The following is a 266,807-nucleotide window of genomic DNA, read 5'->3' as shown; positions in this document are numbered from 1 at the left end:
AATGAGGTTAATCTGGAAAGATATTCATGCTATACTAAGTGAAAAAAGTAAGTTGCAACTCATACGTAAAGTCTAATCCTCCTTCGATCAAAAAAAAAAAAAAAAGACAGCTTATATGTACATAGTTATTTGGCTTTATAAGCAAAGAAAATTCTGAAAAGATATTCCCCAAGTAGCAACAGTGTGACTGTGGCTTAATTTTTAGAATATTAACTTACATTTATCCTCCCTGTGTTTCTTCCTCTCCTCCACTGTAAGCAGATGGTCAGGGCTTTTTGTGGCCTCTTGCCACAAAGGAGATTTTTGTCACAGGGCCAGAAGCCAAAGTTGTCTGCAAAACACTTCTGATCCTGGTCTGGAATTTTATAAAACCTAAACCCATTGAGAAGACTCTACTTGGTATCTTGGAGGAAAAGGAGAGACAAGGGAAGGTCTTTGAAATGGAAATACCATAGAAGTCTGTGATCCTGGAGTACTCCCAGAAAGAGGAAGACTTCAGATGAACTGGTTTAGGGAGTTGGGAATTCTGAAGTCTCACCAAAGATTTTCCTGGCTTAAAAAGAGGCAGCAGAGGAGCCAGACCTGGAAGAGACCATGTGGTCTGAGACCATGAATGTCTCAGCAGTAAATATAGACTAAAGCCGATGGCTGAAGAGTCCCCAGGACTTGGTGATACATAAAACCCTGAGACATTCACCTAATCCTGAGGGTGGCAATAATGGCTGAGACTGAATTTCTAATGACCTGATAGGATGAAGAAAGTGTAGACTCAGAATTGGATTTAATTTATGTAAAATAAATAAAGTGCTATTTCTTGCACATCTGAGTTTGTAAAGTAAGATTCATGCTCACTACACATAATGGGAATGGAGAGTCAGAGGGCAGAACTTCACTTCTTATATCATGTAATTTTCAAGTGGTAGGATTTATGGATAAGCTTTTATTTTCTTTTTTTGCCCTCCCGCCCCACCACCCCCAATATTTTTCTGTTTCTAATGTTTGTTAGGTCACCACACCCTCTCAGTCTGATGGCAACCTCTCCAGAGAGTTAGAGTGAATTGCCTAATCATCATTTCTGGTCCTAAGACATGGGTACTATTTATTCATTTAGACATCACTTGAAAGATCCACTTGCTGAAATGGTCTGTGACACTCTTCTGGGTCCTGAATTTCTGCTTCTCCTTGACTCTAAATTCCTCTATCTTCTCAGAAATGAGCCCTCATTCTACCACTTCTTCATCCATCTCCTGACTCAAGTTTTCCCCCAAATGTTTGTCAGATTATGAACTTACCTTCAAACTCATTTATTCTCCAGGTTTCCTGGATGAGATTCTTTTAAAATTTCTTTGGAGGGCTTCCCTCTTAAGAAGAGAAAATGACTCTGAAGTGAGTAGGAAGGAGAGAGGATGATGGCTGGGGACAGCTGTACACAGTCTGTAGTGGGCTCTGCTGTCAGAGTGCTACAGAAAAGATAACTCCCCATTGAAAAACGCAGTAATGCCATCTAAGCCCCCTGCATGGAAGAAAAAGGAAGAGGCTCTTTTCTGCATATCAGTCCTTGGGTCTTATCAATCCCTCTAGTTGTAGGACCCACTGCTCTCCAATATACAACCTCCCGACTATCAGGCCAGAACTCTGCACCAATCCCTGCAAGGGCACAGGTCCAATCTCCAGATCTTCATACAAATTGGTTGCCTTTCATGACGAACCACCTCCATCACGCTTCTTCTAGCTTAATTCTGTTTATCTCACAATGAAGCTTACTCTACCTCCTCCTGGCAATGGTCACCTTTTTTGAACCCAGATGTTACATATATATACCTGTATTAGGGTTCTCCAGTTAGGGTTTCCAGAGAAACACACACACATACACACACACACACACACACACACACACACACACATATATATATAAGTTTATATGCATGTGTATATTGTAGGGCAAGTCTGCACATTGAAAATTCATATAAGACTTGATGTTGCAGTCGTGAGTCCAAAACCCCCATCTAAAAACATACTTTCACAGCAAAATCTAGACTGGTGTTTGATTGAACAAGGGCACAAAGCCTAGCCAAACTGACACCTAAAATTAACTATTACCATACCTCAACTATTATTTTATGTGTTTGAATTGTATCTCCTCAGTAGGATTTTAAGCTATTGGAGAGCAGGGAACAGAATGACATCATGAGTTCAGGCAGAGATGTGTCTATTGAAAGCTCCATATAGTAACCAGAGTCAGAAATACTGAATCTCAGAATCTTAATTCTGAATGTCAGAATCTCAAATACATTTCCTGTGACTGTGAACTTAATCACTGGGGGACAGAAAATGTGAGTTCTCCTTCTTTCTGCTGCAGACTTTTGGATGCTTGCTGTGGAAATGGGGTTTCCATTGGAGTTTAGTCCAACATGAAGAAAGGAAGCAACTCTCCACCAAGCCCAGAGTTAACAAGTGTCATACACAGTCAGTGGGGGTAAATAGTTGAAAGTTGTGATTCAAATGACATTCATAATTATCTTTGGATTTATTTAAGCCATAATAGCCATGATGGAGAGCTCACAGGTCCAGTTGGTGAACAGGTCAACAGTAGGTCAAACATTAATTGGGCCATTCTCCCTTCCCATACCTCACCTCCCAACACACACACACACACACACACACACACACACACTGATCTGACTGAATTTTTGCCTGAAAATTAACTGAAGGTTGACCAATTAATTATGAGTTAATCCTGAGAATCGATCTTTATGGAAGCTATTGGGAACTGAGTCAGAGAAAAGGATACCAAAAGGGAAGCAGACGGACAAACTTTTCTGCCTCACAGCCATGTTTCTGCTACCCTCCCCAGTTAACCACAACTCACAGTGACATTTCAAAAAGGGTCCCCCCTGCAGTTGACAGTGACCATACACACAACCCCATTTATAGACTATCTCTGGTGTGGTAAGATTGAAGTGTCTCCTAGCAGAATATCTTATTCTTTCCCTGTAGCCTGTCATATTCCAGAAAGATGGTACATGTAATATTATATTTGAATATTTAATGTAAAACACATACAAGTAGTACTTCATCTGCATGTATTATGTTCCTAGAAGTATATTTAGAATTTTAAGCTGTTCCAACTATTACACATTTTGCCAAATTTTAGTCATTGAGAGAGTTGTGTTTAAACATCTGTTGACTGCAGATGTTAAGCAGTGTGAAATAGTCTTTTAAGATGCCAAAATGCAATTAAAATCATAATATTTTTCTTAGGAACATATCATGCTACATCAATGGAAATTCAGAAAGATAACACTCGATGAACAATGAGTGGTAATAATTCTCTAAACAAATCAGCTGTGACTCACGGCAGGGGAGAATTAGCTTTTAACTAAATTATGTTAAATTAGCCATGCCAATTTGCCCAGCTCTTGAAGATAGTTACTTTTTTTTTTTCCAAACCAAGCAGTGGTCAGGTGGAATAAAGTGCAAGGAAAGATCTTTTTTGGCTTGAAGGAGAAGATAATTCCGTAACAAACTTTTCCCTTACTTTTAGCTGGACCACTGAACCAGAGGATGTCAGTATTTAAAACATAGAAATGCCAACTCTTCTCTTGAATGTCAATGTGGGGGTGTCTGGTTTATACCTGGGCTCAGGATTCAGAAGAAGGTATGTGGTACATGGAGCTTGGACAAGCCTCAGCCTGGACGGCTCCACCTCCGATTGTGGAAGAAACACATCTACAGCATAAGCAGAGAGGATACTTCTGTGCTTCCCATGACTCAAATCTGCCTTACTTTGGTTGCTAGGTGGGAAGTAGGAGCATTACTGGAGCTTCTAGAAGAGAAGAGAGAGCTATCTCTTCAGTGTGAATTAAGCAGTGTCGAGAGGCCTCACAGTTCAAAATAGCTTTCTCCCCTGCCTGAAATTCTACGGCTAGAGTTTTTCTTTAGGTTTAAAACCTTGAAAGCTCTATAATGTTCCTGAGTAGAACAACAAAGCCATTAGCAGTCAATGTCTCTCTCTGACTTTTTTTTTTCCCATTTCAATTTCAGGTCTAATTCTATGTGCTTCCTAAAAATACGTTTCATATTTTCATGAGGATTGGACCTTCATATGTAATTGGTTCAAACACCTTAATTTGTTGGCTAAATTAGTTGAAATTCTTTTCTAGACAAAAGTGAATTCATCAAATTGGGTGACCCATTATTTCTTAAATTCATCATTGATTGAGAGCATGTGTTATGTGCCAAGCTCTATGCTAACTCCTGGGGCAACAGAGGTAATGCTTCATAATCCCTCTTTCTGGCACCGTGTCACTCTGCTGGGGACACAAGCACATCACCAGACCATTATTATGTGGTGTGATATGTAGTAGAGGAGGTAGACATAGGATGCTTTTGAGCACATCCTGGTAGTGTATTGATGATGATATCCTGGGCTTCAAATACAGCACATTGAAAACGTATAATGAGGAGATGCTAAATTAGTAGACAGTATTCATGCAAAGTTCTACCATGTTTTTACTCCTATGCCAAGTGTTTGGTTTGAGTAAGAGTATTGGAGAAGAGAATAGAAGTTGGGAAGGAAGAAAACATCATCTCAGCCATCAAGGAATTCCCAATTTAGTTGTAGGAAATAAGATGGAAATATTAGGAATTACTAAAAATTAAGGCAATCTACAAATTTATAGAGTATAAACACCAAGTTGTGCGGCAAACAGTAAGTGACATGAGAAAAGGAAAGGAATGATATAGAGTGGGATAATCTCAAAAAAGTTCCTCCCCGGGAGATGGGCATGACATAGACAAGGAAGGGCTGGTCCAATTGACATTGGTAAAAGTGAAGGGCTCACGCTATCTATACAGTGCGGGTAGCAGGGACAAATGTCCAGAGCTGGCAATGAGGGGGAATGTTTTGTTGTTGTATGGGTGTTACAAGGGTGGATGTAAGGGATTATGAAATTAGGGACCAGAATAAGAGTCTGAAGTCCAGTTTTGTGCAGGGTCTTCAACTCACTCATTATTTAGGGCCATGCACTGGGCTATATACTATAGATACAGGAATTAATAAATTCCTGCCATCTTGAATATTATAATCTAGTCCTAAAAAGAAACTTAGATTTCTTGGAGCCTCACTGTGTTGGTGTCTATGCCCCTTTCGTTTCATCCTTCAAATGCTTTCCACTCAATGAAATCTCCCCAATCCGTTCAGCCAAAATAATTTGTGATGACAACAAAACCAGCTAACATTATTAAGTACCTCCTAGACCATTGTACTGTACTAAATAAACACTTCACATACTTATTCAAAATAATAGTTATCATCTAAGTGTTTCAATGTAACAGGCACCATGTTATATTTTTTGCAAAGATTACATAATTTAATCCTTACAACAAACTTTAGAAGTATGTACTATGATTATCCCCATCATCTGTACAAGAAAAGTGAGGCTCTGAAGGGTTAAATGATTTACCCAAGGTCACCCTTAACTTTTTGAGAAAGAGACGATGATTAGAGAATGAAATGACCGCCACTGTATGCCTCCAGATGTGATAGAATATATAACACGTGGCACCATCTATGAAGTAATGTTTGCCAAAAAAAAAGTTGAATGTAAATCTAGTTAGCTCTTTAGATCTAACTTCCAGTTTATTCAAAGTAGAGGGATAAAGAATCAAGATGAATGATACCATAAAGAAGTAAACAGAAAAACTTTAAATTTGAGAGTGTGGGGACTGCAGGACAGTTGACCTGACTTATTCAACATGTATATTATATATAGAATAGTATAGTATAGTATAGTATGATATAATATAAGTATAATATGATGATAAATGATAGATAGATGATAGAAGAACTTGGTTTGGGTTGAATTAATTTAATGTTTAAGCCTTGTTTGGTTCCTTATTTTAGCAAACCAATTTTTAAAAATATTTTTATGTTTAATTTTGAAAGAGAGAGACAGAGTGCAAGCGGGAGAGGAGCAGAGAGAGAGGGACACACAGAATCCAAAACAGGCTCCAGGCTCTGAGCTGTCAGCACAGAGCCCAAGGCAGGGCTCAAACTCACGAGCTGTGAAATGATGACCTGAGCCAAAGTTGGACGTTTAACCGACTGAGCCACCCAGGTGCCCCATCAAACCATTTCTTTTTTTTAGTGTTTATTTATTTTTGAGAGAGACAGTGCATGCAGATGGGGGAGGGGCAAAGAAAGAGGAGGACAGAGGATCTGAAGAGGGCTCTGTGCTGACAGCAGCGAGCCTGATGCGGGGCTCGAACTCATGAATCATGAGATCATGACCTAAGCTGAAGTCAGTCACTCAACCCACTGAGCCACCCAAGCATCCCTTGAGTAAAACAATTTTAAAAAGACATTTTTGAGGAATGCCTGGTGGCTCAGTTCATTAAGGATCCAACTCTTGATTTCAGCTCAGTTCATGATCTCACAGGCCCTGTTGCTGCCAGTGCAGAACCTACTTAGGATTCTTTCTCTTCCTTTCCCTCTCTCTCTCTCTCAAAATAAATAAGCAAAAATAAAAATAAAGACATTTTTGAAAAGTGGGGCAGTTTGAATGTGGACTGGTTATTGGTGGTTACCAAGCAAATATTCTTAATTTTCTTGGGCGTGATCATGGCACTGAGATTATGGAAGAAAACACTAATTTTTTTTGAGATGTGTACAAGTGAATTAGGAAATGATGAGATCTAGGATTTGCTTAAAAATATTTAGCAAAATAATTACAATAGGAAAGGATAAATGAGGCAAGAATGGCAAACGTTTGCTAGTTATTGAAGCTTGCCGACTGATATATGGGGAATCATTGTATTAGTCTCTCAATTCTTGTGTGTTTAAAATTTTTTGATATAAAAATTCATTAAAAAAAATACATGGCTTAGGGGCGCCTGGCAGTCTCAGTCGGTAGAGCATGTGACTCTTGATCTCAGGGTTGTGAGTTCAAGCCCCATACTGGGTGTAGAGATTACATAAAACTAAAAAATAAAATAAAATCTTAAAAAAAAAATACATGGCTTAAAAAATCAGTCAGGCTGAAAATGGATTCTCCTGTACCACTGGGCCCAGTTTCTTGCCGATAGTAGGTGCTCAATAAGCACATGCTTAAATACACGTCACAGGAATATGTGCTCCAAACCAGCAACCTCTCTTTTTTTCCAGAATGCTGCATGTTGCTTTTTAAATGAAATATCCTCCTTTTCTCTTTGCCTTCAGGGCTGCCCTTGATGTTAATTTTGATCAAAATTCACACAGATAAAATTTTAAAAGTGGGCCTTTGCAGTGCGGTTCACCTTGTGAGTCCAGCTTGCTTGATAACAGAGAGCTTTGAATGCAGCCTGGGATTCTGACCTCATCTCTGAAATCACAAACAGCAGCCTCCACCTTTACATGGATGTGATTAAATCAATGCCTTAAGATCAGTTTCCAGCTCCTCCTCCCAGTGTACCTCCAAATCTGTCTTTCATGATGTTATTTCTTCTGTAGTAGGGTAAAAACACCCCTGAATTGTGACTGCAGAGGGATGGGGGCTGCAACAGGCAGAAAGACACTGCCCGTGCTAATCTCCCATTTTGAACATGGCCAGACACTTTTTCCATATCAAATCTGCAGAGAATTGCAAAAATGACGTCAACAAATATTTTTCCGGAAACTGATTTATTATACCAAATATGAAATTACTGATACTTTTCCAAGGGGGAAACAAGACAGTAAGCTCTGCATAGAGCCTGGTTATAATAAGATATTTGTTTCTCAATTCCAGAAGCTGGAGACTGAACTCCCAGAAATGAACTGGCACCAATTCCCATGAATGAAATGACTATGAATCATTTCATTCTTGAAAATTAAACAAAGATGTGACTTAACAGGTGATGAGTTGGGTGGATGTGCAATATTTCCACAAACACTCAGCCACGATAGGTGCTCATATTATTGGTATGAATCGGAACCCTTTAAACATTTTTCCATCTGAGCCTTATGAGAGAGAAAAAAAAACCTGAGTGTATCTGTTTGAACATGCTCAACAAATTATTTTTGTGGAAGTCTGTCTTTCAGTGTTTCAGATGAGGTGATGCATAATTTTTATAGTATGGAATGTCCTGCGTAGCTTGGGCATCCTATTAGAAACAAGTTTCTGTTTTTGAATAGTTCCCTCTCCTAAATGAGAAATAAAGGGAAAGAGGACCAGAATTAACAGTCATTTCTTGACTCTTACAAATCCAGAATTTCACTCACCCATCGCTTTGAGAAAGTACATCTGTGCTGTGAAATACAGTAGCCGCTGGCCACATGCAATTTTAAATGTAAATTAATTAAAATTATAAATTCAGTTTCTTGGTTGCACTAGCTACATTTCAAATAGTCAATAGCCACCCATGGCTAGTGGGACCATATCGAATAGCCAAGATTTAGAACATTTCCACTGTTGCAAAGTGAGTGAGGAGGCATTGATATGGTTCCCATTTCCTCATTTTTTTCAAGTTAGAAGAGCAGCATTTGTCTCTGTAGCCCTGACAGAAGGATATCGTGGGATTAATAAGAAAACACCTGAAATTAGTTTCTCCAAAATTCATCCTAAAGCTCTGTAGACTCAGTTGAAATAGTATAAGATTTTGACTCTATACGTCCTGAAATATTAAAAAAGAATGACCAAATTGAAGATTTTTAGCGTTTACTGGAATGGTTAAGTGATTTTTTTTTTATATTTAATAAATACAGCATTTTGTTAAATCTCATTTGAAACTAGGGAATGGCCCAGTTTATCTATATACCTATATCTTTATCAGTATGTATCTCTATATACCACTGATTGGAAAAACCCTGACATAGGAAGATGTGCTTATGTAATACTTATAATCTTTTGTCTTGTGTGTTGTCCCTGAGAGCAAGACATGGAAAAAGATACCGGTAGCAAATGAGAGTTTCTTCTTATATGTGACATGACAGAATGACTCACTTGTTAGTAAGATGACCAAGGACAAGGAAAGGGACCCCGGAAGAGCTGACAGTAAAGTTACTTCCAGAGCTCTAACATTGGTAGATTATGTATTTTTCCTTGAAGGCTTCTAAATCTAATGATATGATTTGGATGCACTGCTCTATCCAAAGTTGAAACCAATGTTAGATTAAGTAATGCCTGTTAGTGAATGAAGTTTAATGAAAACATGCATCACTGTGGGGGAAAAGTACCCACCATGATTCATTCAGCAACGAATGCAGCATCCACTAGAACCAGTCACTGTTTAGGTGCTTAAGTATATTAGGAGAAATAGCTCTAAAGAGATAACCAAATGAATAATTAATTATAACTGAAATAAGTATCTGTAAAGCTTCCTGTAAAAGCACATAACAGGAGGACCAAATATACTTTTGGGAGTCAGAAAAGGTTTTCCTAAAAACATGATGTTCAAGGTGACACCTGAAGGATGAGTAGGACTTATCAAGGTCAAGTGATGTGGAAGGAATGTTTTGGGAGGCGAATATGTGGATGGACTCCCCAAAACCAGAAACAGCATTGAGCATTTGCTGTGTGGCAGGGTGTAGTAAGCAAGAAATAGGAGGGTGTAACATGGCTGGGAGGTAGGTGGACACCTGCTCATGGGGGACCTTACACACCGTGATGAATAATAAATTAATCAATGAAATATGCATTTATATAAATACTGTTATTGTTTGTATTTTAATGAACAGTTATTAATACAGAGTAAAAGGCATAATTATGCAGAAGCACATAGTTTGGGATGTTACTTAGTTACCCAGATCTATGAAAAGAAGGATTTCTTTTCATAGATGGAAATAAACAGTGTTTTCAAATTTGTGGAGGTAAGAAAGAATCCAGTGTTTTCTGGAAATAATTAAGAAGAAGGGCAAGAGAAAAAGCTAAATTGTAGATGAGGCCAGATTGTTGAAATTTTTTAATGGCAGGATAAGGTGAATGAATTTTATCTGTTATGTAGCAGAGAACCATTGAAGATTTTCATTAGGGAAGGAGCAAAATGAGAACTTTATTTAGGATGATCTAGCAAGTGGCAGTGAATGGTTGGGGAGAGGAAAATTTAAATGGATATTAGAACTTGAATTTGATGTTGCGGCCACAGGCAAATTATGTTAGAGTCTTGACGTGAGGATAAAAACTTAAATGAGAAAAATTATTTAGTTGGTAAGTGGAATAAATCCGTTGCAGCAGTGACGTAAGGAAAGCTAAGAGTGTGTGTGTGTTGGGGAAGTGGGTAGGGGAAGGGATGTGGTTATGAAGAATCTGAAAGCCAATGAGAATGAGAGAACTAGGTCTTGGTGGCTTTTCCAGCCTCCATTTCCCTCTTCTCTGTTCAACAGCATCTAAATTTTCCTTTGGAGAACTGCCACCACCTCAGCTTCAAGAAATCTCCAGCTCCTGGTTTTAGTAACTGGCTCAAGAATACACAGGTAACCCTATTTGGGCCAATAAGAAACAAGGAGACATTTGCTGGGACTTCTCTAGGAAAGAAGCTTCTTGATGGTTCTCTAACAGCTATCAGAGGTGATGGTCTTCCTCCTTCTGAAGACAGTAAGAAAAGGATGGGGAGCCTGGAATGGCTGCAGCCTTTTTATAGAAGGATAGGGAACCAGGATGAGAATGAACCTGTCACAGGCAGGAGAGCAGAGGCAAATGAATCACAGAGAAGTGGGTCAATTCCTGATGACACTGAGAACCTCTACACTCCAGTTACAGGAGCCAATAAATGCCCTTTGCCAGTTTGTGCAGGGACTCTGTAGCGTGACACCACCATAATAAGGCTGAATGATAAGAGGAACAAAAATGAGTTCATTTCTACAAAAATAGAAAATTGATGGAGTGCCTGCCTGGCTCCATCGGTTAAGTGTCCAACTCCTGATTTCAGCTGAGGTCATGATCTCATGGTCATGGGATCAAGCTCCGCATCGGGCTCCAGACTGGGTGTGGAGCCTGCTTGAGATTCTCTGTCACTCCCTCCTTCTGCCCCTCCCCCGCAGGGTGCTCATGTGCTCTCTCTAAAAAAAATAAAAATAAATAATTGAAAATGGATGAGAATTATCACCAGGAAGGGTTAATTTTATCTCAGCTGTATGATGACAATTGGCTTAATAATCAAAAGGATAGATTATAATCTATAAGTGATACAGTAGCACATAGCGTTAAAGCCAAAGATCCCGCTCATAGCCATGTGCTTCTGCTTATTTTCCCCAGAATTGTTGGTTGCAATAAAGAACCATGACTAATAAATGAAATTCAAAAATTTTAAGAAAATAAAAAAATCACTATTAACATTTCCAGTCATTTATGAACGTACACAAATTTATTTTTATAAAAATGGGGTCCTATTCATGCATTGTACTATAACCCGAGTTTTGCACACGCCGATATGTAAGAGACACATTTCTACGTCAATAAATGATGAGTTACATCATTTTTTTTACTAGCAGTTCCCCATACATGTTTTTAGAAAGCATATCCTCTGGTGGTAAAGAGAGAGGATTTAACACCAAAGTGCGTGCTCAGATCCTGCCTCTGCCTCTTACCTCTCGAACGCTCTCTGGTTCCTCATTTCAGTTTTGCACTTTAAATGAAATCTGCCTCCACAGTCCTTAGTACAATGCCTGGCGGAAAGTGTCACTTGGTAATGAGACTTACTACCATCATTTTTAATATACTGTGTGCTGCAGGGGCCAAAGTAAGGAGATACAGAAAATATATATTAGACTCAAATATAAAATACAACTTGGGCCCTGTCTGTACACGATAGCAATGAATCAATGGGAGAAATAACAGGAGAAACCAAACATTATCCTGTTCCCTCATTACTAATTTGAAGGTCAACTAATGCTTGCAGCATAATCGTTATAAAATTTGAGCAATGAGATTCTTGAAACAACTGAACCCTTAAGCCTTTTATTTGACTCCTCCACCCCCCCCCCCCTTCTACAAATTAGGATGAACAGAAACAAAAGAGTGGAGTTTATGGTCTTTATGAAAAAGTGCTTTTCTCTGTGTCCTTAGGCAAAATGCCTTCAATTGACACAGGCTCCATCTGCACTCCAGGCAAAACTGCACGTTCTTCTTTTTTTAAATGTGTGTCTTTAAAATACCATTTGGCACCCACCCTACGAAGCTTAAAAATTAGCTTTTGAAAAAAATAAATCACCCAAAATGTTGCCTCGCGTGTAGAAGCAAGCAAATCGAATTCATGTAAATGATCCTTAAGAAATATCTTTAAGTCTGTATTCCAACAACTGCATTTTTAAAAATAAACAGTGATTTGCTTTTAAAATTCTAGGCTCCTTATATTTCCCTTCCTCTTTTAGAAAAGAACCTGAATTATTCAAATAGAGCTTGCATTAGAAATCCTAGTAAGTGAATACTCTTATTTGCATCATAGAAAAATTATAGAGTCATTATTTACTCTTCAGAATGATTTTCAAAAATTATTCAAAGTAAAATCCCTTTAAATAAAAAACTTACCAAGGAAATTTATTTTTTTAAGTTTATGTATTTATTTTGAGAGAGAGAGAGAGAGAGTGCAAGTAGAGGAGGGGCAGAGAGGTGGGGGGAGAGGGAGAGAGAAAACATCCCAAGCAGGCTCAACACTGCCAGAATGGAGCCCAGTGCTGGGCCAGAACTCATGAACCGTGAGATCATGACCTGAGAGGAAATCAAGAGTTGGACGCTTAACTGACTGAGCCACCCAGATGCTCCCCACCTATTTTTTTAAGTTAGAAAACTTACCAAAGAAATTCACAGTATGATTTAAATTTCATACAACTTTTCTGTAACTCATCTATTAGGTATAGTAATACAACAATGCACATGAAAAATTTAATATAACCGCCACTATATTCTCAGCAGTATATGTATGTCTGGAAATATTTTGAGCTAAAATGACTTGGAAGTATCTCTAGCACAAACGACCATAGTGATACAAAGAAATTGATCTAACCCAGTGGAGATTGGCAAATGGTAATAGTAGGAGTCACGTTTCATTAGGCTGACAGATATTCCAAGACAGAGCTGTGTCTTATTCATATTTGTATTAGTGTTCTTTTCCCTATGACATGTTGAGTATTTGCATTCTAAAACTGCCATCTTGTGACTTATTCAGTAAATAATTGGATTAACTGGATGACTTTAGAAAAAATAAAGTGGGATCCCTACCACACTCTTTAATGTTTAAAAATGAATTCCACATGGATCAAAGATTTAAACACAAAAAACCATAGACTTTTATTTCAGCAACATGAGAGACTGGTCCTTGGAGACTTTTTCACGTTACAGAACACCTAAAGGTTTGAATTAAATTGTTAAAATATATTTTAATGCATGGATAAGCTGTCAGGAAGTTAAAGGAAAATATCAAAATCCTTGAGGCCAGAATCAACAGCAAAACAAAATAATCTAATATAAAAATTGCTTATTTCTGGAAGCCCAAAGCCTTGGTTTTTATTGGGCCAGACATGAGATGCAAAGTCGGAAGTGGCCAAAGCAGAATGAGAAAGTAAAGCAAAACTTCTAAAGAGGGAACCCTACGTTCAAAGTTCGAATAAACTTGCAACAAGCAGAAAGTGTTCGCCTATTCAGACTTGACTCTAAATGGAGTTGAGAAAGAGAGAGTGTGGGGAAGGAAGGACACCTTATCTCAAATTCCTAACCACAGGCTGCCACTCATATTATTGGGAGAGATGAATTAACATTACTTGTGGAACAGCCCCCCTCCTCAAATTTTAGTCAAAAATGTAGTTCAAAATGATAAAGTGTAGTTATTGGACTACTTAATAACATTTTGTTTAGTTATTGGGAGAATACTAATGAAAATGTACACCTACCTCACACCATACACAAAATATCAGTTCCTGATGGATTGATGACATTTGAGAAAGGCAAAATTTTAAAACATTTGGTAAACACATAGAATATATTTTTCAACTTGAAATGAGGAATGAGTTCTTAAACAAGGTATAAAATGTGCAAACCATGAAAGGAAATGTTGATACATTTGATCATTAAAATTAAGAACAGTTTGTCAAAAAATACCATAAAGAAAGGAAACTGATAGCCCCTAAATAAAAATTATGATGAGCTTGGAAAGGAGACTTCCAATAACTGCACAAGAGCCCTTTCTTCGACATGGATCTATGCACCTGTCTTCTTCAGGTAGGGTCATTCATTTGGTTATAATGCCACTATATTCTTATCACCTTATTTAAAATATTGTCATTGGAGTTGCTGTAAGTGGATCATATCTCGATTTCTTTTTTTTTTTAAGTTTATTTATTTTGAGAGGGAGAGACAGTGCAAGCAGGGGAGGGGCAGAAAGAGAGGGAGACAGAGAATCCCAAGCAGGCTCCGCAGTGTCAGCACAGAGCTTGATGCAGGGCTTGAACTCATGAAACCGTGAAATCATGACCTGAGCCGAAACCAGGAATTGGACACTTAACCGACTGAGCCACCCAGGCACCCCAAAGCATATCTGGATTTCAATGAAGTGTTGTTCTGTTCTAGTTTTCCAGTGTTTTTTAGGGAATCCTTCCATGTGTTCATTCAACTGCTTATTTATTCATTTATTCATTGATTTTAATTAGTAAACATTCACTGAGCATCTACTTTATGCTTAGCACAGCCCCAAGTCCTGAATATCCTCAAGAGAACTAGACTGGATTTTAAAAATTAACTTATTCATTCACTCAACAACTATCTATTGAGCAACTATAACATACCAGGCACTGGTATATTGAGTGTTGAGATGTAGCGGGGGGAAAAAAAATGAAAGAATTTCCTGTCCTTGTGGAGTTTACTGTCTAGTGTTGTCTATTAATGTCACATTAACATTAAAATCTAAAGCTCTCTACACCTACCCTTATTTGTTCACCCAAGAATTCCAATCCCTTGCATAACCTCCCCCCAAGCAATATATTTCTGATGGCTACCAACAGCATATTATTCACCCCACAATTCAGGATAGGCTGTCACTTACCACTGGCCTTTGTTCCACCATTCTGAGCCAACCACCAAGATGGAAGGCCTTAATTAGCCCAAGCTCTATTAATGTTATTAGAAATACAAATTTATATAGCATTAATAGCTACCATTTAGCATGTGGTGGGCACTAAGTCCCTAATATGCATCACTTAATTCTATGAGATGTTCTGTGTAGTCTTTAACTTTGAAATATATCAGGACAGATAGTAATGTGTATGTATGTTTCAATCTACACCTTAGGGTAGTTAATTATCCTAGATAATTACCCTAATTAAAACCACTTTAGGGAGATTAATTAATATTCAAAGGACTCTTATCAGAAAAACACACTGAGGATGTCTAGTTAGCCTTTGAAAGACCCCATTAGAATCCCACATTTCAGAGGCAGTTACTACAGAACTACTTTAGTTCTTAGCTCTCATGATCTCTGGTTAACACCCAAATTTTATTAATCAGAATTAGTATAAAGGATATTAGAAATCATTTTTGTTGTTGAAATGAAGAGAGTTCCAGATGCTGGGTTGGCTAGTAGTACTCTCTCTCTCCATTGCTAAAACAGAATGTAAAAATCTAATCACTCAATAGCCCAATTGCTTCAAAAAAAGATCCCTAGATTTCGAGTTCTAAAGAGAAGATGATGTTACCTGGCTCCTACTAAAAATTTAATCAGAATTCTGCCCTTAAAAATGGTCATAGTCACCTAAACAGAATCACAGAGAGCTGAGATTTTGTCACATTTGCAAAAACGATTTGTATGACTGATGCTTCCTTATCTGTGGCAGAATCTAAGAATTTGGCCGGACACTTTCTTTCATGCAAAGTAGCACCTGATAGATTTTGGAGGAGGAAACCTACAGCCCTCATCTACCTACCTACCTACCTACCTACCTATCTACCTACCATGTAACTATTACAAGCTACATATTCAGTATCAAAAAGAGCCTAACAATAATAATCCCTGAAGGATTTGATATTTCTGAATAAGCAATAGGCTAAGTCCATTTGCCACAAAGCAGGTATTATGATCCCGTTTTAAAGAGGAGGAAACTAGTAAGGTTTGACATGTTAAATTACTTCATCAAGTTCTTGAAATTAGTAAGTGAAGGAAGTGGGATTTGAAAGGAAGGTCTGTGTGATTCCACAAGCTTTATACCAATCCCTTACCGATTATATTATCAGGAAACTCTGCTTTCATTATCGGACATACGGCCATCTGCTACACTCTAGCCTTTGAGACAAAGCTTGGCTTGCAAACCATGGGCGAGTTGCACGCACAACCATTGCGAGGTTGATCATTCAAAAATATATACTCATCCTATTGAACTTCCTGTCCACATTACCACCCCCTTGACTTTGGGCTTTTCCTGGCACGGAAAGGTTCACGGAAAGGTTCACTTTTGGTTTCACGGATGGACATGGAAGTCTTTTTTAGCTGTGTCTGACTCAGGAAGGAAGATGCAGGACAACCTAGAATCCCACTAGTTCTCTAAGACACTTCTCTCCAACGGATTCTGCATGGAATGCTGCAGAAAGAAAAACTGTATGAAGGGGACAGGTTGCTAATCTTATTAAAATAGTCCAATTGTTAGAACTCGGATGCTTGACAGCATACGAATATGCACTGATCAGTTTACAGCCATGTAATCCAATCCACATAATGTTCTGCCTAAAAGAGAGACTGCTCAGACCCACACTGATGGCAGCCCAGGCTGAGAAGTTGCCGGTAAGAGCAGTGAGATGCCTAGGCCAGTGGTCTCTAGGGTTTCATCCCTGCTGGGTAGCGTGGCTAGCTGATACCCATGTGTTGATATTCTGTACATGTTTATAGCCATGCCAGGATGACCTTGCCATTCCGTTAACTCTACTGCTGCACAGCTGACTTATGTTCTATTCTCCACCCTTAAGTCTTTGAAGTCACCTGTACAAATAGCCCAAAAGCTCCCTGGCTGGTGCCTGATTGAGGGGAAGGACTCACTTACTTTGGTAATATAAGACTAAGACTAAGACTAAGGATAAGAATGCAATCATTTTTAGTGTTTATTACATGCCAGGTACTAAAGTAAGTGCTTTACATATATTACTCTAGAAGAGCTCACAGCAGCCCTTTGATCCGGGTATTATTTTTATTGTTTCCACCTTACGCATAAGGAAACTGAGGCTCAGAAAGTTTAAATAGCTTGGAGCCAGAAATTAATCTAAATCTGCTTGACATTTACTCCTTCTCTTAACCACCATTCTTGCAGGCAATCAACTCATAGCATATGAGACTCTTTTTTATTATAGTCACTCTGATTTCATGGGTTTGATGCCTCTTGTGAAGAAATAAGTAGTGATTTACCTCAATATGGTAAAGAGAGCATAGTATTTGGAATAAGGGGACCTGGAATCAATCCTGGGTCTATTATTGGCAAGCCATCTGATCTTGAACAGATTAATTTCCCATAGTCTGCTCCTCTTATCTGTAACATGGAAATGATACAAACATTATCAGTTATTGTGTGAATCAGATAAAATAACAGCTCCTTAAGTATCAGTTCCCTCCCTTCCCCATATCACTCGGCTTATTATTGGCTGTATTAAAATCTATATCTTGTAACTACTATTCCTCTTTGCCTTTTAGTTGACCTGGGTATCTTTTGACTTTCCACTTATTATAATATGCTGAGCCAATGTCTTTGGCTCTTGTCTCATTTGATAATGTTGGAGAAGTCTTAATCACACTGACAGCTGAAAGCCCCCTAGGAAGTGAAGAAACAGGAGGAAAACTATAAAATACAGATACAAGATACATACACAGAGGCTATTTAGCACTGGGACAAATACCTCAAGAGCTTCTAAGCGTCCCTACTTTAGCACACAGAACTAATTATGTTTGTTCAAAAGTGCAGATAATAGTGTTTTATAAAGCTATCCACTAACCATGCTCAAATTATAAAATAAAAAGATGTACTGTCTGGTAAAATAGACCTGTTATCTGACAACTCAATCACCCAGAAAAACCTTCCAAAGTCTCTCTATCCATTTATTCAATAATTTTTGAGACATCTACCAGCTGCCAGACACTGGTCTTGGTGCTAAGACTACAATAGTGAACAAAATACACAACAAATTTTGCTTTTACAAAGCTCATACTCTTGCGGGGACTCAGGCAAGGAATAGGTCAAGTAAGTATGCATGTATGTATGTGTGTGTTTTCTCCTCAGCACTCTCTACTACACTACAGTACAGTGTAGTAGAGAGTGCTGAGGAGAAAAATGAAACTGGGAAAGAAACCAGGAAATCTTGGGGTTGAAGGCTAAAACTTTAGAGAGGGTGACCAGGGAAAGCCTTACTAGAGAGTGACTTTTGAGTAAAGGCATAAAGGAAGTGAAGGAGCTGGATCTGTTGATGTTTGGATAGCATCACCTTAGGATGAAGGAAGAGGAAATGTCCCCAAATGGGAGCACATCTGTCTTGTTGAAGACCAGCAAGACCAGGGGAGCAGAGTGAGAAAGGGGGACACAGTCAGAGTGGTACTGGGGCAGAGGGGAGAGACAGCTTAAAGTGGTAACGTGGGGGAGGGGGAGGAGATAGTGCAGATAGATTGGGCCTTGTAGGCCATATTAAGAATTTGGTTTTCATTCTGCATTAGATCATTGGAATTGCCACATTTGCAGGATCACTCTGCCTGCTTCTTGAGAATGGACTAGCAAGAGGGACAGGGCCCAAACCACAGAGACCAATTAGGAAGGTATTTCAGTAAGCCAGGCAAGAGATGATGAGGCTTGGACCAGAGTGGGGGCAATGGGAGTGGTGAAAAGGGTTTGAAAAATAAACAAACAAATTGTCTTATTTTGGAACTGACAGAGTTTGATGACAGACTGGATGTGTGGTCTGAGTGAAAGAGATGAGTCAAGGATGACACCAAAGTGTTTTGCCAAAGCAATGAAAGAGTAATACAATGATATCAAGACAAATGCCAAACTCTGTAGAATGGGAAACAGCAGCCTTCACAATCTCCTTCTGCTTTTCTCCCACCATTTTCTGTCTGTGCTTTGACCTGTTTCTAATGTTCTGAACTCACCAATGCTCTTTCTTGCCTATAGGCCTCCACACAAGGCATTTCTTCCTCCTATAACATTTCTTATCCCTTAATTCCATGAAAGAGGGGACATATCCTCAGCATGGGGTTGGTAGTGCTAAAAATGTAATTGATTGAATATCTAAATATTCCAGGTAACTGGGGCACCTGACTGGCTGTCAGTAGAGTATGCCATGCTTGATCTCAGGGTCATGAGTTCAAGCCTCGCATTGGGAGTAGAGCTTACTTAAACAAAAACAAAAATAAAAAAACAAAAAAATGTGCTAAGTATTCCAAGTAACTGATGTTTGTCTCTAGGATCCATGGTGCTGGACAGAAGTTGGGCCAAGGCTGAGAAAGTTGAGGAAGCAGGAGTTGAGTCACAAGGAGTTCTAGCGAAGTGGATGCCATAGTCACTAAAGGATCAGCGTGGATGGGGTGGAGTAGAGGCTGGAGTGCTTCACTCAGATCCCCTCATCAGGGTTGACACATTCATTCCTCAGCTATTGAGGACTGAGCTTGTCACTGGAAATTGTCTCAGCCATAGGGAACTATGTCATCCAAGGTGATGCTTGCTCTCAGGGAGCAGCCTGTGTCCAGTGACAGCTGATGTGCGGACACAATGACTGGCTTTCTTGACTCAATTTGGGACAAGTCTGATGGGACTTCCCAACTACAAAATGTCCAATAGGATGGCTGAGGCCTGACTTGGACCCTCTTGTAGGTCAGCTCCCCACCTCTTCCCCACATGACCTTCCACATTTCCTCAAAGAGCATTATTCCTACCTAATAAACCTTCCCTGTGCCAGTCCCCATCTCAAAGTCTGGCTCCATAGACCTCCATCTTGAACAAGAAACATCTTTCCAAAGGACAGTTCCACAGTGGACTTCAGCAAGCAGGATCCCTCTGTGTTTCAGGGGCTCGGGGAGACACAGTGGTTTCAGAAGGCGAGACAACTCTGAGGCTGAGGCTCTGACCACTGGAAAGGTTCATTAGTGAAACTATGCAGTATAATTTCATAGAAGATTATTCTATCTGGAAGCTAACAGATGGCTCTGAAGCCAAATTCGGGACTCTAATTCAACAGAGAGATTCTGCTGATGTCACCAGCACTTGAGCTGTGTGTTCCAGTGTGGGCTTTTTAAGGGTTTTGGTTGTCTTTTTTTTTTTTTTCTCTTCCACAAACAGCGATAGAGCCTCGAGAGTTAATTCAGCCTTGTAGTCACTCCAAGGCCATCTGTTGTTCAAATTAAAATACATATTTTTAACTTTAACCTTTCAATCTCTAAAGTTTTAAACCTTTGCAATAGAAACAGTCACTTTGCAACAGCTTTTCAGCTTCCTGATTCAGTGACATCAATGAAAGGGTAATGTCAGTTTCAGGGACGTCAGTAAGGAACGTTGGCAGGGCTGACATCGGTAGAGGGACATGGAGAATTTACCAGGCTATTTTCTGTTCTTGCATGACATGGTAATGTGCTGTGCTCTCATTAGCTGGAGTTAATAGAAACTCTGAATAGATTTCATGAAGGATAATTTAGGAATTCATATTTATTCTGAGACATAAATAAATAAAGAAGGATCTAGAAAAAAATATACTGCAGATTTTAGGTTCCTTTGTTAGTTCCATTAAGCCTTTGGCATATTCTAGCATGGAAGCCAGAATAAAATGTGACCAAAATATTAATGTCTTTGTGAATGATTTGTTTCTTATTGAAAAAGTCATGTGTGCTCATTGGAGAAAATACAGAAAAGGCAGAAAACTCCAAAGATGCTAGTAATCCTGCTGTCCAGACATAAATTCCTTGTACATCTTGGTGTATTACATTTGTATTTTTAAAAGTTTAAATACCCCTTGAATGAGATGAGGGGGTGGTATTATAACCTGTGATATGTTGTCTTTGATATTTGAAGAAGCTGTTGTCAGTCCCTTACTAAGAGGGGCATATGCCTTGAATCTGTTTCATCTTTTTATCTTTTTTCCTCCCACCAAAGCTTAAGTGGAAGGCCATTCCACCCCCCTTATCTGTAACAAATAAATACATCTGCTAAAACTCCTTGAATCTACACAAATCAAAATGGTATATTACCATTCTCAGTTTTATTTAATTTAACCACCCTTTTTATTTATAACAGGTGCTATGTATTCTGCACTGTGCTGAGTGAAGTACAGGGATGAGATGGGGTAGGGAGATACAAATATGAGGACCACACAGTTGCTAACTCTAGGAGCTCATGTGTGTTCATCTAGGCAACAAATATTTATTGGACACCTATTATATGGCAGGCTTCGTTCCAAGTATTAGCGATATAGTAAAGAACAATAAGGACAAGGTCCCTCCCTTTATGACACTAACCTTCTATTGGAGTAGACAAAAGAAATACATAAATAAATGAGATCATTTCAGGTAGTGTGTATTAATAGTGTTTTTTTTATTTTCTGTATGTTATCATTTTTTAGATTAATTTTTATTGAGGTATAATTGACGTGCATTACCGTATTAGTTTCAGGTGTACAATGTAATGATTTGATATTTTATATATTGTGAAATAATCACCACAATAAATCTAGTTAACATCTGTCACCATATATAGTTACAAAATTTTTTTTGTTGTGATGAGAACTTTTAAGCTTCACTCTTAGCAACTTTCAAATATGCAATACAGTATTGTTAACTATAGCCACCATGCTGTATATCCCCATGAATTATTTATTTTATCTTGAAGTTTGTACCTTATCATGTAATGTTCTCACATGTCAAAAATCTTGCTGGCAGGGGAGATCTTACCTACCCAGGGCTAACCGATTCTTAGAGATGGCAGAGAGCTCAACTTGGAGCATGCCTTTCCCGTGCAAACCAGTGGACCCTGAGTGTCTTCCCTCCAACTACCCCCTCATCTAATTCTCGCACACCAAGTCCATATTTCCTTGGTCACCCAGGGCCAGATAGAGACCACCCCTATAGCCCAAAGCCCGCTGGAACTATTCCAACTAGCCAATCCTAAACAGTTTTCTCTGCCCTGCCTTGAGTCTCCCAGAGAAACCCCAATGAAGACCCTGGCCAGGGCTCTCACTTCTCTCCTGCTTCTGCCTCCTGACCCACACTGGAGATTTCCCCTATGGCCCTATGTGGTGCCACCTGCCCCCTTCTCTCAGGAAATGAAAGTAGTACATTCTTCTTTCAATGTTGACCTCTCCCTGTTGTTCCTCAGTCATCTCCATAAGTTAAAGTCATTGAGGCACTGTGGTAGGTGCTACGAAGGCATTAAAATGGGAGTGCTATGGAGAAAAGCTGCCATTGGGAGGAAGAGTGAGGAAATGCTTCTCTAATAAGGTGGCATTTTGGCTGAGATCCTCTGGAAGGAACAAGCCATGCAAAGAATCCTAAACAGAAGTAATGGTAAGAGCAAATACCCTGAGGTCAGATGAGTTTTGTTTGTCCAAAATACAGAGAGGCCTGGAGGGCTGGAGCAGAGTGAGCTGGGGCAGAGTGGGACAGGAAGAGGTGGGAGAGGTAAGTGGGCAGAGTTCATGAAGGGCTCTGCAAGAGGGCCAAACAACATATGCAAAGAGGCATTGCAGTATATTGTAAACACTGCATAACATTTGCACTCCTCTCAGATACTCTGAACCCAAAGGTTTGGATTTCTGATACAATTCCAGGAACTCTGGCACAGCAATGAGAGTGATGCTTCTGAGTGGATGCATTCCGTAGAGCCCCTTAGATTAAGCCCTGGCCTTGTTCTTACATTTCCTGTAAAGTGAGTCTTTGTAAATTGAAGGAGGACTACTTTTATCCAGCAATGTGGAGTGAAATTACATGTATCACAATGTGCATAAAGAGGGCAAGTACCAAGTTCAAGGTGCACATCCCTATGTGGGTAAAGATTGGGGGAGGGGGCGGTTCTTAATAAGTTCTTGTTGAAGCTCAGCTTACCGACTGTTGGGTTCAGAACCTGCACACGAATCATGATTCACAAGCTGCAGCAGAATCCTGATTAGAATGACAACTAGGTGGCTTAGTCCTCACTGCTTTATAAAATCAGACACAAGGAGACATATTCACCTGTTTGGTTTGATGCAACATAACTGTGTTTTCATTTGTCTGCTAAGTCCATAAGAATAATTAATTTAGAGGCTCAAAACCAGACTCTAAGTATTATAGGGAAAAATTTGTTTTAATTATATCCTTATATAATATAGTCCATATATAAATTTCCTAATATATTCCCCAAGACAATAGTCATCATAACAATCTATTAAATATTTATTTTGTATATGTTTATATTTATTCCACACCATATTTCAAAAAACTTATGAGATACCTTGAAGAACATAAACAATTTAACATTATACAAAAGATTATAAAGAAGTGTTTACATAATGCAAAGAAAACTGAAGACAGGAAGTAAAATAGAAGCAGAGACAGGTTATGTTACCCAAAATATGTACTTTAAGGCTCCTTGACCTTACCAGACTTCATGTGCATCATCCCATATGATTCTTAACATAACCCTACAAAGTGGAAAGGCTAGTTATTATTAACCCAATTATTACATTATTACAATTAACCCATTATTACAGATGAGGGAACTGAGGTACAAAGAGCTAAAATGATCTTCCCAGTAAAGATTGGCTGGGACCAGATCAGTGTCTCCACTTCTAGCCCAGTGCCCATTGCGGTTCCTGAGGCCCCAGGGCAGGGGAGATCCATGGAAAGTAGGGATGGCCCACTGGACTCTTTTTGTCCCCATCCTTGGGTATCATTCAAGTCCCTCCTGCTGTTCGCTGGTTGATGCTGTCCCCTGTTCCTTGGCCCTACCCCCACAAAGTCTCATTTACACTTGCCTCCCTGAATGGCATCAATCTTTCCATGTTATGAAAATCCCCCAATGCACTTTTGGGGTCCCTCGAAGGCTATTGGCCAAGTGAGGACCAGCTCATTGTATACACTGAGGCTTAGACATGTATATTAAGACAAGTCATGAACCAAAGGTGATAATATGAAATAATGATGTTTTGGTCTCAATAAAATAAAAGCCCTTCTCATAAGACTGTCTAAACACAGAGGGGGCTATGTGGGTGAGGGAGGCGTTGATCAGTGGTGAGCTCCCATCCCTGTGTGGCCCCTGCATGGGCTCGATGCCCACTTGTCAGACAGAGATGGGCCTCTACTAGTTGGATTTGATGCCTCTGTCCCTACTTCCAATCCTCCAGATTCCAAGGAATTCTAAGGGGATCTATGCTGATGGACCACTCTAGCCCTGCCTCTCTCCTCTCAGGCAAAGAGCCTGCTGGGAGTTAACACCTTCAATCAAAAGTGTGACTACAGGAGGGACAGTTCCCCAGGCCTGCTGGGGCTTGAGCGGGGGAAACTGTTAACGCCCTTTAATTACACTGTGGAGAAGCCATGGACCCCATATAACTTTGTTTCCTTTTCAAGTTCATGTTTTGTTTTGTTTTGTTTTGTTTTTTAATTAAAAACAAATTTTTTCTGAATATTTATTTTTGAGAGAGAGAGAGAGCACAGGGGAGGGGCAGAGAGAGAGGGAGACAGAGGATCTGAAGCAGGCTCTGTGCTGACCACAGAGAGCCTGACACAGGGCTTGAACTCACAAACTGTGAGATCATGACCTGAGCCAAAGTCAGATGTTTAACTGACTGAGCCATCCAGGCGTTCTTTAGGTTGGTGTTTAAAGGTTTTTGCCTAACATCACTGAATTGTATCTCTATTTTTAAAAGTTTAAAAACATTTCTCAGTGAATTTGAATATCAGGAAACATCTGAGCATTGAAAGCAGGCTTACACTTCAGTGCCTGCTGATTGCACGGTGCTTGTCCTCGCCAAGCAGTGAGGCTGGAATAGGAAGTCAGGGAGAAGAGCCCATGCATCTCCCCAGAGGTGCCCATTCCAGTGTTTTTAAAGCAACATATGTGAATAGTGCTATTATTAAGATTATCGTGAAGAGCAGACAGAGGAAGCAAAGTGAATACAGGATCATGGAACACTTAGCCATGATTGCCAAAGGCTGACCTTGGTTTTGTGTCCCACAGCACCCCAGCCAAGGAGCTGACACTCCCCTGCATGCCCCCTCCAGAGTCATCTCGCCTCCAGCTTAGATGCCATGTGACCTGTGCTTAGACTACATGTGTCATACATCCCCTTTGTGCCAAGCTTGTGCTGGGCACTGCCTTGAAGGAGTTTATGGTCTTGTTGAAGGTGAAAACTATGAATGTATTTATTTATGCTGCATCCTGTTCAGAAAAGGATTAAAGGCAGTTTATCTACAAACAGAAAGCATTACAACATGAACTGAGGCTAATACAAAATTGCAGACCATAAATGAATGAATAAACAAAATGTGGCATATACATACAATGAAATATTTTTCAACCTTAGAAAGCAAGGGAGGGGCGCCTGGGTGGCTCAGTCAGTTAAGCGTCTGACTCTTGATTTCTGCTCAGATCATGATCTCACAGTTTGCAGGTTCGAGCTCTGTGTCGGGCTCTGTGCTGACAGCATGGAGCCTACTTGGGATTCCCAATCTCTCTCTCTCTCTCTCTCTCTCTCCCTCCCTCCCTATCTCTCTCTCTGCCCCTCCCCTGCTCTCTATCACACTCTCTCTCTGCCCTTCCCCTGCTCTCTATCACATTCTCTCTCTCTCTCTCTCTCAAAATAAAATAAATAAACTTTAAAGAAGAAAAGAAAGGGAATTGTGACACATCCACACTAACAACATGGATGAACCTTGAAGATATTATGCTGAGTTAAATAAGACAGACACAAAAGGACAAATATTATGATTCCACTTCTGTGGCATACCTAGAGTAATCAAATTACCAGGGAAGAAGGTAGAATGATTATTGCCACTGGCTGCGGAGATGGGGAAATAGAAGTTATTATTTAAAGGGTACAGAGTTTCAGTTTGGGAAGATGGTAAAGTTATGGAGATGAGTGGTGGTGGTGGTTATACAGCAATGTGGGTGTACTTCAGACTACTGAACATATATTTGAAAAAGCTTAAAATGGTAAATTTTGGGTTATATATATTTTTACTACAATAAAAAAAAAATACACTGGATTCCAAAGGCTTAGTACCAAAAAAAAAAAACCCCAAAAACCTGCATTAGCTCTGGAAATGATAATATTTTGAACATGGCAAGTCAAATAAAACATATTATTAAAAACGTTTTTGAATACACACCCCAGATGAAGAACATAAAATCAAACACTTTCAGAGGGTGAGCAGGTAGCACACACATGTGAAATGACAAGTATTTACAATAGGGAGTGGGTGTGTTTGTAGCAACCAAGAGACATTCAGATTATGTTTTTCAGAAACCTCAACTAAACAAATAAAACACATCCTCAGCTTCAGTTACCTGAAGACAACAGTCAGTGATACTGACAGAAAATGTTACACAAGTGCTAAGAGGGTGTCATGCATTTGGCTTGGGTTTCCTAGCAGCCAGTGTGACAGGAGAAATGTAGCCAGTTACACAGTTTACAGGGGGGTGAGATAAAAACCAAGTAGTTATTCAGAAGCACATGTGCTACTGAAACTGAGATAGGAAAGAAATTTCTCCTGAACATCTCCTGGGAAAAAAACCCTGAAATGTAATGAATGATGCCCTTAGAGGTTGGGACAAGTCCCACAGGAACTTTCTCATCTCATTCCTCAGTGAGGTCCATATCCCACAAAAACTGTTCCACCAGTGGCCAGTGGTCCAGCAAAAGGCAAAGTAGCACTGAGTGAATGGCAGAGACCATGGCTCTCAGAGGAGGGTGAACCTGCTGAGGGGTCATCTAGGTTATGAAGGTCTTTCTAAAGGCATGGGGCAGGCACTGGAGCTTTGGGAAAAGTAGGATTTAGGTTCATGCCTGGCACATAGTGGATAGTCAGGAAATGTTTGTTGCGTGAGTGAGTGGGCCAAGAAGAAAAAATACAGGCATCTCATGGCCAAAGGAGTAGACAGAGCATTCTAGGGAGCAATCTGGCTGGAGGATATTAGTCTGGACTTTTTTGGTGGTAAGTGATAAAAACCTAACTTGACCTTGATTTGGCAAAAATAGAAATGTATGGAAAGCATATTGAAGTGTCTCACATAACTAAAGTAAAGGGTTGAACATTGAGTTAAAGGTCAGGGCATCTCGGGCCATGCAGGACCATTTCAATGAGTCATGTCCACTACAGAGCTCTCTATGAGGTCATTCAAAGATTCATTAGACCTGTGTTGTTCAACTTCTCCCTCTACTCACCCCGTTTCCTTCCTTCCTTTCCACAAGTGTTTCCTAGTAAATATCCTGTACCCCAAATTCCATCTCAGAGTTTTGTTCCATAGAATCCAACCTTTGACAGACTAAGAAACATGTCTTAAAAGGGCTCAAATGCCACCAGGATGCTCTCTCTGTCTCTCATTCCTCCTCTCTGCATCTTTGCTTCTGTCTCCTCCACTCCAGATGGAACTTCTCCAAATATTGGAAGACCTGCAGAAGACATAAAGATGGTCAACAGACACATGAAAAGATGCTCAACATCATTCATCATCAGGGAAATGCAACTCAAAACCACAATGAGAGGGATGCCTGGGTGGCTTAGTCAGTCAAGTGTCTGACTTTGGCTCAGGTCATGATCTCACTTCGGGGCTGGCCTCGGGCTCTGTGCTGATAGTGCAAACCCTGCTTGGGATTCTCCCTTTCTCCCTCCCTCTCTCTCTCTCTCTCTTTGCCCCTCCCCACTCATGCTTTCTCTCTCTCTCAAAATAAATAAATAAACTTAAAATATATTTTTTATATATAATGAGATATCATCTCACAACTGTCAGAATGCTAAAATCAAAACACAAGAAACAAGTGTTGGTGAGGATATGGAGAAAAAGAAACCTTTGTGTATTGTTGGTGGGAATGCAAACTGGTGCAGCCACTAAGGAAAACAGTATGGAGGCTCCTCAAAAAATTAAAAACAGAATTACCCTATGATCCAGTAATCACATTACCAGGTGTTTACCCAAAGAAAACAATGACACTAATTTGAAAAGATATACACACCCTTATGTTTATTGTAGCATTATTTACAATAGCCAAATTATGGAAGTAGCCCAGGTGTCCATGGATAGATGAATGGATAAGGAAGTTATTATTCAGCCATAAAAAAGAATGAAATCTTGTCATTTGCAGCAACATAGTTAGAGCTGAGAGTATAATGCCAAGTGAAATAAGTCAGTCAGAGAAAGACAAATACCATATGATTTCACACATACGTGCAATTTAAGAAACAAAACAAACAAGGAAAGAAAAGAGACAGAGAGAGAGAAACAAACCAAGAAACAGACTCTTAACTACAGAGAACAAACTGGTGGTCACCCGAGGGGAAGTGGGTGGGAGAATAGGTGAAATAAATGATGGGGTTAAGAGTACATTTATCCTGGGGGTGCCTGGGTGGCTTAGTCAGTTAGGCATCCAACTTCTGCTCAGGTCATGATCTCACTGTCAGTGGGTTCTAGCCTCGCGTGGGGCTCTGTGCTGACAGCTCAGAGCCTGGAGTCTGCTTCAGATTCTGTGTCTCCATTTCTCTGCCCCTCCCTCACTCTCACTCTGTCTCTCTCTCTCAAAAATAAATATTAAAAAAAAATTTAAGGAAAAAAATAGTACATTTATCCTGATGAGCACTGCGTAATATATGGAACTGTTGAATCACTAAGTGTACACCTGAAACTAATATAACACTGTGTGTTAACTACACTGGAATTAAAGTTAAAAACTTAATAAAAATGAAAAAGAAAATCTTAAACAAAAGATGTTGCTTTTAAATTTTAGAAAATGGGAGACCTGAACATGAAGAGTTTCTCATAGCTTTTGCCACAGAAATGGAGATTGTTATTGTTCAGTTTCTAAAAAAAAAAAAAAAAAAAAAAAAAAAAAAAAAATGTTTTAAATCTCAGATCCCAGATCCCAGCTGGGGTCAGGTGACCACCCCCAAGCAAATCACCTCTGGCCTGGATGTCAATACATTATAATTTGCTACGTTTGAGTCAAAACCTGTTTCTCAGAGATAGGATCATATCAGAACAAACATGGCAGCCCCCATAGGGCCATGGGTTTCGGGGGAGGATTGCTGAGCAAAAACCTTGATGATACCTTCTACATTTTAGGGAGTAGGAAGAATTGCCTTTGGAATATTAATTTGAGATTTTGAATGTTAGAAGAAATAAGACATCTTTATCTATTTGTTGATTTTTAAACACACTTAAAGCAACAGGACTCTTTCAAATAAAACAACTTGTGAATACCAATATAATATGTAGATAACAGTGGAGCTGCTGATCTAAGAGGACGTAGAATCCAGTCTTCTGATCTTCTCAAATTCCATCTCCCAGCATCCAATGAGTCACTCATTCATTCATTCATTTTATAGATTTTTTTTACTGGATACTTATTCTGCCCCAGACAATGGCTGAGTAAAAATAAACAGCATATTTCTGGAACATACTATGTATGGTCCTTAGAACACAGTTTGAAACCCACTATTCTGGGCAATTCTGTGGAAGTAGGAACAAGGAGAATAAGGGATTGAGAGACTTAAAGGGATGCTTTAGAAATACTGATCTGGCAGTTGTAGATGTGGTCAGCTTGATTTGGTAAAGACTGGCAAGTTGATTAATTGGGAGACCATTGCAAGAGCAAAGACATGACATGCTCGTTCTAAACTAGAGAAAAAGCAGAGGAAATGAAAAAGAAGCATGGATATAAGAAATATAATGTAAGAAAAATTGATGAGTTTGGGTGACAACCTCTTAATGGATCTGGCTAGTATCTATTAATGCACAATATTAAAACAGTCCTACATACATTTATAGGTACTAGATACCCCCTACTTTTTCCACTCAATCAAATGTGCAGTATATTGCAACCCATGTCACTGCACTCACATATTAATCATTCATACATTCATGACTGCCCATTTCAGCCCTAGTCTTTCAGCACCCTGACCACACACACATATTTCTCATGGCTCCAAGTACAACACTGTCTCCTGACTGATAGCAGTCCTTGCCATTACTTATGTCTTCCTTGTATTCAACTGTAATCAATATTAAATTCCTGAACATTTTCAGATCAATTAATGTCAAATACTCCTTTAGACAAGACATTGTTCTCTAGTTTCTCAGGGGTTTATTTTGGGTTGTATGAAAAACCTGCAATCAATAGACCACCATCCATTCCTCTCCTTTCTTCTCCATCCTACATAATGGAAGCACCTTAAAGTCAAAAGACAATTGGAAAACTGGAAAAAAAAGATTCATAATTTATACCACAGACAAAGGGCTAGTATTTTTAATATACAAATAATTCTTAATAGGGGCACCAGAATGGCTCAGTCAGTTAAGCATCTGACTCTTGATTTCTGCTCAGGTCATGATCTCCAGTTCATGAGATCAAGCCCCACAACAGGCTCCATGCTGGGTGTGGAGCCTGTTTGAGATTCTGTCTTTCTGTCTCTCTGCCCACTCTGCCTCTTCCCTGCTCTCTCTCTTAAAAAAAAAAAAGAAAAGAAAAAAAGAACTCTTAATAATTGAGACACTAAGGATGAAAAGTCAATAAAAAATTAGGAGGGGCAGCTGGGTGGCTCAGTCGGTGCATCCGACTTCAGCTCAGGTCCTGATCTCGTGGTCCATGAGTTTGAACCCCGCATGGGGCTCTGTGCTGACAGCTCAGAGCCTGGAGCCTTCTTTGGATTCTCTCTCTGCCCCTCGCCCACTTGTGCTCTGTCTCACTCTGTGTCTCAAGAATAAATGTTAAAAAAAATTTTTTTTAATTATGAAAAGACATGGACAGGCAATACACAAAAAAGAGATAATAAAAATAGCCTCAGACATTAGAAAAAATGCTCAAATTCACTCATAATTAGAAGAATACAAATTAAAACACTGAGATCTTATGTCCTACCTATTAGACCAGCAGAGTTTTAAAAATATGACAACATATTCTGTTGGTGATGCTGTAGGAAAAAAGTTATTTTTATTAATTGCTGGTGAAAATGCAAATTTGAACAACATTTCCAGATAGAAATTTGGCAATACCTAACGAAACTACATACATATTTACCTTTCAACCCAGCAATCCCACTTCTAGGAGTCTTCCCTAAAGATACACTTTCAACAATGCAAAACTACATATACATAAGAATATTTTTTGTTTGTTTGTAGTTGTCAAATACTGGAAACCAACAAATGTCCATATACAAGAAAGTGGTTGAAGATACTATGAAACATTCATACAATGAAATACTGTGCAGCTATAAAAAAGTGAGGAAGATGTCTATGAACAAATATGGAGTAATTTCCAGGTCATATTGTTAAGTGAAAAAAAGCAAAGCCCAAAAGAGCACCTCTAAAATGCTATCATTTATGGAAGAAGAAGGAGATGTAAGAAAATATATACAGGTATCTACCCATTAATATAAAAGGAATAAAGAAAACATAAACCAGAAACTAAATAGTAGTTATCTATAGGAAGTAAGTGGAAAAGAGGTAGGAAGAGTGGGGAATGGGAACAGAGTAGAAGGGTTCAGTGATATTCTCAATGTATATCTTTTTGTACATCACTGACTTCTAGAACTGTGGTATTGTTTCCCAAACCCTTCAACTACCCTCAAAATAAACAAATAGTTAAAATCAACCAGTATATGAGGAAAAGAGGACCCAGAATGGAATAGCTGTACTATAAATGAATAGCATAACCCCACTGAAATGCATGGGGAAGAAAAGAACCAACCCAAGGAAGTAAGGAACAATGTGTCTTGACAGAATACTGTGAGGCTGAAGAAAAAAAAAGAACTGTGTATAAATACTGTGATCTGGTTAGCAAAAGTGTTTCTCACAGGGGTGCAGACCAGCAATTCTGAAACTACTTTATGTAAACTTTAGAAATGAACAATAGGGGATGCCTGGGTGGCTCAGTTGGTTAAGAGACCAACTCTTGATTTTGGCTCAGGTCATGATCTCACAGTTTGTGAGATCCAGCCCCTCCTCAGACTCTGTGCTGAAAGCACAGAGTCTGCTTGAGATTCTTGTTCTCTCTCTCTCTCTCTCTCTCTGCCCCTCCCCCACTTGCATGCTTATGCACAAGTACACACACTCTCTCTCTCTCTCAAAATAAATAAATAAATAAATAAATAAATAAATAAACTTAAAAAAAAAGGAATTGAACAGGGGCACCTGGGATGGCTCAGTTGGTTAAACATCTGACTCTTGGTTTTGGCTCAGGTCATGATCTCATGCTTTGTGAGTTTGAGCCCCACGTCTGGGTCTTTCCTGAGGGTTCGAAGCCTGCGTGGGATTCTGTCTCTCCCCCTCTCTCTGCCCCTTCCCTGCTCTCTCTCTCTCTCTCTCTCTCTCAAAAATAAATAAATAAACATTTTTTTAAAAAAGGAATTGAACAAATAAATAGATAAATTGTGGATAATAAAAGCTGAATTTCTTATTGTTGAAAAAAGAAATTATAAATAAATAAAGGAGGATGCTATAATGAATCTCATGGTTTTGGAGTAGAATCAGAGGTATCAGTATATATATGCATATACAGAGGTTCATATACACACATATATACACCTACATATATATATTTTTTAGCTCTGTCTGCTGGTAGCAATAATAGCTCAGCAATAATGAACACAATCAGTGCCCAGATCTTGGTCTCTAAACACCATCCTTCAATGAAAAGAACTCCAAGAAGTGGTTGCTTTAAGTAGGGACAGGGTAAACACAAGATGATCCTGGAAATTACCATGGTGGCAAAAAGTAAGAAAATGCTGAAGATGGGAGCCTGTCAAAGAAAACAGGAGGCAACTGCAGGAGATCCTAATGGTCAAAACTGGAACAATTTGAACAATAAAATAAATAATGGTATCATAAGATTAAAATAAATACCCATGTGTCTATGCTGATATATCATCATGTAAAGAAATGGGGGAAAATAAAAGAAATGGGGGAATGCAATAGCTCTTTCTCACAACAGATTCCAATTAATAAACCTAGAAGAAAAGAGGGAAGTAAAGAATCATCGTTAGACAAACATAACAAATTGTTGCAGGGAAGATATGCTGATGGAAGCTAAGATTGGGCACAAGTTTGAGGAGGAATAGGATTTGCATAATCTGAAAGTATCTCTCCCAAAATATTTATCAATTACAAAGGGAGAAGTGATAACTTTACAATGAAGAAACTGGTCAGAAACCAACTTAACCAAGTGATCAAGGTAATAAGATCACCAGCAATTAGACACATCAACCTCACGATCCCCTTGATATGATGCGCTGAGACAGATACAAGAGCATTTCCTTAATATTCTAGCCAAAAATGCATAGCCTCAATCTAATCATGAAAAAAATGTCAGATAGACCCAAAGTGAGAGAAAGTCCATGAAGTATCTGACCAATGTTTATCAAAAACTTTAAGGTCAGAAAAGACAAGGAAAGACTGAGGAACTCTTATAACTTAGAAAAGAGTGAGTAGAAACAACAGCTAAATACAATGTGGGATCATCCTTAGGATCCTAGTACAAAAAAAAAAAAAAAAGAAAGAAAAAAAAAGACATTCGTGGGGAAAATAGTAAAATTCAAATAAGGTCTGCAGTTTAGTTGCCTATATTATGCCAACGGTAATATGTTCTCCAGCCTTCTACTATGGTTATATAAGATGGTTATCTTAAGGGATGTGGGGTGGGGGGATAAAAGGAAACTGTACTGTTTTTGAAACTATTTTATAAGTTTAAAATTGGCTTAAAATAAGCAGTCTTTTTAAAAAGACCTTCATGCGAGATAGAGGGCCCTTTAGGTCTTAAGGTGTGAGGATTCCCCAGCGGGGCAGGTCTCCCAATTCTTGAAAGTCTGTGGCCTTTTGTGCCTTTGTGCATACACAGAGCTCCAGCATGAGCCTGCCACAGTGTTGAAAATAATTACAGAGCTCTGGGGCTCCCCTTTGCCATTCTGCCTCTGCACTGACCTTGAATAATAAGAAGAATCTCATAGTCCACTACTAATTCCTAATGAATGACCATCTGACCTGAGCTGAAATTTCATGGTAGAAAGATTTTACTAAGGAAATGTGAAAAATAGGGCATGCTGAGCTTGTTTTTTTTTTTAAGTTAAAAAAAATGCATTGCAGCATTATTTATAATAGTTAATGTGTGGGGGGAAAAAAGTGTCCAAAACTAGGGGATTGGTTAATAACTTTTGTTATAGTCACACTTTGGAATGCCAAAGAGCAATGAATAGTAATGTTGTGGACTATTCAATGATATTCCATATCATGTGCACAAAAAGTTACATGAATAGAGTTAAAAAATAACATGCAGATTTAAAAGATAACCTATCTATGTATCAATTTACTTATAGAGAAATTCAAAGGGAGAAAATTTGGAAAAATGTTGTCTAAATGTTAACAGGAGTCACCACTGATGGGTGAAATTATCAGCAATGTTTCCCTTCATTTTTTTTTTTTTTTTGGCATTTTCTAACATGTCCAGAATGAACGAACATATATCCCTTTCTAATTTATGAAAATGTTTTAAAAATAAAGGAAGGAGACTTCTGGTTTTAACCTGGTGGAGGAAGGACACCTGTGCCCCTTCTCTTCTCCGAAATCACCCTGCGACAACAAACAGAAGGAAAACAGAAATGTGAGCTCCATCTTTGGCAAAACTAGGAAACAACTAGCAATCTGAACCCCAGGTGAGGAAGGAGCTGCTCAGTGCAGAGGCTGCCAGGGATGCCCATGGGAAGGCAGTGCCCAGACCCACCTGCAAACATGGAGCTCAGGCAGACCCCGCAGACGCTGGTTACCCTAGGACATGGGAGACCCTGAGAAGAGAGGCCACCAATTCCATGTTTGAACAACGGTAGTGGAACGCACAGGCTTGTAATGGAAGCTTCTTTGGTCCTCATTTGTCACCCCAGACAAGTGGGGAAGCTGGGGTTGAAAGCAGCACCACACAAACATGACCTCCTAACAGGGAGCAATCCGTTGGTGAGGTGAGGCAAGGTGGAAAAGACCTGGAACTGCCATTCTGCCACCTTCCATTAGCCCTGAAAAAAACAAAGGCAAAAATGGTTCTCTCCACACTCATATACCCACACTCACTCATGCAACCCTGCATTATAAGTTTTATTACTGTGCCAGTTAAGATTAAGCTCAGCTATATAACAGAAAACCCCAAAAGCTTTAACATCATAATAGATGTTTATTTCTCACTCATTTAAAAGAATTTTTTTTAATTTTTTTTAAATGTTTTTATTTGTTTTTGAGAGAGTGAGAGAGAGACCAAGACAGAGACAGGATGTGAGCAGGGGAAGGGCAGAGAGAGAGGGAGACACAGAATCCAAAGCAGGCTCCAGGCTCTGAGCTGTCAGCACAGAGCCTTATGCAGGGCTGGAACTCATGAACCGCGAGATCAGGACTTGAGCCAAAGTCAGAGGTTGACCGACTGAGCCCCCCAGGTCCCTAAAATAATTTTTAAAGTTCTTTTTAAAAGAATTTTTCTGGGGCGCCTGGGGGGCTCAGTCGGTTAAGCGGCCGACTTTGGCTCAGGTCATGATCTCGCGGTCCGTGAGTTCGAGCCCCGCGTCGGGCTCTGTGTTGACAGCTCAGAGCCTGGAGCCTGTTTCAGATTCTGTGTCTCCCTCTCTCTGCCCCTCCCCCGTTCATGCTCTGTCTCTCTCTGTCTCAAAAATAAATAAACATTTAAAAAAAAAGAATTCTTCTTTTAAAGAATTTTAAATTTTTAAAATAAGATTTGTGTGGTAGCTTCATGGTATCGTCAGAGAACCCAGCTCCTTATTTTCTGTGCTGCTTCTCTCTGTACATGGTTTCCACCTTCAAGCTTACTTCATAGTTTAAGATGGCTTCTGGAGCTCTAGTCTTAACATCCATATTCCAGACTGAAAGGATAAGAAGTACTCCCTCCTCCCCCATATCCAAGGAGCTTACCCAGAAGCCACACTCAACACTTTTGCTTTACGTATTGGTGGATAGAGTTAGTCACATAGCCATAACTAGCTAAAATGAAAGGTGGGAAGTTTAGGGTTTTAGCTGAACACGATGATGAATAGAATCTGGTTTCTGTTGTTATAGAAGAAAAAAGAAATGGATGTTGGAGAATGAGCTATGAACTGGAGAGAATTCTTTATAACTCAGAAATACAATCTTGTTCTGTCTCTATGAATTTCCTACAAATAGCTAGTTCAGGAAGAAATTGTTTCACTCAAAGATAAATAGCAATTAAAAAGGAACCAGTACATAAAGATATTACAAGAGAAAGGAGAAAAGAAACAGAAAAAAAAAACAAAAACCAAATGGCAGTGAAAAACATTTACTTCCCCCCCCCCAAATGTTGCCACCATAAAATTATGATCAAACATATTGGCATATACCCTAAGAATTTAATAAAATTTCTAACACTCTCAAAGCAGAATACAGGAGCCAAGGAAGAAAGGAATAGATATTACTGAGAATATTGTAAGTTACACAGAAGACAAGGCTTTAAAAAATGAACAAAATGAAATAAATATGAAAAAAGCACTACAGAAGTCAAAGTTAAATGAAAAGGTACATAACTGGTATCCTTGGATTATAGATGTTCAATTCTGTATACAATCAAAATAGATAAGAATGAAAGAAAGAAGAAAAGAATCAAGTATAGAGTGTTCCAAGAAAATTAATGCAAAACAATTGACGCCAAGATATAGAATACTCGATTTCAAAGATAGAATTTCAGCATTCAGGCAAAAAGGCCAGGTCATTAATGTGGATGAAGGAAGGGTGAATGGGAACCACGATGGCCTCTGACATCTTCACAGCATCTTTTAGCATTAGAAGTTAGAGGAGCAATGCCTAAAAATGCCTTGCAGTCCAAGAATTTTAGAACTAGCTAAACCAGAAGTCAGAAAACTTTTTCAATGAAGAACCCAAGTAGTAAACATTTTCCGTGGTGTGGGTCACACACTGTGTTGCGATTCTGCTCTTGTGTTTGACAGCAGACATAGACAATCGCTAAGTGCGTGGTCGGGACAGTGTTTCACTAAAACGCTTTTTACAAAAGCAGACAGCTGGCCAAAAAGGACCCATGGGCCAGTTCTGCTGCCCCTGAGCTCAGCTATCACCTAGGTGTCAAAGCAAAAGGAAACTATTTCTGAGGTGGTGAGGTCTTCAGGGATATATGCCCATAATCTGGCGTTAGAAGACAAACTTCAGTGGGCAAAAAAGATAAATGAAGAGATTGAAGGAAAAATACCAGCAAGTAGTTAAAAAGCTAAAATATGCTCTACTACCTGGAGAACAACGACGACTACGACAACAACAACAACAACAACCCGGCATACCTTCCGGCTCCTTTGGCAGCAAGTTCTTTAGAAGCCCTGTGACGTGAAAGGATAATTCAAGAAACCAAGACATCTGTTGGAAGCCATAAAAATTATGATCAGTTCTAAATAAAGAAAGTGATGTCACATTCACAGAGCCCTTTTAAAAACATCTCACAATTCACAGGAATATTTGGATTGTTAACCCACAGTGACAGCTGAAGTAAAAGGGCCTCGGTTTCTCAGAAGGAAAATGAAGTAGTTGAATTAAACCAGAGGTTCTCAGTCCTGACTACTCATGAAAATCACCTGAGGCATTTTCCCCCCTCAATGCTTGTGCCTGGGTCCCATCCCAGACCAGTTAAATCAGAATGTCTGGAAAGAGGAAAGACAAAGGTGTTTGTTGTTTTTTTTTTTTTTTTAAGCTCCACAAATATTCGGATATGGAGCTGCCGTGGAGAACCCCTGGATTAGATATTTTTGAGGTCTGTATCAGTTCAGATATTCTATGATTATATATATGTAGATGTAAAGAATTATTTCAAATTTAGAGATTTAGAAATTGCTATATAACAGAAGTTAAAATATGTAGTCCATTTTGGATGTGTGTTTCTATAACGGAACCTCACAGTCCACACTGGTCCCAAGTAACTGGTCCAAGTAACAGAGGCTTCTCAAGAGAACCTAAAGAACTAATGCCATTCTGATGTAAAGAAGCTGGTAATTACTCATGAATGAAGAAAGAAGTATACAACTCTGACAGTGTAATCAAATCCTTATTTTGTGTGCGTGTGTCCCTATCCCTGTAAAGGAACTAATAAATGTCAAATGCTCCTTCTTTTTGAAAGCCCAAGGCCCTTGGGATGATGTTGGTTTGCTTTCTTAAAAATTTTATTAAATTTAGAAATTTTAATTCCAGTATAATTAGAACACAGTGTTATATTAGTTTCAGGTATACAGTATCATGATTCAACATTTCTTTGCATTACTCAGTGCTCACCGTGATAAGTGTACTCTTAACCCCTTCACCTATTTCACCCCTCCCCCCCACCCATCTCCCCTCTGGTAACTTTCTGTTTGTTCTCTATAGTTAAGAGTCTTTGCTTTGCTTTGTCTCTCTCTCTCTCTCTCTTTTCCCCTTTGTTCATTTGTTTTCTTTCTTAAATTCCATATATGAGTGAAATCATATGGTATTTGTCTTTCTCTGACTGATTGATTTCACTTGGCATTATATTCTCTAGCTCTGTCTATGTTGTTGCGAATGGCAAGATTTTGTTCTTTTAATGGCTGAATAATATTCCATTGCATGCATATATATATATATATATATATATACACATATGAAATGGAATATTATTATACTCTGTATATATATACACATCTTCTTTACCCACTCATCTATTGATGGACAGTGTTTGTTTGATTTTATAGAGCTTTTCAATAAGTGTGGTCCTTAATCTATTTCTTGAATAACTCACTTCCAAAAATTAGCAAAGTCAAAGAGAGATTTAAGCATGTCAAGAAAAATAAATGAGTCTCAATTTTTAGAAAAAAAAAATTTCATAGATAAACCAATCACTAATAATTAGGGTGACAACAGTTCCAGTCTGCCCAGGACAATCTTAATATATACCTGTTATTCCAGGTATATATATATATATATATATATATATATATATATATATATATAAATTTGATATATACCTGTTATTCCAGGTATATATTTAAATATAATTATTTAAAAAATTAACAAAAAAAAATTTTTTTTGAAGGAAAGAGACAGAGCATGAACAGGGAAAGAACAGAGAGAGAGGGAGACACAGAATCTGAAGCAGGCTCCAGGCTCTGAGCTGTCAGCACAGAGCCCAACGTGGGGCTCAAACTCACAAACTGTGAGATCATGACCTGAGCCGAAGTCAGATGCTTCACCAACTGAGCCACCCAGGAACCCCCAGAATAATTATTAACAGTGCTTACTTTCACACTCAAACATTTCCTAGTATAGGCAATACATTGTATGATAACTCTACCACTGATGTTCATAATAATAAATGAGCCATAGCTCTTCATTATAGCAGATGCAAAGACCTGTGCTTAAAAATATATTAATTATTAAATTGTACCCTCAAAAGAGGGGACAGAATCTGTAGCATGTGTGTGTAATTGGGACTCAAGCTGTGGTGTGGGAGGTAGAGCTTAACATGTAGTCGAATCACAATTAATAATTTCACAAGAGGATGTCATGAGATATTTAAAGATAAATACTGGAAAGCCAGACTGGAGTTGTTGAGGATGGGATTGGAAGAGTTTGGTTGGGTATCAGACAGAACTTGCTAAGATGCAAAGAGAAAAGCAGGTCTGAAGACCAGGGTCCCGGGGACTGAACCTGGTCAGGAACAGTACGGGGAAGGAGTCCCAAACAGGAAGGGTTTGGTATATGACAACTTTGTTAAGGAACTGCCTACTGTTTCCTCCAGCTTTATCAACCTCATCTCACCACCAGGGCGTCTTAAAGCACTAAGTTTTTTTTTCACACTCAAGTGAAGATAACATTTGTATGAAAAAAAAAGTAAAATAATGTCTATTCTTGCAAAGATTTCCTTAATTCAGATCTGTAATTCAAACTGTTCAATTATTTAAAAAAAAATTTTTTTTCAAATGAGGAAATCTGGCTTTCAAAGAAAACTAATCAGATAGTTTGCTAAGATAATTAATCCAAACTCGTGTTATTTCATCTTCTAAGATGTTCATGCATTATATAGAAAATTAGGATCTGCAGAAAACACAAGGATTAAGTGTCAGATCAGTCAAATCAATTCTGCCAGTCAATGGAGTGTCACTGTCACATCTCCTTTATAGCCAAGAAGGACTACATGACAGCAGCTGAAAAGTGAGGTATAACATTTATTCATTCCACAAACATATAGTCAGCATCTACTATGTACATGACACTATGCTTACCTGGAAAGTAATGGGGGTTGTGAAAACGTGAAAAATTGACTACAACAACCATAAGTGTTTTTACAAGGGTAATGGCAAGGCATCTAATGGGATCTTTGAATGTTCATTTTAAGAATGATTCATTGCTTATGACTCCCATAAAAGAGGTAGCCTTAACCACCAAGTGGACCCCATAGGGGCAAAGAGCAGTGAACAACCTGTTCAAAAAAGCTCAACTTTACTTCTTATCCTAGAGTTTTTGCTTAAGCTAATTTAAACTGATTTCTGTTAGTTTCAAATAAAGAACCCTGACTAAAATGGATAACAAAGGCAAATTTGGTATTTTAATGTAAGAAAGGAAGTATAACTCCTAGGTATTCCTGACATTTGGTAGAATTCCTATCAATAATATTGCAACCAAAGGGAATAGCTTCTTGGAAAGAAATGGATCAAATACAAAATGAAGGGAAGAAGCCCAGGGACAAATAAAGTATAAGATAAGTGGGAGTTCTCAAACTGTACAACGTGAGCATAGTGAAGACAGCTTGGGTGAGGACAAAACGGGAATGAAACAGAACTGATAGGGAAACATGCTACAGCTTATTTAATCAATAGAAGTTATAGAGAGTTAGTGCCTTCCTGAAATATCCTAGCAACTTTATGTATTAAAACTCCTAAACTTACGTGTTGAATTTGGACATTCATCCATGAACCTTTGAATAAACACTTCAAGCTATCACTCGGTGGCATCGCCTGTTGGTTGACAGCTGAGTGTCAGCCATGTAGCCACCTTTGTCCTTACTACAGTGTTTGTGCAATTATTTGAGTATTCTACTACATACCCTTTTGTGATTATTTTCTAAAATGTGAGTGGGAAATGGAAAGATTAATATCAATTCTACTACTGAGTAATATATTTCTCCTAAGCTTATTACAACTAAAGCCAAGATTGAAGTCATTAGTTGTGTCAAAAGTAGTGGATTCTTTGCCATCAATTGTGCTCACTGGGATTAAGCTGTCCATTGATGCTTATTTTAAAGGAAAATAATAATATTAAAGAAAATTTATTAGAAAGCAGAACTAGCCTCAACTTTTTTCTCTAAAAGTTGTGATATAATTAAGGATTTTTAAAATTATTATTCTGGAAACACAGTCCTCCACTGAAATACCTAGTCTACTATTTAATACCTGTACATCTGATTTCCTGCAAGTCTTCGGGAACTATCATATACTAAAATATTGGAGTGCCTCTGTGACGAAATTGGCACAGAGACAAGCTACACGTTGACGGAAAATCTCAACTCTCTTGACATCTACTAGAAGTCTTTTAGAGCTCAAAGTGGTTAAAAATTATTTTACTTACCTTATTGAATATCAGCTCTGAAATAATAGAAGCTGCAGGAAAAAGACTATTTTGGACCAACTTCTCTCTCTGACAAGGAGGAACTGAATGGTTACCGCGTCATCTTGGCATTTGTAATGAGGAAAGGAAATATACTGCAGAGGCTGATGTGTGCTGAAGATTTTAAGAAAGCAGATGTCAAGAACTTCAAAGAAAGGAAGGAGTTATAGCACAAGAGTTATAGGAAAGGGGTGGTAACAGCTCAGACTACAGACTCAAGAAAAATGTAGGTTTGAATCCTAGGTGTGCCACTTAGCAGTCATGTGACATTAAGCAAGATAGTCAACCTTTCTGAATCTCAGTTCTCCTTGCAGAGTGAGGGTAGTAAGGAAGAGCTACAAACTGCCTGGGAAAATTACTTAACCTCTCTAACCTTGTTTAAAACACACACACACACACACACATACAAGGATAGTAATTATGTATGCTGCATAGGTTTGTTGGGAGAGTTGACTATGAAAGGTCACATAAGGGGCATCTGGGTGGCTCACTTGGTTAAACGTCTGACTTAGGCTCAGGTTTTAATCTTGTGGTTTGCGAGTTCGAGCCCCCCATTTGGGGTCTGTGCTGACAGCTCGGAGCCTGGAGGCTGCTTTGGATTCTGTGTCTCCCTCTCCCCCTGCCCCTTCCCTACTCATTCTCTCTCTCTCTCAAAAATAAAAATAAACATTAAAAAAAAAAAGTCACATAAAATACCTAACACTGTGTGGTAAATAGTAAGCATTTTTTAAATGCATGCACACACATTATATACATATTTTATGGTCTCTAAAATTCTAAGAGAGAAGTGAGGGATTCATGAAAGAAACTATGAATAGAAGATGGATTGAATGAAGATATAACTAAGAATGAACACCAAGGACAACCACAGGCCTCTAAGAGCTGAGTTTTAAAAGGATAACGCTCGAAAAGAAATGAAGTAATGTATCCTAAGACAAGACTTTTTTTTTTTAGAAGTTTTTCTGTTTATTTATTTTTGAGGCAATGCGAGAGACAGAGTGCAAGCAGTACAGAGGCAGACACAGGGAGACACAGAATCCGAAGCAGGCTCCAGGCTCTGAGCTGTCAGCACAGAGCCCGACGCAGGGCTCAAACCCATGAACGGTGAGATCATGACCTGAGCCAAAGTTGGATGCTCCAACCGACTGAGCCACTCAGGTGCCCTTTCAGACAAGACTTCTTCAGCCACATTTTGTGGGAAGAAGAGGAGGCACAGAATACATGTACTCTTTGGGGACTATTGTGCAAAGTTACCAAGTGAAAAAGAGAAGGCAGAACTACATCATGTCTATTCGAGGTCTACATTTCCCAGCAAGAAGAATGGTCCACAGCTGGAAAAAAAAGAGGAAGCCAGGCAAAGACAGTATGTACCAAAAGATGGGTTAGAAGAGAGAAAGGGAAGACAGAGTTACTACGTTACATGGATTCAAATCTCCAGATCCATAGACTAGGTGGTGTCTCAGATTTTTTCCAAGATCATAAATGCAATTGCTTGACATAAAAAGATTTGTTATAGCAATGAAGATCTGAAATTATTCTAAAAGAAACATTGATATGGAGACAGAGAGATGCTCATTTAAATAAATTGGCCATCCAAATCTTTATAGATTTTATTGGGCTTTATAAATCATACATAGTTTTTATTTTGATGCCTTCTTGTATAGAATATTTAATTATTTAAGCCAAATAAGATGCTGCTAAGGCAGGTCAACCATTAGTAGACATCATCCATTATAAAAATCTGCTTCATCCCTCTGAAGACTGACAAGTAGCTCAATGAAACCAATTCTTAATCATCCAACAAGGATTTGAGCATTTATTATGTGCAAAGAAAGTGAAGTTGATCTCCTCTTTTTGAGCATTTATTATGTGTGCAGAAAGTAAAGTTGATCTCTTCTTTCTATAGAGTGAGGAGGAAGATAATCATGTGAAAAGGTTACAGTTCAAAACATAGTTTGACATACCAAACACAGGTACAAGCAAACTGTTACAGAAACACAAAGAGAGCAAACAATAATTCTGAGTTGAGAGCTCAGAGAGAAGACTGTAGGCAGGGCTGCTACTAAAAACACGCAACAATTTATATGATACCACCAATCAGAATGGATCTCTGACAAATCAGAATAGACTCAGGTAGGAAGTATCCACAATAATGACACTGGCAGGTGCCAGTTGAAAACTAGTTGTGGTTAGAGGGAAAGTCTCATAAATGCTAATCCTCAGAAGATTTGTGGAATTTTGACAGATGTAGAATGACAAAACAAACAAACAAACCCTCTAATCTAGAGGAAGAGAATAAACATTGGACAGAAAAAATGGATTGCATAATATGTAACCAAGAATTTCAAGTTCATTGGTAAATTGGTGTGGCTGATCAGTATGATTTGTGGAATGATGTAGAAGATATGGCTAGAAAAGTCTTTGAGGCTCATCTATAGCTTAAATACCAGAAACAAGAGGCTTGAATTTAATTCTATGATAACCAGAACGACAGCTACAATTTTTTGAGCACACCCTATGCAACAGAAACTTTATATGCATTATCTCTTTTTGTTCTTCCAATAACCCTATGAGATACAGTTATGACCTCTACTTTAAAAACTAGGCCTTAAGTTCACACAGCTAGTTAAGGATTAGAATTTAGATCCAAATTCAAAGCCACAGAATGACTAAACTATAATCCTTGATTGTGGAGAAAATGGCAACAGTGAACATTTTTTGAGAGGGAGACAGAATGAAAACTGAGTATCTGGAAGATAGAATATAGTGGCAGTAGATTTCCAGAAGTGAGAAACTAAAGTTGGGAAGTTTAGTTAAAAAGTTATTAGTTCAGGAGGCACCTGGGTGGCTCAGTTGGTTACATTTCTGACTTTTGATTTTGGCTCAGGTCATGATCCCACAGTTTGTGGGTTCAAGGTCCACGTTGGACTCTGTGCTGACAGTGCAGAGCCTGCTTGGGATTCTCTTTCTCCCTCTCTCTCTGCCTACCCCCACCCCAAATAAATAAATAATCTTAAAAAAATACATTTTTAAAAAGATTCTCTCTAAAAAAAAAGTTGTTAGTTCAGAGATTAGGGGCCTAAATGAGACATGAGAACAATAAAGAAAAAAGGATAGATTAAAAAACATTGGAAGGGAAGAATTAAGAGAAATTAATGTATTAGTTTTCTATGCTGCATAACAAGTTAACACAAACTTAGTCACTTAAAGCAACATACATGATCTCACCAGTTTCTGTGGATTATGAGTCTGCACACAGTTTAGCTAGCTAGGTCTCTGCTCAAGGTCACACAAGGCTACAGTTAAGGTGTCAGTTGGGCTATGGTCTTATCTGGAGCTTGACTGGGGAAGAATCTACTTACAAGCCCATGTTAGCAGACTTCATTTCTTTGTAGTTGTATGACCAAGTCTCCCCATTTTCCTGGTAGCTGTCATTAGGGAACACCTTTCAGTTACTAGAGATCACTCTCATATTCTTGCTCCGTACTTCCTCCTCTCAAACACTGCAGCTTACATCTTTAAGGCCAGCAAGGTAATCTCTGATGCTTCAAGTCACTGGGGTCAAGGAAGCCTAAATACCTTTTTTTGAGTGACTCATCTGATAACCTAGAGAATCCCCTTTTGATTAATTCAAAATCAACTGAATCACACTTGCAAAATCCCTTTATCTTTGCCACATAGAGTAACCTAATCAGTGGAATGACATCCATCAGGCTGTAGACACAATCAAAGTGGAGACATTATACAGGAGGTGTTACATCAGGGGTTGGGAGCCTGGAGGCTGCTTTCGAGTTCTGCCTACTATATCTAACAGATGGTTCGATACAAAGAGGAGGCAAAGATGACCCAAAATTTTTAGCCTGAGTATTTAAGATGATCTCCATTAATTGAGATATGACATAGAATAGGAAAAGAAGTTTAATGAGAAAGATCATGAATCTTGCTTGGGACTTCTCACCTTGAGGTAGGTACATCCATTTTTTAAAAAAAGATAGCATCAGTTCATTTCAATGGTATTTAATGTTTTATTAAATGGGGTGGAGAAGAGGAGCTTCTTACATCTGGAAGCCATTCTATCATAAAGTACACAATTTTTAAAAATGTTACAAATAGCCATGAACTTGAGAAACATTTAGCAAGTTATTATGTTTTAGATTCATGTCTTCCTTTTATCCTAGCAACCAGTCACAGTGATTTTTTTTTTTTTTAATTTGGGTTGTTTTGATAAATGTTCCTTTCAGGCTCTGTTATTCCTGAGAAATAGCCAAACATCTTTTCTCCCCCATGAATGTTTATCTTAAAATATATCCAGTAATAGCTGAATGAGTTGTTAAGCAAGTAGATAAATGAAATACCCAAAATAACCAAGGAAATATCAGAGTTAGTGCTAATAGAAGTCAGAATAAATAATCTAAACTTCCATTTTAAACTATCTGAATTATCCCATGGCTTTGGGGTTAATACAGATTACATGTTCCCTGGCACACAGTGAAATGCAGAATATTGTTGATTGGTATGTTGTGGAAGAGAAATAGTTACTGGGTTTCTTCCTAATGCCAAGCCCTATACTAGAATTTTTACATATGCTATCTCATTTTATTCTAACAACTCTGAAATAGGTATATATTAGCCTTATTTAAAAAAAATAAGGTTTATTTATTTTTGAGAAAGAGAGAGAGACAGAGTGCAAGCTGGGGAGGGGCAGAGAAAGAGGGAGACAGAGAATCCAAAGTAGCCTCCAGGCTCAGAGCTATCAGCACAGAGCCCGATGCAGGGCTCAAACTCACGAACTGTGACATCATGCCCTGAGCTGAAGTTGGATGCTTAACTGACTGAAACACCCAGGAGCCACTAGCCTTATTTTTTTTTTAACAGATAAGGCCGTTGAGGCTGAGAAATTAAACATTGCACCCAAGCTAGGAAGTGGGAATAGCCAAATTTCACACCCAGATTTATTTAATTCTTTAAGAATACTTACCTATTTTTTCTGCTATTAATCTTTATGCAGTTTTCAGATTAGCTGTACCTTCTTCTAATAAACCTTCCCTGACCACTCTTGGATCTTCCAAGACTACAATGGTTGCAATTTCCACCATGCTGTCCCCTACAACCAAGATCAAAGTTCTTGATATGTATGACAGCACAGATAGGATTCAAATTCTACCTTTACATTTGCTAAGTGCATAAACTTGCAAAATTGACTTGGCCTCAGGATTTTCACTGGTAAAATAGGAATAATATTAGAACCTGGCTCAAGGGGTGGTTAAGAAAATGACCTATGAACATAAATCCCTATCGTCATTGTCATCATCATCATCGTCATCATTATTTGTTATTCCATTTACTACCCTGGGTTGCAGTTGCCTCTTTACTTTTCTGTATTCCACACTAGATTGTAAAATCATCCCCAGGACAATAGCTACATCTTGTTAGCATAATTTCCCCAGAGCCTAGTACAGTGCCTATCTGGCACATGGCTCGTACTTAAAAACTTCTGCTGATGGAGAGAGGGCAGAGGAGTGGTGGAGGGCAGGAAGGAAGGGAGGGAAGGAGGGAAAAAGGGAGGGAGGAAGGGAGGGAGGAAGAAGGGTGGAAAGAGAAAGAGGAAGAAATGAGGAAAAGGAGAAAGGGGAAAAAAAAGGAAGAAACATAGGAGACTGCTCATTATATAGGTGTTCTTGCTTTTCATTGGTCCAGCCCTAATAAAGGCATGAACTCTCAGGTTTGTTGTGGTATTATTCACAACAGTCAAGATATGGAAACAACCTAAGTGTCCATCAACAAATGAATAGAGAAAAGAGATTATATGTATGTGTATATATATGTGTGTGTGTGTGTATATATATATATATAAAATCACTCAGCCATGAGAAAGAAGGAAATAATCCTGTCATTTGTGACAACATGGATGAAACTTGAGGACATTATGCTAAGTAAAATAAGTCTGACAGAGAAAGACAAATAATTACTAAATACTATATGATATCACTTATATGTGGAATCTAAAAAAGATGAAATCATAAAAACAGAGTAGAGTGATGGTTATCAGGGGTGGAGGGGCAGGTAAGAATGGAAAAATTGGTCAAAAAGTGCAAACTTCCAGTTACAAGGTAAATATGTTCTGAGAATCTAATGTGCAGCATGATGATTATAATTAACAAAACAGTAAAACCTTGGTTTGCAAGCATAGTTCATTCCAGAAACATGTTTGCAATCCAAAGCACTTGTATATCAAAGTGAATTTCTCCATAAGAAATAATGCAAACTCAGATGATTCATTCCACAACCCAAAAATATTCATATAGAAATGATTATCATACTGTAATCTAATACAAAATAATAAATAAAATGTAAAGAAAAATAAACAAATTAACCTGCGCTTACCTTTGAAAACCTTCGTGGCTGGTGTGAGGAGAACAAGAGAGAGGAGGGTCACTGTATAGAACAACTTTCACTATCACTAACAGAAGCATTGCTATCTATTGGCTCAAAGGAATCTTTTTCTGCATGGAGGCCATTGTATATGCTCACACAGATGTTGACTACAGCACAGTATTAATAAGTTCTTGTCATATACTGTATTTAACATAACTGACAATAAGGCAGCAGAGGAAAGGGTCTATATGCAGCCGGACCTAGAATGAGGCAAAGCATTCCTGAGCTTACTCTTGTATGGAAAAGCAAAGGACTGTCCACAGGTGCTTTGAAGTGACAAAAAATACACCAGTGCCCGTTGTGGGCATCTTCAAACATTCTGAAAAATCACTGATTTCTGCCAAATGCCATGGCGTGAGACTGAGTATCTGAGCATGGGAGACGATCACCCACAATTCCACAGTGAGAGACAGAGAGAGAGAGAGACAGAGACAGAGACAGAGAAGAACCGTTGACTCCGTTGTGATCATGTGACATTCGGCATCATGTACTACTCGTATTGCAAGACATTGTTCATTTATTAAGTTAAAATTTATTAGAAATGTTTGCTCATCGGGGTGCCTGAGTGGTTTAATCAGTGAAGTGTCTGACGTTGGCTCAGGTCATGATCTCCTGGTTCATGGGTTCAAGCCTCGTCTTGGGCTCTGTGCTGACAGTCTAGAGCATGGAGCTTGCTTTGGATACTGTCTCCTTTTTTCTCTGCCCCTCCCCCACTCACTCTCTGTCTCTGTCTCTGTCTCTCTCTCTCTCTCTCTCAAAAATAAACAAACATTTGGGGCGCCTGGGTGGCTCAGTTGGTGGGGCGGCCAACTTCGGCTCAGGTCATGATCTCACGGTCCGTGAGTTCGAGCCCCGCGTCGGACTCTGTGCTGACGGCTCAGAGCCTGGAGCCTGTGTCGGATTCTGCGTCTCCCTCTCTCTGGCCCTCACCCATTCATGCTCTGTCTCTCTCTGTCTCAAAAATAAATAAACATTAAAAAAATTTTTTTAAATAAATAAACATTAAAAAAAGAAAAAAAGAAACGTTTGCTCATCTTGCAGAACACTTGCAGAACAAGTTACTCCCAATCCAAGGTTTTATTGTACTGTATTATATACTTGAAAGTTGCTAAGACAGTAGATCTTAAATGTTCTTACCACAAAAAAAGAAATGGTAAGTATGTGACATAATAGAGGTGCTGACTAACACTGTAGTGGTAATTATTTTGCAATATACAAGTGTATCGGTTGACTGATTTGACCGGTTTTATACGTTAAACTTATACAATGTTATATTTCAATTATATCTAAATAACACTGGAAAAAAATTAAGGCATGAATGTATGTATATATATATATATATACAGATGAAAATATATATATATATACACACACATATATATTTAGGTAAAAATAAGCTACTACTTCCCTTGAATTATACTTAAGGATCAGAAGCCTTAGAAAGTAGAGTTTGTTATGACATCCTAATGCCAAGTATGATCTGAAAATCCTAATAGTTAAATTCCGCCTGGAAAAGGTCAAAGCCCAGGCATTCTCTTAACAAGTGAGCGTTCTCCCTCCTTGGGAGAAAAGATAGCCACCCTTACCCTTCAGCCTGAGAGTAGTGCACTAAATGTGAATGCCCTGCCTGTAGCTTCAAAGCCGCCCAAAGGACAGTAGCCAATTCCCAGCCGCCACCAACTCCAAGGCTACTATGAAAAATGCCCCTGGCTCCTACTATTTCTTTAATGTCAAATAACCTAATTTTTGTATGTAGATATAATTAGATATATTTGACATAAAACATTGTGTAAGTTTAAGGTATATAGTGTGTTGATTTGATACATTTATATATTGCAGCATGATTACCACCTTAGCCTTAACCAACACCTCTATCACATAATATAATTATCATTTCTTTTTGTGGTGAGAACATTTAAGGTCTAGGTTCTCAGCAACTTTGAAGTATATAACACAGTATTGCTGACTATAACCACTATGCTGTGCATCAGATCTTTAGAACTTATTCATCTTCCAACTGCAAATTTGTACCCTTTGACCATCATCTTCCCAAGTCCCCCACTGCCCAGCCCCTGGTGACCAGCATTCTACTCTCTGTTTCTATGTGTTTGACCTCCCACTTTTTATTTGATCTATCCCAGCTACACCTGTTTCTTTGTCACCTTCAGCTCCCAGCAGGCCAGTGCCTGTTTTTATTCCTTTGATGGAAAGAGCATATTTTTACTTGTATATGTATATGTGTATGTATGTATATGTGTATGACTTGTACCTATTTAAAGCCCTGCATGCAAGTGAGAACAAAATATCCAAATGAGCATATTTAATTAACATAGTTTCAAACAGTTTGGGCATTTATGGGCCATGGAAAAACAGGATTGTTTCTTTAACTGACTGAGCCACTCAGGAGCCCTAAAACAGGATTGTTCGTATTTTTCACATTTCTTACAATAAAGTCAAAACCATAGGTAAAAATGCAAATTAGGCAAAAGCAAGCGCAGGAAAGAGGGATGAAATACAAAGATGAACGGCCCTATTCATTTGTGATGCAAAAAAATCCATTATTAGAAGCAAATCTCCTCGGCAGCCTTGTGCATGCTGCATAATTCACAGAGCGCAACTGTACTTAGGAAGTGATGGTTAAATATTGAAAATCTGATTGGAAGACGGCGGTGGCTTCCTGCTCTTTCCTGTAATTGCCTTGTCTGAGTTTTCTCATGAACAATGTATCACTGGAATTTTTGACTATGATAGACTGTACCTTCCTGAGAGCTCTGCCCTGAAGGCCAGGGCTCCAGCTCCACGGGAGTCGTCTGATGGAGGACTTCACATACATCCCCTGCACCTGTCACCTCCCTTCCCTTGTCCAGCCCCAGGTGGTGTGTGGAAGTGATGAGCCTCTCCCGAGCCTGCCCCCCTCCACCCGACTGCCTCTTGCACATTACAGCCGCCTAATGAGTTGAAGAGACAGAGCCGGCCCAAGCTTCTTATTACAATCACATTCCATTTTCTTCAAATAAACCCTGCTCAGAACAAAAGCGGGGCCTTCTGGACACAGCCTTTGTTGTGGATGTTTAATCATAACGTTTTGGTGGGACTCAGAATATTATGATGACTGCTTTCAAGCAATTTGTGATATACATGCTTAGCTGATGATGTAACTGCACAATTCCGCTGTGCTTTTTGCTTCGTGGCTTCATGCAGCATAGTTTACTGTGACAGTATACTCTACAAATGCAAACAGATGTGTTTCCCATGACCTTAACCCTGACAAGTAAGAGATGTTTTATGTATTTCCCAGTTAACATTTTTGAGAGCTTCAAAACGCAGTCTCTTAAGGTCTCTTTGTACTTGTGTATCTTATACTTTTAACTATTTTGGGTATTTTAGGAATGTGATAACACTAATGAGATACTAGGGCAAGAGAAATAATAAAAAGCATACAGGCTCCAGCTTTTAAAAAGTTTGTTTTAAACGCATTGGTTTCGGGGTGCCTGGGTGGCTCAGTTGGTTGAGCAACTGACTTTGGCTCAGGTCATGATCTCACGGTCTGGTCTGTGAGTTTGAGCCCCGCGTCAGACTCTGTGCTGAAAACTCAGAGCCTGGAGCCTGCTTTGGATTCTCTCTCTCTCTCTCTCTCTCTCTCTCCCCCTCTCTCTGCCCCTCTGCCACTAGTGTTCTGTCTTTCAAAAATAAATAAATATAAACCCATTGGTTTCCCTTACACTTAGCTCTCAATTAACTAAAATGATAATAAAAAGTTCTTTGGAGCATTAAATCTTAACACAAAAATATTCAAAGGAAAGACATCTAAAATAATGTGATGTCTGGGGGCGCCTGGGTGGCTCAGTCGGTTGAGCTTCCGATTTCGGCTCAGGTCACGGCACAGCTGGTGAGTTCGAGCCCCACGTCGGGCTCTGTGATGACAGCTCAGAGCCTGGAACCTGCTTCTGCTTCTGTGTCTCCCTCTCTCTCTGCCCCAAACCCACTCGCAGTCTGTCTCTGTCTCTGTCAAAAATAAATAAACATTAAAAAAAATTTTTTAAATAATGTGATGTCTGAGTATAGATATGAAAACCTAGCAAGAAGTATTCATAATATGTTATGAGGTCACTCTATAACAGGCAAGTGGGATTTGTCCCAAGAGAATTGATATATAAAATCTACTGAAACCATCCCGCCTCACATGCCATAATTCTCCCATGTTATTTCTTTTGTGTTTTGTTCTCCTAGGGTCAAAGACACACAAAAAAGCTGAGAAGCTGGAAGTGCCTCTTATTTGTGCTTACTTATTTATGTCTATAGCCATTTTTCCAATGGATTGTTACTACTGCATAAGAGCATTTGCTTTGAAGTCTGACGGGCTTGAAACTGGAACATTTAAAAATTTTTGTTACAACAGATCTTTAAAATTATAGCTTCTTATTTTGAATAGTTTTTGGCTCACAAAAAAAAATTCTAGAAATAATACAGGGAAATTTCTTGTACCTCACCTAGTTTCCTGTAATGATACTATCTTACATAATCACAGTGCATTGTCAAAACCAAGAAATGGACCTGGGTACAATACTATTCTCAAGTACAGACCTTATTTGGATTTCACAAGTTCTAGCATGGACATTTTGTGGGATGTTTGTGTGTGTGTGTGTGTGTGTGTGTGTGTGTGTGTGTGTGTAGTTCTGTAGTTGGTGTAACCATCACCCTAGTCAAGATAAAGAACTGGTCTATCACTACAAAGAAATTCCTTCAGGTTACACCTTAATAGTTCCATCCTACTCCCAAACCTAACTCCTGGCTACCATTGATCTGTTCACCATTATGATTTTATCTCTTCAAGAATATTATGTGAATGGAATCATACCAGATAATAACCCTTTGGACTGGTTTCTTTTCCTCAGCATAATTCCTTTGATATGCATCTAAATCATTATGTGTGTCAACAGTTAATTTGATTACTGAGTAGTTATTCCACAGTGTGGATTTACTGTAGTTTGCTTATCCATTCACCTGTTGTAGGACATTTGGGCTGCCTCCAGTTTTTTACTATAACAAAGAAAGCTGAGATGAATATTTGTGTACAGGTTTTTAGTGTTAACATAACCCCTCATTTCTCTAAGATAAATACCCATGACAGAGATTGCTGGGTCATAGGGTATGTGTATATTTCATTGTATAAGAAACTGATAAACTATTTTCTAAGTGGCTAAACCATTTTACATTCCTCGTCAGCACAATGGCACTATTGATATTTTTAATTTTTGTTATTTTACATGTGTGTAATATGTAAATCCTGCATCTTTAATTTGTATTTCCCTGCAGGCTTGTGTGTTCATTTACCATCGGTATGATCTCTTTAGACATGTGTCTATTCAAGCCCTTTGTCCATATTCTAATTGGATTGTTTGGTTTCTTACGATTCAGTTTAGCGAGTTCTTCATTATCCTAAAGACAAGTTCATTATGAAACAGTGATCTGAAAATATTTTCTTCCAATGTGTGGCTTATTTTTTTATTCATCCTTTTAGCGGGGATTTTACTAAAAGCAACAGATTTTCATTTTGATGAAGTCTGATGTATCCATTTTGTTTCCTCATTAGTGCAGGGCAGGGATGGAAGTCAGGTTTGCAGGCAGAGGCTCTGCCAGAGAAGCACACCCCCTCATTACTTCAGGATGGGATTTGTCACAGACTGAATGTGTCCACTCCTTCATATACCGAAGTGTGATTTTAACCCCCAGTGTGATTTTATCTGGAAATAGGGCCTAGAAAGAGGTAAGTAAGGGTAAATGAGGTCCTAAAGATAAGGTCCTAATCTGACAGGACTAGGAAGAGACATATAAGAAAAGGAAGAGACACCTTTGTGGAGAAAAAGTCACGTGGAGATGCAGTGAAAAAGCAGCCCATCCACAAGCTTGAGATCTCACCAGAAACCAATCCAAAGGCAGCCTGAACTCAGATTTCAGCTTCCAGAACTGTGAGAAAATAATTTTCTGTTGTTTAAGCCCCCAGTCTGCTGTCTCCTGCTATGGCAGCTCAAACTGACTAATCGAGAGCAGAAATAACCCTTCTGCAGGGGAGGGTCCCCACCCCCTTACTGCAAAGAGGATGGGTAACAGGGTTCTGCCCCATGAACTCAATCCCTGCAATGCCTGTCAGGGTGAAGGAGGGGCTCATGGTCTGAGCCCTATGAGCCCTATGAGGTATGGATAAAAGTTTCTGTCCCACCTGGCTGTACTTTTCACAAAGAACTTTTCACATTCTGTGTTTAGAGAGCCAAGGCTCCTCTTGTGGCTAATTTTTGGTCTTCACCTCTTTTCAACTGGTAGGCTTCTCTAGTGCCAGGACAAATAGGAGGCAAGAAAAAAATAAAATAAAACAGGGAATTCACTTCCCGCTAATTACTCAAGCCCTGAGGCTCCTAGTCTATCCACCTTCTCTTTTTCATTTTTTGGACATATGTATTTTGTTCAGATTTCTTTTTTGTTGTTGTGATTAGTGGGAGGAGCAAAATGGGATGTTTCCTTAATCCTGTCTAGAACTGTAAACTACAACTGATTTTTTAAAAAATAAAATTGAAAATAAGATTTTAAGAGTGTAACAGCAGCATTCTCAGGAGTTATGTTTTCTTGATTGGAGGACATACCCAGGATTTATTGACTCAGTCTGATATAGAAAACACTACTTGGTAGGCACAGTTCTTGTCTCTCTCTCTCTTTTTTTTTTAATGTTTATTTATTTTTGAGAGAGAGAGGCAGAGTGTGAGCAGGAGGTGGGGGGCAGAGAGAGGGAGACACAGAATCTGAAGCAGGTTCCAGGTTCCGAGCTGTCAGCACAGAGTCCAACACAGGACTGAAACTCATGGACTGTGAGATTATGACCTGAGCCGAAGTCAGATGCGTAACCAACTGAGCCACCCAGGTGCCCTGTTAGTTTTTATGTGACCTGGGGCAAATCACCTCACCTGTCCATGTCTCAATCTCTTCATCCCTCAAAGACATGATTTGACTTGATCTGGGTTAGTAAATAGGTTTCACCTCTTGAGCCAACAGAATGAAATAAGAAAGCTTTTGAGAAGTACTCTAAGACCATGAATAGGCTTGGTGAGAAGGAACACGATCTTTTATTAGGAATGTCTGCCTTATGCACAAGATAAGATCATGGTAGCATACCTGCTTTATTTTTATCCTTAAACTAGAAGACTTCTAAGAACTTTTCTACTTAAAAAATTCTATAATTCTAATACAAAAAGGAAATTAACTTCAATGTCTGGACATTTTAAATGAAGGTAAAAGAGATAAAAATTATCTTGTGAGAAGGGAAGATAAACCATATTAGGAATGAAGGATGAAATTATTGAGAAAAAAAATTATCTGGGTTTCCTGACAGCCACAGCAAAAGGGGAAATTTATTGATTATCTAGATCTCACCTTTTCTCTTTGCTTCTTTTTTTACCTCTTTTTTTCTACCTTCAGATGAACTGATAAAATTTTTTATATTCTCTTTGTTTCCTCTATGAATTTGGAAGTGGAGAGAGTATTTCTGTTCTTTTTAGTAGCTATTCTTAAATTTAAAATATATATACTTTATGTTTCAAGAGGAGTGTAAAGTTGCTCAGCATTAGGACCTCTATCCTCCTCTCAAACAGGGCAGAGATGTTGATACACTGAATATTCAGGGAAGGCTCCATCTCCTTTTCTGTTATTCTTGTTCAGAGATTTTGTTTCATGTTTTTGGATACCTTGACACTTACTTTTTCGGTTTCTTTGCTCAGTTTTGCATCTTGCATCACAGTTAAAATTTCTTCTTGCTAAAGTATGTTCTTTATAATTTTTTAAGTGATAGTTTGTGAGTGAAAAATTCTCTTAGTCTTATATGTAGGAAAATGTTTTTATTTTAATGAGAGTATGTTTTTTGAGAGTATGTTTTAATGAGAGTAATGTTTTTTTTTTTAATGAGAGTATGTCACACTAGTAGTGATCACAAGTTAGGACTGGCAATCAAACTCACAGAACACAATAGGATTGAATGTGTCATTATATTTATTTACATTTATAGAAGGATAGAAGTCAAGAAAAATAGTATTTTTCCCAGGGGGAAGGCCTAAAGCTATATATGTACACAGCTTCTTGTCCCTCCCCTTACCTACCTGGGATGCGTGCAACAAATAGGAATAACTTCAATATGTATGTGGTTTGATTTAGCACAGAGAAGCCACTGTTTAGCCCTTTTATATTGTTCCTGTCACATAAGGCCAAGGCTTGTATGTCTACCTATAGCATCTCAGTGAAGAAGAACTCTCACTAATCAGAAATTTCATGGTAAATAAGACAGATTGTTGTCTCTTACATGTAACATTCCACATTTGTCTAAACTCAGACTGTGTCCAAGGAAATTATGCTGTGAGAAGGAAGAACTGAAGTCTTCTGTCTTCCCAGGAAAGCATTTATATGTTTAGGTTCTGGGCCTGATCTCACAGGTGGTTTAGCAAGGCATAGAATTCTAGATTGAGAGTGATTTCCTGTCAGCGATTGGTAGATACTGCTCCATTGTCAACTAGTATCTATAGTTGCTGCTGTGAAGTCAGCTGTCTGCCTAATGGTCATTCCTATAAGAATCTGATTTTTCTAATAGATTTTCCTATTTTGTCCTTATTTTTAATTTCATGAGGATGCATCTAAGTATTCGTTTATTTTTATTTATCCTTCTTAAGACAAGGGTTACATTTTTAATCTGAGGATTTGCGTCGTCAACTCTAAAAAGTGCTTAGCGAATGTCTCTTCAACTGTTGCTTCTCTTCTTTCCTGTATTCTAACTTTTTGGAGCTTCTGCTAGACCTAAATTTTACCACCTCAATCCATTCTCCAATTCTCCAAACTGCTTTCTTCAGTTCTACTTTATTATTTACTAATTCTCTCTTTGATTGTGTCTTTTATAACGTTTATACAAACTTACCTCCAGAATCTCTAGTAGCTTATTTCTAGATCTGCTAGTTATTGCTTTTTTCCTACATGTTTTGTTCCATATTTTCTTATTCTTTATTATGAATGTTTTCTTTCCTTTACCTTGTTGGTTAAAGTCTAAATACCTTACCAAATCTAAAAACTTTTTCAGATTGTTCAACTATTTTCACTTCATCTGAAAAAGACTTTCACTAGTTTATTTTGGTAGCTATCTTTTCTTAGTATTTTTTCTTTGTAAATTATGCAAATTAAATTATATTTTCAGATTTATCTTGAGTAGGAAGAAGGTTTGTCAATCATTTATGGGTTTCTTCCTCCATCCAGTCTCTCTCCTTTCTTTCCTTTCCTGTTGTTTTTTAGTTGTCTTCATCCAATTCAGACAGCCTCCCAAGCTAAAATTAAATCTTATTTTGTTATATCAGATATCCTGTCCCATAAGGATAGGCTAATGTGGCAGGAATCATGACATTGGAGCTCTAGTCACTGGTTAATATCCTGGCTTCAAAGTTATATCTGGATCTTCCCTCGGATATTCAGTAATAGTAGACAGAAGTTTTGGGTTTTTTAAAAGCTTTCTTTAATGGAACGGTACTGCACCCCATGCTCTAAATTCAAACAATAATCCCAGTTCTGATCCCCACTTGCTTGGCACCTTTAGAACCTGTCACCCCATGGGAACTGAAAACTAGTGGCCTCTGCCTCTTTATAGTGCCAGAGCCTAGCAGACCCTCAGCTACAGTCCCACTTATTGCTTTGCATTCCCGTTTGCTTTTTCGCCCAAAGAAACATTGATTTTGGTCTTTAGATTATTTTTATCTTTTAAATTTTCTCTTTTATTATTTTTTCTATAATAACTGTTACCCAAAGAAGGGGGTAGCTCAAATGTTGAAACTTTGTCTTGAACAGAATTACAGTAGACCTCATTAGACAATATAAAATGTATTCCACTCCCTTAGAAACATTTTTTTAAAGATACATTTAGTAAGACAATGGAAATATACTTTAGAGGTGGTTCTTCTCAAGTAGACATTTCTTTACCATTCCTGCACAAAACCAGATAGCATATTACTTAAATGTCATTCAATGATGACATTTCTAATGGTATTAGAGTTGTAGTCTAAATAAATTTTTAAACTTGGTTTAAGGTTAAAATGTAGAGACTGAATGGTTAGCTTCAAATATCCCTCAAATATCACTCTTCTCAGCTAAGCTTTTTGACAGGGCTGAATTTCAGTCAGTCCAAGATTGAGCTCTTTAGAGGAAGTGAAGACATTGTGTTGATTGAAAAGAGATCCATATGCTTTAGGCATATGTTTTAAACTGTCAGGTGGCAAGGCTGACATTCTGTTATAAAAATTCAGGAGCCTGACTTGTATTCTCACCCCAGCAGAAGGCCTTCTCACCCCCCAAAGTGAGCCATAGTAGTGCCTGTGAAAAAGCTAAACTTTTTATTTAAAAAGAGCTTCAAATCCTCTCAAAGTCTTGGTAGAAACCTCACTTGAGGTTTTCCATAGCACAGGAGGAATTTTCTAGGACCCAGAAGGAAAATATTGAATAAAGAAGACCTTAGTTCAGAGGGACTTTTAAAAGGAAGGGACACACATGTCCTCTTTTTTTTCAAAGTTGAATTCAAAAAGGAACCTCCATGTGCCCACCTTACACTTAGTTCTGAGGATGGAGTGATGATGGTGAATTGGTTCCTATCCCTGAAGGATTAGAACAAGACTAGAGGCAGAGATAGAAGCCAGGAAATGACTAGTCATCATGAGACGTAAAAAGACCAAGCTAAGGCAGTAAGAATGTAGAAGAGATAAGGAAGGTTTAAAATGTATTTAAGAAACAGAATTCTGATCTACTGGAGAGTAAGGATACAAAAAGATTTTTATAATTCCAGAATGATTCTTACATCTTTTTTTGCTTATTGACAGAGGTGACTGATAGGACCTTCAATCAGCCCAAAAATATGGGAGGAAAAGAAGGAAAAGGAGAAATAAGGCAAACAGTTCAGCTTCTAGATAGATTGAACTTTAAGTGTTTGGGAGACATCCAGATGGAAGAATCTAGGGGGCAGTGTATATGCAGTAGGTTTCAGGACAGAAACTATAAATTTGGGAGTCATCAGCATATAAGGATATAGAATGAACAGAGAAAGAACTCTAAAGGGGACATCAGGAGAAAGTTATCACTTTTTATTCCATCAAAAACTTCTCAGTTGGGATAAATGGATAAAAATCAGAGTTGGCATTTTTTAATATCATTAAGCCACAGAACACCCACCACGCTTTTTTACCTTTGTTGTATCTTGAAATCGGCTCAGCACATTTCAAGTGCTGACAAAATTACCAAGTAACCTGAGAAGTTGGATTCGGAACTGCATTCAATCTCTGAAATACGTTAACTGCTAGCAAACAGCTCAGTCTGAGAGAGAGATCATGGAATCCCACAGAGTTTCAGTCCATGATATCAAAAGAGAATGCAAATCCAAGTAAGCAGTGTCTTTCATATGTGGACCAAAAAAGGAGATATGGGGAGGTTCTCCAACTGCTTCATAGAGAGTCATCAGGAGGTAGCAGGGCCCCAGGGATCAGGCAAAAATAGGAGAGCAGGTTAAGAGATGATTCAGGTAGGAGTATCAACAATGGGAAGAAACCAGGAACAAGACAGACAATGTATTATCAGAACTGTAGTACCTGGAGCTTTGGGGCTGGATCTCAGAGAAAATGAATTAAAACACCTAGTAAAATACTTCCTCAATAGTACTCAAATCCATGACCTCTTTTCATTTTCGCTGCTGCTGTTTTGGTTCAGGCCACCATCGCCTCTTGCCTGAATTACTGAAACAGCCTCTTACTGGATCATTCTGCCTCCAGTTTTGCTCTCTCATCTTGAGCCCACTCTTATCACTGCAACTGGAGTGACCCTTTAAAAGTATAAATCTGGGGCACCTGTGTGGCTCAGTCAGTTAAGCATCCGACTTTGGCTCAGGTCATGATCTCACACTCCGTGAGTTCGAGCCCTGCATCAGGCTCTGTGCTGACAGCTCAGAGCCTGGAGCCTGCTTCAGATTCTGTCTCCCTCTCTCTCTGTCCCTCCTCCACTCATGCTCTGTCCTCTGTGTCTCAAAAATAAATAAAAACATAAAAACAAGTTTTTAAGTACAAATCTGATCATATCACACCCACCTTCCATTTTAAAACCATTCCTTGTAACCCTATTTCTCATGCAATAAAGTCTGAATCCGTAATGTGACCTTAAGTTTTTTTATGAACTGGTCCCCATTCACTTCTTAATTCTGTTTATTACCACATGTCGCCAAATATTCAGTGGTCCAGAAAAACTAAATAATGAGCAGTTCTCTAAACTTTACCTCTCCTCCAGGTCTTTGTAAACTGCTGCTTCCCCTGCCTAGAATACTTTTCAATTTCTTCATTTGTGGATGCCTTCCCTCCTTACATCTCAGCTGACATATCACATCCATGCAAATCAGAACAAGTTGAGGGCCTTAGCCACATGCTCCCAGAGCATCACATATTTTCTGTCATACATTGTCCTGTACTGTTGTAATTCTCTTTGGCTAGCTCCTCTATGCATTACAAGTTCCAGGACAGTAAGGGCTGTTTGTTTATCATTTGATCTTCAGCACTTATGCTGTATTCTTAAAAATGGTCGGCAGCTATTTGTTGGTTGGATATTTCATTTTCTTTTTTTTTCCTTTAAGTTTTAAATATTTATTTATTTTTTAATTTTTTGACACTTACTCATTTTTGAGACACAGAGAGAGACAGAGTGCAAGTGGGCGTGGAACAGAGAGAGAGGGAGACACAGAATCCGAAGCAGGCTCCAGGCTCTGAGCTGTCAGCACAGAGCCTGATACGGGGCTCAAATTTGTGAACTGCGAGATCATGATCTGAGCCGAAGTCAGATGCTTAACCAACTGAGCCACCCTGGAGCCCCTTAAATATTTGTTAAATACTTATTTATTTTGAGAGAAAAAGAGAGCATGAGCAGGGGAGGGGAGAGACAGAGGGGGAGACAGAGAATGCCAAGCAGGCTCCATGCTTCAGAGCAGAGCCTGATGCAGGGCTTCATCTCACGACCCTGGGATCAGGACCTGAGCTGAAATCAAGAGTTGGAAGCTTAACTGACTGAGCCACCTAAGCACCCCAAATACTTCATCTTCCCACTGAACTACAGAATCACGGGTTATGGCTGGAAAGGTATCCTCTCCATTACAGCTGATTTAGTACAGTGACTGAGGTGGAGCTAGGATGGCAACAGTCAGGAGCTCCAGCTGAAGAGAAAGGAGGACTGCCCAAACCCTAGTGTCTTTGTATCCTGTTCTTTACTGTATAGGTCTCAGGAAAAAACAAGTTCGTGTCTGCCTATAGAGGGCTTACATTATCTTGTATGAGGGACCTCTCTTTTCTAGTTGGTAATCTGTGGGATTTGACAGGACAGTCAAACTCTAAGGTTGGCCCTTGACCCCCACATGATCAATTAGAATATGCTATTCCCTACATTCTATCAATGCTCACATGACCTTAGATGGGCCAATGAGAGCCTTCCACGGGACTTTTGCTGGAGCAAAAATGAAATCTTTCTGCAGACAGTGTAAATTAGTAATTACCTAAATAGAGTAATAGATGACTTGTGACATAAATAAATAATGAAACCATTTAAAATAATGAGATCTCTGGTTGATTGTTCAGTGACTGACGTTACATCATTTTATAAGTTTATTTGTTTATTTTGAGAGAGAGCGAGCAAGTGAACATCCCAAGCAGGCTCTGCCCTGTCAGTGCAGAGCCTGACACAGGGCTTGAAGTCATGAACTGTGATATCATGACCTGAGCTGAAATCAAGAATGAGGCATTCAACTGCCTGAGCCACCCAGGCACCCCCGAAGTTATATATGTTTATGCATATACTGTATTACACAGATGTATATGTATATATCATTCAAATTCTATTTATGTAGATAGAGTTAAGTAACAGAAAAGCTATGAGCATGATTGTATTAATACTATTTCTGGCTCATACGTAGAGTACATATAACAAAGTTACCAGACATAAGACTGAATAGCACAGTTTCTAGAAAAATTATCCTTGTATTTTTAGGGTGTGGTTGTTAGGTAGACTTCATAAAGCAAGACCACTACTTAGCAGTGAGAAATAGCATTTCTCCCCCAAGGGAAATGATGTTTCCACTAGGCAGAAGTTAATCTTCAGGCAGGAAATACGGCAGGCCTTAAGATCAGATAAAGGGTTGACAAACTTTTTCTGTAAAGATCCAGATAGTAAATATTTTTGGCTCTCTGGGCCATACTGCCTCTGTCACAGCCTTTCAGTTCTGCCGCTGTAGTGCGAAAGCAGTCATAGACAATATGTAAATAAATGAGTGTGGCTGTGTTCCAGTAAAATTTTATTTACAAAAACAGACGGACAATGGGTTTGGCCCCTGAGTCATAGTTTGCAGACGCCAGGACCATGCGAATAAAAGCCTTTCTTTCTGTGAGACCAGTTGGACTGGAATGCTGCATGCGGAGACACTCAGAGGAGTTCCACTGCTGAGAGTAAGCTGTCCTTGTACAGGGAGAAGGCAGGATTCTGTGGCTGTGGAAGTGCGGAAGATGATGGCCAGAGGGGAGGGCAAGCTTACGGATGTGATAAGGCCACCCTCCAGCTGCAGGAGCTGATGCTGGTCTTCTACTAGAACTAGAAAGCAAGCTATTTACACCTGACAGTAGCCGTGCTGACGGGACCGGTGGGAGACAGGAGCAGTGGGAATGCATAAAGACTGTGGTGGGGTCACAGAAGGTGGCAATGAGCAAAGATGGGCTCAGAAGAGCGGTAAACCATGAGCCAAGCAGGGCAGGAAACAGCACAACGATGAAGATGAAAAGCTCAAGCAGGAAGAACCCCAGAGACCTATCCTGTGCCCATGGAAACAGTCAGAAATAGCTGGATGACACTCTGAGGGGGCCAACGTTCAAGCCCTAACAATCTGTAGAGCAAAAGGAGTTGCAATTGTATTTGCTGTCCCTGGCTAATGAGGCCAGAGACAGTGGGGCTATTTACTTATATAATAGCCAATAGCTTCTAGGAATTCAGGAGTACTTTGAATTGAATTGGAGTCTCATTCATCACAACAACATCTATATTCATTTGGAAAATACTAGTACATAAACATGCAAAACACGTTTTTATTCAGACTGAGATTAGCATGCAGATTCATGGATTCACGAGACCCATCTCCTACCCGACCCCCACCACCAGGGGTTCAAAGGTTGGTGCCATTTGGGGTAACAAAAGTCCAAAGAAGGGAGAGTGCTGATGCTATTTAGGAAGGAACCTGCAGATCTAGCTGAAGAACTAGAAAACAAGCCCTCGATGCCCTTTAGGATCTGCCCTGCTACACATTTAGCTTCATCTCACAACAATGTCCGTGTGGCTTGCTTTGCTCCAGCCTTACTGGCCTGCTTTTGGTTCTCAGGGAGCACCTTTTCCTCTTCTTCCTCAGGGCCTTGCAAGTGCTATTCCTTCTGCCTGGAACACTCTTCCTTATCCCCACTTTCACCTTTGCTTAGTATACTCTGAGGCGTCCTCCAGACCAGGAAATGCCATTTTATGTTCCAGTGGCATCATGGCATAAGAAAGCCCTGGTCTGTAGGTCAGGGCAACTTGTTTCTAGTCCTCAATCAACCTCTATTTAGCTGTGTATTTTGGGTTACTTTATCGTCTCTGAAAATTAACTGACATGTTAGGAAAACAGCTAGAAGTGTCACCTGTACCTAACCCAAAGAGCAGTCAAAGAATTCTAGGAGAAAACAGTGAAGAGTGCTTTGAAGAGTAGAAGGCGCTGTATTTGGAAACCTCCACAAGGACCTTTCTAGTGCTCAGCCCAAAGCTCCCTCTCAGGCTGTTCCTCACATGCTCTTTTCCTCTTCACAATAGGTGCCAGAGATTCAACTTGCTTTCCTCTCCTGTGATGACTGCCATTGACCATGGGTAGACACAGAAAAATGTTCACCTTTAGCCCAGAAGGCTGACCTATGGCCTGTGTAGTTCTGATAAGGACCAAATACAGACAAAATATGATTACTACATTCTTTTTTTTTTTTTAAGTTTATTTATTTATTTTGAGAGACACAGAGATAGTGCAAGTGGGGTAGGGGCAGAGAGAGAGAGAAAGAGAGAATCCCAAGCAGGCTCCAAACAGTCAGCACAGAGCCCGATGTGGGGCTCAAACCCATGAAGCTGTGAGATCGTGACCTGAGCTGAAACCAAGAGTTGGACGTTTCACCTACTGAGTCACCCAGGTGCCCCTCATTGCTATGTTCTTAGAGGGTCTCATGACTTCCTGTATATCTCAACAATAGTTAATATCAAGCTGAATAATAAGCACCAGAGAAACTTTATGAAAGTTGTTTTTACCAGTAGAAATTAGAAGACAGATATGATCTAATACTCCCTGCACATCCCCTGCCCCTTAAGCACTAAGCAGATATACAGCAAAAGTGCAACTCTTTCTGCCCTGGGCTACTTAAACCTATGACGTTGCAGCGTACAATGTCTCATGAATTCTTTCTTGACCATTGTACATGGCAACCTACAACCCTGCCATTCACTCAATCCCTTGGAATCATGTTGCTCCAAGGCTGGTTGCTGTCCCAACCCATGATTGTATTTGATGACCGAAACACACAAATCATTTGACTGCTAACTACCTCTGAGAAGCCAAAATAACGAACTTGGTGTTACCAGTCCCAGAGCTGTGGCAATATTTTATATTTCTCCCATCTGCAGTTCATTTCAGAGTAACTGAAACAATCTTGCGCCTCCGTCTTCTAGCTTTCTTCTCAAAGGTGAAGTTCAACAAAACTTCCTTCTCTTTTTGACCCTGATGTTAGCAAAATCCCTGAGAACTCTTCCTCCAGGATGTTCCTCTTTGTTGACAGAGAATGTCATCTGAGAAGAAAGGTTGTCCCCATCTCTTAGGTACAGTTTCGAACCTGGAAGGCTCTAGTCTGGGTAATTCCATGGAGCCTTGGCCCACGTGGGAAATACCTGAAAGGAGAGAGAAAATACACAGCTCATGTGCTGGCACTCCCTGTGCCAATACCTCCATGCACATGGCTAAAGGAGCATAGTGCTCTTTCCAGCTGATCCCAGCCTGAACTCAGAGTTCTACTCAGGCCAATGCTCAAGACAGCCATCATCAATCAAGAGCTGGCAAGTGAGATAAAGCCAATTAGCTGTAAATACCAGTGAGGCAGAACCTTTCTCCTAAGGTTCAGTCTTAAAGTACTCAAGCAACCTTTTATATACAGCCTTCTGTTGTGCCAGAATTGGAAAGTGGCCTTCGTTCTGTAAATTTATATGTACTTGGGCTCCCTGTGATGGTGTTCAGTTCAGATTGGTAGGCTGCTTTAAGAAAATATTATTAAATGGAGGAATTCTGTTTTGGGTGAAAATTTATAGGCTGAAATGGTCCATATGAGGTGATTTTGTCCTTTCTCCAAGGCAATCCTCCACTTTATTTTCTATGTTTGCTGTTTAGGTGCTAGGAACCAAGGTTTTTGCAGCCACCATTGGAGACCAACACAATTCCTTTCCCATATTTTTCCTTGCTGGTAGAATCAGATTTCACTTGGTATTCCTAGGGCTTTATTTGGTCTTTGGGGCAATGTGTCCATTCTGATTACTTGGTGCTATGCTTTATCTGATGTTGAATATTTTGAATATCACTCTGTAGTTGTCCACCCTCTGTATGGTCCTGTGTTCAGAGAAGGAGCCCCCCTCACTGCCAGAAGTGAATTGCAGTTTTTCTAAGCCAAAGTGACCTCATTCCCCTTGCCAGTGATTGGTTTAGGCATTCACATGTAGCCCCATGTAGTAAGTCTAGTGGGAAAGCTTCTGGGAAAATGTCTTTAGTATTAAAAAGAGAAGTCCAAAGGGCTTCACAATAAAGTTGGCAGATTAGATACGTGTATTCCCCACTGGCCCTTTCCAAATCCCCAATAAAAAGACAGTAAATGAAAATTCCTTTAAGGCATAGTCTGTAAGAACAAAGAAACTAAGAGAGGAAAGAAGACGAACAAAATTTTTAAAGCTAAAATTTTTAAATGTAAGAACTGACTTAGCAGATCCAAGAACGCTGAATCCTAAGCCATCAGTGCAGAAAGTTGAAAGAAAAAAAAAATTTCACAAGAATACCCCAAAGTATCAGAAAGAGGAAATTCTAGTCACAGGGTAAAGACCAGGCTGAACACAAAAGGATTTTTAAAAATCTGTTAAAGTGGGGGGGCGGGGGTGGGCACGGAAAGAGACTTACAGCCCCCCTCTGTACATGTAGTAATTCCTCTCCCCACACTAAGAAGTCACATTGCAGAAGGAATCAGGGGATCTCTTGCTTTAGGAACACTGAGCAAAGCTGAGGATAGGTTGGCATATTGAAAACAAGGAGACTGAGTAAAATTCCACACACTGCACGTTAAGATCCTCAGACCTCTTCCATAACTTGGGTTCCCAAAATGCTGGCACTCAGGATTATTCCCTTTAGGCAGGAGACTGGAGGATTCTTCTTTGGGTAATCTGTTCAACTAAGGGGGAAAAAAAATCAATGATCATGTTATCGAGGTTTGCTCCAGTAAGTCTACCCAGCCTGATCACAAGGCAGTGCAGGTGACAGTTGACAATGCCCACACTGTGTAAAGTGTTTCTAGTTAGCTTTTGAGTGGTCCTTTCTTCATTAAGATTAGGCTGCAAAGGATCATCAGACATTTGAGGAAGGCTCTGACATGAAGGGCAGAGTCCAGACAGAATATAGAAATATAGAATATAGAATTCTATATAGAATATATATAGAATATATAGAATATATAGAATATAGAATATATAGAATATATATAGAATTCTATATAGAATATAGAAAATCAATTTGGAAGACACAGCTCTGATACAGGGAGAAAAAATTTCAAAGAACTATCACTGATGTCCTCAGAGAGATAAGAGTACATTTTGCATCTGTAAAATAAGAACAAGATGGGTTTTTGTTTGTTTGTTTGCCTTTTTTGTTTCATTTTTACCAAAGAGGTACGGAAGACAGTCAAAGGACAGGAAAGATCTCTTGAAAGTTAAAAATAAGACAGATGAAAAGTTTCAATAAAAGGGTTAGATGACAAAGCTGAGGAAATCTTCCTAAAAATAGAGAAAAAAGTTAAAAAAAATAGATGGGGGGGGCAATAGAGCAAAAAAGATCCAACATCCAAGTAATCAATTTTTTAGAAAAGAGAAAGAAAACCTATGGGGGTAGATATTAATGCAAGAATTTTTTTAGAAGGTCCCAGTACTTAAGGTCGTAAGTTTCCAGACTGAAGGGTTTTACTGAGTGCCAAACGATAATAAAAAAGGGGGGGGTTCACACCAAGGCACATCATTATGAAATTTCAAAACACTGGAGACAAAGAGAGTCTATTATAAAGGTGAGGAAAACCTCAATTACATACTAAGGATCAAGAATCAGAATGACACTTGACTTCTCTACAGTAATACAGGAAGCTGGGAAGTTGCCTTCAAACCTCTGAGTGAAAATTACTTCCAAACTATAATCTATACTCAGAGAAACTATCAAATATTAGGATAAAATTAAGATGTTTTTGGGGCGCCTGGGTGGCTCAGTCGATTAAGTGTCCGACTTCGGCTCAGGTCATGGTCTCACGGTTCGTGAGTTCAAGCCCCGCATCCGGCTCTGTGCTGACAGCTCAGGGCCTGGAGCCTGCTTCAATTCTGTGTCTCCTTCTCTCTCTCCTCACACTATATGTCTCTCATAAATGAATAAATGTTAAAAAAAATTTTTTTTAAATTAAGATGTTTTCAACTATCAATGTCTCAAAAAATTTGTTTCCCATGTACCCCTTCTCAGAAAGGGACTGCAGAATTTAGTCCACCAAAACAAGGGAATAAACCAAGAAAAGTGAAAACAAGAAATCTGGGAAGCAGGGGCTTCAACATAACAAACAGACCCAGGAAACTCCAGGATGACAGAGGAGACTTCAGGGTACCTCCTGAGCAGCAAGCCTTAGGTATCACAGAACCTGCTTGGGATTCTCTCTCTCTCTCCCTAATGCCCCTTCCTTGCTCACTCACACGCTCTCTCTCTCTCTCTCTCTCTCAAAATAAATAAGTAAACCTTAAAAAAAAAAACCCTACAGCACCATTCTTTAAGAAAAAACATAAAAATAAATAAATTGCTTTCATTTCAATTTTCTGTTCCTTGTGTCCACAATCATCCAGTTGATATGGAGACTCAAGCTTCTTCAAAAAAGAAAGGCTAGGGTTCTTGACCCCACTCTGAAAACCCATCACCAATTTATATAGCTCCCTCATTAGTCACATGAACATTTTACTCACTTTCTCTCTCCTGAATCTAGACAATCTTCTGTCTTCCACCACAGCTTCTTCTGGTCACTCACTTGCCTGCTACTTTTTAAGCTAATGACTGGTCACTGCCCTTCTCTATTTCATGGCTGCTTTTCAACTTCCGCTCCCACTGTTAAAATGCATATTGTCTAGTGATTTCTTGAGAAAGGAAATAGGAGTGCTCGCTTCGGCAGCACATATACTAAAATTGGAACGATACAGAGAAGATTAGCATGGCCCCTGCGCAAGGATGACACGCAAATTCGTGAAGCGTTCCATATTTTTTCCGGATGGCCAACAGGCACATGAAAAGATGTTCAGCGTCGCTCCTTATCAGGGAAATACAAATCAAAACCACACTCAGGTATCACCTCACGCCAGTCAGAGTGGCCAAAATGAACAAATCAGGAGACTATAGATGCTGGAGAGGATGTGGAGAAACGGGAACCCTCTTGCACTGTTGGTGGGAATGCAAATTGGTGCAGCCGCTCTGGAAAGCAGTGTGGAGGTTCCTCAGAAAATTAAAAATAGACCTACCCTATGACCCAGCAATAGCACTGCTAGGAATTTATCCAAGGGATACAGGAGTACTGATGCATAGGGCCACTTGTACCCCAATGTTCACAGCAGCACTCTCAACAATAGCCAAATTATGGAAAGAACCTAAATGTCCATCAACTGATGAATGGATAAAGAAATTGTGGTTTATATACACAATGGAATTCTACGTGGCAATGAGAAAAAATGAAATATGGCCTTTTGTAGCAACGTGAATGGAACTGGAGAGTGTGATGCTAAGTGAAATAAGCCATACAGAGAAAGACAGATACCATATGGTTTCACTCTTATGTGGATCCTGAGAAACTTAACAGGAACCCATGGGGGAAGGGAAGGAAAAAAAAAAAAGAGGTTAGAGTGCAAGAGAGCCAAAGCATAAGAGACTGTTAAAAACTGAGAACAAACTGAGGGTTGATGGGGGGTGGGAGGGAGGAGAGGGTGGGTGATGGGTATTGAGGAGGGCACCTTTTGGGATGAGCACTGGGTATTGTATGGAAACCAACTTGTCAATAAATTTCATATAAAAAAAAAAAGAGAAAGGAAATAGGATAGGTCCAGCTCATATTTTAAGGCCAGGCCACATGGTGTCTCTGATGTTTCTTATTGGTTCCCTGCAGTTACAATTCCTATCCTTGGTCCACCCAGCAGGTGTTGGGAGAAGAGAGGCACTGGGGTCACGGTGATATAAGAATGGCTCCCTAGACCCATCTACCACCTCACCAGAAGATTACTGAGGGTAGGAAGAAGACACGTCTTTTTAGAATGGGCTATGGAATAGATTGATTTAATTAATTTCAGATAACTGGCTGCCCTTTTGAAATATCAAAGAGAGAGAGAGAGAGGGAGGGTGGGAGAGAGAAAGAGAGAAAGAGAGAAAGAGAATACACCAACTCCTTTAATGGCCCATTCCTTCTATACTACCTCACAAGAAAGGCATTTTAAAGCCTAACCACATCCTCTTGCTACAATCCTTTTCTCTTGCGGCCTCATTGGAAATGAGATATGGCAGCTTCTCACCCCTTCTCTGGTATCCATTCTGGAAATATTATACCCCTGGGGTAGTCTCATCTCCAGGGAAGAGAGATCTCATTTCTTTACATTGTCATTTTAAGGACTAAAGAAAAAATATCTCATTCATCACATTTATAAAACTTATCTCCACAAAATGAATGTGTTGATCAGTTTTTGTTCAACAGTAATGAAGATATTATGCAAATACCAAAGGCATTATTTTAACTTATGGCATTTTTATTCATAGACTATGTACTGAATACAGTTTAAATATGCAAATCTTTTATCCTTCCATTGATCACAAAATACAGAGTCATTTTCTGTGGGGAGCCAGAAATTCCTGATGAGTAATAGAATAATATGTAAGGTATGCATATAGACTCATAGTACATTATATATATATATATATATATATATATATATATATATACATACACACACACACACAACTAATACGCCTTTAAGTTCATATAAATGTTATGGTAACTTAATGTATGTATATCTATTCTAGATAATGTTATTCTACCTTATGTAGAATAACATAAGGGAAGCTTGAATATGTGTAAATAGATATCTTGGGAGAGGGAGAGAAGAAAGTGGAATCTTTAAATACAGGTATTATTCTGTTCTAAAGACATATTAGCATTTTATTTAATGTTTATTTTTGAGAGACAGAGAGACAGACCATAAACAGGGGAGGGGCAGAGAGAAAGAGGGAAACACAGAATCCGAAACAGGCTCCAAGCTCTGAGCTGTCAGCACAGAGCCTGATGCCGGGCTTGAACTCACAGACCACAAGATCATGGCCTAACCTGAAGTCAGACGCTTAACTGACAGACACCCAGGTGCCCCCATATTAGCATTATATCTTAAATATATATTTTAATAAACCTTTAATACTAACCCTGTGGCAGCCCAGCAAAAATATAATATTGGCCTGGCAGTGGGGTCACGGCTTAGCCAAGAATTTCATTATAAGAGCTAGAAATGTTGTGCCAACTCTATTTTTTAAAATCTTAGATTCCTTTGGAGTAAATAAAAGGAAATTACTTCTGGATAGTCTAATTTAAGTGCTCTGGAGTGGAGCCCAGGCCAGGCACATACACTTTTTTTTAAAGTTCTGTAGCTGATTTTACAGTCCAGCCAGGGCTGCAGACCACTGGGACTCGTTAGTGAGCTTCTGGGTCTACCCAGGAATTTTACTTCCAGGGAAGAGGTAACTGAATTACAGTCCCATAAACAATTAAAAAAAAAAAGTAATGACTGGAACAGAAACTTTTTTGAGAGTTGCAACCATGATTCCTCACAAATGAGTTTTATAGAATATTTTCTGTTCATGTGCATTTCTAAGTGCACATACACTAAATATCTAAGTTACAGCAACAATTGATACAAGGAATATAATGTGCACTCCTTGCCCCGTCACGCCCTTCCTGACTATGGAGTCCACAAGTAAATCTGCAACAAACAAATGAGGTAGGCATTTTTCAGCTTTATTTTGACATTTTTATCTAGCAATTTTTTAAAAAGGGATGGATGAATAAAAAGCACTGGAAGCACAGCCTCCAACATCATAAATTCTCAGGGGCAGGAAGATGAGAGATCCTACTACTTCCTTTTTCTAAGCTTAAGTCATCTCTCAGAACATTATAATCCCCTCATCATCGTAGAGAAATTCAATCAGCGGCTTACTCATGCTGCTCCCTGAGTCTAAGACACTTTTGCTTCTGTAACTGCTTTCTCCCTGTCCTTTCTGCCTTCCAGTCTCCCCTCCTCCCACTGACCTAGTCTGCTGTGGACATTGATGCCACTTGACAATGCCTGTGCCCTTCCCCCCAGTCTCCCAGTATAATGTGCCTCTCCATTTATATCTTTAGTATTGTCTCATCAGTTACCCCAGTTGAGCTCAGGCCTCTGCATTCAACTGTAAATATCTCTACAATTCCCACTGAGGGGCCTGGCCATATCATCTGAAACCACATAAAGATCAATTTACAAATGACAGGAACTATTTGTGTCCAAAAATGTTGGCTTGTATTGTCTTTAACCATTTCCTAAAGAAAAGAGCTATACTCCTAATCTAATTAACAATAAAAGTAAAATCTAGCATTTATTAAACAGTTCATTTACTAAGCCTAGCACTACAGGAAGTGCATATGTATTCTCTTCAGCACTCACATATTACCTATTTTTCACGTGAGGGAATTGAGACTTAGAGAGGTCAAGGAACTTATTTAAGGTTATACCACAGGTAGGTAACTAAATGAATTCAAGCAGAGATACATCATCTAACTTAAAGACCCCCTCATGCTTCTTGATTATGTTCCTAAACTTAGTCTTGAAGGCCATCCATTCTCCCCTCTAATTTATCTTCCAGCCAAACTCCAGCCAAATTATCCTACTTCCTGTTCTCCCCAAACACCATCTGGAATTATGGCAAGGGAACAATCTCTTTCACTAGAGTGAACGACAGAAACTTTCAGAGTTTTACTAGAGAATTGTAGAAGGATAGTGTCCAGGTCAGAGGATAATAAAGTATCTGTTCAGAGGTATCTGCTCACCCCAATGTTTTTCTGCCAGAGTCCTTGTTTTGTTTTCAATTTCTTAAAAACATTTATTTATTTTTGAGAGAGAGAGTGCAAGCAGGGTAGAGGCAGAAAGAGAAGGAGACACAGAATCCGAAGCAGGCTCCAGGATCTGAGCTGTCAGCACAGAGCCTGACATGGGGCTCCAACTCACAGACAAGATTATGACCTGAGCTAAAGTTAGACCCTTAACCGAGCCACCCAGGTGCCCAGGCCTTGTTTTGTTTTCAAAGGCAGTCCAGGGGTGCCTGGGTGACTCAGTTAGTTGAGCGGTTGAGTGTCTGAATTTGGCTCAAGCCATGGTCTCACAGTTTGTGAGTTCAAGCCCCGCATTGGGCTCTCTGCTGTCAGCACAGAGCCTGCTTCATTCAGATCCTCTGTCCCCTTCTCTCTCTGCCCCTCCCAGCTCGCTCGCTCTCTCTCTCTCTCTCTCTCTCTCTCTCTCAAAAGTAAACATTTAAAAAAAGGTAGTCTGTTTCTTTATACCTCTTCTTTCTGTTTATACCAAGTCTACACATCTCTCAAGACCATAGTCATACCCTCTGCATGATGTATTGGCAGCCCATTTACCACCAGGGAAGGTAATTCCCCTTTTCCCATAATTTCTGGTTCACCAACTACACAAATGCATTTAGAAAGGGACCAGATATGAGGTTGTGAGTATTTGCTATATGTGTACTCTACTTGTGGTGGTCAATAGGTTTATGTTAACAGGAGGATTTGGGAACCAGCAAAATATGGGAAGCAGATTAAGCATAACCTTGGTCAAGTGACTTCATTTCTGAGCCTCAGTTTCCATAATCTTTCAAATGAAGAGGCTAGGCTAAATCAACTCAGTTCTTATTCCTTGCACAGTATTTATAGCTTCCATTGTCTGCCACACTGCTCAATTAGCAGGGCTGAAACGACTTACTAATTTTGAGTTTTGCAACAAAAAAGGTGTATCAAAACCCTAAACACACATAACTACTAATCGGCTTCAAGTTTTGCCAGAAATGAAAAACTTCATTGAAATTCTGATTTACCTTGGCTTAGTGATTTGACGTGAGAATAATCTTCACACCAAAACCTTACTCAATAATCCAAATCCAGGGCACCTGGATGGCTCAGCCGGTTAAGCATCCAATTTCAGCTCAGGCCATGATCTCACATTCAAGCCTCGCATTGGGCTCTGTGCTGACAGCTCAGAGCCTGGAGCCTGCTTCAAATTCTGTGTCTCCCTCTCTTTGCCCCTCCCCTGTTTGTATTCTGTCTCTCTCTCTTAAAAATAAATTAAAAAAAAAAAATATATATATATATAAAGAATCCAAATCCAGATAAGCTAAAGCTTTGTGAAAGTACTTTTGTTCCTCTCATTTACTCCTACAACTAGGTCCTTCTGGCTCTTGCCCCCACCACAACCCTAAAAGGGCTTCTGCAAAATCACCAGTGACCTCCCAGTGGCCAAACAAAATGTCTTTTCAAACCCTGTCTTCTACTTGCCATGCCATGGGGATTTCCACCTCTTCCTTTCTTACTGAACTCTCTTGGCCTGCATGACCCATTTCTCTCCACTAGTGCCTTATTTCTCCTGCTGATCTCCTTCATGAGTTTTTTCTCATATTTTCCTGTAAATATTAGTGTCCCTGGGTTCTATCCTCAGTCCTTGTCTCAATCTATGCATTCTCCCCAAGTGATCTCATCTAAACCCCTAATTTCCTAAACAGAATTTCTCATCCTCCATTCCCTCTAGCATTTCACATGTGTATGTAACAAACATCTATACCAGAAATATCCCACAAATACATTAAGGCCAATATATACAGAACTAAATCATTATATTTCATCCAAAAGATATATTCCAATTTCATTAATATGTACATGCATATAGGGGTGCCTGGGTGGCTCAGCCAGTTAAGCATCCAACTCTTAATTTTGGCTCTGGTCATGATCTCATGGTTCGTGATTTAGAGCCCCAGGTCAGGTTCTGTGCTGACAGCTCTCTCTCTCTCTCTCAAAAATAAACATTAAAAAAATACATGTACATGCATACATAATCATGTCCTCCATCACCATGTTCTCTTTTTCTCCCTTTTCTGTAGGTGACAGATGAATATAGGCAATCTAGGAAATAAATGCAACCAAAGAAACAAATGCAACCCAGAAAACCTTATTTCAAGTTCCCACTCCTTAAATCCTTCACACTAAAAATTCCTCAAGTAATTATTTTACTTTATTTTTAAATTAGCATATATAATTGCCTTTTCGTATACAGTTCTATGAGTTTTAACACATGTGTAGATCTACGTAACTACTTACCTCCACAATAAAAGTATAAAACAGTTCCATATTTTGCTCCAAAACATTTTCCTTATGTTATCCCTTTGTAGTGAGTCACTTTCCTTACTCCTTATCCCTGGAAATAACTGACCTTTTCTTTGTCACTATAGTTCTGTTTTTTATAGAATGGCGTATGAATAAAATTATATAGTATGTAAACTCTTGAAAACAGCTTCTTTAAGCAGGTATAATGTCTTTTAGATCAATCCAAATTATTTTGTGTACAAATAATTCATTCCTTTTATTGCTGAATAGTATTTTTTTTAAATGGCTATTTATTTATTTTGAGAGAGAGAGAGACAGCAGGGGAGGGGCAGAGAGAGAGAGGGAGAGAGAGAGAGAGAGAGAGAGAGAGAGAGAGAGAGAGAGAATCCCAAGCAGGCTCCACACTGCTAGTGCAGAGCCTGATGTGGGGCTCAAACTCATGAACCAGGTCACGATCATGACCTGAACCGAAATCAAGGGTCAGATGCTTAACCAACTGAGCCAACCAGGCACCCCTGAATAGTATTTTGTTGTACAGATGCAACATTGTTTGTTTATACATTCACCCTTTGAAGGACATTTGGGTGTTCCCAGTTCTTGGTGATGATGAATAGAACTTCTATAAATATTCATGGACAGATTTTTATGTGAATGTAAGTTCACATTTCTCTAGGGCAAATTACCTAGGAATGGGATTGCTGGGTCATATGCTATATATATGTTTAACTTTGTAAGAAACCACCAAACTGGTATCTGGAGTAGCTATTTTCCTTGCTACCAACAATGTATTGAGTTTCAGTTGCTTTACATCTTCACCAGTACCGATCAATATATATTTTTTTTAATTTTGCCCACTCTGATAGATGTGCCATAGTATCTCATTGTGGTTTTAATCCACATTTCCCAAATGGCTAGTGAACTTTTTTTATATGCATATTTGCCATCTTCTTGTAGAAATTGTTTGGGAGATTTTAGTTCCTTTGTTCTCCCGTATAAATTTTAGAATTAACTTTTATATACCTTCAGACATCTGTTGGAATTTTTATTTGAATTGAGTTAAATCTATACAAAAATTTGAGAATTAAATTTTTGCTATGCTGAGCCTCCCAATTCATAAACACAGTGGTTTTTTTTTTTTGAAAAAATGGGTAGTTTTCTTACAGTTGAATTATGAAGAGTCCTTTTTATATTCTAGATACACACCCTTTTTTGGGTATGTAATTCGCAAATATTTTCTCCCAGTCTGTAGCTTGTCTTTTCTTTCTCAAAATAGTGCCTTTTGATAGAGCAAAAGTTTTTCATTTTGCTCAAATAGAATTCACCAATCTTTTATGGATTGTGCGTTTAGTATCACAACTCTTTGTCTAACTCCAGGTCACAAAGATTTTTCTGCCTATTTTTCTCTTTAAAATGTCATATATTTTATTTATTATTTTTTAAAATTATTTTTATTTTTTTAGAGAGAGAGCAGAGGAGAGGGGCAGAGGGAGAAAGAGAGAGAGAATCTTAAGCAGGCTCAGTTGGTTGAGTGTCTTACTCCTGATTTTGGCTCAGGTCAGATCCTAGGGTCATGGGATCGAGCCCCACATTGGCTGAGCTGAAATCAAGAGTCAGACACGCAAATGACTGAGCCACCCAGGTGCACCTCCATATAAATTTTAAAATCAGCTTTTGTGTGTCTATAAAAATAATGATGAGATTTGATCTGCAGATCAATTTGGGGAGAGTTACATCTTTGCTATGCTGATTCTTTCAAAACATAAAACAGTACATATTTTCACTTATTTAGGTCTTTTTAAATTTATTTTATTACTTGTCATTTATTTTTGTAGTTTCAGCATACAGACTCTGTTCATGTATTTTTAGATTTATACCTAAGTATTTATTTGGAGCTAATGTAATTTTAAAAATTTTGTTCATTGCTAGTATAAAGAAATACATTTGGTTCTTGTATGTTGGCCTTGTATCCTGCAACCTCATTAAACTTACTAGTTTAAAAGCTCTGTCATGGATTCCTTGAGATTTTCTGCATAGATAATCATGGCATCTGAAAATATGTTTGCTTTTTATTTCTTTGTCTTACTGTATTATACAAGCTGGAAAATCCAATACAATGCTGAGTGGTGAAAGTGGATATCCCTGCATTTTTCCCAAATTTATGGAAAAAGCATTCAGTCTTTCACCATTAAATATGATGTTAGCTACATGTCTTATAGATATCCTTTACTGGGTTAAGAAAATTTTCGATTCCAAGTTTGTTAAGAGTCTTTCTCATGAATCAATGTTGAATTTTGCCAAATACTTTTTCTGCAACAATTGATATCATTATGTGATCTTTTTTTTTTTTTTTTACATTGTTAATATGATGGATTCCATTTACTGATTTTCCAGTATTGTACCAATCTCACATTCCCACTACAATCTCCACTTGGTCATGGTATATTATTATTATTATTATTTTTACATATTGAAATATTCAACTCCTTAATATTTTATTGAGTTTTATTATATTTCTGGTCATGAGCCATATGTGGCTTATAGTGGTTTTTTTGTTTTGTTTTATTTTTCTAGTGCTATCTTTGTCTTGGTTTGGTATTTGGGGAATGCTGGCTTCATGAATTGGGAATGCCCTTTCCTCTTCTAATTTCTGGAAGAGATTGTGTAGAATAAGTGTTAATTCTTCTTTAAATATTTGGTAGAATTTGCCAATGCAACCATCTGTGCCTAGAGATTGCTTTTTTGGAAACTTTTAACTGCAAATTCCATTTCTTTGTTACAGAATTATTGCGTTATCTATTACATCTTGGGTGAGTTTGGGTAGTGTGTTGTTTACAAGGAATTATTCTATTTCAATCTGTTTTCAATTAATATCTTTTTAATGTCTATGGCATTTATAGTGATATCCCCTCTTTCATTCCTAATATTGGTAATTTATGGCTTATCTCTTTTTTCTTTGTCAGTATTGCTAAAGGCTTATCAATATTATTAATCTCAAACAATCAGCTTTTGTTTTTACTGATTTTCTCCATTGTTTTCTCTTTTCATTCCATTGATCTCTACTGTTATCTTTATTGTTTCCTTCTTTATACTTGCTTTGGGTTTATTTTACTCGTATTTTTCCAGTTTTTATTTTTTTAAAAATTAGTTTTTTTTTTTTATTTTGAGAGAGAGAGAGAGAGAGAGAGAGAGCATGCTAGTGAGAGAGAGGCAGAGGGAGAGAGTGAGAATCTTAAGCAGACTCCATTCCCAGCACAAAGCCCAATGTGGGGCTTGATCCCATACCTCTGGGATCATGACCTGAGCCAAAACCAAGAGTCGGATGTTTAGCCAACTGAGCCACCCAGACACCCCTAGTTTTTCTTTTAATGGAAGCTTAGGTTATTTATTTGAGACCTTCCTTCTTTTCTCAGACAAGCATCTAATTCTATGGATTTTTAAAAAATTTTTTATGGAAAACTCTGTGTGGTAGAAAAATACTCAGTCCTGGCATTTGGATGCATCAGATTTAATTTGAATGCAAAACAATAATTAATGAATCCATCACCCCATTTCAGAGAAGGGAACAAATGATTCCAACGTCAACTCTCCAGATGGTTCAGTGCAGAATTCATCACAGGGTAATAACAGGCAAGAGCTGTCAGGGAGCGAAGAATAGACAAAGCATCCTATGCAACAGAGTAGAAGCCTCTTATGCAAGACTCTTGATCTTTTCTACCAAAAGGCACCCTGACAGCTTTATGCATTTTCTGCAGCCACATATGCACCTACTTTTATGCCTCTTCTGCTTGGAAACACCAATATGCATTGTGGAAGTGTCCACAGAATGTTGTTTATAATATACTCAATTGCACCCAATGTGATTCATTCAATAAATATTGATAGATTTTTCTGTTGTGAGTGAGAAAAATTCATTTAAGCTCTGTATTTTAATGAATTTAGGGGAGAACACAGTATATACAGATGAAATCTACATCAATCAGTAACAGCTATCATTTATTTAGAACATACTGTGTGCCAAACATTGCATATGCTGTATACTTTACATACACTTAATCTTAATTATCCTATAAGGTATAGAAAATTTGGACGATGGTTTCATGGGAATAATATAGGTTTGGGAAACAGAAACCAAATTTGAATCTCTGCTCTCTCTCTTAACGTGACTTAAGCCAGTTATTTAAACTCCCTGAACTTCAGGGTTGTTTTTTTTTTTTAATTAAAAATGGGGATATGTTGCTGTGAGGATTAAATGTGATAATATATGAAAAGAGCTTGGTTGGGTAGGGAAAGTAGGGGGTTGGATGTCTAAAACGTTGGCTTCTAACCCAATATCAGCACATATTAGCTATGAGAACTTCAGCAAATTACTTACTTAATTACTGAGTTTTGATCTCATATGTAAAATAGGGCATGAATATATGATGGATGAAGGCAGATACATCATCTTCCCCTTCACCACCACAAAATCTCTCTTGTAGGTGTCCCCTTCTCAATGTCAGCAACTCCATCCATCCTCTCAGTTGCTCAGATCAAACAACTTGGGGTAACTTTTGACTCTCCCCATAATTCATAATCTGAAAGCAAATCCCATGAGTTCTACCTTCAAATCTATTTAGATGTCTTCTACCTCTCCTACCTCCTCCCTGCAAGTCATGGTCTGAGCCACCTGTCCTACTGTCATCATCTCCTGATTTTCTCACTTCCTACCTTAATCACCACTAGTATCACAGCAGCCAGGATGACCCTTTTAAAGACACATCAGATCAAATTCTCCAACAGCTTCCCATCTCGGAGTAAAAGTCAGTGTTTACAGTGGCGTAAAAGGTCCTTTCAAAGCTCTCCCACCCCTGCCACTCATCCTAACCCTCCTCAGCTGCCCTACAATCTCTTCTCCTACGTGCTTCCTGCACCTGCTCTACTCCAGGTCCACCAGTCTCCATGCTATTCTGGGAACTCTCAAGGTTCTCTTCCACCTGAGTGACCTTATACTTTCCATTTCTTCCACTTGGTAAGTTCTTTAGCCAAATAGCCTGAAGCCTCCCTACCTCACCTCCGTTAAGTCTTTGCCCAAATTTCATCTTCTTAGCAAAGCCTTCCCTCCCCACTCCATTTAAAACTCCAACAGCTCTCCAACTCTCCATGCAGCACTCTACCCCCTTACCCTAGTTATCTTTCTCTATAACAGTGCTTTATTGTACTTACCTACATTTTGATGTTGCTGCCTGTTCCTCCAACACACACTCACACACACCCACACATGAGAACTCCATGAGAGAAGGTATTTTGGGTTGTTCTGTTCATTGTTGCATCCCCAATCCTAGGATGGTATCCAGCACATGGTATTCTCTCTCACCCTCTCTTGCTCTTCTGCCCTACCTTATTCTTCTCTACTCTCCCTTATCCTCTCCTCTCTCCCCTCCTCTTCCCTCCCTCTCTCTTCCTTCTCCTCTCCTCTCTCCCTCCCTAAAATATCTATGTACTACACATATCATGACAGAATTTCTGGATTCATGGAATCCTAGAGAAAGTGGTATAAAGCCAATCTTAGTTTCCTTAGCTTGTTAGAAACAACCCCACCCCCCCTTCATTGAGGGAGAACATAGAATTAGTGGTTTATGTAATATATGTGTACCGGCAACCTATCATGTATCAGGTAATACTTTAAGATAAATAAGAAATAATCCGAGTCCTCAACTCACTCACTAACTGTTTAGTTTGAGAAAGGATCAAGTAAACATGTAAGAAATGAGAGAAAGGTATTCAAACACAAAAAAATATTTTACTTAGTGAGGAGGGAATTGTGAGAGGTTTAAAAATAGGTCTGATGTGGTCAAGACAAACCGGCAATAACAATCAATTAGAAGACTAATGGCACAGTGTGTTTGGTGCAGAAGTTTTGATCCATCTAGGGGGCTGATCAAGATGATTCAAGTGTTCCTTTGACAATGAGTCATCCATAATCTCATGACTGCTTTTGCCCGTGTTTGTGGTTATGAAATGATCCTCACACTACAATTCCTAATATTAGAAGATTCTGTTCCAACCAGTACAAATTGTTAGGCCAGGGAGTGGGTGTTTATAGTGTGGCATATTTGCTCTCCAGCGGGCAGGGGTTACAGTGAACTCAGCATTTACTGAATAAGAAACACATACTAGAACCTTCACTGATATGCTGAATGGGACTAAACAAGAGGTGCTTGGGGGCACATTCAGGGAAACTCAAAGAGCTGGATGGAGGAATGGAGAAGGTGAATAGTAACAACTGAAGTGTTCCTGTATTAAGAAAACAAAATTGCCCTTCTGAGTAAACATTTAGCAAACTGGCAGATTCATAACTCCAGCATGCAGAGGGCTGAACACGCCAATAGCAATGGCAAAAGGAAGCCTTGAGGACATACCTCCAATTTCCAAACTTTATTTCATTAGCAGAAACTTCTGGAGTGCTGCTTCAGGCCCTGGAGGTCTAACTGTGCAAGGTCGAGGGCGGAACCTTAGACACAGAGAGACATCTGAAGGAAAACACCACACGTCTCTGGGGGACACTTGGGTGGCTCAGTCAGAGAAGCGTCTGACTCTTGATTCTAGTTCAGGTCATGATCTCATGGTCATGGGATCAAGCCCTGCATCAGGCTCTGTGCTGGGCATGGAGCCTGCTTAGGATTCTCTCTCTCTTTGTCCCTCTGCCCCTCCCCTACTCATGTGGGCACGTGTGCTCCCTCTCTGTCTCTGTCTCTCTCATAAATACATAAATAAATAAATAAGCAAGCTTTTTGGGAATTTGGTGATAACAGTATGGGATTTGGTGATGTCACATAGGTTATCTCATCTAATCCTCACAGCATCCCTCACAGAGATAAGTGCTATCATTTTCTTATTTGATAAAATAGAAAACTGGGACTCAGAGATAAAGTGACTTTACCAAGAGGCAGAAACGGGACTTGAATTTTGGTCTTTTCACTCCCAATCCTATACTCATCTTCTCCTACTTGCTGTGATGAAATTCTGGAAAACTGTTTGGAAAGTTCTGGTCTAGAGCAGTGTTTCTCAACTTAAGTTGCATTTTGAAAGCAGCTGGGGATATCTACAAACCCTGATATCTGGTTGCCAACACTAGAGATTTCTACTTAATTGGTCTGGGGTGCAATCTGGACAATGGGGTTTTTTGTTAGTTTGTTTAAAGTAATCTCTACACCCAACACGGGGCTTGAACTCATACCCCTGAGATCAAGAGTCACATGCTCTACTGACTGAGCAGTTGGGCACCCCTGGACAATGGAGTTTTTTAACCCTCCCCCCCCCCACCCAGTGATTCTTCAGGATTCTCAATTCTGAATTGAGAACAACTATGGGGAAATTATTTTAAATTACAGATTCCCTGAGCTCCAACCTAGGCTTATTGAATTAGAGTCCCACAGATGAGTTGAGGTAATTGTGTTATTTTATAATCTTCTCAGGTTGTTCTAGTAAGTAACCAGATTTGGGGACTATGGGGTTGAATAATACCTGCAGATCCAGGTATTAGTCCTACCTCTGTCCTTGTTTGTGCTCTAATAGGGAACTAATTTATCATCACTGCATCTCTGTTGTTTCTTCATCCTAAAATGAGGCTGTTGACATTTGTTCCATCAATCTCTTTGGAATGTTCAAAGGAAAAGTTATGAATGTTTTAAAAGTTGGAACACATCCTACACTTGTAAAGTATTACTATCATTACTCCCCACTGGTGGCCCTGGCTTTTATCTCTAATACTGACTGCCTTCCGAACAAGCCACTTCAGTAGGAGAAGGATTTTAGCCTTCCCTCCCTTTTCTCTCTTTTGCCCTCTTTACAACTCACAAGGAGGCAATGTATGGCTGAGAAAAAGGGTCACTGCAGATTCTCTTTCCCATCAGAGGAAATAATACAGAGGGGAAGCTTGCCCCAGTGAGGGGAAATGGAGAGACAAGGGATTGTATAGCCCCAACTGCAAGCACTTGTCAGAGATACAAATGTAACTAAAAGACTGAAACATTAGCCAATATGCTTTCCCAGCACTCCAATTCAGAAATGAGACTGCCTATTACCAATAACATCTCATCCAATCAGGAGTGGGCAGCTTCTCCAGCCGGGCAACGCCAGGGCTTTCTGCATCTAACTCTATGATGGGAACATTAGGAGATACATAGAGGAAGAGAACACATTATACAGATGCTTTCCCAGTGCAGATCTGACCTGTAGTTCCAACAGTTGATACTCCCCCAATTTGCAGGAGGATGACACAAGGGGACTGATGGCCTTCTTAGAGGTTTGAACCCTGTCAACCCTGGAGAAGACTCTGCAAATTACTAACACCTGGGGGTCACCCCTACAGATTGTGACTTAAATGTTTTCAGGTGGCATCATGTAGTAATCTCCAGGGAGACTGCAATAGGAAGCCAGTATTGAGACTCCAAAGAGAAAGGGATGACAGAGTAAGAGGGACCACTCTGTATCCACTGGCCCTTCCTCTCCCCTAGCAGTTCTTCTGTGGTCTTGCTGCCAACCCACTGCCATCCTGACCTTGACAGAGCATCCATCCTCACTTAAAGCTCTGGGCCAAGTGTCTCAAGTCATGAGAGTGATTCAGCCATGATTTTTTAAAAGACTAAATTTTGAGAGAGAACCAAAGTAAAATGACCAAAAAACACAAGAAATAAATAGGGTTATATGTAAAAAGCTTTGACCATAATCTCTGTCAACTATAGCACTTACTAGCAGCCTGTTCCCGCCAAAAACCCCGATGACCACAACAACCCACTAGCCCATCGTTGCCAAGAGAGTAGTTCCCAGAATATAAATAGGTATTTCAGCCTCTGTGTGTGTGTGTGTGTGTACGTGTGCGCGCACACACACACACACACACACACACACACACACAGAATACTAGGTTAGAAAATACATATGTGAGACCATTTTTTTCAAGTTATCCCTCAGAAAAAAAAGAATTGTTATATATGCCAATTCTTACAGTCTTTTTTATTACTGGGCTCTCTGATAATTGTTTCAGTTTATTTAATTTTTTAATATTTATTTATTTTTGAGAGAGACAGAGCACGAGTGGGGGAGGGGCAGAGATAGAGGGAGACACAGAATCCGAAGCAGGCTCCAGGCTCTGAGCTGTCAGCACAGAGCCCGCCACAGGGCTTGAACCCACGGACCACGAGATCATGACCTGAGCCGAAGTCGCATGCTCAACCGACTGAACCACCCAGGCACCCCTATTTTAGTTTAAACAACAATGTACTGCTTAGGATAGACCCATTAGCTGAATCAATGTGAATTTGAGGTATCTAATTTATAGAGGTTACCTGACAAAACCATTGAATAGAAGGCAAGTAAATTTAACAAAATTTACTAATTATTCCTGAGACTACAACCTCTCAATTTTAATTGTTTCAAGAAAACATTTTTTCAAGATAATTTAATATAATAAAACAGTCACAAATACATACCTAGAGGGTGAATATTTAAAAAAAAAAAAAACACCAAACATCCTGGTATTACTCAATTGGGCACTTGAAGCTGGGAATGAATTTTCTGTAGCCAACGATACACATTCAAAATGTGCTGTGCCTCAAACTAGCCAGGAGATAAGTGCTCTAGAAAGCTGTTAGAAGGTCATAACACAATCGGGGTAATGAGGAAAACACTGATGCCTTTCTCATAAAGTGTGAGCGGGAAAAAAACTTAAGAAATTTTAGTTCAAGAAAGGAGTAGTACTTCTAAATATGTGTATTTTTCTATAATATGTCATTATGAATACCTCTGTTCATTTAAATTTAGAAATTAAATATTATAAGTAAGCATTTTACTATTTCACTCATGTCTGAAGTTGTTATATGTATGCACCCCCAAATATTTTAAAATTTAAAAAAAAGTTTTTTATTTTGAGAGAGAGAGAGAGGGTGCAGGCAAGAGAGGATCTTAAGCAGGCTCCCATGCTCAGCACAGAGCTTGATTGAGGGGCTCAATCCCATGACCCTGGGATCATGACCCGAGCTGAAATCAAAAGTCAGACGCTTAACTGACTGAGACACCCAGGCACCCCTGAGACTCCACATCTTTTAAAAAACTTTTTTCATGGCAGGGCAGCTGGGTGGCTCAGTTGGTTGAGCATCTGACTCTTGATTTTGGTTCAGGACATGATCTCATGGATTGTGAGTTCAAGTCCCACATCAGGCTCTGCACTGATGGCACGAAGCCTGCTTGGATTCTCTCCCTCTGTTCCTTCTTGCTTCTCTCTCTCTCTCTCTCTCTCTCTCTCTCTCTCTCTCTCTCTTCCTCTCTCAAAATAAATAAACACTAAAAAAAAAACTTTTTTCATGGGGAATATGAAGGAATCACCCATGATCAAGTATGAATAGGAGAAGAGTTGATTCTCACAGTACTTTTAGAGCCTTAACTATCTCACAGTCATGTGACTTCCTAAAGTGGGAAACCAATATAACATGGTGTATTTCCCATTCTTATTTGACCCTGTTAATGTAATCTACATGAGACTAGAATTCTACATAATACATATGGGGAAACACTGCTCTTGCCCAAAAGGATCCAACCCACTTCAAAAATAGCTTCCTTTCCTTTAATCTGAGTTAAATACCTCCATGTGTGAGTGCTATCTTACCCACCCACCAACCACACTGAAGCTCTCTCCTGATAAGCTAGTACATTTAATCCAAGAGAAACTTTTCACTTTGTTCTTCTCTGGGTCCTGCCACTCATTGGGCTTCCAACCTTATTGAATGATTGAGATGACAAATGAGCTCACTGTTCAGGTGTGATACTAACCCCTAAAATAGAGAACACTCTGGTCATTTTCAAACTCAACAGTATGATAGTGCCTTAGCATACAACATCCAAACCACCCACCCCAAAATCATACACCAGGTAATGGGGAGTCAAGCAGCATTTTCCATTTGCTAGGCAATGTATTAATATACAATGATGAGTAATAATATGAATTGTAACTACAATGGAGTAAGTGAAACTTGGGTCGTGATACTGATGATAAAATGAATATGATTACCAGTGATATTAATGACCATACATGGAGCATATACTATGTGGTAAGTTCTATACTAAGCTCTTAACATATGCTTCTCACTGATGCCTACGAGATTGGTACTGTAATCTCCATTTTGTAACTAATGAAACTAGGGATTAAAGTTGAAATGACTTGCCCCAAATCACATAACTAGTAAATGGTCCAGCCCAATTACTTAGCCCACTATGACACTGAATTTCTCAATCTTTAATTCTTCAGAGTTTATTCTAAGCAATTTGAGATCAAGGCAGTCCAGCTCCATATTCTGGAGTTACACCTTGAACTCTAAGCGAATGGCTTTTATACAGTAGCTCCAGCTGGTGGCAGACCAAAGGAAATAAAATGGATTTGTAAATTAGGCCTACCTAATATTAACCCAGAACTTCAAAAAGTCAAATAATTGACTAGAAATGGTTTCTGTAAACATTTTTTATATTATTTTTAAAACGATTGTTCTATTATATTTGTTAACTTTTCTATGAAAAAAATCCTGGGAATTATTTCCCCAAGGAGGAGCTATTGGTATGGTAGGAAAAAAAGAAGCTGACCTAGGTTTGAATCTCAGTCTCCACATGACTTTTGGTAAGATATCTAAGCACTTCCTGTCTAAAAAATGGGGATAATTATATCTTCCTTTTAGAGCCATTATAATATAAGTATAAATATAAATCAGATAATGTCCTTTGTAAAGGCAGGCACATAGTATTTGTCCAGCAAATTATAGTTTCCTCCCTCGCTGAAAAAACAATTGTAAAGGGTCCATCTGTTCATCTGCCCTTTAGCTTCTTGGTGTGGGTACCATTGGCAAGTTTCCACTAGGGAGTGATCACACTGTGCTCAGAGTGGTATTTTATTTTCAAGTGGCTCAGATTTGGCTGAAAAAGGTAACACTAACTATAAGGGAGTTCTAAATCCTGCCTGGGCCTTACCTTGGGCAATGATGATACAACTTTCCTGCCTGTGAAGAGGCAGATATATGTACTGATAGAACTTCAGTGATAAAACTGCAAACCACAGCATAGTCTACACTTAGTGCACTTTGGTCAGTGTGCATGCTGGTAGTTCCTCAGCCACCGGGAAATTTTTCTATCCAGAGAATCCTTTAATTCAAAGAACAATCATGGACACTCTTTACATACTCTATTAAAGCCACATAATGCAATTTGAGGTCTTTGATACAAGTCATAATTATAGCTGTTACATCTTCATACAATGGCATATGCAGGAACACTAATATTTTATTTTCTCTTTATATCTTGATTATAAATTATTAATAAAATATCTGTGTAACATTTTTTCAGATTATAACTAAATCTTTACTACTTTGCAGATGGAGGGACACCTTTAAAAAAAAGTCAGACAGGGGTGCCTGGGTGTCTCAGTTAAGCGTCTGACTTCAGCTCAGGTCATGATCTCACAGTTCATGGGTTCAAGCCCCTGTGCTGACAGCTCAGGGCCTGAAGCCTGCTTCAGATTCTGTCTCCCTCTCTCTCTGCCCTTTCCCTGCTAACACTCTGTCTCTCTCTCTCTCTCTCAGAAATGAATAAACATTAACAAAATAAAAAAAAAATCAGACAGTAGAGTTTGTCAATGTGGGGGATGTGACTATAATTTTGGAAAGGTTAAATGTTTCAAAATGCAAATGCTATAAGCAGGAACAGATAGCACACGTATGTTTACATCCTGATGATGCAACTCACTAGTCTCAATTACTTGTCAATAAAATAAGGATAATTTTATATATCTGTGGAGTTGACACAAAGATTAAATAAAATGACCTGTGTAAAGAGCCTAGCAGGAAACCCAGCACAACACAGGCACTCGATAAATATTAGTTCTTTTTGCTTTTTCCTGTATAAAGATGGGCTTCACTAGCAGATTCTCACTGCACAGAAGTGGTTTAAATATTCTTTGGGGACAGAGAAGGCAGCTTTTAGCAGGCAGCTTTAAACCCTCAGAAACCTAGAGTGAACACCAACCAAAAATAAAATAAATTAAGAGTCAGTGTGAAAATTATAAACATAGACATATTCAGTTATTTTTCGTAAAGCTTGTAGAAAACATTTAAAATATGTAAATGAAAAAGAAGGAGGTGAGGAGCTGTCACAACTCAGACAACAGTTCTGTGGCTTTGAAGAGTTTATGCTCATCTTTTTGCCTTGGTTTATCCACCTTCCTCACAGAGATAAAATAGAGAAAACAAAGGAATATACTAAAAGGCTCAACGTTCATCTCCTCAAAGCTCATCTTTATGACATAAAAGCAGCTATTTGTAAGGCAATGCTTAGAATTCCTGTTGCGATGTAATTAGAATGAATTACGTCCTCTTGTCCTCTGTTTATTGAAAAGCAAGGGGAAATCACAGTCTGAATGGTGGCCATTTGGATGGAAATGCCTGATCACCAAAAGACTTACTATGTTGCCTTTTATTTCACAGCAGGGGCAGCCAAATTTAACCTAAATCCCAATGAATACATACATACATAACATACATAATAATTGAATTGAATGAACTACCCAAAATAAAATTTTCTTATATTGATTCATTTTCAGTCATTTTCTTGGGACTTGGAACTGGGTCTTCAACTCACTGGGACCAACAGTTTTCCTTGAAACACAAGGTAGGCTATGGGGCGCCTGGGTGGCGCAGTCGGTTAAGCGTCCGACTTCAGCCAGGTCACGATCTCGCGGTCTGTGAGTTCGAGCCCCGCATCAGGCTCTGGGCTGATGGCTCAGAGCCTGTAGCCTGTTTCCGATTCTGTGTCTCCCTCTCTCTCTGACCCTCCCACGTTCATGCTCTGTCTCTCTCTGTCCCAAAAATAAATAAACGTTAAAAAAAAAAAATTAAAAAAAAAAAAAGAAACACAAGGTAGGCTATCCCATGTTAACTAGCTAACAAAAAGCAATAAGGAAATGATGGCCTACATTTGTAGAAAGAAAGCACTTTTATAGCCATGATTGCATTTGATTGTCAGTAATTCAGACGTGGCAAGACAGATCTTTCTTATTATCCCCATTTTATTTATAAGGAAAGGACACCAGTTCTCTATGGGGATGGGGCAGTATATAACAAGTGCACGTTTTTAGCCAAGTGGGAAGTGGCTGATATATGACAGCAGTGACATCCACCTGCATGCCACTTCCATGGGTTCCTGGGCTTGAGCCTGGGATGTTTGTAGTTAGTTACTAGAATATAAGCAACGTGATTCATTCTGGCACCATTTAAACTTTAAGTTCAGCTGAGGTGCACCAAAGGAGAATGTGCCACCAACTTGATTTATTTGGGTGAATATAAAAGCAGATTACCCAAGGCTTAAAAAGAAAAAAAAAGAAAAAAAAAAAAAAAAACCACCGAAATGGGCTGTCTTTCTTACCCCACCCTTAGGGAGTGTTGGCTAGAAGAACTTACCTATTGTGTTAGATAGCAAAGAGGGGAAAAACAGACTGGGGCAACCCAAAGTCAAAATCAACAACCTTTGTGAATCTGAGCCATGGACTCTTTGCCTAAAGGGGAAGAGGGAGGAACCAAGTTTCCACCCTCTTAATGCAGAAATGACAACAATTGTTGATAGAAAAAGGAAAATCTTTTCCTCTCCTCCCTCCCCAGGAAAAGCATCATTAAGTAACAACACAAGGGTGCCACTCCAAACCCCATGTCCTAATTAGAAACCAAAAATGACATGCTTTATAAAAAATATGCATGTTTCAGATCCAAAATAACAAGAAGGAGAGTGTCTCCAACCCTGGGTGTAATGTGATTACATGCAGTAATTAACAATGAATCTGTAACCAGTCTTGTTGGCTCTGTTCAGATGCCAAGGATGGGAGTCCAGTGGATCATCAGTTATGGGTGTAGATCACTAATCTAAAGGCACTGAAACTTGTGGGTGATGAATGATGGATTTCAAATGGTTGCAGTGACTTGAAGGAAAAGAACAAGGCTTTTGAGACTGAAAAACAGCCAGACACCTGGGTTGTTTCCTGAGTGCCAAATGTCATCCCTCTCTGGTCCACAGACCTCTTTGGGACAGAATCAAACTGAAGGCCAGCATATGCAGCACAGCCGAGACCCAGCCCAGCACTTAACTCTCTGCCAGGCTGAGATAAGCCCTGAGGACATCTGTCCCAGCCAGGAAAGGAGGAGTGCCAGAAAGTCTGAATTCAGCCTGCCGTCCTGTGTTTGCTGGGACTTGCAGCATTGGTATCGACAGAGAGAATTTTGATGCTGGATGGCAAATTCCTGTAGAACTTGGCTTTGAACAAGGCCAAGCAGAAAGATGTCCTTAATGAAGGATTTGGATGATAGATTATGGTTCCATGGTGATCAAACCATTTCAGCCATTCCCACACAGAGGGATCACATCACTATCAATGGAAACAGGCCATATTAAAAAGTAGGACAAATTGGTGGTCCTAGGACAATAGGACAAGTAGGACAATAGGTCTTGGTGTACTCAAAGCTGGGTGTCCCTACGTGCCTCCCTTCTTTCAACATGCCCCACCTTCTTTGCCTTCTCCCTACTTTCCACTCCAGCAAGGTCCAAACCCTCCTCACTGCCTCTGGTTATCCAAAGATCCCTCTCAGTAAACCGATTATCTAAAGGGAGGCCTTGCCTCACTCCAACAAACATTGTTTAAGTCTTATCTATGGGACAAGCAAAATATGATATATAAGAAAGACAAATATATGAAAAATTCTCCTGAGCCTCAATGAGAACAGCCTTATAAATTCACTCAACAACATGTACTGAGTTTCCTACCATGAGCAGGAGATAGTGTGTATAGCTAGGCACGCAGGGGGATATGGGGATGATGAATATGCATTTTCTTCCCTCAGAAATCCCTTAAGAGACAAGATAGGTAGAGCCCAGTCACTGTCAAAGCTTTTAACTGCTCTCTCTTCTTCTGCTCCTATCTCCTGGAATAATAAAAACAACAATAATATAATATAATATAATATAATATAATATAATATAATATAATATAATATAATATAATATAATATATGTGTGTATATAGTATAATACACATATACACATATACACACACATATATATAGTACAGTATAATACTATATATATAGCATAATATAATATAAATCTACCCACCACTCAGGAAGCAGAGTTTTCTTTGTAAAACATAAATCAGATCATGCCATGTCTACTTTAAAACTTCCCAACAGCTTCTCAGGGCACATAAAATAGAATGCAAACTCCTTCTCCATGACTGGCATAATCTTTGCCTACCTTTCCCTCATACTCACTGCAGACACATTGACTGCTTTTCTGTTCTTCAGACATTCCTGCCTTAGGGCTTTTAGCTTTGTAGTACCCTCTGACTGAAATGCTCTTCTAGATTGTGTGTGGCTGGCCTCATTTCATCACTCAGGACTCAGTTTAAATGCCCCTTTTCAGAGATGCTTTTACTGACAAGTCTGTCTAAGGAGCACTTCCCCAGTTCGTCCACAGCTATTTTCTTTTCTTCATGACAAATGTCACCAGCTGAAACTATATTATTTTTTTTAATTTGTCTAACAGAAAACTCAAACTTCAGAAATCCCAAATCAATCTGCTGATCTGCCATCTGGAAACCTGCTCTACTCACTGTCTTCCTTGTCTCTCATAAAAAGTAGCTCCACTCTTGGGGCACCTGGGTGGCTCAGTTAGTTAAGCATCTGACTTTGGATCAGGTCATGATCTCATGGTTTGTGAGTTTGAGCCCCACATTGGGCTCTCTGCTGTCAGCACAGAGTCTGCTTCAGATCCTCTGTCCCCCTCTCTCTCTGCCCCTCCCCTGCTCATGCTCTCTCCCTCAAAAATAAAAAAATAAACATTAAAAAAAAAAGAAGTAGCTCCCCTCTTCCAGTTATTCTGGTGGCACAGATAAAAACCTAGGATCACCCTGGGCTCCTTCTTTCCTTGACAATCCATCTGGAAACCCTGTTCATTTTATCTTCACTTGTTATATTTCTTACACTATAACTCCTTTATTATCTCTCTCTCTTTTCACCTGCATGAACCTCCTTCCTGAGTTTTCTGCTTCCTCCTTTCTCCCATTTAGTCTATTTTCAACGTTTATTTATTTTTAGGACAGAGAGAGACGGAGCATGAACGGGGAAGGGGCAGAGAGAGAGGGAGACACAGAATCGGAAACAGGCTCCAGGCTCTGAGACATCAGCCCAGAGCCTGATGCGGGGCTCGAACTCACGGACCGCGAGATCGTGACCTGGCTGAAGTCGGACACTTAACCGACTGCGCCACCCAGGCGCCCCATCCCATTTAGTCTATTTTCAATACCGCAGCCAGATTAACCTTTTTAAGATGGTTCAGGGGAGAGCATGGAAAGCAGACATGAAGACTACAAATATGAACTATCTTTAGAGGAGTTCTGCTCTAGAAATGATAAGAAAAATGGGAAGGTAGCTGGAAGGAAGCATGGCATCAAGGGGAGTATTTCGCTATGAGAAATATAGCATGTTTATATGCTGATGGAAATAAACTGATAAAGAGGAAGACCACCTCTCTAAAATAGCTGGACTAAACTTGCTTGAGTAGTCTCCTTGAGTAGGTGTGAGGTTCTGGGACCTAGTGCATAAGAGGAGAGATGTGCCTTAGAGAGGAACATGAACAGTTGTTCATGCAAGATGGAACATGGGTATTAATAGAGGTAGGTTGGTAGAAGTGATGGAAGCACTATGTGGAAGGTCTCTTCTGTTTGCTTCCATTTTCTCAGAGAAAAAGAGTCAAGGTCAATCAGCTGAAAATGATGAAGGAAGAAAAGGTGTTGAAAGTTCTAGGAGACTGAAGAAAATATTAAATAAGAATCAATAGATTAGGGAAAGAGGTAGAATTGTTGAGTCCACTTGAGTGTAGTGAGTTTCAAGGAAGGTCATTTTGGGTATTTTCTTCCAGCCAAGTTCAGCAAACAGAAAACAGGTGCAGAAGAACAAAGAGGTGAGAGAAGCTCCAGGGTGTTACGGGTGTGATAAGTGAATGATTATTAGGATAGACAATAAAATCTAGGATGGATAAAGAGGTATGTAAGGACATGTGGGATAGGAAGGACAGTGAAAAGATGGTAAGACACATTCATTGTCTGGTCAACAAATGTTAAAGTCAGAGTGCCAGATACATTGCACTGGAAAGATATGGTCTGGATGTGATCCTAGAGTACAATGCTTACGATTATGGACAGGTAGCTGTTACTGACAAAGATAAGGTCTACAGTAGGGAGTGAGTGGCCCAACTGTGGGGATGAGTAGCTGAGGTTGGGAGAGAAGGAGATCATTAGAGAAGAAGAGGCCAAGGAAGTCAGATGCCAGAATATTGAAATGATCATCAATATGGAGCTTGAAATTGCCAAGAATTGTGACAGGCATTTTGTTGAAAGAGTGAGGTTGAGTTTGGAGCTTAAATCCTAAAGAAATGTGGAAGAGTGACTCAAAGTCAACAGATGACTGCCATAATAATGAATTGCTGGTAGTAAGGTTGTAAGCTTCATGCCAAAGTGCTTTAAGAAAGAAAAGAACTTAATCTGGTAGATGCAGTGGAAACCAGAGATATCCTCCCCATCCCGGGTCCAGAATTCTATTCCAAATTCACATTCCAGTTATAGGTTTTTGATGCCACGAGAGTTATCCTCTGTTTCCAAAGAAGCTAGTGTGATTAGAAGCTTCATGCTTTCATTCAAAGGAAACACTTACTAATTGCTGAGACTAGAGGCACTGCACACCACCAGTGTGGGAAAGATGTTTTGGAAAAGGGTCTTTAAACCATCCCTGGGCATTGTCCCATATATACAGCTGTCCCTGTAGAAAACCTTCTTCAGATCAACAGCAACAACAATAAAAACACATAAAAATCAGCCTATTAATCATTTATTAATGATTACAAGAATAAAATTTTACCTGATACTCTCAATGAGGGATGTTCATGTCAAATGAATTGAAAACCAGCAGGATGAGTCAGTGGTTAAAATCTGTACAAGTGCTCTTAATGATTTTTACAATTGTTTCCTTAATAATGGAATCTTAATAAGCAGGTCGATGTTAAATTAATAACATGCAGGCATTCTAAAAAGCATACTGAAACATGATTTTAGCCCTTTCACTCAAGGCTAAAGCCATACTCTGGGTTTTTTTCTTCCTGATAGAATATCATCTATCAGAAGGAAAATTTTAAACTACAAGATGAAGTTTAAAACATAAAATTAATAAGAAGGAAAGGTGTAGTTTTAACAATAGCCATGCAAAGGCATTGTAGGCCCAGAGCTACAATCTTTCTGCCACCTAGTGACCTCACTCCACTTCATTCAATGAATGATCACTGAGCATGGGGAATATGCCAGATACGTTGCTACCTAATGAAGAATTGGAGAAGAATAAAATACTATCCATACCCTTCCAGCAAATCTAAGGGTAAGAGGGTTCATCTAAGGGCTCATTATCTGATTGGAGAAAATAAACACTTGAGTAAACACAATACGATATTGGTAATTTGTGTAAAGTGCAGCACAAAGAATGGAACATTTGAAGAGGAAGAAGAAATTTACTAAATGGAGAAGAAAAGCACTTTGCCAGGTGGAAAGAAGGGCAGGTAAGCGTGGAATATTTGGGAAGCATGAGCAGTCCTAGGGGCAGGGCTTATAGGACCTGAAAGGAGGGTATGTGAAGTAAAATTACTTAATATGAAGCTTCCAAATCCTTTGCCCCACTTCTAGCCATGATTGCCCCTTTCTCACTGCCCTCCTCCTCTCAACATCCTGTCAACCAAAATATAGTCCTCTTCCCCAAGAAATCCAAATACAAGTATGTTGTGATGTCTGAAAACATGACTGCAGATTTAGAGGCCAGCAGGAAGAATCTCACAGTATAACATTCAATGATGCACTGACTCTCACCCCCTTACCCTTCCTCAACTCCTTACTACCCATCCCACAGCAGTCCACACCATCATCACCACACCTGGTCCAAGTACAGAGAATTTCTCCTTTCTTCTCTGAGGTTCTGGTGCTTTCCAACAATCAGAGCTCAACGACAGACAACACCCAAACAAATATGACTCTCTCCCTGAAAGGAATTTTCTTATTATCTGCTTAAATAATCAAAGCTTCTCTCTTGGACTATAGTTCTAAAATAGAGTTCTAATCTAGTGCTTCAATTTTTAAAATCCTTTGGTGGCTCACTCTAGCCCAAAAAATAAATCCAAGCATCCAGGAGCCTCTACAGTCCACCTCAACCAAAATGTTAGGCTCCGTTTTCTGCCACACTTTCCCCATCCCCAGATGCACAACCTCCACCCCACTGAAGCCCTCCTCATTTCCTAAACAAGACATACATTTTCTTCCTGCATGGCTCTATTCACATAGCCCTTTCTCTGGCATTTCTGTTCCCCACTTACCCAATTGTTAAAATTCTAATCATCCCTGTGAAAATGTTTCCTCCTGGCTGAAGCCAGGTTTATCAACCTTGGTGCTACTGGCATTTTGTGATGTATAATTATTTCTTGGAGGGTGGGGAGCTGTCCTGTGCAACATGAGGTGTTTAGCAGCATCCCTGGTCTCTACCCACTAGATGCCAGTAGCAACTCTCACCCCCAACCCACTATCTGACAATTAAAAATGTCTCCAGACATTGTCAAATGTTCTCTTGGCTTCAAAATCACCCCGGGTTGAGAACCACTGCTCTTTAAAGCTTTCTCTGGTTACTCCAATGAGAAATCGTTGCACCCCACTCTACTCCACACCACTTTAGTGAAACCCTTGCAACTAAAGCAACAACAAGAGTATCAACAATAACAACAGTTAGCACTATCTCTGTTTTGTTCCTATGATTGCTTATATGTCTGTTCTCTTTTGTAGATCTGTGAGCTGAGACCACAGTATCTTCCCTGTATCTCTAGGACCCAGCACAATGCCTTACTATAGTGTGTAATCATGACAAATTTGCTGACTCAATGTGGTAACGCTGTTGTCATTGTCTGTCTTCTGACTAGCCATTTGGTGACCACATCACTTGCAAGATCGAGAAGCTAATAATTCCAATGGCGTTTCGCAAGATTCTGCCTATACCTGGCAAGTGATAAAAAGCATTAAGAACAATGGATCCTGGAAAGTTTGTTTTTTGTTATTTAATATTTACATTTTGGAATGGTTTATAGTTGAGTAAAGATTAATTTTCGGATTCAGTTTAGGTTAGCAAAGTAATGTGGTTCGTTTCAGTATTTTAGTTTGAGTAAGTTTGCACACTGCAAGATTTTCTTTTTAAGCTTAAGATGTAAATATAAAGTGGTGGTCCAAACCATAAAACATAGTACTTCAATAGATGCTAGTGGATAGCAGTCTGGATTGATTCACTTATATAGGTTTCATTCGCCCAAATCACTTGGAAGTTCCTTGGGGGTAGGAACACATCCAGCATTTCTCCTATCCCTATAGCACATGCTAAGTGGATACTTTTGAGTTAACTGGCGGAAATTTTCCAATGGGGGTAAGTAAATGTATTTACCTAGAATGCCCTAAGAACTAAGTCTTGAGATAAATTTTAGCAGCTATGATAAGGTATGGCAAAGATTCCTAGAGGACTATGTCAGCATCCATTTCCCTCTTCTTCTCGAGGGATAGAGTTGAGATTTTTGTAGCTTGGCACTTTGTTGTTCAAAATGAAAGACTTTATTTACTGGTTCCACTGCAGCAAAATGGAGCCATGTAACTGAGTTCTGACCAATGACATATGGGTCAAAATATTACATGGGACCTCTTGGAAAGCTGGCTTAAAATATGCTGACTTGAGCGGAACCTGGATGACTCAGTTGGCTGAGCAGCCAACTCTTGGTATTGACTCTGGTCATGATCTCGTGGTCAGGGGATCGCTGAGCATGAAGCCTGCTTGGGATCCTCTCTCCCTCTCTCTCTGCCTCTCCCCTGCTTGTGTGTGCATGCCCATACTCTCTCCCTAGAGAGAGAAAATAAATGAACAAATAAACAATCTTTAAGAAGAAAAAGATGCTGACTTGATTGGGAAGGGTGATTGTTACTTTTATGCAAAAACTTACTCTTTTTTTCTGGCTTGCAACTCACACATAATAACTGGAAGTCCTGCAGTTTTCTTAAATTGTGAGTAAATTCGATGATCAAAGCCATCGAGGATGGTGGTACATAATGACAGAAGTTGGGATCTCTAATGAAACTGTGGAGCTGTCACACTTGCCCCAGATTATCTATCTCTGGATTTCTTTTACTTATAAATTATTATTTATAATAATATTATTTTGGGCTTTCATGCTTTAAATTTTTTTAATGTTTATTCATTTTTGAGAGAGAGAGAGAGAGACAGAGCATGAGTCGGGGAGAGGCAGAGAGAGAGAGGGAGACACAGAATCCCAAGCAGGCTCCAGGCTCTGAGCTGTCAGCACATAGCCCGACGTGCGGCTCAAACTCATAGAATGTAAGATCATGACCTGAGCCGAAGTGGACACTTAAACAACTGAGCCACCCAGGTGCCCCTGGACTTTCATGTTTTTATGAAGCTGCATCCAATATTGACTGATACATAAATACTTCATTGTAATTCAACAATATTTTTGAATGACTCATATGTACTAGGTCAGTAGTTCTCAACAAAAGAGCACATCACAATACCTTCATAATTTTCAGAAAATGAAAATCTTCATGTCATACTCAAGACTTTCTGAATCAAAATTTACATGGTGGACTTTGGCATGAATAAAATTAAATATATACACACACTATTATATATGTCAACAAATTATATAAATATATGAATATAGATAGTTGTATTAATATATAATTATATATAATATATATTACATTTAGTATACATTATATATATGTAACATATATGTATGTGTATATATACACATATATAGTTTTTCATACTATTCCCTTATATTCCTTTTTATTTCTGTAAGGTTGGTAGTAATTCTTGACTTTAGTAGTTTGAATTTTCACTCATTATTTCCTGGTCAGTTAGGCTAAAGTTTTGCCAACTTTGTTGATCTTTTCAAGAAACCCAGTTTTAGTTTCATTGATTTTCTTACTTGTTTTTATGTCTATTCTTTTTTCTATTCTATACTGGTTTTTGTTCTTTAATTCTATTTCTTGCTTGAAATGTTATTTTTCCTTCTTTCTACTTGCTTTGGGTTAGTTTACTCCTTCTTGAGTGTCTTAAGATAAAAGTTTAGGTTATTGATTTGAGGACTTTCTTCTTTTCCAATATAGGCATTTTTTAGCTATAAATTTCCCTCTAAACACTGCTTTAGCTGCATCATGAATGTAATTTTAAAGTTCTGCAGAGAATTCTTGTGTATATACTTGGTGAGAGTATGCTGTACTTTTTCGCAATCACAAAATTTTGGAGGCTGTGTGTGTGTGTGTTTCCAATTTCCAATGTGGTGCTAAACTTTAGAGTAGACAAAGCTTTTCTTACAAAGCAAAATGCCTTGGCTTGGGTTTGGTTGGATTTGCAGAAATGCCCTTGCTTGTAGCTCAAAGATTCCTTTCACAGCCTAATGTAAAAAGCAAGGGCATGTTTGTTTTTACTTGATTTTCTCTGTGAAGTGAAGATTTCCTAGGCTATATGGGCCCTTCTTAAAGGGCCCTTTCAGTTGGAAGTTTCCTTCACTCTCTGTATTTCTACTAAGCATATTTTTTGGCAGCCCTGACACAATGTTTGTGTCCTGTGAGTAGAGGTCAGCTAGGAGTGAAAACTTCCTGTGCTACCATCAGTGCTTTCCCTTGGTCTGTGTACTTTGCTATTTGCCATGCTTTGTCCACAATTTGGCAGCACTATTACCCACTCTACGTGACAAATGACATCATTGCTATAATGAGAATTCCAAGCAGCACCACTGGATCAAAGCCCATCTGTGTGCCTGCTCCCACACTTGACAAAACAAATTCCAAATTCATTCAGCATGCCGGTGCCATTTAGTCACTGTGACATATCCCAAATTTTGGACTCTGTGCAAAAACCAATCTGTGCCCACAAAATTAATCATGGAACACATTTTATGACGTTTGACAACAACTTAAAAGGTTCTCATCTCTGGCAGGTGGCTCTGCCAATCTGCAAGTATGTGCATGACAAATTCTGAACAATATATTATGTGGCTGAAAATATATCATGCAGGATGCACACCCTGGAGAGAACCAGAGTGAGTCCAAACAATCCTGAGGTCTCAGGGACACATAAGCCAGACTGCTGTCTTGTGAAGGAAGGATGATGGCCCCAGGTACACACAGAAAGCCAAAGAAAAGGCAACAGCTCGTGTGCCAGTAAATGCTGAGAACATTGGCACAATCGCCTGTGTTGGCAGGACCAAGAGTTTGAGATGGCTAATTTAAGCGACAAGATCCTGGCAAACAGATTTATTTAGGGCAAGGGTGCGTCAGAAAGATGCCAGAAAAATACATCAATCTGTGCCTTTACATGTACTGTGGAGTGATGATGAAACAGTTGACATTAAAAAAGTAAACCCTTACACTTTAATATAATCCGCAGCTCATCTTCACAACAAGTAGGGTTTACTTTAGATCTCTGGTACTCCAGGATGGGGTTTTATGTTCTCATCTGAGATCTTCAACCAAGAGAATTTCTCTTCAACAGGTGTTCTTGAAGAGATCTTCCCATATGGCTGGGTTGAATTGATTAGATTCATGTTTTTATATATTGTTTAATTTATTTAAAAATGTAGGCTATTTGGCATTTGACAATATCATTCCCTTCAAATTAAGGAAGCCAATTATCTAAAATTTTACTTTACTGAGGAGCACATGACAGGATCTCCATTAGAAAAAGAAAATTCAGACTTTAATTGTTCTGATAGAACCCTTTGCTTAAGAGTAATATTTTACTCTGTAATAAGACATAATAACTGTTTTAAATATCTATCCTGTATAGTGGTGCATATTTGTGCACTAAAATGATAAAATAGCAATAAAACAGTAAGATGCAAAAAAAGAAAAACCCAAAAAGCAAAATGTTCCATTTGGGGGTGTCTGGCTTCCTCATATTACTTTCCATTTTCCACTTTCCTTCTCTAGACAGCTTCCTACCCCCAATTTTCCCCACCTACTCCCTTTTTTTCTCTCTCTTACTGGATGCTGGCTTAGTACATTGTATTTGCAACATCTTGGGTTAGGAGAGCTTTCACAACCTGACAGCCTACTTAGGACTTTCATTCCTCATTCGAAGACAAAATTTGCCTAATTTAGCTTTCATGGGGATTTGTCTCAGAGTTCCTATTCTGAGTCTTCCTTTCCATCTCCGAGGCAGGAAGTAATATGAGGAAGCAAAAGGTGAAGAGTTCTTCCATAGGAAGAACAATTCTTGATTAGGAAGTGAGTCCTAATAACCTGGTGAGTCAATAACCTGATGGAGGCATAAAACTAAAAGCAGCACTTCCTTATTTGTGCTCACAATTGCCTCCTTTGAGACTTAGGGCAGCAATCTGTCCTCTCTTCTGGAAAATGAAGGAGCTGGACTCTAGTCTCTCTCAACTCCAGTAGTCAGGGATTTGTGACTGATGGAGTGATGTTTTAGGGGATCTCTCCTTACACAAAAACTGATTCTTCTCTTTTGTGCATTGAATACGAATGGGTTGTTAATTGGCTCATATTTTCCCTTCTCAGTGGCTCCTAAAACTTTTTTTCTGCTTAAATAATGATCTGTAACTGTTCTGATTCCCAATTCTTAGAATGTGACTTTTTAATCTTTCTATTTTCTCTGAAAACTTTTAGGATCTTCTACTTACCCCTGGAATTTTGAAATTTTATGATGATTGTGTATGTTAAGAAACTACCAAGGACAAGGAAAGGATCACTCAAAAGGAGCAAACAATCTATAGTCTCAGTTACTGAGAATTGTTCCTGTTCCTGCCAGTCAAAATAGAATCACATAATTTATGGGGAAGGGGTAAAGAACTTAGAAGGGTATTGACTCAGTAGTGGGACATAATTAGCCATACACAAAGGTTGAACTGGTTCTACCTAACAAAGCTTAAAATGAAGCCTCAAAGGACAAATTTTTTTTCAAGTATCCCACCTGCATTTCAAAAAAAATTTCAAAAATATTCATAGGGATACAAAAATATCAATCACCCAAAAAAGTAAATTTCACAATGCTTGGCATGATTTTATATATATATATATATATATATATATATATATATATATATATATATATATATCACGGGTCATGCGAGAAACAGGAAATTATGATCTGTAATGAAGAGAAAAATCAATCTATAGAAACAGTGCCAGGAATAGCACAGATGGTAGAATTAAGATAAAAACATTAAAATGGTTAACATAATAGCATTCTACATGTCCAAGAAGCTGTGGGAAGGGTTGGGCATGGTAAATAAGGACATGGAAGATTTAGAAACACACACACACCTCCTTAAATCTAACTGCCACAAATAAAAACTATAGCCTCTGAGATGAAAAGTGAACTATTGGGATTAAAAGAATATTAGATTTCAAAAAAAGGAAACACAGGGAAAGGCTTGAAAAAACAAAATGAATAGAGCACTAGGGAGCTGTAAGACAGCATTAGGCAATAGAACGTACATGAAAGTGGGGTCATCAAAGGAGAGGAGCTGGAGGATAGGGGAAGAGAAAATATTTGAAGAAATAAGGGCAATGTCTGCATTTGTCTTGTTATGGTATTCTCAGTGCCTAGCAAAACACCTGGTAGGTATTAGACATTTAGCAAACATTGAAAATATTTGTGGCATAACCATAAGTAAAAGAGAAGCACATGAGTGTTATTGCAGGGTATAAGGACCATCACGGACCAAGGGACAACAGTTTGAAAAAAGGGAAGCTTATTAGGGGCACCTGGGTGGCTCAGTCAGTTAAGTGTCCGACCTCGGCTCAGGTCATGATCTCTCAGTCTGTGAGTTAGAGCCCTGCGTAGGGCTCTGTGCTGACAGTTCAGAGCCTGGAGCCTGCTTCCGATTCTGGGTCTCCCTCTCTCTCTGTCCCTCCCCTGCTTGCTCTCTGTCTCTCAAAAAAAAAAAAAAAAAAAAAAAAAAAAGGAAGCTTAGAAGTGGCACTTCTTTAGCAGACCTGGGGATGGGTTCAGTTTGAAGGTGTATATGGTTTGAAGAATTGGAGGAGATGAACAAGGATATTCCACATGAGAACAACATGAATGAAGACTTGGAAGCAAGAATAAACATGGTTTTGAATATATCACCTCAACTAGAGAGGTGGTTGCACTTGAGGAATAATGAGAAATGAAGTTAAATGGGTAACTTAAGGGTCAGAGTATGCAAGCCTTTAGAAATAGGAAATGGTGGGGGAGAAACAATTGAAAGTTTCTAAACAGAAACTTTTGCTAATGAAATCAGGGTTCAAGGGGGAAAGAGTATAATCATGACATTCATGATGGCTTAGAAAAAATACTAGAGTGGAAAGAGTGGGCTGAGGACAATCAGGAAGTTAAAACGTTCCTATCATGAGGTGTTTAAACTGTATACGAAACCATCTAACACAGTATCAGCAGAGACTAGTGCTTGAATGAATGTCAGTGGAATCTATATACTGGACAAATTAATATTCCATTTAAATTAAGTACTAAAATTTTTCTTGGTTCATTACTTTTCAGAAGTGGCCCTAAGAAATCTGTAATGCATTAAGCCAATTTGCTTCATATCTCATTTACATAAGATTTTGGATCATCTTTTTAAAATTGTTCTCTGTGGTGCAATTGTTCCTTGTTCTCTTGCTTACCCAGGTGTTTCATGTTTTTTGTACTTTCCATCCTTAACTCTCAAACAGATTGGCAGGGGAGGCTCGTGCCTTGATTTTTAAAGTTAAAACGATGCCGCCACAAAAAGAGACTGTATTCCGTTACCTATTTGTCACAGAATCCCAGAACTTAAGAGTGGAAAAGACCTCGGAGATAGGACCCGTCATCGCACAGATAGGGAAACTGAGGACGAAGGGGTTAAGGGAGCATTCCAGACTCAGAACCATTAATGGTCAAGCCTGGAGAAAAATCCAGACTTTCACTTGGAGCCAAGGGTTCTAAGCGAGTGGGACAAGGCTTGAATCTGAGGCAGGGAGCAAGAATCGGGAAAGGCGCTTTTTCCACCTTCCGAAGCCGGGGCATTCGCTACCCCCGGGACCGCGGAAGACGCTGCGTAAGACTAACCTTGAGGGCATAGAGCCCAGGTAGCCTCCACCACTCTCTAAGCCACAGGTCCTACTCTCGCGATACTGACAGGCCGTTTCCCTGCCAGCTCCTGCTAAGCCCCGCCCCTCCACCGCAGCCCTATGTCGTCATTTCCTGTGGGTCTGCAGGCAAAGGGAGAAGATGGCGGCGCTGGGGGAACCTGTGCGGCTGGAGAGGGGTGAGTGCGGCCGAAGCCGGGACCGAGGTGGGCGGAGGGGGTGGAGGAGTGCCGTGTGGCCGGAGGGGAGGAGGGGCGACCCAGGCTCCGAGATCCGGATCTAGGTGCCCCTCGCGCCAAAGTCGCTGCTCCTGGCCCCTGGGAGGGCGCTTGCGGTCCCCTGACTGATACTCAGACCCCTGCTCTCTTCACATGGACTGTGCCGGGGCACAGCACAGTTAAATACCAGCTGTCCGCCTTCGTAGACACACGCCGCAGACGCGCTCCCTAGGTGCGCACGGCAGACCCGGCGGCCTGAGACATGTCAACCCCAGAAGCAAACATCACACGCCCAGTTCGGAGAGACTACACGCACTGCCCTTACTTATGCGCGCACAAATCCGGTGTCCCCGCTCTCACCCCCACATATTGCAGACATCCCGGACACACAGCGCATTCACCACAGAGTCGTCCTTATTTATGCACAAACTCCGTCATTACTTTAACCACAACCTCACTTGTGTTTGTTTTGGGCTGTTTCCTGGCTTTGGTGCCCCTCCCAGGTACCGAGAGGTGCTTTAAATACCATCCTACTGATTTGGTCCTCGGAAGAATGTTATATAACTATTTGGAATAGTGAGCGGTAGGTTGTAAAATACTTGAACGTATAGCCTTATTCCATCTTTACAAACCTTACAACTGCTAACTGTGGCTGGTTGCTTGCTTTTTAGAGCAGACTGTCAAGGAAAGTAAAATCTGTTCTGCTGAGTAATTAGATACCGAAGAGCCAGTGAAAATATATGACTGTGCTCCTGTCAGGGTCCTGTTACAGAGTTTCAGCATTCCACCCTTCCCTTCCCAAAACCTTTATTTCAAGGCAATTGCAAGCATGCTTTTGACACATCAGTGTTAGATGTCATTGGTAAGTCAAAAACAAACAACATTTTGAGTGCTGGTGGTAAACAAAATATAGGGTGGAGATTGTAGATATCTTCCTAGTATTAACTCTTGCGGTTACAGCCTGAATATTAAGTAACTTCCGCTCCAAAAAGGAAATATATTTTTGGAATTATTGTATTTAGAGAAACCTCTTTCCTCATACCTTCACACAAATAAATGCTCACTTAACATTATTTTTTCCTGATGGTGTTCACTATTTGTAAGCCTCTTTATAAATGACATTGCTTCCCTCCAGCCCACCAGACCATTAATTAAAGCATCATTTTTGACAGAGGAGTAGCTACTCTGGGAAGAATTACTAAGTTAGGCTTAAGACTGTGACATCTCCCTCCTGAGCACAATGGCACTGTGCTTTGTAGATGGGAACAAATCTGTTCGTTGTTAACAGGAGTAGGTGTTGTTTTTTTTTTTTTTTCTTTTTTTTTGAAAGCCAGTCGTAGGATTCTAACATGTTGGCGGTCTTTTGTGTTTTTAAGTGCAGCACAAAATGTGAAACTTCACCTCTGGCATTTAGGTTTGGTAGTCATGGCTTTTTTTGCTTTTTCAGAGTTCTTTACAGTTCCACAGTAGAATGCTCAGCAACTTAGTAGGATGAATTACTAGAGGCTGCCATTTAGCTGGATAAGAAAGATTACATCACCTGTTTCTTATTTAGGATTCTCTTTAGCAAATTCTATTAACAAACACTTCCAATAACCCTACAATTTAAAATTAGTGCATATGATCAAGATCGTGAATGTTTTCTAAATCATCCAAATATGATTCAGTGGAATAGCTTTGAGCACATGTTAGGTACAGTTTAGGTTCAGTAAAGAGTTTTTTTTCATTTCGATTTTTTGTTAATTGGAAATATTTATATAGCTTACATATTGTAACTTTGTAAGTCAAAATAATCAATGAACCAAAAGCTCCCATTCATCAGTCATTCATTCTAGTGGTGCAATAATCAGAAGGGGGAAAGTCTGATTCCATTGCATTTGATTAATATCAGTTTAAGCTTTTATGATCTGAAGTTGAAAAGTCTACTTCTTTCTTCACTATATTTATTGCTAGTTTTGTAGTATTATACACAAAGAAGGCCATATTAATTCTATAAAGAAAAAGTTCCAGACTTGTGGTATAATATAAAGTTCAGAACTTCTTCCACTTTAAAAGGAGGCAAAGAATAATAAAATAGGTACTGTAGCCCTCTGGGGTACAAAAACAGTTAAGAAAAAAAAGTCAAAAAAGTGTTTTAACATGACTCGGAATCTTACAAAATATCTTAATTCATAAAATACATTTCCCAATATGCCTAATATATTTGTACAAACATGTACCACCTCTTAAGATTTCTTAGGATTAATTGGTGCCAAGGGAACATAATATTTATGCTTGCTACATACCAGACCCTTTTCCATGCTTTTTTTGGTTTAGTTGTAAAGTAATTCTTATAAGGAAGGTACTGTTACTTCCATTTTACAGTGGAGAAACTGAGACATGCACATTAAGTAACATGCCCAAGATCACACAGCTAATATTGAGACCAGATTGGCAAAACTTTTTATTTTTCTGTTTTGTAAATGTATGTATTTGGTTGAACTTGCCTTAATTAAAACAGTGTGTTAATGATCCTGAGTTGAAAAGAGGCCACAGTTAATTTATTCCTTTATACCATTGTTACTGTGTCCCTGCCACTAAGTGCATCTGTTATTGAAAGTTCATATCTACTTATAAATTGTGATTTTCTTTGGAAAATGAAAAAGGATTTCACTAGCACACAGTGTTTTGTACTACTCAAAGCTTTGATTACTAATCATGATAGGTAACTTTTTTTGACTAACTACTTTCAGATAGAACTGTCTGCTTTTTGAAGCAGTACAATGTTCATGTGTCTATCACATTTGAACCCATCTTTTCCTGTGACATTTAGAATTTTATATTCAGTTTTCCTGTCTCTCAAAGATACTATTTTCCAGATCTTGCATGTGTGCATTAATATTTGATCCTAATCTACATAAAAGCATTCTCAGATTTTACATTCCCTCTCTCATATGTGTATTCATGTACCCCCCACCCCCAACACACACACAAGCTCACACTCTTACATATTTTTCCCCTCCATATTCTACATATTTCTAGTTAATCCTTGAGGATTGAATCCTGTTACAAGGCATTTAGAGAATATTCAGAGAAAATATGTGTGTGTGTTTAATTCTAGATATTTGTAGAGCGATTGAATTGTTGGAAAAACTGCAAAGGAGTGGAGAGGTCCCACCACAGAAACTTCAGGCTTTACAAAGAGTCCTTCAAAGTGAATTCTGCAATGCTGTAAGAGAGGTGAGTGAATGGGATTAAATTTACTAAAAACGTGAGTTAATTAGGTAAGATAGTACTCTGAAATTTGGGTTTAGAAGTTTTTAAGAAAACAAACTTTAGAAAAATACTAGAACTGGGGCACCTGGGTGGCTCAGTTGGTTATGCATCCGACTTGTGATTTCAGCTCAGGTCATGATCTCATGGTTTGTGAATTCGAGCCCCACGTTGGGCTCTGTGCTGACAGCATGGAGCCTGCTTGGGATTCTCTCTCACTCTCTCTCTGCCCCTCCCCTGCTTACACTTTCTTTCTCTCAAAATAAATAAATAAATAAATAAATTTAAAAATCCTTTGATCTTATTTAAAAAAAGGAGAAAAAAAAAATTAAACCCTATCTCTCTCTCTCTTGAAAAAAGTATATTGTTAAGTATATTAAAAAAAAAGCATATATGTTAAGTATAACATAAAATGTTATATTAGTTTCAGGTGTACAGCATATTATCCACCAGTTCTATTATTCAGTGCTCACCACAATAAGTGTAGTCACCATCTGTCATCAAACATGTTGTTACAATACTAAGACTATATACCCTATGCTATACTTTTCTTGTCTATGACTTATTTTATAACTGAAATTTTGTACCTCTTCATTTGTGGGGATTTTGAGTAGAAAAGCATTTTACTGGATGCCTGAGTGGCTCAGTTGGTTATACGTCTGACTTCAGCTCAGGTCATGATCTCATGGCTTATGAGTTTGAGCCCCACATCGGCTCTGTACTGACAGCTCAGAGGCTGCAGCCTGCTTCTGATTCTGTGTCTTCCTCTCTCTCTGCCCTTCCCCTGCTCGCACTCAGTGTCTGTCTGTCTGTCTCTCACTCACCTTACTCCCTCTCTCAAAAATAAACATTAAAAAAATATATTAATAATAATAATATTTTACCAGGATGCATAACTTTGCCTAAAACTTTAACACACTCCTTAACTTGACTTAGAACTCAAACGTGGTATATTCTGAGATTTTAAATCATGATGATAACTTTGGGTTTCACAGGTATATGAACATGTCTATGAGACTGTGGACATCAGTAGCAGTCCTGAAGTGAGAGCTAATGCAACTGCAAAGGTAGTTGTTGTTGTTGTTTTTTTCCATTTACTAAAAGAGACTTCATTATAAATGAGAGGTTTAGGGGCACCTGGGTGGCTCAGTCAGTTAAGTGTCCGATTCTGTCTCCCTCTCTCTGTGCCTTCCCCACTTGTGTGTGCCCGTACTCTCACTCGCTCTCTCAAAAATAAAATAAAAAAACATAAGTGAAAGGTTTAAAATGTGTAGTTACTAGATATTTGATAGGCTAATTTTGAAAACTAACATGTAGTATTTTTTGAGCCACACTAAACTTCTCAAGTACTAAGACAAGACATTTTTTATTGGCTTTACAGGAGATATTTTATCATGCAGTTTAGATAATGCATTAAAAATACACTTGCAGGGGCGCCTGGGTGGCTCTGTTGGTTAAATGTCCGACTTCGGCTCAGGTCATGATCTCGCAGTTTGTGAGTTCAAGTCCCGCGTCGGGCTCTGTGCTGACAGCTCAGAGCCTGGAGCCTGCTTCGGATTCTGTGTCTCCCTCCCTCTCTGCCCCTCCCCTGTTCATGCTCTGTCTCTCATTAATAAATAAATGTTAAAAAAGTTAAAAAAAACCCACACTTGCGCACAAATAATAATATACCTGTTGGTGCGCCTGGGTGGCTCAGTCAATTAAGCGTCCAACTCTTGGTTTTGACTCAGGTCATGATCTCATAGTTCAGGAGTTCGTGTCCACCTTAGGCTCTGCTCTGACAGGAGCCTGCTTGGAATTCTCTCTTTTCCTTGCTCTCTGCCCCTCCTGCATGTCTCTGTCTCTGAAAATGAATAAATATTAAAAAAATATACATGTAATACATGATATGCATATATCATATTGTTATATATATTGTTATATATATTGTTATATATTGTTATATATGATATGCATATATCATGTAAATTTTCAAAAAAAATCTGATGTATATATTATCCTGACTTTATTGGTGAGGAAGCATTATATTAGGTTATTTTTCTCAAATCACACAAATAGTAAATGGTAGAACTGGGTACTCCCCTAGGTTGCTCTTTGCTTTTCTCCTTTGCCTGAACTCTGCAAATATAGGGGTAATGTCACTAATAGGTTAGCTCTTCAGAGCTGCATATGGTAAGTTTTATGTGCTTTACTGCACCAGTGGTTTCCTCCGATATTTCCAGAATTGACCTCGGTGTCCATCATATCTTGTTTGAATAAACTAGTATCAGCAGTAAGTGACTTATACTAGAATTAGTCATTAGTAGGTAATTTTGCCTTGATAATTACCGATCCATAAAAGAAAATACTGGATTCTCTGTTGAATGTAAACACTTAAACATGTGAGTATAGTTTAGAAGAGTATAAAAAAGACATGGAAACTTGGCTTGAAATTCTAGAGTTACATGACCTCACGACTTCCTGAATTTCTGAGCCTTAGTTCTATTTGTAAAATGGGGCTTCTTTCAGAGCTTGGAACCTAATGGTATTCAACAAATCTTGATTTCCTTCCTCTGCTCCTTCCCATTTTTGCTCATGCACCTTGATCTATTTACGAAAAATGGTACCAGATTACTTAATTACCTGCTTTTAAAAGCAGAAAGAAACTAAAAATCTCAACTTTGTGTTAGAATTAGTGTAGGTTAGTCTAAATTTGAAAGTTTTAAAGAAGATGTGATGTGACTCTGTTTTCATCTTCTGTGGGGTTTCAGGAGTAACTGGGTAGTTGACTAAAGCAACAAAAAAAGTTCACATTCGTTATATGTATCCTTCTTTTTCTCAATATTGAATTATTTCTTTAATTAGTTATTTAGTATATAGTACAGATAGTAACAGCAGCCCAATGATTGCATATAAGGACACCTACCTCCTTACAGGTTATTATGTAGATAGGTTGTGCCTTGCACAGACTCCTAAAGGAGCCAGGTTATCCAGCCCAAAGCCCAGGGCTGCTGGCATGCCAGGGAAGGGGTTTTCTCTGTAACATGCACCAGTGTTCATCTGCCAAGCAAGCCTGCACGCCAGTTGCTGCAGAGAAGTTCTGGGTGCTGGGTGGACTGAGTGGCCTGGACAGTCTTAACACCTCCTGCGTAGGCCCAGGGTATGCTTTCTGGTCATCATAACCCCATCCACTCAGCTTACCTTCTCTTTCAAACTGCCAGTGAACTTGTGAGCATTCAAACATCAAAAGCGTGTACCTCAAAAGTAGTTTTAAAAAAGAGACAAAAGAACTGAAGCAAACAAAGATCATATTTGTAACTATGTGAAATTCTTTTCGAGGCTACTGTCGCTGCATTTGCTGCCAGCGAAGGACATTCCCATCCTCGAGTTGTTGAACTACCAAAAACAGAAGAAGGCCTTGGATTCAATATTATGGGAGGCAAAGAACAAAACTCTCCAATCTATATCTCTCGAATAATTCCAGGTGGAATTGCTGATAGACATGGGGGTCTCAAGCGAGGAGATCAACTTCTTTCTGTTAATGGAGTGGTATGGATGAATTTTATTTCTACTTGTAGTAATGCATTGTAACCACATGGGGGTATATTTGAGTTACAGAAACCAAAGATGTTGAGGGGAAAACCAAAGCCGCTTTGTAGTTTAGAAATCCCTTGAGGGAATCCTGGGCAGTACTATTTAGTACAGTGATACTTTTTAAAGCACTTTAAGTGTGTTTTGCTTCTTTTCCAATGTAAATTAGCAACGCTTAGTGTGATTTTTATGAAGTAATTAAGCTCTTTAGTAGTTACGGCAGTACATTAAATTAGAGAAGTCCGCCCTCATTTTCGTACAGAATGCCAGCTGCTTAATTTACTTGGGACCTAGTGAGGTAATAGGGCATATATATTGGTATCGGGAACAATTATTTGCAACTTAAAACCCAGTTGCTGGATTTGATTTGGCAGAGGATTTCACACCGGTTAAAATAATAGAACCAGGTTATTTTGTAGGCTTATAGTGTTGTGATGATACAACATTAAAATTCTTTTTACTTTTATGTTTTTTAAACATTTTTGCATTTTGAGCTGCTTACAAAACCTGGATACTAATTGTGTGTATGCCTGTTTTTCCCCAGAGTGTTGAAGGAGAACATCACGAAAAAGCTGTGGAACTGCTGAAAGCAGCTCAAGGAAAGGTTAAGTTAGTAGTACGGTACACACCCAAGGTCCTCGAAGAGATGGAGTCGCGCTTTGAGAAAATGAGGTCAGCAAAACGCAGGCAACAGACCTAATGCAATTCAGAACTTTATATTCCATTTTGCTTTTAGCTAGAAAAGTTTTACTTGTGACCTACTGATGGCCGCAGTGCCAACGATTGTAAAAAACAAACAAACTTCCCATGAGATCCTCCTTGCCATTTTATAAACACCTATTTTAACATCGTTTATGGTTCCAGAGATGCATACACTTTTTTCTGACAAGAAAAAGTGAAAGGTGATGAGGGCAATTCTGTCCTGCTGTTTTTACAGGCCTTTTTCAAATGCAGATTTTGTCATAAAGTTGTTATAGATTTTTAAAACTGCTTTTTTAATATTAAAATGTACTTTTACATTCTCAATCTTTTTTTAGAAAAAAAAGTTTTCTTCATTTGGCTGCTTATTTAAAAATAACAATTCTCCAATTCTTTTTTTGCTTACTCTATTTTTTTTAACCTGTAAAATTTCTTTACAGTTTTCCAAGAAATTAAACATAACAGTCTCAGCTACAGCAGTTCATTACACTATCAGTGTTAACACCACTGCTGCATTTTGTACTTTGAACACATGCATAATATATATAATCAATGGTAAATCATAACTCAACAGTGTAAATTTTTTACTTTTATTTAAACATAATGTATAATGAATATTCATTTATACTGATTTATAAAAGTTTTTAAACACTGAAACAATCATTGCTAAAATATATATTCTTTCATAATATTTGAGCAGTGAGGCAAGAGGATGTGATTTGATTGTTGGCATTACTGATCACATCTTTTTATGTTCAACAATATATCATAAATTACAAATGCAAAAACAGGTTCAGGTTTCATTTTTTTGCAAATTTTTTTAATGCTATTCATTCTTATTTAAATATATTTCTTATATTTTGGTTTTTCCATTCCTAGGGATGAGCCAGTTAGATTGTATTGGGAAGTAGCAGAAGCAAAGACGAAAAAGTAATACCTTTAACCTCACTAGCCTCAAGAGTTACACACTCTTTACTAGCTCACCTTAAAGAGTTGATTTTAGATAGGAAGAAGATAGAAGGATATACTTAAAATATAGAGAAATTATGAGGCGATATATTCATAAGAATCTGCAGGCTCTTAGTCAAAATGAGTAGGAACTTATTCATACTGAAATGGTTGAATTTAGAGATGTGATCTTTGAAATGATGGGAATTCTGAGAGATACTTTCATTCGTCCACTGGATGTCACTCTTACTGAAAGGCAGCTACTAGTGTAGGACTATGACTGAGGTCTTTTTAAAGGTGGAAATTAAGAGTTGAGGTTCATTTTCAGTCACAATTTACAGGAAGATTTGTACAATTTTTAAGAATTTTATGTGACAGATGCTAAAAAGAAGATAATGGGTTGAAATATATAAGGAATTTAGCCTGATTACTGACCCTGTGTAAAAAGTGGGCATTTTGTAACATTCCTTCAGGAAGAATAGAAATGTATACCTTTTCCTGCATGTTTGTGAGCACTGTGAGTCTTACAAGATTATTCCAGTTTTCAATGATTTTCAGAATAAAAGTCAATCAACATTGTTATTTATCATTTAGGTATTGAACACTGGATTGCATGGTCGAATGTGTCTTTAGTCCATTACAAAACGTGCTTGTATTGGTAGGATCATGTTGTTAAATTGTGTATTTTCAAAATTAATTGATGTTTTTAAAATGTTGAGACCAAAGTAGAGTAGAATTATGAATTTATTTTAATTTAATTGTAAAGTTATTAGAGGTATTTGTTGTAGAGCTTTACATATTAAAGAGAGATATTGGTGCATATAAAAACAGTAATATTATTATGCTCGTATTCTTGCATTACAGGGTAAGTAAATCCTGACGAAATCTTATTTTTAGTATAGCTACAGCTGTAGTAGCTTGCAAGGGCGTGTCAACATTTCATTATAAATTATAGCTTCCTGGTTCAGTATCTCCGCTGTTTCAGAACTTTCAGCCAAGTTCAGTCTTTTTTGGTGTTGAAACTTAGTAAGTTGAGTAAGCTATTTTTTTTCTCTTCTACAGTAATCCACAATCTGTTCTTTGTGTGGGTTGGCACTTATTTATAATTCTTAAAATAAGGATAGCTTAAAGGAGCCAAATACAGTAGTTTGCTTGCTACTGTTGAGCATGAGTAGCAGTAGTTTGTTTTCGTTAATGCAGTTTTCAGAGTGTATCCCAGAATTTTAAATCTCGACCATAGAAAAATTCGGTCATTTGGTGGCAGAGATGTACAGTACTGGTCTCGTATATAGTGAGGAGATGAAGGGAGTTGTCATCTTATAAATAAATGTATGACTCATGAACATAACTAGGCACATAGTAAGTATATAATAGGTGTTTGATTTGTAAATTATAAACTACTCAATTTCCATTTATTTTCTTGGTATTTCAAAATGGGTTGAGTCAGTGATTCTCAGCCTTAGCCGCACGTTAGAACTCCTGCAGAGCTTTAAAAACTATTAGTATATGAGTCCCATTCTGTATCAAGTTAGATGAGAATCTCTAAGGGTGGGGCCAGATACTTATTTTTTTAAAGCTTTCCAGTTGGTTCTAAAGGACATCTGGGTAGAGAACCACTTGTTTTCCCCTTTATAAAATGCTCTAATCACACTGCTGTCGTGAACTTAAATTCTAATGGGAAAAACACAGTTAAGTGCATAATATATTTGGAAGTATCAGAATAGAAAGAATTTACAGCTACTGACTGTTAAGTAGTGGCAAATATAATAATCGGTTATCTTTTTTAGTAATTTCTTTAGGAATAAAAGGTACTTGGCATTCATTATTTGGGAAGTGATTATAGTTTACCTTTTATCTTTTTTTTTTTTTTTTAAACTGCCAGTAGTTTAAATGTAAGATTTTAATGTCTGTCATCTTTCTGCCCCCTTTGCATTTAAAACTTACAGAAATGAATGTGTATTGGTTGAGAAAGCATGTTTAAAAACTGCAGATGAGAAATACTGTCATTGGTTATTACGTGCTGTTTTAATATGGCCACTTTATCCATTAGTATACTAGATTATAATGGCCTAGTTCTTTGGAGGTTGAGAATTCAGATGTGTTTTTAAAATCACTGTCTTCCTCTACTAAATTTTTTAGTTATTTTGTTCAAGTACTTAAGTAGTTTGGCTCAAGTACTTTGTTTACAATTAAAATGGATATTATAGCATTTAGTAGAAGAAATGGCTATGGCTTATCTGAAAAGAATGTCAGCATGACTTGGTGTAGACTTAAAAGAATACATGTTGTGAATATTTTATAATGTGGAATGATCACTGAAATATCAAGGACTCTGGTATTGTATTTCCTGAATAAATGTATGTTTATGACTTTTCTAACTTACATTTTGTTGTCTCTCCTAACAATCTGGTTTTACACTTTTTATTGTCCAAAATTTCACTAATTGTGTTTCTTCAACAGCTATTGCAGTTCTGTAATGGTTAAATAGTGGAAAAAACCCAAATTGCTTGTTCATTAATTTTCAAGAACTTGCAAACTAATTTGTATCTGGACATAGTTTTTAAAAATATTATCAAACAGTATGCTTCTACTTTAATTCCTGATTGTGAAGCAAAGAAAAATACCCACAATGGATTTAACACTTTTTCAGTAGATGACTTCATTTATTACCAACTTAATTCTGATTCTAAGATATATTTGAAATAAATTTGTATTATATTCTTGTTATTTGGATTTGAAAAAAAATTGGTATAACTACACAATAAATGTGTTTCTGAAAACTCTGTATAAAATAACTTAAATAAGGTAAAAACACAATCTGTGGTGGTTACTGGAGTGAAACTTTGAATTCCTATATTTTGCTTTGTCTTTCATAAAATATAACTATAGAAAAAATTCTCTTGTGTTATTTTGGGAGAGGCAATTTGACGTTTGATTGACAGCACAGCATCTGCAGGCCAACTATCCTAAGTGTGAATCCTAGATCCACCATTAGTATGTAATCTTACATAAGTTACTCCTCTATGCCTTGGTACTCTCATCTGTCATGTGTAATAAGATCTTAGTAATTGTTAGGTCATTATCCGTAAAACTCTTATTTAGAAAGGTGCCTGGCATAGTAAGTGCTACTTTTGTTTGCTATTATTTGCATGTAAAAGCTTCAGGGACCTTATTAGCTGAAGGAAGACATGTGGCCACATAATTAAAATTGCAACTTCTTATTTTTGATGCCTAGGAAACAGATAAATTATGCTTGAAAACTTTATAAGGAATAAGACTCAAGGAATTTTCAGATTTCTGTCCACTGGATCAAAGAAACTAATGAGATTCTAAAATTTGTCGTGTTTTGGGGTCAGAGGGTTGAGGCCACGTTGAGAATGAAAATCATACAAAGTTCAAGTAAGTGATTTGTTCAATCAGAAAAGCAATTTGTAGGAAGGATATGAGCTAGCTCTAGAGACAGTGGATTGCTGGAATGGGTGTCAGACAAATATAAGGCATGATTCATCATGAATTTTTTAAATGCATGAAAATGTACCAAGCCACAAGGAGTACAACAAAAAGCATTTATTGTTAGCACTCAGTTTCTTCAAAATGTTTGTAAGCCGGAATACCCATTCTCTGAATCTTTACATTCTGGTTTTGTTACATTCACTATCGTTAATCATTCTGATTTTAATTAAAGAAGGGGTGACCCAGTTTTTGTACATTTTATATATTTGGTGGCAGATAACCTCTACATGCTGGAATTTTTAAGACTTACTTTATATAGTAAGCAAAAGGTAAATTCATACAGAACCCATTTGTAAATTGTATTCCTTCAATTTTAATTTTTTTTAAAGAGGGCAGTGCTTGATGTCAACAAGGTATGTGTGAGAGCTCCCCTGAGTCTTATCAATTACAGAAGTATATTTTGGACAGTTAAGATTTAGTCCTTTAAAAATATGTGTGTGTGTGTGTGTGTGTGTGTGTGTGTGTGTGTGTGTGTTTAATGTTTTCTCTAGGGAAGGAAGTGTGGATGAATTCTAATTTGTTAAGAGTCTCCAGAATTGAAACCAACATGATAAAAAGAAAATTTAGCTATTGGCTGCTGCTAAGCTCCCCTTATTTGGCCCTTATTTGGCAGTTATGGAAAGTAATTCTAATCAGAGGATAACAAAAACCCAAACTTTAATTTTGTTTTTTATTTGGCAAAAAATGGAATCTGAAAGCATGAAATAGGGGCAGATTTTTATTTCTGGTATCTCTTACTTGACCTAGATTTGAGCCCAGAGTTTAGATGCTATCCAAGTTTGACTTTGGATTTTAAGGTGTTATAGACTGAATTGTGTGCCTCCCAAAAAAGATACCTTGGAGCCTAACCCCTGGTACCTCAGAATGTGACCTTTTTTGGAGATGGAGTCTTTACAGAGTTAATTCAGTTAAAGTGAAGTCATTAGGATGGAACCTAATCCAAAATGGTGAGTGTTCTCATTAAAAAAGAGAAATCTGAATACAGACACACAGGGAGAACACCATGGGAAAATGAATGGGGTGATGCTTCTACAGACCAAAGAACACCAAAAAAAGCCAGCAAACCACCAGAAGCAAGGAGTAAGGCATCAACAGATTCTCCCTCACAGTCCTTAGAAGGAAACAAACCTGTGGACGTGTTGATCTTGGATTTTAGTCTACAGAACTGTGAGAACAAATTTCTCTTATTTAAGCCACATAGTTTGTAGTACTTTATTACAGCAGCCCTAGAAAGCGAATACGCAAGAGAATCCTTTGTTTTGGTGGCTTCACCACCAAAAATAGGTACAGAAGCAAAATTAAATGTGACTTCTCCCATGTGTGATAAAAAGGTGTCGAAGTGGTTTTGACTAAAAGAGAATGAGATTCCTCACCTTTGAGGGTGAGGGGAATGCTGAGTTCTTTGTTTTCTGTATTTGAAACACTTCCTTAGACTCATATGCAGCTGTTATTGAGCTCGTATATCCAAATGGCCACCTGGCCTTAACTGGCCCCTCCGAACTTCGCTTTTTCCTTAGTTTAAGCTTGCCAATTGTTACCTGGCTGCATCTTTCTCAATTGAAGGACTTTGTAGGAGTTGGCAGTGGCAGGAGAAGATTTAGCACTGAGGAGAGACTTTGTGCACCAGCCCTTGCTCCAAGTGGAACGTGAAGAGAATTTGCCCTTGGCCTGCGGTATTTCACCCTGTGAAGATTTGTGCTGGCTTCCTTAGTGTCTATGTGCCTGATACGAAGCATAAATTCAGCCAGAACCCATTGTGTTGCCCTCTCCTGAAAACTCTTTACTGTGCTTGGGACAGACTCTAAAAATTTTGCCATTATTGAAAAGATTCTGCATAATCCATTCCCTACTTCCTCTCAAGCCTCATCTCATCCCACTGCTCCACTTGCTGTACCCCACACCAAATACCCCTTGCTGGAAGGTTCTCCCTCTGGCTCTCCCACTCGCTACTGCTCCTCACTCAGGTGTACACTGAAGCCACCACCTCTGTTGAGGCTTCTGTTCACTCCATCTAAAGATAGGTTCCTCATCCTCTGTTAATACAGCCACACCTTGTTTATATTATGCACTTAATTTTGTTTCTCCCATTAGAATTTAAGTCCCGTGACAGCAAGAAGGATCACAACTGCGTCTTTACATTTGTACCGCTATCACGTAGCACGGTGATTTGTTCTACCTTGTTGAATTAGCTTACTTTTCGCAATTCCACAGGTGGATCAAGAACTTACACTGGAACTGTATAAAAGCAACGGTTTGCCAGCTGATCTTGATGTTAAAACAAATAGTCCAGGAAGGACCAAGATACTAAAGGGATAGTATCTTCATCAATCTTTTATTACCTCAGTCCATTTAACATGCTGGGTCCCATTTGTAGAGGACAACAAATGTTGTTTACGTTTACTCCTCTATCTTCACTCTTCATGTGTCTCCAAACATGAGCAGCCTTTCCACTCGCTGCTCCCTCTGCTTGGAATCTCCTTTACCCTCCACTGATACGTATTTGTCTATTTTGCCAGCTCCCTCTCTCCCTGACATCATAAATAACTTGAGGGCAGGCAGGACTTTGTTTTGTTCACTACTGTATATCCAGAGGTGAGAACAGTGTCTAGCATATAGCAGACAATGTTGAGAGAAAAAAAAAAATGGAAGAATGCTATTTTAGCAAGTGAGGACAGGAAAGGTCTCTGAGGAGATGACATTTGAAGAGAAACCTGAATGGTGTGAACAGCAAGCCACCCCTGTGACTATCTGGGGAGGTGGATTTTTGACAGAGCCCAATAAATAGTATCTCTTCCCCACTATGGTTCTGAATATGGCAGGAAGTAAAACAAATGAGTTGGCAATTGGGGACCAAAATGTCCCCTTTATTAATTTTCCATACTACAAATGTTATTGAATGTCTGCCACGTGCCAATCATGTTCTAGGGGACAGGGATACAGAGAACAAAATGAAGCCCTTGTTTCATGGAGCTTCCTTTCTATTAGAGACTGGGCAGGTACACACATCTTAATCTTGAGAAACAAGTATGCCTCCTCAAGTTAGCCAGACTGACCCACCTAGTCTGGACCATGACTCAGTTCTCATCTTTCCATCCTGCAGTGGCAGAGTCTGCTCACTCCCTAGATGGATATGGGCCGAGCCAAGACATAAATGCTGCTGCTTCCCAGATGACAAACCGATCCTCACTCCATCTCCCATAGAGTGGGTGCTTCCATAAGTAGAAGCAGAAGGAGCCACTGAGATTTAAGACCTAGAAAGTGTGGTATCCCCAGAGCAAAATAGAATCGTGAACATAGAAATAATTTTATGAGAAGAGTGGTTGGAAACAAATTTTTTTAATTTTTTAAAATTTGCAAATATTGGCAAAATAGGAATTTTATTATAACTATTTTCATTTTAAAACTTATTAAAGAGGGAAGGGGTCAACAGCACACACACCTTTCCCACCTCCCTCTTTCTGTAAATGCATAGAACCTCAAGGGTTAATTACTGTAGATGATCTTTTTCTCCTACCTTTTTATGTTTTACCACAAGATGGCACCAAAGTGCTGTTGTTTCTATTTTAGAAATTTCTAGCAGTTCTTGCTAAAGATCAAGCCAAAGACATAAAAATGTATCTGATCTGGCTCCCGGGTTGGGGAACAGGTGGAAATATGAGAAGACCAGCACCCCTAGAGAGGGCATGGAGACTCTATGCCCTTTCTCCACATGGTGCCCTCTGCAGGCCTTCTGTCTGGCTGTTCCTGAGTTCTGTCATCTAGCCCGGCCTAAGCACTCCCCTTGCTGAGGTCTTCTGCCTCCAGACCACCCCGATGTTTTTCCTTGTGACCCTGTGTGTCGTGCGATAACTCCCTCTCCGGAACCTAACTGCTGTTGTAGCCATGTGATTGCCTGAGGATGAAGCCAATACTGAAAAGAGCATAGAGAAGAAATGGAAAGAACCTCAGGTACTTGATGACATCGCTGAGTGGCTAAATCAACCTGCCCTGAGGCCTGACCTCTCTGCAGACTTTGTGCAGGGAGAAAATAACCTCTTTTATTGTTTTGGGGGGAAAAATGTACCTAATCTTTTCTTTTAAATTCAAAATTAATATTTAAATGTATTTCATAAAATGTAAAGCTTTGTAAATGTGGAAACTCTTTCCAACACACCCTAAAAGAAAACAAAACAAACCTATGCAAATTACCAAATTATACAAATATCTACCCTACCATTCAGTATATACATTGCCAGGGACTGTGTGGACGGAGGATTCATTTAGTATTACTTTAGGGCTTCTACTAAGTATGAGCAACTGTAGTTGACTGGAAATTATCTTTGGCTTTCTGCCTCTTGGTTATCTTCACCCGAGCCCAAACAGGATGTTTGATCAAGAGAAAAGTCCTTTCATAGAGGACATGGCACGTTCCTTAAATAAACCAACGACCATCTGAGGCATTGAGATTATCTTGCTTTGTCTGATACTAAATTTATGAAAATTTTTCTCTTTTCTATAAAAATTAAAAACACTAATTAAACCAATTCTAGAGTGGAAAGAGGAATTGACCTAGATATTAGTTCTAGATGTGCCACTTACTACATATGGCTTATTTAGCTGTCCTCTGTGGGTCTGATTTCTCACTGTTAAATGAGGGGATTTAACATATGCTCTCCAAATTTCTTTCTATTTCTGAGTATTTTAAAGTATCAAGGAGAAAGAGTTTGTCTCCACAGTCGATGGGACTTTCTAACAGCCCGAACTGCTCAAAGATGGACTCAGCTACCAGTGAGGATGTAAATATACTAACCCTTGATGTATCCAAGAGTGACAGGCATGTGTTACACATTCTTCAGCTTCAGGCAGGTGATTGCCTTCAGGTCCTTTCTAATCCTAAATTTTCTAAATTCCATAAATTAAATTGGATTGGAAGCTGCTTGAAGGGTGGGACCCCCTGTCATACCTTCTTTTGTGAGGTTGCCAGGAAACACCTCTGACTGTAGGGAGGCTAACTGACTGACAGTCCTACTGGAATATCCTTCACCACATTTTTCCCAGGCTGGACCTAGTCAGTGACTGAGTACAACAGCAAAGGCACTAAGGCAAGTGTGCTCAGGAGACATGGGACTCTTCTAATGGTGATTTTCTCTTGGGGGTCTCCCCATTGGTCTTGCCAAACCTTGGAAGAACGCTACTTTTGTCCAAGACTCACCCAGTCTCTTGTCTTTCCTTCTCTCCTGACCTGGAGTCAAACCTGCATCTCAGTTTCATGGCTTTAAATATCTCCCTCCGTCCCCTCCCCCATTTTCCCTCGGAAACATTTCCCCTAATAAATCTCTTGTGTGAGCAATCCTGTTATCGGTGTTTGCTTCTCAAAGGATCCAAACTTGCACAGTCTCCTAGCAGAGAGTCATAAATTTGGGTGGAGTCTACATCAGAATCAGGAACTTTTTAAATCTTGAGAATCCAGGGCCTCATCCCAGACCTATGATAGAAGAATCAGTGGAGGTGGAATTTCTATTTTTAAAATCTTCCCCAGGTGATTTACATGTAGACTGACGTGCATTAATCTCACCTTTTTGTTCCCTAGCAGGGTAGATTCTGAGGGGTAGGTACATGGTAAAAATTCCTCGAAAAAAAAATCCAGAAAATGTTGAAAAGCTTGACAAGTTTGTGCTATTTTGGTATAAAAGGAGCAAACTGGCAAAGTTACTATGTTTCTTTATCACCTCCAGGTCCTCCATTTGTTCCTTCATATTGCAAAATTTTTAAACTTTCCTCATTGTGTTCTACGAAATGAATTTGTATATTTCAACACTAACATGAGACCAAAAAAAAGAGAGAGAGAGTTTAGTAAATAGTACCAGATTTTGCCAACCAGACTCCAAGAAGAGCATTTTTGACATCACCCTAACTTTCAACACTGTTGATCTAGTTTCTGTGGTTTTCTTTGCTCCTTTCTCAGGTAATCTTGACAATTACAGATGGTTGGTAGTTTGCCTGTGTTTTTAAAAGCATTGCCTCTGATTTTTTTTTTTTTATTTCAAAAAAGTTTTTAAAATCACTTTCAAAACCCCTAGGATTGTTAAAGTTTTCACCATGACTGCCACTCCTTATTTTGAAGACAGTCATGGTAACCATCACTAGACAAAAAGAAAGTTTTGAAATTACCTAGGAGGTGTTTAATAGTGTCGTTCTTGATACACAATATTAGGTGTCCAGGTCAGGAAAAAAAGAAACTACAGAATATGATACCTTCTCTCTCTGTCTACCCATAGCTTGTCTTTGAGTCTGAATTCTCTTATGGCCGTCTTCTCTAGATCTTTTTTAAGTTTATTTATTTATTTTGAAGGAAAGAGAAAGCATGAATTGGGGAGGGGCAGAGAAAGAGAAAGAGAGAGAATGCCAAGCAGGCTCTGCACTGTGAATACAGAGCCTGATGTGGAGCTTAAACTCATGAACCACGAGATCATGACCAGAGCCAAAGTCAGGCAGTTAACCAACTGAGCCACCAGGTGCCCCTTTCTCTAGGTTTCTTTTCAAATACATTCATGCAGACAAAGAAAAGCTTCCCAGGCTATGTCAGGGTGCATAGCAGAGCTACCCCCAAGTTCTGGTCTTCTGTAAGCACGTTTTATGGGACGCAGACATGTTGCATGAAGTTCTTTGAAATACTGTTTCATGCTAGAGTCTTCTTAAAACGTTCAAAGTTTTATCTGGAATTCTGAGAGAGTAAAAAGGAACCCAATTCTGTGACTGAACTTTGTGTTAATTCTTTGGTCTGAACAAATTCTCAGTGTGACTAGGAGATAATCTTTCTGGATTTCTATTCTGTTTTTGTTTTTTTTTTTTTTTTACTTTTACTTTTCTATCTGTTGCATTGTCTGGCTTCTGTCATGGGTATTTACCTTTGCCTAGTTGTGTTCCTCTTTGTAGTTTATGCGCTTAGGCCTTGGGATCCACGTGTGGTTCTGTCATTCAGAAATTGTTCCCTTGAGGGTCATTCACCTCTTGGGTTAGATTTGAAAGGGAAATTCAGGATAAGCAAATTAGATTTAGAAAGGATTGGGCATGGATAAGAAAACATTTCTGATATTTATTGAAATGTTTTGAAATTTGGGATCAATATGGGTCTTCAGAACTACCAGAAAGGACCTCTGACCCCAGGATATGCAACCAGGCCAAGAAACTAAGAACTCTTTGGCGATGTCCTGAAAAGGGGTGACTTCCAGAATGGCCGTCAGTCAGTCACATGGGAAGCCTTATGCCGGTCCTCACATCCCAAGATCTATCAGTTCTGCACATGTGGCAGTAGAGGAAAGGGGGTCAGAAGCCCACATTTGGTCACAAGTGCAACTTAAAAGGATGTTTTTAATTTGTCAACAATTTTACATTGTTGTTTTTGTGCTTCAAAATGATTGCTATTTTAAATTATCCCTAAAAACTAGGTCCTGTGCACAAGAGGACCACTCTAGGGACCTTGAAACACAGAAGAAAAGGACAAGTGGGTGAAAGCACCTATTTGAGACCAAGGTAGAAAGATTGTAAGCCTCTGAGCCAGTGTGGGAGCTCCTCCATCCTAAGGCCCCAGATGCAAATGTGGAAGAATCAGAGCATAGAAACAATAGCATTTATCTTGAGGATTCAAACTGGATACATACCAGATACCTGATGGGTGTGATATGTTTTCTTTATCCCCTGAATTGCTCACAGTTTGAAATGTTCATATATGTATACACACATAAAGATACCCATTTATATGTTTGTGTGTATATATAAACACATATATACATTTAATATACATATTCAGCTTCTAACTTTGAGTGGTGGTTTGGCACCCTTGCTTTTATAAAGTCGGTAGCTATTTTTCATCAGTCATGTGATTGTCTTAGGTCAAAAATATTTGGGGTGCCTTTTGGATGGAGAATTAGATAAACCCTAAGTGCCCCAGGACTCTTTCTGGCATTCATTCCAGAAAGAGGGTCATTTTTTTGCCTTGCAATTTGTTCTTTTTAGCTCATTCTGCAATAAAATCATCAGCACGAGCTCACTCCAGAGACCAGAAATTATAAAGTGCTTAATCTCAACTTGCAAGAAAAGATGGTCACCTTTGAGGTATGTCCCTGTGAATTTTACATAATCCTACAAATGGTTTTCAAAAATAATCTGATCTCAATAAGGGATTAGCACCTATAAAACAGGGCTGGTAAACTATGGCCAATGGGCCAGAACTAGTCCAACATCTATTTTTGCCCAAAAAGTTTTATTGGAACACAGCAATGTCTATTTGTTTATGTATTATTTATGGTGACTTTTATGCTACAATGACAGAGTTGAATAACTGTGACAGAGACCATATGGCTGACAAAGCCCAAAGTATTTACTATCTGGCCCTAAACAATAAAAGCAGATACGAAGGACCCAATAGAAAACAAACAGGCAAAGGAAATGAATAGGCAATGTACCGAAGAACACACTGGAACATTCAATAAATGCATGAAAAGATGCAGCTGTAATCAGGGGAATTCAAATTTAAAGTACACTGAGATTGCATTTCATATGCATCAGATCTGCAAATATTTAAGTCTTACAACATCAGGTGTTGGTAGGATATAGAGTAATGGGAATTTTTATTCTCTGCTGCCAGAAGCACAAGTAGGTACGATCACGTTTGAAAGCAATTTGACAACATCCGATAATGGTGAGTGCATATAATCCACCCCTACACACACACACACATGCACACACATATAAAGGAAATGCATATTGGAGAAACTCTTGCAGGTATGAACAAAGGATACAAGAATATTCATGGTAGCGTTGTTAGAAAAAATAGAAATAAGCTTAATATTAACAATAGAATAGATATATACTGAGTACATTCTTTAAACGGGACACTGTATAGTAATAAATATGAACTCATAATAGCCACATATTTCATAAAGATCACAGGCTGCATGAAAAAAAAAGCAAGTTGTACAGGAGTACAGAATGATATTATTTATATTTGCAAAACAATGCTATATGTTATTTAGGGATACACACATAAGAAAAGTATGAAAATGCTGAAAATATTCATGGGAATTAACTACAAAGTTTAGGAAAGTAGCTGACTTCTCAGGTGGAAAAAGATTGGAGAGAGATACAAAGGGAGCTTTGAATACATTTGTAACATTTTGTTTCTGTTTGTCTTTAATATTTATTTTAATGTTTGTTTGTTTATTTATTTATTTTGAGAGAGAGAATGTGCAAGCAGGGGAGGGGCAGATAGAGAGGGGTACAGAGGATCTGAGATGGGCCCTGTGCTGACAGCAGACAACCTGATGTGGGGCTTGAACTCATGAAGCAGAATGACCTGAGCCAAAGTCAGATGCTTAACCAACTGAGCCACCCAGGTGCCCCATGTAAGATTTTGTTTCTTAAGCTGATTGCTGTGAATTCTGATTTTTGTTCTTTTTGTAAATTAGAAGTAATTCACAAAAAAAATTGAAATTCAATCATTATAGCATTATGGGGGAATCCCCACAATCTCCCTGTTTTTATTTCTGTAATGGGGCACCTTCGCCCAGCAGGCAGAGCCTCTGTATACCCTTATACAGTCTCCATATTTGGGCAAAAATCAATCAATCAATCAATCCATCAGTATAATATACAATTCTCATTTTAAAGCAGCAAAAGGAAGTGAAATCTTGGCAAGAAAAATTCTGTCATCTTTCCATGTTGTTATAAAAGAGCAATCTTGGGGCGCCTGGGTGGCTCAGTCAGTTGAGTGTCCTACTTCAGCTCAGGTCATAATCTCACGGTTCGTGAGTTCGAGCCCCACGTCAGGCTCTGTGCTGACAGCTCAGAGCCTGGAGCCTGCTTCAGATTCTGTGTCTCCCAATCTCTCTGCCCCTAACCCACTCTCATTCTGTCTCTGTCTCTCTCAAAAATAAATAAAAATAAAAAAATAAATAAAGAGCGATCTTAAGAGAATCAACTAAAGAAACCAAATTTACAATTTTGCCTCACTTCACTTGCTCCTGAGAGCTGCTAGAAAATAATGGAAATGATTTAGACAATGGGCACCAATTTAGGGAAGGCTCCAAGGGCATCAGACAAGCACACAGGAGCCCAGGTTGTTCTGTGATGATCTTAGGCAGAGTACAATACCAGAGAGCTTCAGATTTCTTACCTATAAAACCAGAGGGCTGTCCATCTGTCTTTACGTTCTCTTTCAGACCCACAATTAGAGGAAATATGTCATTCCTAAAATCTTGAAGTCAAGGCATGTTTATATCTATTGACTTTCTAGCATATAAATAAATTTATTGTATATTAGTCGCGTGTCCAACTGGGCATTATTTTTTAAAGATAAACTCTCAAATGCAAAGATGATAGCAAGGTTTCATTTTAAACTTCTTAGGTCCGTTATCAATTTATTTCCATTTTCCTTAATTTTACTTAGGTGACATGAACGGTAAACTATAAACTAGTGGCATTTTAAACCCTGTCTGCCTTAAAGTATTCATGAAAAATGTCTCTAATGTAGAGTAAAATAACTTGAAGGCATAGTGGAAAGTAAGAAAGGAGGTGCCCACAAAGCAGAATAATGATTCTATGGGGTCTATCTATTAAGCCACAAAAGTCTACAAGAGAAAGGAATGCTGATAATTACCTGACACCAAAGTTGCTGCTGGCTTCTTAGTGGTAGTCATCTAGCACTCAAATGTTTTCTTGTCTGGAGACAGTGTCCTGTGTTCAGAAACATCACCTCTTTTGCCCCTTACAAGATTACCGGGTTTTAGGATTTTACAGTACGTGAGAAAACAGTCTGAATCAAGATCACCAAAACTTTGTAACGTCGCGGGTTAACCGCTCACATGTAGCCTCCCATACTAACGTGCATATCAACACAGGTATAAAGATCTCAGGTGAAGTGACAGGCCTGTGGGGGTACACCGCTTTAATTCAATACGTAGCTAACGCTTAACTCTGTCAGATTAAGGGAGGCTTGCCCCCTGCTCTTCAAAATCTTTCTTCCATTTCCACAGCTCCCAAAGTCCTCACCCTTTGGGAACAGTGGAGAGTCATTTGAAACTTAACTGAACGCTGGAGGCAAGTTCTAGTTTTCAGGTCGTCCAATTTAGGAGATCCAGTTTCTGCAGAGGGAAGAAGACGGGTGGGGGAGGGAAAAAAACAGAGTCTACATATTCAGATCCTTCTACCTTCCATTCACGACCTGCCACACACATCTGGCCAAACCAGGGATTTTTGCCTTGAACCACCACCACCACCACCACCACCACCACCACCTTGTCACTCACGCCCGATAAACACGCCCCTCTGGTCCTACTCTTGGCCTGTGGCGGCTCCCCTCCTTGCATAGTAATGAGCTCGAGACCTCCGCGGACCAATGGCGCTCCGGGAGAAGGGTTAGTTTTGCATGTACCTAAGTGATTTGCATAACCCAGCGGCCGGGGGCTTGGGAACCCGAGCGTGCAACCCTAGAAGGGAAAAGGACGGGAGGAGATTGAGCCGCGGCGGCGAGAGAGCGAGCAGGAACCTGGGTGTTTGTACGAGAGCCGGGCGGGGGCTGGGGCGAGGGGCCGGCATGGCTGAAGGCTGCGCTCCGCAACCTTGAAGAGCGGCTGCGGCGGGAGGCCGGGGACGGGGCGGCGGGTACGATGGCAGAGCGCGGCCCCCGCAGCTGCGCACGGCCGGGCCGGCTGGCCTGAGCCGCCGGACGAGCGGAGCTGCCTCTGCGCTTCCATGGAGCAGCGGGAAGGGCGAAACTCCGGAGCGCCGCGTCCCTGCGCTGCTGCCGCGGACTGTTGAAGGGGCCCAGCCCGCGCGACCGCCGAGAGGGGAGAGCCCCCGCCCCAGCCCGCAGGCCGGCCGCCCCGGGGCGGCGGGGGGCGTCGGAGGGCAGCGGAGGCGCGCCGAGCGAGCCGCGCCGCGGGAGAGGCCGGCGCAGGAGGCGGCCGCAGCAATGCCGGGCCCGCTGGGGCTACTCTGCTTCCTCGCCCTGGGGCTGCGCGGCTCGGCCGAGCCCAGCGGCGCGGCGCCGCCTCTCTGCGCGGCGCCCTGCAGCTGCGACGGCGACCGTCGGGTGGACTGCTCCGGGAAGGGGCTGACGGCCGTGCCCGAGGGGCTCAGCGCCTTCACCCAAGCGCTGTGAGTGCCGGGGTCCGGGTGCCGGGGAGGGGGGCAGACGGCTGTTGGGGGGGGCGGAGCCGGTGGTCAATCCCACCCCACCCTCCCACCCACAAGCGTCCCGAGGACTGGGGCGCGGGTCACCTGTGTGTGGGGTGCTGGGCACCCACTCCTGCACGGCGGGCTTTACAAACTGTGCCAGCCCGTGTCCGAGCCGCGAGTGGCTCTTTTTCCCAGACTTTTAGGGCACAGTCACCGCCCCCCCCCCCTCCCAAGTGCATCTGGGGCCAAGCCGGAGGGTGGAATCTGGAAACGCTTGCCCCTGTCAGCCTTTTCAGGAGACCTTCCCTTCTCACGCGGGGCCCCGCTCAGCTGGCGACAGCTTCGCAACGCGCAGGCTGAGGGCGCCTAGAACTTGGCCTGAGTCTGCAGACCTAGGCACGCTTCGTGGGGGAAACACCTGGAGCCTTCAGGGTTCCAGCATGAGGGGAGAAGACACACCTGTGCCAATGTACAGGGCGAATCCCCTTCCAGTTTGGCCTCATCCAGGTAGAGCGACTTGGCACCTCGGTCCAGTTCCGCTCTGGACTCACCGACTAACGCCCAGGGTTCCGGAGCGCGCGGGGGAACCGGGTAAAAACAAGACAGGAGGAGGGGGAGGAAACTGCAGGTTTCTTTTGGTGAAAATACTCTCCTCACCCAACTAGGCCTTTTAAAGAAGGAATGCTGACCTGAAGTACAGGCTGTTGAAAGAAAATCAAAGTTCCGGAGCATAGAATCTGCCCAACCAGAATGGAAGGCAGCAGTTTTCTCTTGTACCTTTCTTTTGAGCTGCCTGAGGCTGGGAAGGCCACTCAGATGGTTCTGACTTCTAAAATCCCCCCTCCTCAAAGGGGGACCTGAGGCTTTAGACATTCCCTTCAGAAAAGCAGAGGACTCTGAAATAGGTGTTGTAGGTGGTATTGGCAAATACCGCCAATAGAGAAAGAATAGGGTAATTGAATGCAGGGCTTGGTGTGCGCACTGGCTCTTGTGTTGTGTGGCCAGAGTGATTCAATCAAGAGCCATGAAAGAGCTGTTTGAGAGAGGACGGGATTCTGAGAGGTCCTTGGGTGAAGGGAATTTCCTTTTACCTTACGACCAAGGAAAAGGAACTCTGAGAAATAAACAATGTTAAAGGAATAACTGACCCTGTGAAGACATCCTTTCTGTGCAGGCCAAAGCATTGCTGTGTTTCCAGGTGGGTTCAGCTTATTGCTGCCTGCCAGTGGGGTTTTATTGAGGATTGCAGTCTGTTGCCTTAAACCTGTCTCATTCTTTGCCTCCAGCTCCCCCTCTTTATTTTTCCTGTGTCACGTGTTCGTTATGTATTTGAAGTCATTTTCCTCCAGTATGGTGGAGCTGAACTTTTCACTGAAAGAAATTAATTTTGTAGTGAAGAGCGGTGTGCCCACAAACAGGTACATTACACCGGCAGGTTTGCGTGGGACCCGGGAGCAGTGAGGGAAAGAAGATTGAGTAGAGGAGATAGGGCTGGTTTTCTTGTTTTTTTTTTTTTTTTTTTTTTTTTTTTTTTTTTTTCCTGTTCTTGTGAAACTTAGGGAATTCATGCAGCAGCGATTCCTTACCTGAAACCTCTCAAGCCCCTCTATTCATAGAAAGCCATGTTTTTACTATTTTGACCAGTTGTTAAGACCTTGTTTAGCAGATTTCCCCAGTTTTGATGGGTAGACTTGTCCCATAAGGAGAGGGACTGTTTTACATTAGTGCCTAAAACCACAAAGAAATGTTACATTTTTAAGAGAGCATGCTGCTGTGTAGAGCATCTTCCTTTAGAACTCACTGGAGGTGGTAAAATGCTCTCTTCTCGACGTGGAGCCTTTACAGAACTTACTGTTCAAGGCATGGGAAACAAAAATCATTGGCACCTGTCCCCATTAGATCGTCTAAACTAGCACCATCATGGCACTTCCTGAGCTGCTGTGGTGAGCAAATGTGTAACATTTTCCTCTTCCACTTGTGACCTATAGCCAGAGTATACAGATAACTCCTGTATACATTTCATTCCTGTATTTCATTCCCAGTACTCATCATTTCATCCTCAAAAGTATATATTGTGTGAGTACCCCATTTATAGGGCATTTCAAGGGCAGTGTGTTTGCATTTTGGGAAACCAGCTAGTCCAAGTGAATCTCAAAGGCCATGTTGAGCATGGGCAGGTACTGTCGGTTTGCACACTCCAATTGATTTGCAATCACCTGGGGTCTTTTCCCAAGTATGTCTGATCTGTTGTCCCACTGTAGCTTTAGTGAGCCACACACACCAAAGGATTAGATCCACGGTCCCAAACTTTTGTTTACCTATTCCTGATTTCTGGAGCATGTACACCCATAAAATTACACAGATACAAGTTAAAAAGATGAGAAAGATTGATTAATCAGAGTGATTTTATTTTCTTCTCCTGGCTCAGTGGTGTAACATCCTCCCCTCTGCCGGGGGGAATGAATGCATCCCACGTTGGAGACCCTGGGCTGACAAAGAGCAGAGATTTTATTTTACTCGGCTTGGAGTCCACAGAGCCTGGTACACAGCAGGCACTTAAAAATGTTGTAGTGATTAGAGAGGAACTTAACGCCACACTGAGGGAAGAGTCGGGGCTTGGGATTCAGACATCATTCCCACACAAGATTGCCAAATTCAGCATTCTCAGCATTTAGTCTTTTGTCCAGATTTGAGGAGGCCCCAGAGAGAGGATACCTGCGTCTTCTCCTTCAGGCTCGTTTAAACTTGTTCAGTCCAACAGTGTCTATTTCCTGCTGAAAGCTGCTTTATCCGAGTCTGGGGGCAGAGTCAGACATAATCTCAGTATTGTTGATGGGATTCCTGTGTTCACACTATTTGCTGCACCTGTAGTGATTATTTATGTTTTGCAATAGCAGTTCTCAATCCTGTGTCACAATGCACTGGCTTGTCACAATTCACCCCGCGGTGTTTTGAGGGAAGTAACCTTACTAGTATTAAAATTCCAAAGTTTATTTTATCAGAGGGATTCAAGGCTATTCCTATATTAATGGTAATAGGTCACTCTGAATCACCTACACTCCCAGAATCTAGACTGTGGGGAGAGAGGGATGAAATCACAGAGGTGGTGGGGAGGGGTTTGCATATGTGTGTCCTCTGGTTTATGTGTGGTTACCTTGACGTCTGGAAGCCGTAGACCCAGAGTATAGGTTTCCACATCCTAGATTATGTCTGGTGACCAGTTTTAAGACCACACAGGCTGTTTGCGTGGCTTTGATCCCTTGGTTTGTCCTTACCATGCCACTAAATATTATGTGGCCTTGGGCAAGTCATTCTCCCTTCTTTTCTTTTCTTTTTTATTTAGTAACCATTTCCTCATCTGAAAAAAATGAAATAATTGGATTCACTAGATTACATCTAAGGCTGCTTGTAGCTCCCAGAAGTTCTAATTTATAATTCTCACATAATTTTAGGATGGCAAGCTGTCGATAATGTTATGATCCTCTCATAAAAGATCCCAGGAGCAGCAAGATTTTGTTCTATGTGAAGTTGCTCAAGCCTCTTCATTACCACTCACTTGGAGGAGGAGTTCTTTGTGTTTAGAAGTGTGTGTTAGGAAATTTGCCATGGAGACTTGCTACAGAATGCATGACTGGCTAAGGCGCTTTGCTAGGGTAGAATAGCCTTGCTTGTTTCCTGTGGGTATGGCTTAACACTTGGAAAATAAAATCATTCGGTTTCAGTAATTTGGATACTGTACAAAAAGTTACTCAACGTCCTCACTTCCATATAATTAGTCATAATCTCTCCAACCTTCCCAGTGTGTGTACCCTGTACGTTGGGCAGGTTATCGAGCTTTCTGTACAGAATTCATGGTTACCGGAGAGGCTTTGAAGTGTTTTTAAAAATAACCTGTTGCTTTTTTTTCTGTTGGAAGCATCATCTCAGATTCTTCCTTAAGATGTGCTTTTTTTTTTTTCACTATGTGCTTTTTTTTTTTTTTTTTCACTACATCAAATACGTTTCTTCTTTTAATAGTATCACTTGAAAGTATTTTCTTATGCTTCCTCCGATGTCTACTGTATTCTCAGGCAGGTCAGTCATTAGTGGTAAATATTTGTATCTTTCTTGATGGTAGAGTTTTGATATCCCTCGATACCTGAATTATTTTAATGTTAGTTTGTGTGGTGGGTCTTTCTAGAGATGTATTATTATCTCGTACAATTGAACTTTCTGCTAAATGAGGCCAACACATGAACATCTTTAAGTATAGATCCTTTATTTTTACAAACTAATGAACTACTGGGTTCTCTTTAAATACAAGAGAAGAAAGAGCATTCTGCTGGGCATATGGAGAGCCATTTCCAGACCTGCCCGCAAATCACACAAGTGACCTTGAGCTCGTGACATGCTTAACCCCTCAGGGCCTTGGTTTCTTCACCCGTAGAACAAGAAAATAAACAACTCTTAACTGCCAAGAGTTTTCTTTCTCTTGAATTTGATTATTATTTTTTATACATTTCTTGCATCCTGTCTGTTAAGGGAAGTATATGGTCTAAATCATGGAATCTCTCACCCACCCAGGAAGCTTCTGCATCTGTCCCAACTCTCCTGGCATATTTCCATTGAATGGGGAACTCACTGCCTTCTGGAGGCAACAATGTGCTGGGTGTGGTCTGAACAATACCTAGGACTTGAACGCTAATTCTCATTGGGAGCCCCTAAAGGTTTTGCAGTAACCAGTAATGTTTTATGATTTCTAGCCGAACCAAATGCTAGTGACAGTTATGGTATCAAGCATTTAAAGTCCAGGCACTTGGCTCTCAACATTAGAATTGTAAGGTAACATTTGACAACTTAATCTCTTAGGGAAGATCAAAGTTTTGTACTGGTAGGTGGATCCAGGCAAGTTTAGGCATTTTCTTGGCCTCTGTCAGTTATCTCTCAAATTCTTATTTTAGTCATCTTTATAATAGCAAAAGTACTGACAGCCTGCAAGTTTGGAGTTTGGTTTCTGGTCTCCCTGTTTGCACCTATACCTTCGTTCCCATTTTTCTGATCAGTAAATAGTGGATTTTGGATTAGATGATGGCACAGATCTCTGACTGCTTTGAATTTCTCTGAACCTGTGTCAACTATTAGGCAAGTAAAGTTCTAGGAATCCTTCAGTGATTCATTGAATTTTTTCTAAGACTGTCTCTCACTTTTTCTCTATAAAAAAGATATAAATTTCCATAAAAGTACAATGTCTGTTGGTATACCTGGGTTAAAAGTTAAACCCTGCCAGATGTGCCTTTCACTCTGAAAAATGTAACTAATATAACTCAGAGTGTTCTTGATAAGATAGCTTTGCTCTTTTAATTTTTCAAGCTCGATCTCAAGGTTTTGGCTTTAGAAGGGTGTTATCCAGCTTGCCTTTAGCTGTCTTGGTCAGCCTTCAAGCTTTTGACAATGCTAACAGCTTTTCACATATATAAAGAATATGGATAACTCTTTCCTTTTTGCCCCCAACGTTGTTCAGTGAGCTGCAGCGTTTTTTTTAGAGCTTCACTAAGATGATAAAATCCTCTATTTTTAAGTCCTGCCAGGGAAGAATAAAATGCTAGGGCATTTAGCAAGTTAGTACTCTTACCCAAATGGCTAATTTGTCTGCTTTTCTAGGCATTTATTTTGTGTTTAAGTACTTGATGGTCACACTGTAGGCCAGGTAGCAGCCCTATGGTCTGAAGCTGGGTGAGTTCCAAACTGAGTTTAGAAATCAGGCTTAGCAAGAGACAGATCGTGATTTTATAGTTCATAGACATTTAATAACCTCAATTTCTAAAGACTTTAGCAAGTTTGTACTCCAGTCCCCCTTTTAAATGGCAAGGTATAATTATGTGGTCGTCTACTCTGGATTTACCCACCCATAGACAAGTATTTGTTGTTAAACAGTGTAGATGCCCGGCACTCTGTTTAGCACGGTCCTTCCAGTGTAATGAAGTCAAAATTCTGAAAGTTTGGAGTGGTTGTTTTCAGTCTCTAAAGCGTGTTTTGATACCATTACATCTCTTAATTGTCAAAAGCACTCGCCCTCGGCACTGAGTCGACAGCAAGATTTGGCATTGGGTGTCTCTTTTTTTAGATGCAGGTGATTGAGGTTCAGGAATGCCCTTCTAAGAGTCCGTGTCCAAGAAATGAACGTCTTTGAAAAATATTTTTTTCTGGGGGCGCCTGGGTGGCTCAGTTGATTGAGCGCCCGACTTCAGCTCAGGTCATGATCCATTGGTTTATGAGTTTGAGCCCCATATCGGCTCTGTGCTGACAGCTCAGAGTCTGGAGCCCGCTTCGGATCTTTGTCTCCCTCTCTCTCTGTCCCTAACCCACTTGCATTCTGTCTCTGTCTCTCTTAAAAATAAATAAATGTTAAAAAAAAAATAAAAAAAATATTTTTCTGGTTCTCCTAGTGTTACTGTACTGAAAGACCTTATGGGGAAGGCATCGAACCACCCCTCTGTGGCAACATGTTGGCCCATAACAATGTAAGAATAGCCTTGTAAGGAAATGTAAACCATAGATATTTTGGGAGGCGGCTGGGCCATGTATCCCAGGCTGGTCTGATGTCTGTGCTGGTGAGAAACTTGTGGAGGAAACATATCTAATATATTTCAAGTTATTTAATGACTCTTTACCCTTCATATTTAATTTGTTTTTACATATTCAGAATCAAGACAAGTAAAAGGTTGTGGAAACCCCATTGGCTACTTTTTCTTTTCCTCTATTTTGACAATAGAACGTAGCCTTTTATTTATTTTTTTTTAGCAAAGTTTTAAATATAAAGTTGACCATTGAAAGAATGAAAATCTTAGTGCACCTTGACAACAAAATATTTTTTGATACTTGAATCAGATTTCAGAAGCCCATATCCAGAAAAATCATGAGTTAGAGTCTTCACAGTCCCGTACATTTTTAAGGTTTTATTTGAGGAAAATTTTCCCTCCTAAGAAGAGTGATGTAAATTTGGCTGGGAGATGATACCTTCAGCTTGGAGCTGTACTAGGCAGGGCTGAGGAATGAGTCTCACTTCTCCATTCCCCTCAGGCGGTGAAGTTCATCCAGGCAGTTTCTAGTAGGAACTGAAGACAGTAACTTAGTACAAGTGGGTGACATCAAAACATCCCTAAAGATCTTGATTGGAACTGTTTTCCCAGGAGGACGGGTGGATGTCCTCATTCTCACTCCTGTCAAGGTTCTTAGGTATAGGGGGTGTGCTTCTAAGTTGGCAGTCCTTTCTCTGAAACTCTAGAGATTGGGTGGTGCTGTTGATTAAATTCTGGGTTTCCCCTATTTTCCTAAGGGAAAATGCTAAGAGGCTCTTGGAGAAACTACATGGATCATAGGAGAAGGGCTCAGCAGATGAGATTTTTCCAGGAGGGAAGAGACCTGTGGTGGCCACTCTGTTTTATGTTGTCCCCCTTCCTGTGTGGTGGAAGCCATATCAGCTGCTTTCCTGTGGGAGAATTCTCCAGAGAAGGAGAGCGCGAGCTCTTGAATGATTTATACCTTAGGAACTCTGTTTTAAGGTCTACAGACTCTTGGGGTGCCTGGCTGGCTCACTCGGTAGACCATGCGACTTTTGATCTCAGAGTTGTGAGTTCAAGCCCTACTTTGGGCATAGAATTTACTGTTTAAAAAAAAATCTACTGGCTCTTTGGAGTTGGGGGGTGAGAAAAAGCGTCAACTAACCTTTAGGTTTCTTAATGTTCTAGAAGACTTTTCAAACACTCTTCTGTTTTAGGCACTAGATCCACCTAGTCTTGGCATATTCCAAAGTGATGACTGCCCTTTAGTTCTCTTCAAACTTTCCTTATCTCACATAAATTGAAGCACAGACAGAATGTGTATACAATATGATCAGAATTAATTAGGAGATTTCAAGTGCATTTAATACACTTCAAATATTTTCGTATCATGTTTTAAAAAAATACACATTATGGGTTTACTGATATTTAGCAGTTTATAATAATCAGTTTTCATCCTTTCTCTGCTACTTCTGGTAGTTCATTTATTAGTTTATTCAATTTTTATTTAATTATTTACTTTTTAAAATTTTTTTCATTTCATTCTTTTTTTTTTTTTTCTTTTTTTAAATCTTAGTATTTTCCTATCTTTGTAAGAAAGAAACTTTTCTTGTTGGCCTTCTGTTATTTCCAAGGTCATTTTATGTCCATGGTCACTAATCCAGCTCTTTATGTCAGAGTCTTCTTTTTATAGGCCTATCTTTATGAACAGGCCTTCAAAAATGACTTTGTTTTTGAGAGTATGGCACAAGGAATCATGACCTCGAGTTCCCAAATCAGTGTGGGCATGTCATGTAGCCACTTTGAATTGGCTTTTCCATCTGGAAAAAGAGGTAAGTTCACTTTATCTTCGAGGGTGACATGTAGGAAACTTCAGCATGACCTGTTTGAGTGACGGCGAGGACCCGATTTGTTGTCCTTTCTTTTGGGAGTGACTAAGCCATTGCGTGTGTGTGTGAATCCTATTTCTCTTGTTCTTTGAATGTATACCAGGTCCACAGGCTGTTGTAGACTTCATAAGTGAGCTATTGTGCTGATGGAAAAAATGTCTACTTATCTGGCTGATCGTTTTCATTCAAAAAACTGTAAAGATCTTGGAGAGAAAGTAGTGTATACACTTTTGTCAAGATCTCCTCTCTTAGGTGGTGCTACTGCCTTTCTAACAAGAAAGCCTCATTTCTGGGGTGAGGGAAGGAGTTACAGTTTCTCCTGAGAAGAGAGCTGGGGGGGGGGGGCCCGGGAATCGTGTTGGCTCCCCTGGGTCTCTGTGATTCCAACAGCACTGGTCCAGTAGAAAGGTGCTGTCCTAACAGGGAACACAGTTTCTTCTCCTCACAGCCAATAGGCATGTAACCTTAGGCAGTGTCAGTGTGATCTTTAGATTCAAATTTTCTACTTCCAGACTTTGGAACACAGGATTTTCATTAAACCATGCCTAACTCTTTGGGAAGCCTCATGCCAAAGCATGCCTTCTGTAGTTTCTCAGATCATTTTCCATGTTGGGGATAGATGAGATTTACTCAGGATTGACACTTTTACTGCATTCTTTTTTCTTCATATCACGTTCTTTCTAGAAACATTCAGATGATGAGAGAACTTTTTAAGTACTTTGAAAATGGCATTTTATTGGTTATTTGGATACTTGTATATTCCTTTTTACATTTGAGATTAATGCTCGAGTTTTGTAGATAAAGAGAAGCTTATTATCTTAAAAGTAATTTTAGAGCCCATATCCATTCTTTAAGATCTTTTGCATTTCTAAAAAGTTAGATGGCGTTCTTATTAAGCAGCTAAATCATTCTCAGAAACTTTAAAAACTTTTCTAGGTTTTGATTCAGACCTGATCTGAAAATGAATGATAAAGCCAGAGCAGCAGCTAACATACGCAGCGGCGCTCACAACCTATTTAGATTGGCTGAGTGTTCCAAATACAGTTGTGCGTTTTCTACTCAGGATCTCTTTCTTTAAAAAAAAAAAAAAAAAAAAATGTTTGGGATGTTTTTCCCATTACCATCTTGACATCTGCCTGGTTACACATGAATAGCTTGACCCAGTCCCTCAGCAGGGAGACTACCGTGGCCTTGCTTTCAATAGCCATGTCACTGACAAAGAAAACATATGGAATATTTCATTCCTGGCCTTTGCAAACAGTCTGGGGCTGTGAGGGCATGCAGCAGAAGGCTTCGTACTTCATGGTAGGTTGGCAAGTTTGTGTGCTAACCACAGGCTGTGCTGCTAGCAATCAGATGTGTTTTCCAAAGCCCTGCTACATTCTGTGGAAAAGGAATCTTGTGTTTTGGATAAATCAGTTTCTACTATCAGTTTGAATTAAGTTTGTATGACCTGATTGCATGGTGGGTTTCCAACTTAATCGTATATTTCACCAAAGGAAACTTGTGTAAGTGAGTGTGTGTGTGTGTGTGTGTGTGTGTTCATGTGCGTGTGTGTGTGTGCGTGTATATGTGTGTGTGGGCATGCAGGACATTTGGATGCTGTTCTCCCAGGTTTGATACGTGGTGGGTTTAATGGATACACATTGGGAATGAGGATGCTTGATTCCCAATAGAACATGCCTTGAGGACTGTCTGCCTCTATGTTTATCTTCTTGTCAGTTCAGGGTCAATTGGTCATTGTCTACTAGCTAAGTACTGCTGTATTGACCTTTATAGGTTTCTCTTGCAAAGTACCAGCCTTCTACTTGGGGGCTGTGTTTCAGTTCAGCTAGCATTAGCAACTTTGCTTTGTGGCATCTGAATCTACGATGTGGAGGCTTATCCGTGGGGGGGGGAAGCGTGGGGGGGGGGCAGGAGAGGGCCAAGAATGTGAAGAAGAGGGGTAAATCAGTTGCCTTTTTCAGGTCTTCGGTGTTAAAAGAATTTGCCCTTGGCACAACCTTGGCTGAGGTGGCATTCCAGAAGGGGAAAATACAAAAACAAAACTCTATGACATCCCAGGATGAGAAGATTCATGACTTTGGTGAAGGAGACAATGACATACATTTCATCAGGGTCCTTTCCAACGAAGTTACCCCAGCCTGAAATTCTAGTTTTATTGTCTCCCAGACATGTGGGCTGGTTTTGACAGGAGTTGATTTATGGAAAAGGAAATGAGCTCCTGTATTATCCCAAATATAGCCAAATATTTAAATGTATGTATACATTTTTTTTCCTGTAACGTATGTATACATCTTATCTGGAAGCTATTTCTGATGGTTCTTGGTGTCATCACTAAACATTGCTGTAAAACAGTGTGCTGAGAAGAATTATTGCCTCTCACATTTTCTCATAAGCATAATTCCCTTTTTAGTTCTTGAGTATCATAGATTTCTTTTAAATTTGTTGGCTCTTGGAAGGTTACATTTTTGAAAGCTTAGATTTTATGGTTCTTCACAAATGAGCCTATTTGAGGTCCTCCACTTTCTTTTAGTGCCTTCACATTTTTATCCTAAAATAACTAGTTTAATCTTGGGTGTTCCATCTTCTTTCTTCAACTGCTTAACTTTCATAGCTTTGAATTCATAAGGAAACTCCCCTCAAATCCCTCAATTCTAAAATGCACCCTTTTTTAGTGTATAGCATTGCCAGTGTTGAAGTGCATCCAGTAATGTGACTACTACCACTGTCCAGATCTAGAACATTTCTATCTCTTTGCCTCCACCCATGCCCTTTGTAGTCCTCCCCTGTCCCCACCCCTAGTCCTTGGCAGCTGGTGAACTGTTTTCTACCTTGGTTCTCTTCTGTTGTTTTTCATTTACCAGAATGTCCTAGAAATAGAGTGAAACAGAATGTAGTCGTGTGCCTGGCTTCTTTTACTTACCATAATGCTTTTGAGATTCTACCATATTGTTACACATGTTATTCTGTAATATTCCTTCTTATTGTTGAGGAGCAGTCCATAATGTGGATGTGCTACAATTGATTTGTCCATTTCCCAGTTGAAGAATACTTGCCTTCCTTTCAGTTTTTGGCAGTTATAAATAAAGCCAATATAATATTCACACAGAGGTTTTGTATGAATGTAGGTTTTCATTTCACTTTTGTAAACACCTAGGAGTGAGATCCTGTGTCATGTGGAAAGTGTAAATAAAATGTTGGTCTGGGTTTTAATGTCTTAGAGCTATAGTGAGGTTTGATATTACTAACTACTTATAGTCTCAATATATTATTAGCATGGTATATATTAGTAATAGCAAAAGCTGTTAAAAACGGATTTTGTTTAAATGTCTATGCTTTTTAAAGGAGTGTAATTATTGTTATTATTATTATTTTAAGTAAGCTCTATGCCCAACGTGGGGCTTGAACTCATAACCCTGAGATCAAGAGTGCCACACTCTGCCAACTTAGCCAGCCAGGCACCCCAAAAGAGAATTCTTAGCCCCCTTTTTGGCATCTGACAGTTACTCTGATACCTCCAAGGACTTGTGGAGAAATGCTCCCAATGTGGAGCATTTTGCTTACAGGGACAAAATTTTGAATTTTTAGCGTGTCCATGTCTGGAAACTCTGATTCAAAAAAATGGAAATTTGGTGAGGAATTGCTGGGCTTACTTGTGTATCAGACATGTTACATGTGTTAACTATAATTTCCACAGTAATCATCCTAGGTCCCTGACATGGTTCACATTTCATAGCTGTGTATCTGGAGACCTGAAAGGGTTCAGTAACTTGCTCAAACGTCCCACAGGTCGCGGGTGGTAGTTTGTGAAGCTCAGGTGTTCTCTGTTTGTACCTCCTGTAGTTTACTTGGATAGTCGATAGTTTATTAGAAGAGGAGAAGGTACAATGAGAAACAAAATGGTGAGAAGCTGCAGGTTTTTACAGGGGGAGAAAAGATCAGAACTGAACATAAAGTATCCAGCAGAAGCACACAGACATCTACGTGTATGTGCACACGATCGGAGTCTGTGAGTTGATTTAGGAGTAATTTACATTAAACAATCTACTTACTGTGTAAAATTAAGTAATCTTTTATTCACAGCAGAATTTTTTGAAAAGTATATCAGTTTCTTTACGTTTTGTATTTTGTTTGAAAGCTTTCACATCATTTTCTATGTTAATAGAGTTTTTCTGTGTCAGCAAAGTAAGTATCAGCTGTGTGCATTTTGGCTTGCTTTTTCTTTCTTTTGTGGAATTCGCTTAGATGTTATATGAGGATCCATTAACATACTGACTTTACTGCTTCTTACAGAGCAAATTTCTGAATGTGCCTCTTTGAACCAAAACGATGAAGTAAATGAAAAAGTGAAGTGTGCACTATGATGGTTTCCATATAGCTGCTCCCTTTCACTCACTGGAATTTCCTGCCTCTCCTGTTGAAGATGTTTTTATAGGGAAGTCAGCATAAAAGTGCATCACCCATGAGCCTTTTTCCCCCCAAGGCATTTCATTTAGCCAACTTGGTATTAATTTAGTTGGTACTCTTTAGTTGACTTGAACACTGTGTTTGTTGATTGTGTGAGCTGATGTTTATTAAGCTGTTAATATTTTACAGACTCGATGGGCTCCTATTTGGATCTGTGTGCTCTTTTCTTTAGCAGCAGAGCTGTTCATGATTGAATCTGTGGCCACAGTTTTGACTTTGAACGGGGTGACAGCCAGCCCCATGCTGGAAGGTTATTTGGTGGCTCTAAAGGTTTTCTCCTGGAAGCATTTTCCTTTTTCATCTAATTCACATTGCGGTCTTGGTCTTCTTTATGGTCCGTCTTTCTCTACAGATAAACCATCATCGTCATCTTGTTATTCACTTACATGCTAGTAATAATAAATGTTATTGAGGGCCAGGCATTATGTGAAGTGCTTTACATGTGTTATCTATTTAATACTCTTAATAACCCTCTAAAGCAGATGCTGTTATTCTCTCCATTTTAGAGATGAAGAAACCACAGCGGGGAAGGTCACACAGGTAATGAACAAGGTTTTGTAAATGGGGTATGAGATCTTGGTTTTTCAGATCAGCGTTGTTTGGTTGAGTGGGCGAGATGACAGTATTCTTCCCTGTCTCTCCTAGATGTAGGCATTCATCTGTCTTGCGTATCGTGGATGTCGTGAGCTGCTCATTTTATAGGTGAGGAAGTCGTTCTGGAGAGGTTAGATCTGTTTCGTTCTCTACTTGAAGTGTCCTCGGCCTCTTAAACTGTAGACTTGGACCCTTCCAAATCTTAAAGGTCATCTGGTGCGGTGGTGCTAACACTCATCTGTGCATTATGGGCCCCTCATTAAAGAGGCTAGGACTTTCTTTCCGTGGGGGAGACAAAAGTCCATTTTTCCCAAGGACATACATTTACATGTTTCTAGACCTGATATCTATTTATTATTTGCTAAACCTTTCAGTTACATAAACTGGGAACACCAGAGTCTTACATTTTTCAGACCTTCCCTCCCTTCTCAGCCCACTTCTTTTAAGACTGGTACAAAACAGTTGATCTGGTTTAAATTCTCCATCAACTGGGCAGAAGTCCAGTTACATTTATTCATACGACTTGCCCAGAACCATTGGTAGCCCTCCAGAGTATGTTAAAAACAAAACAAAGGAGGGGCGCCTGGGTAGGTAGCTCAGTCGGTTAAGCGCTGGACTTCAGCTCAGGTCATGATCTCATGGTTTGTGGGTTCGAGCTTACTTTGGGCTCTGGGCCGACAGCTCGGAGCCTGGAGCTTGCTTCAGATTCTGTGTCTCCCTCTCTCTCTGCACCGCCCCCCCCCAAATAAACATTAAAAAACAAAACAGAGGAGAATAAAACACATTATCAGAAAAGATGGTCTTTTCTTTGATTATATAAACCTTTAACATTTAAAAAGACTTTTGACTTAAGTTGCTTGTCAGATGCAACTTAAGCTTGTCAGATGCTAAGATTATCTGTGCTTTTTCCTGTGTTTTGTCCAATCTTTCATGGGCCCAGTACTTTGTTGAAATTGTAGATGTTTTGTGGAGGTGAATAAAAAGCTTTCACACAAAGTTCAAAACGATTTTTTGAGAGCTACTAATACTGTATTTGTATAATGGTTCATGGAATCAGTAGTCTTTTTTTTTTTATGTTTATTTATTTTTGAGAGAGTGCAAGGGCAGGGGGAGGCAGAGAGAGAGGGGGACAGAGGATCCAAAGTGGACTCTTGCTCTGACAGCCCTGAGCCTGATGTGGGGCTGAAATTCACAACTCCGCGAGAGCATGACCTGAGCCAAAGTCACACGCTCAACTGACTGAGCCACCCAGGTGCCTAGAATCTGTAGTCTTTCAACTTTAAAGTAATAATTATTGAGGCAATAAGTCAATACTTAAAAAATTAATTTAGCATTTATTAAGTGCTTTATGTGTTAGGAACTGTTGTTGGTGCTGGAGACAGAGTTATCAGAAAGCATCCCCGCCCTCACGTAATTTACCTGGCCTGGGATAAGGTAGGGGTGGTGGCAGACAGTATAAATACAATAAGGGGCACCTGTGTAGCTCAGGTGGTTAAGCATCTGACTTCGCCTCAGGTCATGATCTCTTGGTTCTTGAGTTCAAGCCCCATGTTGGATTCTGGGCAGACAGCTCAGAGCCTGGGGCCTGCTTCAGATTCTGTATCTCCCTTCCCCTCCCCTACTCACACCCTCTCTCTCTGTCTCTGTTTCTCTCTCTCTCAAAAATAACCATTAAAAGTTTAAAAAAATTTAATAAACATGAGGTCAGGTAATAGGAACTGTGAAGAAAAAGAAAGCAGGGTGAAGGGGTCTCACTAAGCAGTGTAGTCAGAGAAGGTTTGAACGGGGTGATTAAGATAATTACTGATTAAAATAGTACCTATTGGAATATGAACCATCTTAATCAATGGTAAAGCAAGATTTAAAAAGTTGCTCCTGGGGCACCTGGGTGGCTCATTTGGTTAAGTGTCCAACTTCGGCTCAGGTCATGATCTCACGGTTTGTGAGTTCGAGCCCCACGTTGGGTTCTGTGCTGACAGCTCAGAACCTGGAGCCTGCTTCCGATTCTGTGTCTCCCCCACCCCTCTCTCTCTGCCCCTCCCCAGCTTCCTCCCTCTCTCTCTCTCTCTCAAAAATAAACATTAATATATATATATATACATATATATAAAGTTTCTCCTTACCCCATAGTGATAATTAAAACATAAAAAGAATAAAATCAACATTCCATAATAACCTGGTATGTCAATGCAGTGGAATAGTACACTGCAATAAAAGATCAAATTATTGATACATGAAACAACATGGATAGATGACATGGGTATTATACTTAGTGAAAAAGCCAATTTCAGTAGGTTCCATATCCCATACGATTCCATTTAAAACACTCTAGAAATGATGAAATTATAGAAATGGGGAACAGGTCAGTGGCTGGTAGGGTTAAATAGGTGGGAGGACAGCCGTGTGACTTTGGATGGGCAGCAGGAGGGAGTGGTGGAGTAGCAGTGGCAAGGGGATGTCTTCATTTTATTTTGCTTCATTTTACATATAGCTGTAGTTGATCTAGCAAGGAATGGAGGGGAGAACAAAACTTTCCTTGAGAGTATTTTTTTTATTATTATTATTTCATGGCAACACACTGTGGGAACTTCCGTTTCATTTTCCAAGTAGAAGTTTGTGAAATTGAAGGTGTCTTTTCTTCGAGGAATTGAAAATACTCTGCCAGGAGGAATTGGATGTATTAATTCCACCCAGGGCTTCATTTCAGGTAGAGTAATGTGCCCATGTTTTTGTTGTTGTTGTTGTTGTTTGTTTTTTGTGGTGATGGAGCAGTTTCTTATGATTTTAGTGGTGACTGCATGAATCTGTGCATGTGGTTAAAACATGAGTGCATGTAAAAAGTAGTGAAATCTCAGTAAGGTCTATAGTTAATAGTGCACCAAAAGTGAATATCCTGGTTTAGCTAATGTATTACGGTTATGTGAGATGTTGCTGTTGGGAAAAACTGGGTCAAGAATGCATAGGAACTCTACTATTTTTGCAAATTTTGGTGAGTCCTAAGTTGTTTAAAAACATCAGATACACTAAATCAGTTTAAGGTCTTGAGAAATCTTTGTCTTGGCCTCACTCCTTAAATAAGATGGGGAGGGGCTCCTGGGTAGCTCAGCCGGTTAATAGGTTAAGCGTCTGACTCTTGATTTGGGCTCAGGTCATGATCTCATGGTTTGTGGGTTGAAGCCCCTGCATTGGGCTCCATGCTGGCAGTGTGGAGGCTGCTTGGGATTCTTTCCCTCTTTCTCTGCCTGTCCCCTGCTCATGTGCTCATTCTCTTGCGCTCTCTCTTTCTGTCTCAAAGTAAATAAACTTAAAAAAAGTTTTAAAAAATAATTTAAAAAATAAGATGGGGAAACCGAGTCTCTGAAGTGAGATGATAAACAGATTGCAGAGCCAAAGTCTGAATCTAGACTTTTTAACTTTTCAGGTCAACATTATTTTGCTCCCTTAGAACATAACCGGTTTTAATTGCTTTTAAGCAGTTGTTGGGAGATCATGCTTGTGTTCTCCATCTTTCTCCCCCGCTTCCTTCCTCAAGTCCCCTCCACCTGTGTGTGTGTGTGTGTGTGTGTGTGTGTGTGTGTGTGTGTGAACTCTCTTCTATGTCCTGCAGCCTAGAAAAGTGTAAGATATAAAGTATGCACTGGGTTTATCATTTAAATGATTTTAACCATGTATTTGAATAGAACCCCTATGCCTCTTCTATTATGGAGGCATTTTGTTTCTGAGCACTTGGTATAATCTAAGTAGCTTGGGGATGATGTTGGATCTCTGCCTGTGAATTAGTAGCTGAGTGGTGTTTTACTTCTGATGATTCAGTATATTTGCCTTAATTGCTGGATTAACCAATTTCTTGCCTCCCACAAAAAGCACACACATTTGTGTAAAGAGAGGGTAAATGAATGAAGTTTTAGGGACTAATTTTTGTGGTATTTAAGCAACAATAGTCTAGATTACCCACAACCTTAATTTCCTTTCATGAGTCCTATAGATGGGCTTTGTCACCATTTACACTTGATTACTTCATTGTTAACCCCAGTGATGTGATTTAGCGTGCTAAGACTTAATTATTCCTTTCTGGCCTAGTGAGAAATTTCCTTCCAATAATTGCCTCCACTGTCCTTTAGCCTCTTAAGCATTTAGTTTGTTTGGAACAACATGGTTGTTCAGAAAGCATTTCCAAGCTCAGCAGTGCCTGGAGCTGTGTCTGGGCCATAATTTATACCTTTGACATAGGGACTGAGGCCTCAGTTCTTGGGCTGTGTGACTGGTGGATGCTCTTCATTAGAGCAGTGAGGTGATGCGTGTATCTGAAAGTTACAGGAAGAAAAGTTCATGACTGAACAGTACTGAAGAGTTCTCTTGTGGCCTCTCTTTCTCAGTTTAACATTTCCTTATTTTAACTGAACACTTATGCCAACTTCGGAAATAACATTAGGTTCCTAAAAAAAAAAACAAAAAAAACCAACCCCCCTCCCCCCAACTTTAGTGTTTTAAAGAAGTGTTTTTGTAAGGCAGTCACATGCAGTGATGGTTATAGTGTAGAAGAGGTCACTGGAGAAGGTGTCCTTGTCAACATGAGGATCAGACTTGCTGGATGAAATTGAAATTGATGAAATTTGCCAGGCTTGGCAAAGAGATGTCTTTGTTTTATTTCAGTTAGCTTTTAATATAGGCGTAGTTGCATCTAGAACCCTAAAGCAAGGGATGGAGATGAGAGAAAAAATTTTCCGTGAGAGTATTTTTTATTTCACGGCAACATCATGGGAAGTCCTGTTTCATTTTCCAAATGGAGGTTTGTGGAATTGAAAGTGTCTGTTTTCTGCAAGGAATTGAAAATATTCTGCCAGGAGGAGTTGAAAGTATTAATTCTACACAGGGCTTTGTTTCAAGTACAGTAATATTCCTGTGTCTCTATAGGCAATTTATAAGGCATAGTTAACATTAGTTTTTGGGGGGAGGGGGGACAGCGTAGTTTCAGCGCTTTACTCCTAAGGCCCCTGTCACCCAGCTTCAAAATTCTATCCCTTCCCATGTCCTTAAACAATATTAACTGCTCTGTTTTTCTCAGAGAAGGTCTAGAATAACAGTGGCATCATAGGGTAATTGGATATTCTACAATAAAAATACTTACATGCCAGTCTGTTGGAGGTACAGCTACTTCATCAGGCAGTAGAATAATATCACATTCATCACACTAATAAAAATGTTTGGGGCACCTGGGTGGCTCAGTCAGCTAAATGTCTGACTCTTGGTTTTGGTTCAGGTCATGATCTCCTGGCTTTGTGGGTTTGAGCCCCGCATCTGGTTCTGTGCTGGCAGCCTGGAGCCTGCTTGGGATTCTTTTTCCGAGGAGAATCTCTCTGCCCCTCCCCCCACTCGTGCTGTCTGTCTCTCAAAATAAGTAAACTTAAAGTGTTTTGTTTTTTTTTAATTTTTTTTTTCAACGTTTATTTATTTTTCGGACAGAGAGAGACAGAGCATGAATGGGGGAGGGGCAGAGAGAGAGGGAGACACAGAATCTGAAACAGGCTCCAGGCTCTGAGCCATCAGCCCAGAGCCTGACGCGGGGCTCGAACTCACAGACCGCGAGATCGTGACCTGGCTGAAGTCGGACGCTTAACCGACTGCGCCACCCAGGCACCCCTAAAGTGTTTTTATAGGAGGTGTCTTATGTAGCCAGATTCCACCTTTTAGCTGCTGTGCTTTAAAGACATTTTTGCCTTAAATGACCAATTTTTAGGAGAAGCATCTCATTTTGTTAACATAAGAACTAAATCAAAGGAATACTTACTAAAGAGAGAGGTAGGTCATAAAACAGTTGCAATTACTGAAGAATTGGTCAGAAAGCACAGCAGAAACAATTGAAACCCTTCTGTAATGTGTTCCCTATTTTTTAGAGTTTAAAATACTCAGCATAATCCAGACATTTGCTATTTGATTTCTGTAAGTACTATCTCAAGTAACAGAATTTTGCTCATAAACAGTATTTTCAAAATTTCACGCAATGACTGAAATAGATTTCTGTTAAACTTTATTCTGGTACAGTAATAAATTCAATTATTATCCTTCTTAAACTCTCAGAGTTGTTTTAAAGATTCAGTATATTTAAGTAGGCATTGAGTATTTTTTACAGACAGCCAGTAAATATCTGGACAGTGTTCAGAGGATGGATACTACTTTCTCTTGAATGAATATTGGCTCTTGACATAGATTGATTTGTTGTTACCACTTAGTTAACTTATGATCATTAGATATTGTCACCTAGGTGAGATTTCCACCCTCCGTTTGTGCACTTCCATGGAAAAAGAAGAAAAGCAGCCAAAATTTATCATGGTGGATTTTCTTGGTTTTGTTTGAATTTGAAATATCCATGAGGGCATGAGAAAAGGTGTCTGTTGGTGATCTAGACCGGTGAGAGGAGGTAAGAGGCAGGGAGCTTGCCTGCTTGCCTTCAGGGAGCTTGCCCCAGCTGCTGGCTTAAGGAGCCAATTTCTGTTGGTCTGTTGCTACTGTCTAAGGAGAAAGGTAGTAAATCTGCCTTGATGTTGTCAAATGCAAATATGTACAGATAGCTTTAACGCGTTATTCAGATTTTCATGAAATTAGTGTTTTGTGACCAAAGGACTGGGGTCATGAACAAATGGGTAGCAAAATCGTTTTGTTTCCGTAACATTCTTTTCAGCTAAAGAACAACTGACACTCTGGATAATTTATTTTAAGTCAGTAAGGGTTTTAAATTAGTTATGATTTCATTAAAGCAGGTCTGACTAAAATTGCAACATTTAAAGAAATAATTCTGTATTTAATGATAATAAAGTCTTTGAAAAGAGCATAATGGAAAGAGTGATTGTGCCACACATTTGTTCATGACCCAGATTTTAAGATTTCATGCATCAGTAGTTTTGACTCTCGCGGTGCTCCAGAGAGCAGTGACCATTGTCACAGAACCAGAGGGCACGGACCTGGAACCGATGCACGCACTGTATCAATGTGGAGCATTCGTAAGAATTACAGGGTTCACTGAAGTATGTAAAATATAACATCTTTAAACTCTTATTCTCTCTTCCCCTAGCTAAATGAGACCCATTGGTTGTACATAGCTTTTTAAATATGTGATGAAACGTTTAAGGGCGCCTGGGTGGCTCGGTCGGTTGAGCGTCCGACTTCGGCTCAGGTCATGATCTCACGGTCTGTGGGTTCGAGCCCTGCGTCAGGCTCTGTGCTGACAGCAGAGCCTGGAGCCCGCTTCGGATTCTGTGTCTCCCTGTCTCTGCCCCTCCCCCACTTGTGTGCTCTCACACGTGTGCGCTCTCTCTCAAAAATAAATAAATGTTTAAACGTGATGGCTTAATACACTGTTGAGGAAATGCACATTAGTCAAATATATTGTGAAACCCAATCAGCCATTAATGTAATAGACATATATTTCCTGATGCCTCATGCTCAGAATTGCTTGTAAGCTCCCTGAGGGTAGTAATCAATTCTCACTCAACATGTTCTTAGCTATTCCCTTACCTACGTTTGTGCTTTGCGTGAAACTTACTCTTAAATCGTTGAATAGATTGAAGGATATGAAATGATTACTTTTGGAAATTGTTTTTTAACTGGTGACATTTTATTAATAACTTGCTTAGCAAAAGTTGTTACCATGAACATGGAGCGCATGCCTATTATCCTTCCAGCCACGCTACTGTCTTCACTGGGGGAGAAAAGAGGAGGACTCTGCTTCCTGTTCTAACATTGGTCCTACTGTTGGTGTGCCAGGCATTGGGCAAAGAGCTTCACGTTTACATTGTTGCTGAATCATCACATCAACTGTAGGAGAAAGGTACTCTTCCTTCTCATTTTAAGCTGACAACACTGAGGCAAAAAATGTTTCAGTAACAGGTCCAAGGTCATATGTTTTATAATCTCTAACCAGGATTGGAACCCAAGTAGTCTCTTCCAGAACCTGTGTCCTCCTCCACTCCACCATGGGGGCTCACAAGCGTCCATGGGGGATCTGCTTTGGTGGAGAAGACAGACCTAAACACAGAATACAGTGTGGGAGTGCCGTAAGGTGGGATGAACAAAGGCTGTGGGAGCAAAGAGGAAAGGAACTTACTCTGCTTTGAGAAGCTGGAAGGCTTCGCAGCAGAGGTGACATTTGAGCTGGGTCATTCAGTCTTCTGTGGGGCAGCTGCCGGGAGTTCTGCCTTGTTTGAAATAAGCACATTTACAAGAGAATAGTGGAGCACATTCCGCTTGATGGATTGGATTGACAGTTTGGAAGTAACTCCCCAGAATGATGGCTTTGTTAGGTATTTATTCTCCAAGAACCCTACCTGCCACTCCCCTTTGGTGAATTGTGGCAAGAAAGCTGTCACATTAAGCTGTCACTCAGGATATTTGCAAGAGGGGAGAGGGAGGAACAAATTATGGGCACAACTAGATATTTTCAGAACAGCCTAAAACCCGGAAAGATTGTATTTCAGAGCATTTGAAAATGAACAGAACAGCCTTTTTTAAGTTGTGCAAAAAGAAAATCGAATAATGAAAAGTTAATTAGGCTATGGATATTTTTAAAGCTGGACATTCTGATTCTTATCCACCATAATTACTTGAAGCTTTGTGAAGGCCAAGATAGGGGGGAGAAGAAAACTTTAGAGGCAGGAATCTTACAGAAGTGTACAAAGTTCTTACAGAGATTGTTTAATTGTGAAAATACCTTATCTTTTTCCATGAGATTTTTAAGGAATGTGTAAGGAGCAGATTCAGTTACGACTCATATTACCCTTTATCTCTGTTGTCTAGTTGTTTGCTTGAATAGCCTCTCACGAGTTTTGCTGTCTCTTTCAATGTGTGTACGTTAAGCTATTGAAAGGCTTGAGAGATCAATCTAGATCTTTCTAAGTTATGTCTGCTAACAGTTTTATTTCTGGGGAGATGGTTTTGCGACCGCTTCTCAAGTTGGCACTTCCCTCTCCTCCCCCAGCTCCTGCTTTCTCCACCTCCCTTCTGAACAACCCCTCATTCACCGTCCACTCCCCAAGCCTGGAATGGGAAGAACTTGCTTTGTTACTGATGATAATATTTAAGCTCTAAAATTTTAACAGTATTTCAGTTGCAAATAAATGGAAATTGTGTATTCTGTTTAATGTGTTTCAGAAAATCCCTGCTATTTTTTTTTCTTTAAATACAAGAAAACAGGCGTGTAATGCCTCATTGAGAAAAGCCTGTGGGGGTGCTTTGTGCAGGTCTTAATTAAGGGCTTTGAAAGACCAAACAAAAGGAGAAAGGAAAATGCTACAGGGTTATTGTTATTCCACCCCCATTGGCTCAGCTAGCTGACCATCCATTGGAGCATTTTGTCCATTTTGAAACTGAATGACACTTTTGTTCGTGATTAACAGAGGTGAAAGAAGCCAATTATTGGGCCGTCTTTTTCCATAGAGCAGCTGCTGTTGGATTTAACTGCAGGCAAATATGGCCTTTTACTACCACAAGGATGTTGTGATGACAGTTTATTTTTATAGAACTATGTGGTGGAAAACAAAATCTGTCTGACTCCTGTTATGAATATGCCCTGGAATTTATCATGAAAGGATGATTTTAATGTTCAGGCTGTACCACAGTTCTCCTTTTAATAATAACGTGTGTGTGTGTGCGTGTGTGTGTGTGTGTGTGTATGTAATACATATTTGTACACATTTCAAACAGTTCTTTATGGGATTCCAACACTAAAGTTATATATTTGTTAATGCGTGCATTTGTAAGCTGCTTCAACTTTTCCCCAATTTTAAGTATACCACGTTCCATTACCTGTTAAAGTTGCAGAGTAAGTAATTTGGTAAGACACAATGGTGTTGCCTGGGTCGCAAGCTATTTTGATATATAGACTATTTAGGTGGGACAAATGGGTCTCAGAGACCACCTACCCGTTAGTGCAGACTTCTGGCTTGCCTCTCCAGCATTCAGTGGTAGGAATGTAACTGGAGAGGACGCTCCCATGTGCCTTGGTATTAAATGAATGTGTAATAATGGGGTGTAGCTGGAGGAGGGCCCAGGGGTCAGCTCTCAGGATTTACCCTACTTGGATATGCTTTTAGATAATAGGGCAGAAGGTGGGGTTTTAGGGTCCTGGGGGTCAGCCGTGACTTACCTCAGTAAAATTCTACCTTTTCCTTTTTGTCTTTTGAGGCATGCTGGTGTAGTAGACAAAGCTCCGTGTCCGGTCTGCTTGGGCAAGTTTCTTAACCTTTCCGAGATTATTCCCTGAGTAGTGGAGTTTAAAATAGCTGTCTTCAGAATGGTCGTGAGGATTAAATGATTGAGCATGTAGGTGTCCAGCACCGTGCCTGGCACACAGAAAACGTCTGATCTGTGTGAACTCCCTTTCTCTTTGGCCTGGTGGCTCCTGATACCTAAATCCGAAGCCAAGGGGCAAGAGTCTGGCAATTTGGCTTCTTACCCAATTAGTTTTCCTTACTAGATTTTCAAGTAGCAGGAGGTTGAGTTTCCAGGCATAAGTTAACGAGAATAAATGGTTTCCCTCCGCAGCCTTCTCTTCTTCAATGGCCTAGGACGGAACCACCATGACCCCTCTGTGCATTGTAGTGTCTGTCAACAGCCTGGAGTACTGACTTGGTCTTGAGAGCCATTGTTGCAGTTCATCTAAGAGTCTTCTCAAGCCTGGCTCCCTCTTGCTCCACAACCCTGGGAAAGCTCAATTTCTCTGTTTCTTTATTGGCAACATAGTGATAATCCTTAACTCCTTACCCACTTTCAGGTATGTCTTTGAAGATGGTTACATCCTAGGCAGTTTTAAAGAACTCATTAGAAACCACTACATTAAAATGGAAAGGTGAGTTCCCCAAAATTGTAAAACAAAATAAATTTTTGTGACAAGCTAGGTAACTTAGTCGTGTAGCTGCATGGGATTCAGTTTCGGATGAACAAACGGTTTACAGATGTTCGATTTGTTAGGTACTAGAATCTTCGGGTAGCATTTTCATCCCCATGGGCAAATGAGATTGTAGACTTCCCAGAAGACGTGGTGTTGGACTGGGTTTTATGCTTCTTATCCTCTGATTTGATTTCCCACTCCTCCTCTCCATCCCCAGTCCTTGTGCCATGTTCTTTGGAGCTCTCCTCAGGTTGATACTCCTTCCTGCCTCCACAGCCTCTTTACTGGTTCTTCCTTGAGGACGGCGCTTGCCTGCAGCTTTTAGGTTTATCTGTTGCTCATCTTCCCACACCATTAAGATCTTAGCATTGAAGTTCTTGCCACTCCTCATTGCTGCCAGTGGGTCACTAGGCTTCGTTCTTCACTTACGACCCCTGTTCGTCCCATGCTGTGCAACCTTCAGTTCTGATGCCTTTCTGGTAACAGTCATCTATTAGCTTCTCTGTTGGTCCCCGTTAGAAAAGAATTAGGTGTTGAGCTCACGGTCTTTTCATTTCTGCCACCTCTACACTACAACAAGTTGTATTATTTACCCCATGTGGGTAATCCTCTCAACGTCATTACCTGTCTCCATCATACTGGTGAGCCCTGTTTCAATGCCACGTCAGCCATTCCTCATGGCTGCATCCTGGACCTTGCTAGCACCCAAAACTGCCACATACCTGTTGTTGTTGTTGTTGTTGTTGTTGTTGTTGTTGTCAGCTCAGTTTCTCCATGCCTGTCACTAGGTGAATTTTTCAACCTCATCATGCCCTCACGTCCCTTGATTCATTTAGTTTCTCTCCGTTTATTCATTTCTTTCTCTGGCAAGATTAAGGTTCAGGGTCCATTCCTTCACTCTCTTGCCAGTATCCTTAATCTTCTTATCCTGTTGTCTTATCAAAGGTGACTTTTTTGATGATGAGATCTACTTAGTCATCCTTTCTGCTCTTCTGTGAAAGATCTGGTAGGTCGCAAACTTAGTTCTTACCACACATGCCTCAGGGGAAGAAAAGGAACTCATATGGTTTGAGGAGGCACTTATTATCAGAGGCTCACTGCTCAGATGAAATGGTTTGTTGGAGAATGAGCTTTCCATTATGATGCCCTGTGATCTTATTCAGATCCTGGAGCCTTCTGGGGTTCTAGCTGCCTCATCTATATAATGAAACTGCTTTTTTTTTTCTGAACCTACATGTAATACTAAAACTAATTTGTTCTAACTCTCCATTGCCTTAGCTTTGTCACCTTAGACAAAGTCCAGTGATCTGGGCCTCAGTTTCCCCATTTTTAAAAAGGGACACTACCTAGCCCTGCCTGCTTCGCAAGGTCGTTGTGAAATGCAAATAATAGCGGGAGTGTGAAAGTGCTTTGTAAGGTCGAGGCAGCTGTGTTCCTTTAATGTGCATTTGAATCACCAGGAGGGAGGCTGAGTAAAACTCAGCCGCCCCCTCCCCAAGTTTTTTATTCAGTGGACCTGGGGTGGGACCCAATTATTGGCATGTCTAGTAAATTCCCAGGTGATATTGATGCTGCTTACCCTGAGAGCACACTTTGGGAACCAGAGCTTTCAGGAGTTCAAGATTTGTGAAAGATTACCTCATTACTCTTTCCCCTTTTATGTAGTTATGTCAACCATACTTTTTAGTTAAAAATCAGGACAAGCCTAAAGGTCTTTGGGAAAAAAGTTATGCGTTAATTGGAATTCAGACTCTTTATGAACATCTTGGACCTGTGGTGCCTTAGGTAAGTATGTCAAACTACAGTTCTTGAAGAATTAACTCCTGGAAATGACTGAATTTGGATTGAATACTCAACAGTAGTACTGTGCCCTGTAAAACCAGAATCGTCAAGGTGCATGTAAATATGAAAGCTCAAAAATATTTTGACTTTTTTTCTCAAAAGAGGTGCCACATAGAAAACTCAAAATTATATGGGAGTTATGTCTATAAGGTTTCACAGACTGGAGTCAGAGGTAGCTGTCAGAATGGGTTGGGGTGGTGTGCCTGGCTGGCTCAGTCAGTAGAACATGCGACTCTTGATCTTGGGTTGTAAGTTCTAGCCCCTTGTTGGGTGTAGAGATCAGTTAAAAATAAAATCTTTTTTATTTATTTACTTCTTAATGCTTATTTTTTGAGAAAGAGAAAGAGAGTGCAAGTGGGGGAGGGTCAGAGAGAGAGGGAGACACAGAATCCAAAGCAGGTTCCAGGCTCTGAGTTGTTAGCACAGAGCCCGAAGCAGGGCTCAAACTCACAAACCGTGAGATCATGACCTGAGCTGAAGTCAAATGCTCAACTGCCTGAGCCACCCAGGCATCCCACTTAAAAATAAAACCTTAAAAAAAAAATGGATTTGGAGAAGGGTCATCTACTGGGCATACAGATGTATTTCTTTTTGTTTTCCATACCTCTTCACATCCCTTCACCCTGGTTAAGATGCATTGTAGAAATTGTACCTCAAGGAAAATGGACCGTGACTCTTCATAATTAAAAACTCATTCCCTCAGGTTTCTCTAATGGTACTCCAATTTAAAAAATATTGGTTCACTACTTGCTTCACAAAAGGGCCAAGGTACAGGAAGGAAGTAGAGCAGAGAGAGGTAAATAGAAGTAAACTTCAGAAATCGGTGGTCTTGACAATTCAAAATGCAATTGAAGGAATATAAAAAGGTGTAGCTACTATGGAAAACGGTATGATAGCTCCTCAAAAATTTATTTAAAGTTTATTTATTTTGAGAGAGAGAAAGAGTGTGCATGCATGTGAGCCAGGGAGAGGCAGAGAGAGAGAGAGAGAGGGAGGGAGATTGAGAATCCCAAGCAGGCTCCATGCTGTCAGCACAGAGCCTGATACAGGGCTCGATCTCTTGAATCTTGAGATCATGACCTGAGCTGAAATCAAGAGTCTGTGCTTATCCGATTGAGCTACCCTGTTGCTCAAAAATTTTAAAATGAACCATAAGATCCAGCAGTTCTACTCCCAAGTATCTACCCAAACATTTGAAAGCAGAGTCTTAAAGAGACATTTGCACACACATATCATAGTAGCATTATTGACAATAGTGAAAAGCAGAAGCTACCAAAGTATCTATCAATATAGTTGGATAACGAAATATGAAAAAGGAAAGAGATCCTGACACAGGCTACAGCATGGATGAACTTGAAGACATTATGCTAAGTGAAATAAGCTAGTCACAAAAGGAGAAATATTGTATGATTCCATTCATATGGGGTACCTAGGATAGTCAGATTCATAGAGACTGAAAGTAGATGGTGGCCATCAGGGACTGGAGGCAGGGAAGTGGAGAAAGAAGAATTATTATTTAATGGGTATGGAGTTCCAGTTTTGAAAGATGAGAAAGAGTTTTGTGGTGGATTGTGGTGGTGGTTGCACAACATTGGGAATATGCTTAATGCCACAGGACTCTATACTAAAAAATGATTGAAATGATAAATTTTATGGTTTATATAACATAACATCTTTATTATAAAAATGTCAGTATTCTTATCAGAGTTTTTCAACCTTAGCATCTACAATTTGAGCTGGGTGATTTTTTATTATGGGGGGGGGTCTATATTATCTGAGTTCTCTGGAGAAATAGCACAGTAGGATATATAGAACACATTTATTGTAAGGAACTGACTCCTGTGGTTATAGAGGCTGAGAAGTCCCAAGAGATGTGGTTGGCCAGCTAGAGACCCAGAAGAGCCGTTAGTATAGTTCCAGCCTAAGTCTGGATTCCAAGGCAGGAGAAGATTGGTGTCCCAGCCTTACGATGGGCAGAGAGAACAGTTCCCCCGTATTCTACCTTTTTGTTCTATTCAGGCCTTCCACAGATCAGGCCAGGCTCACCCATATTGGGGAGAATAATCAACTTTACTCAGTCTGCAGATTCAAATGTTAATCTCATCCAGAAACATCCTCACAGACACATCCAGAATAATGTTTAACCAACTATTTGGGCACCCTGTAGCCCAGTCAAATTGACACATAAAATTCACCATCACAGGGCCTGTCTGTATAACATAGGAAGTTTAGCCCCATCCCTGGCCTCTGTTCACTAGATGCCAGTAACAACCCCCACCTCTCCAGTTGTGACAACTAAAAATATCTCCAGACATTGCCAAATGTCCCCCAGGGGACAAAATTACCCCTGTTTGAGAACCATTGCTATACATTCTTTAGTTCTTAGGTAAAGAAAATAGATAATCTTTATAGATTTGCATTTGTTTTGCTTTCTTCTATTTTTTTAGATTTACATTTTGTATGTTATACACATTAATTACCAGTTTGTATTTGGAAGAATGCAGGAAATGCTGAGACCTAGATTTTGTTTTGATTCTGGTTATGTGGCTTGGAAAAAAGCAATTGTCCCCTTTTTGGGCCTTAGATTTACTCATCAGTACAAGTTCTGGGGGCAGGGATGGGGATGGATGAACTAGATCATCTCTCTGGCTTATTTTAGCATCAACACACACAAACATACGACTCAGATGTGATTCAGGTAAAAATCCGTAGGCTTGAGAAGCAGAAGCATCTTTTTTCCATGCTTAGCATGACAAGGATTGGAAGGACAGACCTAATTCCTGTCTTTTGTGGGAAATACCTGATCAGGTGGCACTCAGCAAAAATAGCCACTCCTCAATTTTAAGTCACTGTTTATTATAAAGCACTTTGCAGAAAGTGTATTATATGGAGATCATTGGTTTTAATGATTACTGCTAGGTACCATTTTGAAACGTTTTTTCATTTCTAGAAAATAGCATGTCATTGGTCTAACATCCATGGATGATTATGATTTCTTTTCAAAATAACAATTTATTAAAAAAAGGAAAAAAATTGGCCAAAACAGTAGGGTTCCTTGTCTATTTTTAAGGAAGAAATTACTAAGATGCAAAATAAGTTTTAAAATAAAAACGAGTGTGTGTATATTTGTACTAACTTACATGTTTACATTGGTTGTCCTGGCTCAGCCACATGAGTGGCAGTTTGCACTCTGAGCCAAACATTTGAGCCTTGACATCCCCCAAATTTCAGATCCATTCCAACCTTTATGGCTCATGTTGCTGCCTAAATATTGGGTAGAAACAGCGGAAGAACAAAAATAAAATGGGGAGGGGGGCTGGTATTCGAAATTAAAGCTAGTCAGTAACCAAACAAAACAGGCAGATTGTGTGCCCAGTTTTTTAGTGTCTCCCCCTCAGCCTCCCCCTCAACACCTCCCCTCCCCCCATCACCTCCTGCTCCTGGTTTCAGTGCGAAGACTGGCTAAGGTACCGCCAAGCAAGAGGCCCATCCATCACACAGAGACAGGATTTGCAAACACACGATATTCAGGCCTGGAGTTACTTGCAAGTGTGGGATAGTCACATGAGAACATTGGGAACAAACAATATTAACACCTGTGACGAGGGTAAGTGATCTAGTGGTGATTTTCACCACCCTGTTGTAAACTATAATTACCAGCATTGCAGGGCCCTTAGAAAACCTTCTAACTGCTATCGGACATTTTCCTGAGATTTTTCCTTTCTTTTTTTTCCCCCACATACTTGATGAAAAATTAAGGTGGAAAAACAATGCAATACATGTTTTAGTTACATAAATGGCTTCACTCTCCACCAAACCAAGTGAAGCTCCCATTCTTACAGGATAAATTTCCTGGGTAAGTGGATGGTGTTAGAACATTTCTGAAAATGATTTGTTAGTGCCTGACAGGTTTTTTGTTTTTTAAAGCATTATGGTGTAGTGATTATGGAGACAGCGTTCGGAGATGGGCTGCCTGCGTGTTTGAATTCTGGCTTGACCGCTCTTCCGGGTCATTTTGATGCAGTTCCACTTCCAGTTCTGTAAAATGAGAATAGCGATGGTGTCTACCTTTTCTGATTGTTGAGAAGATAAGTATGTGAATCATTTGCTACCGTGCCTAGCACTGAATGCCAGCTCTTTTTGTTATTGAAGGGGTAGTGTTGGTTAGTGGAAGAGGCACTTGGTCAAATGTTATCTAGAAGGGATAATTCTGTTATAGAGTGATGGCTTAAGAGAAACTAAAAGAGTTTGTATCCAGTTGGAGCACCATAATCTCTGAGTTTAAAATTTTTTAGTCATCTACTCCTGAAATCATTGTTGCACTGTATGCTAACTAATTTGGATGTAAATTAAAAAAAATAAAAAATAAAATAACTGACATTTTTAGTCAGAAAAGCCATCAGATGGAAGGATGTTGCTTCCTACCTGCCTGTGTGATGAATTGCAGGTGAAATATGAAAACGAGTGGCAATGTCATGATTTTAAGGAAGACTTCTTTTAGTCACCGAAAGGGCCATCTTTTATTCTAAGATGACGCCCTTTTGGCATTAAATCTTTCCTGCCTGCTTTTAAAATAGGTTGATGGATGATGATTGTAAATGTTCTCACATGTCAAAATAAAGAGTTGTCAGCCCTGCACTGGTTTCCCCGGTTGTGTGGGATTCAGGGCTGGGGGTTGGGTGCTTTGTTGATTTATGGTACCAGAATTCTGAGAGTCTTATCCATGGTAGGAATCTTGTCACGGGTCCTTGACAGAGGTCTTCTAGCCACTGCCTAAGTGTCTCCAGTGAGGATGTAGTGGCTTCTCCTACTGAACAGCTCTAAGGCATCGACAGTGTTCTTTTCTGTTCTATTTTGTAATATACTCTACTGCCCAGCTCAGTATAGTGGAAAGACCACAAGCTTCTACTGCAAATATTATTTTACTTTGGGTATGGAAGGCCAGACTTCTAAATATTAAAAGGGGATGCAGATGTAAACACTGAGCATGTATGAGAGTCTTAGGGATTGTTAATTTCCTTTCTTCCTTTCCCATCCGTAGCATCTTGTCACCATGCCTAACTGTCTCATCTGTGAGATGCATCTTCTCTGATTTACATGAGAGCTTCAGTTCCTTCCTTCAATCTCATCTTTTCCAGACCAGATTTCCCATATTTTTAGTGGCTCCTCTAGTCAGCATTTTGAGATCCCTTTATTTCCCAGCCTTCAGTTTTTGAGGCAGACTATGTGAATTTTCTAGGTACCAAGCCTTCTGTGTGGGCACCTAGTATGTGCAGAGAAGTAGTAATAACACCTCAAGTTCACAGAGGGCTTTATTATTTTAAAAATGCCTTCCTGTCTTTCCCAGACCTGTGGCAGGGGCAGAGGCTTTTCTATTTGCCTGTGAGGAGCCTGGGAGTCTATCTAAGAGCAGACAGACATCATTTAATTTTAGAATTCGGAAGACTTTGCATACCATGGCAGCCTCATATCCCAGAAGAGAAATTGGAAGCTCAAAAGAGTAAAGGGACTTATCTCAGGCCACATGGCCAGAGTTTGGCCAGGCCCCTGGGGAATTGGACTTCATTTTGAAGTTTGGTTTTAGTCCAGAAGTTGAACCATTGCACTGTGCTGCCTCTGTGTTGTGCAGTGGGTGAAGAAAAGTATAAAGCAAATAAAACAGGGCTCTTTGGCACAAGGAATTTGCACAGGAATAGGGCAAATGATTTGTTCTGCCATTCTGTTCTTAAAAAAAAAAATTCAGCAGCTGAAGTGATGATAGGTACACATTTTGGGAAGAAAGTCCACATTGAGTGCTATTGTTCAGGAAGGATTTTTTTTTCTTTTAATTTTTATTTTAGGGAGAGAGTGTGTGAGCAGAGTAGAGGGGCAAAGAGAGAAAGAGAAAGAATCCTAAGTAGGCTCCCTGCTCAGCGTGGAGCCTGAGCCCATGACCCCAGGATCATGACTTGAGTGAAAATCAACAGTTGGATGCTCAACCTACTGAGACACTCAGGTGTCCCTCAGGAAGGATACTTTGTAGAGACTGTGAAGAAAATTAGATTTGGTTATGGGAGGAAACAGTAGAGGGATGTCCCATGTGAGGGGTGTAGGGCAGTATTTCCTAAAATACCTGTGGTGATGGACCAGTTTAATTTCTGATCCACCGTGGTTTGATACGTTTGTAAAACATAATAAAGATGAACTTTTCATAAAATAAAATGGAAAAAAAATACAGTGGAAAAATACCAACCCAGAGTTTTCATCATTTGATTTTAGACATAAAATGATTTTACCAAGTTGCTAGGATGTGAACTTTCAGTCTGGTCTCATTGTGGCATGTTAACGATTTCTAGAACGACCCCACATTTTGAGTGGCAATGATCTAGTGTGAACAAGAGTGGGGAAAAGTGGGGTATGGTGGCAGGGAGTGGATGGATCACAGGTGGTCTGAAGGAGGTAGACCTACCCAGAGCAGGAGAGTGTAGGAAAAGCATAGGAAGAAAAAGTGAAGGTGATGGTAACGGAGAGAGTGTTTCAACTTTGAGGGGGACGGGGAGCTTAAATTTGGCACCATGAGCAGTTGGGAGCCCCTGCAGGTTCTTGAGCAAGGGAATTGGCTTGTTAGTGCCATGCTGTATGATACTCTTAGATATTTGAGGTATTTGCTGCTGCTGTGTAAGCTCTGTGTATATCTAAAACTCCTTTTTTTTTTCATGTAAAATACTCTTCCATGATTACTGTCTTTCTTCATTTTCCTCTGTTTACATCATTCAACTAGCAGAAATGGCTGCCTTGTATTTGCCGATGGGCCTTGTCTGTGATGGATGCTTCTTTCTAGAGCAGGTTGGCCATTTCCCCACACTCTTCCCTCTCCTGTCGCTTTCCCACCTATGCAGTTGCATTCAACTGCAGGTGTCTTCCAGAAAACTTCCGACTTTTTAAACCAGTACAGTCGACCCTTGAACAATACCAGCTGTATTTTCATGAAAATGTATTTTCTCTTCCTTATGATTTTCTTAATGTTTTCTTTTCTCTAGTTTATTGTAATACAGTATTCTTACAATATAACGTATATATATATATATATATTATAACATAAAATATGTGTTATGTTTATGTTATTAGTAAGGCTTCTGATCAACAGTAGGCTATTAGTCATTAAGTGGGGAGTCAAAAGTTTTAGTCGGATTTTTGACTGTGCAGGGAATAGGTGGAATCGTCACCCCTAACCCGTGTTGTTTAAGGCCCAACTGTCCTTGTTTTGCTTGTGAGCATTTTGAAAGCAAGGTCAAAGATGGAGATTGTGGAGGGAGGTGGTGTTTAGGTGGAAAAGGCTCTGTGTGTGTGTGTGTGTTGGGGGGGGGGGTTATTTAGGGAACTGTAAGGATAAAGTAAGATTGGTGTTCCTAATATATGGAATGCCTTTTGTATTCTTTATCCAAGAGGGAGTGGCAGTGCTTTGCTTTATAGACCAGGATTTGGGTTCTGAACTACCATGACCAAGAATTCGCCCAACACCTGAAGCCAATAACCAGTAGGACATGGACATGATGTTTTACGGCCCACATGTATGAAACAAATGGAGTCCTAAGGAGAGGCGTGGCATGGACTGTTCCATATTTTGGAAAGATTGCTGTGGGTGCTGAGTGCAGGTTGCATTGGAGAGGGAAGTCATGGAAGCAGGGAGACCACCTTGGGGGCTACTGTGGTGGTTTTTGGAGAGAGGGTAGTGGCTTGCATTAGGGATTAGGGTGGGGGAGAATGGATGGAGCTGTTGTTTTGGTGCTTATCATAGCATTGGGGGCTCCTCATGGAGGCCCAGGAAACAGTTAAGTTATATTTAATATGTACTGTTAAATTTTGTTTAATTTTTATTTATTTTTGAGAGAGAGAGAGAGAGACAGAGCACAAGCAGGGGAGGAGCAGAGAGAGAGAGAGAGACACACAGTGTCCGAATAGGCTACAAGCTGTCAGCACGGAGCCCATCGTGGGGCTCGAACTCAAAAACTATGAGATCATGACCTGAACCGAAGCCAGACGTTCAACCGACTGAGCCACCCAGGCGCCCCTTTTTCTTTTTTTTTTTTAATTTTGTTTTAATGTTTACTTATTTATTTTTGAGAGAGAGAGAGCACAAGCAGGGGAGGAGCAGAGAGAGAGAGAGAGAGAGAGAGAGAGAGAATGTGCTGTTTGAGAAAGAGAAGGGCAAAGAGAGTTTTTACCAACAAAACAAAACAGCTGTTATCCAGAGGTACTTGAATGCCTGCACCTCCATTGCCCTGAGGGTGAGCCCTCAGCTATCTGGAAAACTCGGCTATCCAGGACGACTCGTTCTCTGAGAGCTCTGGTTTAGCTGTATTAATGTGGAGGATAATCTGTGTGTGTGTCATTGTTTAATTGTTGGCATGTAGTGACTCAACTGGTAATTTAAATTAATAGACTGTGCATATAAGCACCCTATTGTTCTTCTTAGATCTCTATGGAGCTTTGATTGGCACTTAAGTGATGGTGTATTTGAATTAATTACTGTAGCTGAGCAAGAGCTGGGAAAACACATTAGAAACAAAATAGATAGTTGTGATGTAGGGGTGGAAGGAATACACGCAAAGTGTGAGTGAGCCCAGAATAAACGCTCCTGGATGAAGAGAATGGAGGAGTGGAGGCCAGGTGCTCGCAGACATCAGGGCACCCGAAGGAAGCGTGCTAAGCTGGTAGCCTCAGCTGCTCACTGAAGGGGGAGCCACCCTCCTGCCCCTGCCACCCCTGCAGGACGAAGAGGCGTGGTGTGGGTCCCCCTTTCCCCATCCCTCAGGATCCCAGCCCAGGCATTTCCACCTCAGGCAGGCTCTTCCTCACATGTTTACACACATCCTCTTTAAACCTTGTGTTACTTTTCCTTTTCGCTTTTAAATCTTGCCCAGTTACCTCAGGAAATTCTCTCCCTTTCTTTGTTCTATTCCCGGAGCCAAAATTAAGAGGGGCAGAAAAAAAAAATTCTAGTTCTGGTTAATATTCATGAGATTCATGCTGTAATAAACCTATTGACAAATGATCTAATTACCAAATCCCATGGCTCTTATAGGTACTGATTACTTGACAGGGTAGTACTTCACCTTGAAGCTTCTTCCGATTCTTCCCTTACCTTCCTGATCATTCCTTCCTCTTTGTCTCTTAAACTGAGTTACTTCTGAGTTTTTTTCCTCAGGCGTTTTCTTTATTACCCTGCGCGTCCTCTTTGGGCGATGCCATTTGCTGCTGTGTCTTAATTCTCCATGTTGCCAGCTCGCACCCCCCCCCCCCCCCCCAGTGGCATGTCTCGGTTCTGGGCTTCAATTTACAACCACCTGTTGCATAACGCCACACAACCTGAGACCCAGTGCACGTTTCTCTCCTGTCACATCCCCAGCTCATGGTGGCATCACGGTCCCAGCTCTGTGGACGAAGCACCACGGGGCCGTCTCTAAGGTTCACCTTTACTTTTTTCTTGGCCTCTAATCACAAAGCTCTGCTGGTTCTGCCTCGGAGAGGGCTCTTCTCGTCCTTTTCTTCTCTGTCCCTTGTGCTGCCGTTTTGGTTTCCAGAGCTCATTCTCCTTCACAGGTGCCCTCCACCTCAGCCTTCTTGCCTCTACAGTCACCCTTTCAGACCACCACCAGACACATTTGTACATTTGTCGGCCTATGCCAGGCACACAGGGGGTGCTCACAAAATGCTAGCACATTCCACTGTATTCCAAAAAAGAATTTAAGATTGCTTACAAAAACGCGTAACATAAACTACAGAAGAGGTGAACCCCAAACATAAATTGGGACAAGAAAAGATCACTTGCAGACAGGAATTACTGAAGCTACATACCTAATGTATACTTTGGGGAAAGGGGTTACAGTTTTGCTTGGAGAAGCTTAGTGCCCACTAGGATGGGGGAGTGGTTCCATACTGTCCATAAGATAAAAAGGGCACATTGTGCAGGAGAAACACAGCTGTTCTTGGAACCAAGGTCAGAGAGAACTTTCCCCAAGGGGCTCTGGTAAAGGGAAAACTGTGTAGCTTCACAAATCATAACGTCATCTCGTTCTTAGAACACCCATGGCGATCAGTTTCATGGGGCTTCTGCTCCCAGCTTCGCTCTGTGGAGGACGGTAGCAGAGTGCCGACACGGAATTTCAATAAAGGTATAGGGGATGGAAAAATTGTGCTCGTCCACCAGAATTTCTTTGTAAATCAGCCTTATTTATGTGCCTTTAAAAAATAGCCTCCCGTGGCTTCTTGTTTGTGTCCTCAAATTGTTATGTGGGTAATCAGTGTCCTCTGTGATCTGAGCCTATATTGTCGTTCAAGGTTTGTCCCTGACCCCTGAACTGCATATCCCAGCCAGGCCAGTCTACTTGCAGTTTCATGACTGGTTCTGTCCTTTAGAATCCACCGTCCTGCAAGCTGTTCTTCTGGCTTTGAAGGCCCTTCTCTTTCTGTACTTTTTTACCCAGTTTGCATTTAGCTGCCTTTTTTTTTTTTTTTTTTTTAAGATCAGAGGGAACACTTTATTCATCATGCCAATAAAGATTTGTCGAACAACAGCCACAAAAGGTGTAAGTTCTTTACGTACAACTGACATTATGCATCAAAGCACCCACATCTTATAAAGGTATTGAGAATTTCACTTCAGCAATTTTATTTCATTTTAAACTTACTGCTTCAAGTAAGAGACTTCTCATGCATTTACTTGGGTAAGTGCAGGTAGTATTGGTTTATTTGTTTCCATATTTTGGTTGTAACAGTTGTTCAGTAGTTGAATATATAGTGAGGGGCTCTGCCAAGCTTAGCCATTAACCTCGGAATCTAAGCACCATTTAACACATAGTTCCTGGGGAAGTTGTTTTCCCAAGTTCCAAAGCATATCACTGAAAACATCACTGCCACTTGCTCCAGTTTAAGATAGTAGAAAGATCCCCGGACTGCGATTTATCTTTTTGATTCTGACCTTGGTTCTTTAATTAATTATTTAACCCCTTTGGGCCTCAGTTGCCTCATTATTACAATGAGATGATAAGGTTAGATGGTGATCAGGCAGTGATAATAGTAAAAATAATAATTGGAGACTTTGATTCAGTTTTGGCTACCGGCTAGGTGCTGGGCTGGGCACTGGCTGGAAGTCACGTCATCTAATCCTCACAACAGTGTTCTGAAGTCAGAAGTGTTATGCCAATTTCGCTTGGGGAAACTGAGGCACAGATAGATAAAAGGACTTGTGCCGGGTTATATAGCTGACAAGTGAGCAGAGCTGTATTCAAACCCAAGGCATTTGGTTTGGCTTCTGGGAGAAGCATTTAACCACTATGCTTTCTAGTTCAGTGGTTCTGTGAGATGCTATTTTTAGGACAAAGCCTGTATTTTAAAATTTTGAGGAAGAAAAATTAGTTTTACTGAAATCCAAATTTACATCATTCCTCCCAAACTATTTTTAAATCCAGGAACTTGTATTTAAATGAATGCTTTACTCTCTGTCTTGCTTTTCCCCAAATGTGTTTGCATGTAGGGTTATTATTTGGTTATAGCAATAGACTTTGGGAGGAAATCCGTCATTAACACTCTTTGCTGTCCATAAGAAATGTTGTGTTCCTGACTGTTCCAGAAATGGGGCAGTTATAAAAATTTGTTTAAAAAAAAAAAAAAAGGATATTTTATGTGCCCTTTCTTTCTTTCCTCCCGCAACCAAGCCATTGACTTCCTTTAGACGACTGGAAAATTAAGCCTTCTTTTGAATTTATTTTTTTGGAAATGTTAAGTATGTACTTGCTACCATGACCACTAAAGCATTTAACACAGCGTCTGGCATGCCATTCACTCAACTGTGGCCACACTGTATGCCACAGGCTTGGGACACAGTGGTGAACAAAACACACACCCCACCCTAATGGAGCATACGGTCTGGCTGGAGGAGCAGGAAGTTGATCAAAGTGATATTTGCAAATGCTACAGATGTTTGATAAGCTGTTTCTCATATTATTATTATCCATATAGTATTATACAGATGAGGAATTACAGCCTTTTATTTCAACCTTCCCAAGGCAATCCAAACCAAGATTTCCACTTTTTCCCATAACAACTAATTCACCATCATTCAGTCATTCCTCTTGCTGTTAATGGGATGATCATTTAACTTATCTTCCCAATGACTAAGAGGGAAAAGGAATGCCATTAATAATTATGCTGAGATAATAGATATAAACTGGGGTTGTCCCAGGCAGACTGCAGCTTATTGGCATCCTGCATAATGGTATCTGAACTGACCTTCCAATCTTACAGTCTTTAATGATAGGTTAAATTCTTTTTGGAGAGAGAGGGAGAGAGAAAGTGTGTGTGTGTGTGTGTGTAAGTCAGGAGTGTGTATCTGGTTTCACTGGGGGTTAAGGTATTAAATACTTTCTTCCTTATAGGAGTTTATTTGCTAAGATATTATTTCTTCTCTGCTTACCAGTTAATAACAAAACTGCCCAATAAACATTGCCAAGTGCAGAATTGAGAGATTTTCTTAGATAAACATCCTAAGGCAATAAATCTGAATGTATTTTGGAGTTCCTAGAGTGTATTTGTCTCTCTTTTTTTAATAATCAAATTTCAGGGTAGCCCGTTATTTTCTGTCCAAGGTAAGAAACAAAGGACCATATGATCCATGTTGATTGCAAAAATTAAAAGGAATTAAAGTTTTTATTTCTGGAGCTTTTAGAACTTAAAGACTTGCTACAAATGGAGTTGTCCGGGAGTATTACAAAACCAAATTTGAGAGGTGCTTGGGTGGCTCAGTTGATTAAGTGTCCAACTCCTGATTTTGGCTCAGGTCATGATCTCACGGTTGTGAGATTGCCCAGTGCAGAGTCTGCTTAAGGGTCTCTCCCCCTCTCCCCTGCTCGTATGTGCACATGCTGTCTCTCAAAAACAAAAACCAAAAACCAAAAAACAACGACGACAACAAAAAGACAAATTTGAGAATCTTTGCTCCCAAATACTCAGGACTATCTCAGATTTGATTGCATAGCTTATTCTATACTGAATAAGTCATTTGTGACTTTAGTGAGTTTAAGTTAAGTCATTCCCAAGGGAATATCTTGAATGATTTTTTTTATAAACCATCATTATCAATGTCTGTTGTCTTATAATCAACAGAAATTGTTGAGTCATCTTGGTTACCATTTTGAGTCATTCCTTTAGGATAGAATATGTTTTATAAGCCTTTTTAAAAACGGCCATCTGAGAGAAGAAGGGAGAGTGTGTGGTATGTGTGTTTGGAAGGGGTATTGCATGCCTCATAACCTGCAGGGAAGCAATTGCTCCACAAAACCTGCATTAAGGGTTAGTGAAATCTCAGAAAGCCTGTCTCTCAGTTCAGGCCTTGACCTTATCATTAAGATTTTTCATCTTAATATAATGAGGTCAGTGCCTCAGTGTCTTAGACTTTGGAGGTTTTCTTGACTAGGATGATTATTGGATGTACAAACAGTGATTTATTATATACTTCTAGAAACCCCCATAGAAGAATGAATGAACACAGAACTTTAAGAAAGAGGTAAACAATATAAGAAAGTGCCAAACAGAGGGGCACCCTGGTGGCTCAGTCGGTTATGTGCCTGACTCTTGGTTTTAGCTCAGGTCATGATCTCACAGTTTTGTGTTTGAGCCCTGCACTGGGCTTGTGCTGACAGTGCACAGCTGCTTGGGATTCTCTCTCTTTCTCTCTGCCCCTCTCCCACTTGCACTGTCTTTGTCTCTCTCAAAATAAATAAATAAACTTTTCAAAAAGGTGCCAATCAAAGCTGAAGAATACAATAACAGAAGTGAAAAATACACTAGAGGGAATAAATAGTTGGTTAGATGATACAGAAGCATTGGATTAATGATCTGGAAGTCAGGGTAGTGGAAACCACTCAAACTGAACTTCAAAAAGAAATAATTTTTAAAAGTGAGGATAGTCTAAGGGATATCTGGGACAATATAAAGTGTACTAATATTCACACTATAGGGGCCCAGAAGGAGAAGAGAGAGAGAGAGAGAGAGAAAGGGGCAGAAAACTTATTTGGAGAAATAGTACCTCTGAAAACTTCCCCTGACCTGAGGAAGGAAACAGACATCAGGATCCAGGAAGCACAGAGTCCCAAATGAGATGAACCCAAAGAGACCTGCCCCAAAATACATTATAATTGTAAAAAAGTTAAAGATTCAGAACTTTGCAAACATCAAGAGAAAAGCAATTAGTTACATATAAGGGAACCCCCATAGACACAGCCAATTTTTCAGCAGAAACTTTGCAGACTAGAAGGAAGTGGCATGGTATATTCAAAGTGCTGAGAGGGAAAAACTTATAGCCAAGAATACTCTGACTGGCAAGGTTATCATTCAGAATTGAAGAGAAGATAAAAAGTTTCCCAGACAAATAAAAGCTAAAGGAGTTTATCACCACCAACCCAGCTTTACAAGAAATATTAAGGGGATTTCTTTAAGTGGAAAAGAAAAGGCTATAAATAGAAATAAGAAAATATATGAAAGAAAAATGTCTGGTAAATATAATGTAAAACTAGTATGTTTAAAAAACAAAATAGTAAAATTAACTATAATTACAACAAGTCATTAAGGGATGAACAAAAAGGTTAAAATATGACTCTAAAACAAAACAAATAGCAAATACACACACCTATCAATAATTATTTTAAGTGTAAGTGGACTAAATGCCTTTTTTAAAGTTTATTTCTTAAGTAATCTCTACACCCAACAAACTCATGGCCCCAGTATCAAGAATTGCATTCTCTTCCAGCTGAGCCAGCCAGGCACTCGTCTCATCTCGTCTTGTCTCATCTCGTCTCGTCTCGTCTCGTCTCGTCTCGTCTCTGTCTTCTCTCTTCTTCTCTTTTCTCTTATTTCTTTTCTTTTATTGTAAGTGGGGTAAATGTTTTAATCAAAAGGCATAGGGTAGCTGAGTGGATTTTAAAAAAAACACAAAAACAAAAAAAAACCAAGACCCATTTATATGCTGTCCACCAGGGACTCACCTGAGATCTAAAGACACACACAGACTGAAAGTGAAGGTATAGAAAATGGTATATTTGCATGAAGGTATATTTCATGCAACTGGAAACAAAAATAAAGCTAGAGTAGCAATACTGTATCAGACAAAATAGACTTTAAAACCAAGTCTGTAGCAAGAGACAAAGAAGGGCATTGGATAATGATAAAGGGACTAATCCAACAAGAATATGTAACACTTGTAAATATACGCCCAATGTATATATATATAAAGCGATATTAATAGAGACAAAGGGAGAAATTGACAGTAGTACAATAATAGTAGGAGACTTTAACACCCCATTTACATCAATAGATAGATCATCCAAACAAAATTAATAAGGAAACGTTTGCCTTAACATAGTTATTAGACTTAATATATACAGAACATACCATACAAAAACCAAATAGACATTCTTCTTAAATGCACATGAAGCATTTTCCAGGATAGATGGGATGTTAGGCCACAAAACAAGTCTCAAATTTAAGAAGCTTGAAATCCTATCAAGCATCTTTTCCTACCACAACAGAATGAAACTAGAAATCAATTACAAGAAGAAAACTGGAAGAGACACTAACACGCAGAGACTAAACAACATGCTGCTGAACAACCAGTTGGTCAATGAAGTTATCAGAGGAAATGAAAAAAAAATACCTTGAGGCCAAGGAAAATGAAAAGGCAGTGGTCCAAAATCTATGGGGTGCAGCAAAGCCATTCTAAGAGGGAAGTTTATAGATGAAGGAAGACTTTCAGGGTTACTACTAAATGCTTTGATCCAAACTTGTGCTGGGAAAGCAGCTGTAGTCGTGACTCCATTCAGGTTGAAGAATAAGAAATATTTGGCTTTAATAGCCAAACCCTCAAATTCATGGTTCCGACTATATTTCACAGATAGTATATATGAACTTGAGACTTTGCAGTCAGTAAGACAGAAACACACGTATGCTGAACCAGAATTTCCTGAAACAGTACTTACTGTTACTACATTTGATGTGTTCCGATTTTTTCTATTCTATTCTTTCCTATTTAACTTTTGTTTAAAAAAAAAGTTGGCAATGACCCATTGAAATGATTTCACAACCCATTAATTGGTTGTGAGTTGAAGTTTAAAAAAATACGCGTCTAAATAGAAGTTTTCGTGGGTGTGCGTGTTTGAAGGCAAGGACCATGAAGTAATGTTTTCCTATCAGTGGTGTTAATAAGTGTAGCCATAATAAAACATAAACCGTTTAGTTAATTAGAATATTTACCATAATAAATGCTGTTGGATTGATTTCTTTATGAATAGTGCATTTTGTCTGCTACGATGAAGTAATTGAGTGTTTCCAATCTGCCCAGCTGACAATCCTTACAATACTTCTTGTTGATGTTAAATGGACTATTGAAATACCATTCTGTCTGTGTGTCTTGGCTGGTAATGAGCACTGTTTTGTCATCGTTAGGGTTACCAGAACAGCTGTTGACACCCAAAGAATGCCTGAGAACACCCGTTAAGTAGCAAGAAAACAAGGAATATTAGAGTTTAACCCTTGTCTGTTCCATGGGATGCCAGAAGCTAGGGTACTTAATCAAACTATACAAAGGAAAATAATGCTCTTTTTCTCTTTGGATTCATTTTTTTCTTTGCCGTTTGATAATCATTACTCCAGATTTCAAGCATTTTATATTTTTCTCTTTAGAGCATGCCCCACACTGAAAAACTAGGCTGTTTAAAAAGACAAAAACAAACAAAGAATCCTCCAAAAACAAGTGGAACTTGTTTCAATGTTAGAAAATACTGAATTAGCCTAACTACTTTTATTTTTTAAAGTTACCCCTTTAAGGATGTATAACTTAAACCACACCTGCCTTTCGTTGTGGTATGGTATTTTCACACCAGTGTTTTGTTCTCTACCTTTTCTAACTTGTTGGGTTAGCATCTCCTTGAAGAACACACCCTTAAGTGTCTCCTTGGCCGTATTGCTTCATTGAGAGCATAAACAATTACAGCATAAAATATTACCTTTGGAAATGAAGTCATGCGTCTTTCTTAATTACGGAACCCTTGTAATTCTGAAGGGGGTATGTTTTAAAAGTCTGTGCTCATTCACACACTTGCTAACACAAGCAGATGTGCCTGTGAATATAGGAAAAACATGAATCTAAGAGTTGCTTATTTTCTACTGATTATGCATGGAATGTGCAGAATCAGGAATGCCAAAGTAGGAGTCATAATGATAGATTTGGAAAAGACCTGAGGACTAGCAAGTACAAAATATTTTATAGTCGGGGAAGCTGTGTTCCAGAAGGGCTGGATTTCTTCTTTCCCTCCTTTCCTGCCATTGTAATATATGGCTGCCAGAATGATCTTTCTACAGTGAACCTGACCTGCTTAAGCTTCCTCTGGCAGCTCGGATTTCTGGAGGTCACCTCAAGGCTTTTGAGGATGTACTTCCTGCTGATCTTGGTAGCGTCTCTCACCACCTGTAGCCATATTGCTTGTAATATTCAAGTTCCTGGATAGTTTTCTCTCTTTGACAACTGGTTTTATCTCATTAGACCATGCTTTCACAAGTGGCAGTCCCTGGGCCTGGAGGGTACCCCCACCCAAACAAACAAGTTATCTCGTTCAGAGTCTTTCAAAGTTTTCTCCCCATGAATCCAGTGAGGACTACATTTTACATCATGAAAGAGTATATATGCAAAACCTAAATAATTTTGAAACAGTACTGGTTGGTTTTCTATGTGATATACTTAATCTGATTTTAGGTGTTTATTACACATTTTCTTAAATGCCATATGCCACCTGCTAACTACATTTCATCTCCCTCTCTGCACTACCAGCTTGCTATGGGAAGGTTGGACGTGTTTGGGGAATGTTTTTAGTTGCACTAATTAGTGCGCCAAGGGGAACAGGGGTGCCAAGTGCCCTATAGTGAGCAAGGTTGTCTTGAATAATGAAGAATTAATCCTGCTCAACATGCCAATTGCGTCTCTGCTGAGAAAGAGTGCCAACCTCATGAGTGAGAGCACAGATTGAAACAGCAGCTCTCTATAAAGTAATATCTGTCCATTACACCTTGGCACCACAGCCTTTGCCTTTGGAAGCCTTTCTCCAGTTCCAAGTTTGGTTGATCATCTTCCCTGGCTGTGCCACACACATCACAATATTTACTTATCGTTCATTATTGCCTTTCTGCTGTTTCAGAACACTCTTGGAGTAAACACTGTCTTACTTGTCTTTATATACCCAGCGCCCAGCACATAGGCACAAACCTAATAGGTTTAGTAAAGAGAGAATGAAGAGGTTTGGTCTGATGTCCTACTGCAAGTGGATAGCAGAGGTTGGAAAAACAAAACAAATTAAAAAGCAACAAAACAAAACTGCGTGTTTCCTGATTCTGAAGCCGGCACTGTGTGTAACAACATCCTTTGGTTTTGGGTAAAGCTGGAAAAGAGGAGCTCTTAGCCATAGGATTATTTTTCCCTGTGGGAGAAATGTGAGGGGGTAATATATTTGCTCTTATTTATAAAAACAGCTGTTGAGGTTTAATTTACATATGGTAAAACTTACTGTTTAATGTACAGTTCTAAGAGTTTTGATAAATACGATCCCATAACCCCCATCAAAGGTCAAGATATAGAGTATTTTCATCACACCAAAAGTTCTACTGTGCTCTTCTGTAGCCATCCTGTCTCCCATTGCATCTCCCAGCTGTTGGCCACCACTGATCAGTTTTCTGTCTCTAAAAGTTTGCCATTTCTGGTATGCCGTATAAATGGAATACAGGGGTGCCTGGGGTGGCTCTGTTGGTTTAGCGTCCTACTTCAGCTCAGGTCATGATCTCATGGTTTGTGAGTTTGAGCCCCAGATAGGGCTCTGTGCTTGACAGCTCAGAGCCTGGAGCCCGTTTCGGATTCTGTGTCTCCCTCTCTCTCTCTCTCTGCCCTTTCTCCTTCCCTCTGCACTCTGTCTCTCTCTCAAAAATAAATGAACATGAAAAAAATTAAAAAATAAATGGAATACAGTGTGTAGTCTTTTGAGTCGGGCGTTAACTTTGCATGAGGTATTTGAGAGTCATCCATGCTCCTGCTTATATCAGCAGTCTCCTTTTTGTTGCTGGGTATTATTCTATTGTATAGATACACCAGTTTCTTTATCCATTCACCAGGTGAAGGGTATTTGGGTTGTTCCGGTTTTTGACAATTATTTATATACCTAGCATTGCTGAGTCATATGGTCATAGGCACGTGTTTATAAGAATTTGCCGGGGGCAATTTGCCTGCGTGGCTCAGTCGGTTAAGTCTCCAGCTCTTGGTTTTGGCTCAGGTCATGAATCTCACAATTCATGAGTTTAGTCATATGTTGGGCTCCCAGCTGAGAGCATGGACCCTGGTTGGGATTCTCTTTTTCCTCTCTCTCTCTGTCCCTCCCCTGCTTGCGTTTCTCTCTCTCTCTCTCTCTCAAAATAAATGAAAAAACTGAATAAACTTAAAAAAAAAAAAAAAGAATCTGCCAAACTGTTTTCCAAAGTGGTGGCACCATTTTGCATTCCTACTAGCAGTATATGAGAGTTCCTCTTGCTCTATATCCTTGTCAGCACTTGATATTTGCAGCCCTTTTTCTTTCATGCTTTAGCCATCCTGATAGTTGTGTGGTGTGGTATCTTGTGATATACTTTGCATTTCCCCACTGGCTAATGTAGAACATCTTTTTATGTGCTTTCTGCCATGTGTGTCATCTTTCGTGAAGTGTCTGTTTAAATCTTTTTGCCCACTTACAAATCTGGCTTATTTTCTTACTGAATTTTGAGAGTTCTTTCTATATTGTAGGTACAGTTCCTTGATCTTCTGTATTTGGCAAATATTTTCTTCCAGTCTGTTTCTCATCTTTTCATTTTCTTAGCAATGACAATGTACCTTTGAAAGTCTTTAATAGAGAAATTCTAAAAGGGCCTGAGGTCGAAGTTTTAATCCAGTAGAAAAGATGATCATAAAATGCATTAAACATTCTTCCCTATATCTCTTAAGGCAAAAAGTTTTCTTTTCTTTTTTTTTTTTTTTTAAGATTTGAAGTTGGCGTTTTCTCCAGCTTTTCTGTATTGTTAGGAAGATTCTATACTAGGATATTCAAGTACTTTCAACAGATAATGACTTTACAAGGTGGTAATTTTTCTCTGCAGTAAACTAAAATTTATTTTTAAGCGCCAATATGGGGCGTTTTAGCAGACATCTTCTTAAGGACTGCAAGGGTGCAGGGAAGCAAGGTTTGGATTCTTCCCACTGGAAAACAGAGTCTTTGCGTTTGAAACACCAAGGAAGGCGCTAGATAACATGGAGCCAATTTCTGCTGCCTAAAACTGTAGTAGAAATGTTGCACATGGTTTTAGAGGGGTGTCTGTTGTGACATCTAGTTGGATTCTAGCAGTGCCAAAAAAACATGTAAGGTCAGGAAAATCTCTCTGGAGCAAAATCTGAGTGAAGTACTATATAAACTGTTTTGGCCTCATTTCTGTAGTATAAAGAGCAGTATCTTCAAATATACATAGCTGCCCTGATTGCTTTCGAAATGCAATAATGCATTTTTTAAAAGTTAAATTTAATTGGATGTTGCAACAAAATATAGTGATAGTAAGTGGAGAATAGAGTGATGGATTTTAATTAAAAAAAGAAAAAGAAAAAAAAAAGAACTGTGAACGTATCTTTTGACACAGAAGCCTCACCATCTTAGCACTTTGCCTTGCACGTAAGTAGCTAATGTTAAATGGGTGACACAGTATCTCCTTTTATAGGAAAATCCCTAATTAATTTTCCTTTTGGCATAGTTGCTTTCACTGACAAAGAGTTTCTCATCTCATGATGTACAGCCTGCCAAAAATAGCATCTAGATAATATGAGATGGTAATACAGTAAAACCTTGGTTTGCGAGCATAATTTGTTCTGAAAACACGCTTGTAATCCAAAGCACTTATATATCAAAGCAAACTTCAAGAACCATTGGCTCAGTTGTGATCAGGTGACGTTGGGTGTCACGTACTACTTGTATTGCAAGACATCACTTGTTTATCAACTTAAAATTTATTAGAAATGTTTGTTCATCTTGGGGCACCTGGATGGCTCAGTCAGTTAAGTGTCTGACTTCGGCTCAGGTCATGATCTCGCGGTTCGTGAGTTCAAGCCCTGCTGACAGAGGCCCTGTCAAGCCCCTGGCTCTGTGCTGACAGCTTAGAGCCTGGAGCCAGCTTCAGACTCTGTCTCCCTCTCTCTCTTTGCCCCTCCCCTGCTCACGCTCTGTTTCTCTCTCTCAAAAATAAATAAACATTAAAAAAAAACAAACAAACAGATGTTTGCTCATCTTGCAGAACAAGTTACTTGCAGTCCAAGGTTTTACTTTTATTAAAATATATTTTCAGAGAAGTTTTTATTTTATTTTGTAAATGAAGAATCTTAGGTGCCAATAGATAAGCATGTTCAGAACTATATGATTTCAGATTTGTAAAAAATATATACCATATGTAGAAAAAATCTATAAGGACATCCATGAAATAGGACTGTGGTTATTTCTGGCTATTAATATTGTGAATGGTTTTCTCTGTATTCAGTTTTTAAAAAATGAATGCACATGGATCACTTTTGTTATAAAAAGAAGAGTGAGAGAAGGAGAAAAAGAGATTGCTTGTCTAAAGAGACAGAATCCTTTCAGAAAAGAAGTGAACCCTTCATAAGCTTTGACTAGGATTTGGTCTTCTGTGTGTGTCAGCGCAATTGATGGGTTAGAGAGAACTTCCCTTCAAATTTGTCCCGCCAGAGGCATCTTTCAAATTTACTTCTAGTTTTTTTTGTTTTTGTTTTTGTTCATACTGCATACATCTGTGATTGGAGACCTGAAATTTTTGGCTAATTACAGAAGACCCTAGAAAAGTCATTGGGATAGTATTTATTATCAACAGGTGCTTGTGGAGTTTAAAGACACAACCATTTCCTAGAGAACAACATGAAAGAACCCAGTGTTCTCTAGAACCTGTATGTTGTTTAGGGACTTTAAACCGCTGGGTAGTGTTCGAGATATCATCAACAATGTGGCAGTAGCAGCACACTTTTATCTAGTACAAACAGGAGGACTTATTCAAATTTAGATAACATTGGGTCAATCAGAGTATATTACAAATTAAATAATTCTGTGGCAGGAGGCCCAGACCCAGTGAGCATACAATGGCGGAGTCGAAGGTGGTACACGCTTGGCCATCAGCAAACAGGTTAGTCTTGCTTCTGGAGCATTTTACAGGGGTTTTAAAAAGGAACCTTGTTGAAACACGATGTTCCTTTTTACTCTGTAGATACTTTAGAAGTAGTGAATTTTATGAGGGAAAAAAGATGAGAGTTTAACCACTGGGGAGATTTAGCAGTTTCAATTAAACAATTGTACCCTTTAAATTTTAATTTTGAAACCAGCCACTGCTAGTGTTTGAGCATTCAGCTTCCCCCCTGCCCCCCTCCTAATGAGGTAATGTGATTTTGTATTTCTGATCTCTGCGGTAAAAATTTGGGAGTATTGCATTGTGTCAGCATAATATGCCGACGTGTATTCTGTTCCAGTTGGTGTACTTGGAGAGAACTAAGTGTAAAGAAATCTGTTAGGGAACAAATATGTATAGAAAAGATACAGTCAAGCATCCCTTTAAAAGTTCTGGGTTCTGTTCACTGCTTGTCACTAAACTATGTGAAGTCATCCTAATCTTTTTGAAATTGGCTCTTGTCCTCCCTTGTCCTTCCAAAAATTTCCTATAAGAATGTAATTCCTTTTATTTCTTCTCTTTTCTTTTCTGTTTTCTTTCTCCCTCTTTCTTCTTTTCTTTTTTCTTTTTCTTTCTTTCTCTTTCTTCTTCTCTCTCTCTCCTTCTCTTCCTTACTTTCAAGTGTTTGATTAGCACCTCAATGCCTATGCCTCAACTTTTTTTTTTCTTTTAAAATAAAGTATTTGACCTCAAAGGGCTCTTCTAGCTTAAAACTCTTTGACCCCTGGAGTTCTGGAGTTTAAAGTCTAGTTTTATAGTGGGCAGGACTCCAGGTTCTAGGTCTTCTGTACCATTTAATGTTTCTCTTGTGTAAAACTGGTTTTCTCTCTGAGGAAAAAAGGCCACCAAAGGCAGTGTGCCACTTTGCCTGCTAGCTTTCACTGCACTGGGCTCAGCCAGCCAGCTTCCAGGAGCCGCAAAAACATGGATGATAGTAAGCTGATACTTTATCACTTATTTAGCTTCTTCTACGTGACTTGACATTTTCTGATCTTCATAGCAGTCTACGAGGTCTGGTTATTACTGCCTCTTTTTTTCCCAAGTGAAGTAGCTGGGACTCAGGAGAGATGAACAGCTTGCCCATGATCACACAGCTAGTCTTGTAAGTTCGTAAGTAGATCTTGGTCTGTGTGGCTGCCAACCCGTGCACTTCCAACTATGCCAGGCCAACTCCAGTTACAGCCATCGGCTCTCTCGAAATTGCCCTCAGAGATGTTTTGAGTTGGCGGTGCTCTGACCTCGTATGATTTTTGGTTTTCTATGTTAGATTTATTTTCTTCATAGCGACCCGAGATGGCAGACCACTGGGTTTAACTTCAGAGGTTACCACTATAAGGTTGTGCTGCTCATCTGAATGTCAAACCACTGATCTTAAGGTTTATCTTTTAGCTGAACATTTTCTATACAAATTTTTTAACTTACATGTTTTGATAATTCATACGGCTTGTGAGCCTGAGATGTTGGTAAGTATGGTGTAGGGCTTCTCTTTGTAAATTGTTACAGTTAACTTCTCACCCCCAGCATCCTTTCCAGCCATAAGCTCTCTTGTCGGTGTTGGTGATGTCAGGTCTGGAATCTTCTCCAAGGCTTGTCTGTAGGTTGTTTATCACCATTAGCCCTCATTATTTTAAATGAGTACCCACCCACCTTATAATCTGTAACCACATGTTTCCAGAACTTCTCTGGAGATAACATCTTGTAGGCTCCCCCTTCTGCTTTTTTTTTCTTTCTTATTCTCAAATGTTTTGTTTAACGCCCCGAAAATATGAGAGAAAACACCTATAAAGATATGGAACCTCTCTGAGTGTGTGGAAATTCAGAACATTGTGGAAGCTAGTGTTGTTCCTGTGTCTAAAGCTTTGAAACAAAACCTCACCACATGTTTAAAACATATTAGTTTGTAAATATAGAGTCCTACTGATTGCATTTATAGCTCACAGCAGAACTACCTGTCATGTCTTGTTACTCTGAGGGGAAAAAAAGAGAGAAGTGTATAGGTGTCTATGTTTTAAAAAATTGGAATGCTGAGAATAGTGTGGTGTAATTTCTAATTATGTGTCTTTTTATGGGAGGCAAGTAATCAGTTTTTCTGTTACTGTGATGTTCACCTGACTTCAGGTGTGCCAAGCTTAGGGGCAACTGCATGGAGTGCCTCCTTTCGTAAAGTAATAAATTGTGGTTGTCCTTTCTCCATTTATTGGAATGGCTAAAGAACACCATAGTCGTGTGATATTTTAAAGATCACTGCTTACTCAGATTATTATTTTGCCTTTCAGTGTGACTAAACGTTTTGTTGTATTCTTAAGAATGATTTCATTGGGTAAGAGCAAATAGTTTTGCAGTGGGAGTGACTCAGTGGTTTTATAATGGGAAACTAATAGTCTTTAAATTTTGTGTTATGGTAAATTTTCCAGAAACATTCCTTTTCCACAAAATGAACCTCATATAATTTCATCAGGGAGGATGGGCCCCTCCATGAAAACTACAGGAAAAGGTAACTTATAGAAGTATGTAGTTTCAGGCTGGGAAGCCCCTCAGCCATTCGGTTCGGTGCTCTCATTTACAGATGAGTAAACTGAGGCCCAGGATTACACAGTGGCTATTGGCAGTGTCAGGAGTTGAACCTGCTTCTTTAGAAGCACCCTATTTTGGTGCTATTTCTCCAGTAAGTTGCTTGAGTGTTTATGAAAAACAGAGAGTTTCCCTTCCCCTGCCCAAGGATAATGATCACTGACTAAATTACTATCAGGGCCTGTGTTTAAAAATAATTCTCGAGGGAGGGACGCCTGGGTGGCTCAGTTGGCTGAGCGTCTGACTCCTGATTTCAGCTCAGGTCATGATCCCAGGGTCATGGGATCGAGGCCCTAGTTGGGCTCTGTGCTGAGTGTGGAGTCAGCTTGGGATTCTTTCTCCCTCCTTCTGCCCCTCTCCCCTGCCTGTGTTCTCTTTCTCTCTCTCTGTCTCTGTCTCAAATAATAATAATATAATAATAATTAATAATAATAATTCCTTGAAAAGTGTATTCATTTTGTTTTTCTCATAAGTTATCTGTAGTAGAATTTTAGTTATTTTCAATGATAAAATTTTGGAATGAGTGTGGAATTTTGGAATCCCTATGGACATAGGATTCATCTCTAGAGCAGTTTTATGCTCAAATTTTTATAACCTTTGATTTCTCAATTCCTAAAGCTATTTATAATTCTTTTTTTTTTTTTTTTTTTTTTTTTTTTCAAATTGTCAGGCAGAAGTTCTCTTAAGATTCACTGATGATTGTACCTAGGTCTTAGAGGCAGTATCCCTTTCCCTTTCACCCATGGTAGGACGGTGAGTTTGCTTTGTATCTTTTTTTTTTCTTCAAACTTTTATTTATTTAAATTCTAGTTAGTTAACATATAGTATAATACTGGTTTCAGGAATAGAATTTAGTGATTCATCACTTACATACAATACCCAGTGCTCATCATAACAAGAGCCCTCCTTAGTACCCATCACCCATTTAGCCCATCCCCTGCCCACCTCCCTCCATCAACCATCATTTTGTTCTCTATCATTAAGAGTCTCTTATGGTTTGCTTTTCTTTCTCTGTCTCTTTTTCCCTTCCTATATATTCATCTGTTTTGTTTCTTAAATTCCACATATGAGTGAAATAATATGGTTTTTGTCTTTCTCTGACTGACTTAATTTTGCTTAGCATAATATACTCTAGCTCCATATATGTCATCATCACAAATGGTAAGATTGCATTCTTTTTGATGGCTGAGTAATATTTCATAGTATACATATGCCATGATGGATTTTTGGCCTCTTTCTATATTGATGATAATGCTGTTATAAACATCGGGGTGCATGTACCCCTTTGAATCTGTAGTTTTGTATCCTTTGGCTAAATACCAAGTGGTGCAACTGCTGGGTCATAAGGTAGTTCCATCTTTAACTTTCTGAGGCACCTCCACACTGTTGTCTAGAGTGGCTTCACCAGTTTGCATGGCTTTGCTTTCTATCTTGACTACCACTGGAGAGAAGTAACAGGACTCATGTGATACTTGGGAAGGCTCAGTGTGCAGTTAAAATCATGGACTCTGGGATGTACATTTCCTGTTACACCATTTGGTGGGTAGCCTTGGGGAGTTCTGTACCTCAGGAAGCCCCAGCCTTCCCCACTGTAAAAGGAGATGTTATGTGTGGTCTTGCCACAGTTTCAGTATTCTCTATACCTTAGCTGCTACTGCTATTGCTGGTTTTGTGTCTGCTGTTGCCATTATTCCTGAACCAGAAAGGTTTCCAAACTTGCCTTGGGAAGAGCTCATAAAGAGGAATGTGAATTCCATTTCCAAATTCCAATGAATGGAAAAGATAGGGAGAAGAGATTCACCTACTTTGGTACCGAAGGTGTCATCTTATTTATTTGTTTGTTTGTTTGTTTGTTTGTTTATTTCTGAGACAGAGAGAGACAGAGCATGAGTGGAGGAGGGGCAGAGAGGGAGACAGAATCCGAAGCAGGTTCCAGGCTCCGAGCTGTCTGCACAGAGCCTGACGAGGGGCTCGAGCTCCGGAACTGTGAGATCATGACCTGAGCTGAAGTCGGATGCTTAACCGACTGAGCCACCCAGGCGCCCCAGGTGTCATCTCTTTTAAAAGAAAATTTCTCCTGACCAAATTAATAAAAGTCCTAGTGTTCTTATTGTTAGCTGATTTGGGTGTTTTATTATTAGCTGATTTCTCTTCTACCCTCATATATCAGTATGTCTAAACTAGTGATGAGGCAGTCACATTTGTGAGTTTTCATGGTGAGTTTTAGAAAAGAGAGGCCTGAGGGCCCAGCCAGAGACAAGAGGCAGAGGAACCTGATTTGAGGCAACTGTCCCAGTGCATGCTGGGGCTTTCCCTCTGAGACTGCCTTACCCTGTCTTTCACAATGTCCACATTAAACAGAGTGTGGAAAGAGAAAACCAACTGAGAAGGCAGTTGCCAGGGAGGAAGGAAATGGTTAATAAAGTATTTTTTAGCTGTTTGAATGTAGTTAATTGTCGAGTTGTATCATCAAGTGAGTTCTCTCCTTTCTGCTGCTTCTTTGAGGAAAAACTGTAAATGGACAGCATACCTGTCATGTAAGCACATGTCTATAGGCTGCATCTCTTCGTAGGCTAAAAATTAAATCCCCTTACAGCTATTACCTGGAGGACTTTTATAGGTTTTGCAGAAAAAATGCCTGGAATACAGCTAGGACCTGTTTTATTGTCCCTGACAGTGACTTAAGAAGCCACCTATGCCTGCAAATCTTTTATCATGCCCTGGGGTATTCATTTGTTTATTTTTATCAGGTACAGCATTTGAATACCAGAGCACTGGGAAATCAAACTGGGCCAGTCATAGGTAGTTTGAGGCATTTTTCTTTTCTTTTTTCTTTCTTTTTTCTTTTTTCTTTTCTCAAGGATATTTGAAGAGGGAAAGAAAAATCCAGGACCTGGGTACATTTCTAAATTATGGGACATCATTTATAATAAAAGATTTAACTTTGTATTTGGAAGCCAAATTAGGATTGTCCCTATGTCTGTCTTGTGTGCTCATTTTTCTTCTTTACAGAATGTCAGCAGCTAATTATTCTTTGAGTTGAGTTCTTTAAGTCTAGTATCACTTAGTTAAAAATTTTCTTAATTTTATGTTTTCCAGGGATATCAGTATGAACAACATTACTCAATTACCAGAAGATGCATTTAAGAACTTTCCTTTTCTAGAGGAGCTGTAAGTAATATTTTGAGAAATATGTTTTATTTGTGTTTTTGTTTCCCCATTCTCTTTGGAAGCTCTTACAAAAGAGATAGTCTAATGTTTCTTAGGGAACATTCGGATTAGTTCAGTTTCAGTGAGCTTTGTGTGCAGAGGAAATCATGTTGTTTTCGGGGAAACAAACTTGATTTTTTTAAGCAGTGTAATTGCTGAAGTTATTTTTGAAAGCCAGAACTAAAAATGTTACTTTCATAGGAGTTTTTTGCTGCAATTATTATAACCATGAATGCTACAGTGACACAAGTTAATTACAGTGTTATCCTGAGATAACAAGGCTGGGGTAATTACCGTTGTTGCCAGAGGAGTTGCTGTATGGGTAACACAACCATAAAAAATAATACAAGGCGTTTTAGGGTCATGATGCAGGAGACAATATTGTTGGGAGCGAGCAGAAAACTGAGTGTGGGTCCCCTTGGACATTTGCACATGACCTTTGGGGATTGGTTGAAGGCATGGAACATCATCCCAGTCGCTTAGAACACCTTTAAGAATGTTTCTGGACTTGCAGGCTGCAGCTCACGTTTCCAGTTTAACAGTTGACATTGTGGAAAATTTCTTTCCATCTGTTTTAACCTCCATTTCGTTTTGCTTTTCAGACTTTTTTTTAAAGTTTATGATAAAAATAGGCACTACTACATTTTAAAGTAATTGGAAACTATATAATAGGAATCCAGGTGAAAAATAAAATCAGATCTGAATCAGTTAAATATAGGTTTTTAATGGCCAGGCTAATGGATTATGTAATACATGTAGGTAAGAACGGGACAGCTTGATACTAAGAACATCAAAGAGATACAGCCCTGAAGGAATCTAAATTCATATTACAGATTGTATCCTACAGCCCAGCTGTTGAGTGTTAGATCCAAGTCTGCGAATGTCTGCTATCTTAGCTCAGCCTCTCCCCCAACATGGGGAAAAGGAATCAAATATAAGCCATGCAGGTTATGTGTGCTCCCTTGCTTCTGACAAAAGCATTGAAATAGCAGATAAGGATTTAATAAAGTTTTGGAGAAATTTTTCTTCCCACACTACTTAGCTGAACACAGTGTTCCCACAGCAAAAACTGAACAGAGATCATTTGCCACTTCTAAGCTTGTGAACTGGGTCAAGTTATTTAACCTCCCTCTGCTCAGTTTCTTTGTCTATAAGGTACAGATAGCAACAGTCCTCCCTCTGGTGAAGACAGAATGAATTAATAGATGTTGAATGCTTAGGACAGTGCATGAAACAGAGCAAGTGTTGTGTAAATAATAGCGAGTATTTATTTTACCATTTTAAAGTGCATACAGAAAAAAGCAGTGGAATGTATAATACTAAATGTTATCTTTGGGGAAAAGAATTAAGCATGAACATTAATTATTTTGTAACGTTATTCATTTATTTTATTGAGATATAGTTGGCCAGTAACATACTAGTTTCAGGTATACAATGTAATGATTTAATATTTGTATATATTATGAAATGATCACCACAATAAGTCTAGTTAACATTCACCATTAGTTACACATTTTTTCTTGTGATGAGAACTTTTTTAAGATTTACTCAGCAACTTTCAAATATACAATACAGTATTATTAACTATATTCAGTGTGCTGTACCTTAAATCTCCATGACTTATTTATTTTATAACTAGAAGTTGGTACTTTTTTTTAATAACTTAGTGAGAATATTGAAGCTTCTTTATTTTTTTTAATGTTTTTATTTATTTTTGAGAAAGACAGAGCATGAGTGAGGGAGGGGCAGAGAGAGAGAGAGACATGGGATCTGAAGCAGGCTCCAGGCCCTGAGCTGTCAGCACAGAGTCCAATGTGGGGCTCGAACCCACGAACCGTGAGATCATGACCTGAGCCGAAGTCAGACGCTTAACTGACTGAGCCACTCAGACTTCCCTGGAAGTTGGTACTTTTTGACCCTCTTCACCCATTTTGCCTACCCAACTCCCTAATTATTCATTTTTTAATTAAAATTTTAAATTAAAAAGGAGTGAACTGTGTATTTGAAGCCCCCACCTCCTTGCTCAAGGTTTTAAAAGATGCTTCGCTTATTTGTTCTCATTTGTTATTGATGTATTTATAAATATATATTTATATATTACATAAATATATTTATTTATAAAGTTTTAGACTTTAGGATTAGTCTCCCTTTACAGGAGTAATTATGCAATGAAAGGACATTTGCAGGTGGTTGTCCATCCATTTTATAATCACTGCATGATGTGTGACGCACCAGATAGAAATGGACAAGTTCTCTTTGCTCTGGGTGGGGCGATTGGGTACCAACCATCTTTGTTGATGCCTCAGATGGCCAATTCCACTCTGAGGGATTTTGTAATGAGGGCCTGGATATGGAATCAAACCTGCTTTGTCTCTGCTTTGTGAAGTTCACATCTTGGATTTCTTAAAATCTCACATGTCAAGCCCATGAATTCTATCAGTTGAGACTTTTCATTGGAACCAAATTGAATTTGAATGCTAGTTCTTTGCAGGTAGGTCACGTTCTCTCCATATTCTGCTTTGGCAAGTGATGGAGCCCATCAAATCAAGCCAGCACATCTCCAAATACTGGATGGGATTTCAAAAATGAATTCAGTTAGGAAAGCTGATGGTTATTTTTAAAGAATACTGCAATATAGTCTTTAATACTCTGGGAATAACTTCAGGCATTTAAAGGAATTATTTTCCATGTTAATAAAACCATGGTAAAAAGCCCATTTCTTTCCTTATAAAACACTGTAGTTGATTTTGACATTCCAAAATGATGCTGCCACGACTATTGTAATATTTCATAAACAGTGTAACCATTTATTCAGAAGTCATCTGGAAGTCATTTAAACGTGATTGTGAAGCTGAAGTGCCCTGAGTAGAAATGAATGATTTACTGAAGTTTTTTTTTTTTTTTTTTCCATTATAGTTAATGAGGTACACTTTACAAGATGTGACCGGGTTGGCTAAATTTTATATGATAATCCAGAATGCTTGGAGTGTTGGGTGGAATCACTTCCCAACAATACAGAAAAAGTGTTTATAGATACTTAAACATTTAATTATTCTTCCAATAAACCCTGAACCCTGCTCTGTGCCAGGTACTCTGGTAGGTACCGGGGGTACAGAGACAAGGAAGGACGGTCTTTGCCCTTGAGTTGACACTCTGTCTATAGCTGTGTTGCCCAAAACCATAGCCATAGGCCATAGGTGACTATTTAGTTTTAGATTTAAAATAATTAAAATTGAATTAAAAAATCCAGTTCCTTAGTTAACTTAACCATCGTTCAAGTACTCAGTAGCCACTTGTGGCTAGTGACTATTGTATTCGGCAGCACAGATACTAGAACGTTCCTAACGCTGCAGAAAATTCAACTGTACAACATTCGTCTAGGGGAAGGTATGGGACTACCACTTGGTACAGTGTGATGAAGGCTTTTAACGCAATATGTGCAAGGTCAGTGAAAGCCTAAAGTATTGTATTCCCTTGAGATTGTAGGATTTGGGGAAGGCTTCCTAGAATGGCTTCAGCAGAGTTTTGAAGGACACCTAGGAATTATCAGATGGGGATGAGGATGGGTAGTAAGACGGCTCCAGAAAGAACCTGATAGCAGGTGCAAAGACACAGAAGTAGACATTTCAGACATTTCAGAAGTGTTAAAACACTGTTATTCCTATTGAAACATAGAGAAATTTGAAATACTGAAAGATGGAGAAGTGTCACGATATGAGGCCAGATCATAAAGTGATGTTTTAAGCTGAGTTTAGACTTAATCCTGAAGGAACTGAATTGGATATGAGAGTGAGCAGTAGGGAGGAGACTAGGATTTTTGCCCTGAATGACTGGATGCCATTCATTGATGTCCCCCCCGCACTCCGGTCTCTGAGCATACAAAAACATATTCAATTCAATACCTACAATATCTGAAACCTTGGGACTGTCTCTTGATTTTTGTGCCTTAGTTTCCCTACTCTTTAACATGGAACTCCTCACAGTAGTATTGTAAAGGGAAAATGGGGTAATTTATGTAAAGGTGCTTTGTGACCGTAAAGTGCTACGTCCACAGGAGTAAGGTAAATTTCACTAATCCTTGTACACATTTGCAGTCTTTGTTTTCCCGATTTTCTTGACTTTAGGGAGAGGTTATTTTGCTTGTGGATGGAAGTTGGAATGGGTCAATATAGATTTTTGTTAGCAATGCCAAAGGAAAGCCAGAATTCTTAGAAAATATTCATTTAGCAGCCACAGAATCTAGTCCAATGTGATGCTGGCACAACTATTTCTGACTTTCCTTGAGACCTACAGAGCATTGGTAGGCATCTGGGGAATGTCTGAAATGTGGAGCTGTGAAAATGATTTAATTAGAATCAACAGAAGGAATATCCAACTGCTTTTCCATAGGCTACCATGGATGTTACTTTGAGTTTAGATGTTGCAATAGCAGTAGAAACCATTGCCAGCTTTGGCACTTGTACAGTTTATTGTTTAATGCATACTAGAAGATGAGGATAATTCCATTGGTTTCAAAATATACTTTGGCTTTAGAAGACTCAGTGCTAAAATAAAACTTAGGTCTCTGTGTCCTAATCCAAGCCCGCTCATCATTTTTTTCATCTTTAGGGCAATTAATTCTAAATTAAGGCATTACTTTATAAAAGAGGACTAGTGAATGATTCGAACAGGGAGATTTCAAATCAGATACAAACAGAGTGGATCAAAACTAAATAGTTTTAAATAGTTTAATTTGGCCAGTACTTACATATAGAACATATTTATATATATACACACACATACATAACATTTCAGACTTACAAAATATTGCAAGCATAAAGAATTTTCACACATACCATTACTCAGATTCTCCAAATGTTAACATTTTCTCTCCATACACACACACACACACACACACACACACACACACACACACTATGAAATCTAAAATATATGTACATTTTTTCCTGAACCATTTGAGAGTAAGTTGCGGTTATAATTCCTCTTTACCACTAAATATTGCATCGTTATTCAAAAAAAACTCGAAGAATCCATTTAAGTAACTGCAGTATGGTGTCTAAACTCAGAAAAATAGTGTCGGTACGTATTATCATCTGATCTGTAATTTTCATTCACATTTAATGGCTGTCCCATAGATAATTCTTATAGAAGAAGAAAAATAAAATTCTGGTCCAGCATACAATCTGGAGCCACCAGTTGGACCTTGCTATGTCTTGATAATTTATTTTGTTTTGAAAACTATTCCCACCCCCCATGCCCCAGAAAAAGTAAAATAGTTTCTCAGTTGCTCTGGTGATGTTTGATACTCAAAAATACTCTATTCTTGGGAGCATTCTCTTGTTCCACTTCATAGTGCTCTGTTGGGATGATTTGTGAGCAAAGACCACTGCCCTTACTGTTGAGAAGTACACAGTGAGCTCACAGAGGGGCACTGCTTGTCTGGTTCATGTTAGTTCCTGTGTGTCATTTGGGGAGCTCTCAGATTAGGAAGTAAGGGTGTAAAAAGATAAATGGGAGCAGAGTTTATACCAATTTTACCTGCTATGTATTGGATAGCCACCCCCGCCCCCAGAACAGACATTGTTTTGTTTTAATTCATATAACATTGAGCTATATTCAGTCCCACCTTGCTGATGAGGAAGCTGAGGTTTTCCGCAGAGTGATTGAGTAACTTGCCCAAGGTTACATAGCATATTAGTAATAGACCTGGTTTTAATCCCAGTCTATGGTCCTGTAGATGTGGAGAGGATGGGGAAAGACATGTAAGACAGTTTACTAATTCAACGAACTTTTGTTAGGTAAAGCACTGTGTTCAGTGTTGGATTAAATGGGATCTTTACTTTCAAGAGAGATGGATGGTGTAAGAGTTTTGGGAGTTCAGAGGCTAAAGGAATTTCTACGTATTAAGAAAGATTAGGGAAGACCTCACCAAGAGTTGGTATTTCTAGAGAGTCCTGAGGGATGGTAGGTTAATTCATGAGGAGATGTGGAAGAAGGAGTGTACGAAAAGATCTAGAACCTGGTGTCTTTAGAAAAGATATAACGGCTGGTGGTAGGAATGGTGTGGTGTCTGGTTGGGTTGTAGTGTTGAGTTCCTGAAAGGAAGTTATGGGAAAGAAACCTAGAACGGAGTCTGAGGCCAGACTTTCAGCTCCAGTCCTGTGCCTCTTTCCTGGCAGACTAACAAGGAATTTCAACTTTTGAGTGACTGTTGAAGTGTTTCGAGCTAAGAAATAACTTGACCGAATAGGACCTTCAGTAAAGGTAATTCCATAGCAGACAGTAGGATATTTGGGATTGAGAAATTGCGGGGAGACACTTGAAGCAACACATGTTGCTACTGGCAACAGTCCAGCTGCGAATCATGGGAATTTGAACTAGGGCAGATGAGAGGCAATGAGAGAGAGGAGGGGATATCTGCAAAAGATGGAAATAGAATCAGGAAGACATATCAGCTGGCATGATGAAGGTGATGTCCATAACACTTTCATTTAGGATTACCAGGAGTCTGGTGTGTTTTGATAAAAATACAGACATACAGACAATACAGAAAGAGAAATTGTTTTGGAAGAGAAGCTATTATTCTTCAATATACATATGGAATTTTGATGGGATACGGGTAGGGGCCTCTGGAAATATAGGTGTGAAGCCCAGAAGAGAGATTCGTGGGTATAGATTATAGAATTAGAGTATTATGGGCATATATTTGGGAGTCTTTTATTTTAAGGTGATTACTGGAAACATGAGATTGAAAGAGCTCGCCAAGAGAGAGAGGGTAAAAGAAAAGGGAAGGAAGCCAAAGACAACTCCTTGGGAAACACTTGAATCCGGGTGTGGGAAGAAGACCAAGTGCCAGAGGAGCAGGAGAACTAGGGCAGAACTGTGCCCCAGGAGCTGTGGGAGGAGAGATTTTTCACAAGAAATGAGGGATCAACATTGACAGGCTGGAGAAAGGTGCCTGTGGCCAGATAGGGACAAAAGGCCTTGAATCTAAGTTTTTTTAAAGAATCATTTCAGTAGGGTTACTTTGGGGTAAAGACGTGCATCATGAGGCAGACATTCAGGGACTGCTAGTAGGTGGTTTCTGGTTTGGGGAGAGTAGTGAAAGCTTGGAATATGTGCTGTATTTGACAGGAGTCCCCAGAGCTTAAGAGACAGAAACCCAGCTGAGACACAATAGAGGATTTATTGTTTCATGTAGAACTAGAAAGTCCAGAGGTGGAGTTGGCTTCAGACGGTACCCGATCTCAAGGTTTTAAAGCTATGAGAGTTTTCTCATGCTCTCCATTTCTTAGCTTTGATTGTCTCTAATTTCGTGTTTTGGCTTCATTCTTTCCTGTTGGAAATAGCTGGTCTCCATATGGTGCGAAATCAAATGTTTGGTAGCTCTAAGCACCTCTTTGCATCTTGAGATCCAAAATGGGTATCTAAAGGCTTCCTCGCAGCTTCCAGTAGAAAATTCCAAGGAGGACTCTGGTTGGCCAGACTTAACCTCACGTGCCTGTCCTTGAACCAGTTGTCATTCTGTTTGGAATGGCATGGTCCAATCTGGGTCATGGATTCATCCCCACCCACGAGGTGGAGAAAGAATCCTCTCAAAGGAAGCAGAAGGAGGAAGGAAGACTAGTTATCTCAGCCCACTAGAATCTAGTAACTAGACACATTGTAGGAAATGTTTAATTGGGTCCATCTGAAATGAACAAAGAATTGACGAAGAATATAGAAAAGTCTCAGTTAAAGCCTAGGTAATATTAATGTATAGTGGAACCAATGGGCCCTGTAACTTTGCCCTGTAGTGATTAGCAGTTTAGAAGTGGAGGTGATGAAACATGGGGTGAACTCAAACTTGGGGGTTAAGTCAGGATTTCATAGGGGACTAGGGGAAATCCAGCAGGAGAATCAAGCAGTTCATTGTTAAAAGGTTTGACTTAGGATTCAGAAAGCATAGAGAGGCAACTGAAACCACAGTTTGCTGGTTCATTTATTTATTTCATTTATTTATTTTAATCAAAGCTAATTATTCTTTGAAAATAATAGTGACTATAAGTAAGTGAACACGTATTTGATTTTCTACTAGCATAATTTACTTTTCCAGCAAGGAAATAGGCTAAGTTATTTCTTCCATGTATTGTCCACTCTTCGTCAAACCATGCTTGTTTAATATATTATTATATGCTTTAGTACAACCTTTAATTCATAATTTGTTTATTGTTTTTCCCTAATAGGTATTTTTACTACTTCCTAACTTAGACTATAGGTTTGAAATTGTTTTTTCAATGTTTCTTTTTCAGAGAGAGAAAATGAGAGCGTGAGACTGAGTGGGGTAGGGGCAGAGAGGGAATCCAAGCAGGCTCTGTGCTGTCAGCACAGTAGGCTCTGCTGACAGCACAGAGCCTGATGTGGGGCTTGAGCCCACACACCGTGAGATCATGACCTGAGTCAAAATCAAGAGTTAGGTGCTTAACCGACTGGGCCACCCAGGCACCCCCTGGCCTATACATTTATAACAAAGAAAATAATGTTGGAGGTGCTAGAAAGTCACAGATACACTTAGCTTTTTAAGAAAATGATCATAAAATTAATGGTTACTCGATTTTTAAAATCTGAATACATAGAAAGATAAGGGAGGAAAAAGTAAACACCCACTATCTCAGACACAAATGGCTTAAACACATAAGGCGTCTACACACACACACACACACACACACACACACACACACAAAACTATGGAACTATTATGGTGCATCACAGAGTCAACAGGGACGTAGGCCCTGATACTCTGCACTTCTCATTGTATAGCTACCACGTCAAGATCACAAAACAGCTGTCTACTTAAGCTGTAGCCATCATGACCCAGTTCTCAGCAACAGGAAAGATGAAGGAGGAAAGAAAGAGGGGGATATCTCCCAAAAGTCAGCTTCAAGAAGCCATCTTAAACCCTCTATACAATACTTCTGCTCACATCTCATTGGCTAGAACTTAGTCACATGGGCACACCTAAGAATAGGATGCTGGAAAGTATGGCTTTTGAACTGAGCATATTGTCTTAACCAAAATCAGAATTCTATTACTAGGTAAGAAAGGAAGAGTGGTTATTGGTTAGGCAATTAGTTAAAGTCCTTTGGCTACAAGAAACAAATTCAATTCAATGTAGCTTCAACAGTAAGTAAATGTGTTATCTTATATAATAAGAAGACCTCCAGGGGCGCTTGGGTGGCTCAGTCGGTTAAGCGTCCGACTTCGGCTTGGGTCACGATTTCACGGTTTGTGAGTTTGAGCCCCATGTTGGGCTCTGTGCTGACAGCTCAGAGCCTAGAGCCTGCTTTGGATTCTGTGTCTCCTCCTCTCTCTGTCCCTCCCATGCTCATGCTCTGTTTCTCCCTCTCTGTCAATAATAAATAAATGTTAAAAAAAAATTAAGGGGCGCCTGGGTGGCGCAGTCGGTTAAGCGTCCGACTTCAGCCAGGTCACGATCTCGCGGTCCGGGAGTTCGAGCCCCGCGTCAGGCTCTGGGCTGTTGGCTCAGAGCCTGGAGCCTGTTTCCGATTCTGTGTCTCCGTCTCTCTCTGCCCCTCCCCCGTTCATGCTCTGTCTCTCTCTGTCGCAAAAATAAATAAACGTTGAAAAAAAAAATTAAAAAAAAAAAAATTAAAAAAAAAAAAAAAAAAAAGAAGATGACCTCCATAACAGGATGGTAGAACTCTTGTAGGGATAGTTGATGGAGTTAAGTCACATCCTCAAGAACCCAGATTCTTTCTGTCTTCCTAGTCTGTTCCTTCAGTAAGGGCAGCACCATAGTTGCAGTCGCTTCACTTGGTATGTTTAGACATTATGGCATCCAGAAAGAGAAGAGAGTCACTCTTCCATTGCATCCCCATTTAGGAAGAATGCTACCTTTCCCAGAAAGCCCAGCAGACTTCCTATAACCAGAGCTGGGGCCACAGATCCAGCCCTAAGCCAGTCACGGGAATGGGATCAGCATGACTGGTTAAAACCAATCAATAATTTACTCATGGAGCAGCGTCATGTGAAGGAGGTGGTGTTGGAACAATCCCAGGCTCAGCCAGGAAGGCATGAATGAGTATTCGACAGGTGCGGTTCCTCCCTCTCCTCTTCACATCTCACCCAGTTCATAGGGTCCATTTCCATCCCTTCCTGCCGTAGGAAGCTTTCCTCGGTCTTTCTTTTTTCCAAGTTCCTCTTGCACTTTCTTTGCGCCTCACCACGTCGTGCTGGATTGAGTGCCCTGTTATTTTGTGCTCAAGGTGTGTCAGTGTGTACTTATCTCTTCAACCCCTGTGACTTTTCTCTAAGGGCAGGGCCTGCCATGATACACTTCTCCTATATGACCTGGTAAAGGTAACCACGTTTTTGAACTAGAAGTTGAGGTAGGGGTTAAGATAAAGGATTTCTTCTTATTTTGAACTTCTTGATGTCAGAAACCTTATCAGACTATATGAAAACTAAATTTGAGGTTTTGTGTTTAATGAATTATCCTTGTTTAAAAGAAATGAAATGAGAAGTGCCTTGGGAAAGCTCATTACTTACTTTGCCAAACCTACGGTGATTGGGCTGTAATAAAAGGTCAATATTTATTGGTAGATGCTGCTGTAAAACTTTTTAAAAGTTGTAACATATTTCCTCACATGGGTAGATATTGTGTGTTTACTGCCAGAGGTTGTCAGGATAACTTTGCTCAGGAAATGTAACCATTGCCAGGGTTTTATTGATTTACCTATAATATATGTAGGTATACTCAAATAGATATATGAAATAACTTTCCCCTTTTCTATGAAGGAAGTCTACTTTAAAAACCTTGGGAGTTTCTCTAATAAGGGTTCTTAATACATGTATGTTCTTAAAACATATTCAGTTTTTATTTAAAAAAAAAATTTTTTTTCAACGTTTATTTATTTTTGGGACAGAGAGAGACAGAGCATGAACAGGGGAGGGGCAGAGAGAGAGGGAGACACAGAATCGGAAACAGGCTCCAGGCTCTGAGCCATCAGCCCAGAGCCTGATGCGGGGCTCGAACTCACGGACCGCAAGATCGTGACCTGGCTGAAGTCAGACGCTTAACCGACTGCGCCACCCAGGCGCCCCTAAAACATATTCAGTTTTTAATGCACTTACATAAAAGTTATATGAACATGTAGGTGGAGAAATAGGGTAAGCAAAACACTGTTAGCTGACTCAGGACTCGCTGATACATGGTATCAGGTGAGGTTTATTTAACCTTGATGGGAAGAATGTCCAAGGGGAGCTATTTAGTTGTCAGCCCTGTCTATTTACTAAGAAAATAACTGCATCCTTTGGTTCTCCTAAAGTCATTCACAGAAACTAACAAAAAGCAACATTGTTCTATTTCTGGAATGTACATTATTTTCCTTTATTTACATTGTTTTATTTCTAGGATTCACATTATTTAGCTGTGCTATAGGGCCTTGGGCAAGACACGAAGGAAACAGAGGCACTTTGTTTTATTTTTATTTTTTTTAACGTTTATTTATTTTTGAGACAGAGAGAGACAGAGCATGAATGGGGGAGGGTCAGAGAGAGGGAGACACAGAATCTGAAACAGGCTCCAGGCTCTGAGCTGTCAGCACTCAGAGCCCGACGCGGGGCTCAAACTCACGGACCGCGAGATCATGACCTGAGCCGAAGTCGGCCGCTTAACCTACTGAGCCACCCAGGCGCCCCAGCACTTTGTTTTAAAGACAACAGTAGGGGATGGTGTTAACAAGGGCCAATATGGTAGAGTAATGGAAGGAAGAGGGCTACAGTAATGTTCCTTTTGTCACTGTGTGGTGATACTAAATATCCATACCTGGAAACTGATGTACCTCCTGAGGTCCTCACTTTTCACAGGACACTGCAGAGTTCCCAGCACATAGTAGGGCTTTAACACATAAATAAATACATGGTTAAGAGCTTATACCAGAGGTATGCATTATAATGGTTTTTGCTTTTACTTGAAAATGGTAGCCAACATTTTAGAACCTGCTGATTTCAAATTATATTTCATAAGAGAATGTCACTTAACCTCCCGTTAGATGCTTCCCTGGGCCATACTTGTCCAGCTCATTTTCTTTTAAGGTTTGTTTGTTTGTTTGTTTAAAGCACATGAACAGGGGAGGGGCAGAGAGAGAGAGGGAGAGAGAGAATCTCAAACAGGCTCCATGCTGTCAGCACAAAGCCTGACCTGGGGCTCGAACTCATGAACCGTAAGATCATGACCTAAGCCAAAAACCAAGGGTCAGACACTTCATCTACTGAGCCACCCCGGCGCCACTTGCCCAGCTCCGTTTTGAGCTAGAAATGCCTCCTCTGGAGGTAGTGTCACGGGCTGGTGGTTGTGTCTGTCATACTTTGCGTGTAGTGTAATGCAGTGCTGATCCACCCACTTGAGAGAATTTAATGGCATTGAGGGAGAGGCAGCCTGGATGGATTTGGGTACAGTGTGTGGTAGTTCGTGTGTGTGGCTTTGGATGGAGACCTGTTGGGTGGGAACATGCAGGTATGGGACGAAGTTATGAGGGGCGAGAGAAGATGTTGGTGTGGGGGTAGGTGAATATCGCTGAGAAGGGGAGAGTGGTGCTCAAAGGACCTTTTTGTGGGAACTGGACAGGTGTGTAATGCCGGGCCATCTGGTAGCCACCTCTGCAGAAAGAAGGGAGGCACATGATTGTGCCACCCCATCCTGCCTCGTCCTCCACTCCCCAACTTCCCCATCGTGTGGTACAGAAATTGGCGTGAGTAAAGCTCTCTGTTGTTTGTGTGCAAGCGTGCTTCCCACCCGGGCCTTACTGCTGCAGTTGCTTTGACTCCTGCTTTCTCCACCCCAGACTCCTCACAACAGCTGCTGGAAGCTACTGAGCCCTCATCAGCCCTCCTCCCGGCTCCGTACGTATGTGTAGTCATCAGCGTGTATATTGTAGTCCTTAGTCCACTGGTCCTTGGCCAGAATTCCAGCCAAATGGCTACAGCGAAATTTCTGTAATAGGCTGGAAGAAGCCTAAATCCAGGCATTTCTTAAGAGAAATAGCACCAACTGGTTTATTATCTTTTTCACACTTGCCTCTCTTCTTTCTTTAAGTTGCCTCCCAAGTGAAGAAACCTGTCTTAATCAGCACATTTCATGAAAGTGTGAACCCTCCGGCACAGATTACCTACTGAAATGTGGCCACCTTGTTCATACACACCATTGACCGGTGCCCATTTCACCAGTGCTGTTCCTGCTTCCCTCGCTGGGACGGGTGGCAGATAGAAAATATCGTGTAGCACATGGATTAAGAAGAGAGGATATAATTGAAAACTCTGGCTTCCCCTGGAAAGAGGCCCTCATGTGAATCCATGGACCTTATGAATAATAAATGCACACAAAACAGATTCATAAAGACACTACACACTGAGCTGCTTGTATCCTGTTTCCTGGAATGGTTCCAAATCCAGTGGGAGAGCGGAAGTCTCATGGCTTGCCCTTTCCCTCTCCTCCACCCTTTCTCTGTCTCTCCCCTCCCTGTCTTTGCTCTCTCTGCTTCTCAGACTGTTGTAACAAGCAGCATAAATAGGAGTTGCCTTGAGGTAGACTGTGTCCCCATTTGAAGTCCTGCTAGACTTGTTTTAATTTTGTGTGATCATGTGCACAACCCAGAGTGCATGGAGATAATACTGTTGACCAGTGGACAGGTGTTCCCATGTTTAAGGTCTGCCCTCCCCTTCCCTAAGAAAATGTACTCCCAGAATATGTTAAGAAAGAACATTGTTGCCATGGCACTTTAAGATCTTGCCAAGTAGTTATTTCTTGTCTGGGAGAGTGAAGGGCAGTAGGGGAGCAGAAATTAAACAAGAGAAAACATGCAGAAAAGTAAAGATAAACAGTAAGCTTTCCCCGCTCTTTAAGGAGCAATTGAATCCAGAGCCCTACTGGGGCTTAGCTGAGGCATTACGGCAAATACTCAGTGTCTGCTACACATAGGGTCCCGTGCGAGAGAATACAAAAGGAATATGACTTGGTCCCTGCCCATAAGGGACATATAATACAACTGTAGGAGATGTAACAAGTTCATAGTAACTAGAGGCAAAATAAGATGTGCCCAATGAGAGCTTTGTTTAAGTACCGGTGGAATCAAAGGAAGCTGATATCATGATGGTTTCATATTTGTGGTAGTATCCAACTTGGACAGTGATGATGAGTAATGTTTCACTTGGCAGAAGCTGGAGTCAGGGTATTTCAGGCAAAGGAAGTGTCATGAGCAAAGAGTCGGAGGTGGAGAAGCATGGTGTGCTAAATTATAGGACACGGGGAACATTGGGGAATAAGGTAAGAAAGGAAGAGAGGATCCAGAATGAAGTTCCAGCTAAGTCAGCAGGGAAAAAAGCCTTTTGGAAAATGCTCAGAGTTGAGCTTTTTTAAGATTTAGCTCTCACAGTATTATAATTAAGTGGTTGAGGAGGAGTCTTGTAGAGGTTCATGGCGGTAATCCAGTGGAAGGTGGGGGGGAATTAAGGGCTTAGACTCAGGTGACAGCAGGAAGAATACAAGAGTGGATAGGTTGAAACCTTGCAGTGAGGCTTTCTGGTCTTTGGAGACAGGAGCTAGAGGTGCAGAAGGGAAGGAACTGATGCCTGGGACCCTGTACCCTTAGCATGCAGAAAATTGTACCATGTTCACCATTCTGTTCACCCTAATGATTTTCCCCCTTAGGTCTTCACAGCCATCAGAAGAATAGTGTAAAAAAAAAAATTACATATTTTGTATATACACACACATACATATATATACATATCCTCATTTACCACATTAAATTAATTTTAATTGGCTTTGCTATTGTTAAATAATAAATTTAGCAAATTAAAAAGGTTTTCTGGAGCCGGACAGCAGGTCCTCAGGAAGTGAGGCGTTGAGGAAACTGTTGGGTCTGGTACAGACAAACCCAGGTGTAGAATAGGAAAGGAACTGGTCTTGGCTAGTTGAGGGCCATCAGTGACTCTTCAAGACCAGCCACCTCTTTTTCCTTGAGAGTTGCATTAAAGGAAGCACAACCAAGAATACTATCTATCCTAAATAAAGTCTCAGTGAGTTTCGGGTCTGTCCATACCCTGGGGCACTCAGGGATCCATCCTTCCCCTCCTTTCCCACTGGTCATCTTTAGCTATGGGAAGGATGACACTGTTGGTCTGTTGGAAATTCATCCATAGTCACAGTTCTGAGCTCCTAAAGCCACAGTCCCTGCTTGTGAGCTCCAGTCTACTGGGGGAGAGCTGTTGATACTCAGAACAAGGCTATTGCTCAAGTCCGCCCTGTTCCACCTCTCTGGGAATTATTTCCCAACCTTTTGGTGACACACCAGAGGCATTGACATGACTAAGCACTGGAGCCAGCCAGGCAAGAACTGGAATGCTGGCTCCTCCACTTCCCATCTGTGTGACTTATGCCCAGTCACCTAACCTCTCAGGGACTCGGAGAAGCAAGGCCATAGTAATGAAATGACTAACAGAGAAGAAGGTCTGTAAACCATGTATCTCAGTGTTTGTGACTATTGTGGGCTCATTACATAGGTTTTTGTTCTTCCAGAGTTTTTGGGAACTTTGTCCCTAACGCTGTCACTTAATTTACTTTGCTTGCTTCCGGATCTGAGGTTTTGGACATGAAGCCTCCCCAGCGTCTACTCTAAGAAATACTGGCTCATGAAAGAAAGAAAATGGGAAGAGACTTTGGAGCATGTGATTGCTGGATCTGTAGAGCCTTTTCCAAGCTGCCGTGCTTATTATTCATTAACACAGCAGCTTGGGAAGCGTGGGTTGATACATTCCTCAAGACTCCACATGATATGTTTGCTTTAGTAGGAAACGAAGGAATCGCAGTAGCGTGAGGTAGTGTGCCTGCTTGCTCTGCGTTATCACCATTCACTGCGTCCTAGAAGTGTTTATTTCTCCAGAGTGTGGGCTTGCATTTAGGGACAAACCACATGCAGAGAGCTCATTTGGTCATTTCTATGAATGATAAGTAGTGGAGAAAAGGCACTTTTTGAAGTTAAGTTACTTTAGTTTTTCCCTTGGCTTATAAAAGGGGGCAGAGATTTGGGAAAAGGGAGCAAATATCTCAGCTAATGTGGTTAAACACTCTTTTCTGTTGACAAGTAAAGGTAATCAGGCACTCTGCATTTTGCCACTTCCTTCATTATTTTATAAAATACTCTTTCATGAGCCCTGGCATAATAGACGAAACTCCTCAAGGAGAGCCCATAGATACAGGGACATTACAAATATTAGAGGCAAAAATTAAGAACCCTGTAACAACTTCAGTCTGTTTATAGTGTTTGTCTTTTGGTAGAACTGAACTTTTTTCTTTTTTTAAGATTTTATTTTATTTTCAAAGTTTATTTATTTTTGAGAAGAGACAGAGACAGTGCGAGCACGGGAGGGGCAGAGAGAGAGGGAGGGGGAGAGAGAAAATCTCAAGTAGGCTTCGTGCTGTCAGCACAGATCCCGATGTGGGACTCAAACTCACAAAACCGTGAGTCTATGACCTGAGCCGAAACCAAGATTCGGATGCTTAACCGATTTAATTTTTAAGTAATCTCTATACCCAATGTGGGGCTTGAATTTATAATCCCGAGATCAAGAATATCATGCTCAACCGATTGCCAGCCAGGCACCCAGACTTGAGCTTTTTTTTTTTTTTTTTTTTTTTTTTTTTAACGTTTATTTATTTTTGGGACAGAGAGAGACAGAGCATGAACGGGGGAGAGGCAGAGAGAGAGGGAGACACAGAATCGGAAACAGGCTCCAGGCTCTGAGCCATCAGCCCAGAGCCCGACGCGGGGCTCGAACTCACGGACCGCGAGATCGTGACCTGGCTGAAGTCGGACGCTTAACCCACTGTGCCACCCAGGTGCCCCAGACTTGAGCTTTTTAAAGCAGCTCTTTCAGATAACTTGCAGGAGCGGTCATAGTCATGTGATTACTTGCAGCGCTGGGGGGGGGGGGGGGATGTCGCCCCTTATGGTCCTCATGGTACAATGTGATTTTTTTTTAAATGTGACCTTTTGGGGCACCTGGGTGATTCAGTCAGTTAAGTGTCCGACTTCATCTCAGGTCATGATCTCGCAGTTGCTGGGTTCAAGCCCTGCATTGGGCTCTGTGCTGACAGCTCAGAACCTGGAGCCTGCTTGGGATTCTGTGTCTCCCTTTCTCTCTCTCTGACCCTCCCCTGCTCATGCTCTGTCTCTTTCAAAAACAAATTCATTAAAAAAAATTTTTTAATGTGACCTTTTGAACACTCCCATTTCAACTGTGAGAATTATCAACTTTTGGTTAGTGAGTTTGGGATATAGGAAGGCCCCTGAGAGGGCTTGCACTGAGCCTGCCCTAAGGTAGACTGTGGGGTGCCATGGCAGTGGAATGGCTAGCATTTTTGAGGGAGAAATTCTGAGAAAACAGTTTCTGACTAATGAGTTAACACATTGGTGGGTAGTAACAGAAGTGTGAGGTGCATGCCCTGTTCTGGGCACTGTTTGTACTTGACCTGCAAGACTAATGTGCAAGAAACAACCAGTAGAATGTAGCCTGTGACCAAGTTTAATGATGAGTTCTAGGAATTCACACACAGGTCATGTTCATAAGAACTAAAATCTTCATGGGCAGTAATGCTGGAGTTGGGTATTCAAGGAGAGAAGGTGAGGTTGTGAGGTGAAGACATTTAAAGACATAGTGACCGTCTTAGTGACATAAAGCCAGTGACACTGGCTAGTCTAGAAGCAAGAGGATTTGCTAAGGAGAAATATTTTTAACCCTGAGGAGGTGTTAAAACCATCTTTCCCAATCCCTCATTTTACATATGGTGAACGCTTGGAGGTAAAAGGCCAAGAGACTGATGGCATAAAGTAAGCTATTGTGAGCCTGGATGTGGAAAGCCTTGAAAGGTGCTAGGGTGCTTGCGAGATCAAAATGTGTGGTGTGGCTTTTTAGGAGGAATTTAATTTAGGGGCATGAACCCTGTGTTACACCTGTGTTGTTCCTGAGAAGCCAGCATTGTGATCCTTGCTACTGAAAAAAATAATTCTCAGTATTCACTCTTGGTTTCTGAGTCTTCTTGTTCTCTCCCCACCCCCATACACACCTTCTGTATACATCTATATATTAATGCTAGGTAAGGATCAAGTATTATCTTTCCCAGGGATATTTGCATTCTTAAAAGTTCCAGAGAAAATAATGCCTTTGAAAACTAGAGTGTCACGGACACCTGTGTGGCTCAGTAGGTTGAGCATCTGACTCTTGATTTCGGCTCAGGTGATGATCCCAGGGTTGTGGAATCAAGCCCAGAATCAGGCTCCTTGCTCAGTGCTTGCTCTCTCTCTCTCTCTCTCTCTCTCTCTCTGTCTCTCTCCTCCTCTTCCCACTCATGCTCACTCACTCTCTCAAAAACTGATTATAAGTTATTTACACGAGTTGCTCTCTTTCTCTCTGCTGCTTCTCCCTAAATTCCTGTTTAACTTTTTCTCTCATTTCTGTATGCCTGGGAAAATGGGAAGGAAAGTGGGGCTCAGTATGAATTGTGGGCCCAGATATCTTATAAAAGGACCCAAAGAATTCTTGTCCTTTCCTTATTCACGCTTACTCACTCTTACTCCCACTTAAATTTGTCACTTTAAATTTTCTTTAGGAAAACATTTCTTTAAAAAAAAAACAACAACAAAAACACCCACCTATCTATTGATCGATCGATAGATAGATGCCTTTGTTTGAAAAATTATGCTTACAGTGACTTTCACTTTCTGCCTCCCTTTTGCACAGAACATGTCGCCCTTGGTAATGGATAGATAACAGGTTGACTTGCCTGCAGAAGGCATTCCTCCTTAACAGACCGGTTTGTTCTGATCCGTGTAAACACTCCTGCCTGCTGACCAGTGGTCTGTATTTATGAGGCATTTGGAAAACACTGCAAGCTGCAGAGAGTGACCATGAATAGCAAACTTAATTTGGTTTAATGTGTTTTGGCTTGCTTGACCTCACCAGAATAAAAATGTGCCTGTTTGAATTATTGTATTGGGAGTTAAAAAAAAAAAAAATTCTACAGACATTTATCTCATTGGAAGAATCTTGGGATCACTTTAGCAAAGGTTTAAGTCCATGTTTAATGTCAGATAGACTTGAGAAATGTTTAATGTAGAGCTTTAATCACAGATCAGTTTATTGTGAGTTCTGAATTTTAAGAGCCTGAATTACTATTTTTTTTTTTCTTGCTACTTTTTTCCCCCTAGACGATTGGCTGGCAACGACCTCTCTTTTATCCACCCAAAGGCCTTGTCTGGGTTGAAAGAACTCAAAGTTCTGTAAGTAATGCAATTTTAGAGTTTCACAGCTGGCTGTGTATTTTCTTTCTGCATAGTCAACATGCTTGGAGCTAGGGTAAGCACAGTTTCTTTTAGTTCAGGATTAAAAGATTTAAGGAGTGGCCAATGGGTAGTGTGGGATGCAAGGGTTCATTTAGGCAACCTTGGGTCTAGATAACAAAAGTTAAAACTCTAAATAATAGATGTTCTGACCTTCAGTGTATTACAGTTGAATGTATTAGGCTTTTTGTTGGGCTAATGCACTGAATCAAAATCATATTTAAGCTTTACTGGTAGAGCTTTGTTTCTACTTATTGTATACCTTTGAGGACTTTGAATTAGCTGACCCTAAAGGGAAAAAGGCTAACAAAAGCTCAAAGTGTTAAAATCATTTTAAAGCCAAAAGGACTTAGGATGCCTATAATTTATATAGTCTGTTGAAGGACCAGGAAATGAATTCCTGGCATTGGTTAGGCATTTAGAGTATGGCAGATTGGGGAACAGATGAACTGACTGCCAACTCCACTTCTGCCACTACCTTGCTGAGTAACTGTCTGTAAGTCACTAGACCTCTCTGGTTCAGTGAGTTACATGTACCTTTTACTATTCCATTCTGTGGTTGTGATTCATGTCAAGCGGTCATTGTATTAAGATGACTAGAAATGGCTTTAGGCAAAAGTAATAAGGACTTCATTTTCAGTACAGATCTATGCCTTTCTTCTCTGGGTCCTGTTAGATGGTTAAAGCTCTATTTTTGCTGTGGCCCTCCATTCACTGAGGACATGTCTGCTGCTCCCTAAGAACTTAGGGTCTGCTATCTTCTTGGAAAAACTGGCTCTACTGAGTGTCCATGTTTCTGGGCTCTGCTTTATTCCAAATTGAAAAGGCACTAGGGATTCCAATAGGTTTGTTTGTTATACCTCTCCCAGTTAACTTGTTATGCTTCCTAATTAACATTAAAAGAGTGATGAATGTTAATTAAGGTGCCTTAATTCTTGAGAATGAAACACCTCTGGAAATGTGGATTATCAGTAGGTCTGTGTCAAGAGATGGCTTGGGATAGTGGCTTAGGTTTCATTTCTGGCCTTATAGCAAAATGCTTCTTGCTTTTTCTGCAGTTCTCTTTTCTTGGGTGCTTTACACCTTGACCTTTTCTCCTTTTCTGCCATTAGAAATATTTTTTAGATAGAAATGGCTCTGAGTTCTTCTAAGAAAAAATAGTAACAATTGCTTGTTATTCACTAACCAAAAATTTCCTTCCAGAACCCTGCAAAACAATCAGTTGAGAACAGTACCCAGTGAAGCCATTCGAGGACTGAGTGCTTTGCAGTCTTTGTAAGTAACTTTTTCGTTTTCTGCATTCTTGAATCATAAGTAGACCACTCGGCTGCTAAATGTGTAAAGAACTGGAATCCTAGCAAAAGGGGAAATTTACCCTCTCATCTGGGATAAAATTGGGGATAGCCAGGTGCTATTATCGAAATGCCATTTGGTGACAGAGAAGCAGGTGATCAGTTTACCCCCCCTCTTGTGTCAGATGCTGGGAGAAAGTTACAAGCATGCACTGCTGGGTCTAATTCCAGGAGCTTGTAAATGGCAGGTGATCATCACCTCTTTAGAACCAGAATTAGATGTGTACAGAAGTTCTGGTGTCTTGTGCCATGGTGGTCAAGAGTCAGTCACAAAGAAGTTCCTGTTTTAGGTGGTAAGGATAATCAGAACAAACTGATTATAATTCCTCATCTGTGGACCTTGAACTTACACGGGGGGTGTAACTTCTTAGTCTCTTGTACTGCCTTCTTCCCAAGATTTGTTTTTGTTGTTGTTGTTGTTGTTGTTGTTGTTGTTTTTTGAGGAAAGTTTGGTTTTATGTGGAGTGTTCAAGATTTCAACTCTTAGTTTTTACCATGTTCAAAAGCTTGGTTTTTATGAATTTCAAAGGCTTTCTCAAATAGCACTTCACTTTGTTCTTCTTTGCATTCTTTCCCATATGTATGTGTGTGTATATATATGAACCTGGAGAAAGGTAATCACTCCTTCCATTGTTTTGATACACGTACCCCATACATCCCTTCCTCCTGTAGTGGGTGGATCAGGTAAGCAGCAGTGGTATCACAGGGACCATGCAAAATCCACAGAAGATTTTGAAGAAACAACCATTTTTATATTAAATACACATATTTGTTAATGACTACAATGAATGTTATAAACTAGTATTGTTGGGACTACAACTTTTCGTCCTTTTCATCTTTGGGATCAGAAGATCAAGTTCCTCTGTCTCTAGGGGTACCTTAAAGGAAAAAAGTGAGAAGCACTGAGCTGATGTGTGTGGTTATTGCAATTCGCTTTTGGTCAAGATTAAGAAAATCCCTTTGCATATTTATCTGTCTGAATGTTTGCAATGCTCTCAAAAGAAATTCAGATTAATTAGAATTCTGAGGGGCGCCTGGGTGGTGCAGTCGGTTAAGCGTCCGACTTCAGCCAGGTCACGATCTTGCAGTCCGTGAGTTCGAGCCCCGCGTCGGGCTCTGGGCTGATGGCTCAGAGCCTGGAGCCTGTTTCCGATTCTGTGTCTCCCTCTCTCTCTGCCCCTCCCCCGTTCATGCTCTGTCTCTCTCTGTCCCAAAAAAAAAAAAAAAAAAAAAAAAAAAGAATTCTGAAACAGGCTTGTCTGGTTTGGGATCCCCACTTTGTCACTTGCTAGCTGTATAACGTTGTGCAAATTATTTAAAATTCTCCATAGAATAATGTGCTCATTACTCGCCATGTATTTTAATGCATGAAAAGCACTTATAACAATATCTGACATGTGGTAAGTGTTCAATAAACATTTGTGGAATCTATTAACAGTAATAGTGGTATATTTTTATCAGTACTTTTTTTCATTACTAGTTTACCCAATTTATATAACCAGGTGATGGAGATGTCTGAAAGTAATGAGAAAGTATTCTTCAAAACAGGGAACTTAATTTGCTGTTCTACTAGAGTGATGAATACCAATGTACATTGTTTTGCTCACATTGTAACCCCAAAGACAGCGGGGAGAAGGCGTAGTTTATCAGAGTGTGGTACTTTGTCCTCTTGGACCAGAAGCACAAGTGGGGAGATCATGAAAATGTAGACCCCCTAGGCCATATCCTGGAAGTAATGGTTTTTTCTCTTTAAAGGTAGGATCTAGGAAGCTATATTTTTTAAAAAAATTTCCCCAGGTAATGCTCATGTACATGGAAGTTCTGAGAATCACTCTGAATAAAAACTCATAATAGTTATCACACTTCGCTACCTTCTGGGTCACAAAATTAGGTTTTAACCATATCATGTAGTTGTGTAATCTACAAATCTGTCCCATACGTTTTTCTTTTTATTGCCCTTTGAAATAACTTCCAATGTACACTTTTGTAGCATATGCGTATAGTAGACTTGATTGAAAATAATTGAACTGCTTGTCTCATCTGTTTGCTGATATAAAATCATTTTTAACTACACCCAGACACATCACTGGAAATTGGAAATTGCAGATTACCTTTTGATGGGGATTAGACATTCTAGTAGTTATGAGAAATGAATGTGAAAATTAAAAAAATGTACTAATAAAGCATATCATACTCTATAAAAGTTAAACTTTAAAATGTATCTAATGTCATAAAAAAGGAGTATCTGAGGTATTCATCATTCCATTTCTAGTTTCAATAGAAGTTTAAGGTAGAAATATATTAAATAGCTAATTTTGCCACAATGCCAAGTTTATGGAATATAGGATTTGTTATTTGCCATAAGTAATTGAGTAGACTCTGTCCCTTCACAGATATGTGACTCACCTCTACAGACCTTCTGACCTTGGACAGATGTGCATGGAGGGAGCCATCTTATCTCCCTCAGACATTTTATTTATTTTTATTTTTATTAAAAATTTTTTTTTTTTTTTTTTTTTGGGGGGCGCCTGGGTGGCGCAGTCGGTTGGGCGTCCGACTTCAGCCGGGTCACGATCTCGCGGTCCGGGAGTTCGAGCCCCGCGTCAGGCTCTGGGCTGATGGCTCAGAGCCTGGAGCCTGTTTCCGATTCTGTGTCTCCCTCTCTCTCTGCCCCTCCCCTGTTCATGCTCTGTCTCTCTCTGTCCCAAAAATAAATAAAAACGTTGAAAAAAAATTTAAAAAAAAATTTTTTTTTTTTTATTCATTTTTGAGAAAGGGAGAAACAGAGCATTAGTTGGGGAGGGGCAGAGAGAGAGAGGGAGACACGGAATTCGAAGCAGGCTCCAGGCTCTGAGCTGGCAGCACAGACCCTGACATGGGGCTCGAACTACGAACTGTGAGATCATGACCTGAGCTGAAGTCAGACGCCTAACCAACTGAGCCACACAGGCGCCCCCAGTAGACATTTTAAATAGTTGTTTTCTTTTACTTCTTCAGAATTCATTTTTTTTTTTTTTTAAGAACTGCATACAGCGTTGTTCTTATTTCCCAAGACTAAATGATCAAAATATTCCATCCTTTTGTCTAGTTGGAAGGCTGAAAAAGACAAGGAACAGAAAAACTACGAAGAAAACATGCAGATAGATTGTGGTCCATAAGCGCAGTAAAGTCCACATGACATTTATTGGTAATTTAGATGATTTAAAGTGTTTTTCACAGTAGGTTTCTCCCTCTAAAATAGTATTTTAAAGAAAGCATGTTGTGCTCATCAGTCATTGAGTAATTGCATAGTTTAAATTATCTCCATAATTGGGATGGGGGTGGGGAGTGGAGAGGAGTCAAAGCAAACTATTTTCTTAAGAAAGGCATTGGGATGTTTTTATATGCATCAGAAACACAAGGAGATAAGCCTGTTTTACTTAAGAAGGAAATGTACATGGGTTTGTTAGCATAGTGGGTGTAGCATTCAAGGTAGATACTATTGAAATTCTGTCACGGTGTAAAACAGTCTTATCAGTGCTTGAGTTCAGTTTGCAAATCTGATCTTCAGACCTGAATTACATGAAAGGTTTCCTTGTGGTTTTGAAATAGTGCTTAGAAAGGAGCAAAGTTCGTTAGGGGTTGAAATTGACAAGAAGTGGTTTGATACAAGTGTGTGAGGATGACTATAAAATCTGAAAGTGAATTGTCAATGTTAATATAAATGTAGCATAACAGTTTTCCACAAACCCATGGAAGTGGCTAAAGCGTTGTCCTAGCAAGCTATTAAATGACATGTCAGAATTTGCACCACCGGATTTTTTTGTCTTTAAATTATATCACACTTGGGAGCACCTGGCTGGCTTAGTTGGTTGAGCGTCCAACTTCAGCTCAGGTCATGATCTCATGGTTTGTGAGTTTGAGCCCCACATCAGGCTCTGCACTGACAGTTCAGAGCCTGGAGCCTGCTTCAGATTCTGTCTGTCTGTCTGTCTGTCTGTCTCTCTCTCTCTCTCTCTCTCTGCCCCTTGCCCCCCCCACCCCCGCCTCCTTGCACACACTCGCTCTCTCTCGCTGTCTCTCAAAAATAAATAAACATTTAAAAAAATAAAAAATAAATTATATCACACTTGAATGGTAAAGGAGGATTTCAAAGACTGAATTTCCTAGGTTTTCCACAGTAATTGCATCATCTTAACAATTTATACTTGAAACTGGCAATAAAATATAACACTATAATATATATGTTACTGGTAAGTTAGAAGTAGAGAGAAAAAGGGAAAGCTTTTGATTATAGAATAGATGTTGATAACAGACATTCATCAGTAAAATGTGCATATGGAATTATTATTGTAATTTCATTTAAGACAAAAAAGTATGTGAGTACTCAGTAAGATATAAAACAGGCTTTTGAGAATAGGGAATAGAAACACATTTTAAAGACAAAAATAGTAAGGGAATTCAGTTAATAGAGTGTTAACCCTTTAACAACTAAAGTACACTTAAAGTAATAGTTCTCTCTTGATGGATTGAGTTTAAATGGTGAAATACCTTAAACAAACCCACACTTATCTCCCCACCTAGGAGATATCTGATGCTATTTATGCATCTACTGATTCAGTTATAATATTTTCTTGGTCTCTTAGTTAGAATTAATATTAAATGTGTAAGTCCTTGGTACAAAGCCGTGATTCTAAGACAGTTTCTCTGTGAAACACTGATCTTGTTATAGGGGCAAACTCTTTATGTTTGTGAGTGTGCTCCCAACATCCGCATGTGAATTGAGGTGTAAGGATTAATTACTGAGTCATCACAAATCCTTTGCCTCATTTAGCTTTATTTAAGTGTCCCATTTTTCCAGAGTTCTTCTTCCTTTTGACCTCTTTTTTTGTTTTTTTTTTTTTAGAGAGAGAAAGAGAGCAAGCACTCCAGTACCTGTGAGCAGGGGAGGGACAGAGAGAGAGAATATCTTAACCAGGCTCCATGCCCAACGTGGAGCACATTGTGGGGTTCAATCTCACACCCTAAGTTAAGGCCATCTCTTTTCTTTGATGGTACATAGTACAGAATTCTGCAGGAGCATAAATGGTGTATATAACACTGAAATAATGTTAAAAAGGTACAGATAGCTTTCTCTATAGTATTTTGCCACATCTTAATGAAACCTTTTATAGAGAAGGCTTAATTTCAGTGCAGTGTTGTGTGTGTATATAGGGGAGCCTTTCTCATTATTTTATTGACTATGAATGCACATTATCATCAATATGATAACATAAGCAATTTAAACTTTTAAACTGCGCTAATGCTGAGAAACTGGGAAGGGACTTCAATTTGTACTTAAAATACATTCCAAACCCCTTACCTAGTTTACAAGGTCTACATAATCTGGTCCCCATTTGCATCCCCAGCTATGTCTCCCAGGACTCTCCACCTTCTTCCTGTGTTCTAATCACTCCTGACCTTCTGGGAGTTGCTGGGACCACATCCTGCTGGTTTCTGCTGAGTCTTTGCCCTCTGGATCTCAGTTTATATAGCATCTTGTTAGGGAAGCAAAAATAAGGTAAAAACAGACAGGGAGACAAACCATGAGAGACTCTTAAATACCGAGAACAAACTGAGGGTTGCTGGAGGGGAGGGGAGGTGGATGGGGGATGGGCTAAATGGGTGGTGGGCATTAAGAAGGCACTTGTTGGGATGAGCACTGGGTGTTTATGTGTAAGTGATGGATCACTAAATTCTACTCCTGAAATCATTATTACACTCTATGTTAACTAACTTGGATTTAAAAAAGTAATAAAGAGAAGAAAAAGAAAGAAAAAAAATAACACCTTAGAGATGCTTTTCCTAACCAATACATTTTAACTAACTTCCCTCCCCCTTAGTCTCTATTGTTAGTCTTTATCTTGGGACCCTGTTTAGTTGCTTCATAGCATTCTTAAGCACTCTATAATCACTTTTTTAAAAATATTTACTTGTTTTTGAGAGAGGCAGAGTGTGAACAGGGGAGGGGCAAAGAGAGAGGGACACACAGAATCTCAAGCAGGCTCCAGGCTCTGAGCTGTCAGCACAGAGCCTGACCAACCTGGGGCTCGAACTCAGAAGGGGTGAGCCAAAGTTGGACGCTTAACTGTCTGAGCCACCCAGGCAACCCTATAAACACTTTTAAAATGTATTATATTGTGGGTCACTCTTCATTAGAATGTCAGTCTCATGAGGACAGGTCTCATGTCTGTGTTCACCATTTTTATCTCTTTTGTGCCTAACAATATGCTCAGGTGTTAAATGAATAGCTATAATTAAATGGTTAATGCAATTAAATTCTACTTATAGTTAGTTACGTTATATGGTTGATTATATGTTTATATGTTCAGTGTCTCTTTCTCTAAGTGGAAGTTGTGCAAGGTTGTGAAGTATGTGTGTGTGTGTGTGTGTGAAAGAGAGAGAGAGAGAGAGAGAGAGAGAGAGAGAGAATACTATCCACACATTAAAGCAAATCTCCTAAGCAGCTCCATGGCCAGGACTTTGGCAGTCTGTATTTAAAGGGTACCTGTTTCTTCTCAGAGGTAGGTGCTAGAAACTAAACAAGCCTAAAAATGTTTGTTTTTTAATTTTTTTTAATGTTTATTTTTGAGAGAGACAGAGCATGAGTGGGGGAGGGGCAGAGAGAGAGGGAGACACAGAATCCGAAGCAGGCTCCAGGCTCTGAGCTGTCAGCACAGAGCCTGACGCGTGGCTCAAATCCATGAGCCATGAGATCATGACCTGAGCCGAAGTCAGACGTTTAACCAACTGAACCACCCAGGGGCCAAAATGTTTGTTTCTTAAGGCAGCTGCCCGGTTCCCTGTGTTGTCCCCTTTTTTAGTGCTTATCTCGACTTTATCAAAAAGAAGCTACCATCAGATCCTTACCAGGATCAAGGGTCTTTAACCCCTGAGACTCGGACTGGGGCCGGTGTTTCAGAGCAGGGCTCAGCATTTGCCGGGAGGGGAAAGGGGCCACTAGGGCAGGCCCAAAGCTGGAGCAGCAGAAGGAAAGAGACAGATGCAAGCACTGCTCCAAAACTCAGAAATTCCTGACCTCGCCCACTGCCAAACTCCAGGGCTTTAAAAATATGCCGTCATTTTGACTTTTCACGTTTTTTGTGTTCTCTAATTTTCACCAGGAGGTCCGTGCCTGGGAGGTATGAATTTCAGTAGTGAGGCTGCATCAACATGGGAATTGTGAAGAGGGTTGTCATTTGGCACATAACTGTCCTTTGTCATATTAACATCAGGGTGTCTTTGGGTTGGAACGTGCTTATTCCAACAATTAGGCCTGATTGTGCCAACAGTAACGTTAGGACATCATTTTCCAGATTTTTAGATTGGGGACTTAATTTTTTTCTTAAATGTTTATTTATTTATTTTGAAAGAGAGAGGGAAAGCGAGAATCCTGAACAGGCTCCCTGCTGTCAGCACAGAGCCTGAGGCAGGTTTGATCTCACAAACTGCGAGATCATGACGTGAGCTAAGTCCAGAATTAACAGTTATTAAGAAAAGAGCACAGTGTTCACAGGAAACATTAAATAGCTACTCTGATCAGTGTTATTGTGACCTTAAGCCTTCTTTTAAATTTTCCCCAAATTCTGGAATTAAAGACACCTTGCTAATAAGATGCCTCATACTCAAAATCGAGTCCCCATCAGGGGCGCCTGGGTGGCTCCGTTAGTTAAGCGTCTGACTCTTGATTTCAGTGCCAAGAGAAGAGGCGGTTATTTGACTAGTACATGATACCTATAGTTTTAACTTGCCTGCTGGTAAGAAGGATTGTTAGAAGAATCCCTTGAAATGATTTGTTGCTGTAAACACTTTTCTTTTTTTGTAAATATTTCCTTATGTTTTCTCCTTTGGCATCAAGTTAAAATAGCAAATTTAATATCAGATTTTAGTTGTAATGTAAAATTTTAAGTACAGTAGCTTATTTACTCAGCTTAGTTTCTTCTTTTTTTTTTTTCTTTCTAGTTTTGATTTATATAGATTCTGAAACATAAACTTCGATCTAGCTTTGGCCTTTGGCGGGGTGGGGGGGGAGGTTCTTTCTTTTTTTCCAACATTGTTTTGCTATAAAGTCACTCTTAGCCAAAGATTCTTGAAAGATTGTTCTGTAGCAAGGGAAAGAACAGACTTCCACCATATAGTCTTGGAAAATTGGTGGATTTTATGAGACTTTGTAGAGAAATTGAAGAAATAAGGAATGCCATGGCTCCGGCCGTTTTTGTAACTCCTTTCCGTTTTGAAAACGGAGAGCTGTGTGACTTGGCTCCTGCTAGAATTCGTTCTTGAACGTGGTGGTTTCTGTTTCTGTCAGGCGTTTAGATGCCAACCATATTACCTCAGTCCCCGAGGACAGTTTCGAGGGGCTTGCTCAGTTACGACATCTGTGGCTGGATGACAACAGCTTGACCGAGGTGCCGGTGCATCCTCTCAGCAACCTGCCAACCCTGCAGGCACTGACCTTGGCCCTCAACAAAATCTCGAGCATCCCTGACTTTGCATTTACCAACCTTTCAAGCCTGGTAGTTCTGTAAGTATCCATCCTTTTTAATACCTTATGTCTGTGTGAATCTGGGAGCAAAAGCAGATTTCTCGTGACAGATTATTAGGAAAGTACCTCATTTTTTGTTACGCTTCTGAAGAGAGAGCATTTGGGGGAGCTGCCTCTTTTTACAAAATTAAATGTGCTGACTTTTAAAAACACAAGCTAGGGTAATTACAAAATTAACATCTGATAACTGTTGAACCTCTCTAAAACGTGTGGCCTTTTGTAATCATAACAAGAAATTGGGACATTCAGCAAATACTTGGACGGCTTTTACTTGTGTACCAGCAATGTATCGAGTGTTAAAAGAAGTAGAGTTGTTTTGAGATGATCACAGAAAATAAGTTTGAATGATATTTCATGTTTTGAACATCTTGTCTTTTCAAAGAATGTATCATTCTCTGTGTTTTGAATCTTTAAAAACTTGGACATAATAAAATGGCATTTCTTTTTAAAAGCTGTTACTCGGGCACACCTGGCTGGCTCAGTTGGTTAAGCTCTGACTTCAGCTCAGGTCATGATCTCACAGTTTGTGAGTTCAAGCCCCGCATTGGGCTCACTGCTGTCAGCTCAGAGTCCACTTTGGATTCTCTTTCTGTCTCTGTCTCTGTCTCTGTCTCTGTCTCTCTCTCTCTCCCCCCGCCCCTCCCCCACTCACGCTCTCTCTCTGAAAAAATAAAAATAAAAAAAAAATAGGACCGTCTGGGTGACTCAGTCAAGTGTCCAACTTTGGTTCAGGTCACGATCTTACGGGTTGTTTGTTCAAGCCCATCTCAGCACAGAGACTGGAGCTTGCTTCGGTTTCTGTGTCTGCCTGTCTCTCTCTGTCCCCCTGCTTGTGCTCTCTCTCTCAAAAATAAATAAACATTTAAAAAATTTTTTTAAATAATAATAAAATTAAATCTGTTACTCATTCTCACTGGTGTAAGGTGAGACTCTTCCCTCCATGATGTTTTCCCCCACCTCCTTGCCAAGGGGAGCTCACCACAATTTTACTTCATATAATTAAAAGCTCATCAGAGCTTTTGTTCTGATATGGCTAAATATTAAAGAATCTTCAATGTGTGTACCATTTTCCCACTAGAGATACTTTCTTTTTCCATGTTCAGTGAATCCAAGTCTGTGCAGCGTATATCAAGAAATACACTATTTGTTTTTCATTAGTCAAGGGTTGCAATGTTTAGCTATACTCCTCCTTTAAGCCAATTTAGGCATATGAAACATTATAATAGTTGCTACTGGGTGATTTGAAAGTCATTGTGATGCTTTTTTCCGTAGACATCTTCATAACAATAAAATTAAAAACCTGGGTCAACACTGTTTCGATGGACTAGATAACCTGGAGACCTTGTAAGTTGATTCAGATTTCAGATGGTTATACTGTGATGTTGGTGATGCAATTTTGTATTTCATTGCAGGAGAAGGAAAAAATAATGGTCTTGAGTTCAGCTCACTATTAACTGACTTTAATACATGACTAAATTTTTGCCACCAAATAACATAGTTAGGAATACTAATCTCAGTTTATGGTTAAAGATGGCACACAAGTTTGAATTTGATATTTCTTTCAAAAGTACACATAAAAAAGCAGCTCAATCTGCCAGACTGTCTACTTTCTCAAAAATTTTGGGTTTGTTAAAATGTGCGACAGTTTTGGAACACCGAGCCTTATAAAATTAATTCTGAAAAATCAGCTTTTTTTGTTTGTTTTTTCCATGATCTCAGCTGCCTTACTAATTATTAACACTGGGTTTGAGTATTATCTCTGCTTTCTTAAATGCTAAATGAAATAAAGTTTTCCATTTTGCTTGGGATACTTTTGTTGTTCCTGCTAAAGTTTGGGAATTCTGGATGTTTCCACTGTACATTGCACCACTGTTTGAGCAAAAGACCTTATGCAGCTATGCATAATCAAGAATAGGATCTTTATTTTTGTTGTTTTAGTTTATTTTAGTTGTCTTTATTCAAAGATTTATAGTATTTGCTATTGTGGTGTAATAAATAATTCAGACAATGTCCCAATTAGGTTAGTAACATTTGATTGGAATGCTCAGGGCTTGTGATATTTTGTTTAACTGAATATTCTGGTTAGCCTAATTAGAAGACTTAAAATCTCTTAGTTCTTTATGAATCTACTTTCCTGTCTAAACAATGAAAGGATAGTGAACATCAGTGGACATTGGAAAGTGGAAGCTCTTGAAGAAGTCAAGCTCAGTCTCCTTTACTAAGTATGTAAATACCAGTGTAGCAGAGGACTGGATGGAACTGATCCTAGACCACATATACTCTTCCAATTACATTAAAATGAAACTTCTTCTTCCCAGCTAAATTCTTACTTGCCACTTTTCTTTCTGCGTAGAAAAAGAAAACAAAATAGGTCCCTAAAGAGCTGGACTTTTGATTTTGTGTTACTCTCATTCTAAACCATACTAATCCTATCCCAGCATGCTCTTTAGGTTAGAAAATAAATTAAAACTTAAACACTCAAATTAAGACTTTTTCTTACACGTCACTGTGGCTTTTCTTGCTCCTAATTAATGTAACATTTTCGACAATTTATAACCTGCTTCAGGATGCTAGTGGTGTGAACCCATCCTGGTCCTCGACCTTGTTTGTACTTATCTCAGGTCATCTGCCTGATAGCAGGGCCGAGGTCAGCTGCCCTCATGCCAGAGTTTCAGGAAGCCACTCTAAACCCCAAATGGAAACTGTGCTTTCAGGTTGTTGTCATTTATAAACGGATATTCCATAAATTCTGTTTTATGGTGAACTTCCTGAAGAATGCCATTCAAATGATTTGTTTATTTAGTGCACCAATAATAGGTGATTAAGAATTTCTTGATCTTTTAAAATTAACTTAAAACCATCATAGAAGAATTATGATTCTTTTTTCTATTCACTCTTCTAAGAAAGGATATAAATTCAGTTGAGCTACAGAGTTTTAAATGGCACTATGGTCAGTGGGGAAAGATTACCATCCAGAGGATGTGATTTTTGTTAAGAATACATTTGTACCAAAATGCCTTATAAATTGTGACCGTTCTTCAGTGTTCTTATATATTTCCCCCATTTTTTCTAGGGACTTGAATTACAATAACTTGGGGGAATTTCCTCAGGCTGTTAAAGCCCTTCCTAGCCTAAAAGAACTGTGAGTATTGCTTTGCTCTCTCTATGCGTGCCATAGGGTCCTTAGACCTCATCACTTCATGTTCCAAGAGTGCGATTTTAAAGCCTCTTTGCTCCACTGCACATACCATAATACCCAGACACACACAAACACATATATGATCATACAGACCAGATGGTGTCAGCGCAGACAGTGTGGAGCCTAGATTTCTGTACCGAGCTTGTTTTGTCTGCACTAAGGTGTCTTCCAGAAGCCATAACATACAGTCCCTGCCAGTTACGAGCTTGCAGTCTCCATGGCACTGGGGAAGCTAACCATGTGAGACTTGCAGATAGCAGTTGCCAGGTAGAAATAAGTGCTAAATGCAGAGGGTAAGTAAATCATTCCAGAAAAAGACCTCATTGAGAATCAGGGTCATTAGAAAAGGCAGTGCTAAAGAGGAGGAATTTGACTGGAGTTAAAAGGATGGAGATAATAAAATAAATGAAAAGATGAGGGGGCATTTTAGATGTTGGATTTGTCAAGGGCAGAGACAGGAGTGTACATAGCATCACAGAGACCTGAGAGATAGCAGCTTTAAAAAGAATTCGGGGGGCACCTGGGTGGCTCAGTCGGTTAAGCATCCGACTTCAACTCGGGTCACGATCTCGCAGTCGGTGGGTTCGAGCCCCGCGTCGGGCTCTGGGCTGATGGCTCGGAGCCTGGAGCCTGCTTCAGATTCTGTGTCTCCCTCTCTCTCCGACCCTCCCCCATTCATGCTGTCTCTCCCTGTCTCAAAAATAAACATTAAAAAAAAAATTAAAAAAAAAAATTAATAATTCGCTATGGTCCCGGAAAGGATGAGATGGAATAAAAAATTTGGTTTCCTCACATTTTTGAAATTTTCATGTAGTTGTTCTCAGCTGTGTTTCACATAACACTGAACAGGACTAGATACTCGAGTTTTAACTTATTTCACAAGGGACATGTATTTCAAAAATATTTTTCTCCTACCTTTTTAGGTTATTTCATAGTAATTCTATTTCTGTTATCCCTGATGGAGCATTTGATGGTAACCCACTCTTAAGAACCATGTAAGTAGTTCTGAAGTCTTCTTTTAATATTTAATCATGTAAAGCATGTCTGTATGATGCCAGACATTTTGATGAAGAATGAGTGAAAATTCAGGATTTTAGATCTATGGACTTTGTGAACATAGGTTTAGTGTTGGAGGGCTTGTGAACATATGAAAACTTTACTTTTTTGTGGTATTTTTACAGACATTTGTATGATAATCCTCTGTCTTTTGTGGGAAACTCCGCATTTCACAATTTATCTGAACTGCATTCCTTGTAAGTATTACACAAATTCTAAAACAAGCCTGAATCTTTATGCAATTGCTTTAATGGAAAACTAGAATGTATTATTGTAGCTCCAGAAGACAAAACGCTCCCCCCCTTCCCCCCACTCCTTTGGGTGAAAGTCCAAAGGGCAGTTCTGAAAATTGATGATGGTTCTTATTTATGTGAACTCTTGGCCAAATTATCACACTCTCAGGTACATTCAAGAATTGAAACTGATTTTATTTTTAGGTGTAATAGTGCTGTTATTTTATTTTATTTTATTAATTAATTAATTAATTAATTTTAATGTTTATTTATTATTGAGAGAGAGAGAGAGAGAGAGAGAGAGAGAGAGACAGAGCATGAGCAGGAGAAGGTCAGAGACAGAGGGAGACAGAATCTGAAGCAGGCTCCAGGCTCTGAGCTGTCAGCACAGAGCCCAACACGGGGCTTGAACTCACAAACCGTGAGATCATGACCTGAGCCAAAGTCTGACTCTTAACTGACTGAGCTACCCAGGCGCCCCAATAGTGCTGTAATTTTAAACTGTTCAAAAAAAATAAAATGAAAATATCGTGTATGAAAATTTCTCATTTTAAATTACTTTTTCTCTCCCAATTTCCTAGAGTCATTCGAGGCGCAAGCATGGTACAGCAGTTCCCCAATCTGACTGGAACCGTCCACCTGGAAAGTCTGTAAGTGCGGCTGTTTGAAGAAGGGTAGGGTAGAAATGACATGCTGGCCTGCTCTCAGGGTGCCAGTGGTTTTTGGGGTTGGGGATGATGATGGTGTTGATTCCTGCAGTATCTCTTTGGGCATATCATGCATGGATATGGATATATTGGGTTTGGGCTCAGTCACCTCAGGTAGAATAGAGCCTCATGTATGGAGATTAGATCCAAAAAGCTCACTGAAAATATGAGGCAGTAACTAAACGCCAAATTCCAAGCAGTGCTTTAGGAATTCAGAAGTGGAGCATTTGATGTAGACTATCAGGGAAAGTGTTAGGGAGAAGGTATAGTTTCAAAATCGAATACTGTCAGGTTTTCAGAGCTGGGTCTTTTAATTAGAAAGGCAGGATTTAGCAAAATGGGGAATACGGAAAATTTTCTCAGGGATGATGTAACAGATGTGCATATGTAGCTAGAATTGCATGTCTATAATGGAATGCGGTGTGATATGGAGAAATTTGGAAAATCGTTTGGGTCACAGTTTTAAAATGGCAACCCTTGAACATTGAACATTTGGTCATGGCACAGCTTCCCAGTAAGTGGTCTGTGAATGGGGTACATACACATCTAAGCCCTTTCTGACCTCAGCTCTCCAGACAGCCAAGAGGAGCCTGAGGCTGCTAAAGGCCTCCAGCCACAAGGAGCCTCACGTAAATGTTACGATTTTCCAATGTGCCAAAATAAAAAAGAGGTTGGGAAGCACTGGGCTCGGGGTTAAACTTGACTCGTTAAGGTAGTTTGGATATATCAAGTATGTTGTATCAGGTGATATGAGGAGGGTAAGAGAGACTAGAATTGGGAAGAACCGCAAGGAGGCCATGGGTATAATCCCCTTGCTAAATGAGTGCATTTAACACCGCTGGCATTCCTCCATGTGGACTGAGATTTCTCCACCTCCATCTGCTTCATTTCACATGTGATTCGATAGTGCTAATAAAAATGAAGAGAGGGTCAGATGCTGGAGACACGAAAAAGGAAGGAAGCACAGGAATTGGGACTGACTGCAGATGGGAACATGGGAAGGGAGGGAGGAAGAGAACATTTCATTCATAACAGTGAGTCAGGTTGCCCGAAAACACAGAAACCAGGTTTGGGGGCAGGATGCCAAGGTAGCTTCGCATGTTTTGGGGGTGAGGTGGTGTTGCAGGTGATTGTAGTCAGGCAGGAACTATGGATAAGTGTTTTTCTGTTGGTCCACGTGAGAAATCAGGCTTGACGTCTGGACAATATAAACATCTCCTGCCACAAGCTTTTCTGCCTGACTATGAAAATGAGATCCGTAACAGAGGCTTAATCCATCTGAGGCCTAATCCATCTTCCCACATGCCTGACTTTAAGGAGTAAATAGGCAGTGGGATACAGAGACTCTAGTTCATATGCAAATATGTGAAAAAAATGTTTCTTTTTCTACCCGAGAATAGCATTTTGTTTACCATCTGAACTTGAACGATTCCATTTCTTAGATGAACAATGTTTTCCACAGGACCTTGACAGGCACGAAGATAAGCAGCATATCCAGTAATTTGTGCCAAGAACAAAAGATGCTTAGGACTTTGTAAGTTGGGTCCCTCTTCCCTTCATATACTTTTTCTTTTATGTACTTCACGTATATTGAGTTTTATTTTGGTCCGCTATTTTCATTAGCTGATTTTAAGGTAGAATTATGTCTTATTTGTTCCCTTTATGGAAATGAGCAGGTGTTTTAGTGACCCAAGGGTAGGTAATGTTTATTTCAATTTGGTTTTCAGGGTTATGTATATGTCATACATCTTGTGACTTTGAACAAAGTAAAACCAGACTAGTCTCTTCCTTGTACTTTTCTTATCTGGGCTTTCTTGCCCTTAATTCTAGATGCCCTGGGACTGTCAGCTCTCCACCTCTTTCTGTTTTATCCAGAACTTAAGCAGAGCCTAAATCTTTCTTGGATCAGGAACCAATTAAGCATGGAGCTTTCCAAAAAATTTCAACTACCCTGGAAAGTAAGGAAGTAAAAATGTCATAAGAGCAAACAATTAAGTTACTAAGTTGTTAATAAGTATTCAGGGTAGAGAGATAGTAACAAAATAAGTGACTGATTGATTAAACAAATCATTAAATCATGTCACGGAATATCAAGCAACAGTGATCACTATGGAGGAAACACTGCAGTGGGATTAAGTGAGAGTTAACGAGTCCCTATATTTGGTTTAATACACATTTTTTTGAAAATGTGAGTTATGCATACCACTCCTTAAAGCTTTATAATTAACATAGAAATTATTTATGGTATAAACAAAATTATAAAAATATAAATTAAAAACCACATAAATCTACCACTTAGACATAATTTTGATATATTTTCCATATCTGTATATTTTATATGCTTAATGTTTTTAATAGTTTTATTTTAAAATTTTTAAACATTTTTAAGTGTTTTTAATGCTGTACTCAACATCATATACTTCAAGTTTGCAATCTTAAGCATGTTATATCACTCTAGAAACTTACAAGTCTTAGAAAAAAAAATAGATGATTTTCTTCAGGCATCTGTCTTTATTACAGATCTTAGTGCTGTTTTCAATACTGAGTACAGCTCTTTTAATTTAGTATTCTGATAACACAGAATTAATTTGTTAATTTTCATTGTTTTAAGGGACTTGTCTTACAACAATATAAAAGACCTTCCAAGCTTTAATGGTTGCCATGCTCTGGAAGAAATGTAAGTTGGTCTTGAACTTACTCTTTTTGCTGTGGTTTATGGTTGATTCATTGAACATTTCCTATTTTAAATAATGGCTTTACCATCAGGAAATTAGAAATATTAAAGAAATAAATGCATATAATCAGGTATCCCTGTGAATAAATGTCATATTGTACTAGTTGTGGCCATACAACCAGCATTTATTAGGTACTTACCAGGCATTCTATGAGACAGTACAGCGGGAGGGCTGTCTACACACACAAAAACAAACAAACAAACAAACAAACAAAAACTGTTCCTGGTTGTTGAGGGAAATCAAACCCAGATACCCACTGTGTACCTGTAAGTTTTGATGGAAGTTTGTTGGGAGATGGGGAGAGGAAGGCACTAATTCTCCCGTCACTGATCCCTTTCTTTACCTTTCCTGTAGCCTTCTCTCCATGGTACTTGGTATGGTTGTACTGTCTTGGGTCCTTTTTTACCATGTTGTCTTCCTGCTCTCCTGAATGGGGTTGATAAGGAATTTAGCTAGTGTACATTAACTCCCAGCATAAATTGGGATGGAATACCAATTAGTCTAACCCTTTCATGTTATTGATGAGGAAATGGCAGTTCTCTTACTTTCAACAAAATCAAGGTTATTTATGAATGAGTATTTAAACTTAGACAAAGTTTAAGAAATGTTATCTTTCAAAATTGAAAATAATTTTTCTCTTTTTTCCTTCATTTTTTTTCCTTAGTTCTTTGCAACGTAATCAGATCCACCAAATAAAAGAAGGTACATTTCAAGGCCTGATATCTCTGAGGATTCTGTAAGTTTCTCTTTGATTATTAGAAACAACTAAAATTTTTGTCAAGTTATAAATTAATCTATCATTATAATTCCCATGATAGATATACTTAAAGATGTGATTTGTTATGTGTAAATGTTGTTCAAATTTTACCACGTGGTACTTTATAAATGATCTAACTTTCAGTATTTTTTGCCTTAGCTGATTTATGCTGTTGTACGTTGGTAAGTGAAATGGTGTAATGTATACAACCTGAGAGATGGAGCTTGTTGGTTTCCTAGTCACAGTGATGAGGTTTGCCAATCCATTAGAGCAGCGGGTAGGCAAACTATAGCCTGTGGGCCGGGTCCAGCCTGCCTTCTGTTTTTGTAAATTAAGTTTTATTGGAACACAGCCACGCTCTTTTAAATGTTGTCTAACACTGCTTTAACCATACGATGGCAGAGTTGAAGAGTTGGAGTAGAGAATATATGACCTAGAGGTGAAAGTATTTACTACTTGGCCCTCTACAGGAAAAATTTGCAGACCCTCACACTGGGGTATATATCATAACAAATATAGCTAATGTGCAACAGACGCACTCATTTGAAAAGTATATTTGTAGTTGAGTGTATATTTGTGCCAAGTTTTCCATTAAGCAGTTGGTGATATAGAGGTGGCTAAGACAGGCCTTGTCCCTGTATTTATAGAACATTAGTGCAGAAAACCCAATATGCTAAAATAGTGAATATTTTTAAAATACAGAACAAATTTGAAAAATTGAAGGCGAAGTGAAATTACACATATTGATTCCTGTCTTCCAATAGATCCCAGTAAGAAATAGAAAATAATTTCTACTACAAAGTATTTTATTAGAGATTGGGATCTTTTCTTGTGGCTGACAGTCTGACTGTGTGTGGGTCTGGGCAGTAGCGAGGAAGGGATCTGGCTCCTAGCTGCAGTCACTTGTAGAGCACCGATAAGCGACAATAGTGAAAAGCTGGCCTTTTTTTGATTCGAAATCAAGTTTGCCGAATTGTCCTGTTATCCGGGAGATGTCTTTAAATTTCCCTTAATGCTCAGTTTAAGTGTGGTTGCTGATTATTTGTTTTATTAATTCTGCGATGTCAGAATTTCTCAGGGTGTGTTTCTGAATACAGTACAGCTCTGGTGTTGATATGATTTTTATTTCCTGCTTGGGAAAGAATGATATCTGAAGCCCTTCTGGAATGCTCTTGTTGACATATTGATTATTTGTCTTCCCTCAGGGCCTTATCACTGACCTTTGAGAAAGCAAATAGTATGAAACCTGTTTTTATTTTCAGCTTTGTCAGGAGCTGAGTTTTTCCTCACCTACTTAATAGTACCAAAGGTTATATCATATCATTTATATTTTTGAACTGGTACCAGAAGGATAAGGTGGAGAAAATTCACAACTGTTTTGAAACAGGTGCCAACTAGAATTATTGCTCCGTGGAACCCATTCCAAGAAATAGATTTTTTGTGAAGGAGAAGAATTCAACATAAACATGGAGTTGTTGGGCGAGATTAATAAGATTTATTATCTTATCAGGGATACTGTGACTACCTCAAATTCCGAAGTATAGTCAGAGTAACTGCAGTTTGAATTTATTTGAAAAGATTAACATGTTATTCTTATAATTGCAGAGATCTGAGTAGAAACCTGATCCATGAAATTCACAGCAGAGCTTTTGCCAAGCTTGGGTCAATAACTAACCTGTAAGTTGATGATTTTATGCAGTAATGTCCTGAAAGTAATAGTCTACAGAAACTTGTGTTTTGGCATTGTCCTATCAAAATATTTTTTTTCTGTTTAGTTGCTCCCTTGTATAAATGCTAAGCCGCAGTGATATAGTGACACCTTCTAGGAAGGCAAGATGAATGCCAGAACTATTGTTTCAGCATGCCTGAACTTCCTCTTAGAGCTCTAGTATTTATGATGTTTACACATGTACAGAGGTTTTTGTGTCATTTGCATCTTCGGAATTAATTTAAAGTCTCATTCACATTTTAGAGATGTAAGTTTCAACGAATTAACTTCATTTCCTACGGAAGGCCTGCATGGGCTAAATCAGCTGAAACTTGTTGGCAACTTCAAGCTACAAGAAGCCCTAGCAGCAAAAGATTTTGTTAATCTCAGGTGCGTTTTTGCTTATTTTTCTTTTTTGTTGGGGTTATGGTGTGCCCCTAAAATATAGAGTAGGCTAGTTTTGGGCTGTGGTTCCCAGATTTTCTGGGAGGCTGTAAGTTAAGAGTATTTTCTACCTCAGTCCTCACAAATTTGGTAAAAAAAAAAAAAAATAGAACATGAGCATTACGCCTTAGTTTTTGAGAACATGAATTTCCAGCCCTTGAGGCTGTCAGGAGATAATGTAGCCATTCATCAGACTGGTTTTTTATACAGTAGATTTGTCATGAACAATGTGGGGAGAACCACATAAGTGTGAACCTACAGAAAATTGATACAGTAGTGTAATACTTCATAGAGATATTTGATATAGTAGAGACAGGGCTTGGGGATATTACTGTGGGAGAAGAAAATAAATATTTTTATTACACTTATGTGAACAAAGTAAATTCATTTAATGGTGTAAAGTCGCAAATGATCTGGGACATTAATATGAAATGAAACTACCAGTATCCTATGATAAATTAAGCATGGTAAATTCACGTATAAAGGGAGTCTGATAAGATTACACTTTAAATTGCGGTATTACTCCTAAATTGTAAATATGGTTTGTTTTAAATTCAGCTTTTAAAAGCACATCTTATATGAAAAGAGAAATTCATGGTGTCACCTACCCGAGTTCTTTTCGCAGATGAGGAAACTGAGGCCCAGAGAGGCTAATGACCAGTTTTTAATTTTTTTTTTTCAACGTTTTTATTTATTTCTGGGACAGAGAGAGACAGAGCATGAACGGGGGAGGGGCAGAGAGAGAGGGAGACACAGAATCGGAAACAGGCTCCAGGCTCTGAGCCATCAGCCCAGAGCCTGATGCGGGGCTCGAACTCCCGGACCGCGAGATCGTGACCTGGCTGAAGTCGGACGCTTAACTGACTGCACCACCCAGGCGCCCCGCTAATGACCAGTTTTTAAAGCATGTGACAGTCAGGTCTGACTCCTAGGGCACTTAAACATTGAAATACTTTTTACAAAACAAAAGCATGTCTGTGAAGTTGTTCTTCAATGTAGATTTTTGCAATTTTCTCCAGGTCTTTATCAGTACCATATGCTTATCAGTGCTGTGCATTTTGGGGTTGTGACTCTTATGCACATTCAAACACGGAAGATACCAGCCTCCAGGACCACAGTGTGGCAAAGGATAAAGGCGAGTGCATGTACTTTTTAAAATAGAATGTGCTTTATGGCATTAATTCAAGTCTCTGTTATTGTAATCATTTTTGAAGAATAAATAGGAAATATGTGAGAAAATGGCATAGAATGTGTTACTTGCATCTTTAGTATGTTATTAAGCCTCATGGAAGCTGAACTCAACTCATGTACAAGAGAGAAGATTGCAGGAAAGTATGGTTCTTTTGAACTGCATAAAACTGGAATTAAGCAGTTTACGTTATCTATTCAGGTCCCACGGGTGCAGCGGGTGTCACGAGCAGTGCAGAGAATGAAGAACACAGTCAAATAATTATCCACTGTACGCCCTCCACAGGTATGCCCAACACATTTTGCTGTAGTGTCTTGCTCTAAATAAACATTAGGCACGTAGAACTAAAACTTAGGGGCGGGATGTGATTTTTTGTAACAGGAGTGGTGCTAGATGATCTCACAAGGCCTTCTGCCTCAAGCGGTGGTCTGCATACCAGGAGCTTAGGCGTCCCTTGTAGAATCTCTGTCCCAGACTTACTGACTCAGAGTCTTTGTGTTACCTAGTTCCCTGGAGGGTTATGCGCATGCAAAATCGAGAAGCACTTTCTGAATGCTTCTTTAACTCTAGCGACCAGTTCTAGGACTTAACTGATCTGCAAGGATTTTTAGTGTAACCTTTTTTTTTTTTAATGCAACTTTGATTTTCCTTTTCTTTCTACTTTATTTCACTGAACTTCAGTGGACTTGGGAAAGTTACTAAAATGAGACCACATATTTGGTTGTGACCATAATGTTGGACTCTGCCTCATCTATCAGGGAAGATAGATTTGGAATTTTACTGTAAAAGAAAAAAAATAAATAATTGGCTAACTGGTGTGCTATGAAGTAGAATTTTTTTTAATATAATAACATGGGATGATCTGAATATTGAGTTTATAACTCAGAATCAAAAGTATTATGGACTTTCTAATGATGACTGCTGAATTGTGAGCTTTTTAAGGGGCTGTGTATGTATTCTTTTAATACTTAGCACAGTGCCTGTGTTGAGAATGAGCTTAAAGTGACCAGATGAGCAAATGGAATTGGCAAGAATCATTTCAGCGTAGGCAGTGTATATTATCTAGGTTCTGAATTAATTGTTGGAAGTTAAGAGGGTGGAGCTTGCTCACTGGCCTGATTGGGGTTCTTGTATTGGAGAATGTGCATAAGGAACTGACAACCCAATGAGAAGGGAACAGCTTTGTTAAAGAGGAGACTAGACCTGAACAGGCAGGGATTCCATTTCCTCTACACTGAATTTAAACCTTAGCCAGGAAGAAAGTTGGTCTAAGATTCCTCCCCACTCCCCCCACTGCGGTAGAGTTACACTGCGGGCTTGACTCCCCACTCAGCTGTAGTAAAACACAGACCCCCAAGTGCTCACGCAGAAGCAGGGAGTAGCAGAGAGTGCGATCCATCTGTTAGAACTGGAGGAGGCAGCCAGTTTTCAGACAGTGACTGGGTGGAGCCTGCTTCCCAGGGGAGAGTATCTCCACCTACCAGACACTTCCAAAAGGAAGTCCTGTTCTCTCAGGTCAGATGAGCTACTCCTTCTTCCTTGAAGGAAGATGAGTTCAGATACAGAGATAAAGGTGGAAGCTTCCTCCTAACATTTCCTAAGGGGGTGGGGGGGGGGGGGGGAGGATAAAAAATTTTTTTAAGTTTCTTGTGATATTTGGAAGTCAGATAGATATAAATGTTGCTGAGCTGGCTTGTAAGGTCTGTGAATGTCTCAGCAATTTAAAATGTGGGATGTATCAAAGTTCATGACAGTTCAGAAAGATACATCAGAACATGTGTTTTAGGCAATTGTAATACATAGTTTTCTTGAGCTTTGTAAACAAAATTTAGTTTTCCTTTACTAATTTTAAAATAAAATAGTTGTCATTTGTGACATAACTAGCCCGTCAAAGTACATACAATTTAGTTACTAAATTAGTTCTTGCAATTCTAGTTTAAATTTCACAGGGTTTTATTGGATGTGGCTTTGTATGAACAGCTAACATCAGTGTGGTTTTGCCCTCACTCTATTTATTGTCTTATTGAATAACTTTTGTCAGGTCTATTGAACACTTTGACGTCTCAATTTCTCTGGATGGAAAGTGGGTATAATTTTACCTATCTTAATCTGCTTCATCAGATTGCCCTTGAAAGCCACATAAATACATGTACATACATACACATACATAATTTTTAAAAGCTGTATTGGGACTGGGAAGGAGGAAGAAAAGGACCTAGGGGCACCTGGGTGGCTCAGTTGCTTAAACGGCTGACTTAAGCTCAGATCATGATCTCACGGTTCGTGAGTTCTAGCCCCGCATTGGGCTCTGTGCTGACAGCTCAAAGCCTGGAGCCTGCTTCAGATTCTGTGTCTCCTTCTCTCTCTGTCCCTCTCCCACTTGTGCTGTTTCTCTCTCTCTCAGAAATAAATAAATATTTAAAAAAAAAAAAAAAGAAAGAAAAGAACCTAGTATTTATAGAAGTCCACCTCTGTACCTAGTAACTTTCTTGCGTATCTCATGGATGTAATTTTATTTAAGCTACACAATGCTATAAAATAGGCATTATTGTCCACAAGTGAGAAAATGAAATTTATAGAGGTTTAAGTTGCTTTCTTAAGGAAGAGTAGCAAGTTATGAACCCCATATTAAAGCCCTAGTTTATCTAATTCCAAGCCTTCAGTGTATCAAGTACTTATCATGTATGAGGCACCGTCCTATATATATATCTATATATATATATCTATAGATATATATATACACACATATATATATGTATATATGCATATATATGTATATATATGTATATATATATCTATGCATATATATGCATTTGGTATGACTTTACCAAATATTTAATAAAAGAAATTAAAGTCAGTTATTTTTATTTAAAAATTTTAAAATATGCCTCAGTGGTAGTAATTTTATTATTATTTTTTAGCTTTATTTATTTATTTTGAGAGAGAGAAGGAGAAAGAGAATTCCAAGCCGTGTCCGCATTGCCAGCACAGAGGCCAATGCAGGGCTCAACCCCACGAACCGTGAGATCATGACCTGAGCCAAAACCAAGAGTCTGACGCTTAGCTGACTGAGTCACCCAGGCACCCCCAAATCAGTTATTTTTAAAATAGCCTAGTCCAGTGACTAAAATATCTAAGAAATAGTCATCTTTTCAGTTTGGTTCAATTCAGTTGTAGCAGCAGATTTAATTATGCTAGATTAACCATCCTTATTTTTCTTGCAGTCCAGAGCGTACGGGAATATGGTGTTTTCTAAATTGTCTTTTATTTCTCTCTCTTGTTTTAGGTGCCTTTAAGCCCTGCGAGTACTTACTGGGAAGTTGGATGATCCGTCTTACCGTGTGGTTCATTTTCCTGGTTGCAGTGTTTTTCAACCTGCTGGTCATTTTAACCACATTTGCATCTTGTACATCACTGCCTTCCTCCAAACTGTTCATAGGCCTCATTTCTGTATCCAACTTATTCATGGGAGCTTACACCGGCATCTTAACTTTTCTGGACGCCGTGTCCTGGGGCAGATTTGCTGAATTTGGCATTTGGTGGGAGATTGGCAATGGGTGCAGGATAGCTGGGTTTCTTGCAATTTTCTCCTCCGAAAGTGCCATATTTCTATTAATGCTGGCAGCTGTCGAAAGAAGCTTATCTGCAAAAGATGTCATGAAAAACGGGAAAAGCCGTCGTCTCAAGCACTTCCGGGCTGCTGCCCTTCTTGCTTTTCTGGGAGCTGCAGTGGCAGGCTGTTTTCCACTTTTCCACAGCGGGGAGTATTCTGCCTCACCCCTCTGCTTGCCATTCCCCACGGGAGAAACGCCATCTCTAGGATTCACTGTAACCTTAGTGTTGTTAAACTCCCTGGCGTTTTTATTAATGGCCATCGTCTACACAAAACTGTACTGCAACTTGGAAAAGGAGGACCTTTCAGAGAACGCACATTCTAGCATGATTAAGCACGTTGCCTGGCTCATCTTCACCAACTGCATCTTTTTTTGCCCCGTTGCGTTTTTCTCCTTTGCGCCGTTGATCACTGCGGTCTCCATCAGCCCTGAAATTATGAAGTCTGTCACTCTGATCTTCTTCCCGTTGCCCGCTTGCCTGAATCCAGTCCTCTATGTGTTCTTCAACCCAAAGTTTAAAGACGACTGGAAGTCGCTGAAGCGACACATTACCAAGAAGAGCGGATCGGTGTCAGTGTCCATCGGTAGCCAGGCTGGCTGCGTGGAACAGGATTTCTACTATGACTGTGGCATGTACTCGCATTTGCAGGGTAACCTGGCCGTGTGTGACTGCTGTGAGTCCTTTCTTTTGACAAAGCCAGTGTCCTGCAAACACTTAATAAAATCACACAGCTGTCCTGCATTGGCGGTGGGTTCTTGCCAAAGACCGGACAGCTATTGGTCCGACTGTGGCACGCAATCCGCCCACTCTGATTATGCAGACGAAGAGGATTCCTTCGTCTCGGACAGTTCGGACCAGGTGCAGGCCTGCGGACGAGCCTGCTTCTATCAGAGTCGAGGATTCCCTTTGGTGCGCTATGCTTACAATCTACCGAGAGTCAAAGACTGAACTGGTGTGTTTGTAACTGTTTCCCCCATCAACCAAAATCACAGCATTTAGAGAAGAACCCTGGTCTGACCTTTCATCTGGGAAGCACTTCTGGGATCACTGCCTGGTGTGTCACTTAGAAGGAGGAGAAGGGGGGCAGTTGATTTCTGAAACCAGACGTTCTCAAGGAACAAGTGCCTAACCTGTCAGTCGATGGAAAATGCAACGTGCAAGCCATGTGTGGTCTATTTGGAACAAGTTTATAACTTGAAAAATTTTATGTATATCATAGCAATATCATGTTAGGTTTTCCTGATCCACGAGAAGCAGATTTATACCGATTTCTGAACTAAGCACAAGGTGAACAACAGCTGTTAATATTTTTTTAAGAATATTTTAAAATGTGATTTTATGTAGCTAAGAAAAAGCCTTGCTAATTTTACCTAATGGTTCATCATTAATCTCAGGACAACTTAACTGCAGGGCCAAAAAAGGGATTGTCTCCCAGGTAAAACTGTGAGAACAGAAGAGTAGGCATCGCCTGATTGCATTTTCTGGTCCCATCTTTCACACAACAGAATCATAAATTCTGTTTAAGTGATTTATAAACCTAAAACCTGAAGATGTTTTTAAAACAATATTAACAACTGTTAGATTTTAAAAGAATAGCTGAACGTGTGTTTTCAGTGCTCACGCTTCGCTGTGGTGCAAACCCAGTAATTTTGCCCTCAGTGTCTTGTGACCACACTAGGAAAAAGTAAAGGACTCATTGTTGTGTGGGTTTGGTAGATTTGGCTAAACTACTAACTGATATGGGATTTTAATAGTATCTGAGGGACTTGATGGCTCTGTGGAATGTTCTCGTTAAAAAACATTTCTTAGTATCATTGGCTGAACCGACATTTTCCAATTTTGTTGGTATGTTATCTACATATAGTTTGAATTACGCAGAAAATAAACAGTGGTAAATTATTGTATTAAGTTGGAAGAAATTGGGAGTAATTATGACACAAAGCACTTATAATTATTTCTTAGTGAGCTGGATTCTCCTGAATCTGTGCTGTTACATGGTAGCTTCCATACATTTTCCCCTTACTGTGATTTAAATACGAAAGAGCCTATGCTACAGTTCAGATACTGTGTCCTTGTGAGATAAAACAAATCTGTCATTTAAGAAAAAGAATAAAGCTTAGGCCTGTGTCTTTAACAATTAAAAATTTTACTTGATTCTTATCTATGGACTTTTGACATGTCACTATGTGGAGTCTTAAAGTTATAAATGTTTTTTGAACCATATGCTAAATCAATAGCAAACCCACTGCCATATTAGTTATTCAGGATATACTAAAAAACATTAAGCTAGTTTGCAGTTTAATAGTTAAACTGTATATAATGTGCATATAATGAATTTTTATCTTATGTAAATTATTTTTAGAACACAAGTTGGGAAATGTGGCTTCTGTTCATTTCGTTTAATTAAAGCTACCTCCTAAACTGTAGTGGCTGCCAGTAGCAGAATGTTAAATTGTGGTTTATATACTTTTTTTTGCCTTGTAAATAGTCTTGGTTGTACATTGTCAGTGTAATAAAAACAGAATCTTTGTATATCAAAATCATGTAGTTTGTATAAAATGCGGGAGGGATTTATTTACAGTGTGATGTAATTTTGTAAGGCCAACTATTCACAAGTTTTTAAAGTTGCTATCATGTTTGTTTATTTACACATCTGATAAATATTAAATCATAACTTGGAAAAAAATCTAGCTAGAAGTGTTTTTTCTCCAAAATTCAAGTTACCGAAAACTTCACATTTCATTTAAAACATAGAATAGCAGATACCTCAACTATGTGGTAGATTGTACTATACATGTAGTGGGAAACACTATTGCATCTTGAGTCTGAATGATAACTCGTGGAAAACAAATTGTGAAATTTAAGAGACTACCATTAATTAGGTCTTTGTTTAAAAGCAAATGATTGGGGATCCTAGCTAGCTTAGCTGGTGGAGCGTGCAACTCTTCATCTCGGGGTTGTAAATTCAAGCCCCACCACCTTGGATGTAGAGATTACTTTTTTTTAAAATTTTTTTTAATGTTTATTTATTTGGGGGGGGGGCACAGTGTGAGTAGGGGAGGGGTAGAGAGAGAGAATCTCAGGGAAGCTCCATGCTGTCAGCACAGAGCCTGATGTGGGGCTTGAACTGAACTCACAAATGGTAAGATCATGACCTGAGCTGAAACCAAGAGTTGGACGCTTAATGGACTGAGCTACCCAGGCATCCTGGATGTAGAGATCACTTTAAAAAACTAAATAATAAAAGCAAATGATTAGTAATCCTTCATGACACCAAATGTAGTCAGTTGCCCAAATGCTTAGCTATAAATATGCACAATCATCGAGCCCTAATTTTACAGACGAGAAAATAGAGGACTTGATGAAATTTAAGTGAATAGCTAAATCCTACACAACAGATAAGAAACCAAACCAGTACCCAATTCTTCTTAATGTGAGACATCAGCTTTTGGTTTTGTTAATTTGTTTTAAACTTAACTTTGTGTCTGGAATTTCCATAACAAAAAGAATAGTATAATTACCCTTCCCATCACCTCAGCCTTCACCCCAGGTACCCATCACCCAACTGTGGCAATTATCAACAGCACATGGTAAATCTTGTTTCATCTGCGTCCCATGCACTAACTCGCTCTAATCCATCTGCCCCTTGGATTATTTCTTGTCGTCTATTTACTTATTTTGAGAGAGATGGAGAGTGTAAGCAGGGGAGGGGCAGAGAGAGACAGGGACAGAGAGAATCCCAAGCAGGTTCCACACTGTCAGCTCAGAGCCTGAAGTGGGGCTCAAACTCATGAACTGCAAGATCATGACCTGAGCCGAAATCAACAGTTGGACATCTAATGGACCGAACCATCCAGGCATCCCTACCCCTTGGATTATTTTGAAGTGAATCTAAGACATGTTTCATCTGTAAAGATTTCAGTATGTCCGGGGATAAATTTTTAAAACTTGCCTAATTATTGCTACAGGCTAACTGGTAATGGTGTTATTTTTGTAACAAAGATAGGGATTTTTAAGCAAAAGTTGCTCTTGTACAAGGTTACAAAGTCAGCAAAAAATAAAAATTTATCTCAACTGTACCATGAAAATGAGTAGTAAGTAGAGAAGTTACCAAAAACTTAAGGGGGGGGAGGCCTTCTTTTGAGCTTATTTATACATGTATATATAATTCTACCAAACTTGATTATGGCTTCTCAGTCACAGTAATGACAAGGCACTGTAAGAAAGGAGACCACAGAACTCAATTATGTTCAAGCCCCAGCACCAATGCCATGGATCTCTTTGGTTCATTATCTCCAGTGTTGCTACAGCACAATGCAGTAGATGGTCATTATGACGATTCTCAAGACATCAAGGGAAGGACATAATTTGTTTAGTCAAACATTTTGAGGAGGCAGAAACGTATGACATTTTAGATTCCTATACAAAGAGGTCAAAGTGGAAAAGTTTGGGAGTTTAAATGACACAATTTATCATTTTCTGTTTTCTCTGTCAGGTCCTATGCCAGAAACTTTGAGAATTAATGACACACTAATGACTGGGAGATAGGTTACCTCCCTGTTACAAAGGAGTAAGTTAGGAAAGCCAAAGAGCTTGTTTAAGGGAATCTCATGAGTAAGAAGAAAATCACTGATTCAAATCCAGGTCCCCTTCATACTAACACTTTTATGTTTTTTTCCTCCTCTGCTTCAGGGATGTCAGATTATGTTGGGAATAGCTTGTTACCTCCTATGAAGCCCTGAAGTGGCCTGAGGCCTTTTAATGCTGTTACTGATTCTAGGGAGGTTCTCATAAAAGTCTTAACCAGATCTGCCAATATTGAAAAACAGAAGTAACTCAAGAAGTACAGAATGTAAACTCCACTAAGCCCATTTTATTTCTTGATTGACTATATTACACAGTTAAATTGATCTAATTTTCTGCCATTTGCATTGTTTTTACTGAAAATTTTAACAAAATTAACAAAAATTAGCATTCCACTAAAATAGTTTCAACCATGTCATACTTTATTAATTATAGCTACTGCCTTGTGAATTGCCCTTGGTTGCTATTATTTCTGCCGTACCTCATTCTCACGTGTCAAATTTTGCAGATCTAAATTTCATCAAAAATTTTCTATTACTCTTTGGTCAATAACAAATTTTGTGTGCTGTCTTAGCCTTTGCCACTTTTCAGTCTGATATTTCTACTAGTAATATGCATCATGAGCTGGACCAAAGCCATATTTATTTACAAGTGTGCAGTTTTGTCAGCATGAACAAAGCATCCAGGTTTATTGTCTATCACTTCTTCCTTGCTACCGTCATCCCTATTCCCAGTACCTGAAAAGGACAGTGCTCCTTCCGAGGTCTCACCAAAAAAATCATAAAATGCAGATCACATAATATTTTAATACGATGATTCTACACCACAAAAGAATGAGGAACGTGTGAAGGCAGGGCTTTTACTCTATCTTTAGTGCTTAGCACAGCCCCTTGTAAATTAGAAGCTTCAAAAAGACCTCAAAATTCACATGCACCGACACACTAGTTACCTTAAGATGTCAGGCAAACGAGGTGCTACCCAAAACAACGGAAGATTGCCCTCAAAGAGCATGTTTGGATACACTTGGAAACTTGGATAAAGTTCGCTCTCCTCGCCCCATAAAATATGGCTGTGTGCGGCAAGAAATGACCGATCCTTAAAACCCTGACCTGTTAAGTATACGGCGGTAGTTTTGGCTTCCGCCTCTTGCTCTGCCTCGCTCAGTGACAGCACATTTCTTGTACTACATGAACAGCAAACGAGGGACGCGCCCCGCACGCCGTCAGCGGCGGGCAGAGGGAGGCCCGGGCGCAGCCAGCCGCGCTCCGCAGGCGGGGACAAAGCCCTCGCGGCCTCCACGCGTCGCCATGGCAACGCGAGGTCTGCGCCCGCCGGGATAGGCCGGCCCGGCGCGCGCGGGGCCTGCTGGGAGAGCACGTCCCCGCCGCCACTCTGCCGGTTTGAACTTGGCGGGCCCGATGTGGGCGGCCGGGCTGTGGGGGGCTGCTTCGCCCGCTTCCTCGGCCGGCTGCAGGTCCAGGTCTCGGCCTTCCTCCGGCCCCTTCTCCGACCTCATGGCGGGCGCCCCGGGGCAGGGGCCGGAGACGGTGACGGTCTGCTCGCCGTCGCCGCCGCTGAGCTGCAGCAATTCCACCATGTCACTGTTGTCTCCCCTTGGCCACCAGAGCTTCCCGTTTGACTACGACGATGGCGACGGGGAGGATGAGGAGGACGTGGAGGAAGATGCTCAGGATTTAGAAGCTAAGGTGGCGAACCTGAGAGGAGTGGAGTTACAGGGGTGCGTCAGGTAAACCCTGGGCTACGGGCCGGTACTGCCCCTCTCAAGATCCCTTAGACCCTTGCAAGCGCCTTCTTCTGGCGGCCAGGCACCCTCCTGGCGCCCGCCTCGGGGCCGGGGCTGTGCAGGCCCCTGCATTCTGAGGTGCCGCTGCTGTTTGCACGTAGAGTTGTGGGCCAGTTCTCACACATGCCTGCAGATTTTCTAGGATTCTAAATCTCTTTAACTGAGAATATGATCGCTACAGTCCCTGTGCAGAAAAACGTACGTGGTCTCAAAAACACAAAATTTTCCACCATTTCAGGAGTTTCCTGAATATTCACAAGTCAGATTGTGGACACCAGAACTCTTGTTCAAACCCTTAACACCAAAATTGTTTCCTGCGCCTTGGTAGTACCTGGGGTTATTTTGAAAAAGATCTGATTGCCAGCGAAGGAGGTTGTAGTAAAGCAGTATTGCTTTGGGGGCCATAAATGAGGAGCTGAAACATAGATTAGCAATGTCCATCCCCACATCCACAGACAAGGCTGGGTCTGGTCTGACCACTCACCCAACAGAATAGAAATCACTGAGTCAGTGCTAGAACCAAAGAGATTCTTAAAATCACCTTTTTTTTTTTTTTAATTTCTACAATTACTCAGCAAACATCTAGTTTGTGCCACATACTAATCTAGATACGGGGGACCATAAACAAGATAGACATGGCCTCTACTCTCACGAAATTAAAGCCTACATGAATTTATCGTACTCATTTTACGGATAACAAAACTGTGGCTCAGGATACAAGTACAAAGTGGGATTCAGAGGCACCCACCTAGCTATTAGCAGAGCCAGGCCTAGCACTGAGGTATACTGATCAGGTTCTGTCTTCCCTATGCAACATGCCTATTATTATGAGCTGTATAGAAACAAGAACAAAGGGCCTTTCCCTGCAGGAGTAACTTTCTGAGACAGGCTGAGTAATGCAGGTTCCTTCTGGAGTAGGCTCGTGCATCATCTTTAGAAAACACTCACAAGTTTCTGATTATCAAGCTGTGTAAGGCACAATACAGGAGATCTCAGACATACAGGCCAGAGAACGTATGCTTCATGTGTAAGCAGCAAGGTAGCCCGCTTGAGGGTAAGGCTGTCATACCCAGAATGCGTGGATGGAATATGGAACCATATGAGGTGACTGCTATACACAGTCACAGCAGTGAGAGGGTAAAAGTAAGTACATTGGGGGAATGGAGGTCAGTAAGAGTAACCAAGCAAGCCACTTGTCCAGACTGGTTGTAGCAACAAGAAACAGGCCTCTGATCAACCTGATAGTAGTTCTTGATGATAGAGTTTCGGGTGTCTATTCTCATGTGGGTCATCATAGGCATTCTTCAGGATTGAGTTGGTCCCAAGGATTTTTGAAATAATTTTAAGGCTTTGGAAACTACCTTCTGAGTCTAACCAACAAGGCTGAGCAGTGTCGACACAGTTTAGCAACCTATGGAGGAGCGATGGTTATCAAAACCACAGAGCAGCTACTGGACCTTGCGTTAGCTTCCAGGAGCCAGAGCCCTAACCAAGTGGAGCTCAGGAGAGGAGCCAGACATGTTTTATGTCTCACTTTAGCCAAAGCCCAAACAAGCTGGTAGCATCCCAGGACTAAGGCTTCCCTCCTTATCGCTGCCATATCACAGCTCATTCCCTATGAACCAAAGGGAATAGGTAGGATATGGCCTGGAAGGAATACATAACTTGCCAGGCCTTGTGGGTAGCAAGTGGCAGATGCCTATTAGGTGTTCAATAAATGTGCTGAATGAATGCCTAATTCCCACTCCTAGAGAACACGTAGATACATCGGCTGTCTTCAAATGCTTCAGAAAACCTAGCATTTCCTTTCAGGAAAGTGAGTGTTTACAAAATTTCCTCATTCGTCCTCCCTACCTCCAACCTTCAGTTGGTGCCCTGGACAGTTTGGGGGTGAGGTGATGAGGAGAGCAGGCAGCCCGAGCCATCGTCCCAGCCCCGGTTCCAGCAGTGGGCATTCTCTCCATGGACCAGGGAGTACACTCAGAGCTGTGTGGGATTGTATGCCTTGTGCCCATTGTTCATCTGCCACAGGGATAGACTGAGGCATCAGGTGGGCATGGTGAGATGAGCTCTGGGTATTTTAGGTGTTCATAGAGCCGTGCTTAGAGGATGGCTTCGAGCGTGTTGGACGGGACTGAGATGAAGCTCACAGTTGACTTCAGAAAAGATACTGAGAAGTATTTTCCTGGAGTCTTTCATCATATGCCTTGGGCCTTCTATTTATTCACCTTTATCCTGGTTTTTATATCACTCTGTGCATTAGGAAAACCATGCCTTAATAAATGTCTTAGTTGTAAAAAGCTGCTTATTAAGCCTCTTTTAATTATGGGTAGAACTGTAGTGTATATGCTGTACATTTTGTAGTGTATATGATATCATTTGTTAAAAATGTTAAGGCAAGACATTTAATATTTAAAGTGTCTTTTTTTTTTTTTTTTTTTTAAGAAAAACACTGATCTCACCCTTTCAACAAATATTTCTTAGGACCTTACTATATTCTAGGCCCTAAGCTAGACTCTTGAAATAAAAAATGAATTAAAACATGCTTTCTGTTTGTAGGGAATTCATAGCCTATGGCAGAGATGGACAAGTGACAGACAGCCCAAGGCACTTAGTCCAGATATTTTGCAGAGTTTTACTGTGAGGGAATAAAGATTAATGCCTGAATTAATCTTTATTAATCTGAATCTTAATGCCTGAATGGTTTTTTTTTTTAGTGTTTATTCATTTATTTTGAGAGACAGAGAGGGCGAGAGGGGGAGGGGCAGAGAGAGAGAGAGAGGGAGAGAGAATCCCAAGCAGACTCTGTACTGCCAGTGTGGGAGCAGACACAGCACTCCATCCCACGAACCCAGAGATCATGACCTAAGCCAAAATCAAGAGTCCAGACGCTCAACCGACTGAGTCACCCAGGGCCCCCCCTGAGTTGAATCTTGAAGGAAGAGTAGGATTAGCTGAACTCCTCCTCCTACAAAATGACATGCACCAAATGCTCACTGAGTGCCCAGAATCTGTGTTAAGTGCCGTAGCATAGATTGTCTCATGCAGTAGCACCTGTGAGGGAGCCTCTGCTCTCATGTCCATGTGCTGGATGAGAACAGAGGATTCAGTAGGTTCAGAAATGTACTTAGCTAGGAGGAAGCAGGTAGAGATTCATCCCGGACGTTGTATTTCCAAACCAAGCTCTTGCATGGCTCGCCCTGGGGAGGTGGAGGCATTTCAGTTTTAGACGAAACTGCGGAGCACAGGGGCATGGCGCATTCATCAGTCTGCTTCAGTGCGACAAGACCGGTACGGTCCAGAGCAGCCATTGGCAAAGAGGCTGGGAAGACAGGCGGGAGCCAATCCCTGGGTGTCAGGCTGTGGAGTTTGGATTTCATCCTGTGGGCAGGAGCCACAGAAGACCCTTGAGGTAGGGAGTGACATGATCGCATTTGAAGGCTGAATCTGTCCAGAGTTGTGGAAAATGGTTTGAAACGGAGGCAGAAAGGCCGGCTGTGTCCACACCGTGGTGGTAAGGTTGAGAGAGAGGAAAACGGCTTGAGAAAATTGAAAGAAGCAGAAGAGACATGACTAGGTAATGGCGTAGGTGTGGGTGGTGGGGGCACTAATGTGGACAGGGAACAGGAGGAGGAACACAGGTCTGGGTTTCTGGCGTGGCTGGCTGGGTGGCTCTTGGTCCTCTTCACTGAGGTAGGATTTTAAGAGAAGTAAAATTTTTCTCGGTGGAGAGGGTAGAAGAGGATTAGACGTGTTTGCCGCTGATTGATATTTAGGTGGAGCTGTCTGTCAGATGGTTGGAAATACGTCTGTAGCTCAGGAGAAAGATCTGGCCTGGGATGACTGATGTGGGCACCATCCGCACCTGGTGGTAGTTGAAACTGTGGGAGCCGATGAAGTGTTTCTTCAAGACGGAGAAGGAAACGTTCATATGAGAAATAAAGAACACATCAACAGTGTCTCTTTCCTGCCAGAATACAAATTGCAGGAGGACATGGATGAATGAATAGCAGGAAAAAAAATGAGTAAGCCGAAGCTGTGAGGTAGAAGAAGTTGTGCAGAGCGGTGGGCAAGGCAGTTGGTTGCCTGAAGCAGGAATGTTAAAGAGACAGAGGCACTGAGTCTATAAACACCTAGTCTTTAGGGCTGCCTTGGGTCCTGAACAACCTTTCTCTCCTTGGGTCCTAATGGTTCCGCTTTTGCTAAGTTTTATGAGGCTTGTGTATCTGGCTGAGGCCCAGTATTTCTCCTCCCCTCCCCTCTTCTCTTGAGCATGAATGAGTACTTATTTTTCCATGTACCTAAAAAGAGACAGACTGACAGAGGTGCATAGTGGAGATGGAGGTCACTAAACTGGGGAGTCATAAACACCCTGTGTGAAGAATGGCAGAAGGGAGTCAACCAGAACATTAAAGAATATAAGAACCATATATATTTTTTGGTAACTTTGACAGAAAAGTTGAGAATTTCTGGGGCAACTGGCTGGCTCACTTGGTAGAACATGGGACTTGATCTTGGGTTGCAAGTTTGAGTCCTACTTTGGATGTAGAGATTACTTTAAAATCTTAAAGAAAACAAAATTCTGTTTACCCTTCACCCAAAATCCTTAATTAAAAACAAAAACAAAGAACCTTTTTTGTTTATTTTGAGAGACAAAGCATGAGGGAGGGATAGAGAGAGAGGGAGACACAGAATCTGAAGCAGGCTCCAGACTCTGAGCTGTCAGCACAGAGTCTGACACGGGGCTGGAACCCATGAACCATGAGACCATGACCTGAGCCGAAGTCAGACGCTTAACTGATTGAGCCACCCAGGCGCCCCCAAAATCCTTAATTGTTAACACATTTGCTTTATCATTCTGCGCGTGTGTGTGTATACACACATAGTCTCACCCCCACCCCCCTGGGACTATTTAAGGGAGGAAAAGGGGAAAGTCTGCTCCAGGATCTGATTAGGATCATTTGTTGTAATTAGTTGTCCAGATGAGAGATTTTTTTTTTTTAATGTTTATTTATTTTTGAGAGAGGGAGGGACATAGCATGAATAGGGGAGGGGAGGAGAGAGAGGGAGACACAGAATCCGAAGCAGGCTCCAGGCTCTGAGCTGTTAGCGCAGAGCCTGATGCAGGCCTCAAACCCATGAACCACGAGATCATGACCTGAGGCAAAGTCGGATGTTTAATCGACCGAGCCACCCAGGTGTCCCAAGAGAGATTTTTAAGAAAAAAAAAAAAAAAAATGTCATTGAGCCAAATGGATTGGTGTAGTTATCCCAATGGGTTTTTAAATAATGTGATTTTAGGTGATGAATTCAAAAGCAGTTTGATAGATAACTAATTCCAATATTGGACTTCCTGTTCATGATTTTTCAAGTGTATGTTTATATATAATTAAATTCATATGTATGTATTTATAAAAATCACAGTATTATAAATACATTTATTATATATTATACTGCTTTTGCTGTGTAGTTTCAGTGATTTTGACTGTTAAGCCAAAGAGGTTTGAATACAGATGCTATAGTGTCCTCTCTCTTGTAGCAGTGTGGTTGGGTCAGAAGATAACCAAGAACAGAAACAGGTGTGCCTACCTGAAAGCCGCCTGACACCATGGGAAGTGTGGTTTGTTGGCAAAGAAAAAGAAGAACGTGACCGTCTGCAACAGAAGGCTCTGGAGGTAAATTAGACAGTATCCTTTTTACTGAATCTATGAGTTCACAAATTAGAGCTGCTGTCACAAGTAAAATGTTAATATTATCCCTCAAAACAAAATTTTTCCGTTTCTTTGTATCAGTTTGCTATTTCCGCTTTAATCTCTCTACTTGTAGAAATAATACATTCATCGTAAGAACATTTGGAAAATACAGCTTAGTATAATGAAGAACATGAAAATCTCTAATTTTACCACCTAAACATAACCAATGTTAATATTATTGCATATAGCCTTCCAGATTTTCTGCAGTGTAAATTAAAAAAAAACAAACTACAAGTGTGTATATTAAGACATATAAAATGGAGCTTCACCATATATACATTTAACTAAAGTAAATGCAACCGCATTTATTTGGTAAAATTCTTAAGAAAAAAGAGAAACCAAAATTGAAATAGAGACAGAAACCTACCCCCCTATCACTCAGAGCATTTGGCCTAGGGTGAGTGTGTGGGGAGAAGGGAATCTGCTGGGCTTTCAGGGTTTTTCAGTTTCTCTGTGCCTCGCTGCCTCACTTGTGAGCATTTCTGTGTTTGTGATTCTCTCTGAACTCTCACTCTCCAAACTCCTAAAATAGCGTGAGATACATTTTCACATGAATCCTTTGAACTCTTCGTATTTGCTGCTGAGAACCTAGCAACGAATTTGGAGGATTTGGAGGATTTGGAGGATTTGGCATCCTGTAGTTATTCACTATCTGGATTCTCCCTATCTGAACCTAGAAACCAAGTAGATCTGAGTGGTAAGGGGTATGTCTTATTTCTAATGAAACAGCATCAAACTCTTTTGTAACCTTTTTTCCACCTGTCATATTGTTAATATATTTCTGTATCATTGAATGTGTTTATGACATCATTTCTAAATGGTTGGCTGAGATTATTAAAATGTATTTTAAGTGTATTAGATATATACTAGAATATAATTAACTGGTTCACTATTGTCATATATTTAAATGTAATCTATTAGTAACTATGTTGCCATAAAAATCCCTGGATCTAAAGCATTGCTGTCCATGATCTTCTTGTAATAAATTTTCCATATCAGTTTTGTCACTAGTTATTTCTGTGATGGATTTTGAACCGTGTAGGCAGTCTCATATTCAGGGGTCGTGGCATGATTCAATGATTGTAGAAACCAGTGTATTCTGCTGTGTCCCTGTTGCATGATGTTTGTAAAACACAAATTTATTCCTGGAGAAGTGCACAGTAGTACTTGTTTCCTCTTAGAAGGGCACGGGACTTGAGAAAGATCTTAATATTTGATGCCAGGTGGGCTTGTTTAAACTTTTTCGCTTCAATTTCCTATCTGTACGATAGGAATAAAAATAATACCTATGTCACAGGATTTTTGTGAGGTTTAAATGAGACAGAATATGGTAACTGGTATTGTATTGGTATTGTTACTGATAACATTGCTATTTGTGGCCTTTCTAAAGCTTTTCATTTATTTTCAGAATTAATGTGATTTATTGAGACCCCAGAGTTTTAGTCTCAAATTTTAACATTTCTAATTCCATTATTTAGTGCAGTAGCTTTTAAAATATTTGTTCCTGGTGAGAAATATACTTTGCTTCATGTCATACACAAATGCATACATATACGTATCTGAAACGATGTCTTGATTTTGTGTAAAATCTGGTATTTTGTCCTTCCTTCCTTCCTTCCTTCCTTCCTTCCTTCCTTCCTTCCTTCCTTCTTTCTTTCTTTATTTAGAGCGTGAGTAGGGAAGGTGCAGAGAGAGAGTACCAAGCAGGCTCCGTACTGTCAGCGCAGAGCCCAGCATGGGGCTCCATCTCATGAACTGTGAGATCATGACCTGAGCCAAAACTAAGAGTCAGATGCTTAACTGACTGAGCCACTCAGGCACCCCTTTATTTTTTGTTTTTAAAACCAACAGATTGGTTTTAGACTCAGTTTGGAAAACACTGATCTAATGAGCCATTGGTAAAGTGGAGTTCAGTTTATGGTATTTAGCTTTATCTCCAACCTAGAGATTCACTTATTACATTAAGGAAAGGAGGAATCCCTTCAAGTTATTTCAGAGTCAGCATACAGTAAAAGAAGTCAATTAAATTACAAAAAATTCAAAAGGGAGCCTGAACTTTGGAGTCACATAGAACAAGCCTAAAATTTTAGTTTTGCCATTCTGTGACCTAGGCAGAGTTACCCAATTTCTCTGAGTCCCAGTTTCTTTATCTGTAAACCAGATGTTAGAGGGGCAATATTAGTGTGGTTAAAAGCATAAATTCTTGAGCTGTACTTTCTGGATTAAAAAGTTGGGTCTTGGGCATATCCTTAACCTCGCTCTGCCTCAATTTCTTTATCAATAAAAGGGGGAGAATAATATTGACCTCATAGTGTTGTTATGAGGACCCAAGTGAACATAAGAAGATACCCTAGTATATAGGAAGCATTCAATGAAAGTTAGTTGATATTATGTGTTAAAACAGATGATAATAATAAATCCTGAAGATTTGTTTTGAGAACAGATGAAAATAATGAGTATAAAGTCCCTACCACAATGATTAAGCAGGTAGCAGGGTATGCTTAGTTGAAAGATTAAAATCTCTTCATGTATTTAGTACTTTGAAGTTTCTTATGGCTACATCATTAACTCTAAACCAATTAAAATCTTTTAGCATGAATCTTAGTGTATCACTCATGCCAACGGTATAAAAACATATAGGCCCACTACTCACTTTATAAGTTTATTTTACGTTCTTGTGATATTCACATTTATTTTCATGCCTTTTCCTTGCTTTGTTTTGTTTTTCTTTTTTTCAAAGATTCTATTTTTTTAAGGAATCTCTACATCCAACATGAGGCTCAAACTCACATCCCTGAGATCAAGGGTCACATGCTCCGCTGACCGAGCCATCCAGGCGCCCTATTCCTTGTTTTATTTTCTAAGTGATGCTTTTCTTATTTTTCTGTCCTACTTTATTGCATTCTCTAATTTGTTTACAAGTTGTACCATTAAAAGCACAGATTATTAGTCATAAGGAACAATTCATTTCAGATTCTTGTTGAGGACCAGAAAGTAACTTTGCCAACGTTTCAGTTCCTGGCAAAGCTGAGACTGGGTCCTCGTTTTTTCAACTTCCAATTTCTTAAGTGTTTTTTCCATAATATCAAGGTGTATTGTAGAAATGAATGGGTCAGACTTAGTATTTAATTTTGAACTTATCCTACCGGTCTTGTTTTTTTCCTTGAAAACTTAAAGGAAAATTTAAAGGATAATTGGGTCATTAAAAAATCATCTCTTCTCCTAAATTTTATTTTAGCAACAGATTTTTAGACAGGCATTTGTTTCAGACATGTCTCTAAGACTGAATTAAAAAACTATTTTAAAAAAATTAAAAATTTTTTATTATTTTTTTTAATGTTTATTTTTGAGAGAAAAAGCGAGTACACACGCAGGTGAGGGGCAGAGAGAGAGAGGGAGACAGAGAATGTCAAGAGGTCTCTATGCTGTCAGTGCAGAGCCTGATGTGGGGCTCAAACCGTGAACTGCGAGATCATGACCTGAGTGGAAATGAAGAGTCAGATGCTCAACCAACTGAGCCACCCAGGCACCCCTAAAATTTTTTAAAAATTAAAAAGAAATTGCTTTAATCCATCAACATATGGTGCTTATAAAATTGGTTATATTTGTAACTAATGTTGAGTGATAAATATAGTAAATGTTGAACATTAGTATTACGAAAAACTAGCATATTGGTATTATAGATCATATACATTTTATATTTAAATTTTTATTATTTAAAAAACTTACTTAGACTGTCCTAAATTCTTTATAACCTTTAGTTAATTCTAATTTTTAACATTTGCTTTAACATTTTAATATAATCTGTTCTAAATTATAAAAATGATCTAGGGTTGTGAATAATCCAGGTGCTTTTTTGTTTTTTTTCCCCCATCTTGCCTATGGCCATTTCATTCATTAGCCCTTAATAAAGAAATAGGGCAGGATATATTTAGAGTTGATGAAACTCAAAACTGTAACTTTTCCTGATTCCTACCTTCAGTGATCAAAAGTTCTTCGAAAGTCAGCAAAAGCTATTGAAATAAAAATATACATTTAGGATCCTTTTTGGATTTTGGTTTTCCATAATCCAGTGTTCACTCTGTGGGAAAATAACTATAATTCTGTTGAAACTCAGTGGTCTCCCAAAAGACATCCTAGGGTCTGTGTTGGAGAGGACGCTGGCTGTGCCTGGAAAAGGCATGGCCTGGTGGTAAACAGGTGGAGGCTGTGAGGCTGGGAATTCTGAGAGGGGCCGCCTGTGTGTTTGTTGGGGAGAGGGGATTGTGTCTCAGAAAGGGATGTGTATTCTGGGGTAGCCAATGACTTGAACAGACATCCTGACAGTAGAGCACTGTTTGAGTCAGTTACAGCATTTTGTCAGTTATAGGTACTTTTGACCCTTCATCTTTAATTCTTACATCAACTAAAATTTGTGAAGAATAAGTCTGCTTTTTTTCTCTGAGTTTTTAGTATAGTTACGTGAAGAATCTTAAAAGGGTACATAAATATAATCAATCATATTATTAGTTGTATGTTTAAATGACTACTTTCCTTAAAAATAAAATAAGAGTATTTTGGAAAATTTTGGATATGTGGTTGTCAGATCTGTATCTAGCAGTCACACACACACACTTCTTCTCAGACCTTCTTCCCCTCACTACTCCTACACTGTGGCAGCCTCCCAGTCAGCTCCCTCAAAGTAGTTGTCCTCTCTTCAAATGCAGTCTGCAAACTTGAAGGGTTCAGAATCATTCCCTTTCCCATGTATTCCTGCTTCGTAGTGTTCAATTTACTGTGCCTGTCTCGAAAGACCTTTTGCTATCTAGTTAGTACGACACTCTGATTTTCTAGTCTGCCCCGCCCTTGTCAAGCCATCTCCTCACTGACCCTCTTATGGTACTCATTTCCAACTACCGTGGTTCACACTGGTTCTCTCCTCTTCCCCTCCCTTCCTTTCCACTTCCTGAACTGTTAAACACAGCCCCTCACAATATGGTGCTTTAATGCTTTTGTATGTAGATTCACATAAGATTGGAGACGTCTGGAATTTCATCTGTATCTCGGTTCTTGCTGTCTTTATAGTAGGCACTGCGTAAAAAAAGTATTAGGTGAATAATCAAGGCATAGCATCTGTAGAGGTAATGAAGAATCCCTTTAAAACCAAGATGGATATTTTACTTTTGGGGTGATGAGGGGTGTATAGTGTTGAAAAGTTGGAAGACTTTCTGAACGAGTGAGGGCAGCTATTTTCTATGCAGCAGAATTTTAGGTCATGGAAGACAGGTATCCTGCGACCAGTTGTTCTAAAGTCCAAAAGGTGTGTTCTTGGTGTCAAGTTTTATCTTCATTTCATGTATCACACTGGAATTGTCTGACAGTTGAAAAATTGGCCCTCCCACTAGCACCCACGCTCAGGTAGGTAGGTCTTTGGGAAAGGGAGGGCTGGGGAGGAGGACTGAGGTCCAATGAAAGAGATATAAAAGTATCTGATTATTAGTATCTAAGGAGGGAGAAGAAAAATAACCAGTAATTATGGCAGTTGAGTCCTAGGAGTCTAGTTTGAACAGCATTCTCAACTAATGCAGTAATTTAACTGATGAGTGACAGAGTGGTGGCATTCAGCTCAAAGTTTTATTTGGCCATACCTTCTACATTCTTTCTCCTGAGGAAATGCCCAAACGTGTAGATTCGAGTGACAGCAAGGCAGTTAAATAATCTGGGATATGAATGTGGTTTTGTTTTACACTCCAGCAGCTATAAAATCAGTGAAGAAAAATCTGGATTCTTTTTTTTCTTCAAGAAAATTGAATCACTTCTCTACATTTCTTCTTTTGGTTAACTCTGAATTAAAATTTTAATTTAGGGATTATTTAACTCCTGTCCTTTATCTGCATTAAGAATCTAGAAGCTTTTTATAGCTAAAAAAGTTGCAATTCTCTTGAGCTTCTGCCAATAGCATACAGTGATGCCAAAATTTATGTGTGGGAAAGTTGATTTCAATGAGGGTAATTTAGCTGAAGTTTAGTCTAAGAACCTAGTGTTTTGCTGCCAAGCAATTATTTGCATTTCTAAAAAATGACTTATAGTTTTTACCAATGCTTTCTTTTCATCATAGACTAGTTACTGAAGTAAGTTATTGTCACTAATGGTGTACTTTCTATAAAGGAAATTATGTTCTTGTTTAATTTGGTTAATGTCAGACTTGCTTTTAATATGCGATTCAAGTACTTTTATTAAATGTTGCCTTTGTTTGAATAAAAATCTGTAGGAATTAAATCAACAGCTAGAAAAAAGAAAAGAAATGGAAGAACGTGAAAAAAGAAAGGCAATTGCTGAAGAAAAGCACAAGGAGTGGGTTCAGAAGAAGAATGAACAGGTAGGGAGAAAAAGAAAATGCACACCCACATACTGACCGCTCTTTTTGCAAAGTCTTTTTCTTTTCATTACTCCTCATAACCTAGGTTTTTGTTATTTTCTCTCAGTTTCTTTCTTCTCTGACCTGATTTTTTTTCCTCTATCTTCATGGACATTTGCTAAGTCTCTGTCTTCTACCCTTTGTTCTCTGCTTCTCTCCCTTTTTCTCTCCTGTGGCTTCCTTGTGTCTTGCTTCAGGTAGTCATGAAGTCTGTATCTCTAGGCCTGACATGCTGGAGTCTTGGGTTTCCATCTGTTCGGTTGGCAGGCAGCTCTAAGCCTGCAAATCTAAAACAACCCATTTGTGCCCATTCTCCTTTGATTTCTGTTATGAGTACTGCTGTCAGATCAGCCACGTCAGCATAATCAGAATTATATTCATTTGTGTGTGACCCCCCCCCTCACCCCACCTTTCCTGTATAGTCCCTACTCTCCTGTTTGTGATCTCTTCCTATCTGGTCCTGTTGTATCTTTCAACTTATTTACTGTTTATTTCCCCACACTGGATGTGAACTCCATCAGACCAGAGATTTTTGCCTCTTTTCTCCAGTTCTCTAGCAGCTAGATCAGTGCCTGGCACATAATAGATACCCGAAAATGTTTGTTGAGTGAATGAATACAACCTCTGTGTCTTTGCCAGACTGATCTTGCTAAAAAGGCAAACGTCATTCCCCAATTCAAAATATATTTTTTATGATTCCCTACCGACCTCTGAATAATGTTTTCACAATTCTAGCCTGGCTGGTGAAAGATCTTCTACTCTCTGCTCTCTGAGCGGTATCTTCCTCCTGTGGTTCCCTTCCTTCTGTGCTGTTGTTTCTTACTAGCATTCTTCTGGGAGCACACATAAGATTATCGTGGCCCATCTTCTTAGAGTATTAGTTTTACTGGAAATTTTTGAGAGGAAGAGTGTTATTTTCATATTAAAGCAAGCATAGATATTTAATGGGGTGGAATATAACTTTTATATTGTGTTTAATATACACAATAGATTTCAAGGAAATCTCAATGGACTGTGCTCCCCACTCCCCAGGGATATGTAGTCATGAAAAGTTTTGAGAACACTTCCATTCTGTTTCTTACTTCCTTATTTTTTTATATTATACTTCATCAACATGGAATTTCATCATATCCTCCACCCTACCTTTCCCTTTATTATCCAACTTGAAGTATTTCCTGCATGAATCACTCACTGATTACATGCTTGAAATAGAAACTCTGTCCCTCTCTGAATCCTTGTTCAATTTATATCACTTTGTCATACACTGCCTTGCGTTATCTATATATTTTGTTGCTATTTTGTATTATGCATATATCTTCACTTCCTTATAATTTTAAGACTCTTAAGGATAGGAATTATCTTTTTCCATTATAACTTTTTAATCCAGTATAAGATCTAGCATCATTCTTTGTAATATAGAAAGCATTTTTTACTGGAATGTATGAGTAAATCTATTATCTTTCAGTTTTATTTTATTATTTTTTGTTTCAAATTTTTATTTAAATTCTAGTTAGTTAATATATAGGGTAATATTGGTTTCAGGAGTGGAATTTAGTGACTCATCACTTACATACAACACCCAGTGCTCATCACAACAAATGCCCTCCTTAGTACCCATCACCCATCTAGCCCATCCCCTCCTCCTCCCCTTCATCAACCCTGTTTGTTCTCTATAGTTAAGAGTCTTATGGGGCGCCTGGGTGGCTCAGTCGGTTGAGTGTCCAACTTCAGCCCAGGTCATGATCTCGTGGGTCCGTGAGTTCGAGCCCCACATCAGGCTCTGTGCTGACAGCTCGGAGCCCGGAGCCTGTTTCAGATTCTGTGTCTCCCTCTCTCTCTGACCCTCCCCTGTTCACGCTCTGTCTCTCTCTGCCTCAAAAATAAATAAACATTAAAAAAAAAATTAAAAAAAAAAAAGTCTTATGGTTTGCTTCCCTCTCTCTCTCTTTTTTTTTCCCCCTTCCCCTATGTTCATCTGCTATCTTTCAGTTTTAATACATTCTTATATTGGCTCATAAATTAGACATTTTGAAAATACTTATCTTTTGTTTGTTTCCTATTGTGATTTTTACATATTTAGAACGGTACTGCTTTTCTTATTTGATCCAATTTTATGAATTTATTCAAATATTTAAGTTACTGGACAGAGTTTTAAATTTTTCATTCTAGTTGTCCTTAACTATTATTGAATCTAATGCTCAATGGAATTAATAAGAGTACCTAACCAATAATTTCAGTAAGTTGAAGATGACATAGCTTTCTTCATCCAGATATTATAAGAAGGAAATTGGCTGGACGTGTGTGTGTTGTAACCATAAACATATTTGATCTTCAGAAGTAAGTTGTTATTATTTTTAAGTTGCTTCATTCCATAATATAACAAGAAAGAATTCTTTAAGTCTGTGTGACTATTTGCAAGCTCTGGGTGATAATTTTGTGAAGCTTTTGGCTATAAAACAAAACCGTTTTACATGTACAGAATAGTATTCTCTCTCCTCTAAAAGCTTCTCTTATCTTTTAGCTCCATTAAGCTCATTTTACCATGCCAGTCAAACATAGTTGTTGTTTTTCTGAGAATGTAAGATACCGCTGAGAGATGATATATTCTCTATTTTAATTAGTGTCAGTAGATCTAATCCAGTTATTTGAGAAAAAAATTTTTTTTTCTTTTGGAGGGAAATGGCTTGTCCTGACATAAATCACCAATTATTGAAAGCAAGAGTCCATAAGTATGAGAATAGTTCAGAAATGAGCCCTGAGAAATTAAATTTATTTATTCTGCAGAATTCTTGTACAAATGAAGGAATAATTGATTACTCTAATTTTTTTTTTCTTTCAGACCTGTCAGATTTCCTAGTTCAGTCTTAGTTAGATTTACCTCTATTTGTAAAGACTGCTCTCCTGGTTCTTCTCTTCCCGTCTGGCATCTAGCTTTTTTCTCCTCTGTTTACATTTCATGGTGTGTGGTCCCCCACTGCCTCTAGCTTCATTCACATTTTAGCTGTATCTGTGGTGTAATTTTCTCTAAGTCATTTTCACTGTGTTCTATCAAGTAATCAGACAAAAAGAATTTATGTATCCATTAGCAAAGTTGGTTTCTTCTAATATGACTGTAAATTGTTAAGTCCTTTTCAAATAAATGGCTTATCTCATCTGGTACTCTTAAATTTGTGTGGCCATACTAATTCATATTTTTAGATTTATTTTTTTTACAGCATGTTATCACATATTTTGTAAAAGGGCTTTATTTATCTTCATTGTTTTGAAAAGATTAAAAATAAAATTACTTTTAACTCTTAAGACATGGAACTGATATTTCAATGTAAAAAATTAATTCGGATCAATAAAGCAGATGATTGATAACACTGTTATTCATGCACTGAATACTTTTACACTGTGGCAGATACTACTAGAGGAACCAAAATAGAACTTCAGAAACTTTAAGTAACCAGTTATTTTGTTAGTTTCCTTTAGTTACAAAAAACAAAGGTTCTCTCAGGGCCCCGTCCTGAAAAAGGGAAGATTTATTATTGTGCTCTGTGTGGTATAGAACTGGAGTGCCAGAAAACCTGAAGCCACTTAGTAACGGGCTGCTCTCTCTTAGTCCATCTCTCTGAGTGCCTGCTCTGTTCTTTTGCTAACAACTAAAGGCATTCCATTCTTTCTTCTCTGGCATAAATTCTACAGAAAGTCTTTTTGATGTTTTAAAAGAAACATCATTGAACTATAATTTACATACAATAAGATACACCTTTCTTAATTTTGATGAGACTTGACAAACTTGTATACCTGGATAAACAGTGCCATAGTCGGCACATAGAACATTTCCATCACTCCCAAAAGTTCCCTTGCGCCCTTTTGTAGTCAGCCTCTGATCTCCACCCACAGTGGGCCTCAGCTCCAAGGAAACCATTAGTCTCCCTGCTGTGCCTTTGGATTAGATTTACCTTTTCTAGAATTTCATATAAATCGAATAATAGAATATATATTCTTTTGCATTGGGCCTCTTTTGTTTTTAAAATTTCCTGGTATTGATTTTGCCTTCTTTTTTTTCAACAATAAGTATTATATTCTATGTAATTTCACAAATTGTCCATCCATTTGCTAGTTGATGGGAAATTGGGTTATTTCCGATTTTGGGGTATTATGAATAAAATTCTCTGATCACTTATGTACAATTTTTTTTTAAGTTTATTTATTTTGAGAGAGAGAGAGCCCAAGTGGGGAAGGGGCAGAGAGAGAGAATCCCAAGCAGACTCCATGCTGTGAGCACAGAGTGCAATATGGGGCTTGAACTCACAAACCGTGAGATCAGTATCTGAGCCAAAACCAAGAGTTGGACACTTAACTGATTGAGCCACCCAAGGCGCCCCTGTACAAGTCTTTCTGTGGACATTTGTTTTCATTTCTTGGGTAACTGCTCAGGAACTGAATTGCCAGATTGTATGGTAAGTATGTGTTTAAAAGAAATTGCCAAACTTTTTTAATATGCTTGTATCATTTTACATTTTTTATGACTATTGTATAAAAGTTCTAGCTGTGCCACATCCTTTCCAAGGTTTATATTGTCAGTCTTTTTCATTTTAAGTCATTCTGGTGCATGTGTAGTGGGGTGTCATTGTTTTCATCTCCCTGAGATCTGAAATTTATCATCTTTTCATAAGCTTATTGTATTAGTCTCCTAGGGCCGCCATAACAAAATACCACAGGCTGGGTAGCTCAAATGACAGAAATTTATTTTCTTATCGTTCTGGAGGCTGGTCTAAAATGAAGGTTATCAGTAAGGTTTGGTTTCTCCTGGTTTGCAAGATGGATGCCTTGTCTCCACACCATTACATGCCCTTTTCTCTGCATGAATATCCCTGATATCATTCTCCTCTTATAAGGGCATCAGCCCTATTGGATTAGGACCCTATCCTTATGACTTTAATCACCTTCATTACCTCTTTAAAGGTCCTATCTCCAAATACAGTCACTTTGAGGGTTAAGGCTTCAACATAGAATTTTGGGGGACACAATTCAGTCTATAACACTACCAACCATTTCTACATCTCTTGTCCTGTTTTTGTCTTGTGTTGTGCTTAAATTTTTGCCCATTTTGTGGAAGGATTGTATGTCTTATTCATAAATTGCAAGAATTATTTATATATTCCTTTAATTCATTCATATATATCTATATATAGATATACAGATATAGCAAATATTTCTTCCCATTTAATTTTCCTCAGTGGTATTTTTTAAAGGGAAGTTTTAAATTTTCATAAAGTTGATATTTTATTTTTTTATAGCTTGTCGTTTTTGTGTCCTGTTTAAGAAACATTTGCCTAACACCAAGGGGGTAAGAATGTCCTCCATTGTTTTCTTCGGGAAGTTGTATAACTTTAGCTTTTATCTATATTTTAAGTTACTTTTAATGTGTGGTAAGAATTAAGCATCAGGGATTTTTTTTTTTTTTTTTTGCATATGAATGCTAAATTGTTCTAACACTATTCGCTGAAAAGATAATCTTTTCCCTATTTAATTACCCTAGCACTTTTGTTTAAGATCAATTAACCGTCTAAGCATAGGTCTATTTCTGGACTCTATTCTCTCCCATTGATCTAATCCTGTGCCATTACCACCCAAGCCTATTACTGAAGCTCTATAATTCTTGAGTTTATAATTCTTTTAATCAGAGAGTGTAAATCCTCCATTTTTTCTTCTACAAAATTGTTTTAGTTACTCTGCATCTTTCCATATACAATTTAGAATTTCTCTGATCATGTTTGCTTTAATAAGGCCTGCCACAGTTGGGATTACATTAAAAATATAGATCATTTTGGAGGAAATTGACATCTTAGTAATACCAAATTTTAAATCTGTAAACATGATTTTTCTTTCTATTTGCGTCATCTTTAATTTCTGTCAGTGATTTTTTTTTTTTTTAGTTTTCAAGGAACAGTGGTATTACACATGTTTTGTTAAATGTATCCCTAAGAATTTCATGGTTTTGGTGATAAGAACAGTTATTTTGCTTATTCCTGATAGTATGTTAATGACTTCCATGTCTGGTTTTGATATCAGAGTACTACTGGGCTCTTAAAATGATTTTGAATATTTACACTTTTTTTTTCTGTTTTCCAAAATAATTCACGTGGTGATTGGTATTATTTCTTCCTAAATGTGTGATGGAATCCGGCAGTGAAGCTATTCAAGGCTGGAGTTTTCTTTGTGGGAAAGTTTTAAATTCCGAATTGTTTTTACAGATAGAAGGTTATTCAGATCCTTTCTTTTCTTTTTGAATCAGTTTTGGAAAATGGAATATTTTAAGGAATTTGACATTTCATTTAAGTGGAATTAATTGACATAAAATTGTTTTTAACATTCATTCATCTCTGTGTCTGTATGATCTGTGATCTGCCACTTATCTGTGTGACCTTAGGCACATGGCTTAACCTCTTTGTGCCTTCATTTCCCATTTGTAAGGTAAGATCATAATAGTGCTCACCTCATATTGTGGTCATAAGAATTGACATAGTACAAACGTAGAAAGTATATAGAAAAGTAACAGGAAGAGTCAGCACTCAGTAAATGTTAGCTGTTATAATTGAAGACAATGTAGGGACTGGGTGACTCCTCGTTGATGAGTTGTGGAAAAGTCTCATGCGTCAGTGAGCCAGATATGCTACAAGATCCTTTTCAATCTCGTAGCTTTTCTGACAGTAGAGTAGTTAAAATCCAGTATTGTTTCCGTGGAAATCGGATTCTTAGCAGGAAAGGATTCCTTTTTGGAGCTATCATCTGGCCAGCAAGACAGAAGTACACTTAGCAACTTGGGGAATGACTCAGGCTTTGATTTTTAAGACCTGCTTTTCCTGCATAGGACTGGACATATATTGTATGTAACTGATGTTTGTTACTTGGGTGTTAATTGAATTGCTTATATTAAAGTATTTACAAGATGCTTTCAGTGGAAGAATTTTGTTTCTTAGCCCATATTTCTTTGCTCCGTGAAGGGTGATGCATCTGGCATCTGTATTGCATATACTTATGCCTTGCATGTTGTTTTCTACACCTTTGATAAAGAGAGCTAGCCATGTCATTGGCTTATTTAGAATGTGACTGTTTGGTAAATTGTATTCTGAATGAAAAAGAAAAAAAACACTGAGTTATAGTCCAATTTTTTTCTGTAAGGAGCCAGATAAATAGTTTAGGCTTTGCAGGCCATACACTCTGTTGTAGCCATTCAACTTTGCTGTTGTGGTACAAAAGTAGCCATAGACAACAAATATATAAATAAATTGGTATGGCTCCATTTCAATAAGACTTTATTTACAAATATAGGTGGCTAGTGGACCATATTTGGCTTGGGGACCATTGTTGGCCAACGTCTGATCTGTGTAAGACTTACAAGAATTGTATAGCTAGAGATTTGTCTGTATGTACCCTTATAGCAGTATCTAATGGTCCAAAATGTTATTTTTTTGTTCTCTGTAACTCACTGATGGAGAAGATTTTATCTAAGTGTACATATTGGCAAACTGTCCAAGAAATGTAGGTATATCGCTCCTATTTTAGAGTGAAGGTCAACATTTATTAAAACATACAAAATTCAGGATAGTCTAACAGGTTGTAATTTCAGTTCACTATCAATATATCTGTATTGAATACCTACTGTTTACTTAGCACTGTCACAGGCTCTGAGTTTACTTTCATGAGCAAGGTCTTTGTTACTGTTATCATGAAACTTACAGCCCAGTTGGTAGACTAAAATTGAGCAGGTATGTTACATATTTTCATAAGCCACATTGTGTCGGTCGCTATGTTTCCACCTATTTTAAGAAATAACTGAAGTTTAAAAGATTACTTCATATAACACTCATTGCTTGTATGAGCATAATTATAAATATTCCAATTAAAACTCCTTCATTTTTATTTAAGAAAAAAAAAGAAAGGGAACAAAAAATTAATAAAGAAATGGAGGAAAAAGCAGCAAAGGAGATGGAGAAAGAACATTTGCAAGAAAAGGCAAAAGAAAAATATCAGGAATGGTTGAAGAAAAAAAATGCTGAAGAATGTGAGAAGAAGAAGAAAGAAAAGGTATTTTTATTAAAGTGACCAGTTGAGATGTATGGCTTTGGTGTTCATACATGCCAACTATATTGTATAAAAAGTTTCTCACGGAGGGGATGCTCTCGGGTGGCTCAGTCAGTTAAGTGTCCGACTTCCACTCAGGTTATGATCTTGCAGTCTCGCGGTGGATTTGAGCCCCGCGCCAGGCTCTGTGTTGACAGCTCAGAGCCTGGAGCCTGCTTCTGATTCTGCGTCCCCCTCTCTCTCTGCCCCTCCCCTGCTCACGCTGTTTCTCTCTCTGTCTCAAAAATAAATAAAAAAAATTTTTTTAATTTAGTAAAAAAAAAAAAATTTTTTTAAGTTTCTTATGGAAAATTGGTACCATCTTAGCATAAAATAAATATATGAAGCTATCCCTACTTATTTATATTATGTGTAAGTTTCAGAAATGAATATGAATTGTGGTTTTGTTAGGTTGACAAATATTAATAAGCCTGTTGGTATATTTTCAGTCTGGTTCAAACTTTATCATTGTTTATGTTTTAAATATTTTTAATGTGTTTTTATAAAAGCGTTATTACATTTTATTAATTACTGTTCTATTTTAAAACAACAAATTGTTGGCGCGCCTGAGTGGCTCAGTTGTTAAGCATCTGACTCTTGGTTTTGGCTCAGGTCATGGTTTCACAGTTCCTGAGTTTGAGCCCTGTGTCCAGCCCTGTGCTGACAGCACAGAGCCTGCTTGGGATTCCCTGTCTCTCTGCCCCTCCCTGCCTCCCTCTCTCTCCCTCTCTGTCTCTCTCTCTCTCAAAAGTAAATAAACGTTAAAAAAAAAAAAAAACCCAGAAAATTGCTTTTTTCTTCTTGGGTTTGACGTCTTACTGTTGTTTAGAGGCAGCCATCTTTAGATCGTATCCCTGATCATGTTAAATTTTGCTCTCAAATTATATAAATATGACTTAGTATTTATGATCAGTAAGCCATTGGGGTGGGGAGCTACTGGGGAAAAGAGTCAGTGCAATTTGAATAGAATTTTTAGTTATAGAATATCACTACAGATTCTTTGGTCTTGTCATTTTAAGGAAAAAGAAAAACAACGGCAAGCTGAATTACAGGAAAAAAAGGAAATAGCAGAGAAAAAGTTTAAGGAATGGTTGGAAAATGCAAAAAATAAACCTCGTCCAGCTGCAAAGGGCTATGGTTATGCCAACGGAAAACTTACAGGTTGGTTTTAATGTTATGTGGCTTACATAAATATGGCTTGCAGGAGCAAATATTATACATTATGTTTCCTTTTGACAGAAATAGAAATGTGTAAAAATCATTTTTCTTTCAAATTACTATTTTCTGGAAGATTATAACACACTGTGTTCCTATAGAGATACAATAAATTTATTGTTATTCTCTATAAATCAGGTATATTTTAAAGGCAGTAGTTGCAAAAGTAATGATTTGTAACATTAAGAAACACATTGAAACTTTCTTATGTTTTTGGCTTTTGAAGCCTTAAGGAGGATGCATTTAAGGGGCTTTTTTTCCTCCCCTTCCTGTAACCCTCCCTGAGGCAGAACTTGCAGCGTCTCGGGCACATTTGTTTTGCAGGGCGGAGTACTGCGCAGCGTATGACCCCGACACAAAACCGGTGGGCCTTCGGGCCTGCCCTTGTTGGAAATGGCGCTGCATGTTTTTCTTTGTGCCTCATGTTGGAAGCTCAGGCCTTGCTGACAGCTGCCTTCACTTGTTTAAGTGATTTATTATTAAAAAATACTCCCATTCTGTTCTGTTCACACAATAGAACATATTCCAGACTTTGTTTTGACCATCTCGGTGAAGTGTGTGTTGACATATCTCTGCAGTCAAAGTGGGTTGCCAGTGTCTGAACGACACATTCCTGCTGTCAGGGTTCAGGCCTCTCCCACATGTCATAGAAGTCATCCATTACAGCTAGTAGGCACCGGGCATGGTCTGCTCTTTTTTCTTTTCCTGTCTGAAAAAAAATAGTAATAAGTGGTGGTTTTGACCGAAGGATTGGATGGGAAAGTGAAAACTTTAGGTGGGAATATACATATTTACTGGAAGTTATTTGCTAAAATAATGGATTATTTTATTAATTTTTTTGCAATTTAAATGAGTTTTGTTCAAATAAACTTTTGTCTGCAAATGCTCTACTGCTTTTAATAAGCAAAATTTTAGTGATATTATGAAATCTGATCAATTTGAGTGATAGTAATGTAGAATTTCAGTCATTATGAATAAGAGTTTTGTTCACTTTAGCTAAATATGCACTATTGCAATATACTTTTTTTTTCTCTCTCTCTAAAGTTTAGTATCTGACTAGGGAAAACTAGTACAGAATCAGTGGTTTCCCAGACTGAGGTAAGAAAATGAAGATTTTGTTCAATTTAAGGGTTCAAAAGGGATTTCCTAGTAAAATTTTTATATGAGGTTTTATTTATATAGATTTTAAGAACACTCTTTGGACTTCTAGAATTATCATTTATATTTTAATTTTTACTGCAGTACTTACTGTATTTGAAAAATGTTACTTGTTTGAAAATATTTTAGAGTTCAAGTTTTAAATGGATTAAGTTGGCTTCTCAGTGATATTTTTGCCCTTTTGATACTGTAACATTTTTCTAGGAATTTAAAAATAAGTAGTTTCTTTGATCTTAAGAAGTTTTTTCTTGTTTTGTTCTGACTTTTTAATACTTTTAGATTTTTACAGTGGAAATTCTTATCCAGAACCAGCCTTTTATAACCCAATTCCATGGAGACCCATTCATATGCCTCCTTCCAAAGAAGCTAAGGACCTATCAGGAAAGAAGACTAAAAGGCCTGTAATAAGTCAGCCACACAGGTCATCGTCTCTGGTGGTTCAGAAAGCCAGAAACAATCTTTGCCTTGGAACTCTGTGCAGAATACAAAGATAGCAGATATGGGAAATTGCATGCTTTTACCTGGAGCTATTTAATTTTAAAATTAGAATAGTTTTTTTACTGCTCAGGCAGCAGCTCAACATTTGATGTGATTATTAACAAGTTCATGTTTTTGCATTTGTATATGTTGTCCTTAGAGTTAATTGAGGAAGACGTTTTATACATTTTCATTTTTATAAGTGCTTCAAGGTAGATCTTGGCATATTGTTTCACAGGATAGGTGACTGGGTATCTAACAATTGTGTTTCTATTTAGCTTGTATTAAAACAACATTGTAATACCAGTAAAACCAACAATTTGTATGGTGTTCTTTCATACTCTGTGTTTATTTGTGTTTATGTTTATCATAGTGAGATTAAGCTTAAATTGTTCAAATAAGCTTTTGTAAACTGCATGCTCAAAATAACTCTTAGAAGAATCTAAATGGGTTAGATTTCTAGAGTAATCAAACACAGTCTTCCCTGATAGCTTTTGGTGTATTTTTCCTTATGTATATGTTTTTAAATAACTAGAGGCATGTTTTTTATAACAAAGAAATGAGGGTTGAGTTTTTGAAAGGGAAACTTAAAAGCATTGTTATAGGCTCTGGATCTTAGGTTAACATGTAGCAATCTTGAGACACTAATAGTATTTTGCTATACTTCGTACAAATACTTATACATTCATTATAATTAGGTAGTTAATTTTGAAATTAAGGTTAGCAGTACTAAATTTTAAAAGTCTGTATCTTTTTTTAGGGACCGTCAAGAAATGAAGATTTGTTGTGGCAATATAAAGTTCAGTAAATTGATTTAAAAGTGATTCCTATTTAGAATATACATATTCCATGTTTCTGCTAGGTTAGTAATTTGCCAAGTTTCTAGTGACTAACGGGCAGTGGTGTTGACCAACGCAAAGGAGCGACAGTAGAATCTTTGAAGGGCATTCACGTCATCAGAAATCTAGGAAAATTCACTTCTAAGCAGGAAACAGTTTGGGAGGCGCCAGTAGGGTTTGTTGGGACAGAATAGTGGTCAGATTTATAAGCCTGACCATCCTTCTCAGAACCTCTTAGACATAGTGGTATTTTCAGACAATCATTCCACTTGAACAAATTCACCTCTGTAGAGAGAACGTGCAATTTGCCAGTGTAGTGATAAACTTGTGTGTCGCTTATCGCTAAGTATCCATAGGCCTGAATTCCTGCAAGTTTTAGATGTATGTTATATTTAAGAAACCTTCAATTTCACACAGTAGATTCAGGTATTTAGGCAACTTCTAGCTATAACCGTAATTCTAATAATACTTTGCTCAGTCATTAATTAGTTTGACCAGTATTACAGCAGTCTCTCCTTGTCTCTGGTTTCGCTTTCCATGGCTTTAGTTACCTGTGGTCAACCACTGTCCCAAAAGAGGGTAACTACAGTACAGTAAGGTATTTTGAAAGAGAAGCCACATTCACATAACTTATTACAGTATATTGTTATAATTTGTTCTGTATTATTGTTAATCTCTCACGGTGCCTAATTTACGAGTTAAACTTCATCATAGGTATGTGTGTATAGGGAAAACCAGTATATCTAGGGTTTGGTACTATCTGTGGTTTCAGGCACCCACTAGGGAGGGGTCTTGGAACCTATCCCCACAGATAAGGGGGAACTATTGTAATTGAACATTTACTCTGTAACAGATGTTTTGCATACTGATTTAGGAATTTAAATGACATATTTCTTTAATTCAGTCAACATTTTCGGCCTAACCAGGAAAACCTATAACAGACTAAATGCTATAATACACTGCTTAAAAATGAAGTACAGGGGCATCTGGGTGGCTCAGTCGGTTAAGCATCCAACTTTAGCTCAGGTCATAATCTCACCGTTCTCGTGGGTTTGAGCCCCGCCTCGGGCTCTGTGCGGACAGCTCAGAGCCTGGAGCCTGCTTCAGATTCTGTGTGTCTCTCTCTCTCTGCCCCTCCCCCTCTCACACTCTGTCTCTCAAAAATAAACATTAAAAAAAAATCAAGTTCAAAGTTCATCTGGGAGCATAAATGAGAGGTAGTTCAGCCTATGAAGGGATTAAGAAAGGCTACAAAGAGAAGGTGACATTTGAGCTGGTAAAAAATAAGCAGGAGTTTTCTGGATGGTCACGAGCTGACCATACTCATTAACATGTGGCAAGAAGTATCTGGGAGAGAAGTAGGGGTCAGAGTAAAAAAGGTTCTGTGTATGTTGCAGAATTTGGACCTGATCCTAAGGACGTGTGATGTCCTTTTTTACTTCTCCAGTGATCCACTGTAAAAAGATTTTGATACCAAACTTATTTACTATTAAAATCCATTTTTTATTAATTGGAAACTTCAATCAACATATCTGATCACCAGGAGGTTAGTGTTTTTAACCTGAATCCATTTTTCTTGATGTCCGGATACTTGATATTTTAGGCATTACAGACGACATTATAACATTTGAAATTTCTGTTGAGGTTTTTAAAATTTGTTTGACTTTTACTACCACTTTGGAAGTGTTCTGAAATATCTAGGTAACCTATAATGTCAACAAATTCATGATCCAATGGAAAGAACACAGGTATTGTAGACCTAAGTCTGTGAGTCCTGGTTTTATGTCTGTTTACCTGGAAGATGCCTCATTTTTTCAATGTTTAATACCTTATCTAATTTAGAAACTTATGGGGTTATAAAATAATAAGTGTGAGTATGTAAAAATGCAAGTTTCTTTTTTGTATGATAATTCTGATAAGATATACCAAAGATATTCTTTGTCTTTAGTGATAATTGATTTACATAATAACTGGCTTCAGTTAAAGATTTACCAACAGTAAGTTAACTGGTCAGTGCTTGGGATGGACTTTCATTTACCCCTATTCTAAAAATAAAAAGGGAATACTGTGTTCATTTCTTTCAAATCGATTCAGTAAATATTTGTTGAATATCTAATATATGCTAGTTAATATTCTAGATGCTGGAGGTTCATCTGTGCATAAGAGAGCCCCTGCATGCTGCCCTCATGGGATCTTATGTGACTGGGATGGGAAACATACTAAGCATGTAAACAAACAGCACTTTATCTGGCTCTAGGTGTTGTAAAGAAAATAAGACAGAATATTGTGATAAATAGTTAACAGGGTAGAGGAGGGAGTCCACTACTTTAGATGGATGGGCTTCTTTGAAGTGGTAACGTACAGCCAAGATAGCCTTGCCAAAACCTGGGGAGAGATATCCAATCAGAGGGAACAGCCAGTACAGAGGTCCTAGAGCAAAAATGAATTTGCTATATCTGAAAAAAGGCCAGTGTGGCTAGAGAGGAGCCAGTGATGGGGAAAATAATAGGAGTTAAGGTTGGAGGGTCAGAGTATATATAATCCTGAGTTCACTAGATCAGGTTTTATGCTAATTATATTGAGATGCGTCTGGAAGATTTTAAGAAGGGGATTGGTATAATCTGGTTTATGCTTTGAGATTACTCTGGCAGCTGTGAAGAAATGGGCTCGTTGGGGACAAAGAATCAAATAAGGGAGACTCATGGGGAGGATTTTGCAGTATCCAGGAAAAGAGCTCATGTAGTTTGGAGTAAGATGGCAGCCGCAGCCTGGTGAGAGGGAGAGATGGATTTGGGTTATACTTTGGTGGTCGGGCAAACAGGACTGCTAACATTTGGATGTCAGGTTGAGGGAAGGAGGAGAAATCAGATATGACTTCTAGTCATATGCCTGATCAGCTGGGTGAATTTCATATTACAGAAATCAGAAGATGTGGTAGGAGCAGGTTCATTGCTGAGATGGGGGAGAGGAGTCCTGACCTAGATCTCTTAGGTCTGCAGTACCAACTTAATAGCCTGGTGAAGATGACAGATATTTTGTGTCTGATGCTCAGGAGACAGCCAAGATTAGAGAGAAATTTAAGCGACATTAGTATGTAGGTGGTATTTAAAAGCATAGGGACTGGGTCACATTACCTAGGGAGAGTTTAGATAGTAAAAAGAGAGGGCTCAGTATCCCAATATTTAGAAATTGAGCAGCCAGCAAGGATCCTGCAAAGAAGCATTTGGTGATGTCGAAGGAAACCCAGTAGGTGTGATCCAGAAGCAAGGAATTGTGAGGTCTGTCCAGTGCTGCTTGAGAGATATGGAAAGCTGGAAAAAGCCTTCATAATTGGATGTGGTAAGAAGAAGAAAGGTCATTATTGACCTTGGTATTGAATACTTTCTGCATGCCAACAGCATTCTGTGTGCTTTTACGTGTACTAACTTTTTTAGTCCTCATGACAACCGTGTGAGGCAGTTGCCTTTATTATCCCCATTTTCTAGCTAAGGAAATTGAGCCATAGAGAAATTATGCTGCTTTTGTACCTAGTGACTCACAGAACAGGGATTGGAACTCAAGAGGTCAAAGTCCAAGCCTAACAACCATATTCTGTTTCCCTCCTATGTAATATGTATGATGAGAAAAACTGGTATGAGGGGCACCTGGGTGGCTCAATCGGTTGAGCGTCTGACTCTTGATTTCCACGCAGGTCACAATCTCATGGTTCATGGGATCCAGCCCTGTTTTGGGCTCCACACTGAGTGTGGAACCCACTTGGGATCCTCTCTCTAACCTCTCTGCTGCTCCTCTGCTCTTGTGCTCGCTCTCTCTCTCTCTCTCTCTCTCTCTCTCTCTCAAAATAAATAAGAGAAGTAAGTTGAAGAGAGAGTGCAGGTGAGAACATGGAGACTATACGTGAAGACAACTCTTGGGAGAAGTTTTATTGTGGAGAGGAGATAAATGGGATGGGAGCTGGAAGAGGACATAAGGTCAAAGACAGTTTTTGTTTTGCTTCAAGATGGTTGATAGGGAACATAATTCTGTGCTGATGTTGATAATCAGGGCAAAAGAGGGGACTTGAAGAGTTAGGAGAGATCAAGGATGATTGTAGGAATGCTCACATAGAAGCAAGGAAATTTCCTCCACGTTGACAGGAGAGAGAGAACACATAGTGCATCGGTTCAGATGTAGCTGGATTTAAAACATTGGTGGTAGGAGGATGAGAGAGGTAGTTCTTGTCTGGCAGCTTCTGGGTTCTCAAGTGTGAAGGGAAGCAAGTAGAGGGATAGAAATTGTTGCAAGTAGGAGAGAGAAGGGAAAGGTAAGAGAATGAGCATCTTACTGGAGGTGGGGGAGGAATAAATTTACCAGAGAAATTAATGGGATTTACTGATGAGTGATGCTACTGCCATTTGATGATATTTTTGTTCCCAATTGGGACCAATGAGCAGAACTCTGTCATGTTTTACTCCATTTCTGGAGAAAAGTTTAGCTGTTTGGGATTAAGAGCAGAGCTCGGCTTAATTGGGGTTGGACAAAGAGGGCAAGTAAGATGGAGGGAGAACAGAATAAAGCATTTAGAGAGTGTTTTCCGGGAGTGATCAGAGCACTGAAACATGACATCTAATAGGATGATGGTGGATGGTGAGAAAGAGGTTTTCAGCTGGTGAGTGTCTCCAGTGCTCTTTCAGAATGCTAGGTTGGAGGTGCTGGAGGGAAGCTGGAGAGCTAGGAGCATGTTGTCAGATGGTGATGATGACAGGATCAGACTATCACCATGGCAGTGGGTGGCCCAGATGGAGTCTGTCGATGGAACTGAAGAAATTAAGAAACCAACAGGCCAGGATTTGAGTGGGGGGTGGGGGGTGGGGGGGGGTTATATATGGTTACAATTGTCAAGAATTATGACAGTAATGTTAGAAGATGGTGAGCTGGGTGCTAGAATTTCAGTAACCAGGGTGACTTGGCCATGAGACAGAAAGAGCAATATTGGCTAGTGTGGTCAGCTGACATATCCTTCAGAAGAACTGAGAGTGTTGAAGGGGGTAGGAAGTGAAGCAGTTTGAAAGTGGCAATGGGGATCAGTGCTATCTCCACTAACTCCCAGCCTTGAGGTATACCCTGAAAGTGGGGGGCTGTAAAGGAAGAGCATTTTCAGGAGTCCACTCAGGCACGAAAAGCTTTTAAAACCATGGCAATAGCAGGATGGCTTGGGCCGGTTGGGCAGGGAGTAGAGACTAAAGACAGAGCCACCAGTAATGGTATTATGTAACCAGTCCCTGGAGAGGTGACAGAATCAAATGAGGACAGTGTGATTGAGAGGAGAAATGTGTGAAAAATCTATCGAAAGTAGAACTTGGAAAGGATTGTTTTCAGAGCTAACTGAAGTTGACAATATTAGTGGAGAGAGAGAATACAGAAAAGGACACATTTGAAACAGGGGTTCTCTCTCCTATTAAATTGCTAATGAATAATGAAGGCAGTATATATACATGGCTTCAGAATCAAATCGTACTAAAAGGTTTTTGATGGAAAACCGCTTTTCCTCACTTCTCTCTGCCTTCAGGGTCCTGCTCCCTTGGGGACATTTACTTGCATTATTTTTTGTTGCTTTCCTCCCACTATCCTCTGCTCCCTTTTTCTGCCATTTGTTCAGGCAGTTATTAGTGTTCCTGAATCAATGCTCTATTTTTCTTTTTAATTTGTCCCTTCAATCTCCACCCCCTCTCTAGGAAGAAGGACCAAGATTTCTTTGATGTTATCTTCTAATTTTTTCTCCTAAGTTTTTTTATGGCTACCTCATTTTAAATTCCAAGCATGCTCTTTTTCCTGTTTATTCCTTTTTCATGCTATCCTATACTTATTTTATGGTTGTAATATCTTTTCTTATCTCTAAGGACATTAATTGCATTTTTTGCCTTTCTTAATTGGCTGTGTTTCCTCCAGGTGCCCTTTTTTTCCCTTCATTTTTTCTCTCTCTCTCTTTCTCTCTCTCTCTCTTTTTTTTTTTTTTTTGGTCCTCAAATGTTTGTTAATCCCTGTCTGACACTTATGTTCATAATATGAATCCCTGTCTGTTCAGACTTAAGAATAGGGCATTAAAAAGCTGAGTGGAAGCTGTGTGGGCACAGGCAGGCTTGTTGATGGTGGATTTTGTTTGTTTTTGAGGAAGCTTCCAAATACTTGGAAGTCTTCTCCTGAGGCTATTCAGTTTCTCAGAGAAGAATCTTCTAATCTTCCTGGGGGATACAAGCCAGCTGCCAGTTTTCCTGAGTAGAGTCTGGGAAGGTGGCTCCATGTATCACCATTCATAATGTAAACTATTACATCACCGTATTTCAGCCCAGCCAGTGCAGGAGCTCTGTCTCCCTGGTAGCTGGGGTCTCCATGTGCAATTTCAGTAGGCTGAATCAGTTCCTCTCTCCACCCCCCAGTATATATTTCAGGTTTTAGACACCTTTAAACAGTAAAAGAGAAAAGGAAGGGAAAAATGCACCTGGAGGAGACAGAGCCAATTTAAAAAGAAGGAAAAAATGCAACTATCATTAGTATTTTTAGAGATGAGGGGGAAAGAAAATGCTACATCCATATTCTCCTAATTCGATTATTTTACCTCCATCCACTTTCTACCTTCTAACAATGCGTTGAAATCTTCAGTTAGCTATTGTGTTCTGTTCTCCTTGCCCTTGTGGATTTGTACTTTTTATTTCCCCTTAAATTCCTTTGCCATTTTAGCAGAGGTTGGAGAGGGAAAGGAGAAATTTGCATTTTATTAACCTGCTGCTTAATTGAAATCCCAACTTTAGTTGTGAGCAGATTGACATACGGGTGCTTGTGGAGACACAGGTTTGTTGCCCAGGTGAGGAATTCAGTTTAGGGATAGATTTTTAGACCTCCTTGGTTTAACATAATTATTGAAGCTATGGAGATGGGTAACACTTCTCCAGGGGAGTTTGAAGCATGGCATCCTTTGATTCATTCGACACGTATTTATCAAGTGCCTACCGCATGCTGGCAGGGAGAAGATGCACTAGGCCAGAATGTAGGGAACTGCTAGAAAGATAAGGAAGAAGGAAAGAAGGCACCGGAAGAGCAAAGGGAAAGGTGGAAGGGGATGAGAGGAGAGTGCTCCCACTGGGGAAGGAATTTTAGGGAAGGGAGCAGAGACGTTTTGCATAATGTTAAGTGCTACAAAGAGTTCAGACTGGTGAATGAAGCCTTCTCTTGATTATTCCACTCATACTTATTGACTGTCTAGCACAGTGCTTGATTCTGCGATTAGAGTGGTCAACAAGACTGACCTGATATGGACCTGTTAGAGCTTCCATTCTAGCCAAGACAGGGTGTTAAACCAGGACCAGGGCCTATCTTAAAGCATGAGCTGTGGGGGCACATCAGGAGGAAGCTAACTTTGTGGGGGGATGGGGAAACGCTTCCAAGTAGAAGTGATTAAGCTAGGACCCAGTTTTGAGTACCTGAATAAGTGAAACTTAGCATTTAATTACTTTGGAGGCTGGAGAGGAAGGAATAGGCTTAGAACAGGGATGGTTCCACGGGCAACTTTTTTAGAGACCAAGGATTGGTAATGTGACAGCTTTTGAACACCAAAGAACCTTTCAGATGGCTTGTATACATTAACACACTCTACAAAGTTACAAGGGAAATCTCGAAAATCTTAGTCATTTCTACAGAAAAAAATCCTTAATATTCCACAGGAAAGTAAACCTTGAAGTTTGATGGTTAAAAATAGACCATCTGTGGCTTCAGGTTCTGAAGTAATACAGATGGGGCTATTTACTTAAAAAATAAATCACTGGTGATCTAATTAGCAATTCAAAGGTTGGCCTCTCACAGACTTGCTTAGTGTAATGTCCAGGACCCAGATGAAGGACAAAGTATGGAGTAGTTTACATTGCACCAGCAAATTACACTCTATGACTTAAACTAAAAACTAATTTTTCTTTATTGAAAAAAGAAAACAGAGCAAATAATATTCAAGTGTTTACTGTGCCCATTAGTATTCCAAATTAAATTCATATGTTGGCTTGACAAAAAATGAAACACACAAAGTTACTTTGCAGTGAATATTTACCTACTGTTGATAATGGCCTGAGAGAAAAAAATTTTTCAGAAAGGGCAGTGGTATCTTGAAATTCCTTTTAAAATTGGAAGGTGGTAGGAACACTCGAGAAGGGAAAATATTCAATTATCTGTCAATAGAGAGAAAGTTGTACCTTATGTGTGAGAGAAAGAAGTTGGCCAGGAACACTGTGCTTTTCTTTCCCAGAAACCACAGAGCCTCCTCTTTTCCCCTTCTCATTCATGTGCTCTAGGCTGATGGAACTAGCACAGAACTTGGAAAAAAGGGGAGCCTCTCCCTTCCCACCAGCTTCATGGTCCCGGGAACCACCTGAGAGCCATAGGGAGATGGAAGCAATCTTGGTTTCTCTTTGGTGGCATGGGAGTGGAATGTTTTCAACTTCAGTTTGAATAAATTTACCAAAACTGCCTAGCACCTCCCAGTCTATGACTCCCACCTCCCTCAGCCCGGGGCTTTGCTTTGTTGGTGTGGGCTGAGATGCAAAGTGCCCACATAGGTAAATCTATAAGGCAAATTTTAAAAGATGTTTGTCTCTCAGTAAAATAGAGGAAAGTCTCACTAATTTATTTACCTGTCCAGTGAAGACATTAGCCTAGATGATCGTGAAGGCCCCTTTCTGCACTGTTTCTGTTATTCTGTGTGGTTCATTTCTGCATTTGTAGGATGAGGACTGCTTATACCTAGTAGGGATGGTGAGGGCAACATCATCTCCTTCTTAGAGTGTGACATAAAAACGACTGACTTCAGGAATGCTTCCTCTGGTTCGTGCCCAGCTTCTGCCAGGAGGCAGCCTGGCTCGGGAACAGTAGTCTGGCTGAGTTTGAATATGTGCTCTGCTACCTACACTGTGGGAACTAGACAAGTCTCCACCTCTCCAAGCCTCAGTGTATTCTAAAAAAATTGACTCAATAATACTTTCTCCAGAAGATAGTTGCAAAGATTAACATACCATGTAAAGGACCCGGCATCATGTGTGACACATAGAAGATGCTTTATTTATCATTTTGTGTCTTTTTTGACGATGGAAGTAGCATTTTATCTCCTGGCAGTAGATTGTATGAGGATGCACATTTTCCAACAAGTATCGTGACTTGTTAAGGAGAATTACTCATGCTACTGGCATGTTTTCTTCATCGTGATGCCAATTTGTAATCTTTTCATAGAACATTTGGCCATTGAAAGTTGCAGTAGCATTTTCAGATAGGTGTATGCTTTATGGGAGCTTTTAACGTAATGAGTTTCTTTGTTAAGATTGTGCAGAAATCTTCCACATGAATGTGATGAGGGACATTCAGGCATATTTTGGCTTTCAATTTGAAGCTTTGCTAATATGCTTCTTGGAGGCTCATTTAAGTTATCTTTGGCTGAAATTATGGAGAGTTGCTCCCATATTTCATACAAATCAAATGGAAAAATTAAGTTAAAAAAAGTTCAAGCTGTGTTATGATAGTTTGGATCCTCTGAGCAACAGGCACCAAGACAGG

General features: G+C 39.5%; 3 protein-coding genes, 2 long non-coding RNA genes and 1 other non-coding gene across 13 annotated transcripts; 4 read left to right on the top strand and 2 right to left on the bottom strand.

The window, feature by feature from the left end:
• Positions 1–64,913: 64,913 nt before the first annotated feature.
• LOC123380553 lies at positions 64,914–106,257 on the bottom strand. Its single transcript, XR_006586462.1, has 2 exons — positions 103,263–106,257; positions 64,914–65,209 (listed from the first exon to the last, which is right to left on the bottom strand). It is a non-coding gene; the product is annotated as an uncharacterized LOC123380553 (long non-coding RNA).
• Positions 68,742–68,848, top strand: LOC111556891. Its single transcript, XR_002736597.1, has one exon. It is a non-coding gene; the product is annotated as a U6 spliceosomal RNA (small nuclear RNA).
• LIN7C (lin-7 homolog C, crumbs cell polarity complex component) lies at positions 103,355–114,351 on the top strand. Its single transcript, XM_003993117.5, has 5 exons — positions 103,355–103,461; positions 106,601–106,719; positions 107,748–107,819; positions 110,071–110,280; positions 110,867–114,351. The coding sequence occupies exons 1-5, from the start codon at positions 103,425–103,427 to the stop codon at positions 111,020–111,022; spliced, it is 594 nt and encodes a 197-aa protein (XP_003993166.1). The 5' UTR covers positions 103,355–103,424; the 3' UTR covers positions 111,023–114,351.
• Positions 114,352–124,853: 10,502 nt separating this feature from the next.
• On the bottom strand, positions 124,854–128,405 carry LOC123380552. Its single transcript, XR_006586461.1, has 3 exons — positions 128,098–128,405; positions 126,768–126,947; positions 124,854–126,602 (listed from the first exon to the last, which is right to left on the bottom strand). It is a non-coding gene; the product is annotated as an uncharacterized LOC123380552 (long non-coding RNA).
• Positions 126,793–229,588, top strand: LGR4 (leucine rich repeat containing G protein-coupled receptor 4). 4 transcript variants are annotated; one of them, XM_045039072.1, is made up of 18 exons: positions 126,793–126,875; positions 181,833–181,904; positions 201,209–201,280; positions 202,544–202,615; positions 211,019–211,234; positions 212,528–212,599; positions 214,329–214,397; positions 215,378–215,449; positions 215,636–215,707; positions 216,325–216,393; positions 217,913–217,984; positions 219,062–219,127; positions 219,850–219,921; positions 221,548–221,619; positions 221,915–222,040; positions 223,114–223,229; positions 223,485–223,568; positions 226,570–229,588. In XM_045039072.1, exons 1-18 carry the CDS (start codon positions 126,832–126,834, stop codon positions 227,844–227,846), a joined length of 2,715 nt encoding a protein of 904 aa, XP_044895007.1. In that variant the 5' UTR covers positions 126,793–126,831; the 3' UTR covers positions 227,847–229,588. The 4 variants fall into 4 exon arrangements, with proteins under 4 accessions (XP_044895007.1, XP_023095431.1, XP_044895006.1 ...); XM_023239663.2 differs by lacking the exon at positions 126,793–126,875 and adding an exon at positions 126,941–127,617; XM_045039073.1 differs by lacking the exon at positions 126,793–126,875 and adding an exon at positions 148,821–148,955.
• A 3,245-nt stretch (positions 229,589–232,833) lies between these two features.
• CCDC34 (coiled-coil domain containing 34) lies at positions 232,834–256,739 on the top strand. 5 transcript variants are annotated; one of them, XM_011286751.4, is made up of 6 exons: positions 232,834–233,229; positions 238,826–238,961; positions 245,290–245,397; positions 253,357–253,515; positions 254,571–254,712; positions 256,204–256,739. In XM_011286751.4, the coding sequence occupies exons 1-6, from the start codon at positions 232,901–232,903 to the stop codon at positions 256,416–256,418; spliced, it is 1,089 nt and encodes a 362-aa protein (XP_011285053.1). In that variant the 5' UTR covers positions 232,834–232,900; the 3' UTR covers positions 256,419–256,739. The 5 variants fall into 5 exon arrangements, with proteins under 5 accessions (XP_011285053.1, XP_019667767.1, XP_019667765.1 ...); XM_019812208.3 differs by lacking the exon at positions 253,357–253,515 and having other exon boundaries at positions 232,835–233,220; positions 238,829–238,961; XM_019812206.3 differs by lacking the exon at positions 253,357–253,515 and having other exon boundaries at positions 232,835–233,229; positions 238,829–238,961.
• Positions 256,740–266,807: the final 10,068 nt, after the last annotated feature.

Source organism: Felis catus, chromosome D1 (genome assembly GCF_018350175.1).
Source record: "Felis catus isolate Fca126 chromosome D1, F.catus_Fca126_mat1.0, whole genome shotgun sequence".
In the NCBI taxonomy this organism is placed as follows: Eukaryota; Metazoa; Chordata; class Mammalia; order Carnivora; family Felidae; genus Felis; species Felis catus.
The sequence above is the reverse complement of the archived record's forward strand: the minus strand, read 5'-3'. Positions and strand labels throughout refer to the sequence as shown.

What these genes read in the sequence shown, in the direction of transcription:
- LIN7C (XM_003993117.5), top strand. Translation starts at nt 103,425, where the DNA reads ATGGCGGCGCTGGGGGAACCTGTGCGGCTGGAGAGGG. An exon ending in ACCTGTGCGGCTGGAGAGGG is followed by an intron (nt 103,462 to 106,600) that starts GTGAGTGCGGCC and finishes GTTTAATTCTAG; the next exon opens with ATATTTGTAGAGCGATTGAA. An exon ending in GAGCTAATGCAACTGCAAAG is followed by an intron (nt 107,820 to 110,070) that starts GTAGTTGTTGTT and finishes ATTCTTTTCGAG; the next exon opens with GCTACTGTCGCTGCATTTGC.
- CCDC34 (XM_011286751.4), top strand. Translation starts at nt 232,901, where the DNA reads ATGTGGGCGGCCGGGCTGTGGGGGGCTGCTTCGCCCGCTTCCTCGGCC. An exon ending in TTCAGAAGAAGAATGAACAG is followed by an intron (nt 245,398 to 253,356) that starts GTAGGGAGAAAA and finishes TTTTTATTTAAG; the next exon opens with AAAAAAAAAGAAAGGGAACA. An exon ending in TGCCAACGGAAAACTTACAG is followed by an intron (nt 254,713 to 256,203) that starts GTTGGTTTTAAT and finishes TAATACTTTTAG; the next exon opens with ATTTTTACAGTGGAAATTCT.
- LGR4 (XM_023239663.2), top strand. Translation starts at nt 127,433, where the DNA reads ATGCCGGGCCCGCTGGGGCTACTCTGCTTCCTCGCCCTGGGGCTGCGC. An exon ending in CTTTCAAGCCTGGTAGTTCT is followed by an intron (nt 211,235 to 212,527) that starts GTAAGTATCCAT and finishes TTTTTTCCGTAG; the next exon opens with ACATCTTCATAACAATAAAA. An exon ending in CCACTGTACGCCCTCCACAG is followed by an intron (nt 223,569 to 226,569) that starts GTATGCCCAACA and finishes CTCTTGTTTTAG; the next exon opens with GTGCCTTTAAGCCCTGCGAG.